The sequence below is a fragment of the Pelophylax lessonae genome (genome assembly GCF_965119305.1).
Source record: "Pelophylax lessonae genome assembly, chromosome: 1".
Lineage (NCBI taxonomy): Eukaryota > Metazoa > Chordata > Amphibia > Anura > Ranidae > Pelophylax > Pelophylax lessonae.
Window position 1 is genome coordinate 705,236,720 of NC_138768.1, and position 288,358 is coordinate 705,525,077.

At 43.4% G+C, this 288,358-nt stretch overlaps 3 protein-coding genes across 6 annotated transcripts; 1 reads left to right on the plus strand and 2 right to left on the minus strand.

Moving 5' to 3' along the window:
- Positions 1-260: 260 nt before the first annotated feature.
- On the minus strand, positions 261-30,074 carry SPATA4 (spermatogenesis associated 4). The gene is made up of 6 exons (XM_082243593.1): positions 29,908-30,074; positions 19,775-19,904; positions 18,533-18,651; positions 12,168-12,388; positions 4,095-4,217; positions 261-502 (listed from the first exon to the last, which is right to left on the minus strand). Exons 1-6 carry the CDS (start codon positions 30,009-30,011, stop codon positions 384-386), a joined length of 816 nt encoding a protein of 271 aa, XP_082099719.1. The 5' UTR covers positions 30,012-30,074; the 3' UTR covers positions 261-383.
- An 18,227-nt stretch (positions 30,075-48,301) lies between these two features.
- On the minus strand, positions 48,302-158,731 carry ASB5 (ankyrin repeat and SOCS box containing 5). Of its 4 annotated transcripts, none has more exons than XM_082245646.1 (7): positions 158,472-158,731; positions 73,471-73,550; positions 70,694-70,801; positions 68,480-68,630; positions 60,737-60,871; positions 50,823-51,014; positions 48,302-48,625 (listed from the first exon to the last, which is right to left on the minus strand). In XM_082245646.1, the coding sequence occupies exons 1-7, from the start codon at positions 158,662-158,664 to the stop codon at positions 48,480-48,482; spliced, it is 1,005 nt and encodes a 334-aa protein (XP_082101772.1). In that variant the 5' UTR covers positions 158,665-158,731; the 3' UTR covers positions 48,302-48,479. The 4 variants fall into 4 exon arrangements, with proteins under 4 accessions (XP_082101772.1, XP_082101773.1, XP_082101774.1 ...); XM_082245647.1 differs by lacking the exon at positions 158,472-158,731 and adding an exon at positions 105,972-106,355; XM_082245648.1 differs by lacking the exon at positions 158,472-158,731 and adding an exon at positions 101,702-101,782.
- Positions 158,732-227,164: 68,433 nt separating this feature from the next.
- On the plus strand, positions 227,165-262,307 carry SPCS3 (signal peptidase complex subunit 3). The gene is made up of 5 exons (XM_082269431.1): positions 227,165-227,429; positions 249,581-249,654; positions 253,127-253,203; positions 258,633-258,748; positions 261,705-262,307. Exons 1-5 carry the CDS (start codon positions 227,215-227,217, stop codon positions 261,835-261,837), a joined length of 615 nt encoding a protein of 204 aa, XP_082125557.1. The 5' UTR covers positions 227,165-227,214; the 3' UTR covers positions 261,838-262,307.
- Positions 262,308-288,358: the final 26,051 nt, after the last annotated feature.

A 288,358-nucleotide genomic window follows, 5' to 3' on the forward strand; every position in this document is an offset into this window, starting at 1 on the left:
TACAGGGCCACATTCCTGCCTGGAAACCTGGAACAAATGGGCACACCCCTTGACTGGCAGAACTTGCAACAGCCTGAATAACCCATGCTGTTAAATGTGACATCTCAATGTGGGATGCCGAGACTGTGTGAAGGATGCAGCAATGATTCAGATACAATTTATTACTGAATGTCACAAGAGCCAAAAAAAAAAAAAAAAACTTACACTGCAGGTTCTGAAACACCATAAATTGTGCATTTTGCTTTCAATCTAGTCTTGGTATTCTCTGAAAATGATAAATGATTTATTAGAGTAACTGTATTTTATTTAACAGAAGACAACACATTGTCTAATGATCAGGACACAAATCACAATGAGATAGACTCATATACACATGTTTCCGCTTAGGATGTGCTTAATGTGGAGGATGATGCTGTAGAGGTCATGCTGGAGGACACATAACTTCTATCTCCTTGCTTCACTTTAATTTCTTTGAAGTTAACATTTGATTTGCTTCGAATGCCTGTGTAAATGAAGAACACAACCACAGTGAACAATAAGCACTAGTAATCCATAATCTAAAGAGTCACTACTTGTAACCAAAAAGCACGCAAAATAAAAAAAATTCAAACTCTGCATGAAAAAGTACCCACACCTTTGCAAGACTTGAGTAACTTGACATTTATGCAACTTTGCTGTGCAGCCTATTACATCAGGTACCATGGCAGGCACTTCAAGTGTTATGGTTGCCCCAAAGTCCACGTTCTTTGTAATGCAAACCATAAACCAGTTTCTGTGTTGGCGTGTAGCCCCCCTTTCTCTTGCACCTCACCATTAGTCAGTCAAATCGTCCATCAATGTAATAGGTCGATGGTCAGGGCCAGGAGGTGGCTAGCACATAATGGCACTTGCTTTGCACACTTCTGGCCACTGGGACAGTATCACCATTAAAGGCTGCTAGGTACAGAAGGTTCTGGACACAAAGGAATATCTGCACAAACGCTCATATGTTCGGCAGAGAGCCCTATGATCCCCAAAACCTGGGAGTCTATGTTTGGAAAAGAGATTTCTCAAAATAGTCCTCTAGTCACTTTAAAAGTGCTAATTCTGTTGACAAACAAGAAACACAAAGAAAGGCGCATCGACCTAGCGCATTATCCTCAATATAGGCTTTATTGTTAAAACATAGAAATGGCTACTCACAAGCAAAGGTATAAATCAATCACATCGGACTCAAAATCTTGAGTATTGAGAGTAGTCCACCTGGTGGCTCTGAGGAAGAGGCGTATGCCTTGAAACGCGTCAGCCATCATCCTAATAGGACAAGGGACATTCGTATGGACTACTCTCGATACTCAAGATTTTGAGTCCGATGTGATTGATTTATACCTATGCTTGTGAGTAGCCATTTCTATGTTTAAACAATAAAGCCTATATTGAGAATAATGCGCTAGGTCGATGCGCCTTTCTTTGTGTTTCTTGTTTGCAGTATTGTTGGACTGCCCCAGTCCTTTTAGGCAGCAGGATCCTAGCCATCCAAGACGCCATTTTGAAAGTCCCGTGGGCAGAGCAGTCAAGGAGTCGGCTTTTCTGAGCGCAGGAGATAGGTGGTTTATATTTTGTTTGGATTAATTCTGTTGACAGCATGGCTGTTAAAGTGATCATAGGGTTACATTAATTTTACAAAATAAAAAAGGATAAATGGAGGAAAATGGAAGATTTGGGCATATTTATAAGAAGAGTGTATGCAAAACATTGAACACAAAAATGATTAATGTATGCCTTAGCATGTCTGATGCTTGGCAGCTGACACGTGGGATTGATATGTACTTTTTCTAAGGGCCGATTCACACCACGCCAGCACATGAATCACACAGAAATTTCTGTGCGATCAGAACCCATGCAAAACGCACTCTATTTGCGATCTGTAGTGAGTTTCAATAGAAAGGTAACGACACCCCAAATGCTGGTTGAAAATGCAGTGCGTTTGCCCACACCAGATTGCATGTTACTTTTGTACCATGCGATCTGGTAACAGTGCGTTTTAAAAAAGTAGTGCATGCACTACTTTTGGTGCAGCGTAGCGCAAATTTAGCCTATACAGGGCCAGTTCATACTATGCCTACACATGAATCGCACAGAAACAAGCTGTGCATTCCTATGGTTCTGTGCAGTGTGATTTAAGCACATTCATTTTGAATGGGTTAAAAAAAATCGCACCACGCTGCACCAAAATTAGTGCATTCACTACTTTTTAAAATTGCACTGTAACCAGATCTTTTGTACCATGCAGTCCAGTGCGGGCAGGTGTGGGAAAACGCAAAGCGTTTGCAACCTGCATTTGGGGTGTCATTAACTTTCTACTGACACCCGCTGCAGATCGCAAATGGAGTGCATTTCGCATGCAGTCTGAATCGCATAGGAATGCACGGTACATTTCTGTCCTAAAAGAGAAAAAGAAATGTGTCTCGAAATGAATGTGTTTAGTTAAAGCGGAGTTCCAGCCATTTCACTCACCTGTCCAACGGTCCAGCGATGCGGCCGCCCGAAGCCTCGATCCTCTCCCTCGGCGCCGGCATCACTGCTGTGGGCACCCGGCTGTGACAGTTTGCGGCTTCACAGCCGGGTACCCACTGCGCATGCGCGAGTCGCGCTGCGCGCCATGATTGGCCGGCAATCTTCTGGGACCTCTGACCTTTTCCAGAAGATTGCAGGGAGGGAGGGGGAAAGGAGAACTTCCGCTCAGGGCGCCGCGGCGCTCCGAGCGGAAGTGGGAGCGGGTACCTGTCAAAACTAGGTACCCGCTCCCCCCCCCAAAAAAATGACATGCCAAATGTGGCATGTCAGGGGGTTAGGACCACCTAAAGCGGAAGTTCCACTTTTGGGTGGAACTCCGCTTTAAGGTGGGAGGAATAGCAAGGTAATACAAAAAAAAAAAAAAATTGTTATAGGTTTTAAATGTTTTTTTTTTTATATTTTAACCCCATAACTCGCTTCTGAGGATTGACTTATGCTTCTTTAGGGTGGAGGATGGTAGAGGAATAGTGAAGGAATATCTATCCTCCATTTTGTTCCCTCGACTCCATCTTGTGATTAATACTCTAAACTCAGCATAATTAAAAGCCTATCTGAACAAATGTTCCTGACCTTCATTTGATATGACTTATCAGGACGTTATGTTCTTGTGGTCAGGCCGATTCCTAGAATAAGCTTGATTTTGTGCCATATACTCCTTATTCTAATTGTGATTATATGTGAATACATGACTTTAAGTCTTGAAGTGCATGAAGGAAAACTACTGAAACTAGTTTTATATAACTCTATGCCAAGCATACAGAAAAAGGGACTTCCCCTTTTTTTCTATAAAAACGATTCTGCTGCTTGTATAAACTGAGCATTCTTTGACATCGTACCTGCTGTGTGTCATTGAGTGCTCCCAGATATCTGAAGGAACTTTGATGCCGAAGGTCACGCGAGTCTGAGTTATTGCCAACAAATAGTAGTTTAAAAAAAATAATAAATGTAAATGTATACCATATAGTATGTGCTTTTACACGTGTTTATTTTTTATTTTTCAACAGCTCTGAGAAGTAATCAATGATCCTTTACTGTTGATCATAGGTTTTCCCACACAGGATGGCTGCTGTGCAGCTAGATAAAGCTTCCCCACATTCCTTTCACTCTAACACAGTGCTAACACGCTGCTAGCTAACACCGCTTATCACTGACCTGGAGCTAACACTACACCGTTTACTAAACAGCCTCAGAGCAGAAGGTGGTGATCGGCGGTGTTAGAGAGTGTTAAGAGAATGGTGATAATGCAAGAACTAAAGTAATAAATGTTTTCACAGAAATGGTTTAAAAGTCAGCTATATTTGTCCAGTGTTGCTAAAACTTGGGTTTCAATGGCAGAAAATCTGCGTTCAGTACTACAGTGAATTTCCTAAAGGGGCATTCAGTTGCAAAAAAAATGTGAAGGATCAACCATAAAGTAATCTGCTGCTTCATATCTCATACTATTTCAACAGTTTAGATAACATATTTTAGAAAGTACTGCATTTTCTTTTATATTTCAGCCATATTTTCATTGTGACGTAGCAGTTTTACATACGTACTGGAGGAAGAGGACAAAGATGATGCTGATCTATTGGACAGGCTGCTTTCACTGCCAGTATTATCAGGTGGAGGCGGGATACGGAGGGCAAGCTCACCCACTGATTGTTTCACGTTAAACCGTCCTTGCAAGGGAGAAAAATACAGTACAATTACAGAAATAAACATTTAATAAAATATAAAAAATTGAAAGGTATTAATGGGCCTGACAAACTACATGAGTTAGAACCCCGGCTGGTTTGTACATGTACTGTACAGCTCAGCTCCACAGGTAACACATCTACTAAACACTTAAAGTGGAGTTCCGGCATCAAATACCATTTTTAATTTAAAATACCCCTATAATACTAATCCATTGCCCTTTACAGAACCGCTATTCTCATACTCACAAGGTGTACAGTATTGGATTTCAGTCAAAATCTTACTTTTAAAAACACTGTCTGGGCGCGGCCATCTTGGATGTGGGCATCTGAAGCCGCAGTGTAATCTGCTGTGTCCTGCTTCCTGATTCCAGGGAGTGTTCTGTGAGTTCTTCCTGATTCCAGCCTCCTAGGAGTGATGACAAACAGCTCCCAGGATGCAATGCAAAGGCGGAAGTGAGGTCGGTGGCCGTGGCCACAGAGGGGGGAGAAGGAGGAAGTACAATCAAAAATGCCCTGAAAATAAGTTAAGGGACCCCCGAAAAAAATTGAAAATGCCCAATTGTTGATCAGCATAGCGAGCACTCCAGGAATAACTAAAGTTGCAAAATAGCCCCCCCCCCCCTTCATAACTGGGCCACTTTTTGCAATATGGCACTGCGTTATTTTAATAGTGTCATGCCAAACTGTACCCATATAAAATTTACATTCTTTTTTTTCCCCACAAATAGAGCTTTCCTTTGGTGGTAATTGATCACCTCTGTGTTTTTAATTTTTTTGTGCTGTTAACAAAACAAGAATTTTGAAAAAAAAAAAAAAAAAACAATATTTTTTTACTTTCTGCTATAAAACACATCCAATAAAAAAAAAAAAAAAAATGTCTTCATAAATTTTGGTCAATATGTATTCTGCTACATATTTTTGGTAAAAAAAAAAAAAAAAAAAAAAAAAAAAAAAAATCAAAATAGGTGTATATTGATTGGTTTTTTTGCTAGTAATAGCAATGATCAGCGGGACTGCGATATTGCGGCGGACATTCTGACACTGACACTTCATACAGAACTATCCAGCCACTAGTTCAGATGTTATGATCTATGAATGTACAGTATGTTCACACAATGAAAAGAATCACATTTTTTATTTTAGCCTTTAAAGAGGTTGTAAACTCGTTTTTGTTTTTGTTTTTTGTTTTTTACACCCTGCAAGAGAAAGACATCGCATACTTACCTTAGAACGAGCCCCCGCCGTGCCGTCCGCTCATCTCTATGACGGGCGACATGTCTAGTCGCCCGTCTTCCGGGATCGCGGCATCCGGCCATCCGACAGTCACGGCACGGGGCTCTGAAGGAACGGCACGAGCGGCCGTTCCTTCATAGCTTACCTATAGGCACAACTTGCAGAGGAAGGTTTACTTCCTCTTTAACTGAATTTGATGGATGTGTGTATTTTTTTTTTTATTTATGGATTTGTTCAAATATGAAATAACTAAACTTCAACAACTGCAGCTTTGCCCTTCTGTGTCGCTCTACAAAAAAATGGACATTTATAACTGGATACAATTAATACTTTAAAGCCTGTGTAGACATACAGAAAATGATCAAGATACTGTTTGCAAAAATGGGTATTATTACAAATAACAAATGTGTCAAATGTGGAGCTGGGATTTAAATCACAATTGTCACAAAATATTGGATCCCCCCCCCAAAAAAAAAAAAAAAAAAAAAAAAAAGGTTTTATAGTTACCTAGGTAAATGCACTATTAACCACTTCCATACCGAGTCATGTAAAATGACGTCGGCAAAGTGGTTGTCTAGATCCGGGCCGCCGTCATATGACATCGGCCCGTTCTAGCTGCTACTGCGCGCCCCCGGCGGCGCGCAGCAGCGCGATCAGGGATGAGGCTCGTCCCTCGGACATAGCCCATCACTGATCAAGGTAAACAGCCAATAGAAATTGGCTGTTTACCACGTGATCGGCTGTGTCAATCACAGCCGATCACATGAGCGGCTCCAGCACGAGCCGCTCGTTCTCTCTGCAATGCGCGCCCCCGGGGGCGCGCAGAGCAGCGATCGGGGACGAGGCTCGTCCCTCGGACAGAGTCGATCCCCGATCTAGGTAAAGAGCCAATGAAATTGGCTCTTTACCACGTGACCGGCTGTGTCCAATCACAGCCGGTCACAAATGTCAACAGAGAACACGGTAACTAGCTGTCACCGTGTTCTCCTCCTCACACACTGATCCTGTGTGAGGAGGAGATTGTGGTAACAGCTAGTTACCAAATACAGTGCACCCTAAACACACTGATTGCCCCCCCCCCCAATAAAGAGCACCTGTCACTAGCCCATCAAAGTACCCGAGTACCTGTCATCAGGTACTCAGATGACAGGTACTCGGGTACTCTGATGGGCTGGTGACAGGTATTCGGGTACTCTGATGACAGGTACTCAGGTACTCTGATGACGGATACTCTGATGACAGGTACTCGGGTACTCTGATGACAGGTACTCGGGTACTCTGACGGGTACTCGGGTACTCTGATGACGGGTACTCGGGTACTCTGATGACGGGTACTCGGGTACTCTGATGACGGGTACTCGGGTACTCTGATGGCGGGTACTCGGGTACTCTGACAGGTACTCGGGTACTCTGATGACAGGTACTCGGGTACTCTGATGACAGGTACTCGGGTACTCTGATGACGGGTACTCGGGTACTCTGATGACAGGTACTCGGGTACTCTGATGACAGGTACTCGGGTACTCTGATGACAGGTACTCGGGTACTCTGATGACAGGTACTCTGATGACAGGTACTCGGGTACTCTAATGACAGGTACTCGGGTACTTTGAGTACCTGTCAACGGAGTACCCGTCATCAGAGTACCTGAGTACCTGTCACCTACCCATCAGAGTACCCGAGTACCTTCCACCTGCTCATCAGAGTACCTGACGCCTAAAGTACCCAAGTACTTGCCGCCTGCTCATCAGTACCCATCACTACTCATCAGTACCTATCACGTATCAGTACTGATCATCAGTACCCATCAGTACAGTATCACCTATCAGTATCAGTCAGTGAGTACTACTCATCAGTACCTATCACCTGCCTGTCACCTGCCCATCAGAGTACCCGAGTACCTGTCACCTGCCTATCGGAGTACCCGAGTACCTGCCACCTGCTCATCAGTACCAGAGTACCTGTCACCTGCCCAACAAAGTACCCGAGTACCTGTCACCCTTCATACAGCCACCATGTCCAAGTCCAAAAAGGTTTATATTTGTCGTCCGTTTAAACCTAAATACCGGTGTTATGGCAGCAGATAGCTGCCATAACCCTGGTATTTTTTTAAACGGTGGACGGTTGGCTTTCCGATAAGGGTGGTCCCAGCGGCGGATTCGCCGTGGGATCACCCTTCCGGGATGGCGGAAGAGGCGCCCCCCCCCCCTCCCAACGCGTTCCGGTCCTTTTCCCCGCTTACCGGACCCGCCGGCAGCGGGGAAAACGATCCGGTCCCGAATCCTCACAGACAGGATGTCGAGTGAGGGCAAGCTTGCCCTCACTTGACTCTATGGTCTTGGAGGACCGGAGCTACGGAAAATGTTGTTGCCTAGCAACCGGTTTAAAGGTCCTTTTTTTTTTTTTTTTTTCATTTTATATTATAATTATTTTTTTTTTTTTTTTTCTATCTTTTAGTGTACTTGTGAGATCTGAGGACTTTTTGACCCCAGATCTCACAAAAAAGAGGTCCTGTCGTGCCTATTTCTATTACGAGGAATATTTACATTTCTTTTAATAGAAATAAAAATGATCAATTTTTTTTTTTTTTTAAACGGTGTAAAAATAAAAAATAATAAATAAAATAAATAGTAAAAAAAAAAAAAAAATGAAAGCGCCCTGTCCCCGTTAGCTCGCGCGCAGAAGCGAATGCATACAGAAACCCCGCCCACATATGTAAACGGTGTTCAAACCACACATGTGAGGTATCGCCGCGATCGTTAGAGCAAGGGGAATAATTTGAGCCCTATACCTCCTCTGTAACTCAAAGATGGCAACCTGTAGAAATTTTTAAATTGTCGCCTATGGGGATTTTTAAGTACCAAAGTTTGTCACCATTCCGTGAGCGTGCGCAATTTTGAAACATGACATGTTGGGTATCTATTTACTCGGCGTAACATTATCTTTCACATTATGGAAAAAAATTGGGCTAACTTTACTGGTTTCTTATTTTTTAATTAAAAAAAGTGAATTTTTTCCAAAAAAATTGCGTTTGGAAGACCGCTACGCAAATACGGTGTGATAAAAAATATTGCAATAATCTCCATTTTATTCTCTAGGGTCTCTGCTAAAAAAAATATATAATGTTTGGGGGTTCTAAGCAGTTTTCTAGCAAAACAACTGATTTTAGCTTGTAAACACCAAATGTCAAAAATAGGCCTAGGCAAGTGGCTAGGATGCATGATGATGCTCCTTGGATGTTCGGCCCCTCTATATGGCTAGGCTGTGAAAAAGTCTCACACACTCAGGAGGAGTGGCAGAATGTATTTTGGGGTGTCATTTATGCTGTGTACATGCTATGTGTTAGGAATATCCTATAAATTGACAACTTTGTGTAAAAAAAAAAAGTTTTCATTTTTTTCCCACATTTTCCAAAAACCTGTGGAAAAAAATGATATGTTCAAACGACCCATAATGCCTCATAGAATATACGTTGGAGTGTTTGCTTTCCAAAATGGGGTCATTTTGTGGACTTTTCCATTGTATTGGTGCTCTAGGGCCTTGAAAAGTGTGATAGGTAGTAAGAAAGTTTTATGTGTATTTATGCTCCTAGAACGCCTGAATGTGCTTCTTGGACGTGGAGTCTCTTTTTGTGGCCAGGCTGTGTAAAAGTCTCACACATGTGGTATCGCCATACTCGGAAGGAGTAGCAGAATGTATTTTTGGGTGTAATTTTTGCTGTGTACATGCTATGTGTTAGAAATAGCTTATAAATTGACAACTTTGTGGGAAAAAAAAGAAAAAAAAAATTTTTTCTTCATTTTCCCAAGAATTGTGGGAAAAAATTACAACTTCAAAAAACTCACCATGCCTCTTACTAAATACCTTGGACTGTCTACTTTACAAAAAGGGGTCATTTGGGGGGTATTTGTACTGTCCTGACATTTCAGGGCCTCAAGAAAGGAGATAGGCAGTCAGTACATCTGGTGTGATCAATTTTCAGTAATTGGTACCATAGCTTCTAGACTCAATAACTTTCACACAGACTAAATAATATACACTAATTTGGGTTAATTTTACCAGAGACATGTAGCAGTATACATTTTGGCCCAAATGTATGAAGAAAAATTTATTTTTTGCAAAATTTCATAATTGAAACTAAAAACAGTGTTTTTTTTTCAAAATTTTTGCTCTTTTTTTGCATATATCACGAAAAAAAAAAACCCCAGTTGTGATCAAATACCACCAAAAGAAAGCTCTATTTGTGTGAAAAAAAATGATAAAAATTTTGTTTGGTTATAGTGTAGCATGACTGAGCAATTGTTATTCAAAGTGTGAGAGTGCTGAAAGCTGAAAATTGGTCTGGGCAGGAAGGGTGTCTAACTGCTCTGTATGGAAGCGGTTAAATGAATTCACTATTAAAACCCAATTTTTTATATTTATGAATTCACCATCCACTGTTAAATAACACGTTTTATTTTCATTTATCAATTCAGGAGTCAGTTGAGGCTTTTTCACACATTAGTGTTTATTTTTTAGCAAGCGCAAGACCCGTGGGGGTAGGTGTTCTACCTGCCTCCCACATTTTTTACATCCAGACAATTTCCGTAGCAGGAGGGGGCCTAGCAGCTGCTCACTATATATATTCTCTTTTAGATATCTAATTTTCTAATTTCTAATTTTCTTTCCCATAATATTTAACCACTTGCCGACCGCCCACAGTATATTTACTGCGGCGGTCAGCCCCTCCTGGGCAAAGCGACGTAGTACTACGTCGCTCGCCCAAGGGCCTGCAGGGGGCGAGTGCGCGCCGCTGGAGGCGCGCTCCCTCCCCCGCTCGTTCATGGCCATTCCCGCGCGTGTGACCGGCGGCTCAGATATCCACCGGCCACTCGCGATCTCCCGCTGGAGAGGGAGAAAGGCAGGCGGCTAATGTAAACAAAGCCACCTGTCATTCTCCCTGATGTAACAGCAGAGATCATACGATCCTGCTATGTAGGATCGTATGTCTCTGTGGTTACATCACAAGCCACGCCCCTTTACAGTTAGAATCACGCCCCTAGGGACACACTTAACCCCTTGATCACTAATAAAGTTAACCCCTTCCCTGCCAGTGTCATTTTTACAGTAGCAGTGCATATTTATAGCACTGATTACTGTAGTAATGTCACTGGTACCCCCAAAAGTGTCAAAAATGTTAGTCAGGGGTCTAATCTGTCCGCCGCAATGTCGCAGTCCCGCAAAAGAAAAAAAAAAGAAAAAAATCGCAGATCGCCGCCATTACTCGTTAAAAAAAAAAAAAAATAAAATAAAAATGACATAAATCTTGCCCTTAGTTAGTAAACGCAATAACTTTTGCGTAAACCAATCAAAATACGCTTATTGCAATTTTTTTTTACCAAAAAGATGTAGCAGAAAACAAATTGGCCTAAAATGTTAAAAAATTTTGATTTTTACATTTTTTTGGAGGAATTTCATATAAACAAATGTGAAAATTATTGTTATTTTTTCAAAATTGACGCTCTTTTTTTGTTTATAGTGCAAAAAATAAAAAAATTGCACAGGTGATCAAATACCACCAAAAGAAAGCTCTGTTTGTGGGAAAAAAAGGACGTCAATTTCATTTGGGTACAGCGTTGCACGACCGCGCAATTGTCCGTTAAATTCACGCAGTGCCGAATCGCAAAATAGGCCCTGGTCTTTGAGCAGGAAAGTCCTCCGGGGCTTAAGTGGTTAACTCATAGAGGTGGTTCCTGGCGCAGGTGATTATTTTTGTTTTCATGACTGCATTTTGCCTTTCTTGAGGAGTGGCTTTCTTGCAACCCTCCCATACAAGCCACATTTGTGGAGAATTTGTAATATTGTTGTCACATGCACACAATGACCACTCTTTGTCGAAAATTCCAACAACTGCTTCAGAGTTGCTGTAGACCTTTTGGTAGCCTCTTTGACCAGTTTTCTCCAGGCTTTTTTATCCAGTTTGGAGCGACATTTTTTTCTATCCATCTCTATCCATGGTGCCTGTCCACAACTTTATCCCTCAGATCTTTTGATGTTGTCTTGCCATCCATAGTTGATCGTTTGCACTACCAGGGACTGAAATTCTCTAGGAAAGCTCTTTTCATGCTGAGCTAATCAAAATAACTACAGCTGATCCGTTGAAAGTCAAATGGCTTTGTGTGCTATTGAGAAAGTGATTAGTTACACCTGATTGAGTTTACAAGACATTTTTAGGAGGGGGGGGTTCATCCTTTTTCCAACTCTGTAATTCTGTTATATAATTTTTTTTTCTGACATGTTGGTGTTCTATCTTTCACTTGGATGTTAAGTTGAGTAAATACAGCAAGATAAAACAAAAACCGTGTCTGTCTTCATTTAGGCTGCAAATCAACAAAACGTGATTATTTTAAAGAGGGGGGGGGGGGTGATCCTTTACTATATCCACTGTATATCCTGAAAGTCATACAAGTTTTAAAATGTAACTATTATGTTTATTAACTCAAACTTCTGCATGCCCGAGGGACCTGTGCATTATATTACTATTGGGCTCAACCTCTCCAATTTCTGGCCATATGAACTAAGCCCCACTATCCAATGAGCTCTTAGTGGACAAAAATGGCGTTCAATGCATTATTAAAAATGGGTTGGAAAATTTGAGTACCTAGTAACACAGAAAGAAAAAGACAAAGCATTATGTAGAAATGAATGAAGTCTACTCACTTGGATTATCAATTCTCTCTTGATGCCTCTGCAACAAATGTAAATCAATGACAGCCTGAACTTTCTGTTGGTTGATGATGATGTCTGGCTCAGCCAGGGTCTCACTCAGGGTTATATTGCTCTTTACTGCCTTTGTTGCTGTAGATCTGGCCACCATAGGCAGCTTGTCTTGATAATTTCTATCAGTAAAGTCCACTTCGTTATCCTGGAGAGTTTTAATCCTATATTATAAAATAACACAATAAACGGCTAAGATTATTGCTTAATGTGATATTAAAAGGCAAACTTTTATTCATTTTAAACAAACCTGTCATACTTATCTGCTCTGTGCAGTGGTTTTGCACAGAGCAGCTCTGATACTCTTCTTCTCGGGCCCCCCCTTCTCCTGTTGAGTGCCCCCAGAGCAAGCAGCTTGCAATGGGGGGCACCCAAGCAGGCGTGCTCCCGAGCCACTGCTCTGTGTGTCCATTCAGACATGGAGCAGCAGCTCGGCCCCGCTCCCTCTCTCTCCCTATTAGCTCACCGGCTGTGATTGACATAGAATGCATGTAGGTAAAACACCTTCAGGCTTAACAACCACTTTAAGGCCTGGTTCACACTAGTGCAATTTCTGATGCAACTTGAGTCACACAGAATTGCATGAAAATTGAAATCACATTGTCTTCAATGGTGCACATTCAGATCAATGTGACTCAGCACAGCACGATTTTGGAAAAGGTTCCAGTGCTACTTTGGTAAGATTCCAATGCAATTTTGGCCCCATAGAGTTAAATGAAATCACACAGAAATCGCATGTATATGTGATTTGAAAGATTTCATGTTTAACCCTCAACTTTCCTTCCCAGAAAAGCATCAGTGGCACTACTAGTGATGAAATCACATAAAAATCGCACAAGAGTAAAATCACAGGAAAATTGCACCTCAAATCGACTCAAAAACATATCCCAATAGTGTAAACCAGGTCTAAAGCTGATCTTGAGCCAAGTAAACAGTTGAAATACATATACGAAACTGTCTTACCTCACAATATTTGTAATTCTGCTCAGACACTTTTGTGATTTAGTAAAGCCTCCTTTAACCAGAACTCTCAATAGAATTACTTGCAAGCATAAAAATAGATAATAGGCGATATCAATAATTCCTCTTCTATGGATTGTATCACACATATGTATATACATTGTATAAAATATAACAATGTGTTCCAAAAAAACACTACGCAGTGTAAATAGTTAAATGATACATATAACTTGTACAAAAACACACAAAAACACATAAAAATACACAAAGCAAAATCCAAATAAAAGGTAAAGTAGATGAAAAAGTCCCAGAAAATAGTGCATGTGTCACAGAGCGTCATTCGGTGTCTTTAAAACACCAGTCTCCAAATGTGACACTTCACAACACCAGAGCAGCCAGATCAGCTTCTCATCACTGCTCTCAGTATATTATGACATACTGTATATGCAATATAATAAGACCTCATAGTGCTCACTGAATATTTTTATTAAAATAAATTAGAAGGAAATCTAGAATAGAAGAAAGAATCAAAAGGCTGCCTTTGAGAAAGCCCAATGGGACGCAATGTGTTCAGATGGGCATAGCCTATAATGTCATCACACTGAGCGAGTATACCGCAGGATACTCTGTGACTGATAACTGGTAACAATACAGTGCATCCGGGAAGTATTCACAGCACTTCATTTTTTCCACATTTGGTTACAGCCTTATGCCAAAATGGTGTAAATACTTTTTTTTTCCCTCAAAATTCTACCAACAATACCCCATAATGACAACATGAAAGAAGTTTGTTTGAAATCTTTGCAAATTTATTAAAAATATAAAACAAACAAATTACATACATGTACATAAGTATTCAAAGCCTTTGCTATGACACTCAACATTGAGCTCAGGTGCATCCCTTTTCCACTAAACATCATTGAGGTTTTTCTACAACTTGATTGGAGTCCACCTGTGGTAAATTCAGTTGATTGGACATGATTTGGAAAGGCACACACCGGTCTATGTAAGGTCCCACAGTAACCAGTGCATGTCAGAGCACAAACCAAGCCATGAAGTCCAAAAAATTGTCTGTAGACCTCAGAGACAGGTACAGATCTGGGGTAGGGTACAGAAACAAAAACTTCAGCATTGAAGATCCAAAGAAGAACAGTGGCCTCCATCATCCATAAATGGAAGAAGTTTGGAACCACCAGGACTTTTCCTAGAGCGGGCCACCTGCCAAAACTGAGCGATCAGGGGAGAAGGGCCTTAGTCAGGGAGGTGACCAAAAACCCGATGGTCATTCCGACAGAGCTCCAGCGTTTCTCTGTGGAGAGAGGAGAACCTTCCAGAAGAACAACCATCTATGCAGCATTCCACCAATCAGGCCTGTATGGTGTTGTGGCTAGACAGAAGCCACTCCTCAGTAAAAGTCACATGACAACCCACCTGGAGTTTGCCAAAAGGCAACTGAAGGACTCTCGGACCATAATAAACAAAATTCTCTGGTCTGATGAAACAAAGATTGAACCCTTTGGCCTAAATGGCAAACATCATGTCTGGAGGAAACCAGGCATCGCTCATCACCTAGCCAATACATCCCTACAGTGAAGCATGGTGGTGGCAGCATCATGCTGTGGGGATGTGTTTCAGCGCCAGGAACTGGGAGACTAGTCAGGATCGAGGGAAAGATGAACGCAGCAATGTGCACAGACATCCTTGATGCAAACCCGCGCCCTGAGTGCTCTGGACCATAGACTGGAGCGAAGGTTCATCTTCCAAGAGGACAACGACTCTAAGCACACAGCCAAGATAACAAAAGGAGTGGCTACGGGACAACTCTGTGAATGTCCATAAGTGGCCCAGCCAGAGCCCAGACTTGAACCTGATTGAACATCTCTAGAGAGATCTGAAAATGGCTGTGCACTGACCCCACCCCATCCAACCTGATGGGGCTTGAGAGGTCCTGCAAATAAGAATTTAGAAACTGCACAAAAATAGGTGTGCCAATCTTGTAGCATCATGCTCAAAAAGACTTGAGGCTGTAATTGGTGCCAAAGGTGCTTCAACAAAGTATTGTGCTAAGGCTGTGAATATTTATGTACATGGGATTTTTATCATTTTTTATTCTTAATAAATTTGCAAAGCTTTCAAACAAACTTCTTTCATGTTGTCATTATGGGGTAATAATGAATTTAATCCCTTTTGGAATAAGGCTGTAACATAACAAAATGTGGAAAAAGTGAAGTGCTGTGAATACCTACCGGATGCACTGTAGCTAACTGGAGACATATTGGAATGCTGTTATTTTTTTAATACAATATGAGAGTTATTCTTTCTGAATACTTTGAAAGCGATATTAAACCAATTGTATGAGGGATTGACCCCCTCCCCCCTTATATTTTTGAATTGTTATTAAAAGGAGGATGTACTTCCAACAGTTGTAGAAGGCTACAATATTCTGACAAAATTCTGTTTTTTGCAGTACCAAACTTATATCTAAACTTATTCTAATTTATATGCAATAAATTAATTGTAAGCATTGGGCACAGGTGAAGTTTCATTTTTCATATCATTTACAAGTATTTTCCAATTTCTAATACAACATGAAATAAATCAGGTTTAACTTCTCGCAATACAGTAATGCAATTGTGCAAACATTTTTACCATAAAAGTGACAATGTGAAAATTGCAGGTAGACACAGTCCATGAAATAATATACTAACAATTGTGATATGGGGTGATTACCCACTTGAGCTCCAGAAGATTTTCTCCCCTTCATGACAAGGCAATTTTTTTGCCATTTGGCAATTAAGTGGCAATTACATGGTCACACTGTACGCAAATAAAATATATACCATTTTTATCACACAATTACAGGTTTCATTTGTTGGTATTTGATCACAATGGAGTTTTCTATTTTTTTATTATAAAAAGGAAAAAAGACCAAAATCTAAAAACAATTATATATGTTTAACTTTCTCCTATAAACCCTATTTAATTAAAAAAATAAAAAATAATAATTTCTTTATAAATTTAGGCCAAAATGTATTCTGCTACATATCTTTGGGAGAAAAAAATCCAGATAAGAGTATATTAATTGGTTTGTATGAAAATTTTAGCGAATACAAACTATGCTATATATACTGGAATTTTTATTTATTTATTTATATTAGTAATGGCGGCAATCAGCGACTTAAAGTAGGACTGTGATAGTGCGACACTATGTCACTAACTTGCACTGTGGGGTTGATTTACTAAGACCAGAGAGGGCAAAATCTGGTGCAGCTCTACATAGAAACCAATCAGCTTCCAGGGTTGTTTTGTCAAGGCTTAATTGAACAAGCTAAGCTGAAGATGGAAGCTGATTGGCTACCATGCACAGCTGCACCAGATTGTGCACTCTCCAGTTTTAATAAATCAACCTCTTTGTAAAAACCGACTAACTGCCACTAACCTCTCCAGTGACACTAATACAGTGATGAGTGATAATACTATACTGGATCAACTGCGGGTATAGGATTGTGTATATGGGATTGTATGGTTGTTTTTTTTTTTTATAGGCTGAACGAGATGGACTTGTGTCTTTTTTCAACACGACTAACTATGTAACTATACGCTGTCACTGTACTGACCCCGGCTGGGAAGAGGATAGCATCTAGGGGCAATCAAGGGATTAATTGTGTGCCTAACAATATGTAAGGTGTGCTGATTTTTACTACAGATCGATTTATATTTTTCTGCTTCGCAGGGAAAAAGAACACAACAAATGTTCCCTCTGTTCAGAGTTCTGTGTTGACTGTCAACATAGAGCTCTGGGCTGTGATTCGACACAGTCAATCAGCAGGGCCTGGCCATTAATCATTGGCCAGGATCTGCTGACAGACTACCACCGTGACAAATCACAGGGAAGTAGGTGGACAGGGGGCACGCGTTGGTGCCCAAAAACTGGAAACAGGCAGTGACGTATAGGTACATTGTGGTGCCTGTAGGAGCTGCCAGTTCGCAGTATATGTACTACAGCAGGTTGGCAAGTGTTTTAACCTGGTGTAGTAGATGCATTTTCAATGAGTTATGCCAGTGTGAACTGTTTTTAAGGGCTTTCTGGTCAACGTTTATTGCAAAACAAAAAGGAAAAGTTCTCATAAGGTTGCCCATGGGGTTTCAGCGTCACAAAGTAAAGGTCCAACTGCAAAATGCTAACTACAGCAGCACCGCTGCTCTTGTCAGGTTACTTCAGACCCAGCTTCCTGGCTCTCTTGACTCACTTAGCCTCTTGTTACAGCACCTTGGGTGTACAGGCCCACTCCTGGCCTCTAAACAGGGCGAGAGAGCCTGGGTTACAGGGAGAATTCTTTCAGAGACTTATAGACTCGCCCAAGCCCCCTGGACTCATTAGTCACCTCAGTTTGCTCCGTCTCCACAGACCTGCACAGCTGTCCTCACTCTCTCAGTCCTGTGACAAGGAATCCCCCCCAACACGGGAGGCAGTCTCCAGTAGAAACACATGTCCCTCCTGGCTGGAGCACACCTATAACTTCCAACAAGGGCTCTGTCTGCAAACGGGAGCTCTGAGCTACGGTCAGGCTTGGCTTATAACAACGCTGCCCACCTGTGTACTCACTCAGCCTGCAGGCCTCCAGCAAAACCCAGACACAAGATTGAAGGCCTCATCTCTTCCAAGACACTATTGGCGCTTTTCCACTGCATGGAACCGTACCGGTTCGGCACGCTTTTGTGCTTTTCCACTGCGGTACCGCATGGTATAGGGTCGGAACGGTTCGGTACGGTACGGTATAGGTTTGCTTTTCCACTGCATGGAACCGAACGGTACGGCTCTGAAAAAACAGTACCTACTCGATTGTGGTTCCAACAGGTACCAAACTGGTACCATATCCCACAATCCTTTGCATGCAGTCACTACTAGCCACTGATTGGTCAGAGAATCACACCCACCCCGTTGTTATCCCACCCACTTAACTTTAGTACTACTTTAGTGGAAAAGCAAACCTATACCATACCGTACCGAACCGTTCCGACACTATACCATGCGGTACCGCAGTGGAAAAGCAAACCGGGCCAAGCAGGGCCGAGTAGAGCCGAGCCGGTACTAGCCGGTACTTGCAGTGGAAAAGTGCCATATGAAACCTTCAAGCTATAAGCCCCAATCCAGAATTACAAAACCTGGAAAAAAAACTGAAAACACAGCTTTCACCACTCACCACAATCATGCCCAAGCTTTTCAAACCCTAACTGCGAGAATCCTGTGACATTTCTATGTATCCATTTTATAAACACTGTGGCAGAGTCTGGCACTGTCACACAATGGATATAACACAATAAACATAGAAAGCAAAATATCTTACCTTCTGTTTGTCAGCATAACATAAATTTCTTGTAACAATAGTTCTGCTGCTCCAGGTTTGCAATGAATTGTTCCGTCAATTAATTCTTTGGAAAGATTTAAATTCCTTTTGAAGAAGAACTGTGAAATATCATAACACATTAAAATGAAATGTATAAATAGTAATACCCATAATATTATGTACATTAATCAATATAATCAATACTGCAACTCGCTCCTCACTGGCCTACCTTTATACAGGCTATCCTCCCTTCAGTCTATTATAAATGCTGCTGTCAGACTTATACACTTTACGAACTAATCCATGACTTCTGCCCCTCTCTGCCAATCCCTTTACTGGCTTCCACCAGCCCAACATATAAAATTCAACATACTAACCATAACGTACAGAGCCATCCACAACACTGCCCCCAACTACATAACTATCTTCATCTGCAAATATTGTCCAAACTGTCCTCTCTGCTCTTCCCAAGTCATCTTTCTCTCTAGCTCCCTTGCTACTTCCTCCCATGCTTGTCTCCAGGACTTTTCTAGAACCTCTCCCATCCACTGGGACTCCATACCCCAGTATGTCTGGTTAGTTCTTACCCTGTCTGCCTTTAGGCGAACCTTGAAAACTCATTTATTCAGGGGAAACCTACCCTACCTCCACCCTCCATCAGATTATCCCCTGCAGCTTTTACCTTTTGTACCACTTCCCCCTCCCTTTAGATTGTAAGCTCCATGAGCAGGGCCCTCCTATTCCTTCTGTATTGAACTGTATTGTATTTGTACTGTCCACCTTTATATTACAAAGCACTGTGAAGACTGTTGGCCCTATATAAATTCTGTAAATTACTATAATAAAATATATCACCAGTCAATACAAATTACGTAAAGCTTTTCATAACCTTTTTATTTCAGAAGAACCAGCAAAAAAATTATTTTCACGTCTCGGGGAACCCTTGCTAAAACTAATTTATTGAGGATCAATGGGGAAACTATTGGCCCCAGACCTGTGTAGGCACCTTCAGATGGGAGGACAGTCAGTTCAAGATAAAAGAACCCCCAGCAACCTCTGGAAGAACCCTGGTTGAAAATGGTTGCATTATTAGATATGAAATAAGAAAGTATACATCCAATCTGTTGAAAATATTATAAGAAACATTATATTCGTGCGTAGATATAATATAATCAAGCCTACATCAGGTCTGTTTTTTATGATATAACAATTCTTAATTAGTTTTCTAAGCAGAGTGCTTACCTTCTCTAGCTGTGACCAGTTGCCTAATTTTGTAGCTAGAGATGTCCCATTGTCAAACGAATGTAACTGTATGTCTTCTGGATAATACCAATAGAAGATCTCAGCTGTGATGAAACCATTTGAAAAGTCTCTGGAACATAGAAAATGGCAATGATGCCACGGATTCACCTAGCAATGGATGTGACACTGAAACACTTACTAATAATATTATAACTGCAGAAAAAGAAACTGAAAAATATAATCATGTGGTCAGAATTTACACTTTAGGTCCTTAATGTAATAATTTGTTCAGTAGTGTACTCTTTATTTTTACTCTTTAATGACCAGAGATTATTTAAAGTGATATTAAACCTTCAGTGTTTAAGCACGTTCAGCAGATGATTTAATCGCTAACTGGGCTTCTTTATATTTTATTCCTTGCCTATTTTCCAGTTTAAGCTGGTGCCTTGACCACTTCCATAGGTTTGCTGTTTCAAGGAACCCTTGAATGCAGAGATTTGAGTTGTGTTTCCCTACACTGTGTGCATCAAAGGAAACACATAGCCCTGTAGCCTACTATGGAAAAGCACTCCCTTGCTCATCCATCCTCCTCCCAATCCCTTCTTTAAGCTAACAGACAGGCTGGAGACTGCAATGTCCACTGGTAACTCTTTACTGTGAGGGTTAGACATTCAGGAAAGCAGCACGGGGAGAGCAGAAGCCAGCAGCATTGAAAGTTGTTAACTGCAAGTACAGCAGTAAAAATCCAACCAAATACTCTATTTTGTCAAAAGTATTGGGGCGCCTGCCTTTACACACACACATGAACTTTAATGGCATCCCAGTCTTAGTCCGTAGGGTTCAATATTGAGTTAGTCCACCCTTTACAGCTATAACAGCTTCAACTCTTCTGGGAAGGCTGTCCACAAGGTTTAGGAGTTTGTCTATGGGAATGTTTGACCATTCTTCCAGAAGCGCAGTTGTGAGGTCAGGCACTGATGTTGGAGGAGAAGGCCTGGCTCACAGTCTGCACTCTAATTCATCTCAAGGAGTTCCCATCAGGCTGTGCAGGTCTCCTTGTGGGATCAGAGCAGCTGGTAAGGAGCTAATTTAATGACTTGTGGTTATTCCTTTTAGAAGCACTCTTTCTCCAGTGGTGCACATTGTCATCATTCCTTCACGTGTCTTTTTGCACTATATATATATATATATATATATATATATATATATATATATATATATACACACACAGGGTGTCTTTTCTAGCTGGAACTTGGTGGAACTCCGTTCCACCACCTTTGGCTCAGGCACTCTGCTCCCTGCTCACCACTATCACTTGTAAACACAGAAGTCCAGCTTCTATGTTTACAAGTGACAGTTTGTATCCCAACGGCTCCCACAGATCTGATCTCCTGTGTGTCTCCCACTGACTGCATGATGGAGACAATGGAGATGCAGGTGCCCTGGGTGCAGTGCAAATGCCGACACCCCCACTGGATGATTTCCCCACAAGTGAGAGAGGCTGCGCTAACTACAGTGTGTGGGGAGGTACTAGAACCGACTGGGTGCTTCAGCTTAATACAGCAACAAAAGTAAGACATGTGGAAGATGGTGGAGCTTTTAAGGAGGAGGGGAGAAAATGGGGCAGTGGAGGAGGGGGGGGGGGTTGCATGCAGAGTTCAGAGCTGAAGTGAGATGTGGATGGGGGGGGGGGGGGTGCAGACGTAAGCAGCTGTGGAAAAAGGCTTACTTCAGCACTCTGTAGGCAGCGCACCACTGAGCTCTGCATTATGTATGTATCGCACCCCCGAACTCTGTGTGTAACCCCCCTCCCCTTCCTGAACTCTGCACTCCTGGTATTTAATGCCCCCTTAAGACCCTCCCACTGTTTGCTTGTGAAATTTGACCACACCCACTATTTGATGCTGTTCGGAGCTGATAAAGTTTGGGGGGGGGGTCATGTTTGAGTTCCCCTGTACCTATTGTCTGAGAAAAAAAACCCTGTATATATATATATATATATATGTATATATATATTTATTTATTTATTCATTACATATGTATATACATATATAATTATATGTAACGCGCGTTCGGAGCACCCAGAAGTGACATCAACATTTCCCGACTGTCTCTAAGTTCTGCCAGAAGCACTGGGAGTCAATAGCACCCCCGGACCTCTGGTCATATACTATACACCAGCGGGCTTTACTATACAGTACAGTACATATACGCCAGCGGCTTTGGAATTGCACCAGAATCCTTAACAATGTGAGTGTACGGTTATTCTTTTTTCTTTTTTTTTAATACAAAAGGAACTATGGATTTGGAGCCGGTCATAATGATATGTGGAGGGGTGCCGCAAAGTGCAGGTTAAATTGTTTTATTTTTACAGTACACTTTATACTGTATTTTGCATCGCCGTAATCTTTTTTATATGAATAAATGGTTGTGGAACGAATGATCAGAGTTTCCATTATTTCTTATGGGGAAATTTGCTTTGATATATGAGTGCTCTGGATTACAAGCATGCTTCTGCAACGAATTATGCTCGCAAACTTAGGTATTACTGTATATTTTTTGCACATTTTATATGGACTTTATTTGCACAGATATATCAATGTAGGATGAGTTCATCATACGTTTAATGCCCTTTTATTGTGTCTTTTATGTGATTCATCAACTTATACCTAGCACAAGGACAGCACACTTTTTATTGTTTGGTTTGAAATTAGCTACACCTGACTGAGTTTAAAAGACATTTTTAGGGGGGGTGATCCTTTTTTCAACTCAGTGAATCTGTTTTTGAAAATTTTTTTTGCATTTTTTTCTGACATTTTGGTGTTAAATCTTTCACTTGGATGTTATAAGTTGCATTAAATTGCAGTAAAAAACAGCTGGATAGAACAAAAACTGTGTGTCTTCATTTCAGGCTGCAAAGCAACAACATGTGATATTTTAAAGGGGAGTGATTCTTTTCTATACCGATTGTATGTGTGCATGGACACATAGGCTTACATATGGGTGCTTTTACGGGCTGAAATAAAAAATGTGAAACACCTGTAAAAGCAATGTTTGGCTGCGTGTGCTGATCAGATGCCGATCAGCTGCTGGTTTTCCAGCATGCTTGTTCAACAGAAGCTGGCGGTGATATTCGCTTCTGTCGGACAAGGACCTGTACACACTGACAGAATGTCGGCCGGTTTCTTCTGTACCAGCAGATTGTGGCCTGTGTGTACCACCACATTCAAATCAATGTGGTGACTAGGGATGATCGAACGGTTCGGGTCCACCATCGGTTCGGCCCGAACATTGGGTGTTCGAGGTTTGGCCGAATTTAGAACTTTTTGCCCAAAAAGTTCGGAATTCGGCAACCAGAACCGCCCAAAATGCAATGCTTCAGGAAATGGGCTTTAAAAGCTTGTGATTGGACCAGAACCATTAGCAAAAGCCAATTGAGGGGGCAGGAGAATGCTAGGAATGTGATTGGAGTGACTAGGGGGTCCCTAGACCAATCATTAGTGAATACGCCCCCCAGTATATAAGATCGCCCCCGCCATATTCCTAGCATTGTTATACTGGACATGGAAGAGAGTGGAAGCAGTTCTGTTAATTTTACTTGAAAAGTGTCATTTAGCTATTTATTAGTGTCAGGAAAGGGATATCTAGTGTAGTTAGAGTGCTCCTTTACACTTTAGTTAGCTTCAAAAATGTAGTTTCTGTAGGGAAAGTGTTAAGTGTCAGGGGACCGTAGTGTAGTGTAGGGTTAACTGGCAGTGACTGCTATGGCAGGGTGACAAAACCCTTCCATAGCAGGGTGACCGCTATAGAGAAATGATCATTTCTCTGAATAGCTTCGGGACAGGCATATGGCTTCTCACCAGCCAAGCATTTTATATGCTGCAGGGGCTGCCACTGCCAGTGCTTTTTTGAGGACATGTTTGATGTCAGACATGACATCTGAACATATGTATAGGGGGTATATATAGACATATATGTCTGAATATATACCCCTAGACATATATAGGTGTGATAGTAGCTGAAATAAATACTTGCGCTAATGAAATCATTTACAGTAATATATTTCTGCTACTATCACACCTATATATGTCTAGGGGTATATATTCAGACATATATGTCTATATATACCCCCTATACACATGTTCAGATGTTTTGCCTGCCTCAAAAGAACCCAAAAAAGTGCCAAAAAAACGCTAGCGTCAAAAAAAAAAAAAAAATGCCCAGGTGTGTTTTTGCTGGCATTTTTTGGGGGGTTTTGGAGGCAGGCAAAACATCTGAACTTGTGTATAGTGGTGTATATACACACATCCATATATTTATATACACACCTAGACATATATAGGTGTGATAGTAGCAGAAATATATGCTTGCGCTAATAAAATCATTTACAGTAATATATTTCTGCTACTATCACACCTATATATGTCTAGGTGTGTATATAAATATATGTATGTGTGTATATATACACCACTATACACAAGTTCAGATGTTTTGCCTGCCTCAAAAGAACCCAAAAAAATGCCAAAAAAACGCTAGCGTCAAAAAAAAAATGCCCAGGTGTGTTTTTGCTGGCATTTTTTGGGGGGTTTTGGAGGCAGGCAAAACATCTGAACTTGTGCACAGTACCACTATACACAAGTTCAGATGTTTTTCCTGACTGCAAAGATCCCAAAAAAATGCCTTCTATTAAACCGGCAAGGTGTTACAGGAGCGGAGCCAACCCCCTGTCAGAAAGTTTTCTAATACAAACAATCTTTTTTTTTCTGGTTCTGGACATGCTACAGAGCTGAATCTTCACATGTACACTTTTTAGACCCCCCAGATCTGAAATCCAAAGTAAAAATCAAAAAATCTCTTTTTTTTTTTTTTTTTTTTAAATATTTTCAATAATTGGCTTTTTTATCAAAAATGACAATTTTTAAGAACTTTTTTTGTGTGATTTTGTGTCTGGGGGGTCTAAAAGGTGTACCTGTGAAGTTTCAGCTCTGTAGCATGTCCAGAACCATAAAAAAAAGATCATTTGTATTAGAAAACTTTCTGACAGGGGGTTGGCTCCGCTCCTGTAACACCTTGCCGGTTTAATAGAAGGCATTTTTTTGGGATCTTTGCAGTCAGGAAAAACATCTGAACTTGTGTATAGTGGTACTGTGCACAAGTTCAGATGTTTTGCCTGCCTCCAAAACCCCCAAAAAATGCCAGCAAAAACACACCTGGGCATTTTTTTCTTGACGCTAGCGTTTTTTTGGCATTTTTTGGGGTTCTTTTGAGGCAGGCAAAACATCTGAACTTGTGTATAGTGGTGTATATACACACATCCATATATTTATATACACACCTAGACATATATAGGTGTGATAGTAGCAGAAATATATGCTTGCGCTAATAAAATCATTTACAGTAATATATTTCTGCTACTATCACACCTATATATGTCTAGGTGTGTATATAAATATATGTATGTGTGTATATATACACCACTATACACAAGTTCAGATGTTTTGCCTGCCTCAAAAGAACCCAAAAAAATGCCAAAAAAACGCTAGCGTCAAAAAAAAAATGCCCAGGTGTGTTTTTGCTGGCATTTTTTGGGGGGTTTTGGAGGCAGGCAAAACATCTGAACTTGTGCACAGTACCACTATACACAAGTTCAGATGTTTTTCCTGACTGCAAAGATCCCAAAAAAATGCCTTCTATTAAACCGGCAAGGTGTTACAGGAGCGGAGCCAACCCCCTGTCAGAAAGTTTTCTAATACAAACAATCTTTTTTTTTCTGGTTCTGGACATGCTACAGAGCTGAATCTTCACATGTACACTTTTTAGACCCCCCAGATCTGAAATCCAAAGTAAAAATCAAAAAATCTCTTTTTTTTTTTTTTTTTAAATATTTTCAATAATTGGCTTTTTTATCAAAAATGACAATTTTTAAGAACTTTTTTTGTGTGATTTTGTGTCTGGGGGGTCTAAAAGGTGTACCTGTGAAGTTTCAGCTCTGTAGCATGTCCAGAACCATAAAAAAAAGATCATTTGTATTAGAAAACTTTCTGACAGGGGGTTGGCTCCGCTCCTGTAACACCTTGCCGGTTTAATAGAAGGCATTTTTTTGGGATCTTTGCAGTCAGGAAAAACATCTGAACTTGTGTATAGTGGTACTGTGCACAAGTTCAGATGTTTTGCCTGCCTCCAAAACCCCCAAAAAATGCCAGCAAAAACACACCTGGGCATTTTTTTCTTGACGCTAGCGTTTTTTTGGCATTTTTTGGGGTTCTTTTGAGGCAGGCAAAACATCTGAACTTGTGTATAGTGGTGTATATACACACATCCATATATTTATATACACACCTAGACATATATAGGTGTGATAGTAGCAGAAATATATGATTGCGCTAATGAAATTATTTACAGTAATATATTTCTGCTACTATCACACCTATATATGTCTAGGTGTGTATATAAATATATGGATGTGTGTATATATACCACTATACACAAGTTCAGATGTTTTGCCTGCCTCAAAAGAACCCCAAAAAATGCCCAAAAAAACGCTAGCGTAAAAAAAAAAAATGCCCAGGTGTGTTTTTGCTGGCATTTTTTGGGGGTTTTTGGAGGCAGGCAAAACATCAGAACTTGTGCACAGTACTACTATACACAAGTTCAGATGTTTTTCCTGACTGCAAAGATCCCAAAAAATGCCTTCTATTAAACCGGCAAGGTGTTACAGGAGCGGAGCCAACCCCTTGTCAGAAAGTTTTCTAATACAAACAATCTTTTTTTTTCTGGTTATGGACATGCTACAGAGCTGAAACTTCACATGTACACCTTTTAGACCCCCCAGATCTGAAATCCACTGTAAAAATCAAAAAATCTCTTTTTTTTTTTAATTTTTTCAATAATTGGCTTTTTTTATCAAAAATGACAATTTTTAAGAACTTTTTTTTGTGTGATTAATAGTTAATGGGGCATGACCCAGAACCCTAGGCACTTTTTAGGGGCATTTATTGGGTTTTGGGGCTTCAAAATGGTGTTTTTTGATTACCGAAGTTCGGGTCCCATTGATTTCAATGGGGTTCTGAAATCCGGGCCGAACTTTCGGGAAGTTCGGATGTTCTGGCCGAACCGAACTTTTCAAAAGTTCGATCATCCTTAGTGGTGACTTAATGCAATGCACTTTAAAGCATCATGCACACAAGTGTATTAAACTAGTCCAATGTACCGTGGATCTCACTGCCAGCAGATGGTAGAAAAATCCAGTTTAAATATAATTCTTTTTTGGTATTTACCGGTGTATGGCGTTTAGAGTTTATATGTACATTTAGTTTATATTCACTTGCACATAAACTCATTTTCTTGGCTACAATATTCATTTATTCTAGCCACTGGAATGCATTTATGTGCGTAAATTATACCAGTAAGCTCCTCTCCTAATGCAGGTTTGGGGCATTTCTTTATGCCTAAATGCTGCTCGAAAATACAAAATCTAAATGGCACAGTCTGCAAGGACGCATAAAAAAGCCAGACATTAAAAAACAAAAGAAAAAAATGCCTCTAAGGCCCCTTTCACACTTGTGCGACTTGTCATGCGATTTGGGACTGCAAAATTGCATGACAAGTCGTTCTCCATTATTTCCAATGAGCCCCATTCATATCTGTGCGACTTGAAGTCCCATCAACTTCAAAGTAGTCCCTGCACTACTTTTGGCATGATTTTGGTGCATTTTGAGGAAAAGACATTATAAGCCCAGTTAAACTCGCATCAAAATCGCTGCAAAAAGTCGCAGCAAAATCGTGGTAAAATTGTGCGACTTTGGAGTCGCACAAGTGTGAAAGGGGCCTAAAAGCTGCGCTGTTTCTGCCTGTGTGGCCTAAACAGGTGTGCCAAAGCAGTGCAATAGTGTGTAAAAACAGCATTCTGCCATGGGAGATCAGATCTTCTATTATGGGATCTATTTATCAATAATGTAAAGCTGGATACAGACTATACAACTTTTGTTGTTTTATTTCCTTTAGATTTACCTTCAATTCTGTAGTGCAAGGGCCTGCCTGACTGCATACAAATTGAAAGTGCTTAGATTTGACCTCATATTATATGGCCCAACACAACACAACAAAGTAAAATTTCGTCCGACGAACGATCTGCCGATTTTCGGATTGTTAGTATAGTGCTTTCGACAGCCAATTACGAATTTTCGGACGACAAAAACTGGATGTGCAGGCTATAAAAGTTTTATCGCACGTCAACACAGCGTCCGATTTTCGTTTAATCAGTACAGTTTTCGCCCGAAAAAAAATCGTAAGAGCAAGACTAGGCATGCTCAGAGAGAAAGAACACATACAAAACAATCCAACACATGACATCACTTCTGAAGTAGAATTCTGTCGTACGGGAATTTTCGTATGAAAGTAACCTCTTCACTTTCCATATGATACTAGCATGCAACAAAAAACGGACAACAGATCGTTCGATAATCTGATCGTGTGTCTTTACCCAGGATTCACACAACTTTCACATAAAATTCATTCCTTGCACCTTCGGCTTACAAAATGCTGCTTTTACGGGTGTTTGACTTTTTTTTCAGCCTGTAATTGCAGCTCTATGTTAGCCTGGTGTCCATACATACATACATGACTATTTACAGGCTAAAAAAAAAAAAAAACATCACCAGCATGTTCAGGAGAAGAAAGTTTCAGCAGAAAAAGGCGCTTGACATGCCTAAATTTGCATGTTTAGCACTTAAGCATTGATTTCCGTCCATTCTCCAGATTACATTAATATTCCAGCCATTAAAGTGATACTAAAGCTTGTTTTTTTTTTTTTTAAATAAACATTTTATACTTACCTGCTCTGTGCAATAGTTTTACACAGAGCAGCCCCGATTCTCTTCTATTTGAGTCCTGCCCCCTCCCCCCTCCCCCTTGAGCAGTGTCCTTTCTTTCTCTGGGGGTACTGCTGTGTGTTCGCTCCCGAGCCGCTGCTCTATACGTCTATAAGGCACGGCTGCCTTCCCCCCCCCCCCTCACTGGCTCACTGGCTGTGATTTACAGCAGTGGGAGCCAATAGGCACCCACTACTGTCTCAGCCAATGAGTAGAGGGAGTCCCAGGACAGCTGAGTCTCTTGTGCACATTGCTGGATAAGATGGGGCTCAGGTAAGTATTGAGGAGGGGGGGGGGGGCTGCTGCACACAAAAGGTTTTTTACTTCCATGCATAGAATGCTTGGCTGTACAAAATATTCAGCCTTTACAACCACTTTACCACCTAAATGCTTATGCAGAATGCGGCGCATTTTTGGCAGTTTTTCTCCTGCAAGGAGTAAGGAACTCAGTGTGCATGAGGCCAACACAGATCAATAGAAGCAATGGTGGACAGGATGGCTGGCCATACATTATACAATTTTCCTTTAGATTTACCTGAACACTTTCATATTGTATGCAATCAGACAGACCCTTGCACTACATGATCGAAGGTTAATCTAAAGGAAATTGAACAAGAAAAATGAAATATGTACGATCAGTTTAAAGTGTTACTAAACACAGGACCCTGCATTCACTATATCTGGTCTCCCACAGTACACAGAACATGGAAATGCAATTATTTTAGTAAATGTAAACTGCTAAATACCTTTTTTTCATCAGCAGTATATAGCAGTCTTGCGACATCTATTAGTGTCTAGCTAAAGCTTGTGCAAGGAGTTTTCATTCTGTTCTGATTGTTCTATCAGGCTGCAGGACCCCTGACCCTCTGTCTGGACAGTGCTGATTGGCCCTGTGCTGATCACATGCACCCTCCCAGGAAAAAAAAAAAAAACAAACTGAGCATGTCCACAGTGCCCCCCCAAGGCTTTGTTCTATCAGGAGATGGATTGGGGACAGTGGATGAAGGGGAGGATTAGAGAAGACAGAATCAAATAGCCTTTGTACACAATGCAGAGGATTAACCCCTTAGGTTCCACAGTGAGTATAACAAGGATGCTTTACTACATTATACAGATGGATTTTACTGCTGTGGGTTTAGTAACACTTTAGGTCACCAGCCATGGGTCGGGTAAGGGACTGCCCACTGCTGGTGGACCTTCTCCTGCTGTCAGCACCTCAGATGGCCCCCCCTAAGGTTCCTCTCACCCCCTTCACACTGATACCTCCGGAAGTTTTTAGGGGAGAAGCTCAGATCCAGGCTCTGCAGCCACCGGAGCACATCTCTGGGCACGCCGGTTCTGCGCGGGGCTTCGGGGTATGAGGACATGAAGACGGCAGACCGGGACAATCTCACTCCACACTGAGCCGAGCCGCGTCCCCCATTACCATAGCAACCGCTGCCACGCTAGCCAAGCAGGAAGCACTAGGACCAATCACAGTGCGGCTCTATCGTTCTGCCCCTCCTCCTTGCACTTTCGGTGTGTAAGGAGCCTCTTCCAGGTCATGTGACTCGTGATGTCCAGTAATATCCTCCGCCTGTAATATGAGAGCCAGCAGGGAGGCGTGACGTAGTGTCACCTGCTTAGCTCTGTGTCCGCCCATATCTCCTACCAGAGAAATATTTCACCTTTTGAATAAACGTTATATTGCAATCAAGGGCACCAGTGCAGACACAGTGTGTTGCATGTAAATGGCATCCTTGTAAGGAAAGCAGGGCTGCACAGAGCCTGTCTACAAAGTAGTGTTGTGAAGGGTGCTGTCCTGCCTATGATATAGGAAGTATGCTATGTTTTCCATGTACTTTGTTCACAATGCAGCAGTAATGTACTGTGGGGAAACATGGTGACTCACCATGCCAATCGAATCACCCATTGTTCTTTATGGAGCAGCAGATGTCAGTGGATATGTCAGCTGACACCCACCGGTGTAACGTTAAAAAACCCTACCTCCTGAAAATTCCCTACCCTCGTCACTTCCTGTGCACCTACATCATGGAACAGCTGATCAGCTTACCACTGCGCATGCTCACAGCTTCGGAGGGTAGGGAATTCTCACGGGGTAGTGTTTTGTAACGTTACACCGCATCAGCTGTTGCCGCGGGTACATTAAATCATCTCCGCTCCAACATTAAATCATCTCCGCTCCTACCCCTCTGACTTCCCTGATCTCGGCTCCGTGAGTTATATTTTCATAGACCCGCCCGCCGCTTGTATATTTTGGAGCCGAGATCAGGGAAGTCAGAGGGGTAGGAGCAGAGATGATTTAATGTACCCGCGGCAACAGCTGATGCGGTGTAACGTTAAAATTCCCTACCCTCCGGAGCTGTGAGCATGCGCAGTGGTAAGCTGCTCAGCTGTTCCATGACGTAGGTGCACCGGAAGTGACGAGGGTAGGAAATTTTCACGGGTAGGGTTTTTTCACGGAACACCGGCATCTGACCCAGTCCGCTAAAAACAGACGGATGGGAATACACTCACTGTCTTTCTGCCGGATCGGATGACAGTCGGATGGAAACAGACATGCAGCCTGTTTCCATCTGACCGTCCTATAGAGAACAGCAGCCTGTGTCTACACTGGGGAGACCCCTCACTGAGCAGGCAGGAATCTCCTCATTGATCAGGCACTCCTACATCAGTGTCCCCAAAGTGCCCCCTTACATCCCCCAGTGTGCGCCCAAAGGTGCCACTCAACAGATTCTGCTCCGTCCTAGTACATGCGGGCCAAATGTTGTGCAACATTAGCCAGTACAATAAAAACTGGCCAACAATTAGCCCATGTGTATGACAGCTGGTCGTGCAAGCTGCAAAGCCAATGGCTGCAAGCTCTGAACGGAATGTTCTGGTGGAGGGGCTGTCCCACTGTCAGAACACAATAGCTCAGTGGGTGAGATCGATGTACTAACATTGAATTGTAAGGACAGCGGCTCTGACCAGAGCTGTCAGGTTTTTTTTTTGTTCAGCACAGTGGCAGAACTACCAGGGTAGCAAAGGTCGCACATGCAAATAGGCCCTGACGTTCGGCCACTGGGGAGGGAGGGGGGGGGGCCAGGAGGGCAGGAAGGCGGCTGATTTGTGCTGTAAAAACTGAGCACTTTTCCCCTGTCCACATGATCTGAGAATAGTGCTATGGCTGTGCTGTAGTATAGGCTCAGAACTGCTGCTACTACTCAGATGGCAGGGGGTGGGTCCGGCGGTAGCAGTTTGGAAGCCCTGATCCCTGGCTGGAAGTATAGTGCAGAGGTGGCTGACCTGAGTGGAGGAGGCCGTGGTGTCCGATCCTGGAGCCTGGGCTGATGTTTATTGGGCAAACCTCCTCCTCTTTCCTGCACTTCCTTGCAAAGATGTACACCTGCTGCAGGAAGTGACACAGACAAGGAACCAGTAATCCACAGGTAACTTTAACATACCAGGCAAACGTTGGGGCTGTGGCAGGGAGAGGGAATAGGGCTGCCATGAGGTGAGTGGTGTCCTCCTCTTGACACCGCCATGATGGAATAGATAGTCCACATGGCAGGGATCTAATATTAGTACCTCCAGAGTGCCCCCTTACATTCTTCACTACTACCGAAGTACTAAGGGAGCATTCTGGAGGTATGTAAGGAGACACTGTGAAGGTACGAAGGGGGCACTCTGCCAGAGGATGTAAGGGGCATTCTGGAGGATGTAAGGGGGCACTCTAAAGGAGGTACTAAGTTAGTACAGAGTGCTCCCTTAGATCCTGCAGCGTGCCCCCTTTCACCCTCCAAGTAACACCTTTGGCCGCATTCTGGGGGATGTAAGGGGGCACTTTGGGGACACTAATGTAAGGGGGCACTGATGTAGGAGTGCAGTAAAAAATGTGCTCAATAAGTAAAAAAAAAAAGTCATCTGGGGTATGCAACATGTCATGGAAGTAAAGGGCCTTGGGATCAGTGGAAAGTGCCCCGGGCTCGGAGGGGGACCCTCCATGGTTTTTTGCACAGGGGGCCCTGAAGGTTCTAGTTATGCCTCTGACCCAGGGGTTCGTGTGTACCAGGCTTCAGCAAAAAATGCCTATGCAGGTAAAGGGTGCCTATAGATAAAAACAAACTGTGCAGCTCTGATTAAAGTAGGACATCCTGTCCTATCTTGTTGCTAAGACACTCCCAGCCTCTACAGCTCACCCCCCCACCATCACAGGAGCGAGCTCTCAAACCCCCACACATAGTGTGGTCCACTATCTCCTTGCTCACAGCATCACTGAGCTCAGAGCTACTGTGACAGGGAGGAGAGAGTGCATGAGAGGGGGTTTGAATTGGCTAGGAGTGTTTTTAGCAACATCCTAGCACCAAGGCATGATGGGATGATGCCATCTCTTGGAGTTTTTTGGCCAGGCTTTGAGAGGTATGTAAATGGTCCACACCTATAGCAAGGGCATTATTTAACTTTGGTCACACAGTTTGGCTTTATTTACATGTGCCCTTTACCTGCATAGGCAGTTTTTGATAAATGTAAACAAATTCTTTAACCGCTTGCCACCCGCCCACAGTACATTTAATGCGAGCAGGCAGCAGCTACAGGTATGTTGCCCAGAACATGCAGCGCTGTAAGCTGCCAGGGCGAACCTATGACTAATCATAGTGATCACATGTAAGCAAAACAGTCATGCATTGCTTTCATTCATGACAGGTTGCTTACTATTGTGATGCTGTGATTGGCCCACAGAATATCACATGGTCCCTGGGCCAATTACAGCACCCTGTACCATGTGATTAGCTGTAGCCAATGACAGATCACAATAGTAAGCAAGCTGTCATGAATGAAAGCCATTTATGACAGCTAAAACTATTGCTTATAACAGTGATCATCACTGGTGATACATTAGGGTAGTTCACTGACCTAGAGATGAGCCTTGACTGTGTGCAGGATTTAATTACAGAGTTCCTCTGAAAGTGACTTGTCCCATGATTCTACACACTGTAACCTGTATGTTGCATTACAAGGGACATGCTGAGCCTGTGTCCACTTCACCAGTCCAGCGTACCTCTGTTATCTCACTCCCAGTAAAATAATGGGGTCCAGCCAAGCACCTAATGCAGACTTAATGCATGAGCTCACTTAACGCTTTCCTTCCTGTTCCTAAATAACTAATCATTTTTTTGTATAATTCTCCTTTCCGGGGGCCTACATACTTTTGCTAATAGGTGTTGCTCCCATCTCAAAAGGTTGGGAGGTATGTGCATGGGGTATGCCTGGGCACACCCTTATCACCCCATGTGCATTACCTCCAGCAGCTCTGTTCCCTCCAAACTGTCACTAAATACAGAAGGCAGTACAGGAAGCTTTTGCACTACTCACTTCCTCTACCGTCTTCTGTGTGCTATGGATGGGCACCCAGGACAGCTGCACATTAGGGCATATGATTATGCTTTAGAAGGCGACTACTGTCCCCCCGCCTGTCAGACATGTGGCACTGAACCAAGTGAAGCTGACTTGTAGCTGCATAGAGGTCAGAGCTGTGGAGGGGGCAGGTTTTACAGATGTGAGAGATAGGCATGGGGGGGGGGGGGGAATTTCCATACTCAGTGCTGTAAAAGATAGGGGGATGGGGGGTGTGAAGATGTGAGAGCTGTAGAGGTAAAGGTGGGTTGTTGTAAAAAGAGGCAGCCATAGTGTAGGAGTGGGTGTAGAGGTCAAAGTTGGGGGATTGAAGGGGTGATAACCATGGATTGGAGTGTGCTGTAGATGGGGGTGCAGAAGTAAAATGTGGAAGGGTGCAGAGATATGCTGTAGGTTGGGGGTGAAGTTGTGGATGGGGGTGGGGGGTTCAGAGGAGAGTTTTGACAGGGGATTTAACGTGAGTGGGTGCCAAGGTGAGTTGTGGATATGGGTGCAGAATTGAGTTCTGGGCAGGGATACAGAGGTGAGCTGTGGATGGGGGGATTGCAGAGGTGAGTTTTGGAAAGGAGGTGCAGGAATGAGTGTGGATAGGAGGTGAAGAGGTGAGCTGTGGATGGGGGTGCAGAGGGTGCAGAGGGGAGCTGTGGATGGGAGGAAGAAGAGGTGAGCTGTGGATGGAGGTGCCGAGGTGAGCTGTGGATGGGGGGTAGAAGAGATGAGCTGTGAATGGGGGCAGCGGAGGTAAGCTGTAGATGGGTGGTGCAGAGATGAGTTGTGGATGGGAGGTAGAAGAGGTGAGCTGTGGAAAGGGGGTGCAGAGGTGAGGTGTGGATAGGGGGTGCAGAGGTGAGAAGTGGATGGGAGGTGCAAGAATTAGCCCTGTCTGGCCAGTACCACATTCAGGAGTGCATAGCAGCACATTGCAGTGTTGCCAACCTACCAGATTGAAATTTACTGGCACGACACCCAAAATTTACGGGCACAGACATGTTTTTACTGGCATTTTCAAAAGTTACAAAATTACAGTTTTAAGTGCAAATTTCAGTTTGCAGGCTATAAACCAGTACACTATGCAATTAGCAATGTGATTTAAGGTGGATAATAGGGCAAAAAACATATTTCTTTTATTTTTGATATAGTAAGTAAGTAGCTTAGGGGCAGGAGGGCAAGACATTAGAATGGGAAGGTACACACACACACACATGTAATTGACTACAGCAGTGTGCAGCAGCACAGATGATGATGATGACACGTCCCTTTCTGAGTCACACTAACAGTCTCTCTCCACACCAGGTGATCCCTTCAGTCCACTGCAGTCAAAACAGCTCCTGGCTTGTCTTGCACCCATCCCGCAGATCCAGCTACTCAGCTTGGCTCCCTTGCACCATGACATCACAAGACATGCTCAGGCACTGCCTTCCAGACCTTCCCCCCCCACTGGTGCTGCCTGAACACACTGTAATAGGCACTTGGATGGTCTCGGCCAGTCTTGGACTGGAACAGTGCATGCGCAGTTTTGACCCGAGTGTCAGTCATATTTTTTACTGGCAACCTTTTTCCTTTACTGGCATTTACTGTCAGGAGCAAAGTGCCCATTTTTTTACTGGCTGCCAGTAAAAATACTGATGGTCGGCAACACTGGCACATTGGGCTCAGGAGTACGTACTGTGCAGTGCTGAGATGAATGTGATAGATGTATGTATTACATCAGCACAAGGGACAGTACTTACATACTCCCCCCCCCCCCCCAAGTAACCATCTATTGCTCATCTTTGCATACCTCTTTTCTACCTCTGTGCCTCCCATCCACAGCTTACCTCTTCTTCCCTCCATCCACTATACTCCTATTCTTTAGCTCCCACAGCTCACCTCTTCTACCCCTATCCACAGCTCTTCTCCACACCCCCCATCTTCAGCTTACTTCTGCACCCCCCCCCCCTCCTCAGCTTACTTCTGCATACCCCCATCCTTGGCTTACTTCTGCACCTCCATCCACAGCTCACCTCTTCTACCCCCATCCACAGCTCACCACCGCACCCCCGATTAACAGCTACCTTCTGCCCCTCCATTCACAGCTCACCTCTTCTACCCCTACCCACAGCTCACCTCCGGTACTAACTATTTCTAAAGATACCTTTGTTGTAGTTTTTAAAACTCCATCCAGGATCATTGTCACCCCCTTTATGTTATCATTGGAGTAAAAAAAAAAAAAAGAAATATCTAAAAGCCAGTTTTCACTTATCGTGGTCATGTAACGCCCAAGCCCTGAGTCCTCTCCTCTTCTGTTGACTTCCTGCTTGGGGTCCTTCGTGTTCATGTCATTGATTTGGATGCAAGCGAGGTCCTCTCAGGAGAGAGAAGAGGACTTATGTCATCACAGGAGGCCAGTAGGGGATGGGTGGTCCCAGGGTGCCATTGCAGCACTGGATTCACAGTCCCCCACACCAAAACTGGAACCTTGATGGGGTACTTGGGTGAGTATTGTTGGCTTCACCAGGTAGGGTGGGAAAAAAGGCTGTCAGCATAGGTTAGAGGGGGAAGGGTGGTAGAAGTGGTAAAAAGTTAGTTTTATCTGGGAGTGGGGCTTTTAGATAAGGGTGAAGTTCCTTTATAAATTCAGGGCTTTTTTCAGCTGGAACTTGGTTGAACTCAGTTCCACCACTTCTGGCTCAGGTCCTCTTCTCCCTGCTCACCACTATCACTTGTAAACACAGGGGTCCGGCTTCTGTGTTTACAAGTTACAGCTTGTCTCCCAATGGCTTCCATAGATCTGATCTCCTGAGTGGCTCCCACTGAGTGCAGGATGGGGACAAGGGAGATGCAGGTGCCTGGGGTACAGTTGGGATGCTGACACTCCTACTGGATGATCTCCCTGCAAATGAGACAGGCAGAGCCACCCACAGTGTGTGGAGAGGTGCTAGAGAAGAAGAGGGGTGAAATGAGATGTGGATAGGGGATGCAGAGGTAAGCAGCTGTGGAAGAAGGCTGAGCTCTGCACTCTATGTGTAGCGCACACCTGAACTCTGCACGCTGTGTTTAGCACACACCAGACCTCTGAACATGGAGCACCCCTGAACTCTGCACTCTGTGTTTAGCACACTTCGGGAACTCTGCACATAGAGCACCCCTGAACTCTGCACTTTGTGTTTAGTGCACTCCAGAACTCTTCACATAGAGCACCCCTGAACTCTGCACTCCGTGTTTAGCACACTCCGGAACTCTGCACGTAGAGCAACCTGAACTCTGCACTCTGGAACTCTGCACATAGAGCACCCCTGAACTCTGCACTCTATGTGTAGTGCACCCCTGAACTCTACACCCTGTGTTTAGCGCACTCGGGAACTCTGCACATAGAGCACCCCTGAACTCTGCACTCTATGTGTAGCGCACCCCTAAACTCTACACTCTGTGTTTAGCGCACTCCGAAACTCTACACATAGAGCACCCCTGAACTCTGCACTCTGTGTTTAGCGCATTTCTGAACTCTACATTCTGTGTTTACAGCGCACTCCTGAACTCTGGGGGTCGTGGTTGAGTTCCTGCATCTATTTTCTGAGAAAAAAAGCCCTGTATAAACTACTCTTTGACTGATTTACTATTCTGTTAAAATCCAACCTCTGAGCAGCCCCAATTCAGGGTGGAGATTGGAAGCTCAGGGCTGACCTGAATGAAGAGGTGGGAATTGCCATAACAGTATGCATTCTACTGACTAGAAGTATCTTAATGCGCAGGTGCAAGGCTGCATTTCCTCTCCAGGCTGTCTAGTTAAGGATCAATGTTGGTTGCCTAGAGAAAGGAGGAGCAGTGAAGGAAGAAACGTGTTTGGTTAACATGAAAAAAGTGTGGTAATGAATGGAGTGAAACTACTGTGTATGGACAATATGGAATACTGTATATGAAAACTTAAAAATGGAAAACAAAAATGAAAAAAAAAAAAAACAATGAATGAAAAAATAAATCAAGAAAAAATAAATAATGGGGCAAAATAGAAGCAGCTTTAAGAGGTGATTTCCTTTACTGCAACTGGTATAAAGGCATAACATAAATTAAAATAGACCAAAAACAACAACCTTTACACTCTTCCAGACCCCCCCCCCTTTCTTCTTCAGTCCTGCCTAAATTACAGTTTTTTTTTTTTTTGGGGGGGGGGGGGGGGTTTCTGTGAGCTAGTATCTTTTTTGACAGTACCCACCCCAACTTTTTCAATCCTCCACCAAAATGATGTAGCGACAAGGGCTAATATTTAGGAAGCAGCATGTCTGTGAGAGATTAGTGTTGAGACCCCTGTGCTTTACAGCCTGCAAAGTGTGAACCCAAAAGGATTTGCAGTGTAACAATAGTCTGTCTTTGTCATTGCCTGGAGTGGGCTTGGTAATGTGATCTATGACCATACAACGCAACTCACCATAAAGTGTACATCAACTTGCTCATGATTAATGTTCTTTTGCTTACGAAGCCCAAGTACACAAATATTAATAGGCATTTAAACTGACTTGAGGTTTTTCTCTGTATACCAAAGAACAAGGAAACTTGAGAAGATATATACTGTGTTCTGCACTGCAATTAAAGTAATAATATGCCTCCTGTGTAAGGGAAAGTAAAGGAATTTTCACATATTAGTGCAATGCAGATGTTAAAATAAAAACACCTATAACATCCATTTTTTTCCTGCAATAAAGTTGCCCTTTGATATTTTTCTTTTAGTCTAGTGAACAGATCATACAGATTCTTGCTACACATGTATGTATGCAGTGGAGGACACCTGACCCCTAAGGTGGTTGTGATTAGCTATGTGTTGGTGCTAAGTTGCTGGAACCCCTGTCCTGCTTCTTTTTGGATAGGGCAACCCACTTATTGGTAGATGAAAGCATTCGCCATATTGTGCCCAACCCTCTGGTCATAGGCCCGCTTACGAAATCCCTGGCTCCAGCTATGCTATTGTGTTCTCACAGCAGGGAGCCTTCCAAGCTGTCAGAACACAATGATCAGCTTTGCTAGCTACAGGTGGTGGCACAGATTGTTCGGAAACAAAAACTCGACAGGGTAGTTGTACAGAAGTCGGTCTGTACAACCAGGGTGCCCATACATGGATAATGTTTGGCCAGTCCCTGCTGAACAGGCTTAATTTTGATCCATGTATGGCCAGTTATACTTTCGAGCTCTTCATTTCCAGATGCAGCTTTCCTAAAACTAAACTGCAGATTTTTTTTTCCGCTCATTATTTCCGATCTATGCATGCTGTAGTGTAGACCAGTCTTTCTTAAAGCTGAACTCTGAAATTATTTTCCCTATGCAGTGGGGCTGTGCCCACACTACATAAGTTAACTGTTTGTTTTGTCAAGGGGTGACCAGATTAGGTAAATATATATCTGCTCTCGAATCACCTAGACAAAAACAAACAGTAGACCTGTGCAGTGTAGGTGCAGCCCCACTGTATGGGGAAAAAAAACTTTTAACCCGGGATATAATGTTCAGGCCTCAGGGAACGCCTGCTAAAATCAGTTTAGTGGGAGTATTGCTCCTTACACTTGGGGCCAGTAGGAAAAATGTCTCCATTACAATAGTGGCCATAATGACACCTTTGCAGATAGTTCAACAAAAGATTATTGGTGTAATACTACTGGCTCTGCCAAGGTGGGCTTGGCACAGGAACTATGTAGGGACCATCAGATAGGAGGTTAATCCCCCACAGTTCAAGGAACCCCTATTAACCTCCGAGGAACCCTAGGACTTCCACAGAACCCTGGTTGAGAATAGCTGTTCTAGACGCTATCACTGTTATTTTCTGAATGATGTTAATGGCACCAATAAACCTCTATAAGGCTATCATTTGCTGCAACTATTTATGCAATTCAGAAAATATCAGAGATAAGAAGTATTTTGGTAACAGCCACTGTGCACCCTGGAGCCCAGTAATAATGAATGAAAGCTAAGTTAGAAAAAGGAACAGGAGGAGAATGTGTTCATGCGACCTGTCAAATTCACATGACCATTTCTCCTCCAATCTGTGTTAAGCTGAGAGAACTCCATAGGATAATGCACACTTGCCAATAAGTCTTGACTAACTGTGACTGGATTAAAGGTTGCCAAAAGCAGTCTGGGAGATTTAGTCTTGAAGGAAGACTCTAACTACAGCCGTTCGTGACTCACAACTACAAGGCCCATAAGCACCTGAAAACAGGAGGGACCATATAAAAGTAAAAACCCGGGAACCGGCCAGGCAGTTGGGGGAAGCGCGGCAACCAGATATGAGACAGAATTGTGGTGTGTGCCAAGCCGTGCCATGCTGATCCATGCTGTGTAGTGCCAGAGAGTGAGAGAGCAGGCTGCGCTGTCCAAGTCACCATCGCATCTTCTGTCGTCTGCTGTACCACTGCATAAAGGATTTTTGACCCACATAACAGTTACAACCACCTGTTAACCCTTTCTTTAATATAAACTTGTTAAAGAGCCATTTTTCTCCACCGTCAAGTGAACTATCACACTTGCATCTGCCCCCACCACTAAGCAGGTGCCATCAAATGCAAACATAGAGCATAGTTCCATAAGTACTCCAGAACGCTGACTTTGCTTTGTTATTCATCTCCCATTGTTGTATAGTATTTTAGTCCTATTACCGCAAGTGACCCCTGTGAACTTGCTCCACTTTCTGCATTGCTGCTATAAGTAGTCAATACATCTACTGAGCTCGAGTTTTTACCGGCCTGCTATTCACCTCTACACTTTGAGTCACCTTCATCATTCTGCGTGCTGACAGCCTTAAAGGGCCCCAACATAGCCAGCAGAAGTTTACCATAAATACCTGTCCAAGTCACCCCATTCCTGAGGGCAGAATTGGGTTGCTGTTACTGAATTTAAATTCATAGGTCTAAGCCTAAGCCCTTTGTTTGAGAGCTTATAAGTGACTTAATCTGCTGCATCTTTCATAATTCTCTTTGATCGCTTGAATAGTAACCTCTCCTATGAGGAACTACTGTTTAAGCTCCTAACACAGCTGTATAAGCTGGGTTTGACTCTAGAGGTACCTCTGCCAAAGTAAACTGTAATTGATGTTGATGTACTAATCTGCTTTGTTATAATTGTGACTTTAACCACTTGACCTTTTGAAGGTTTTACCCCCTTCATGACCAGGGCATTTTTTGCTGTTCAGCACTTTACTACTTTGACTGGAAATTACGTGGTCATGCAAAAACTGTACACACATGAAATTTATATAATTTTTGTTTACACAAATGGAGCTTTCTTCTGGTGGTATTTGATTCACCACTGGGTTTTTATTTTTTATATTATATAAATGAAAAAACATATGCAATAAAAAAATCTAATTTCTTCATATATCTAGGCCAAAATGTATGCTGATACATGTCATTGGTAAAAAAAATCCTAAATCCCAATAAAGTGTACAATAATTTGTTTGCATGAAAGTTATAGTGTCTACAAACAATGGTAAATTTACGCAGCTATAGACGGTATACTGTAGTGGTGGTGATCAGTCACTTATAGTGTAAATAGGATAGGCCAGGTTGTCCAGCCACCCTAAAAGACACTGGGAGGGTCACTAACTGACACTGACGTCGCTAGTAACACTTATACAGTGATAATACTGTACACTGACACTGTACTAATGACACTGGCTGGGAAGCAGTTAACATCTTGGGGCAATTAAGTGGTTAACTGTGTGTCTAACATTGTGTAATATGTGCTGCTTTTACTTTCTGATCTGGCTGATTTTCCCCCGTTTTTTTAGGGAGAAGAAACAATCAGATCACTGTTCCTATGTGTTGTAAACACAGAACTCTGGGATTGGACACAGCTGATTTCAGCCAAAATCATTGGCTGAAATCTGCTGCCAAACTTGTGTAGTGTCCAATCACAGCACAGTTCCGAGGGAAGACAGGCAGCGACATACAGGTACGTTGTCTGGCCAGCCTGTGCTGCCTATCTGCAGTAAGTCTAATGGGTGGGCGGCAAGTAGTTATTCTGCCAATACAGCCTGTTTATCTTTTTAAAGGGCAGTGTGTGCAATTTTTGTACGTCTGCGGGGAGTTCCCAGACAAGATATTCTGGTGGTGTCAGCGAGGATGAGGCCCCCTCGCCTAGGGCTAAAAATGATTAACAGCTCCTGTAGTGGCATATACAGTATAGTGGGGGTCAGCAACCCGTAGATCTCAACCAGGTAACTGGTAGATCACAGTCTGGGCTTGCTGACCCGCCATCTCAGTGCCCCACAATCTTGTGCAGAACAGCAAACAGGGGGTTACAGCAGACAGTGTTGTTATTTTCTCACTACCTGCTTTAACCCCTTTTACCCCACAGAAGCATGCAGTTGCGGGGCCCTTGCAAAGTGTTCCCATTTACTTGAACAGGTCAGGATTGGCAGGCGGTAGCACCCACCAAAAGCAACAGGGGGTTTAATTCCTGCTGCGGCATATGTACACCTTTTGGCTGCTGCCTCAGCAGCTAATGGGGGTAGGGATTGGGGGTAGTAAAACTAAGAGTCACCTGTAGGGTTACAGCTAAATATAGTGTAATAAAAGCCCTATAATTGCTAACATTGTAAAACTTCTTTCTATTTTGCCCCCCTAAATTCCACCCTTACAAGGTTAAATTGGCAGGATTTAAAAAAAATGCAAATGTATAGCAGCCAATCAGGAATCATTTTCCAATGTTCTGTTTACTCAAAACAAATGATATCCGTTGCTATAAATTACTACACTTTTTACACTATTGTTTTGGGTTTTTTTTTTTTTTTTTTATAATTTAACATAGAATTTCTGGAGGTTCCCTTTTAAAATAAAGAAGGGAAAAATGTAACCATTTATGATCTGCATCACTAATCCTGTCCTGTCCTACCACCAATGGGGCATCATTGTTTTGTTTTGTTGTCAGTAGATCAGTAATCCCCAGCTGTCCATAATAATGAAATCAGAACATGACCTATTTGGTTTGATGGAAATGAAAATGCTGTGCAACCCTGAAGATCGGGTGTAAAAGAATGATGTGACAGGGAAACAACCTCAATAATTATACACCTTCTTCAGATAAGCAGAAATTCCACGTCTGTTAATTCTATATACTATATTGTATATAATTGTTGCACAGGCTAATAAAAGAAACATTATACTTATTTTAACATAGGTTTAGTTTAGGTATACAGTATTTGTGAGAGATCAACAATGTCAAGTCTTATCAACGTTTGTTATTGTACAAAAAATATTGTTCCTAGTTATAGTTTGAAATGATCATGGGTGCAGATTTACCAGGGGTGCAGCATTTTTGATACTCATATAACAGTGCTGACTGGAAACAATTGACTCCATTTAAAAATGAGTGACAGCTAGAAACAATGTGATCTCAGTTTTCTAGAACGGGAGGGAGGGGTGGATGTTTTTTTACCAATTGTGAGATAGAGGAACATTTTTACTCAAAAATATATGATTTGATATTACTTACATGTGCCACGATGATGTAGGTAAAGTATGATATTTTCAATCCGATACTATGATTTTCTCAAACCACCAAAAAAAAAAAAAAAAACACCTAATGTTGCTTCTAAACATAATGCTTCCCAATGTTGTTTTGCTAACCATGGTAACTTTTGGGGTGTCCATTACACATCTTTTGTGCAGAAGTCTTCCATAATTCTGATTACCTGCTCATATGATTGGCCCGCCGCTTCTCCCAGGCAATTTTCCCTTATTTTAGCACTGAAACTGACAATGTGACTATAGTGGGCAGATACTTTTTTAGTAGTTGCAGTGTGAAGTGAAACATTTAGCAGTGGTAATATTACTTGATAAAGGAAAAGGAATTGGCAGCACTCCAGGTTGAGTCAAAATCCAGATTTATTGACTGGACATCCAAATATGACAATCGTGACAAGGTAGACGCGTTTCACACACTGACTGTGTGCTTAATCATTACAAAGAAAAATGGATATAACATCTCAATATATACACACACAAAAATCCAATCATCAATTAAAAAACAGGTGATACAAAGAGGGGTAAACCATTTTCCTAATTACCGAGGACACGGATAGACCCATAAAACATCTATGTGAAACCAGTGAAAAATCAAATGTGAATGCTGTGACACAAATGTGTATGAAAAAATATGTGAATGCAAAAAATCTGATAAAATCTAAATATGTATAAACTATGTATGAAAATGAAATGTATTGTGATTAAAGATATGGATAAAATTACCATTGTTTAATAATATGTGTCAATTATAAAATGAGAATAAAAGCGCAAAAAGATGCAAAAAAAAATATACAATCCGATTATGTGAATATAAATCTATGAAATAGTTTGTTATTAAATTTAATTTTCATAGTTTTATATTCACATACCTTGTCACGATGTCCAGTCAATAAATCTAGATTTTGACTCAACCTGGAGTGCTGCCAATTCCTTTTCCTTTATCAAGTTTTCACGGAGGCGAGCCGGGGCATGCACCGGTGTGAGTCATCAGGCAATCACACCACCTTGAGCAGTGAGTTCTTGTCTTTTCAGTGGTAATATTACCACTGCTAAATGTGATTGCTCTTCCTGGTTGTTATGGAGCCAGCGGCCTCCAGCATCCTACCAACCAGTGACTCATCCCTGCTCGGCCCATTCAGCTGTTAGCTGGGGATTCCTGACTGATAGGTGAATGTAAACAAAAGGTAGAATTAAAAAAGGCATGGGGGTCCATCACAAATTCTATACTAGACATTTTGAGTCTGCTATGGATTTTAACCTCCCTGGCGGTCTGATTATGTAAGAATTTCTGTGCTAAAAGCGATACTTTGTTTTGCATGATAATATGTTTTATATTTTAAGCCTGTAATTCTTAGGAATAACCCACTTAAATCTGTCCAAACAAGAGTCTAGTAGACATCCCAGGTATGATAAAGTTTGAAACACGAAATCATAAATTATAATGTAATAATAATACATTTCATCATCAAATTCTTTATTGTTTTCGAAGTGGAGATATTTCATTATGAGGAAGAATCTGTACTCGAGGGCGCTGCCTGATCCGTAGAGCACCAAGTCCGCACATTGCTGAGCTCAGTCGCAGAATCATTACCATTGTCACTTTTAGTACCTGATGACGAAATTTTCCACTAATCGCTATTGCTCAGTTCTTCAAATAATTCCAATACACCGTCGCTGTTTTCCAATTCATCCAAAAGCATTTTTGAGCTAAAAGAACGCTTTTTGGATGCCAGGGACGTTATCAATTTTCCAGGTACAAATTACCGCAAAAAGTACAGGCAGGGCACTGGAAAAGCCACTAGGTGAAAAGCTGTGGTGAAATGGCATGATACAAAGTTGTAATCCTAACAGATTACACTGTATCATGTTAGTTTTTTTTTTTTTTTTAATCTCCCGCCGGTTCCACCTCCCTGCAACGCGGCACTCGCAGGGAAGGGAACCAGAAGAAGGTACCAGCATCGGCCAAGCACAGAGCGAGAGGACAGAAGGCTGCAGGAAGGCTTGGGAGGATGGCAGGGGATCGCAGGGGAAGGTGAGTATCATTCTAGGGTAATCCCGAGTGTGGCTAGGGGTTACGGCTTTTGGTACTGAAAATTATCCCCGAGCCACACTCGGGAATACTGCTAGGAAGGTTAAGGGGGAACATCATGCAAAAAAAACAAGATAAAAAAACATAAGATCCCCTCCCAAAATCCTTACCAGACCCTTGCACACAGTCTGGGTGGCCATGAAAGGGGGAGATAAGTGTATGTTCCCCTCCCCTTGAACCATACCAGAAAACATACCTTTAACATGGCATGGTACCTCGACAGTGGGGACCCCCATAACAAAGCACCTTGTACCCATGTTGATGAGAACAAGGACCTCTTCCCCACAACCCTGGCCCGATGATTGTGGGGGTCAGTGATTGGGGGGGCTTATTGGAATCTGAAATCCCCCTTTAAAAAAAAGGGGGCCACCACTCTCCCCCCCCCCCCCATGTGAATGGTTAGGGGAACAAAGCAGAAGGCACTGGTAATTAAACACAGTTTTTTGTTTTTTTGTTTTTTTAAATAAAAGCCTTGTCAAAATGTCCTATGATGTAAATTCACCATCAATCATGTTGCCTAGCAATGCAGATCTATGTCACTTATGATGCCTGGAGGCCATCAACCCTCCAGACAGGAGAAGAACCAGCTGCCCGCTGACATGCTTGAACCTGTCTCTTGACTCCTGCCAAATGACAACTCCTAGTCTCCACCGCAGCAATATAAGAAAATGGGTGGAGTCTGTGGGTGATATCATTGACCATATAGGGACAATGATCAATGACATCATGGGAATCAGGGGGCTTTGCTGGCCCCCTCTCCCCTTTCCTGGCCACCCAGGTTGTATGCCTGGATAAGGGTCTCATATGAATTTTGGATGCATCCCACACATTCAGTTCGCCCTTAATATCCATACCAGACTCGAAGGGTCTGGTATGGAATTTGGGGGGACTCCATGCTGTTTTTTTCTCATGGGATCTTCCTTGAATACCATACCAGACCTAAAGGATCGTGTATGAATTTTGGGGGGTATTCTATGTCTCTTTTACATGCTATCACTGCTGTTTGTTTACATTCACTTGTCAGTTAGCAATCCCTGGCTGTAAGCTGAATGTCCCGGGCTGAAAGGAGTCACTGGTTGTTAGGACACCAGCAGGTTCTGGCTCCCTAAAAACCAAGAGGAAGCTATCACATTTAGCAGTGCTAATAATACCACTGGACGTTTGAAAACCTCTTCTGAACGCTGGAACTTGACAGATAATAAACAAAGTTAAAAAACGTCCGTTTGACCACTTTTACATGCCACGTTTACCGGCGTTCATCAGCGTTTTCGTTTGGAAGTGTTTTTGCAGATAACAGATTTTACTGATCCCAAATGCCTACAATACAGAGTCTCTCTCTCTCTCTCTCTCTCTCTCTATCTCTTTCTCACACGTTTGCAAGCTGTTAGAAACATTTAACATTTTGCTTATAAACTTCCATCATGGATGCATTTTTTTTACTTTCAGAAAAAATGCCTGAAAACTCAGCTGCCTCTAAACGACTATACAAAACTCAGTGTACATTGACAGATAAGATAACAGAGGAGAGTTCAGGGGCTGCTGAAAAAGGTGCCCAACTGCTCGTCCGTTTATCAGCAGCAGTGTATATGGGGCCTAAGGCAAAATAGGTAATATGTGATAGCTGCTTCGTCTTTAAAGTAGCTCTCCCATAAAAAAAAGTATGGGTGCTTCCATTTCTGACCACTGTCTCAAAGTGACAGAGGATTAGCCTCATGGGCAGCAAAGCCCTGTAACTAGAAATCTATAAAAAAGTATGGAAAAGGTGTATACTCACCTAGGAAGATGCAGCATCAATCTGAAAACTGGTCGCTGATTACTCAGTTCTCAGCATTCTGTGAGCAGAGAGCCAGAACTGTCAGTTTCCGGCTCTCTGCTCTGCCCACCCTCACCCATGCTCACTGGAGTGCTGGGCTGTGGAGGGGCTGGCTTAAGCTCTCAGCAGATTGCTGAGAGGCTGAGGCGGCTGTCAGTTCAGGCTTCTGGGTGGATCGTGACCATATAGTCGGGATCTTACCAGAGCCTGGACCGGCTCTGTGACATCAGATGACAGCGAGCTTCAGAATGAACTACACTCCTGTTATACATAGCAGAAGTTTAGCCAAAATAGCTTTGGCTATACTTCTCTTTTAAATACAATTATAACAACATTTTCAAAAATGTTTGTTCCTCCTGGCTAACCTTTATGTCCCAAAGGGCTCAGGAATGAAAAGAAGCAGGATAACTGCTAGTAAGCTGCAACTATACATTGGCTCGAAAGAAAGTCTTCGCCTATCCTTGCCAAAGTTCAGCATAGATCTACAACACAGTCAGGCATATAGCATAGCATCTGTCATAAGTAATGAAGCAATATGGTGGTTAAACTTAAATTAGCAGAAAACTGTTTTTTTTTTTTCAATAAAATGTTCACACAGACAAGCACCATCATACCTTGCCTGAGCCTCTGAGAACAGATCTGCTGTTGTCCACATATGTATTATCGTCCTCCAATACTGCCAGAATCGGCAGAATTGGGCTGAAATCATCTGTTTGTAGAAACTTTTTGTAATGAATTTTGTAGTGAATAATACATTTTGTTCCTGGCAGGAAGAGCATGAATGTTCCTTTATAAACTTGTAGAGGAGTTTATCAGTGTTTTTGAAAGCATCATTTTTATATATACATTATATACACACATAAAGATAATAACCAAATCATTTTAAGTTAGGCAACGGGTTCTTTTCAGTAATAAGTGCACAGTATTACTTTTAGAGGTATACAGCTAAATAAGCATCTACAATTTCAATTTGTTAGCTATCTGCTAAATGAAATGGGGATTTGAAAATACATTTAATATACAGTACGCAGGCACAAGCCGCATACAACTGTTAAAAGTTCCTTATACTTTCTCGATACTGTAAGAAATCTTTTAGCATAGTAGGCAGTTGTAGGTGTGGAATAAGATGTAATCTAGCTTGTCCAAGGCAGTTGCGGATGCTAAGTCTGCACAGCTGGCACAGCGAACACGGGTTAGCTAGACAAAACAAGCAAAAAAAAAAAGATAATTTATTGGTCAACATGTACATAAGGGTGAAAACAATGTAATATTGCTCATTAGACCCAGTGGTATAATAATAATTATTCAGAGAGGTATTACAAACAGTGTATTAGTTCTGATCTCTTAAGGACTAGTTTGCATCATAACCTCCATTCAGTTGATCAGAATGGCACTAGGCTGAGCAATGCATTAAAATGCAACATGCAGGGTATTTTATAAACACAGGGGGTTGATTTACTAAAGGAAAACATTTTCAACATCCCCATACATGTTTAAAAGTTGTTTGACTTTATCCAGACTCCCTGCTGATACCACCAACTGTGGAAGGGAGTTCCATGTTAATATGCTGTTCATTCACAGTGCTTTTTTTCCCCAGAGCTTAGTTAATGTGGTGAAATTTAACTTTAAAAAGAATACCCAAATGCAAGAAGAAAACAGCATTTTGCTTGCACCTGAGTGGATGGTTGGAGTCAACAGAGCTTCACCATATCCATTAAGCTTTGGAAAAAATTCCCTTGCAAACTTCCTTGGGAAGTGAACAGCCTATTTGCTTTCAATAAATCAACCCAAATGTAACATAATGCAGTAGTATCACCAGATTTACTTTGCAGTCAAACTTTCCAAACCTAATGGCCTCTGCATTTGTTTAGTAAGGTTGATAACTGCTGCTTGATATGCAGATAAGTGTTATATGGGAAATCAGTTCCTTCTTCTCTGGAGATGAATGGACAACACAAATATGTAAAAGTTCCTGCACTCTGCTTCAATTTCTTATTTTTTAATTTCTTGTGCATAGTGGTAATCAATATGTTAAGCTTGCTATTCCATGTCAGGTATTGTTTAGGTTGCATGAAGAAGTAATTTGGTGTAGGACCCTTCTGACCCTTGGAGGCATCTGGGGCACCCCCCAGACACAGGTTTGGCTAGCATTTTACCCGGGACTGCAAGGTAGGGAATGTGTAACAACTGGGGGCTAGTCACTATAAGGACTTTTAAAGATTTTGGAGATCTCTCCCATTGGCAACAAATGGGAGAGATTGGAAAGGAATTTAGAGCACCCTTAATTGCAGACTCAGACTCCATCCATAGACCTCAGTACAGGCAAAAAGGTCCTTTAATCTGGAAAACCTGCAACTTTTCAAGAAGCAGTAGTATCTCCAGCAACAGCCTCAGAAATCAGCTTGATGCTTTCCTAGGCTCTCCTCGAGTTTCTCGTCCTCAGGATTTCCAACGGCAGAATCAGATCAGGTACTCCACCCCAGGCATCACCTCTCCTTCCAGACTTCAGCCCTCTGTGTTGTTCCCTGAACCTAGGGTTTCCAGCAGCAAAACCACGCTGGACAAGCAGGCTTCGCGCCCGGGCATTTGCACCGAGCATATGCAAGGACTCCTAGCTTCCAGGCCTATTCACACAGAGCTCAACAAGTCCACCCAAAATATTTATGTTATACCCCAGCATGCACCAGAAGCAACAAACCTCCTATTGGTTGGCCAGAGGGAACATAAATATTTATAACTGCCAGAGGTACTAGTGACACCTACTGGCAGCACAGAAAAACAACAACACTGAGTAATAACAGCTCAGCCGCCGTTTTGCTATCCCCCATCTGCCCACCAAAAAGGTAGAATACAATCCTTTTTGGATCACATTTAATGCAAAATGCCAAGTTGACAGGCAGCACTGCCTGTGAAACTTGGTCATTCAAGTCAGCCTCCTATGGGGCCACACCGCTACCACGAGCCAAACACTTGACTAATGGTTGCAGGACATTAGCCCAATATAAACTGCAATTTGGAAAAAAGGAAAGAATGGAAAAAAATTTAGGAGGCAACAACTCCTTCTCCTGCATGGCTGACATTGACTTCTCTCAACTTCTTCCATCTCAGATAGTTTTTAAGAGCACTGGCTAGTGTGAATCTAGTCTAACATAAGAAATGGTTGGAGTGCTGCTTTAATTACACATCTATGGACATAATGGTAAACCTTTGTAGTATACTAATATTGTGCCTACACAATGATATGAGAACAAGAAGCCTACAGTTTTTAATTATTATGCTTTTGTGAGATGAATAATCTATGCATTTCCAATGTATGTAAGAAATAAATATGTTTTGGAAAAGGCAAACTATGTTTTATTCAACATAATTCCCTCATTAACAGATTAAAGCTCACCTTCATATAAAAGTAACTGTTGTTCCACTGGACTTCTTGGAACAGCTACATCAACTGGCCTTTTGAAATCTGTATTTCTGGCATTAATGTCAGCACCAAAGTCCAGCAATAGACTGACTACATCTGTACTGGCCTGCTGAGCAGCAGCATGTAGGGGTGTATCCAAATTTCTGCCCTGCTGCACATTAACGCCTAGAAGAAAATAAAACTGTTAGTACGTCTTTAAATCTCAGTTCATGTAGAATAGTAAAGTGGTCAAACTTACACAATGCTGTAGGGTAGCAAAAGCATATAAAATGCAGTAGCCAAAGGGAAATATTAGCTACAGATTTGGGGGCAACTATGTTCTTTAGTTTTGTAGCGCCCGAGCCATAAGCCATTCCAGGAGTTATGCTAGGCGTTGAGGCTAAAATTAGTGTGTTGAGTGTTAAAGTGTTACTAAACCCAGGACCCTGCATTCAATATATCCGGTCCCCCCAGTACACAGAACATGGAAATGCAATTTTTTTAACAAATATAAACTGCTAAATAGCTTTTCTCATCAGCAGTATATAGACCAGTCTTGTGACTTCTATCAGTGTCTGGTTAAAGCTTGTAGGAGGAGTTTTCATTCTCCCCTGATTGTCCTATGAGGCTGCAGGACCCTGACCCTCTGTCTGAACAGTGCTTTTCGGCCCTGTGCTGATCACATGCACCCTCCCAAGAAAAAAGAAAACTCTCTAGCAATACACACCAAATCGAGCATGTGCAGCTTGCCCCCAAGGCTCAGATCTATCAGCAGATAGATTGGGGACTGTAGAAGGAGGGGAGGTTCAGAGAAGATAGGATTAAACAGCCTTTTTACACGATGCAGGGGATTAACCCCTTAGGTTCCACAGTGAGTATAACAAGCATGCTTTACTGCAGTGGTCCTCAACTCCGGTCCTCAGGGCCCACTAACAGGCCAGATTTTAGGTATTACCTTGGGGAGATGCAGACTAGAGTACTGCATTTACTGAGCAGCAAATTATATCACCTGGCCTGTTAGTGGGCCCTGAGGACCAGGGTTGAGGACCACTGCTTTACTGCATATACAGACTGATTTTACTGTTGTGGGTTTAGTAACACTTTAGGAATAAGGAGCAGTTATTGGCAACAAGTAAGGTCAATTGATGAGCTACTTATGCTATCCAACAAATGCTAAGCTGTGCTAGAATCAAAACATTCACTCATTTTACCTAATATGACTTTTCTTGAATTGCCTGCATCCACAGCACACACAGGCCACCTCACAGGGGCAGAAAAAATGTACCTCCTGAGACCACTCCACAGGGTCATTCCTGTGCTGTGTACCTTTCTCTCTCCCTGCTTCCTGCATTACCAAATACATTCAAGTTTATATCTGGCTGTGTCTGTGAGGAATTTGACATTTTTTTTAATATCAAGGATATATGAGAAAAGCAGCAAGCAAGGAATGTTCCAGTATCACCAACAATAGGGGCAGGTTTGAATGATGCATACAGCAATGCCTAGGTGAAGAACTGAAGTACTGAACAGGTAGGCTATGCTTCTGACATACATCTGAAAGTGGTTGTAAAGGCTGAAGGTTTTTCTTTCTCTGCATTCAGGTAAAAAAAACTTATTGTTAGCTTCCCCAGCCCCCCCCCCCCCAAATACTTACCTGAGCCCGATCTTGATCCAGTGCTGCTCTCTCTCTCCCTCCTTGCTGGACTCAGTAACAGCCCTTGGCCCCTGCTGCTGCCAATCAAATCCGGTGACGAGAGAGAATAGAGCCGAATTCTGTGAGTCAATGGACACACAAAGCGCAGCTTGGGATCAATTCCGTACATGTGCCACCATAGTAAGCAGATTCCTATGGTGCCACACACAGAAGAGGAGGGGCCCAGAGAGCCGTGGGAGACCCCAGAAGTGGAGGATCAAAACTGCTCTGTGCAAAACTATTGCACAAGGCAAGTAAGTATAAAATATTTTCTTTAAAAAAAAAAGTACCATTACAATTACTTTAAGGTTACATTTTCAGTTTGGACTAAAGTGTATCTTTAAAGGTTAGGATTTGTGGAGGTTTTTTATGTAAAATGAGAAGTTATGTTCAAGTTAAGTGTTTAACCACTTGCCTACAGTGCACTTTCACCCCCTTCCTGCCCAGACTGATTTTCAGCTTTCAGCGCTCTCACACTTTGACTGAGAATTACTCAGTCATGCAACACTGTACCCATACAAAAATTGTGTCCTTTTTTTCACACAAATAGAGCTTTCTTTTGATGGTATTTGATCAATACTGGGTTTTTTATTTTTTGTGCTATAAATAAAAAAAGACTGAAAATATCGTGAAAAAACGCATTTTTCTTTGTTTCTGTCATAAAATTTTGCAAATTAGTCATTTTTCTTCACAAATTTTGGCCAAAATTTATACTGCTACTTATCTTTGGTAAAAATAACCCAAGTAAGTGTATATTATTTGGTCTTTGTGAAAGTTATAGAGTCCACAAGTTATGGTGCTATTCATTGAAAATTGATCACACTTGATCACACCTGATGTACTGAAGGCCTATCTCATTTCTTGAGACACTAAAAGGTCAGGAAAGTACAAATACCCCCCAAATGACCCCTTTTTGGAAAGTAGACATTCCAAGGTATTTAATAAGGGGCATGATGAGTTTTTTGAAGTTGTAATTTTTTCCCACAATGCTTTGCAAAATGAAGATTTTTTTTTTTATTTTTTTTTTTTTTACAAATTGCCGTATTAACAGGTTATTTCTCTCACACAGCACATGTATACTTGCAACTACACCCCAAAACACATTCTACTACTCTGCCTGAGTATGGCGATACCACATGTGTGAGACTTTTTCACAGCCTGGCCACATACAGAGGCCTAACATCCGAGAAGCAGCGTCCGGCATTCTAGGAGCACAAATTACACATATCATTTCCTGACAACCTATCGCACTTTTGAAGGCCCTGGAGCACCAGGACAATGGAAACCCCCATAAAATGACCCCATTTTGGAAAGCAAACAGCCCAACGTATAATTTTTGAGGCATAATGAGTCTTTTGAATATGTCATTTTTTTCCACAAGTTTTTGGAAAATGTGGAAAGAAAATGAAAACACATTTTTTTTACACAAAGCTGTCCATTTATGCAATATTTCTAACACATCGCATGTACATAGCAAAACTTGCACCCCAAAATACATTCTGCTATTCCTCCTGAGTATGGCGATACCACATGTGTAACACTTTTTCACAGCCTGGCCACATACATAGGCCTCACATCCAAGTAGCGCTTTACACAAAGTTGTCCATTTATCCACTTTAAGACTGGGCCTATTTTTGACACTTGGTGTTTACAAGCTAAAATAATTTTTTTTGCTAGAAAACTACTTTGAACCCCCAAACATTATATATTTTTTTTTAGCAGAGACCCTAGAGAATAAAATGGAGATCGTTGCAATATTTTTTATCACACCATATTTGCGCAGCAGTCTTCCAAATGCGATTTTTTTGAAAAAAATTCACTTTTTTGAACTAAAAAATAAGAAAACAGTAAATTTAGCCCAATTTTTTTCCATAATATGAAAGATAATGTTACGCCGAGTAATTAGATACCAAACATGTCATGCTTCAAAATTGCGCATGCTCACAGAATGGCGCCAAACATTGGTACTTAAAAATCCCCATAGGCAACATTTTAAAAATTTCTGCAGGTTACTAGCTTAGAGTTACAGAGGAGGTCTAGGGCTTAAATTATTGCACTCGCTCTAACGATCGCGGCGATACCTCACATGTATGGTTTGAACACCGTTTACATATGTGGGCGGGACTTGCGTATGCGTTTGCTTCTGCGCGCGAGCTAACGGGGACAGGGCGCTTTAATTTTTTTTTATTTTTTTTTTCCTATTTATTTTATTTATTATTTTTTTATTTTTACACAGTTTAAAAAAAAAAATGTTTTGATCATTTTTATTCCTATTACAAGGAATGTAAACATCCCTTGTAATAGAAATAGGCATGACAGGTCCTCTTTATTGTGAGATCTGGGGTCAAAAAGACCTCACACCTCACAACTACACTAAAAAAGAAAAAAAAAAAAAAAAATTGTTGAAAGAGGGAAAAAAAAAAAGCAAAAAAAAAAAGCGGCCCTTTAAACCGGTTGCTAGGCAACGTCTTTTGACGTAGCTCCGGTCCTCCAAGACCATCGAGTTGAGTGAGGGCCATCTTGCCCTCACTCGACTTCCTGTCTCTGAGGATCCGGGACCGGATAGTTTTCTCCGCTGCCGGTGGGTCCGGTAAGCTGGGAAAACGTCTGGGACGCGGCAGGAGGGGGGGGGGGCACCTCTTCCCCTGCACCGTAAGGGTAATTCCGCGGCGAATCCGCCACTGGGACCACCCTTATCTGAAAGCCGACCGCCCGCCGTTTCAAAAAATACCGGGGTTATGGGGGCTATCTGCTGCCATAACTCCAGTATTTAGCTTTTAATGGCCGACGTATATAGTCGTTAGGCGGTCAGTAAGTGATTGCATGTATATGGCAAACAGGTGACGATGACTGACGGGGTGACAGGTGACGATGACTGATGGGGTGACAGGTGACGATGACTGATGGGGTGACAGGTGACGATGATTGATGAGGTGACAGGTGATGATGATTGATGAGGTGACAGGTGACGATGATTGATGGGGTGACAGGTGACGATGATTGATGGGGTGACAGGTGACGATGATTGATGGGGTGACAGATGACGATGATTGATGGGGTGACAGATGACAATCACTGACGGGGTGACATGTGACGATGATTGATGGGGTGACAAGTGACGATCACTGATGGGGTGTCAAGTGACGATGACTGATGGGGTGACAGGTGACGATGACTGATGGGGTGACAGGTGACGGTGATTGATGGGGTGACAGGTGACGGGCGATGGTCACTGATGGGTGACAGGTGACGGGCGATGGTGCATTGCTGATGGCAGTCTCTGGTGACCGGTGAACTTTAGGCTACGTTCACATGTCAGCGTAGCGATCACGGTCAGAATCACTGCGATTCTGCCCGTGATCCAGAAATCATTGCAAATTGCGGGACGCCTGTGCGTTGCCCGTGATTTGCAATAGCACCCCAAATGCTGTGCGATGTTGCTGCGATTTCCGCCTGCCGAATCGCGGTAACATTGCGCAAACAACGCATGACGCTCCAAAGAAACTCTTGTACCTTTTTTGGGCGTCATGCGATGTTTGCGCGATGTTACCGCGATTCGGCAGGCGGAAATGGCGGCAACATCGCACAGCGTTTGGGGTGCTATTGCAAATCAAGGGCAACGCACAGGCGTCCTGCGATTTGCAATGATTTCCGGATCGTGGGCAGAATCGCTGTGATTCTGCCTGCGATCGCTGCGCTCACATGTGAACGTTATGGGTGTCAATTTCTGGGCACTGATGAGGTGACTGTTGGGTGACAGGTGACATTGGGGGGGGCTGAGGACTGTGTGGGGACATTTATTAGTGTGATTTTACTTTTTACATGTGTACAGAGCAGTAACTCACTATTTCTAGCTCTTCTCCCCTCATACTGGAAACTGTATGAGGGGAGAAGAGCTAGTAACACTGAGTTACTGCTCTTTGTTTACATTTTCTGATCGGCTGTGAATGGATTCACAGCCGATCACATAGTAAACAGTCACTGTCAGTGACTGTTTACTACCGCCGGTGACAGCTGTGTTCCTACGGAACACAGTGCCACCGACATGACCGCGCTGCGCGCTCCCGATCGCGCATGCGCGGTCATCTAGTGGGCGCCTTCATTGTGATCGGCTGTGTCATTGGAACACAGCCGATCACGTGGGAAACAGCCACGCCCATTGGCTGTTTCCCCCCTGCCGGTGACGGGGGGTGTCCCGGGGACACCCCGACACCGGCAGTGCAGGGCGGCGCGCACGCGATCGCGCGCCTGCCCTGCTTAAAGTGCCGCCGTCATATGACGGCGGCCCAGGATAATGGTCGCTCCGCTCCGCCGTCATATGACGGCGGGCGGGCGGCAAGCGGTTAAGGTAATTTTACATATAAGGTAAATGAGGCAAACAGATAAAACATAGTTGAGGTATATAAAGTATCTCACCAAAGTGAGTACACCCCTCTTACATTTTTGTAAATATTTTATCATAGCTTTTCATGTGACAAAACTGAAGAAATGACACTTTGCTACAATGTAAAGTAGTGAGTGTACAGCTTGTATAACAGTGTAAATTTGCTGTCCCCTCAAAATAACTCAACACACAGCCATTAATGTCAAAACCTCTGGCAACAAAAGTGAGTACACCCCTAAGTGACAATGTAAAAATTGGGCCCAAAGTGTCAATATTGTGTGTGGCCACCATTATTTTCCAGCACTGCCTTAACCCTCTTGGGCATGGAGTTCACCAGACCTTCACAGGTTGCCACTGGAGTCCTCTTCCACTTCTCCAGAATGACATCATGGAGCTATTGGATGTTAGAGACTTTCCCTCCTCCACCTTCCGTTTGAGGATGCCCCACAGATACTCAATAGGGTTTAGGTCTGGGGACATGCTTGGCCAGTCCATCACCTTTACCCTCAGATTCTTTAGCAAGGCAGTAGTCATCTTGGAAGTGCGTTTGGGGTCGTTATCATGTTGGAATACTGCCCTGCGGCCCAGTCCCTGAAGGAAGGGGGATCATGCTTTGCTTCAGTATGTCACAGTACATGCTGGCATTCATGGTTCCCTCAATGAACTGTAGCTCCGCAGTGCCAGCAGCACTTATGCAGCCCCAGACCATGACACTCCCACCACCATGCTTGACTGTAGGCAAGACACACTTGTCTTCGTACTCCTCACCTGGTTGCCGCCACACAAGCTTGACACCATCTGAACCAAATAAGTTTATTTTGGTCTCATCTGACCACAGGACATCATTCCAGTAATCCATGTCCTTAGTCTGCTTGTCTTCAGCAAACTGTTTGTGGGCTTTTTTGTGCATCATCTTTAGAAGAGGCTTCCTTCTGGGATGACAGCCATGCAGACCAATTTGATGCAAGACTGCGGCGTATGGCCTGAGCACTGACAGGCTGACCCCCCACCCCTTCAACCTCTGCAGCAATGCTGGCAGCACTCATATGTCTATTTCCCAAAGACAACCTCTGAATATGGTGCTGAGCACGTGCACTCAACTTCTTTGGTCGACCATGGTGAGGCCTGTTGCGAGTGGAACCTGTCCTGTTAAACCACTGTATGGTCTTGGCCACCGTGCTGCAGCTCGGTTTCAGGGTCTTGGCAATCTTCTTACAGCCTAGGCTATATTTATGTAGAGCAACAATTCTTTTTTTTCAGATTCTTGGAGAGTACTTTGCCATGAGGTGCCATGTTGAACTTCCAGTGACCAGTATGAGAGAGTGAGAGCGATAACACCAAATTTAACACACCTGTTCCCCATTCACACCTGAGACCTTGTACCACTAACGAGTCACATGACACCGGGGAGGGAAAATGGCTAATTGGGCCCAATTTGGACATTTTCACTTAGGGGTGTACTCACTTTTGTTGCCAGCGGTTTAGACATTAATGGCTGTGTGTTGAGTTATTTTGAGGGAACAGCAAATTTACACTGTTATACAAGCTGTACACTCACTACTTTACATTGTAGCAAAGTGTCATTTCTGCAGTGTTGTCACATGAAAAGATATAATAAAATATTTACAAAAATGTGAGGGGTGTACTCACTTTTGTGAGACACTGTAGCTCTTCTGCTGCATTGTGAACACAGGAGGTTGGCTGGTGGGCACAAGTGCCATTCAGTGAATGCTTTGAATTTTCTTAACCACTTTAAGACTGGAAGATTTTGCTGCTTAATGACCAGGCCCTATTTTGTGATTCGGCACTGCGTTACTTTAACGGACAACTGCGCGGTCGTGCAATGCTGTACCCAAACAAAATCGATGCCCTTTTTTCCCCTCAAATAGAGCTATCTTTTGATGATATTTGATCACCTGTGCAATTTTTATTTTTTGCACTATAAACAAAAAAAGAGCGACAATTTTAAAAAAAAATTATGGTAAAACACGTTACTTTTTTATTACAGGTACTTATATAGGCACTGTCAATTTACGCAGCACTTTACATATACAGTATATATTGTACATTCACATCAGTCCCTGCCCTCCAATGAGCTTACAATCTAAGGTCCCTAACTCACATTCATACATACACAGGCCAATTTAGAAAGGAAATTAATGGAAGAAAATCTGCACTGAGGATAGTTAGTTGGCTGCTGCCTACCTTCTGAATTTAACCCCAAGAAGGGGTATATAAAGTAAATTAGAGTGGGGGGAAGGTAAATAGCGCTGCCTAGGTCAAAGTGTCCACAGAATATCAATATTCTGTAAACAATAAATGAAATATTAAAGTGTCAGATGCGCATAAAGTGCTAGAGTGCAATAACCAGGATCAATATTTGCATCAATTCAAACATAAATAGGAATAAAAATATGTAAACAATAAGTATAAAGTGCCAATTGTGCGATAGTGTAGTGTAAAGCATCAATAATAAATAATATCTAAAAAAGTGACACAATGTGCACAAATAAGTGACATCAGTGTATAAACCACTGTAAATAACTAAATAAATAATATATCAAATAAACGATAGTTGATCCAATCTATAATAGAGTAAACAAACCAAATGATTTTTGGTAGGTGGTAAAGTGGTTAGATAAATCCACAAAAATTATTTAATAAAATGATTGGTGCAGAGGTGGCCAAGTGTATATTAAACAATAGTCCATAAGGTGAATAAATATATGGAGTCCCAAAATTGTAGATCTTGAGGTGATCCAAAGGTAGTCATGCAGGTGAGGAAACAATAGTGCTCCCCTCTCAATAATGACCGCACTCACCGGAATTAGATACCCCTGCAGGGGTAATAAGCGTGACAATACTCAGGGGTATAATCCCGTCAGATCAAAGGGCATCGATCTTAGTATCTCTGGGCATCCAGTCAGATCCTCTCTCAAAGGTACAGGGCAATACTCTCCAATAAATATCAAACTCAATCAATTTGCCATCAAATAATATATGTTTTAGGAGATCCAGACCATATGGAGGAAAAAGAAAGACTCACATAGTGAAGTATTGCTTCAATATGCCATTTTATTATAATAGGAAATGTACTGACATATCAGAAGTAAAAACGAGTGTAGATAACAGACGCTGCTCCTGATGACGTCAAACTGACGAAACACATAGAGCCTCATCATGTCATTTCCGCTTTTGGTTGGAACGCATTTCTGGCGGCTGGAACGCATCGCGTTCCGGAAGTGTGCGGCGATCTGGGAAATTGCGGCTATTACCACTGTTATCCAGGGAGTGATGTCATTGCAGCTTTGGCCACTCACAGCGTTGGAGCCCGCAAACCCGGAAGAAACAACGGGGAAGATGTCAGCCGTCTCGGCGGTGAGGGCTTAGTTCTAAGGTAAGTATTTCTTAATGAGCTAGTATGCATCGCATACTAGCTCATTATGCTGTTGTCTTCCAGGTTTTTTGTTTTTGTTGTTTTTTTTTCTTCCGGGGTTTACAACCTCTTTAAAGTGCATGCTCCTCCTACAATGGGCGCACAGCAAAAAAGTGTCCTTGGAAACTTTTGAAGGCAACTACTGTATGCTTTAGGCAGCAGAGAGAAAGAGGTCCTTTATGTTGTGTTTTTCCCGTCATCAGTAGCAGTCATCTCACACTAGGGTATTTACATATTTTCACAAATTTTAGTACTAGGTTAGAACAATAAGGAAAGTTCGTTCTGAAAAAGGTAATTTCAGTGGTTGTTTTGGGTAGGTTTTTGAAGCGTACAGGACAGGAATGCAGCTCTCTATATTTTAATTGTATTATTTATTTATAGTTTTTCATACTGACCTGCATATAGGAGTTTCCTCACGCAAGCTATGTGTTGTCCTTTACATGCCATGTAAAGAGGAGTGCCTAGGTGAGGAATATCTTGGTCCACATCTATATCCCAGGAAATCAAAACATCCAGACATTCACTGTGGCCTGTATATATACAGGAGGGATTACAAATCTTTAGTAACATACACTTACCCACCAGGCCTATTTTTGACACTTTTTGTTTACAAGTTAAAATCAGCATTTTTTGCTAGAAAATTACTTAGAACCCCCATACATTATATATATATATATATTTTTAGCAAAGACTCTGGAGAATAAAATGGCGGTCATAGCAATATATTTTGTCTCGTGGTATTTGCGCAGCGGTCTTTAAAACTCAATTTTTTTGGAAAAAGTACGAAAAATCACATTTCACTGCATTTAGAAAAAACTAAACAGTAAAGTTAGCCCATTTTTTTGTATACTGTTAAAGATGATGTCACGCCGAGTAAAGAGATACCCAACATGTTACGGTATAAAATTGCGCACACCCGTGGAATGGCAACGTTTTAAATTTTTTTAACGGTTACCAGTTTAGAGTTAGAGTGTAGCTATTTTTTTAAAATTATTGCTCATGCTCTGGCGATCGTGGCGATACCTCACATGTGTGGTTTGAACAGTGATTTCATTCGCGGCATGACTTCCATATACGTTTTCTTTCATGCGCGAGCTAACGGCGACGGGGGTGGCTAAAATGTATTTATTTATTTTTTTCTATTTATTTATTTTTATTTTTTTTAACTTTAACACAGGTTTAAAAAAATAAATAAAAATCTGATCACTTTTATTGCTGTCACAAGCAATGTAAACATCCCTTGTGACAGCAATAAAAGTGACAGGTACTCTTTATGGAGGGATAGAGGGTCTAAAAGACCCTAGACCCCTCCACTGCACTTCCGTGTATTCAAAACCCCAAAAACTGAATTTTTTAATACACTCGTTTTTTTAATCTGCCGCCTTTAGCAACCGGGTTGCGTCATCGGAGACCCGATCGAAGCCGCATCCGGCTTAGATCGGGACTCCATCCAGCCGGCGGACGTGCCGGCTGGGTGCTCGGGTCTCCCGGTGGGACAGGAGACCCGGGCAGAGCTGCGGAAAGCAGCGAACGGGAACGTCCATTCCCGCTCGCTGGGGTAACGATCGAGCGGCTTCCGAGCCGCATCGGTTGTTACCGCCGGAAAGCCGACCGCCGGCTCTAAACAACGGTACCGACATGATGCCTCTAGTGAGAGGCATCATCCCGGTATAACCACGCAATGGGTATGGGTACGTCACTTTGTGGTTAAAACCCAATCCCAGAACTGATGCATAGACTGAATCGCTATCATGCTTACAGTATATCTTTTCAGGAGTCTAGCATGAGCAGCTAAACTTTTCTGAGCTTCTCTAGTGCAAGATTAGAACCAGGCATTCTTTGTACTGTTCAATCCAGCAATATAATTATATATCTTAAATAGGTCAAGATATTATAAATCTGTGAACCCTCTTCATAATAATATACACATTGTTAGGAGCCCAGCAGTGCCATCATTCTGCTAGAACTAAATACACTCCCTACAATGCCAATGAATGTATTGTTTGTTTAATGGGAGAGCGTAACCAGAGATTAACTGTTGTGTTCACTGACTGCATCTTGTATTTATGTTATATCCAAACTGCTACAGTCAACCCTAAGAAAAGAAACCCAAATAAACATAAAGTTTATAAGAAGGCAATAAGAAATCGTTTTATTTTAGCAAAGCCCAACTCTAACCAAAGCTTTTTTTAGCTTTTTTGATAGAATGGTATGCCAATTGGGGAGATTGTTCCCCACTTTCTGTCCTGATGAGAGGGATACATCTAGGAAATAAAAGAAATACCCCAAAGACAGTAGGAAAAACCCAACAGGTGTGTTGATTTCTTGGATCTCCCTCTGATTATCTGCAGACAGTCACCAGGGTTTTTTTTAAACATCCATCCTTACTCCCGTTTGCTCCTTAGGGCTCTTTCACATGGACGTTCTGTATGTCTGTAAATCACCCCATCTGTTTGCGAATGATATACGGACATAATGAATGTCTATGGGATTACGGATGTCAGCGGATGACCATCCGCTGACATCCGATTTGCGTCCTTTCAGTTCTGTTCCATTTTTTGGAAAGGAACAGAACCCTATTTTTCTTCCATTTAAAAAACGGAACGGATGCAAAATCGGTTGTCAGCGGTGTCATCTGCTGACATCCGCAATCCCATAAACATGAATTATGTCCGTATATCATCCGCAAACGGATGGGATGATATGCGGACATACGGAGCAGATAACACAAGTGTCATCTGTGTCCATGAAAAAAAAAAAGTGCCGGAGCGGATCGCAATACGGTCCGCTCCGTGTGAAAGAGGCCTTACTCAATAAACAGTCCAGGGTATTTGGTTTTCTATTTGTTTTTTGTATTTATTGTGGAACTTGGATGGGGGAAAGGAATAGTGGGATACTCCAACTGAACTATTCACAGTAGATAGGGACAACTCTCACTTGGCCTCACCAGATTATTTGTGGAATCAGACAACCAATTATGTAATTAGTTGTTAGGACGCCAGCGGCTGGAAGGTAATAATGGTGCTTAATGAAAACCTGTGACTTTGTTCAACAAAAAGTCAGGCTTGATCCACTATACAATTTTGGGGCAATTTTTGGCATTGTTTCCAAGACACCCATGGAGGAACCTGAAGGCTCACCTGGGTGCCTGGCAGGGCCGGGAAAAGGGGTGGGCAGGAGGAACAGCTGCCCTGGGCACTGTGGTATCATGTGAGGTGGGGGGTGCCTTGAGGAGATTGTGGGGAGGCTATTTGTGTTGGGAGGGAAAATGTGGTGGCAGAAGGGTTCAAACTTTTTGTATGAGGGGAAATTTGGAAGGTGTTCTAAGAGTATTGATTCAGGGAATTTGTGTTGGCATGGGGGACGAGGATTTGTGCTGAGGGGGGAATTTAGGGTAGTTGTGCTAGAAGAGGTGATATGGTAGAGGGGGAGGGCACTTGTGCTAGGAGGAAATTTCATTTTTTGGGGGGGTGGGGGGGTTTGCATTAGTAGGGATTACTGGGGGGTATATGTTCAAGGAGGGGAAAATTTGGAGGAAGGAGAATTTATGTTGGGAGGGGGGATGAAGGGGGGTGTCAGGGATACCACATGCAGGCATCCAGCAAGGGTGATCAGATCAATTGGCTGCACTAAGGAATCAGGACCCAGATGGATAAAGATGTAAATAAGTTTATTAAGCAAAATGACACACTCCAATACCAACACCAGTGACCATAAACAAGCAAACAAAATATAAATGATAACAGTACAAAACCCCAATAGAACCTAACAAACTATATACAAAGGGATGGAGCAAACAATAGCAGGACAGGACAGGGACAGGAGACAAGGAAAGCAGGGAGCCAGGTACAGGAAGCAGGATGCAGGGAACAGGACTCAGGATCAGAATACAGGTTTCAGGATACAGGTTTCAGGATACAGGCTCAGATAGGGACACGGCTAGCAGAGAAAATACTGAAGCACTGAGCCTCAGTGAAGGGCGGGCTTATATTCCCTCAGCAGTCCTCCTCAGGTGCAGCTTAATTAAAAGAACAGTCCAGCTGCTGGGAGACACCCGCTGGTGGGCCCTGGAACTGCGCCCCTCAGTTACAGGAACAACAGTGCCACCAGCAGGTGACCCACGTAATGACACAGATCCTGACAGTTCCCCCCCCTTTAAGGAGTGGCCTCCGGACGCTCCATTGTGCTTCTACCCTGAAAGTCCAAAAAGGTCTCCCCTCCATGTCTGTGGGTCTTCTAGCACTCTCTAGGCCAAAGCCCTTTAACTTGCCGGAAGGCGTGCCGCCAGAGTCCAGCAATTGATCATGCGCCCCACCACCAGGGTCTGGAAGCCGTCTAGGCACCCCACAGGTCAAGTTGCTGAAGAGGCGTAACATTAGGGATACACCTGCCCTCATTGCAACACATGTCCCAACACTGGGACTGAAGGCAAGCTGGACATCAAGCAGGGGAGCGCCAGCGGCATGCAGGATATCCGGCAGTGGCACACCAGGCTGGGCAACAGACAGTGGCACATCAAACAGGGCAGCAGACCGTGGCTCAGCAGGCACTGGATCAGCAAACACTGGGTCGGCAGGCACCGGAACAGCGAGCACTGGGTCAGTGGGCACTGGAACAGCAAGCACTGGGTCAGCAGGCACAGGATCAGCAGGCACGGTAGTGGTCACCAGAACAGCGGGCACGGGATCAGCTGGCACCAGATCAGCGGGCTGAGTAAGAGACACCGGATCAGCAGGCACCGGAACAGCAGGCACTGGGTCAGCGGGCACTGGAACAGCAAGCACTGGGTCAGCAGACTGGGTAGTGGTCACCAGAACAGCGGGCACCAGAACAGCGGGCACTGGATCAGCAGGCTCAGTAGGAGGCACCGGATCAGCAGGCACTGGACCAGCAGGCTCAGTAGGAGGCACCAGATCAGCGGGCACTGGAACAGCAGGCATCAGAACAGCAGGCACTGGATCAGCAGGCTCAGTAGGAGGCACCAGATCAGTGGGCACTGGATCAGCAGGCTCAGTAGGAGGCATCAGATCAGTGGGCACTGGATCAGCAGGCTCAGTAGGAGGCATCAGATCAGCGGGCAATGTAACAGCAGGCACTGGATCAGCAGGCTCAGTAGGAGGCACCGGATCAGCGGGCACTGGAACAACAGGCATCAGAACAGCGGGCACTGGATCAGCAGGCTCAGTAGAAGGCACCGGATCAAAGGGCACTGGATCAGCAGGCACTGGAACAACAGGCATCAGAACAACGGGCACTGGATCAGCAGGCTCAGTAGGAGGCACTGGATCAGCGGGCACCAGAACAGCAAGCACTGGATCAGCGGGCTCAGTAGGAGGCACCAGATCAGCGGGCACTGGAACAGCAGGCATCAGAACAGTGGGCACTGGATCAGCAGGCTCAGTAGGAGGCACCGGATCAGTGGGCACTGGATCAGCAGGCACTGGAACAACAGGCATCAGAACAGCGGGCACTGGATCAGCAGGCTCAGTAGGAGGCACCGGATCAGTGGGCACTGGATCAACAGGCTCAGTAAGAGGCACCAGATCAGCGGGCATCAGAACAGCAGGCACTGGATCAGCAGGCTCAGTAGGAGGCACCAGATCAGCGGGCACTGTAACAGCAGGCATCAGAACAGTGGGCACTGGATCAGCAGGCTCAGTAGGAGGCACCGGATCAGTGGGCACTGGATCAGCGGGCACTGGAACAACAGGCATCAGAACAACGGGCACTGGATCAGCAGGCTCAGTAGGAGGCACCGGATCAGTGGGCACTGGATCAGCAGGCACTGGAACAACAGGCATCAGAACAGCGGGCACTGGATCAGCAGGCTCAGTAGGAGGCACCGGATCAGTGGGCACTGGATCAACAGGCTCAGTAGGAGGCACCAGATCAGTGGGCACTGGATCAGCAGGCATCAGAACAGCAGGCACTGGATCAGCAGGCTCAGTAGGAGGCACTGGATCAGTGGGCACTGGATCAGCGGGCACTGGAACAGCGGGCATCAGAACAGCAGGCTGAGAAACAGGCACCGGATCAGCAGGCTGGGTAACAGGTATAATTGTATGTGTTGGGAAAAATCTCCTTTTCTTTTTAGGTTTAGATACAGGAATCTTGCTAGTGGTTGCAGGGCTATGAATAGATTGTGAAGTAGATGGAAGCGAAATGGCAGTATTGGGAGATGGTGGAAAAGGAGAGACAGTTACAGAGGAGAATTTCTGAGAGGTTGCTTGGGGCAACAGGTTAGTAGAGGAAGTTTTCACAGGGTTAAATGCAGGAAAAGTGCAACTCGTTAAGCCAGGATATGAACAAGCAATGGAAAGCAAACCATACCTAACTGCAGCTGTGGTTGCTACGGGTAACGGAGAGGAGAAACTTTGAGAAAACTGGTGTCCAGAGGCAGAAGTGGATTGGTGTGAGTTAGCTGATGCTAAATTGGAAAGATCTGACCAGGTTTGCAGTAAGGCCTGAACAAAACTCAATTTACAACCCCCTTGTCTGATTAGAGAATATACAGCATTCATGCAATCCAACAGGGCCTTTGGAGAATACACTGAATAATGTTCAATAAAATAGGGTTTATCATCTTCCAAGAGCCACACAAGAGATACCACCTAAGAGACACTAAAAGGAGGAGAATAATCATCACTACCCTTAGGGGTATTAGATAAAGCCAACTCTGCACAGAGCTGAATAAGTGGCTGAATCTCTTTGAACAAAACTCTGCCTTGGTCAACAAACGAGTGGGCCAAAAGGATGCATTCCAACAACTGCTCGCTAGTGTAAGTTTTCAAAATTTGGCAACAATATTCCCTGTCTTCTGTTACAAGCAAAGAAAAATAAAAGACCTCCTCTGACTGCATCTTGCAACAACCAGAAAATTCCTAATTCCCAGGTGCAACCGATCTGATCGTTAGTGGCTTCGGTATTCTGTCAGGGATACCACATGCAGGCATCCAGCAAGGGTGATCAGATCAATTGGCTGCACTAAGGAATCAGGACCCAGATGGATAAAGATGTAAATAAGTTTATTAAGCAAAATGACACACTCCAATACCAACACCAGTGACCATAAACAAGCAAACAAAATATAAATGATAACAGTACAAAACCCCAATAGAACCTAACAAACTATATACAAAGGGATGGAGCAAACAATATCAGGACAGGACAGGGACAGGAGACAAGGAAAGCAGGGAGCCAGGTACAGGAAGCAGGATGCAGGGAACAGGACTCAGGATCAGAATACAGGTTTCAGGATACAGGCTCAGATAGGGACACGGCTAGCAGAGAAAATACTGAAGCACTGAGCCTCAGTGAAGGGCGGGCTTATATTCCCTCAGCAGTCCTCCTCAGGTGCAGCTTAATTAAAAGAACAGTCCAGCTGCTGGGAGACACCCGCTGGTGGGCCCTGGAACTGCGCCCCTCAGTTACAGGAACAACAGTGCCACCAGCAGGTGACCCACGTAATGACACAGATCCCGACAGGGGGGAGGATTTGGAATGGGGGGACAGAATGTGTACTCGGAGGGGAAACTTGAGTGGTTGAGGATTTGTGCTAGCAGGAGTGATTTTTTTTGGGGGGGGGATTGTGCTGGGGGGATTTGGGGAGAGAGAAGATTTGAACTGGGAGATGTGTTGGGGGGATTTCAGCAGGGGATTTGACCTAGGAGAGGTTAGTGCCTAATTTTTTTGCTGACACATAATGATCATACATCTTGGGGGGGCGCAGTTTGGCATGTTCACCCTGGGCTCTAGATAACTTGTCCCGGCACTGGTGTCTGGGCCTCCTGGTTGAAAAAGGATGTTGTGGGCCAAAATGCATTCATGGGTTCCAGGCCAGACTGCATTGTTGGAGTGTCGTCTGCAGGGAAGTCCAAAAGCTGGCTCTTTGTTTAATAGCAGTGCCTGGATGACATGACTGGCTAAATAGAATTACACATGCTAGGCAGGTAAAACAGTTCTTGTATAGTTCGTGTGTATCAATTGTTTATTTAGCCCTCTGCCTAAAGTATAGCTTTATCAGTGTGTATTATGAATGCTTACTCCATAGGAATCTAGCTATACGCAAATATATGAACATTACAGTATTGCTTAACAGTGCTATCATAAATTAATATCTATTTGAAGATTCAAATTACCTTTACTTGCTGCCTCATGAGCAGGCGAAGGAAGACATGTCTCCAGGTGTGCCTTTGCACCATATTCCAGTAGCAGCTCCACACAACTTGCACTGCCTCTTGAACATGCATTAAATAAAGGAGTCACTCCATCAATAGTTGTAGCATTCACCTAAAACATATTAAAGGATGTCTCGGGATAGACATGAAGCAAGAGCCTTAAAGGAACCTATTTGCTTACTCAAAGAATTTGCCTGGGCTTGATTCACCAAGGATTTGGCGAACCTAGTTTGAACCTGAACTTGGATGAAAATCCTATTGAACTCTACGAGGATTTAAACATTTTGTTAAATTCTGCCCATTTTTACAGCTAATAGGTAAACTACTCTCAAAAAAAACATAGGATTCTCATTACTGTCATGGGGGACATGAACCAATGCAGAAAAATGTTTTTAAAAATACTGTACAGCCCTGAGAGGGTATTTTCATTGGCTTCATGGACAAAATTGAAAATACACAAACTCTTAAAGTGTAAGTCCACCCTTACACTAAAATCCCTGCATCTACAGACATCCACAATCTAACACTAACCTATCTAGCCCTGTAAGGAAGAAATCAGTATACACACCTTTTTTAAAGCCGATCTGTCCCGATCCCACGCTGAGCTGTCATCTGTGGCTTTGCTATGGAGGTGGGTGCAGAGGACACAGCCGACAACAAAAGCCCCATAGTAACTCTATGGGTGAAGTCACTTCCCATTCATTTCACAGCCGTTGTCGGCTGTGGCCTCTGCAGCGCTTCTGCTGCTGGAGACCATGTAGGATCGGGTTAAAAAAAGGTATGTATACTGAATTCTTCTTTAAAGGGCTAGGTAGGTTAGTGTTAGATCATGGATGTCTGTAGATGCAGGGATTTTGGTGTTAGGGTGCGGACACTTTAAATAACATGTTTGGAGGGTGCCTTAAATCTGTCTGTGGTTTTAGGGAACAGTACAGTTTTCAAAGGCAATCTGAGCAACAGAGTACACCGGCAGCATATATTTAACTAAAGAATTGAAATTTTTCTTTTACAGTTAGCTTGGCTTACATATATCAGCAGCAGTACTTCAATCTGATGCATGTAAGGCTATTATTCAGGTAGCTTTAGCAGCATCACATTTTTTTATCAAACAATATTAGACATGCTTTGACTGGCAGATAGAAATTGGCCAATTGTTAGCTCTGGATATGACCCTATTCTCACTGATGCAAAACTGTCCTGCTGGACAATTTCTATCAAGCTCTCATTAAGATTGGTGGTGGTGGTGGGTATGGCGGGTAATACAAAAAATAGGAGAGCACAGCCAGCTGCAGGACAGCTAGGGTAGTTCTCAAGTTTAGTAGAGAAAGTCAGGAGCAGTGGCTGTGGCTTTACTATAAGAACTAAGATACTACAGGGGATACTGCAGTTTAAAACTGGCCAGTAACAGGACAGTTATAGTTATATTTGGGGATAACAGGCCAAAATGTACTAGACACAAAGATTGCATGCATATGTTTACTACAGAATTTAGGAGACTGCAAATGACACAGTAGTGTAAAATTGGCTAGCAGTAGGACAATTTTAATGAGCAAGGCTAGGCCCAAATATTCTAGAAACAAAGGGCACCATCTTGGGGTTTGCCACATTAACTGGTGTTTACTAAATAGAGCTAATGCTCTAATGTTCATACAATCAGTCTGTATTTTCAAGTTCTTAATTTTAACTTGAGGTTATTTTATTTTAAAGGGTCTCTAAGCCCAAGAACAAAAACTTTAAAGAAGTATAGCAAAAGCTTTTTTTGGTTGTACTTCTGCTATGGATCACAGAAGTGCAGTTTGGGTCAGAGAGCCGGTCCAGGCTCTGAAAAGATTTGAACCATATGGTTGGGATCAACACAGATGCCTGGATCCGCAGCTGGCTCAGCCTCTCAGCGAGCCGCTGAGAGGCTGAGCCAGCTGCTCCCACCCCCTCCTTAGCCCAGCACTCCAGTGAAAGCTGGAGGGGCAGAGCAGAGAGTCGGAGACTGACAAGCAGGGCAGGCAGGGCTGATAACACAGCTAAAGCTTTTAGTGCAGCACAGGCAGAGTATATAGGAAATAATGGGCTCATAAGATTTCTAGTTAGACCAAATGGTATAGATATAATAAAACTATTTAAACTGTATATTTAAACTGTGATTCAATGCACTAACTTGCATTGTATGACACGACTTACATGTGCTCCAGCTTCCAGCAGTGTTCTTGCACATCCAACATGATCTCCCAGGCAGGCTTCATGAAGTGGGGTCACATGGTCAATAGTTAAAGTGTTGACATTGTAACCCTAAAGGTACAAAATTGCACATTTCAGTCAACTAGATAGCAGTATACTCACAGAGATTTATCAATCTTGGAGCACAGTTAGGCAGTATGAAATAGAAGAAAGATAATTGAAGTGAGGTTGCAGTAATCCCCCCATTACTGTTTAGTACTATGCTGATATAAAACATATTCCTAGCCACTTCCTAATGAATCTATCTAGATAAATCCCCCCTAACAGTATACATTATGCTTACATAAATGCAATTATTAATTGGGAAGCTGTCAGTGGAAAAAACATGATTCTTTCAGTAAGAGAAGGTAGACAGTAGTGTGATGATAGCACTCACAGCTTTATGCCAACCAGACATGGATCAAAATTTCCAAGTTCCTGCTGAACCAGACACATTTTGATCCATGTATAGGAAGGGTTGGTTGTACAGAAGTTGATCTGCTAATCGACTTCTGTAAAACTGCCTTGTCAGAAAATTTCCAGTTGATCAGCGCTGCTATAGCCGGCGGATCAATGTATTCTTTCTGACAGCGAGATAGTCTCCCTTCTGTCGAAATACATTAGCTAAGCAGGAAAGATTCCCCCATCCACCGCAAATGTATGTGAATGGGGGCACTGAGTCTTTTATTTATTTTTTGCTCAACCTGCTGGTTGAACTAAAAAATGATTTATCTATGGCCTGCCTTACCCTGCACAACAGTCTAACTGCTAGCAGACTTAAGCCCCGTACACACGCAACGATTATCGGCTGTCCAGTGTTGTTGTGTTGGTTGAAATGTGCTCTAGACTGCACACTAATTTTCTCGGCCAACAAAAATCTACTTCAGAAGTGATGTCATGTGATGGTTTACTTTCCGTGTGTTTTTTCATCTCTGAGCATGTCCAGTCTTGCTCATCAGATTTTTGTCTGCCGAAATCTGTACTGACTGAGGGAAAATCGGCCATTGTGGTGACAGCTAACAAAAATTTTTATAGCCTGCACACCAGATTTTATTTGGCCGAAAAGTCGGAGTCGGTTGTCGAAAGCATCATACTAACAAGCCGAAAATCGGCCGATCGGACGTTGGCCGAAAATTCACGCCCAACTATCGATGCGTGTGTACGAGGCATTAGAGTTATTATCACTGAGGTCAGTCTACTCACAGTTAAGTCTTTACACACACAAACAATAGCTGCCACCACACACACTGTTCACAGTAAGTTATAGTAGAAAACCTATTTCCAATTACCTTGTACAGTTATTAACTTCTTAAAAACATAGAAAAGTGACGGCAGAAAAAGACAGAGTAGTTTATCAAGTCTGCCCATTTTTTTTTTTTTTTCCATTTACTTTGTTGTCTGACTATAGATCTATGTTTATCCCAAGCATGTTTGAAGACATTTACTGTGGACTGTCTCACTACCTTTGCTGGTAGTTTATTCCAAGCATCAACTACCCTTTCAGTAAAATAATACTTTCTAAGATTAGTTTTAAACTTCCCTCCAGTTCCCTCCAGTTAGTTTGATTAGTTTGGTTGTTCTTGATTTTGGTTTCATATTCTTCCTGTGCCCATGTCCACTTCTCTTTTTGCTTCAGCTTTATCATCCCGCATCTGTGATTGAAGGGGTATAGGATCACTTCCCTTATGGATTAATAAGTTGTTATGGATTTTTTCTTTCCTCCACCTTCATCACTTCATATCTCAATGCAAGTGTATTTGTGCACATTCATAATATATATTTTGTTTACAGTTATTCTTCAAGAGGCAAGAATTCTTTAATTGCTAATTTCGAGCATTAGAGATAAAGCTTAACAATTTTTAAATATCATTTTTCATGTAAGGAAAAGAACAGCGCAAGATAAGCAATCAGAGAAAATTTACCACAAAAACAGCCAAAAACAACAGAAAAAAAAAAACTGAAATAAAAGTGAAAAGTACTTAACTTGGGTTTCTTGGACTTTGGGTCTAGCAGATTCCAGTCCTGACAGAGTCACTGGCCCTCAAAATGACTCTCAGCGTTCATGCATAGCTTGTTAGAAAGTTGGCTCAACACGCTGCTGAGAGCCTGAGCCAGCTGCTCCCACCCCCTGCACAGCCAGGTGCTCCAGTAAGCACTGGAGGGCAGAGCACAGAGCTAGTCACCAGCTCTCTGCTCACTGAAGAACAAGAACTGAGTGATTAGTGACCTTTGATTGCTCAGTTCTCTGTCTTAGATGCAGCATCGGACTAATGCGGCACCCATTTAGGCGAGTATGATTGCTTTTTTTTTTAATCCTACACTTCTCTTTTAATATGTACAATCCTGAGGGAAAAAAAGAAAGGGGGGGGCATGATTGACACCTTTAAATATATAAAGGGTGTAAATAAGGTTCAGGGGGGCAGTATATTCAATATGGACACATGATTATCATGAACAAGAGTTAATTACCTTACACTAGCATGCAGAAGTTCAAATAACCTTTGAAATATTAATTTTATCAAAAAATGTTTGATTCAGGGTTTTTCATTTTCTCAAAATTAAAGATGAAAGCTGCTTGGTCAATATGGGCAAGAATTCAACTTTATTTTCCCACAAGCACCACATTTTAGTGCCATTTTAATGGCCCATGAACTACAATAAACAACTCTGGTGTGAAGGAGCACTTATCAAACATTACTTTTGATAGGCATATTAATACATTTAAAATAATTAAAACCTACTTGTGAAAGCAATGTTTTCAGAGCAAGTAGACGTCCCTGGCTTGCTGCCTCATGCAGTGGGGATCGATCTGCCCAGGATCCTACAAAAGTACACAAAAGCAAAACAAAGTGAACAACTGACTCTTTCATTGTAAAATGTGGAATTAACTTTTATCTCTATTGGATATCCTGGTTCTGTCAAATACTGTATTCAGAATAAATTGTTTTGTAATTTACAACGTAATAGTACAATACCACATACAAAGTAAGGTTTAGGCAGGTGTAGGCAACCCCCGGCATGGGTGCCACAAGTGGCAAGCAAAGCCTCTTTTGCCGGCACGCAACTCCCTCCCCATCAGCAGGGCAGCGCAGGGAAGTGTTGATAAGACACAGATTCTGCCGGACAAATCATTCCAGTATTAGAATTTTCAGCACTGCACCTGCACTGAGGGGAAGGCACTGCACCCCACACATTGTACAAGATGGGAAACATTTGGTTTGGTTCTCTAACTTTGCTGTAGGTGCGATCATCAGCCCTTGTGATGGTGAAGAGATTGCGTGCAGTTCTGCTAGGGGGGGGGCGGTCCTTGTTTCCAGGAGGAGGAGGAGGACGACTGTCATTGGCCACTGCTAAAGCCAATCACAGTCCTGCTAGCCCCACCCACCATCTGGAGGAAGATGACTCGTTTGATTGCCACTACCAATCTCAGAAAGAAGGGATTTCACTAACTGAGAATACCACAATCAAGTGACAGTTAGTGGAATTACTGTTGGGCTTCTGGAAAATTTGTGGAAATATATATATATATATATATATATATATATATATATATATATATAATTATGTGTGTGTAAGTGTTACTTGCTACTGACCCCTCAGCTCTGCATTATCTACTACTACCAACTTCTGCATCACCTACTCACAACCTCTGAACTTTGCGTCACTTACTCCTGATCCCTGAACTTTGCATCACCTACTACTAAACCTCTGCACTCTGTGCCCCTTTAAGCCACAGCCATAATTCAGGGCAATGAAAATCACACCCAACCTTTGCTGTGGCGTGCTGTGCCACGCTTTTTCTCACCTGGGAGGGCCCAACTTATGATCTTGCACACAGGCCCACTGTTTTCAGAAAATGCCCCTGACCTGAGCTCCTCATTGTGCATCTATTGCAGAAGCTCGTATGTGACATCACATACAAGCACCTGGGCTGGATGCGAGAGGCGGATCAGTGGGGATGAGTGTGCCAGGACAGGTAGATGTGTCCCATCTCTGCTTCCTTGTACCACTCTGCATATCGTGCATAGATCAGTGTTTCTCAACTCCGGTCCTCAGGGCACAGGCCAGGTTTGCAAGAAAACTGAAATACATCACAGGGGATATAATTTGCTGCTCAGTGATTGCAGTATTCTAGTCTTCTTCTCTCCAAGGTAACACTTAAAATCTGGCCTGTTAGTGTGCCCTGAGGACCAGATTTGAGAAACACTGTCATAGATGAGAAGAGGGTACAGTGGTGGGGCAGATGTGCAGGAGGGCACAGCAGTGGGGCAAATGAGCGGGGGGGAGGGGGTTTAGTGTTGGCACAGAAGAGAAGGGGGTTTAGCGGTGGGATAGAAGAGCAGGAGGGTACAGCAGTGGGACAGATGTACAGATGTGCAGGGGGGTATGTTAGTGGGGCAGATGTGTAGGAGGGTACCGTTGTGGGGTAGATGTGCAGGAGGTACAGGGGGTTCAGGGGTGGGACAGAAGAGCAGGGGGGTTCAGTGATGGGGCAGATGAGCAGGGGGTTACAGTGGTGCCAGATGCGAAGGGGGTTTAGCAGTTTGACAGAAGTGCAGGGGTACAGCAGTGGGGCACATTTGCAGGGGGGGTACAGTGGTGGGGCAGAAGAGCAGTGGGGTACAGTGATGGGACAGATGAGCAGGGGGTTACAGTGGTGGGAGAGATGAGCAGGGGGTTCAATGTTGGGGCAGATGGGAAGAGGGTTCAGCAGTGGGACAGAATAGCAGGGGGGTACCACAGTGGGACAGATGTGAAAGGAGGTGCACTGGTGGGACAGATGAGCAGGAGATTACCATGGTGGGGTAGAAGAGCAGAGGGTACAGGGGTAGGGCAGGTGTGCAGGGGGGTACAGTGGTGGGACAGGGGAGCAGGGGGTTTCAGTGGTAAGGCAGAAGAGCAGGGGGAACAGTGTTGGGGCAGAAGAGCAGGGGTGTACAGAGAGGAGACAGATATGCAGAAGGTACACTGGTAGGGCAGATGAGAAAGGGGGTTGCTGTGGTGGGGCAGATGAGCAGGGAGTACAGTAGTGGTACAGATGAACAGAGGGGTTCAGTGTGAGGACAGGTGAGAAGGTGAAAAGGGTTTAAATACCAGCGCTATGGAGTTTTCAGTACTTTTTGGACTAAAAAATGGTGGTGTAAGCTGCCCCCAACCTACCACTGAGGTAGTAAAATGGTAAAAGGTGCAAGTGATGTTGGGACCGGCGCTACCACATAAATATTGTGTTTGTGCAATTCCATACACTGTATAATTCATATAAAACATATAAAAGTGCATATAGTGCTTAAACCAAAGTGCTGCGTGCTGTAAACCTTTTATATATTCGCATGGGCTGTGCTCAGTGTACCATATAAACACATGTATACATATAAAGTGCTGAGTGCTATTGATAACCACGTGTGTGATTGTGTGCTAAACAAAGTTTGGCGCCAGTGGGTGTACCACAAATTGCACCGTTGCTTACCGCACTCTTAAGATGGTGGCTCAGCACTCCCTGGTCACTAGAACAGAAAACAAGCCTCCATTGCGTAGTATATCCTTGTTAGGGTAAAACAACGTAGCATCCACTCACATTTAGGGAGTTCACTATCAGCTTGAGGTGTTCGCCGGGTCGCTTCCGCGTTCCACCAGCTCAAACCACCGTTCCCGGAAGTGACGTACTGACGTACGCAAACCACGCCCTACGCGTTTCGTCATACGACGTCATCTGGAGCGTGCCATCTATCGCTACTCCCGGTCTTTTTATAGGCTGGGTCGGCGCCATCTTAGTGTACTGATCTGAGGCCGGACACGGCGGCCATCTTGGTGCACCCATACCGCAGCCTAAACAGCTTAATTCATCATGTGAACTCCCTATTTGTTACGTGTGCCGTATATATAAACATACATTTTATTTAAAACTTAGAATACGACTCCACATATTAAAACCTTGTAATATAATACATTATGTTTTGTGCTATAATTGTGCGAACCAGTGATGTGTCTGATTTGATCGGGGTGAGCCGATAATCAATGCTGCCGATAAAAATCATAAATTATGTGAATCAATAGTAAAAGTGATTCAGTGGTGATGTTGACTTTTTTATATTTAATATTTAATAGTGGGCCCAAGTGACTGTGCGATTAATAGACTATAAAAAAATTATAAAAAGTGCCCATACATGTAGCAATAATATCGGTGAGATAAAAATCGTACAAAAAAATTTTTTTTTTTTTTTTTTATTACTAAAAATATATATATATAAAAACTTTATAAGAAGAAGTTCTCCATACAAGTCCAACCATAGATATAAGTCCATGTTGCTTGTGACTTTGTATTTTCTGGGTTAAAACCCATAATTTATGGGAAAAAATAATAATAATGCAGTTCCAGGCGAAAAAATATTAAAAGACTGAAAGATGATACCCAATAGGGTAAAAACAGGATGACGTAATAGATTGGTGAAACTGAAGGTGATAGGATACTTGCAGTTGGTTATTCCCATGAGGAAGAAACTTTCTTGAAATGAGGAATTTTCAGCGAGAAGTTAAAGATATAAATATTCTATATGATAAAAAAGGTTCACTTCATAAAAAAGGTTCACTTCATAAAAAATCTTGGAAGATGATGAAGTTAGATGCGTTAAAACCTGCATTAAATGCATTAAAACCGCATCTAAAATTGCAAAATTAAAAAATCAAAAAATCAAAAAAATCCGACAATGAAACAGGAGTATGTTGATGCTAAAAATATTTCTCAAACATTCCAAAATTATTTCAAAAAAATATATATTAAGGAGATCTAAAAAGGTCAAAGGAGGCTCCTAAAAATTAAGGATCCTTTAAAAGCTTATTAAAAACTCTCAAAAAAGGCCATTAAAACTGTACCCTAGAAAAAGCTTCTTAAGGAAGGTGGGTCGGAGAGGTTTCCTTAAAAATCGGTGATGAAACAGTTTAAGTCAATATCGATGTTTAGGCCTTTAGGCTGAAGGGTCTGCATCAGATATATCCACTTCGTTTCGTTTTTAGATACATCTATTCTCTTGTTACTTCCTCTCCAGTTATTCTTTATTTTGTCTATGGCATAAAAAACCATTCCCGTGGGGTTCTTTGAATGGTGAGTTTTGAAATGTCGTGACAAGCTGTGTTTATCAAACCCCTTACGGATATTTTTAACATGTTCCCTTATGCGGACGAAAAGGGGTCTGGTGGTGCGGCCTACATATTGTAACCTACATGGACATTCCACCACGTAGGTTACATGCGTGCTTGTGCACGTTATGGTATCTTTAATCTCATAGACTTTTCCTGTACTTTGTGCCGTAAAAGATGTTGTTTTTCTTTTCTTTTCCCTTGATGTTCTACACGGTAAGCATTTTCCGCATCTAAAGAAACCTTTCAGACTGGTTGGAAGATGTATTTTCTTTGGAGGGTCAATGACATTGTGCACTAACCGATTTCTCAGGTTCGGTGCTTTTCTATAGATGAAAGTGGGTTTTGTGGGGAGGATGTCTCTTAAAGTAGTGTCTGCTTTCAATATAGGCCAATGTTTCCTTATGATTTTCTCTAGGGCCTTATGTTGGGTGTTGTATCCTGTTAAAAAAGCAAACTCGGTGTTCTTATTTCCATTTGCTCTATTTGACGTATCCTTTATCAGATTTTCCCTATCCATCTTTTCCACTATCTTCTTGATATTGATGAGTTCACTGCGTTTGTATCCTTTCTCGACAAACCTATCAATCAATATCTCAGCTTGCGTCTCAAAATCCGTTGGGTCACTGCAATTTCTCCTAATCCTCATCAGTTGCCCTTTGGGGATGTTGCCTAACCATTTGGGGTGGTGGCAGCTATTTTTAGGAATATACCCGTTCCTGTCGGTTTTCTTAAAAAATGTTTTGCTGGTGAGTCTGCCATCTTTTTTGGTTAGTTCTAAGTCCAGAAACGCAATATGTTCACGATGAAAATTTCCTGAAAAAGTGATCCCATATATATTAGTGTTGATTTCGTCAAAGAATTCTTGTAAGGAATCCTCATTTCCCTTCCAAACGATAATGATATCGTCAATGTATCGACGGTAGTATTTCAGCTCATTCCTGGGTATACTGAACACCTGTTCCTCCTCCCACTTTTGCATGAAAACGTTTGCCACACTGGGGGCATACTTAGCCCCCATGGCTACGCCTTTCTTCTGTACAAAATAACTTCCCTTATACCAAAAATAATTGGATTCCATTGCTGTTTTTAATCCTTCTAATATGAATCCAATCTGTGCTTCCTTCATATTCGTGTGGGTGTGAAGGGCCCAATCCACTGCCTGTAGGCCATCTTGTTGCTTGATGTTTGTATAGAGGGAGTTGACATCTATTGTCACCAAGATGTCACTCTCCTCTATTTCCAAATCTTTGATCTCGGCAACCCCAAAAATCCTCACAATGAGAATCTGGAGGTCTTTAAACGGATGGTGGAAGCAGATATTAGAGCATTAAAAATTCAGAACAGAAAAGAAAAAAACACATGGGATACTATCAAAAAACTGGAAAAAAGAAAAGGAGTGGTAATAAGGCCAGCGGACAAAGGAGGAGGACTGGTGATTCTAAACAAAAAGGACTATGAGGAGGAAATGGAGAATCTTCTTAATACAAAAGATACCTACATTAAGCTGAAGGGAAATCCAAAACAAGCATTTGAGAAAACTCTACATGAATACGTGAAGAAGGGGAACGAGATGGGGATTTTAAACAATAAGGAAGCCAAGTACATTTGCCTAGAGAAACCAAAGACCCCAGTCATCTACTACATCCCAAAGATACATAAAAATGACAAGAAGCCACCAGGCCGCCCCATTGTAAGCGGAATTAATTCTGTACATTCAAGGTTAGGGGAATACCTTGACCAATTCCTGCAGCCTCTAGTCCCAGTGGGTAAATCCTACCTAAGGGACAGCAAGCAATTGCTTGCCGAGATCAAAGATTTGGAAATAGAGGAGAGTGACATCTTGGTGACAATAGATGTCAACTCCCTCTATACAAACATCAAGCAACAAGATGGCCTACAGGCAGTGGATTGGGCCCTTCACACCCACACGAATATGAAGGAAGCACAGATTGGATTCATATTAGAAGGATTAAAAACAGCAATGGAATCCAATTATTTTTGGTATAAGGGAAGTTATTTTGTACAGAAGAAAGGCGTAGCCATGGGGGCTAAGTATGCCCCCAGTGTGGCAAACGTTTTCATGCAAAAGTGGGAGGAGGAACAGGTGTTCAGTATACCCAGGAATGAGCTGAAATACTACCGTCGATACATTGACGATATCATTATCGTTTGGAAGGGAAATGAGGATTCCTTACAAGAATTCTTTGACGAAATCAACACTAATATATATGGGATCACTTTTTCAGGAAATTTTCAACGTGAACATATTGCGTTTCTGGACTTAGAACTAACCAAAAAAGATGGCAGACTCACCAGCAAAACATTTTTTAAGAAAACCGACAGGAACGGGTATATTCCTAAAAATAGCTGCCACCACCCCAAATGGTTAGGCAACATCCCCAAAGGGCAACTGATGAGGATTAGGAGAAATTGCAGTGACCCAACGGATTTTGAGACGCAAGCTGAGATATTGATTGATAGGTTTGTCGAGAAAGGATACAAACGCAGTGAACTCATCAATATCAAGAAGATAGTGGAAAAGATGGATAGGGAAAATCTGATAAAGGATACGTCAAATAGAGCAAATGGAAATAAGAACACCGAGTTTGCTTTTTTAACAGGATACAACACCCAACATAAGGCCCTAGAGAAAATCATAAGGAAACATTGGCCTATATTGAAAGCAGACACTACTTTAAGAGACATCCTCCCCACAAAACCCACTTTCATCTATAGAAAAGCACCGAACCTGAGAAATCGGTTAGTGCACAATGTCATTGACCCTCCAAAGAAAATACATCTTCCAACCAGTCTGAAAGGTTTCTTTAGATGCGGAAAATGCTTACCGTGTAGAACATCAAGGGAAAAGAAAAGAAAAACAACATCTTTTACGGCACAAAGTACAGGAAAAGTCTATGAGATTAAAGATACCATAACGTGCACAAGCACGCATGTAACCTACGTGGTGGAATGTCCATGTAGGTTACAATATGTAGGCCGCACCACCAGACCCCTTTTCGTCCGCATAAGGGAACATGTTAAAAATATCCGTAAGGGGTTTGATAAACACAGCTTGTCACGACATTTCAAAACTCACCATTCAAAGAACCCCACGGGAATGGTTTTTTATGCCATAGACAAAATAAAGAATAACTGGAGAGGAAGTAACAAGAGAATAGATGTATCTAAAAACGAAACGAAGTGGATATATCTGATGCAGACCCTTCAGCCTAAAGGCCTAAACATCGATATTGACTTAAACTGTTTCATCACCGATTTTTAAGGAAACCTCTCCGACCCACCTTCCTTAAGAAGCTTTTTCTAGGGTACAGTTTTAATGGCCTTTTTTGAGAGTTTTTAATAAGCTTTTAAAGGATCCTTAATTTTTAGGAGCCTCCTTTGACCTTTTTAGATCTCCTTAATATATATTTTTTTGAAATAATTTTGGAATGTTTGAGAAATATTTTTAGCATCAACATACTCCTGTTTCATTGTCGGATTTTTTTGATTTTTTGATTTTTTAATTTTGCAATTTTAGATGCGGTTTTAATGCATTTAATGCAGGTTTTAACGCATCTAACTTCATCATCTTCCAAGATTTTTTATGAAGTGAACCTTTTTTATGAAGTGAACCTTTTTTATCATATAGAATATTTATATCTTTAACTTCTCGCTGAAAATTCCTCATTTCAAGAAAGTTTCTTCCTCATGGGAATAACCAACTGCAAGTATCCTATCACCTTCAGTTTCACCAATCTATTACGTCATCCTGTTTTTACCCTATTGGTTCTCATCTTTCAGTCTTTTAATATTTTTTCGCCTGGAACTGCATTATTATTATTTTTTCCCATAAATTATGGGTTTTAACCCAGAAAATACAAAGTCACAAGCAACATGGACTTATATCTATGGTTGGACTTGTATGGAGAACTTCTTCTTATAAAGTTTTTATATATATATATTTTTAGTAATAAAAAAAAAAAAAAAAAAAAATTTTTTTGTACGATTTTTATCTCACCGATATTATTGCTACATGTATGGGCACTTTTTATAATTTTTTTATAGTCTATTAATCGCACAGTCACTTGGGCCCACTATTAAATATTAAATATAAAAAAGTCAACATCACCACTGAATCACTTTTACTATTGATTCACATAATTTATGATTTTTATCGGCAGCACTGATTATCGGCTCACCCCGATCAAATCAGACACATCACTGGTTCGCACAATTATAGCACAAAACATAATGTATTATATTACAAGGTTTTAATATGTGGAGTCGTATTCTAAGTTTTAAATAAAATGTATGTTTATATATACGGCACACGTAACAAATAGGGAGTTCACATGATGAATTAAGCTGTTTAGGCTGCGGTATGGGTGCACCAAGATGGCCGCCGTGTCCGGCCTCAGATCAGTACACTAAGATGGCGCCGACCCAGCCTATAAAAAGACCGGGAGTAGCGATAGATGGCACGCTCCAGATGACGTCGTATGACGAAACGCGTAGGGCGTGGTTTGCGTACGTCAGTACGTCACTTCCGGGAACGGTGGTTTGAGCTGGTGGAACGCGGAAGCGACCCGGCGAACACCTCAAGCTGATAGTGAACTCCCTAAATGTGAGTGGATGCTACGTTGTTTTACCCTAACAAGGATATACTACGCAATGGAGGCTTGTTTTCTGTTCTAGTGACCAGGGAGTGCTGAGCCACCATCTTAAGAGTGCGGTAAGCAACGGTGCAATTTGTGGTACACCCACTGGCGCCAAACTTTGTTTAGCACACAATCACACACGTGGTTATCAATAGCACTCAGCACTTTATATGTATACATGTGTTTATATGGTACACTGAGCACAGCCCATGCGAATATATAAAAGGTTTACAGCACGCAGCACTTTGGTTTAAGCACTATATGCACTTTTATATGTTTTATATGAATTATACAGTGTATGGAATTGCACAAACACAATATTTATGTGGTAGCGCCGGTCCCAACATCACTTGCACCTTTTACCATTTTACTACCTCAGTGGTAGGTTGGGGGCAGCTTACACCACCATTTTTTAGTCCAAAAAGTACTGAAAACTCCATAGCGCTGGTATTTAAACCCTTTTCATATCTGTCATGGTAACCCCATCACATACCCCGGCAGCAATGGAGATTTTCAAGTACATGAATTCGAGGACTGTTAATTTAGAAGCTATTTTTGACCAAGAAGTGGTCATAAGTAGACAGGATATGGATAGCTCATTTAAACAGCTGAGACACAATATGGAGAAACAGCTGAGAGTTTGGTGGGATATAGCCACCTTAGAAAAATACACAAAAGAAAAAATAACCCCTAGGAGACTAAGATGGGACCTTGCGCCCAATGACAACATAAATGATCCACTTTATATGGATGATTGGTTCACGTTTTTTAATAAATGTGAGAAGGATTTACTTCTGATGATCATAAAAAGAAGGCAATTAAAGCTTAAAAAAGTGGAAGGGGTCATTGTGGCACTCAAGGAACAACTAGCACCATTCGCAGACACAAGAGAATATAAGGATAAAGAGAAAACACTACAGGAAGGAATAGAGAAATATGATAAAATGATCCAAGGGAAAAAACAGAAAAAATACAAAAGAGATGTTTTAGACTATAAAAATAATGAAGTTTACAGATGGCAGGCAGATGAAGTTTATGGGGTACAAACAGTACAAGTGGACCCAGTGAGTACCCCTTCAAGAGAGACTTCAGAAGATCGAGATGAGGATGACACCTGGATGGAGGTTGGGACCCAAAATGATACACCAAGGGCAAACACCCATGGACAGGTAGAGGTCAGACCACCAAGGGGTGCCCCCAGGCCTAATACACACAACCAAGGGTTTAGAACACCCAGGAATGGCTATCAGAATGCACAAAACAGGACACCGATTAACAACTATAATGGATATGGCAATAGAACACCCATTAACAATTATGGGTATGAGACATACAACAGATATGCCCCATTAGAACATTACACAGAACCTTCATACGACAATCGAGGACCGCCACCACCCCCACCTAGGAGGGGTTTTTTTCAACAAGGCAACAGAGGAAGACCCCCACGAGGAAGAGGAGGCCCACGCAGACCATGGGGACACTGGCAGCAGAATTGGCATCGGGCACCACCACGAGGGGATCATTGGACAGAACAACGACCACAAGGGGATCACCGTGGGAACAGAGAGGATACAATACGGTATCAAGAAAGAGACAGAAACGAAAACCACGAGGAACCCGAGGAGGGAAGAAACGACAGAAAAAGGAGAAGAAATCAATAGGCAAAGGTATTTTTAATCTAAGTGACATACAATTTGATGAGGAGGAGTTGAAAATACTAGATCTGGGGCTCAAATATGCCCCAGGGAAGAATCTAGACAAATTTGAGGCCTACATAGACCTCAATAAATATGTTAGAAAGTTAAACATCAAAAAACATTTCACATTAAAACAAAAGCAAACACAAAGATCCACGCACAGTGAATATAAACACACGACTTTGAAAAATCGCTCCACGTTTAACCCCAAAAATCCTCACAATGAGAATCTGGAGGTCTTTAAACGGATGGTGGAAGCAGATATTAGAGCATTAAAAATTCAGAACAGAAAAGAAAAAAACACATGGGATACTATCAAAAAACTGGAAAAAAGAAAAGGAGTGGTAATAAGGCCAGCGGACAAAGGAGGAGGACTGGTGATTCTAAACAAAAAGGACTATGAGGAGGAAATGGAGAATCTTCTTAATACAAAAGATACCTACATTAAGCTGAAGGGAAATCCAAAACAAGCATTTGAGAAAACTCTACATGAATACGTGAAGAAGGGGAACGAGATGGGGATTTTAAACAATAAGGAAGCCAAGTACATTTGCCTAGAGAAACCAAAGACCCCAGTCATCTACTACATCCCAAAGATACATAAAAATGACAAGAAGCCACCAGGCCGCCCCATTGTAAGCGGAATTAATTCTGTACATTCAAGGTTAGGGGAATACCTTGACCAATTCCTGCAGCCTCTAGTCCCAGTGGGTAAATCCTACCTAAGGGACAGCAAGCAATTGCTTGCCGAGATCAAAGATTTGGAAATAGAGGAGAGTGACATCTTGGTGACAATAGATGTCAACTCCCTCTATACAAACATCAAGCAACAAGATGGCCTACAGGCAGTGGATTGGGCCCTTCACACCCACACGAATATGAAGGAAGCACAGATTGGATTCATATTAGAAGGATTAAAAACAGCAATGGAATCCAATTATTTTTGGTATAAGGGAAGTTATTTTGTACAGAAGAAAGGCGTAGCCATGGGGGCTAAGTATGCCCCCAGTGTGGCAAACGTTTTCATGCAAAAGTGGGAGGAGGAACAGGTGTTCAGTATACCCAGGAATGAGCTGAAATACTACCGTCGATACATTGACGATATCATTATCGTTTGGAAGGGAAATGAGGATTCCTTACAAGAATTCTTTGACGAAATCAACACTAATATATATGGGATCACTTTTTCAGGAAATTTTCATCGTGAACATATTGCGTTTCTGGACTTAGAACTAACCAAAAAAGATGGCAGACTCACCAGCAAAACATTTTTTAAGAAAACCGACAGGAACGGGTATATTCCTAAAAATAGCTGCCACCACCCCAAATGGTTAGGCAACATCCCCAAAGGGCAACTGATGAGGATTAGGAGAAATTGCAGTGACCCAACGGATTTTGAGACGCAAGCTGAGATATTGATTGATAGGTTTGTCGAGAAAGGATACAAACGCAGTGAACTCATCAATATCAAGAAGATAGTGGAAAAGATGGATAGGGAAAATCTGATAAAGGATACGTCAAATAGAGCAAATGGAAATAAGAACACCGAGTTTGCTTTTTTAACAGGATACAACACCCAACATAAGGCCCTAGAGAAAATCATAAGGAAACATTGGCCTATATTGAAAGCAGACACTACTTTAAGAGACATCCTCCCCACAAAACCCACTTTCATCTATAGAAAAGCACCGAACCTGAGAAATCGGTTAGTGCACAATGTCATTGACCCTCCAAAGAAAATACATCTTCCAACCAGTCTGAAAGGTTTCTTTAGATGCGGAAAATGCTTACCGTGTAGAACATCAAGGGAAAAGAAAAGAAAAACAACATCTTTTACGGCACAAAGTACAGGAAAAGTCTATGAGATTAAAGATACCATAACGTGCACAAGCACGCATGTAACCTACGTGGTGGAATGTCCATGTAGGTTACAATATGTAGGCCGCACCACCAGACCCCTTTTCGTCCGCATAAGGGAACATGTTAAAAATATCCGTAAGGGGTTTGATAAACACAGCTTGTCACGACATTTCAAAACTCACCATTCAAAGAACCCCACGGGAATGGTTTTTTATGCCATAGACAAAATAAAGAATAACTGGAGAGGAAGTAACAAGAGAATAGATGTATCTAAAAACGAAACAAAGTGGATATATCTGATGCAGACCCTTCAGCCTAAAGGCCTAAACATCGATATTGACTTAAACTGTTTCATCACCGATTTTTAAGGAAACCTCTCCGACCCACCTTCCTTAAGAAGCTTTTTCTAGGGTACAGTTTTAATGGCCTTTTTTGAGAGTTTTTAATAAGCTTTTAAAGGATCCTTAATTTTTAGGAGCCTCCTTTGACCTTTTTAGATCTCCTTAATATATATTTTTTTGAAATAATTTTGGAATGTTTGAGAAATATTTTTAGCATCAACATACTCCTGTTTCATTGTCGGATTTTTTTGATTTTTTGATTTTTTAATTTTGCAATTTTAGATGCGGTTTTAATGCATTTAATGCAGGTTTTAACGCATCTAACTTCATCATCTTCCAAGATTTTTTATGAAGTGAACCTTTTTTATGAAGTGAACCTTTTTTATCATATAGAATATTTATATCTTTAACTTCTCGCTGAAAATTCCTCATTTCAAGAAAGTTTCTTCCTCATGGGAATAACCAACTGCAAGTATCCTATCACCTTCAGTTTCACCAATCTATTACGTCATCCTGTTTTTACCCTATTGGGTATCATCTTTCAGTCTTTTAATATTTTTTCGCCTGGAACTGCATTATTATTATTTTTTCCCATAAATTATGGGTTTTAACCCAGAAAATACAAAGTCACAAGCAACATGGACTTATATCTATGGTTGGACTTGTATGGAGAACTTCTTCTTATAAAGTTTTTATATATATATATTTTTAGTAATAAAAAAAAAAAAAAAAAAAAAAATTTTTTTGTACGATTTTTATCTCACCGATATTATTGCTACATGTATGGGCACTTTTTATAATTTTTTTATAGTCTATTAATCGCACAGTCACTTGGGCCCACTATTAAATATTAAATATAAAAAAGTCAACATCACCACTGAATCACTTTTACTATTGATTCACATAATTTATGATTTTTATCGGCAGCACTGATTATCGGCTCACCCCGATCAAATCAGACACATCACTGGTTCGCACAATTATAGCACAAAACATAATGTATTATATTACAAGGTTTTAATATGTGGAGTCGTATTCTAAGTTTTAAATAAAATGTATGTTTATATATACGGCACACGTAACAAATAGGGAGTTCACATGATGAATTAAGCTGTTTAGGCTGCGGTATGGGTGCACCAAGATGGCCGCCGTGTCCGGCCTCAGATCAGTACACTAAGATGGCGCCGACCCAGCCTATAAAAAGACCGGGAGTAGCGATAGATGGCACGCTCCAGATGACGTCGTATGACGAAACGCGTAGGGCGTGGTTTGCGTACGTCAGTACGTCACTTCCGGGAACGGTGGTTTGAGCTGGTGGAACGCGGAAGCGACCCGGCGAACACCTCAAGCTGATAGTGAACTCCCTAAATGTGAGTGGATGCTACGTTGTTTTACCCTAACAAGGATATACTACGCAATGGAGGCTTGTTTTCTGTTCTAGTGACCAGGGAGTGCTGAGCCACCATCTTAAGAGTGCGGTAAGCAACGGTGCAATTTGTGGTACACCCACTGGCGCCAAACTTTGTTTAGCACACAATCACACACGTGGTTATCAATAGCACTCAGCACTTTATATGTATACATGTGTTTATATGGTACACTGAGCACAGCCCATGCGAATATATAAAAGGTTTACAGCACGCAGCACTTTGGTTTAAGCACTATATGCACTTTTATATGTTTTATATGAATTATACAGTGTATGGAATTGCACAAACACAATATTTATGTGGTAGCGCCGGTCCCAACATCACTTGCACCTTTTACAGGTGAGAAGGTGGTTCAGCAGTGAGAGAGACGAGCATGGGGGTATGGCTTGGAGCAGATGTGCAGGGAGGTACAGTGGTGGGGCAAATGAGAAAGGGGGTACATTGATCGGGCAGATAATCAGGGGGTTACAGTGATGGGGCAGAAGAGCAGGGGGTACAGAGGTAGGGCAGATGATCAGGGGGGTACAGTGGTGGGGCAGAGGAGAATGGAGGTACATTGGTGGGACACATCTGCAGGGGGTTACAGTGGTGGAACAAAAGAGCAGGGGGTTACAGTGGTGGAACAAAAGAGCGGGGGGGGGTTACAGTGGTGGAACAGAAGAGCAGGGGGTTACAATGGTGGGGCACATGTGCAGGGGGTTACAGTGGTGGGACAGATGAGCAAGGGGTATAGAGGTGGGGCAGATTTGCAGGGGGCACAGTGATCTGAGGTGGGAGGGTGCATGAATTGGGGCTGATCTAAAAACTGGTGGTACAAGAATTGGGGCTGATCTGAAGTGTGGGGTTGCAGAAATTGGGACTGATCAGAGGCGTGAGAGTGCAGGATGGTAATTTGTCACTATTGCTCAAGAGTTTACAGCATTTACTTTATAAAAAATCCTTTCCATGATTGAGTGTGAAGTTGTCATTTTTGTGTGTAGCGGGGTTAAACATGCCTAAAGACACTGTTTGATATGTGGGAAGGAACTAGGCTCCCTCTAGTGGTAGCTGCATGGAATTTCCCGGGCTGTGACTTCCTTTTCACAAGATGAAGAAACTACATCTCCCAGGCTGCTTTGCAAGATCCAGGAACTAGGCTCCCTCTAGTGGTAGCTGCATGGAATTTCCCGGGCTGTGACTTCCTTTTCACAAGATGAAGAAACTACATCTCCCAGGCTGCTTTGCAAGATCCAGGGTGCACGGCTGCACCGCACGGCACTATGGGGGAGGTTATTTAAAGGAAGAGAGAAGCGCGCGAAGGGGGGGGGGCCTTTCTGCGCTGGACTCTGAGGAACCAGCGAGCGAGAGTGAAGGACTGACACTGGATATTGGGCCAGAGCCTTTTAGCCTGGAGGGACGACGTGGAACCGTCCCATCTCAAGCACGAGGCACATTCCTGGAGGTCATACTGCTGTTTGCCGAGACCGGAAGTCATCCGCCAGAAGGACCCCGCGCGGCTGGCATATAGCCAAAGGACTGAGACCGCAGTGGAAGCGCGCGAAGGAGAAACTTCTGTTGGTGAGAGGGCACATGCCCAATAACTGACTTTATCTGCTGAAGAGACAGTTTTATCTACAGATAGCGGTAGCGCAGCAGGAGGTGATAAAACCCCGGGGTTTATCACCATACTCTCTCAGGAGACTCATAGACAAACAATAAGGTCTGTAAAGGAGTCGCCAGAGGCTTATCTCTCTCGCAGAAGTTATTGCTCAGTTACGCAGACACCCTGCGGTGACAACTAACAGCTCGTTGTTTTTTCTCTCTTGATCTTTATTCCTAATCTGGATTACAAATGAGCTCTATTCAATAACCTTGCTAGCGAAGATCAACAAGAAAGAAGAGAACTCTGGGGGAGGGACTCAGATAGGCCCACCTACCTGGTACTGTGTCTAGCCTTAATGCAGGAGGAGTGTGGGGGTATTCTTTTACCTTTTTAAAGCTGTTTTAAATAACCTTTTATGGACTTGTATTGTATTGTATTGTATCTCCCCTATTCAATTTGATACATAGTAAACTAAGTTTGGTTAATTACAATCTTGTGCGTTGTTCCATTGTGTCACCCAGAAGGACTACTATTCAAGAAGGTAACAAGGTATTGTTGCATAGTGAAGTATTGTATTCCAACCTGTGTATCTATTTGATAGTCCAGTCCTATTCTGGGTCAGTTGTGCCTGAGGAGGGATCGAGCCAATTTGATTGGGTTGTTAGGCAGGGTGTAGACCCAATAATATAATCAGCAGCTCCTGCGGGGGTGGTGCTACACGTGGGGGCTCGTCCGGGATTTCTACAGTCCTGCAATACAACCCTCTCAGCCATAGAATCCCCTCCCACGCAGAAATGGATCCTGTCGCTGCTGCTGAGTGGTGCAAGGAAGAGAATGTCATAGTGGAAAATGGCCTGGTGGTTGAAATCAAGGGAGAAGCCTGGACTGAAGAAAAGCTCCTCCCTGTTTTGAGGGCACTATCCACAGACAGGAAATTTTGGGTGATTGACATGAAAACTGACACCACTGTCCCACACACGTATGCACTGTGTGAGTGGAGGAAGGGGGTCCCTGATTATTTCAACGGAAACAGTGTAAAAACTACTGACCAAACAGAACTTTTCCTGATACATCCAGGAGTTCCTATTGCGGGTCCCTCATCCACCACCCCTGGGGTATCCAGCCAAGAAAAAGGTGTCCAAGAAGGGCATCCTGAGTCATCACCTTTGTCGACTTTTAGCTCAGAACTGTGTGCTGTTCTTGGGGAGATTGTGGCAAAATGTAGTAGGGACTCCTCGAGCTATTTGATGACTGGATATAGGAAGCTCCGGACATTCTCTGGGAAACAGCCTGTGCCTTCAGCAGAAGATGGGTTCGAAGAGTGGTTAGATACCGCCACTCAGGCTTTGGAGGAATGGGAGGTACCAGAACAGCACAAGAAGCAGAGAATCACAGAGAGTTTAAGGGGACCTGCATTAGAGGCTGTACGTAATCTAAAGCTTAGCAAGAAGAACTGCACTGCACAGGATTATTTGGACATTCTGCAAGATGTGTTTGGTCGGACGGAGAACGCGGCTGAACTTCTCTACCAGTTGGACCACTGTTATCAAGAAGAGGGGGAGAAGTTGTCCGAATTCATTAAACGTCTGGATAGGATTATCCACCAGATTCTGTTAAAGAAAGGAATAGACCACCGGAAAATAGATGAGACTCGTGCACGACAGGTTCTGAAAGGGGCTCAACCTTTAGATCCCATTGCCATACTGTTACGAACTCGTCGAGATGGCGGCATTCTAGAATACCCCGATCTGATTCGAATGGTCAGAGAGGAAGAGGTTATGTTGGACAACAAGAAGAAAAGTCGGCAGTTTGACTCAACTGCCCGGGTTGGAGTGATAAGTGTGGAAGAGGGTGACTCTCAAGTTGAACTTCTAAAGACCCAAGTGTCTCAGTTGATAGAAATGGTGTCCATCCTGACTGGTCAGGTATCCACTCTACCCAAGGGGAGTATATCGGAGAGGCCAGATGAACCTGTTAGTCTCAGCACAGATCCAGAGCCACGGCCTGCAAGATTGTTAACTTGTTTCAACTGCGGGGGAGTTGGGCATGTTAGAAGGGTATGTCCCAGCTCAGGAAATGCTGCCGCGAAACCTCGCGAGCCAGCGGGAAACTTCAGAGGACACCGGTGAAGGAGTCAACCGGGTGTCCGCCAGTCTTAAGGGACTCCAGAAGTGGTGCAGGATCAGGGAAACTGAGTCAGGGGGTCAGACCCAAATATAATACCCCCAGTTCTAGACTCCGGGTTACTGAGGGAAGGAAAGTCAATGCACACCGGGTTCAGCGGGGGCCCAGATCAAGGAAGAAAAAGGAGAAGAGGGCCAGGGTACAGAGAACTGAATCAGACAACCAGGCTACATCAAGAGAATTCCCAACTAACTTGGTCGGGCCCTCCCCAGTGGTCTCGGTTCAGGTGGAAGGAATTTACACAAGAGCCCTCCTTGACACAGGGGCCCAGGTGACTCTTTTGTATAGAGACTTCTATGATAAATATCTTACCCATCTACCTTTGCAGAAGTTGGAAGATCTGGAGATATGGGGTATTGGGACCCAAAGTTTTCCCTATGACGGGTATCTGCCAATCAAGTTGACCTTTGATCCATCAGTGGCTGGTGAAGCGGAAACCTTCGACACCTTAGCGGTGGTCTGTCCTCGTCCACCAGGGGCCAACAAAAGCTCTCTCATCGTAGGAACAAACACTGACCTGGTAAGGCGCCTTCTGATACAACTGGTCCAGGGACAAGATGCTCAGGCGCCAAGGATCCATCCCATGCTACGGCAGGCCTACCAACGATTAGTGTTGGAGCAAGAGACCCCCGCAGAAGGAGTTGGACGACTCTGGAAGCTGGATAGAGCAGAAAAGGTCTTACAGCCAGGAGAGGTGGCCTGTTTTAAGGCTTCTGTTAAACTCACATGGCAACAGCCGGGTCCCTTCATTATCTTTGAATCAGGTCAAAAGGAGAGACAGAGAGGGATAGAAGTGATCCCTGAGGTGATCCCTTTGAAGGTGTTACAGGAAAACCGTGGAAGGGTTTTAGTGAGTGTCAGAAACACCTCTATTACACCAGTGAAGGTACCGGCCAGAGTGCTCCTGGGCCAAGTCAACCCGGCTACCCCAGTTGCCCCCATTGATTTCAAAGAAAAGGAACAGGGTGAAGCGGTTATAGAGGAGCTTTGCTCTGGAAACGCTGCCCTCCCGCCGGAATGGGTGAAGAGGGCCAAGGCACAACTTGCTCGATGTAGGGAAATATTCTCTAAGGACGAGTTTGACGTGGGATGTGCCAGGAGCGCTACTCATAAGATCCGCCTGAGTGAGGACAAGCCTTTCAGGGAGAGAGTCCGGCGAGTCCCCTTAGGTGACTTAGAAGATCTACGTCAACAGCTGGCAGAGCTCAAAAAGATCGGGATTATCCGAGAATCCAGGAGCCCGTATGCTTCCCCGATAGTGGTAGTCCGGAAGAAAAATGGATCTTTGAGGCTTTGTATCGACTACCGAACGCTGAACAGAAGAACCATCCCAGACCAGTATACCACTCCTCGAATCGAAGATGCCCTACAGAGTCTGTCAGGGGCGAAGTGGTTCAGTGTGATGGACTTAAAGAGTGGGTATTATCAGATCCCCATGCACCCTGAAGATCGGGAGAAAACAGCCTTCATCACCCCTGTGGGGTTCTTTGAGTTCAATCGCATGCCTCAGGGGTTGTCCGGGGCCCCTGCTACCTTCCAAAGGCTGATGGAGAGGACCGTTGGAGATATGAATTTGATAGAGGTACTGGTATACTTGGATGATGTTATCGTGTTTGGCAGAACTTTAGAAGAACATGAGGAGAGGTTGGAAAAGGTCTTGAAGAGGCTACATGAAGAAGGTCTGAAACTTTCTCCTGAGAAGTGCCAATTCTATCAGTCCTCGGTCCATTACCTGGGCCATATCGTGTCTGAAGAAGGGGTGGCCACTGACCCGGACAAGCTGGATGCTGTTGCTTCCTGGCCGAGACCCACAAATGTGACCGAACTCCGGTCATTCTTGGGCTTTTGCTCCTATTACAGGAGGTTTGTGGAGGGGTTCGCCCAGATTGCCCGACCCCTAAATGAGCTCCTGAAGAATGAAGAAGATGATGTCCCTGAGTTGGTAAAGCCGGCGAAGTCCACCATAGGCCCCCGGAAGGCTAAGGAATCCATCCAGGATCAGTGGACCCCGGAATGCGAAGGGGCCTTTGTCCAGCTGAAGGAAACCCTAACCACTGCCCCTGTGTTGGCCTATGCGGACCCCACAAAACCATATGAACTGCATGTTGATGCCAGCCGAGATGGGCTGGGGGGGGTACTTTATCAGGAGCATGAGGGTCATCTGCGACCTGTTGCCTATGTGAGCAGAAGCCTATTGCCTGCTGAAAGGAATTATCCTACTCACAAACTTGAATTCTTGGCCTTGAAGTGGGCAGTGGTTGACAAATTGAAAGACTACCTGTACGGAGCTGAATTCATTGTCAAGACAGATAATAATCCCCTCACCTATCTGTTGACTACGGCCAAGCTGGATGCAACAGGACATCGATGGTTGGCTGCCCTCTCTAGCTTCAATTTTAGCCTGAAGTATCGGCCAGGAATCGGAAATAGGGATGCAGATGCCCTATCCAGAAGGTTGCATGTTCCACAGGAACCTGCGGAAGAATGGACTCATTTGGCTCCAGAAGGGGTGCGTGCCCTATATCAGGGAACTGAATTTCGATCCCGAGGAGGGTCAAGAGCAGAAGAGATTGGGGTTTCGGCTATCGGAGTACCCAAATGCTACTGCCAGGTGACCCAAGTTGAAGGGGAGGGTTTGCCCCGGCTGTCCAAAAGGGACTTGCGGAAGGAGCAGTTGGAAGACCCTTTGGGAAAACTTCTCTTGGAAGCTCTGGAGATCCAGAGCCCTGAGTTGCTTCTAACTGACTCCCCTCAGGGGGCCCGTCTGTTGCATAGAGAGTGGACCCGGTTACAGATCAGAGAAGGAGTGGCCTACCGGAGAGGTCCATCTGAAGATCTGGAGGAGAAGTGGCAACTGTTCTTACCAGCTAAATACAGAGAGGGAGTTCTGGCCGCTCTTCATGATAATCATGGCCATCTGGGGCCCGAAAGAACCTTTCAGCTTGTCAGGGACAGGTTCTACTGGCCTTGTATGAGGGCCGAAGTTGAAGGATACTGTCATTCTTGTGTCCGGTGTATACAGAGGAAGACTCTGCCACGTCAAGCAGCCCCAATGGGCCATCTACAAAGTCAGGGACCCATGGAGCTGGTGTGCATTGATTTCCTTTGCTTAGAGCCTGATCTGAGTGGCCAGGGGAATGTCCTTGTGGTAACAGACCATTTTACCAGATATGCTCAAGCATTCCCAACAAGGGATCAGAAGGCCTCAACGGTAGCCAAAGTTCTTGTAGAGAAGTTCTTTGTACATTATGGGTTACCACAACGCCTCCATTCTGATCAGGGAAGGGACTTTGAAAGCAGACTGATCAAGAGACTGTTAGATATGTTAGGCATTCAAAAGACTAGAACCACTCCCTACCATCCACAGGGGGATGCCCAGCCTGAACGATTTAACAGGACTCTTTTGGATATGTTGGGGACTTTGAGCTCAGAGAAGAAACAGCATTGGGGCAAGCACGTAGCTGCCATTGTGCATGCCTACAACAGCACTGTCAGTGATGCTACTGGATATTCCCCTTATCGGCTGATGTTTGGAAGGGAGGCTCGGTTGCCAGTGGATTTGGCCTTTGGCATTTCGCCTGATCATACCTCTTCAGCATCGCATAGAGGATATGTGGACCGACTGCGGAAGAGTCTGAAAGCGGCCTATGACAAGGCTCAGGCCACATCTGATCAACGTGGACTGCGGAATAAAAAAAATTTCGACCTAAAAGTTCGGATCCATGACCTGCAACCAGGGGACAGGGTTTTGTTGAGAAACTTGGGTGTCCCGGGAAAACACAAGTTGGCAGACCGCTGGAAGTCCCAACCTTATGTTATCTGCAAGCAACTGCCAAACCTTCCTGTGTACCAAATTCGGCCTGAAGGAAGTGTGGGTCCATTGAAGGCTTGGCATCGGAACCATTTGCTGCCTCTCTCTGAAGCGGTTCGTATGCCCCCTGTGGAAGACTTGTCAGAGGCCCCTTCGACTTCTCGCCGGTCCAGACCAGTTACCAGATCTCAGACGACGCTCCCAGATGAGGGAGAGGGAAGTTCTCCATCTGAAGATTTGGAAGATGAAGAGGAGGTACCCGACTGGTTGTGGTCATCTCAGTTGCCAGAACCCACACCTGCCTCCCTGTCTTCATCTGACTTGGCTGATAGAGGAGCCCTTCGGGCAGAAGCCCCTGAATTCATACCCTTTCATATGCTTCCAGAAGAAGCAGCTGAGGATGAAGATCCTGAGGAGGAGGTTGCACCCTTCTCTGAAGAAGAACTGACCTCTCTTGAACCATCAGGTTCCTCTGTGTTGGAACATGAGGAGGGGGACATTGAAGAATCCTCAGAAGTGCCTGATCCTAGCACCTCTGAGAGCATGCCTCCACGGGAACAGAGGGAAAGGAGAGTCATTCACCCACCTAAGAGACTGACCTATGATCAATTGGGTGAATGTTCGGAAGAAGCTGTTTTTACCTCCAAAAGATCTCCTGACCAGCCTAGTTCCTCCACTGTAGATTTGGTGGGGGACAACCCTAGCTCACCCCCAGGCACAACTGTACAAGCCACCCAAGTTTTGGGGGGTCTGTGAGAGATCATGAGAACAAAGTATTGAAGTAGAAAACGTTTGCATTTAAGTTTGTACATAAGGATATTGGGTTTGGCCATTATAATAAGCACAGTTTTTGATGTTCACAATTTGGTTTACTTTGTGAGTTAATGTTTGCGCACATTTTGTTGCTCTGACCTCACTATATGTTTTTTTCTCTTTCTCACCTTTTGATGTTTTTTTTTCAACACAAACTTTAAGATGTAAGTGTTTAAGAAATTGCAAAGGCACATGTGCTTTTTAAAGGAGCACTATATAAAAGCACTAGAAATCAGCACTATATTAACACTGTAGAAATCACTTATTTGTTTATTAATTGCACTTTATCGCTTTACTGTTGCACTGCTATTAGAATACAAAATTGGATGTATTCAGATTGACTTATTTCAGCAAAATGTTAATGTTTTTGTTGTATAATGCCAACCTATGCACTAGGGTACATACTGTTGACCTCTTTGGGGACCAAAGTTTCTCAAGTGGGGGGAGTGTGTAGCGGGGTTAAACATGCCTAAAGACACTGTTTGATATGTGGGAAGGAACTAGGCTCCCTCTAGTGGTAGCTGCATGGAATTTCCCGGGCTGTGACTTCCTTTTCACAAGATGAAGAAACTACATCTCCCAGGCTGCTTTGCAAGATCCAGGAACTAGGCTCCCTCTAGTGGTAGCTGCATGGAATTTCCCGGGCTGTGACTTCCTTTTCACAAGATGAAGAAACTACATCTCCCAGGCTGCTTTGCAAGATCCAGGGTGCACGGCTGCACCGCACGGCACTATGGGGGAGGTTATTTAAAGGAAGAGAGAAGCGCGCGAAGGGGGGGGGGCCTTTCTGCGCTGGACTCTGAGGAACCAGCGAGCGAGAGTGAAGGACTGACACTGGATATTGGGCCAGAGCCTTTTAGCCTGGAGGGACGACGTGGAACCGTCCCATCTCAAGCACGAGGCACATTCCTGGAGGTCATACTGCTGTTTGCCGAGACCGGAAGTCATCCGCCAGAAGGACCCCGCGCGGCTGGCATATAGCCAAAGGACTGAGACCGCAGTGGAAGCGCACGAAGGAGAAACTTCTGTTGGTGAGAGGGCACATGCCCAATAACTGACTTTATCTGCTGAAGAGACAGTTTTATCTACAGATAGCGGTAGCGCAGCAGGAGGTGATAAAACCCCGGGGTTTATCACCATACTCTCTCAGGAGACTCATAGACAAACAATAAGGTCTGTAAAGGAGTCGCCAGAGGCTTATCTCTCTCGCAGAAGTTATTGCTCAGTTACGCAGACACCCTGCGGTGACAACTAACAGCTCGTTGTTTTTTCTCTCTTGATCTTTATTCCTAATCTGGATTACAAATGAGCTCTATTCAATAACCTTGCTAGCGAAGATCAACAAGAAAGAAGAGAACTCTGGGGGAGGGACTCAGATAGGCCCACCTACCTGGTACTGTGTCTAGCCTTAATGCAGGAGGAGTGTGGGGGTATTCTTTTACCTTTTTAAAGCTGTTTTAAATAACCTTTTATGGACTTGTATTGTATTGTATTGTATCTCCCCTATTCAATTTGATACATAGTAAACTAAGTTTGGTTAATTACAATCTTGTGCGTTGTTCCATTGTGTCACCCAGAAGGACTACTATTCAAGAAGGTAACAAGGTATTGTTGCATAGTGAAGTATTGTATTCCAACCTGTGTATCTATTTGATAGTCCAGTCCTATTCTGGGTCAGTTGTGCCTGAGGAGGGATCGAGCCAATTTGATTGGGTTGTTAGGCAGGGTGTAGACCCAATAATATAATCAGCAGCTCCTGCGGGGGTGGTGCTACATGTGTTATAAAATCGGCACACTCAATTTATTTGAAAACATTTCTTGGCACACTGTGCTTAAAAGTTTGCCTACCCCTGTTAAAAGGTATATTGTATCAAGTTCCAGATTATATCATGCAGCGTTCAAACAATACAAAACTGCCCAAACAAATTGCAATATATATGCTGTTTCAAAAAGATATATAAATATGTAGGATGAATCACAACAGGAATGGAACCCCTGTATTGAGGATTATTATTGCCTTCAAAACGTCCAGTTGATCAGCATGATTATTTCTAAAACTTTAAAACTCACTCAAAAGGGCAGCAAAGACTTATCGCTGTTGGGTGAGAAATAAAGGGAAATAAGACAGAATTCTGCCTGAGCATTCCACCTACTCACATGCAGTAATAATGTTAACATTTCAGCAAAGCTGAAATTTGCACCATGTTGGAAACTCACTGGTGTTGATTTACTAAAGTTAGCAAACTTAGCAAAGAGCATTTTCACTTAGTTAAGTAAATAAGGTGAATCTAAGTTCACTTTGAAATTGCAATTATGTGCAAGGAAAATAAAAGGGACTCTGTCGATACACTACATTTTTTTTTTTTAAATCAAACCAACTGTTAAATAATGTACATACCTTTCCTGATGCTTGTACCTGAAAGTCTACTGATCTATGCACATTACACAATACAGTAGTGATGTGGAAATCAGCAGGAGATAAAAGTGATCACTATGGGGACCCATGAGACTGACACTGCTGGAAGTGCCAGTTTCCCTGTAAGCTTGCATTGACACAAGAATTGAGTGGCATTTGGCACCATGGACAAAAGGGAGGGTGAGTGTCTACATTCTTTATTACAGGTATGGCTTGATTTGAAAAAAATAAAATAAAAAATAAGTATAGCAACTAGGTCACCTAAGCACAGGATTGGATGATTGAGGTTAGGATAACTTCACCTTATTCACTAAGCTAAGTGAACTTTCACCTAGATGCGTGAACAGTACCCCATTGTTTAATTAACTTCTATGGCAAAAATCATAGGTTGATAATTGGTATAAAGTAAATATGAGAAGTAGAAGATGTAGGAGTGGAAGTAGAATAAAACACTTTTTATTTAATATAAAAACACAAACATGTATGCTGCCCACTGAAAATAATAATGTAAAATCCCATAATATAAGATACCCTTGTAACAATTGTATTTTGGTTTTCTTGTGTTCTTGGATTCTGTTGTTTTTTTTTTTTTGTTTTTTTTTATGATGTAGATGCCAAGCATTTTAGATGATTGTCCTTAAGGAATTGAGATATACATTACAACAATATTTAATATAGGTATTATGAGTCAAAAGTTCTAAACTATTTTATGACTTTAAAAACCTAATTTAAGCCCAACTGAACTCTCAGTTTAAACACTTTTCAGGTGCAACAAATTATTAGGTGTGCAATGTCGTACAGTTTGTTTTCTTTAGAAACCAGTCACAACCTGAGTAAAAAAGACTGTCCCCTGCCAGTCTGTAGATAAGAACCCTTGCTTTCGGTTTGGAAACAGTGGTTCCAAACAAAGGTCTGATACGCCCCCTGTTGAGTCACAGTTAGATCTCTCCAATTGGCAGGAAGCATGAGGTTTGCTGTTTTTAGAGAACGGCAAATCACTGCTTCCGTACAGAGAGCACAGGTCCTTTTCTAGAATGGCTTTCTAAGGGTCCTTTCACACGAACGATCCGATCAGATCCACCTGTCAGTTTTTTAGGCGGATCTGATCGGATCCTCCATGCATCCCTATGGGGCAGCGGATGTCAGCGGAGACATGTCCGCTGACACCCGCTGCCATCTGCATCCGATCCTGTCTGTGAAATCCGGACAGATGGAAACCCTATTTTCCATCCATCCAGGGGATCGGATCGGATGGGATCGGATGAGAGCAGACAGGCGGCCCATTCTCATCAGATTCCCCATAGAGAGCAGCAGGGCTCTGACACCTCCCTCTCCACACACAGAGCGGAGAGGGAGCTGTCACCTTCCTGCTCAGGGGGGATCAGTGTATCGATCCCCCGCTGAGAAGCATGGAGTCCGCCGATGGAGGCGGACCATGTGAAAGGAGCCTAAATAAAAAAAAAGCTGTAAGACTTGATGCACCTGGAATGCATTATCTGATTTAAACTGAATTCTCATTTGGGCTTTAGGGGCCTTTCACATATGTAAGCCGATCAAGTGGAAGCGGGGTTTGTCCGTGTTTACTCTGCATAAACTGAGCAGACATAATAAACCTGTCATTGACCCCTACTCCGCTCCTTTCAGCAGGGGGTCACCTGCTGATCAGAACGGAAGATGTCCATGAGAAAGGGCCCTTAATGCTGGCCACATATATATTTGGTGTACATTTTTCTTTATCTTGACATCCACAATTGCAAATAACCAGGAAATATTCACAGCAACATTGAGATTGTATTTTGATATAAAAACTGCTTGATATTCCTAGAAAATTGCCCTGCCTATAGCCAGCATAAGGGTGAAATGTAAATGATGAATGTGCTCAAAATAGGTGTGGTTTTAAATAGCCATGGGAAACAAGTCTGCCACTCATTTTTCCTCCTATATTAATATATTCTATTTGTTGGTGAAGAAGAGTAGGCTTTTTATCACTGGTCTTAGAGTTGGGATAGAAAAATATATACATAATTATTGATTGCAATTATCTATGAAGCAGGCAATCTGATTTTTTTAAAATCTGAAATTGGTTGTACAGTAGGACTATATTCAGACAAGTAATGCCAACGTTAAATATTCATTAACAGCAATGGATAAACAATTAGGAGAACAAAAATGATTGCTGATCTGACAAACCTGAATCAATATCCAAGACAACACCCGCAGCATTCCAAACACCTTCATTTCTTTCCTCAAGGACATCGACAACTGATTTCTAAAGAAGTGGGCATCAGAAAAGGGCTCTTAAATAGTAAGCTGCCACAAACAACATGGCATGTTTTCCTTAGAAGACACTTCGGTAAATGACAGGAATGTCTATGGTACACATACACAGGCACACACAAATTCACTGTATATCATATCAAGTATGGCAATTTTAAAAGCAAAAAAATACAGCGGCAAAATAAATCAATGGGCCTTTTGTGATCTCCGTGACACTGTTAACAATTACAACCTTCAAAGATGTAATACTTTTCAAAGAAATCTGGAAAATCTATCAAACACAGAACTAATTCAGACATACGCTTAAGCAAATAGCTTGAACAAAAAATGTTTAGCATTGTACAATCCTATGTCCATTGCTGAAATATCTTTGGGTCAAATTCCATGGTCATTTACTTTGTCACATATCACTAACCTTACATGGGTTGATCTCTCAATTTCTATGCCTAAAAATTCAACGCAATTCTTTCTACTTACATACATTATTCTTCAAAAAAGGAATATAGGACATTCAAAATAAATAAGCCCTTGGTAGAAAGCTAAAAGAGATCAAACGTTAAGAAACGAAAAAAAAACACCAGGAGCAGAGGGAGTAATCGTGAAAAGCAATAACGACTTGGGGTCACTAAGGTTGTAGCTTATGCTAGGCTGCAAGCTATATTTAGTCTGACAACATGATCTAAGTCATCTGAGGTATAAAAGTGTAACAGCAAATGCAGCACTTCTCAGTAAACAAAAGAAAATAAATATATTTATACATTACCTAGATCACCGTCTCCCCACGGCACCTCCAGGTATTCACCATGTACCAAAAAAGCACTCATGTCTGCAGTATATTAGGCCCCTTTCAATTGCATGACTTTGAGTGCTTAGTGTGTGAGCTACGTCTGAGGAGCTGTGTAATTCAAGCCGTTTACTAGTTAACCCCTAATCTCAACTGTGCAGAATTTTTTTTTTTTTTTAACAATCAATTTTTTATTAATTTGTAAAGAACAACAATACACAAATTAATAAGCTGTAGTTAATAACATTGGTGTAAACTTCAATACAAGGAAGTTTTTATAAAAATGTTGATATCCCTGACCATCCTACCCCAGATGGGATCAATCTGTAGGCATGGCGTGGACATCAAGTTAACCAGAGAAAAGCAATTACATGGGATACCACAACAGAACAAAAACAAGGAAAAAGGACATTTTTGAGCATATCTAAGAACTACATCAGAGCGGAGGAGAAGATACATAAAGAAATCAAGTGTGTTCCAAACTTGGGGGTATAGTTATAGGTTACACTCCTTTAAATAAGCAGAAGCTTAAGCCCCTGTTCACATTAGGTCGCTCCGACTTCGGGGGCGACCTGTGAAGTCGCGTGCAGCGCGACTTCGGCGTGACTTGCACGGACTTCGCATAATGGAAATCAATGCAAGTCGCCTCCAGGTCGCCCCGAAGTAGTACAGGACCCTTTTTCTAAGTCGGAGCGACTTGTGTCGCTCCTATTAGAACAGGTCCTGTATTACACAGTGGGAGCAACGGTGGACGACTTGTCAGGCTGACCAAGTCGCCTGACAAGTCATGCCAGTGTGAATGGACTCGGGTGAGATATCCAGGTAATCCATTTATTTTTGATAGTGGAGGTGGAATAACTCTTATAAGCTAGCATCAATTCAAACTGTGCTTGAGTATTTAATCTGGAAATGACAGTCAATAGGTTAGGAACTGTGCAGAATTGAACACAATGATTCTTTGTATAAAATGGGGAATAACCACAATTTGCATATATAGTTTGCTAGCATTAAATTGCAAACGGATAAGAATAACATTTCACAGATATCCTATAAAAGAATTGAGATTTCTAAAGGTATAGTGCAGTAATAGGGAATTAAGCATTTTATGGAACATCTACCGCATTACAGCACAGGCTACACCTTCCTACACTATGCTGCCAAATGCTTGTACTGTCTTCACAGCTTTATTTATGTCTCCTTGTCTTAGAGTTTTACTGCTCGGTTACAGAAAAATATCAATGTCAGTGTTATGGCTTTACGGGTCCTATTTTCACTTATAGAAAATGAATTTCTATTAAAATTCCTTGCTAATCTATATCGCTTCATGGGTCTTATTAACAGGAAAGTAGGTTTAAGCTAGGGTTTCCGCCTCATCCTTTTAATTCAGGACACATATTAATTACACAGGTTCTGTGGCTGATTAAGGTGGTAATTAAACTCACCTAGTGCCTTGTGTGCATTATATTAGCCTCCAAACCTGTGTGATTAATACGTGTCCTAGTTTAAAGGAATGATGTGGCAACCCTAGTTTAGGCGCGGTGACTTCATGGAGCAATGGCTATTTTTAACCACTTAAAATGGATCTAAACCCTATTCATGAAATTTGACCTGGGCACATCTATCTGTAGTGTTTGTTTATCTCTCTTCAAAGCCCTAGGTCTTGTGGCTTTCTTCTGCACCGTTCTTCTGTTATCAGCATGATATTTTCAGATAAGTTCCTCGTCAACTGAGATAAAACCAGACTGAATTTTGTGTCGGAGAGGGTGCTAAAAATAGATTAGCAAAGAGCTGGTCTATTCACAGCACATTTCTTCATGTTTCTGCCTACGTGGTGTATGCCTTTCCTCCAATCAGCTGTCTCACAGTGTATGGCAAGAGTCCACACCCACAGGTGAATCAGGAAGAGAAAATTCTAACAGAATGTGCACTTTCGAAACAGTATAAAAAGCTGAAGACAGTACATATACAAGTAAAACTTATGTAGGGGGATTTGTTTAATCTCTGTGTATTATTTGCGGCTGTTCACTTCACTGGGTATATGTGAGGGTTTACATCCACTTTAAGGTCCACCCTATAGCAGTTTTACTGCTACAGGGTGGCACCTGTGTGCTGGATCACGTATAAATACAGTTTACAAATGCTTAATACTCAGCCGACATATAAAAATCTAGAGGCTTATGTATGTGTAGATGTATGTATATATATATATATATATGTATATATTATGGATTGTCCGATATCGGTTTTTCATTGCCGATGCCGATATTTTGGCAATCGCATATCACTATTGGCCGATATGGGCCGATATTTTGTACATCCTATGTCAGGGTCTGAGACTAGTCTTCTCCTCCTCCAACCATTAGGTGGTGATGCTCATGTAAGGGTAAAATGATGTCACATAGCATAATTCCGTTTACAAATGTTATTGAATATGCCACTCACATATGTACAAATTAAAGATATAAGCAATTCCACATTAGTAGATCTGCTGGCAGATCGGTATTTCTCACCCACTTGCCATAAGTGATACCTGGGTGATATTTCTCGGTTCGGCACCCACTCAATACTGATTCATCTCTCACCCACTTGCCATAAGTGACATACGAACTCGGAGGTCACGAGTGTGGTCACCCCCGCCGTGACCACGTGACCTCAAAGATCGTCATTGTATGCCAGACGGAGCGGTATCACCCGGGTGTCATTTACGGCATCCGTTACAGATACCGATCTGCCAGCAGATCTGCTAATGTGGAATTGCTTATATCTTTAATTTGTACATATGTGAGTGGCATATTCAATAACATTTGTAAACGGAATTATGCTATGTGACATCATTTTACCCTTATATGAGCAATATTTGGAATATCGCCAATATCAGCCAGTTCCGGGGCCAATACAGATATATCGGCAAAAGTCAATATCAGCCCTCGATATATCGGCCTTGCCAATAATCGGTCGAGCCATAATACATATATATATATATATATACATATATATATATATATATATATATATAGACACACACACACTTTTCTAATGCACTATTTTTCCTCGCCTTCTTTTCTTTTGGACATATTAGTCTGAGTTACTGATTGCATCTGGGCTTGATCATCTTGGAAGGTTTTTGTCCAAAACTTTACCCCACGGGCCACCCAGGACCTTACACCTGTGAAAACAGTTTTGTTTCCCTACCAGGTGCTGCATGATATATACACATTTTTTAAGGTACTTTATATGTTCTCTCACATAGTTGGCTCATCGCTCCTTTACTTCATTGAACTCATACCTTTTTGATTATGATTGTATGGAAGTACGTTGTCTATATATTATTAACTATAAATTTTTGTTTGATTATAGCTTTAACGTTGCTCTGTGTCATATGCAAAATAAAAGAAAGGCTAAAGAGGTCCTGAGGAAGCGGTAACACTGCGAAACGCGTCAACCTTTTATGCATCTGAGATACCTTCAGTAGAATGTCCTCAGAAGGTTCTTCAGACATTTATGACTAAGTACATGCATGTGACCTGTGATGGTTTTTTAAAAAATGTCCCTATGGGGTTTATTTGCTAAAGCTAGAGAGGGCAAAATTAATCAAAATTCTGTATAGAAACCAATCAGCTTCCAGGTTTTATTGCTTAAGCTTAATTAAACAATCTGAGGTTAGAAGCTGATTGGTTTCTAATGCAGAATTGTGACTCATTTTGCCCTCTCTAGCTTTAGTAAATAAACCCCTTATGTATCTGTGTCTTTTTGATAATTAATACAAATCAGATTTTTTAAAAATATATATGTGTTATTACTTCTGGGGGTCTATACAAAGTCCCAATTCTAAATATATTTTTGTATTGAACTTTCAAAGCAGTAATGATACCTCTCTAAGTAGTGTATACATTACGAGTCACCAGCTAACAAACGCTTTAACATGCCAAGTTTGTGACTTGAAAGTGAGTTAGTATCAATAAACATAAGGCAATGCAAAATTGGGAGTTTTAAGTTTCAAACAAAACTGTGTATACAGCTTTTGCTCATACAAGTTAAGCATAAAAAAACATTTAAATGAAATGGCAAATAATCTCCCGAATGGACCAACAGTAGCTATATTGTGCAGTGGAGCATTTAAAAGCTATAGTATTTTATCTTCCATTTTTTTATTCCAAAGAGAACATAAAAGCAGTGGTGTTCGTCCTGAAAGATGAAATGGTTATTGGCATCCTATGACAGGCCTGTAGGGCAATTCTGATTTACTGACCTTGGTTAGTAAGGATACCCCAGCTGGCACTTCTCTTTGCTGGATACTTTTCTGTGCTATCTACAGCCTTTTTCCTCTTGCGGCTACTCAGTAGGGCAAGCTCTACAGCCATTCTTTCCCCTGAATATGGCTCGCTCTTCGGTGGTTTAGCAGCTCTCCCAGGGCTGAATCTCCATGTGTTATTCCACCTAGAGAATGTTTGTGCTCTATGCAGAATGTCAGCAGCACAGAGAAATCTTTTCTGTAATACCTAACAGGCTGGGGCTGGTGGGTACTCAAGGGGGGAAGGGATGGACTGCACTAGTGCTTGCTATTTTTAAAACGGGAAGAATCAGCTTAGCTGCAGTAGGATCCAGCAGTTTGGCAGTCAAGCAGTGTAAAATGTATTTTTATAAAGAAAATGCAACAAAAGGCAAGCAGTCTGTCAAAGCTAATCTCCCTAGCCTATGCTCTTACACAGCATTCACAATATACATAATAGTAATGTGTTATTTCTGCTGTGAGAGGCAGTGCCAGCAATGTGAATGCAGGCGTAACACGTCCACTGTCTTGCAGAATAAAAGTTGCATCAGAGCTCATTTAAAATGCAGGAGCTGTATTGGAGTTTCTTTCCATGCTGGATGTCAGCCAGAAAATGTTTTCCTATTTGCGCAGAGGCTTCACTTTACTTCCCATGAAAGATGAAGTGTCTGTTTAATGGCCATGATTCATTTCTTGGCTGGAAATTCATGCAGTACATAATACAGATCAAAACAATCTGGTTTAAAGGGCGATCAAAAACTTCAAACCGAATGCTTTAACATCAACTGAAAAACAGACATGTCCTGATGTCCTTGACTTATGTACTATGTTTTTATGCATGTTTTTTAATAGTTATGTAAGTCTTTGTGTTTACACAAGCACTGATGTTTTTACTGTTACATATCCATTAAGTTACTTATTTTTGTAACCTATTCGTATTGTTTTAATTTAAAAGAGAAGTATGGGGTTTCGTTTTTTTTTTTTGTAGAATCATACTTACCTAGGTGGATGCAGCATCGGACCAATGCTGAATCGGCCACCATTCTCGGAAGCCATCCCCGCCAGGAGTAGACAGTGATTACAGCTAGAGGCAAAAGCAGCCGCAATCGCAAGAGAATCCAGCAAGCTGGTTGTACCCAAGTTTATCGATTGGTACATTCAGCCTACCCATTAATGGTTCAATCTTGGCTGGTTCCTGGTGAACCGACCAAGATTCGAGCCATGTATGGGCGGCCTAAGAGACTACATTGTGTATTGAACAGAACTCAAGGCAGACTAAGTATGTTCCATAGGTGTCACCCTGAAGCCAGTGTATCGTTCCATATGACCCCGATGGAAGGGGGACCCACTGTGACTGTACCCTGTCATGCACTACACAATGCAAGTATTCAATTATATTTTACCAGCAGCACTGGATCTGCTGCATCATTTTGTCACCTCCCTTGCCGACCAGGGTGGGTGGGGGTGCCTGCGAGCTGGGGGCGGGAGCACTGTACTGTGCCGATCCAATCGGCAGTGCCCAGTACAGTGTGGTCACCCCCCCCTACATTTACCCCCTCTTTCTCTCACCTTCACCTCCTCTCTCACCCCCCTCTAACTCTTACCCTCTCTTTCTCTCACCCCCTAATTTCTCTCCCCCCCTCACCCTCCTCTCTCACCCCCCATCATCCCCCCTCTCTCTCTCACCCCCATTACCCCCTCTCTCTCACTCCCCATGTGTCTCTCTCACCCCCCCTGTCCCTTTCTCACCCCCCCTCCCTCCACTCTCTCTCACCCCTCTCTTACTCCCACCCCCCTCTCTCCCTCTACCTCCCTTTTTCTCGCCCTCTGACCGGCTCTGCCATAAGATGTAAAATGTAGTTAAACATTAAAAAATGATGTAATACATTTAAAAATATTTGTTTACATTTATTTACAGATATATATATATATATAGATATAGATATATCTATATCTATATATATATATATATATATATATATATATACACACACACACACACACACACACACATGTGTGTGTTTGAGCTTTGGCGTGCACACCCTAATGCAATAGTCTGCGACCACCTATAACACCATAATTTCAAATACAAGGATAACTTCTACAGACAGAAACATGACTGTACAATGGGTTCACCTGTCATTGCTTTAGGTAGGTACAGGTAGATGCTACAAAGGGCAAGATTAGAGCATTAGAAATGCAAGTGTTTAACGAACACTTTGGCTGTTTACTTTGCAAGGAAATTTACCACAGAGCTAAGTGAATGAAGTGAAGCTCCACTCACTTCCATCATCCAATCATGTGCAAGCAAAAATGCTGTTTTTTTCCTTGGCTATTCTTTGCACATTCACTAAACTCTGTGGCATATTCCCTTGAAAAGTACAACTTACCTTTCCTGCAAAATGAATAGCCCATTTGCCTTTAGTAAATTCACCCCAATAAACTTAGTGGAAAAAAAACATCAAGTTTACATGGAAAGAGGCACAGAATAAGAAATGACCATTTTTGGACTGTGTTACATGTCAAAGGAAGGGGGTAGGGTGATGTGGACATTAAGTGTGACAATGTGACAATAGTGAGGTCTGACTAGCCACAAACTATGTGGAGAGAATAAGGAAGTAGTTCTGAACATCGTGCTACCCTCATTTTCCCCAGAATTTAAAGGCTTAACCAGCTTGGCTCTAGAGCAAAGTTTAGATTTTTGGTGTAAAAATCTTCATTTTTGGCAATACAATTACTTAAACCCCCAGAACATTATATATTTTCTGAGAGCAGAAGCCCTGTAGAATAAAAAGATGATAATTGCAAACTTTTATGTCACATGGCATTTACGTAACTGTTTATTAAACCCACATTTTCAGAAATAAATATAATAAAATTAATTTTAGTGCAAGCACACACATTATACTACCCATTTTTTAGTAAAATATAAAAGATAAGATTGCGCTAAGTAAATAGATGCCAAACATGCTAAGTCTTAAAAATATGGGTGCCTGTGATATCGCAAAAAAACTATGGTGCCCAAAAATTTCCCAAGGTGAGGCTTTAAAACCTTTCCTGCTCATCAGTTTAGAGTTAAACAGGGGCACTTGTGCTAGAATTATTTTTCTCACTCTGATGTTCACGATGATATGTCACATGTGTGGTGCAACAGCAGTTTACATATAAATCAAACAAGGAAAAGCCACGCTAAATATGATAAATAAAACAAACAAAAAGCAGAAACTAGTCTGTGTGATATCGTCACAGTTTCAGTGCAAAAATACTTATTTAGGTTGCGCTAAAATATTAAACATAAAAGTCCACAAATAATGTAAAAATCCAAATGAGTGTCTCTAACATAAAGAGTCCAACAAGTGTGATATAATATTCCAGATAGTTGTCACCACCATCCACCACCTTGAAGAGTGATCCTGTGTGTGAATACCGCCACCAATGATTGAAAAACTCCCTTCACGGATCATGTGGACCTCTCATTACGAAAGGTCACAAAGGCTTATGGCTCCATACCCAGCCAGGGCCTTGTGAAACATCAGCAAGGGTCTTCTAACATGACTCATCAAACTCCTCAGCTCAGTGTCATGGATGTTTACCCAAAATATTGAAAGTTCCACATAGTGCAACTTGTAAAATGTTATCGTTCAGATAAAAATAAATTGCACTTATAATATGGGTGTATAAAAATGCCTAAAATCATGTGCATAGGCCGGCACACACACAATAAACTGTTCTTCCGGGACTCTAGGGAATCAGTGACGTCAGTGCGTCACTCTGCCCTATGTGTTTTGTCATACGTTGACGGTTTACGTATGTCCGCACACCCTTGGCTTGCATTTATGATTGTGCATGTGTGGGGAAATGTGGGTTAAAACAATCTCTTTTTAAATACATTTTATTGTAATTTTTTTTTAACTTGTTTCTTTTCTTTATTTATTGTTACTTGATTGATATTACCGGGGGTTAATAAACCCCTATATAGTAGCATTGGGCAGATAACAGGTACTCTTTTTGGAGACATTAGGGGTCTAATAGACTCCAATTTCTCCCCAGCCATTAACAGCATCCAACTAAGTACAGATTTGCTTGGTTAGATGTATCCACTGGCCAGGAAATGGTGGATCAGAAACCTGGAAACCAATAGTGATGAAATCATCATCACTTCCAGTTTCATTGTTTACATGTGAAAGGGAGGCATGGATATGTGAGTGATAAATACATTTTCTTTACCCTGGGTTCACACTGCTGCGTGGGAGGTAGTCCATGTCATTCGCACAGGAATCGCAGCACATTCCATGTCCGAATTACATGCGGTGTCTGTGCTGTGCGATTTGAGCCATGAATTTGTATGGCTCAAATCGCACCGCAATCGCACCAAACTGGTGCAGGACCCTTTTTTTGTCCACATCAGAATAGGTTCGCATTTGGTCCAATTCTGCAAATCACACTGTACTTTGCAAACTGATAATGGGGTGTGGTTAACTTAAAGGCAGAAGGGTTTTTTTTTTATCTTAATGCATTCTAATGCATTAGATGTGTCATCAAAATGATCACCCGATAATGCAGATGGTTAGTTGTCATCATTCATTAACCAGGCATGTAAATAAAAAAGGTACACAATGGCAAGTAAACTTAATACATCAGACATTTAGAAATTATTTTCCTGCACCCCAGCGGGCATGCTGACATTACCAATATGTCCCCCAGTCACAGTGATGGGATCTCCACTGCCCCTGTGACAAAGTCTATTGAGATGAAACGTACATGTGGAGCACCTGTGTCGCCATCAGTATTTGTAATTGGGATTGCTCTATCTATATCATTTACTAATTTTATGAAGATTTGACATTTTGGATAAACATTATTTGAGTTTTTTATGCTTTGCACAGAATAATTGGCACTTTAATTGAAAATATGCAGTTTGTATACCTTATCTGGAACTTTATTAAATAATATCATTTATGAATGCACATGTTTACAGCTTTACATGTATATATATGGATACATTTACTTTTTTGCACTTATAGCACCTTATTCTCATCAGTATATGAGCACTATATGTGTAACGCTGAGCGCTCCGGTCCCTGCTTCTGGACCGGAGCGCTCGCAGCGTTCGTTCCAGATCCACTCACCTGTGCCCGCTCCGGCTCCCTCCTCCGCTCCCCGCTCACATGGTTCCCGGAGCGTGCGCCCCTGCACCATAGGGCGCGCACGCGCAGGTTGTTTAAAATTTAAGGGGCCTGTGCACCAGTAATTGGTGCCTGGTCCAAACCTCCCTTCCTGTTTCCTGTGACCTGTTTCCTGTTTCCTGTTACCTGTTTCCTGTGACCTGTGACCTGTTTCCTGTTTCCTGTGACCCGTTTCCTGTGACCTGTTTCCTGTGACATGTTTCCTGTTTCCTGTTTCCTATATAAGTGACCTGTCCCTTCCAGCCATTGCCGGATCTTTGTTGCCTTGTTGCCTTAGTGAAAGCGTTATTTGTGTAATCCTTTGCCTGTTGCCGAACCCTTTGCTAACGACTATCGCCTCTGAACCTGTGCTGCCTGCCCTGACCTTTGCTACGTCTGACTACGCCTCTGCCTGTCCCTTTTGTACTACGCCTATATCAGCAGTCGGTGAGGTTGAGCCGCTACCAGAGGACACGACCTGGTAGTTACCGCCGCAGCAAGCCCATCCCACCTTGCGGCGGGCTCTGGTGAAAACCAGTAACTACTTAGAACCGATCCTCCGGTACGGTCCACGCCAATCCCTCACTGACACAGCCGATCCACTCCCTGCATCGCTCCTGCTACCAGTCCGGACCCTGACAGTAAGATCCGGCCATGGATCCCGCTGATGTGCCTCTGCCTAGTATCGCGGACCTTACTACAGTTGTGGCCCAGCAGTCGCAGCAGATCGCTCAGCAAGGTCAACAGCTGGCACAGTTGACCGCCATGCTGCAGCAGCTTCTTCCAGCACAGCAGCAGCCGCCTCCACCGCCTGCATCTGCTTCACCACCGCAGCCTGTGGCCACCGCCACTTCTAGAGTCCGTCTGTCCATGCCGGCCAAGTACGACGGTGATCCCAAGTTGTGCCGCGGATTCCTATCCCAATGCTCCCTTCACCTGGAGATGTCGGCTGACCAGTTCCCCTCGGAACGAGCCAAGGTGGCATTTGTCGTTAGCCTGCTTTCGGGGAAGGCCCTGGCCTGGGCTACACCACTTTGGGACCGCAACGATCCTGCCACTGCCAGTGTCCAGAGTTTCTTTGTGGAATTCCGGAGTTTTTTTGAGGAGCCAGCCCGGGCTGCCTCAGCAGAGACTGCGTTATTGAACTTGTCCCAGGGGAGTTCCTCTGTCGGAGACTATGCTATCCGTTTCCGCACCCTGGCTTCGGAACTCTCCTGGAATAACGAGGCGCTCTGTGCTACCTTTAAGAAAGGCTTGTCCAGCGCCATAAAGGACGTCCTGGCCGCACGAGAAGTCCCTACCAACCTGAGTGACCTCATCCATTTGGCCACCAGATTTGACCTGCGTTTTGCTGAGCGACGAGAGGAACTGCTACAGGAAAAGGGTAGTGCTCGTCCCAGATGCTTTCCTCGTCTGGCGCCTATCTTCCAGCCTCCACCGCAACCCTCTTCTGGGCCTCCCGCCGAGGAAGCCATGCAGGTGGATCGGTCTCGCCTGACCACGCAAGAAAGGAACCGCCGTAGAGACGAGAACCTCTGTTTGTACTGTGCCAGTACTGAGCACTTTCTAAAGGACTGTCCTCTCCGTCCACCGCGTCAGGGAAACGCTCACACCTAGTCAACGTGGGAGAGGCGTTGCTAGGTGTGAATACCTCCTCTCCGCGCATTACGGTACCCGTGCGGATTTCCGTGTCCGCCAAGATCTCCTTTGCTGCCTCTGCCTTTCTGGATTCCGGTTCAGCCGGTAACTTCATCGACGCCTCGCTGGTGAACAAGTTCCACATCCCTGTGGTTCGTTTACTGAAGCCCATCTTCATCTCCACAGTTAATGGAGAGAGACTCGACGGTATGGTGCAGTTCCGTACAGAACCCCTCCAGATGGACATCGGAGTCCTGCATTCTGAGCGATTGGAGTTTTTTGTGTTACCCCATTGCACCTCAGAACTCCTCTTGGGTCTGCCCTGGCTCCAGCGCCATTGTCCCGTTCTGGATTGGACCTCCGGAGAGGTTCGAAGCTGGGGTTCGGCTTGTTTCGGCAGATGTCTCAAGTCGGTACGAGTCAAGTCTGCACCTGTTATTTCTCCTCCTCCCGGTCTGCCTGAACCATATGCGGATTTTCCAGACGTTTTTTGCAAGAAACAGGCAGAGGTGTTGCCTCCACATAGGCCATATGACTGCCCCATTGACTTGCAACCTGGCACTACGCCGCCTAGGGGAAGAATCTATCCTCTCTCCCCTCCAGAGACTCTAGCCATGTCAGAGTATATCCAGGAGAACCTGCAGAGAGGGTTTATCAGGAAATCCTCTTCTCCTGCCGGAGCAGGATTCTTCTTTGTTGCGAAGAAGGACGGTACCCTTAGGCCTTGCATAGACTTTCGGGGTCTCAACAGCATTACTGTAAAGAACCGTTACCCTCTTCCCCTGATTACGGAACTCTTTGACCGGTTACAAGGCGCCAAGTACTTCACCAAGTTGGATCTCAGAGGGGCCTATAACCTTATTCGCATCCGAGAGGGTGACGAGTGGAAGACGGCTTTTAACACCCGAGACGGGCATTTTGAGTACTTAATCATGCCTTTCGGGCTCTGTAACGCTCCAGCGGTCTTCCAGGAGTTCGTTAACGACATTTTCCGAGACCTGCTCTATACCTGTGTCGTGGTCTATTTGGATGACATCCTCATCTTCTCTACTAACTTGGATCAACACCGTGCTCATGTCCGCTTAGTACTCTCCCGTCTCTGAAAGAACCGTCTCTACGCTAAATTTGAAAAGTGTTTGTTCGACCGTACCAGCCTTCCCTTCCTGGGCTACATCATTTCTGCCAAGGGACTACAAATGGATCCTGCCAAACTGTCTGCCATCCTGGACTGGCCTCGTCCCTCTGGCCTTAAGGCCATCCAGCGATTCCTCGGATTCGCAAACTATTATAGACAGTTCATCCCGCATTACTCCACCCTTGTGGCACCAATTGTAGCCCTAACCAAGAAGGGGGCTAACCCGAAATCTTGGCCTTCCCAGGCCGAGAAGGCCTTCAGCGCTCTTAAGTCTGCCTTTGCCACCGCCCCAGTTCTGTCCAGACCGGATCCTACTAAGCCGTTCTACCTGGAAGTAGACGCTTCCTCTGTTGGTGCTTTGCTCATGCAAAAGACTACGAGAGGCAAGTCGGTTACTTGCGGGTTTTTCTCTAAGACTTTCTCTCCCGCTGAAAGAAATTATTCTATTGGGGATAGAGAATTACTCGCCATCAAGCTGGCCTTGGAAGAGTGGCGGCATTTACTGGAAGGATCGGTACATCCCGTGAACATCTACACGGATCATAAAAATTTATCTTACCTCCAGTCTGCTCAGAGACTAAATCCCCGCCAAGCTCGCTGGTCTCTATTTTTTGCCAGATTTAACTTCCGGATCCACTTTCGTCCAGCGAGCAAGAACCTCAGGGCCGATGCCCTCTCTCGTTCGTCTGATGTCACAGGAGAGGAAGTCAAGCCACAGCACATTGTGCCCCCAGAATGTCTGGTCACCGTGGCACCTATAGACTTGCGTAATCTCCCTCCTGGAAAGACCTATGTTTCTCCCCGTCTTCGCCTAAAGGTTCTTAAGTGGGGACATTCTTCTCTTCTCGCAGGACATCCTGGCGTCCAAAAGACTCTACAACTTATCTCCAGGAGATATTGGTGGCCATCCTTGGAGAAGGAGATCTCTGAATTTGTACAGTCCTGCTCTGTATGTGCCAGAGACAAAACCCCTCGCCAAAGACCCGCCGGCTTTCTCCAGCCACTTCCCATACCAGAGACCCCTTGGTCCAATATCGCGATGGACTTTGTTACGGACCTACCACCATCTCACGGGAAAACGATAATTTGGGTCGTCGTAGATCGCTTCTCGAAGATGGCGCACTTCATCCCGTTGCCAGCCTTACCATCCGCACCTCAGTTGGCCAAGCATTTCCTCCGACACATCTTCCGGTTACACGGCCTGCCTTCACATATTGTCTCCGATAGAGGAGTCCAGTTTGTGTCCAAGTTCTGGAGGGCTCTCTGTGGACGGCTTAAAATCAAGCTGGATTTCTCTTCTTCATACCACCCCCAAACCAACGGACAAGTAGAGCGGGTCAATCAAATCTTGGGCGACTACCTTCGCCACTTCGTTTCCTCCCGTCAAGACGATTGGGTCGACCTCCTCCCGTGGGCGGAGTTCTCCTATAACCACAAAGACTCTTCCGCCACCAACAAGTCTCCCTTCTTCGTGGTTTACGGTCGTCATCCTCTGCCTCCTCTGCCGTTATCCTCCTCCTCCGGTGTACCTGCGGTGGATGACCTGGTGCAAGACTTTTCTGCCATCTGGCGTGAGACGCGCCTGTCCCTCTTACAGGCCTCATCCCACATGAAAATCCAAGCGGACAAGAAACGTCGGTCTCCTCCTGTCCTGGTTCCTGGGGACAGAGTTTGGCTCTCCTCCAAGTACGTCCGCTTCAGGGTTCCTAGTTACAAGCTTGGTCCTCGTTATTTGGGACCCTACAAGGTCAAGAAGAGGATCAATCCTGTGTGTTACCAACTCCATCTCCCTCCCTCCCTTAAAATTCCCAACTGTTTTCATGTCTCCCTCCTCAAGCCTGCGGTCTTTAATCGCTTTTCCCCCAAGAATCTTCCTCCCACGCCTGTATCCGGTACCTCGGATGTCTTCTCCGTTCAGGAGATATTGGCCTCTAAATTGGTCAGGGGGAGAAGATATTTTTTGGTGGACTGGGAGGGCTGCGGTCCTGAAGAGAGATCCTGGGAGCCAGAGGAGAATATCTTGGACCGTAACCTCATCCTCAGGTTTCTGGGTACCAAAAAGAGGGGGAGACCAAAGGGGGGGGTACTGTAACGCTGAGCGCTCCGGTCCCTGCTTCTGGACCGGAGCGCTCGCAGCGTTCGTTCCAGATCCACTCACCTGTGCCCGCTCCGGCTCCCTCCTCCGCTCCCCGCTCACATGGTTCCCGGAGCGTGCGCCCCTGCACCATAGGGCGCGCACGCGCAGGTCGTTTGAAATTTAAGGGGCCTGTGCACCAGTAATTGGTGCCTGGTCCAAACCTCCCTTCCTGTTTCCTGTGACCTGTTTCCTGTTACCTGTTTCCTGTGACCTGTTTCCTGTTTCCTGTGACCCGTTTCCTGTGACCCGTTTCCTGTGACCTGTTTCCTGTGACATGTTTCCTGTTTCCTGTTTCCTATATAAGTGACCTGTCCCTTCCAGCCATTGCCGGATCTTTGTTGCCTTGTTGCCTTAGTGAAAGCGTTATTTGTGTAATCCTTTGCCTGTTGCCGAACCCTTTGCTAACGACTATCGCCTCTGAACCTGTGCTGCCTGCCCTGACCTTTGCTACGTCTGACTACGCCTCTGCCTGTCCCTTTTGTACTACGCCTATATCAGCAGTCGGTGAGGTTGAGCCGCTACCAGAGGACACGACCTGGTAGTTACCGCCGCAGCAAGCCCATCCCGCCTTGCGGCGGGCTCTGGTGAAAACCAGTAACTACTTAGAACCGATCCTCCGGTACGGTCCACGCCAATCCCTCACTGACACAGCGGATCCACTCCCTGCATCGCTCCTGCTACCAGTCCGGACCCTGACAATATGATTTTGATTATTTGAATATAGGTTTGTTTGAGTATATTCACAGCGCAACACATTTTTTTGATTGTGATATTTAACTCTTAGTGAATTTACCCCAATGTATGTAGACATCTTATTAGTGTTTTGAAAGTTTATGGTAAGACAGCATGGGCTTTTGTTAAAAAATCCACAAGGTCAATCAAACAGAGGAAAGAAGAACTGCATACACCAGAAGAAAGATAACCGTATGTCAGTGGTTTCCAAACTGCAGCCCTGGGGCTTGCGTTTATCCAGCTCTTGGGGCATTATTTCTTCTCACTATCTATTAAAAACAGAGGGGCACCACAGTTCCTGCCACTGACATCGACAATAGGGCACTATTCCTCTCACAGACACCAATGATGGGGCACTATGCCTCCCAAAAACACAAATGATGGGGCACTATTCCACCTACTGATACCAACAGTGGGGCACTATTCCTCCCACAAACATCAATGATGGGACACTATTCCACCCACTAACACCAATAATAATAATAATAACAATAATGGGACTGTTCTGTTCTCACGAAACGTATGCCCCAGGCGTGTGCAGCTCAACATACAGTTAAACCTTTAATCCTGCAATAACCAGTCCTTTTGTAACTTAAGGCTTTATTCCAGTGAACGAATAGTAGTCACATGAACAGGTTACAAGTCAGATGGAAATGCGAATAGGATTGTGAATAGGTGAAACTGTAAATAAACATATAAAGGCATACAATCAGTATACAAACATTAACAGTATATGCATTGAGTATATAACCAACAGTTCATAGGCATACCAGCGATGCTTCAAAAGGGGTTCAGGAATCTTCCCACAGGAACCTCAGATTCTGTCTGCTCTTTCCTGAGGTAAATCTAAACGAGATTCTCCTCAGAGAGGGGAGGAACTAATCCAGCAATAGAAAACAGGAAGTACCATAAAGTGCTGTATAACAGTCTATGTCACAGTGGCATCTTGTGGACAAGATTGGTATTACAAGTTCCAATGGAATTAATTATTTTCAAGCTGAAGGCATGACACTCCCCGTCTGGTATCATCAGATACCACTATTTATTCCTCAGATGATAACAGCAAACTAGTTCAGAAACTGGTCTGAGGAACAACTTGGTCTCCTTGTTTCTCTGGATCTTGACTTCCACTTTACATGGGAGTGATGACATGATGCAATCAAAACAGCAATGTGGTGGTGACCAAGAACTATTAGAGGGTTTCTCTCATCTGAATCTAGGTTGGTTTGTCTTAGACGACCACCTACCCTAAGTAGTCCATTTTGATCAAGGAATGGATCAAGTTTCCTCAGGGCACTGTCTCTAGGGATAGGTTTTCCGTTCAAGATACAGTCAATCTCCTTAGCATAGGCTTCGTGCTTTACAGTGCAGATGATAAGATCTTGAGACTGCTGTAGCTCTAATACTGAACTGATCCTTTGACAATGGTGCCATCCCTTACGGTCACAGTTGTTTGAGTCACCTTTAAAGGAGCGAGCTATATGGATAAGACAAGAAATAGCTCGAACAAGTGTCTTCCATTTTGAGAATCTGGTAAATATGTCAGATTTAAGCTGACAACTTAAGCAGACAATGCAGTATGAAATGTTGAGATCTCAGGACGGATGTCAGTATCTGAGTCTGGATCTACTAGTTCAGTCGTGTCACTTTTAGGAAAGGTTTGTTCTGCATCGTACAAGAATGCAGGTCCCGTAAACCATGTTGTGTCTTTAAGGTTACATGCAGCAACAGCTCTTGTAGCATGGTCTGCAGGGTTGTAGTCAGTAAGTACATAGTGCCATTGTGTTGGAATGGTAGATCTCCTAATCCTCAACACTCTGTTGTTGACATAGACGTAGAAACGTCTGGTCTCATTGTATAAGGTAGCCTAGAACTACCTTGCTGTCTGTGTAGAGCTGAACATCCTTAAGGTCAATGTCCATCTCTGAGGTTATTAGCTCTGCTAGTTCAACAGCTAGTACTGCAGCACAAAGTTCTAGCCTAGGTATAGTGTGCTCAGGATGTGGAGCAAGCTTTGCCTTGCCCATGACGAATCCTACGTGGCATCGTGCTGTAGTGTCAAAAATCCTTAAGTAGGCCACAGCAGCTATTGCCTTGACAGAAGCATCACAGAATATGCAAAGGTTTTGACTCTGTATCTCTGTAGAAGGTACAGGAGCATATGGGCGTGAAACATGGAGATCAGATAAGACTGATAGAGAGTCCCTCCACTCTACCCAAGAGTTCCTCTTATCAAGGGGTAGTGGGGCATCCCAGTCGGATGTTTCACGAATCAAGTCTCTAAGTAAGGCTTTGCCTTGAATTGTAACAGGTGCCGCAAATCCTAATGGATCGTACAGGCTATTGATTGAAGACAAGACACCTCTGCGAGTGAAGTGTCTTTCTTCTCCATTTACTTGGAAAGTAAAGGAATCGGATTTCAAGTCCCAAAGTAGACCTAGACTGCGTAGTACAGGTAAAGAGTCTGTACCCAGATCTAAGTCCTTTAGATCACTGGAATGGTCTTGAGCGGGGAAAGCTTCCATTACCTCTTTGCTGTTAGAAGCAATCTTGTGGAGCCTGAGATTGGAACAAGCGAGCATTTCCTGTGCTCTTTTAAGAAGACAGATTGCAGACTCACTGGAAGGTAAGAATTTTAAACAGTCATCCACATAAAAGTCTTTCTCTATGAATTGTCTTGCATCTGAGCCAAACTCAAGTTCACCTTCTTGGGCGGAATGTCTGAGTCCGTAGATAGCGACTGCAGGTGAAGGGCTATTGCCAAAGATGTGTACCCTCATGCGATACTCTGAGATATCTTTTGAAGGATCATTGTCTTGGAACCAAAGGAACCTTAGGAAGTTCCTGTCTTCCTCTCTGACCAAGAAACAATGGAACATCTGCTGGATGTCAGCTATGAAGGCAATACAATCTTTGCGGAAGTGTAAGAGCACTCCCAGGAGTTTGTTGTTAAGGTCTGGGCCTGTCAAGAGGACATCGTTTAAGGAGATACCCTTGTATTTGGCACTAGAGTCAAACACTACTCTAATTTGACCTGGCTTTTTGGGATGGTACACTCCGAATATAGGGAGATACCAACACTCTTCAGAGTCTTTAGGGGTGGGAGCCACCTCGGCATGACCATTCTCAAAGATCTTACCCATGAAAGAAAAGAAATGTTCCTTCATCTCTGGCTTTCTTTGCAAATTACGTTTAAGGGAAGAAAAAACGTTGTAGCGCTTGTTCTTTGTTATTGGGTAAGCATTGTCTCTGTGGTCTGAAGGGAAGAGGTGCAACCCAGCTGTTTGTGCTGTCTTTGACTAGACCTTGCTCCATTATTTCTAAGAAGAGTTTGTCTTCGATAGACATTGCCACACGATTGTCATCTTTAGTTCTCTGAAAGACTGTGCACCCTAAATGGTCTTGGTCACTGTCACAGGCAAAGTTGTCAATAGTGGGGCTTGTGAAGGGACAAGATGAGTGGGTGGCGTAGACTGATTCCTTAACAAGGAAATGGTTGTGGCATGGCTGGAAAAGAGAGGGACGTCCATTCTCTAGGGTATTTGTGAGCATGCTGCTAACGGAGTTAGGTTTGTGCACGCTTCCTAGACAGACATCTCCTATGATGACCCATCCAAGGTCTAACTTCTGAGCATAAGGAGCATTATTGGGACCATTAATCTGAGCTCTTGATTTGTGGGCTTGTAAGATATCTCTCCCAAGGAGTAGGATGATCTGAGCCTGAGGATCAAGTTCTGGTATCAGATGTGCTATGCGTTTCAAGTGTGGGTGATGAGCAGCTACATCTGGTGTAGGAATTTCAGATCTATGATCAGGGATCTGATTGCATTCGATAAGAGTTGGCAAAGACAAGCGCGATCGCCCATCGATGGACTCGATTTGGTAGCCGGATGCTCTCCTACCAGCCGTCTCCACTATTTCTGCACAAGTTTTCAAGGAGTAGGGAATGCTGGGGCCTTTAATGCTGAACATGTCAAAGAAAGTTGAGCTGGCTAATGACTTGTTACTTTGGTCATCCAGGATTACATAAAGCTTAATAGCTTTGTCTTTTTGGCCTGCTGGGTAGACTCTGACTAGGCAGATTTTGGAGCAGGACCTACCACCTATGGCTCCTTTGCAGATCTCTGTACATTGTGAAGTGACCTCTGGTGTAGTTGTGCTCCTCCTCCCCGCCGTGCTCACTAGTGCTGAGGGTGTGTTGTAAAGTCCATGGAGCTGGCTCAGGATGCAACCCTGTGTTGTGACCTGAGCTGTCACATTCTGTGCATTTCAAACTGACCTTACAGTCCTTGGCGAGATGAGATGTTGAAGAGCAGCACCTGTAGCAGATGTGGTTCTCCTTGAGGAAAGCTTTGCGGTCCTGCAGGGTTTTCTCTCTGAAGGCTCTGCATTTTAGTACAGGATGTGGCTTCCGATGCAAGGGACACTGCTTACCAGGATCATTGACCTTTGTCTCTGAGTTAGAGAAGTTGGCAGACCTGTGAAAGGAACCTGGAGGAGACACGTTAGTTTTGTGTACTGCTACTGGAGGTTTGCGAGGGTTAAGTCCCACAGAAGCGGCACACAACAGTGTAAAATCAAAATTTGGATCATTTCTTGTTTAAGCTTGCTGGCACACAAAGTCCACAAAAACAGAAAAAGGAGGGAATGAAACATCATGCTGTCTTTTATATTGGGATCCATGTGTAATCCACTGCTCTTGCAAGTTATAGGGTAACTTTTGCACAATGGGGTTGACACCTCTGGCTGTGTCAAGGAATGCAAGTCCTTGTAAGTCTCCCTCAGATTTAGCTACTTGAAGTTCCATTAGCAAGTCACTTAACTCTCTAAGTTTATGGTAGGCTTTGCTAGGTATTCTGGGAAAGTTATCAAGTCTTTTGAATAATGCATTTTCTACTGCTTCTGCTGAACCATAACACTCATTAAGTCTATCCCAGATTGTTCTAAGACCAGTGTCTGGGTAGTTTATATTTATTGTCCTGATTCGTCCCTGATAGCGTTTTGAAAGGATGACCGCCAGGCTCTGTAGTTTTCAGGGCGGTCATTAAATTTTTCAAGTCCTTTGGTGACTAACTCGCGTCGTGCAAAGAACCTTGCAAAGTCTATTGTGGCTTGGTTAGCCTGTTGTGAGTTGTCATGGTAAGATGGCTGTTTGTAGTCATACCTTTTGCTGGCACCGAGCTGTCCTCTGATGTACCGTTCTGGCTTGGGCGTTGGTTCTGGAGGGCGATTAGAAGGTGATTCTATTATCTCACTTATGGGGAGTCTGTCGTAGGAGACGTCACTTTGCACGGATTTCTCCCGTTTGCAGGCTTGAGGCTTGTCACTGACTTGCGGCGGTACCGTGGAGTGTCTTTGGCTTGTCTCTTTGACGTCATCTTTTACACTGCTTGTTTTAAAGTGTTGATTGATGTAATCTAAAGTTTGTTGTAGAGAATTTGAAGTTTCAGCTGCTGGATCGAGAATATTGCTGCGTCTGCTGCGTTCACTTCTCGGGTATACAGCTAATTCTAAGGCGTCTGCTTCAGCTATGGCTGCTGCTACTTCCTTCTCTACAGTCAGTTTCTCTAGGGCTACTTCTAGGAGGGCTTCCTCGGCCTCTAACTGTGCCTCTTGCTGCACTTTCTCTGTCTTTAGCCTCACTTTCTCCTGTTTAATCTGCATTTCTTGCTCGGCAAAGGCTGCTCGCGCCTTGGCGGCCTCAGCTTTCGCGCGTGCTATGGCGAGTGCATTGCTTGCGGAGGAAGATCTAGAGGAGCCGGAAACTCGGGACCTTGTCTTGAGTGAGGATGTCTGGCTATCTGACATATTGCTTGCAGGAATGCTTGACTGTGTAGAGACTGCTGTATTGCATATGCAGATGACTGCGCTGGCAGAATAGCAGGCCTCTGTATAGTCTCTGTCCTAAATCCCACTTGCTGGATAGCCGCTGTTTCACTGTTCTGTTCTCACTACACGTATGCCCCAGGCGTGTGCAGCTCAACATACAGTTAAACCTTTAATCCTGCAATAACCAGTCCTTTTGTAACTTAAGGCTTTATTCCAGTGAACAAATAGTAATCACATGAACAGGTTACAAGTCAGATGGAAATGCGAATAGGATTGTGAATAGGTGAAACTGTAAATAAACATATAAAGGCATACAATCAGTATACAAACATTAACAGTATATGCATTGAGTATATAACCAACAGTTCATAGGCATACCAGCGATGCTTCAAAAGGGGTTCAGGAATCTTCCCACAGGAACCTCAGATTCTGTCTGCTCTTTCCTGAGGTAAATCTAAACGAGATTCTCCTCAGAGAGGGGAGGAACTAATCCAGCAATAGAAAACAGGAAGTACCATAAAGTGCTGTATAACAGTCTATGTCACAGTGGCATCTTGTGGACAAGATTGGTATTACAAGTTCCAATGGAATTAATTATTTTCAAGCTGAAGGCATGACAGGGACACTATTTCTCCCACTGACACCAACGATGGGTCACTATTCATCTCACTGATAACAATGATGGGGCACTATTCCTCCCTCTGATAACAATTATGGGGCATGATTTCTCCCACTAATATCAATAATGGGAGACTATTCTTCCCACTGACACCAATGATGGGGCACTATTCCTCCCACTGACACCAACGATGGGGAAATATTCCTCCCACTGAAAACAATGATGAGGCACTATTCCTCCCCCTAATACCAAAGATGGGACATTTGCTGCAACTGACACAGGACATTTTCTACTCCACAGTCCAGCCCCCCTCAAGTTTGAAGGATAATAAACTGGCCCTTTGTTTAGAAAGATTGGAGACCCCTGCTATATGTAGCTGGAGTGTCACAACAAATCAGAAGGATCTTTAACCACTTGCCAACCGGGCTATAGCCAAATGACTGCTACAGTGCAGTTGGCTTATTCTGGGAGGGCGTACAATGACATTCTCCCAGAATCACGCTTCCCACGTGCTCCCTGGGGCGCGCACACAGAAGTGTCCATGCTTGCCGAGTCCATGGGAACCAGCGCATCATGGAATGTGGTAAAGGGCCAATGACAGCGGCCCTTAACCACATAATCACTCCGTCCAATGATGGAGCGATCAGTTGTCAACAAACCAGCACATGTCCGGTTCAGTTAGCTCCTCTCCTCGCACGCTGTACACAGAGATCAGTACATTGTGCAAGGAGAGGAGGGAGCTTGCAGCACCGCTCATCCCCTGCCCCCTCCATGCCTCAATCATACTTCAGTCATGCCTCAATCATGCCCATCCATGCCTCAATCATACCTCAGTCATGCTCATCTGTGCCTCAGTCATGCCCATCCATGCCTCAATCATACCTCAGTCATGCTCATCTGTGCCTCAGTCATGCCCACCCATGCCTCAATCATGCCCACCCATGCCACTTCAGTGCTCATCCATGCCACATCAGCACTCATCCATGCCACAACAGTGCTCATCCATGCCACATCGGTGTTCATCCATACCACATCCATGCCACATCAGTGCTCATCCGTGCCACATCCATGCCACATCAGTGCTCATCCGTGCTACATTAGTGCTACTACAGTGCTTATCAGTTCCCTACAGTGCCTCTCAGAAGTGTAATGGGTAGTCAGGAAATAACGGTGCTCCCTGTATGTTGGGCCTCTGTATGTGGCCAGGCTGTGTAAAAGTCCTACACATGGGGTATCACCATACTCAGGAGGAGTAGAAGAATGTATTTTGGGGTTTTATTTTTGCTATGTACATGCTATGTGTTAGAAATATCTTATAAATGGACAACTTTGTGTAAAAAAAAAATACAATTTTCAAAAACTTGTGGAAAGAAAATGACATGTTTAAAAGACGCATTATGCCTCCTAGATTATGTGTTGGGGTGTTTGCTTTCCAAAATGGGGTCATATTGTGGGCGTTTCCATTGTGCTCCAGGTCCTTCAAAAGTGTGATAGGTTGTCAGGAAATTGTAATTTTTTCTCCTAGAACATCTGGAGGTGCTACTTGGATGTTGGGCCTCTGTATGTGGCTAGGCTGTGTTAAAGTCTCACACATGTGGTGTCGCCATACTCAAGCGGAGTAGCAGAATGTATTTTGGGGTGCAGTTGCAAGTATGCATATACAGAGTGTGAGAAATAAATAAATAAATAAATAAAGCTTCATTTTGCAAAGAATTGTGGGAAAAAATACAACTTCAAAAAACTCACCATTTCTCTTACTAAATACCTTTGAATGTCTACTTTCCAAAAAGTGGTCATTTTGGGAGGTATTTATACTTTCCTAGCCTCTTAGTATCTCAAGAAATGAGGCTCTCAGTACATCAGGTGTGATCGATTTTCAATGATTTGGCACCATAGCTTGTAGACTCTATAACCTTCACAATAATATATACTTATCTGGGTTATTTTTACCAAAGATATGTAGCAGTATAACTTTTGACCAAAATTTATGAAGAAAGATTACTAAATTTGCCAAATTTTAAAACCGAAACCATGCAAAATGCATTTTTTTTTACAAGATTTTCGGTCTTTTTTCATTTATAGCACAAAATATAAAAAACCCAATGATGATTAAATGCCCCAAAAGAACGCTCTATTTGTGTGGGGAAAAAAAGGCGAAAATGTCATATGGGTATAGTGTTGCATGACTGAGTAATTGCCATTCAAAATGTGAGAGCACTGAAAGCTGAAAATTGGTCTGGTTAGGAAGGGGGTTTAGATACCCAATGGGCAAGTGGTTAGCAAACATTGCAAGATCCAGCACGCAAATACAAGTGTAACTTGGTTTATGCAGTTCAGTGTTGCACCTTCAGCCATGCAAATTGAAGCAAGAACACATATGCAGACTCCCTGACACCAAAAGATGGGATTATGTAACTAGAATAGTAGCTCCCAAGTCCTGACATTACCAATTTCATTGCCCCGGCGTGAACAATTATTATATCCAGAGATGGCCAAATACCTGATAAATGAATCAAATTGTCTCTAACATTTTTCCATCTAAGGCCTTTAATAACACACCATAACATTTGAAACAGATCTCTGTCCAAACCAAGGTTCATTGAATTTGTCCTGGATTCTGCACACTTCATTATCCAAAATACAAAAGAATGACCCACTATCCAGATTGTTCACTTTGATAAACCTGAAAAAAACATCTTCAATTAAATAAAATATTAGGACAAATGTAAATAATGTATCTATTACTGTCCCAACAACCAACACGCTTCAATTCTTCAGGGGAAAAATCTCACCAGATCACATTGTAACACATGTGGTGACCCTAACACTGTGAGCAGGTTTAGGATAGGAGAATACAGAGGTGATCTCATCAATGTGCTGCTGATCCTTAGTGTCTAATTAGTATGGTGGGGGAGGAGAGGTGGTTAAGACCCCATTCAGACTAGCGCGACTTGTCAGGCGACTTGTCAGCCTGACAAGTCACGCTCGGTCGCTCGCCATTGATTAGCACAGGACCCGTTCTAATAGGAGCGACACAAGTCGCTCCGACTTAGAAAAAGGGTCCTGTACTACTTTGGGGCGACCTGGGAGTGACTTGCATAGGATTCCATTATGTGAAGTCCCTGCAAGTCGCGCCGAAGTCGCGGTGCACAGTGTGCACCGCGACTTCACAGGTCGCCCCTTGAAGTCGGATCGTGCCAGTCTGAATGGGCTGTAAGGTTGTTTCAGCAAACATTTTTTTCCTTTAGTCACCTTTAGTTGGTTCTATAGTCAGTCACTCTATCTTACCTGGCACATCTTTCTGGTTGATGTATCCCCTCCATTCATGTAGATGATCTGCCTGGGGCTGATCCTTTGTATATATATATATATATATATATATATATATATATATGTTAAACCAAAGAAGTGCAGCGCCACTTATATAAATAAATAATAATTGCAAAATGTATATAAATATAAGATATAATATCCAGGGCCGGCCTTTGGGGTGTGCAAGCTGTGCGGCCGCACAGGGCGCCATGGACAACAGGGGCGCCGTGCGGCCATCACAGCTCGCAGAAGATCAGACTGCACAGCGGGAGGTAAGCGGGGACCGCGACCTGGAAAGGGTTAACACAGGCCACGGACGCCGCTTATCTCCCGCTGTGCGGCTGTGCCTCGGTCTCCTAGCTGCAGCGCTGAGCTGTGTGTCACACACAGCTCAGCCTCCGATCCACGCTGACAGATCTCTCCTCCCTGCAGGGACGCGAGAGGAGAGATCGTCAGCTCCTCCTCCTCCTGCCCCTTCTCCTCCCCTCCCACCCCGCCCACACTCCCCGAGGATGTGTGGGCGGGAAGTTTAAAGAAAAAAAAGCTGCAGACAGCGTGAGGTAAGTGAGGTCTCCTGCAAAAAATGTAAGGGGGGTCTCTGATGTGAGCGGGGCTTTGTGTGGGGAGTCTGTTATGTAAGGGGGGCTCTCTGATGTGGGGGGGCTTTGTGTGGGGGTCTCTGATGTGAGGGGGCTCTGTGTGGGGGGTCTCTGATGTGAGGGGGCTTTGTGTGGGGGGTCTCTGATGTAAGGGGGCTCTGTGTGGGGGGGCTTTTCTGTGGGGGGGTCTGTGATGTAAGGGGGGCTCTCTGATGTAAGGGGGGCTCTGTGGGGGGGGGTCTCTGATGTGGGGGGTCTCTGATGTAAGGGGGGCTTTGTGTGGGGGTCTCTGATGTGAGGGGGCTCTGTGTGGGGGGTCTCTGATGTGAGGGGGCTTTGTGTGGGGGGTCTCTGATGTGAGGGGGGCTCTGTGTGGGGGGGTCTCTGATGTGAGGAGGGCTTTGTGTGGGGGTCTCTGATGTGGGGGTCTCTGATGTGAGGGGGGCTCTGTGTGGGGGGGGTCTCAGATGCGGGGGGTCTCTGATGTGAGGGGGGCTTTGTGTGGGAGGTATCTGATGTGAGGGGGTCTCTGATGTGAGGGGGGTCTCTGATGTGAGGGGGTCTCTGATGTGAGGGGGGCTCTGTGTGGGGGGTCTCTGATGTAAGGGGGGCTCTGTGTGGGGGGGCTCTCTGATGTAAGGGGGGCTCTGTGTGGGGGGTCTCTGACGTGGGGGGTCTCTGATGTAAGGGGGGCTTTGTGTGGGGGGGTGTCTCTGTTAGGGGGGCTTTGTGTGGGGGGTCTCTGATGTGAGGGGGCTCTGTGTGATGGGATCTCTGATGTGAGGGGGGCTCTGTGTGGGGGGTCTCTGATGTAGGGGGGGCTTTGTGTGGGGGTCTCTGATGTGTGGGGGTCTCTGATGTGTGGGGGTCTCTGATGTGAGGGGGGCTCTATGTGGGGGGTCTATGATGTGGGGTGGTCTCTGATGTGAGGGAGGCTTTGTGTGGGGGTATCTGATGTGAGGGGGTCTCTGATGTGAGGGGGTCTCTGATGTGAAGGGGGTCTCTGATATGAGGGGGGGCTATGTGTAGGGGGGTCTCTGATGTAAGGGGGGCTGTGTGGGTGGGCTTGCTGATGTGGGGGGGGGGGCTCTAAAGTAAGGGGGGCTTTGTGTGTGGGGGTCTCTGATGTAAGGGGGGTCCCTGATGTAAGGGGGGCTCTGTGGGGGTGGGCTCTGATTTAGGGGGGTCTGTGGGGGGTCTCTGATTTAAGGGGGGCTCTGTGGGGGTCTCTGATGTAAGGGGGGCTCTGTGAGGGTCTCTGATGTAAGGGGTGCTAAGTTATTAGTGATCTTAAAAAAGAAAAGTCAAATAAAGTGAAAAAAAGTGCAAGAAAATGCGTGCACCTGCAGGGGGGGGGGGGGCGCCACAGGATTAGCTCGCACAGGGCGCCTGAACACCTAAGGCCAGCCCTGATAATATCCTGTACCAGATAAGAAAAAGAGGGAAAAAATGCATACAACCTATAAGAAGTGATGATAAAATATCAAAGTGTATACAAATCCTAAATGGATAATTAGATAGAAATATAAAAAAATATATAAATATAAGGAAAGAGAGTCCAGTGCATAAGCCAGTGCAAAAACGGCAATAAATGTTCATAAATCCGGTGCTTGGAAATAGACCTTTAAATGTGCAATCCTTCACCATATACAGATTAGTATATGCTCTCATTTTTCTTGGGAGTATGGGAGTATCTCCAAGGGGACAAGAATGGAGACAGATCTAGTGCTCTTTGTTTAAATATTTTATTCAGGGCAACGAACAAACAAGTATCAAACTCACATTTAGAAGCACAATCAGCTGTGCGGGGCTCTATTAGACTCTATCGGTCAATACATCCAGCAGGGAGACATCAGGCTCTGCCCCCTGAGAATGTGAAACAGTTTACATTTTCTGTTGAAATTGTGGCCTCTGCAGAAGCATCAGATTTAGCCATAGACCTACATCTTTGACACCCCAACGTAATAAAGGGACATTTCCTTGGAAAACTCTCCCCCATAACAGAGACAGATATGCAAAAGGCTTGAACTCAGTTTTGAAAAGTTCTGGATATTGCCCTTCTCCTATTCTTTTCTGATCTATCTTCAGACTTCTTGTCACAGGAATTCTTTAGACACAAGTAAAAAGATAACATATCCACAGATTCCCCTCTCCAAATTTCTTCTTTAACAGAGGTGGCCAGATGGAATCCTAATGAACAGCTCACATGGAAGGGCATTCTTCATGCAATATTCCACTATGAGAGGCTTTAAATAAGCAAAATTGGATTTCAATACCATAGCAGGAATTGAGTTATTAATTGAGTGGGGTTCGCCTAAGGGAAAGATACATTTAAAGGAGGATTTGCTGGTAAAGCAGAATTACTAACATTTTTTAGTACCAGTAACCATAGCGTTAACAACAGTATTCCAAACTGCACTTATATCGTGCATATTTTGTTTTCACATTGTATTGTGTACATTTAAACCATTGTCAATATTCTCAAAACATAGGCAACTGGAAAGCACCAGTATACTTTGCCCCTTTAACCAAAAATTGATTAGCATCAACATTTTATGCAGCATATAAGGATGCTAGTATGTTAGCTAAAGAGCTAACTACTAAACCTAACTATCATGTACTTGATGCTGCAGGCCAATGGAGAGAGGGCTTCCCTCGTGGCTAAGCTCCAGACTCCCCTGAAGGTGGAACAAGAGGAGTCAGGCTCAAAGAACTAAGGGTCTCCTGCTGGACCTACTTTCAGATATGTTTTCTATCTGGGGTGTTGTCAGATGAGATCTTCAGGTATGGAGATGAGGCACCAGGATAGTGTCTGCAGACAGGTGGCCAACTGGGAAATAGCAGGACTCAGGCAGAGCAGAAGTCAGGAGAGGAGTCAGTTCAAAGCTAAAGTCAGGTACCAGGTGTGGACAAGGGCAAGCATAGTCAAGAGGATAGTGCAGGTCATACACAGGAGAGCAGAATAAGACAGTTCATTAAAAAAGCTGAGATCAGATTAGGAGGCAGGCAGAAGAGAGGTCCAGGGGCAAGCTGAGTCGTTACAGGTAGCCACAGATGCAAGGGTTTTCACCAAAAGAAATGCCCTGGAGAGCTGAAGAAAAACCAGCAATTACACAGGGTGACTGGCTCCCTTATAAAGGCTGTTTGGAGCCAGTAAGGACAAGGAGCATGCACCGACCTCGACCTTGTGCAGCTATGTGCGCTTCCGCGCATTCCTGCAGCCATGTAAGATACTGGCAGGAATGCCAGTTCTTCGTGAGCCTCTGCTGTGGACAATGCCCTGGCACTAATTTATTCATAGGTGTAAAAGAATGAATCTCACCAGAACTGGAAGCTGTATTATTCTGCTGCCCACCAGTAGGTGGCAATATGGCTGCAGAAAGGGAAGAGGAAGTCGAGGCTCTATCCAGGAGAAAGGGTTAGGTGTTCTTGCCTAGTGGAGGAGGAGAGGAATCCCTTTTCTGTTTTTTCCTTCTTCTGGTGGATGGGTGGAGCCTGCTAGTAGAGTCATAGGAAGGCTGGTCCATGTTCCCGCAGTCAGCCTGTGATTCTTTAGAAGGAGGAGGGGGGCAGGAGTCTTCATTTAGGCAGCACCTAAGTCACTCCTCTCCCCCTGCACTTTTGGCTCTCTCAATAAGGCGCTAGAGCAGGTCTTCCATTCTGATGGCGAAAGCACAGGTAGCAGCAGTCCGGTCTCCTCAGCAGCATTGTCCGTGAGGGAAAGCTGACCTTTATATAGAGCCCCGAAGTGTGAGCTTCTCACTTGCCAAAAACAACACTCAATTACCTGCTGAGCTGGGGAGCCACAGGAGAAACCAATAGCAACCCGCCCAGCAAAGAGCAAGAGAAAGGAAAGCTGGAAAGTGCCTTTTGCCCCATCCCATGAATGTCACACTGATGGCTGGGGAGCCTCACTTTATGTTGATCCAAAAACAAACATCCTTGACCCCCCACCACAAGGATGGAAAAACAGCAAGCTTTGGTGGAAAGCCGTGCCATAATTCAACCGGACAAAACAGCCAAAATTCTGGAAGACCTTAGGAACACCTGCACTGAACATTTGTTTGCAAAGTTTTCACCCATAACCAAAGCTTAAACAGAAAAGGCCTGGAGCCAGTTATGAAAGGATCAGGGCACCTCCCATGTTCTGTCTTCGTCTATTTTGTACTATGAAATGTTTACAGGATGTTTAAACTGAAAGCAAATTTAGAAAGCAAGTTCTGAAACAGTTTTCTTTGATAGTAGGATAAAAATGGAAACCACTTACAAGGATGTACCTCCTTTAAATGGGACTCAGGAGCTTTAAAAAGAGTATATGACATCACAGAAGGAAGATATACCATTACCTCATGCATTTTTGACAAATGGTGGAAAATTGGCATGATGGGGTGCTGAAGAATTAACAACTCAGCTCTTTAGAGCTGGAAACTCCAACCCGAACACCCCTTATTACTAAATCCATCAAAACCTTTTTATAGTCACCGGTAGGATCTTTCTTTGAAGTCAAATATGAATCTGTTTTATAACAATTGACCTGTCATCCTCTAAATCTTTAAAAACTGCCCTTTCCTTGACTGAAATGTAATCTCTAACACCAGGAGATGAGGAAACCTTAGGTGCAAGAGCAGTTAAATCATGTTCAACAAATGTTTGGGATTTGTCCATCTCCCATCCACTGGAATATATCTGATAAAACTCTGATCTTAATTTGAAGGGGACCCCACCACAGAGCATCCAATCATGATCAGAGGCTGGAAACGAACCAACTTCTAGGACCAACAAATCTAGGTCATCGATGCCACAAAAATTCCAAAAGTCTAATTTCACTTGATTTTCCTCAACCTCCTGTTCAGAAATGTTGATCATGTCACAAGAATCAAGGTAATGCCTCATCACAGGGATGTTTCTAAGAAATGTATTACCATTTAATATGGTTTCAAATATATTAAAATTTTTGGAGGGGGGAAAAAAAAAACAACATTTCGCCCACTGGGTTTGCTCAGTGTTTCCCCAGAGAGGGAGTAGCGTCTGATCCAATTGGCACCAATTCCACCCAACCCCCACCCCCTTCCAGAGATGTATAGTAACTAAGTAGAACTACTTCACTACTGTACTACTGTACCGAAAGGCGGTATCTGTACTTTCCTAGAGTAGAATTTTTTTCTCCTACTTCCACTTTTACTTCACTATATTTTTTCGATGATTTCAATACTTCTACTCCGATATTTTTTTTTTGTGCTGCATAGTTACTCGTCACAATTATAAAAATGACCACTGCCAGAACAGTACATGGCAGGTTTCATGAAGTTCAAAACATGTGTATTATCAGCGCATACGAAAATAAATGCTACTCTATGTATAAATAAAAGCTGCATTTGAAATAATAAAAAACAATATGATGTTCAAACTTTTGATTCTTTCTTTAATAACTACATAACACAGTACTTGTACTTTTACTTTCAGTACTTGAGTAGCAATTTTTTTTTCAAAACTACTGGTACTTTTACTTTCAGTACTTGAGTAGCAACATTTTTAAAAAACTACTTGCAATACTTAAGTACAAAAAATGTTGAATACTTTAATACTTCTACTCAAGTCACTTTTTGATCGAGCACTTCTACTTCTACTCAAGTATGGGTTTCGAGTACTTTATACAACTCTGCCCCCTTCCATCTTTGTTGCATTTCCTCACTATTCTTCACACCCTTTTACTGGGACATCAGATGTACATTTATTCCCATTAGGCCTTGCAGCACTATTGGATGCTAGCCAGGAATCAGTATCAGTCTTCACAAAGGTATTGTTTAAATGTTCAATCTTTGTGTCCAAAAATCTAACATGCATCTTAGCTCGACCAAATCTACCCCATGAGCGTTTCCTTCTCCAATTGTAGACGTTATTTGAATCATGGTCCAATTTATCAAAGACCATCTTTTGTTTTTTGCCATCAATAATGTCCTTTTCCAAACAATCCAATTTATCATTTGACTGCATGTCCAATTTAGTACATTTTGCAGTATCTTTGAGCCCCGGTTCACACTTGTGCGTGTGCGGGGTTCGCATGTAATGTCGGAGCGCACTGCTCCGACATTACATGCGATCGGCTGTGCGGTGCGAGTTTAGCCATACAGTTTGTATGGCTAAATTCGCACCGCAGCCGCACCAAACACGCACAGGGACCCTTTTTGGCAGCCGCATCAGGATCGGATCGCACAGCGGTTCACACTTGTGCGATCCGATCCTGTGCGAACTGCACGATCGCACTGCGATATGCGATCAAACTGGGGGTGTCGTTAAGATTACATTGACACCCCCAGCGTATCGCATATGGCAGTGTGAACTGCCGGGGGTGCGTGTGCGATGCGGGAACAGGCTCTGGATTCGCAGCCTTCCCGCATCGCATAAATGTGAACCGAGGCTAAGAGGTAAAATCTCTTTCTGTAAATGGCTAACATTCTGTAGTTATACCACACAGGAATCTGCAGCAGTTTTCTATATGCCAAACTGCCTATTCCCTCTGTTAAAAAGGGCAGACCTGCTTGTTTCTAAGTTACTCCAAAATAGAAACTAGAGTGGGTGGCATAGATAGGCATGAAACAGGTCTATCTGCTTATTTAATGTGGCGCACACCTTTCCTGACAGTTTATATAATGGCGCAGGAAGCTTAGTTACTTTCCCAAGAACACAGAATGTGTACTTTTATGTGCTTCCATAGACTTCAATGGGCCAGAAAATGCAAATCAATGCATGTTAAATCAAACATGCCTCATTTTCTTTACAGCACAGTGTGCAGATGTGAACGACCTTATTGGACACAATGTATTTTCATGACTCATGCATTTTTATGTGCTTATGAAACAAAAAATGCACATAAAACTTACAGGTGTGAAGCAGGCCTAAATGTGGTCATAAAGTAAGGTCAACTATATAACCATATACATGAGTAAGAAGTAATACAAAACATTAGAATCAAATGGTTTTCATATGGATCAAGTCAAACAGGAATTTTGGCCATTGTGTTGGACTGACTCTTAGAGCTATGACCTAGATCATGCTGCATTTTCTCATGCAAACATGCTGTGCATTTATCTGTTATTTATAGACCTGTGATCTGTCTGGAACGAATGCTGAGAACTTGATATGCACATTTTATTTCCCTCAACAACTGCTGCTGATTGACAATATCAATTGTTAAGAAGTGAGATAAGGAAAACAGCACTGGCGATTTGCTATGGCACAGTCAGTTTTTCCGCTGCTGTAGAAGAGTGAATCACTTCCCACAGGACTGTGGCTGCATGGTAGAAAAACAACTTACATGATTTAATTTACTGAAGAATGTTGGATATGCAATTAATAACTAACTGCACAGATGGCCTTAACCCTGTACATTCATAGAGGGTGCCATTAAACAGGATGTATTTTGACTTTAGTTATTTGAGTAGTAACCTTCATTACCAGGCAATTTTTTTGTTTTCAGTACTGTAACCTTTGGACCAACACTTCACCATGCAACACTTTACCCAAATGAATTTTATATTTTTGAGACAAATAGAGCTTTCTTTTGGTGTTATTTAATAACCACTGTTTTTTTTTTTTCATTTAACTACTTCCTGTCCATGCTATAGCGAAAGACGGCTACAGTGTGGACCTTAATTGCCGGGAGGGCGTCCATGTACGTCCTCCCGTGCATGAGCTGCCTGCGTGCTACGTGATCAGCCTGGTCCAGGCCCCTTACCACATGATCAGCTGTCAGCCAATGACAGCTGATCACGTGATGTAAACAGCAGCCGGAGATCTTTTTTTTTTCCCTCGCGCTGTCAGTGCCCACCAGTGCCACCTACCAGTGCAGGTCAGTGCCACCTGCCAGTGCCCACCAGTGCCACCTATCAGTGCCCGCCAGTGCCACCTATCAATTCCCACCAGTACTACCTATCCGTGCCCCATCAGTGCTGAATCAGTGTCACCTACCAGTGCCTATCATTGCCACCCATCAGTGCCACCTATCAGTGCCCATCAGTGCCACCTATCAGTGTCACCTATGAGTGCCCTTCAATGCCACCTACCAGTACCCTTCAGTGCCGCCCATTGGTGCCACCCATCAGTGCCACCCATCAGTCCCACCTATCAGTGCCCACCAGTGCCGCCTTATCCGTGCCCATCAGTGCCGCCTTATCAGTGTCCATCAGTGCAGCCTATCAGTGCCCATCAGTGCAGCCTATCAATGCCTATCAGGGGCCCATCAGTACCACCTCATCAGCGCACATCAATGAAGGAGAAAATTTTCATGTTTGCAACATGTTTTAACAAACTATAAAAACTGTTTTGTTTTTTCCAAAATTTTCAGTCTTTTTTTTTGTTTGTTCAGCAAAATAAAATAAAAAAAAACAGTAGTTATTAAATAACACCAAAAAAAAAAGCTCTATTTGCTTGAAAAAAAAATGATAAAAATTTCATTTGGGTACAGTATTACATGACCGTGCAAATTTACATTCAAAGTGCGACAGCGCTGAAAGCTGAAAATTGGCCTGGGCAGGAAGGGGGTTTAGGTGCCCAGTAGGCAAGTGACAAAAAAACAAGACCAAGACCAAAAAAAAAATAAAAAATCAACAACTGTTTACCTTACTATCTGTTAAACTAAAAATATAAAAAAACTATTAACATCCCCAAAATTTGTTTTTGAAATGATGAAACATGCTGGTATTTTGTATCGAAGGGGCAGTGTGTTCAGGGGAAAATAGGGGCAGTGTGTAAGGGGTGGGGGCAATATGCACAGTCAGTGAGTTTAATTTTCTGTAATTCACAGTTTTCTTCTATTTAGAAACAATTAGGCCAATCTCTTTGCAAACTGCAGGTCAAAGGCTCTCTAAAGTGTCCCTAAGTTGGGAGGTATGGCTATAGGTGAAAATACCTACAAGAGCTTTAAAAAGCCTGCCGATATGGAGGAGATGGGAGAGGGGAGGCACAGCAAAATCAAGAGCCAAGATTGACAAGCCAGATTTTGCAATTAATGTAGAAGTGTACTGAGTAAATTCAGGATTCAAATATGAGGCTGTTTTATGAGTGCCTTAAAGTTCCTATGTCAAAACACAGAAATACCTGTAGCAGGTCAGTTTAAAAAATTATCTGCCATGAGGTTCAAATATTCAATATATGCCAGAATTCTTTTTTTTTTTTTTGAAAAACAAACTTTCTACAACTTATAAAGCTAATGTACCATGAGCTGTAAGTATAATCAGATATATCAGGGTTCCCTGAGACCTGAAAATAGTTTTAAGGGTTCCTTTGTGGTAAAAAGGTTGACGATTGACGAAGGCTGCCTTAGAGGATTGTCACCCTAGAACAGGTAGAAAACCTAGGACAATAACAGGATCTACAGGTATGTAGGAGAGAGAAAAAAAAACAGTGAAAAGGACAGTAAAAAAAGTACGTTACCTATTAAAGGTGAATATTCCTTGAAGGATAACTTCACCTTTTGAAACATATTACATGTCCCATTCGCATTTAGGGTAGAACATGGAACAGTTCCTGCCTCCTCTTGCTCCCCTCCTTTCCTGTGACAGTGGGCAGAGGGTCTTCTCTCTGCACCCACTATCAGAATTTAAAACCAGTGCCGCCAAGTGGGGCTTCGCCTACATGGCTGCGTCATTCTCTCACAGAGTTCTGGAGAGTAATGAAGGTACGGGCAGACAGTATACTGAAAGTCTGCAGGATCCAGGCATTGCACCCATGATCTGTTGATTGCGGGTGCAATGCCTTACAGACTGCAAAATAAAAAAAATAATAAATTCACATTTTTTATTACCTACAACACTATATACATTTATTATATTCTTTTTTTTATCAAAAATTGAACTTTAAAATTCCTAAAAATGTACCTCTTGCTGATCGCATAAGGCAAATATGCGATGGCAAGAAAGGTGGGTTTTAAAGCTCAGCAGCTTCTCATATTCATTCATGGTTGTAGGAGGTTGTGTGTTGAAAGTGTGCTCACAGCACACTGACCAAGCTGTCACTGACAATTCTAGGTTAAGGCTTCTAAACAGGAGCCAGTGGGGTTCGCTCCTGATAATATGATCACTGTGAGAGTCAATCACAGTGGTCACATGATACAGATACAGGCATTTCAAAACAACCCCCAAATTGGCTGTGATAATCGGATTTTGATTTTTTAGCCAAGCTGCACTGACATCAACCAAAATGAAAGTTGATGAATAACTAAAAGTTTGGATATACCATGGGTATCGATTTAAAGCAAAAGAACCAAAAATTATAAAAAAAACATTTTATTACAATTCGACATGGTAAAAAAGCAACCCATCAATCAAAATACACATAAGAGAGGTATAAAAAAAGGATACAGCTAGTATATTATTTTGCTAAATTAAATATTGGTTTGGTGGGTTCTTTTTTTCTCTCCACCGCACACATAAGAAATTGTCATATTTGCCATATTTGATGTTTTATTAATGTATATATTTATCACTTTTCTTTAGAACTGATTTTGTTAGACATTGTGTAATTCTTTTGATTAACTCCTGTGTGTCCTGAAGAAGCAGGAGTACACATGAAACGCAATGACCTATCTATAACAAGAACGCAAGACTAGCTGTAACCTTTTTTATGTGTATTTTAATTAATGATTTGCCTTTTTAACGTGTCAAATCGAAATTAAAGTTTGTATGTTTTTATAATCGTTGGTTCTATTGCTTTAAGTGGATACCAGCGGTACATCTCAAGTCCCATGCCTTCTACCATTTGCTGTTCCACAAAATTTATAGGATGATACCCTGATAGACCACATCAGTGCTATAGTAATACATTCCTCCCTTCTCTACTAGACTATATTGTCAAAAGTATTGGCATGGCTGCCTTTACACGCACATGAACTTTAATGGCATCCCAGTATTAGCCCGTAGTATTCAATACTGAGTTGGCGCACTCTTTGCAGCTGTACCAGCTTCAACTCTTCTGGGAAGGCTGTCCACAAGGTTTAGAAGTGTGTATATGATAATGTTTGATTATTCTTCCAGAAGCAAATTTGTGAGGACAGGCACTGTTGTTGGACGAGAAGGTCTGACTCGCAGTCTCAGCTCTAATTTATTCTAAAGCTGTTCTATCGGATTGAGGTCAGGACTTAGGACTGCAGGCCAGTCAAGTTCCTCTACTCTAAACTGGCTCATCCATGTCTTTATGGACCTTGCTTTGTGCACTGGTCCAAATAATTTGGTGGAGGGGGAATTGTGATGTGGGTTTGTTTTTCAGGAGTTGGGCTTGGCCCCTTATTTCCAGTGAAGGGAACTCTTAAGGAGTCAGGATACCAAGATAGTCAGGATACCAAGACATTTTGGACCATTTCATGCTCCCAAGTTTGTGGGAACAGTTTGGGGATGGCTCCTTCCTGTTCCAACATGACTGCGCACCAGTGCACAAAGCAAGGTCCATAAATATATGGATGAGCGAGTTTGGGGTGGAGGAACTTGACTGGCCTGCACAGAGTCCTGACCTCAACCTGATAGAAAACCTTTGGAAAGAATTAGATCAGAGACTGCAAGCCAGGCCTTCTCGTCCATCATCAGGTTTTGAGGACGCCATCACGCTATCCAGCAGTAGAGAAGTGTCCTGGAAGCGAGCGGTGCCCATTTCCTATATGCTTGTTCATATGCTACGTTTGTGAGTATATTGTACGCTACCCTTCTTTGATTTTAATAAACTTTTAAGTGGTAATGCACAAGGTCGGTGCGCCCTTCTCTTGTTGTTTTCTTGTAGTGCCTTTTGGATACCCTTGGTCCTGAGGGGGGCAGCAAGACCACTTCATTTGTGTCATAAAACCACCTAGAAGATTCCCGCATACCACTCGAGCGCAGGAGAGATATTGTTGTTTTTTGGACGTCCATCATCAGTGCCTGACCTCACAAATGTGCTTCTGGAAGAATGGTCAAACATTCCCATAGACACTCTCCTAAATCTTGTGGACAGCCTTCTCAGAAGAGTTGAAGCTTTTATAGCTGCAAAGGGTGGGCCAACTCAATATTGAACCCTACGGACTAAGACTGGGATGCCATTACAGTTCATGTGCGTGTAAAGACAGGTGTCCCAATACTTTTGACAATATAGTGTATATTAATTGACTTCCGGCCATAGCTTTATTTACATTTAATATAAAATATATAATAAAATGCCTTTCATGTGTGTTAAACATTTGGCAATTTGAGCTTTAAGCATAAATGAGCACACAATGCTTCTGTTAATCTATATTAACCACTTTATGACTGCTCACTGTGCTTCTACTGCGGCACAGTGGCTCGTTATCGTCCAGCGACGTAGTACTACGTTGCTGGACTCCTCCCCTTGTGGGCGGCGCTCGCGCGCGCTGCCGGAGGCTCGCTCCTGCTGTATTCATTCACAGCGGGAGTCGGGCCAGGGGAGGAGCAGCGGCGATCGCCGCTGCTCTTCCCCGATCGTCGGGGAATCGAGTTTGGAGATCCGCCCGCTTGTGTAAACAGAGCGGGCGGATCTCCTCAGTGACAAACAGTGACAGATTGCAGTGTTCAGCATAGCTGAACATGCGATCTGTCCTTGTGTCACTCAGTCACCTCCCCCCACACACGTTAGTAAGCACCAGGCATACATTAACCCCTCCCTCTCCAATAAAATTAACCCCTTCCCTGCCAGTGTCATTTCTACAGTAACAGTGCATATTTATAGCACTGATTACTATAGAAATGTCACTGGTACCCCCAAAAGTGTAAAAAATATCAGTCAAGGGTACGATCTGTCCGTCGCAATGTCGCAGTTCCGCAAAAAAAATCGCAGATCGCCGCCATTACTCGTTAAAAAAAAAAACACCAAAAATGACAGAAATCTTTCCCTTAGTTAGTAAACGCAATAACTTTTGCGCAAACCAATCAAAATACTCTTATTGTGATTTTTTTTACCAAACATAGGTAGCAGAAAACAAATTGGCCAAAAATTTAAAAAAATTTTGATTTTTACATTTTTTTGGGGGGAATTTCATATAAAAAAATGTGAAAAATATTGTTATTTTTTCAAAATTTACGCTCTTTTTTTGTTTATAGCACAAAAAGTAAAAATCGCACAGGTGATCAAATACCACCAAAAGAAAGCTCTGTTTGTGGGAAAAAAAGGACGTACATTTTGTTTGGATACGGCTTCGCACGACCACGCAATTGTCAGTGAAAGTCATGCAGTGCCGAATCGCAAAAAGTGGCCCAGACGTAAGACAGCAAAATCCTCCGGTGGTAAAGTGGTTAAAACAGGTTAGTGTAAGTCAGGTACTAAATGATTGTGCACTGGCAGGTGGCACTGGCAATCATGTACACAGATATGTCTTAGTGCAGCACAAATGAACCCAACACAGCTACTATGGATAACAAAAAACCATCTACAGTACATGGTATCACTGGACAAGGTCCTTCCTTATAAATGTATCAGAAAGTAAGTGGTAAACATTGTTTCTATTGGAAATCATGTATATGATAACTGTGCAGTGAAACACTGGGTAATATATAAAATACTGTGTAGCACTCTCTTAGGTAGGTGCTAGGAAAAAGCACATATGTGGCCCTGTCTGCTTATCAGGAGGGCTTTATAATTTATTTAGGCTGTCACATGTTTCCAGGTGTGGTTTTATGAGTCTGAGGAGTCTCCCCACTGTATCCAATGAGGGCTCTTGTGGGACAGTGGAGGAAACCTGGCCAATAGCACACCAGGGCTTATAGCTTTCTCATTGGGCGGAGTTTGCTGCAATGCACCCTGGGATGAGTTATAATCTGAGGGGAGCATGTGACAGGGCGTCTTTGGTGGAAAGCAGAGTCCCAGGAGGAGGCTGATGGCTGTCTCTCCTCCTGTCAGAGCAAGTGAGGGTGTCCTGGGCAGTCGGCCTAGAGGACCGGAGGTTGAGCTGGGCTGCAGGAAGGATCCAGAGTGCTGTGGACCGAGTGGAGCTGCTGGGCAGGAGTTTCCAGGAAAAATAGTGTTGTGAGTACTCAAAACTGCCCAGGGGTCTGCCTGAGATTGAGGCCACTCCAGAAGGTCGAAGGGATCCGGGAGCCAGCTAACCAGTAGTTGTGGCTTAGAAAGGGGGTGCCAGTGTCTAAGCCCTGAAGATTAGCGAGAGAAAGAGGGCGTCGGTGCAGGCCCTGAAGTGTTCAGCAGTGCAGCAGTGTATTCAAATAGCTACCTCAGCAGGAGTGCTGGGGGGGGGGGCTTAAAAGAGGACTTCTTTAGTCAGGAAAGCAGTCCCAAGTCAGTTCAGCATTAACAGGCATCCAGCCAGCGTTAACCAGCGTTGATAGGCATTCAGCTAGCGTCAAGTCAGCGCCAAAGAGTATTGTTCAAGTGTCTCCGCTTAATGTGCCTAGTTCAGTTCAAGGAGTATCCCACTCATCCCTTCTCCTATCCAAGTTACCAAATAAATACAAAACCCAAAGATACTGGACTGGTCATTGTCTCAGTGCTCACACTTGGAGAAACATGCTTAAATGTGCTGTTGTTGCTAACGGTAACCCAGGGGGATCCATATCCAGCAAAACGCCTGGGAATTGTGCTACATCTGCATCAAAGAAAGAGAGCTGCTTCTGAGAACAACCAATGGATTTTCATTCAGCAAATGACGATCAGAAAAAAACAAAATGGCATATGCAGAATAATTGGGCAAAAACTAAAAACTGACGGAAAAATGGCATATGCAGACTTACTGGGCAGGGCTAAAAATTGATGGAAAATATGGGATATGCAGGCTTACTGGGCAGGACTAAAAATTGATGGAAAAATGGGATATGCAGGCTTACTGGGCAGGGCTAAAAATTGATGGAAAATATGGGATATGCAGGCTTACTGGGCAGGACTAAAAATTGATGGAAAATATGGGATATGCAGGCTTACTGGGCAGGACTAAAAATTGATGGGAAAATTAATATGCAGGCTTATTGGCCAGAGCTACAAATTGATGGGAAATACATGATGATTTAGATTTTTCATTCTGCAACTGACGATCAGAAAAATCAAAATGGGATATACAGGCTTATTGGGCAGGATTACAATTGATGGAAAAATGGGATATGGAGGCTTTTTGGGCAGGACTAAAATTTTATGAACAAATGGGATATGCAGGCTTATTGGGCAGGACTAAAAATTGATGGGAAAATGAATATGCAGGCCTATTGGGCAGGACTAAAAATTGATGGGAAAATTAATATAGAGGCTTATTGGGCAGGACTAAAAATTTATGAACAAATGGGATATGCAGACTTATTGGGCAGGACTATAAATTGATGGAAAAAATGAATATGCAGGCTTATTGGTCAGGACTAAAAATTGATGGGAAAATGAATATGGAGGCTTATTGGGCAGGACTAAAAATTGATGGGAAAATTAATATGCAGGCTTATTGGGCAGGACTAAAATTTATGAACAAATGGGATATGCAGGCTTATTGGGCAGGACTAAACTTGGTGGAAAAATGAATATGCAGGCTTATTGGGCAGGACTAAAAATTGATGGGAAAATGAATATACAGGCTTATTGACCAGAGCTACAAATTGATGGGAAATACATGATGATTTAGATTTTTCATTCTGCAACTGACGATCAGAAATATCAAAATGGGATATACAGGCTTATTGGGCAGGATTACAATTGATGGAAAAATGGGATATGGAGGCTTTTTGGGCAGGACTAAAATTTTATGAACAAATGGGATATGCAGACTTATTGGGCAGGACTAAAAATTGATGGGAAAATGAATATGCAGGCCTATTGGGCAGGACTAAAAATTTATGGGAAAATGAATATGCAGGCTTATTGGCCAGATGATGGCAAATACATGATGATTTAGATAGAAAAATAGGACACACATTCGTACTGAATAGTAAAAAATAGACTGGAAGAATAGGGCATGCATGTTTATACAGAAGGACAAAATATTTCAGAAAAAGGGACATGCAGGCTTACTGAGCAGGAACAAATAGAAGGGAAATCAGGGCATGCAGGCTTTTTCAGATGGGAAGATTAGATGCAGGTGTATAGAACAGTAACTGACACATGGGAAAGTGGGGAATGCGGGCTTATTCAGATGGGAAATTAGGGCATGTAGGTTTACTGAGCAGAACAAAAAAAAAGATGTATTCAGTTTAAGGTGAAACATAATTGGTTACAGTTGTTTGCAAACCAATTGAGTAGCAGCTTCTCTTACTCTCTTATACTTGCTACAGTATGTATGCTTAGTTCCAATGTTCAGATACTGATGTCAGAAAACTAATGCTTGCTACCCTATGACCTAGGTAAACAGACCCAGTATGCTATAATAATACAGAAAGTAGCAGTTCTTTAGAGATCATAAACCTGTATTATGATAACAAGAAAAGTTAGAGAACTGTAAAATTATAGTGAGATCCTATGGGTACAGTACCTTGCCCTTGTGTCACTGTGTAGAATTCTGCCTGGATTCGCGCTGCCTCCTTTCGATTACCTTTTACGATGTAAAAATGACTGAGGATTGCTAGGCTAATTTTCACAAACAATTTGAAACAGAAAAGTGCCAGGATAGTGAAGTAGACATTGGAAAGCTGCTGAGCAAAAGGTTTCTCCTCCAGCACCGTCATAGCTGTACCAGAGTCTTTGTTACTGTTTAGGAGTGGGTCTGGACTGTTGACAGGATCACATGGTTACAGCCAGAAGCTGCTCACAACAGCTGGTACTAAGGAAATCAGATATCAGGTGGTCATGATGCTTGCTGCTGAAAATATGAGGATTATTTATGTTGGGCATAACTTCTAAGGCCAGTTCCAGTTCCATAAAGTCCAAAGTCAATTACTGACGTAAAATGAATTAAAGGTGACGACTTGTCAAAAGAAAAAAAAACAAAACAAATATTTACAACTCCCTTTTTTAGATACAACCAACGTTATTCAATAAAATGTTTTTTTATGATTAAGAGCAATAACCCACATCAACCAATCGGAAATCAGGCATAACTTTGATTGGTTGCTAATAGTTGATCTTTTAAAAATTGTACACGTTAGAATAAGAAAATATTTAATGAATAAATCGTAATATAACTGCAATGTTTTTTTATTTCACATGGAAATCAAATTTGATATTGCATCTTCCTTATCAGATTTTAAATGGATGCTATAGAATACACAAGCTGTTGGGATGCAGCCATTAGGTGCTGCTTTCCAGAGCAGCAATTCCAGTTTCAGGAGTGTAGACTTGCAGATGGTGCACTGGTGTCCAATGTTCATATGGACATTTCTAGCTTGTTTATTATGACACCGGGCTATGTTTTTTTTGAAAATGAAGTATGGTGGGTGTATATATACCACTTATATCTTGTATGGCTCTTGACTATAAGGTTAATGCTTAGCTCTACAATGATGATTCTTAAATTAGTCTGCAGACTACTTCAGAGCAAGTCATAACTTTGGTAGGCTATGTAAACATTTTCTTCTCATTTGGAGGCATTCCTTGATGTTCCCACTGACTTTGTCTTTCTTATGGAGCTTGACTCTGTGTTCATTTTGTATTATTAGACTTTATGTACCTTACTTTGTATTGATTTTAATTTGTGTTTTGGTTCTTTGTTTTTTCTTCTCCTCCACTGTTCAAACTTCTCTGCAACGGCACACACTAGTCAAAGCAACTCCCAAATGCCCACAGCCCCCCATAAGACATCGGATCCCCTCCTTCCTGTTGGATATAAACAGTACTGTACAAAACTTTTAGGCAGGTGTGAAGAAATGCTGTAAAGTAAGAATGCTTTCAAAAATATATATTTAAATTGTTTATTTTTATCAATTCTCTGTAGGCTCCTAAGAACCTAAGAAAAAAACTAATAAATGCACATTTTTTTTTTTGTACTTGCAAAACATGCATTTATTATTTTTTCTTTTTTAAAGTGAACTTATCCTTTAAAGCGTTAGTAAAGCACATTTTTTATTAAAATAACAAACATGTTATATACTGTACATACCTGCTCTCCCTTTTCTTCAGGTTCCCCACTGGTACTTTCCAATCCTACTCTTCTCCGTCTGCCTCCATAGCATGTCGCTTGCTACAGGGGCAGATGCTGCGGGCTCGCACCCGAGCCAGGCAGTGTGTCCCTATAGACACTTCTAGCGTAGCTCGACTCGGCTCCCCTGCTCCCTCCTGACTGGATTTTATTGGCAGCAGCAGGAGACAATGACTGGGCACAAAGGGGGATATTTTCAGGATGGAGAGCAGGGGAATGGGCTGGTAAATATGTCATATTTACCTGCCCTTTCTTTTCCTGAATGAACAAAGTGAGCGATTGCTACCGATTGCCCCTGTGTCCATTTATCACTGACCTCCACTGTGCTTACTATACTTCAGTTTGAAAATGAATAGTTAGCCTCCGAGCACTTTCTACTTATTTATCTGTCCAGATGAGGCTGCAGAGAAAGGCACTTGATGAATGTCCTCAGTCCCAAATGAGAGACATCAGAGGTCTGTTTAGCCCCCTATTATTTCTTTTTATTGTCTATGGGGAACAAGGAAGTAATCTATTCTTGTGTAGATTTTATCAGGGGAAGAATAGAATGTGTAGTCTCTTTCTGTTGCAGATGCCAAACATCTAATAGTTGGGCTCTACGTACGGATTGTGCTATTCGTTTGTGGGAACCAGGAGGGAAGGAGGTTGAGCCAGACAAAGTGTCCACTGAGGGGATCAAGAGAACATTGAAGTCCCCACCTAAGATCAGCTGGCCTTCGGTAAACTACAGAAGTCTATCAATAGTGTGATCAACAAAGAGGTCCTGACAATCATTGGGTGCATACATAGTTGCCAGAGTCACTTGTACATCACCGATCAAGCCTTTAACGAACATGAAACATCTATCTGGGTCTACATGAATGTGTTTGCAGGTCAATGGAAGTCTACCAGAAAGTAGTATAGAGACTCCTTTGGACTTAGCGATTTTATTGGTAAAGTGATAAGTCATAGGATAAAATCTGTTTTTAAGAAAAGGAAGTTTGTCATCTCAGAAGTAGGGATGATCAAACTTTTCAAAAGTTCGGTTCGGCCAAAACATCCGAACTACCCGAAAGTTCGGCCCGGATTTCAGAACCCCATTGAAATCAATGGGACCCGAACTTCGGTAATTAAAAAACACCATTTTGAAGCCCTAAAACCCAATAAATGCCCCTAAAAAGTGCCTAGGGTTCTGGGTCATACCCCAGGGACTATTAGTCACACAAAAAAAAGTTCTTAAAAATTGTCATTTTTGATAGAGAGCCAATTATTGGAAAAATTAAAAAAAATAAAAAATAAAAAAAAATCTTTGGATTTAGTATCTGGGGGTCTAAAAAGTGTACCTGTGAAGTTTCAGCTCTGTAGCATGTCCAGAACCAGAAAAAAAGATCATTTTTCAGTAGAGCAGGGATGGTGGGACCCTCCTTTTACACCTATATGATCTTTTTTGGGGGTTCTGGACATGCTACAGAGCTGAAACTTAACAGGTACGCCTTTTAGACCCCCCAGACACAAAATCACACAAAAAAAGTTCCTAAAAATTTTCATTTTTGATAGATTTTTGATAGAGAGCCAATTATTGAAAAAAAAAATTAAAAAAAAAAAATTATTTGGATTTAGTATCTGGGGGGTCTAAAAGTGTACCTGTGAAGTTTCAGCTCTGTAGCATGTCCATAACCAGAAAGAAAGATCATTTTTCAGTAGAGCAAGGATGGTGGGACCCTCCTTTTACACCTATATGATCTTTTTTTGGGGGTTCTGGACATGCTACAGAGCTGAAACTTCACAGGTACACCTTTAGACCCCCCAGACACAAAATCACACAAAAAAGTTCTTAAAAATTGTCATTTTTGATAGAGAGCCAATTATTGAAAAAATAAAAAAAAATAAATAAAAAAAAAAAAAAAGATTTTTTTTGGATTTAGTATCTGGGGGGTCTAAAAAGTGTACCTGTGAAGTTTCAGCTCTGTAGCATGTCCAGAACCAGAAAAAAAGATAATTTTTCAGTAGAGCAGGGATGGTGGGACCCTCCTTTTACACCTATATGATCTTTTTTTGGGGGTGTACAGGATGTTGGCTTCTCGCTTTTCACACCTTGCCGGTTTAATAGCAGGCGTTTTTTTGGGCATTTTTTTGGGTTCTTTTGAGGCAGGAAAAACATCTGAACTTGTGTATAGTGGTATATACACCACTATACACAAGTTCAGATGTTTTGCCTGCCTCCAAAGAACCCAAAAAAATTCCCAAAAAACCGCTAGCGTCAAAAAAAAAAAACGCCCAGGTGTGTTGTTGCAGGCATTTTTTGGGGGGTTTTGGAGGCAGGCAAAACATCTGAACTTGTGTACACACACATACTTATATGTATTTTACACTTAGACATATATAGGTGTTATAGGAGCATAACCATATTAGTGTAAATGATTTCATTAGCGCAAGCATATATTTCTGCTACTATCACACCTATATATGTCTAGGTGTGTATATACATATAAGTATGTGTGTATATATACCCGTATACACAAGTTCAGATGTTTTGCCTGCCTCCAAAGAACCCAAAAAATGCCCAAAAAAACACTAGCGCCAAAAAAAAAAACGCCCAGGTGTGTTGTTGCAGGCATTTTTTGGGGGTTTTTGGAGGAAGGCAAAACATCTGAACTTGTGTATAGTGGTGTATATACCACTATACACAAGTTCAGATGTTTTTCCTGCCTCAAAAGAACCCAAAAAAATGCCCAAAAAAACGCCTGCTATTAAACCGGCAAGGTGTGAAAAGCGAGAAGCCAACATCCTGTGCTAAAAGTGTTCTAATACAAACAATCTTTTTTTTATGGTTCTGGACATGCCACAAAGCTGAATCTTCACAGGTACACTTATTAGACCCCCAGATATTAAATCCAAAGACATTTTTTTTTTTTTTTTTTTAATTTTTTCCAATAATTGTCTCTCTATCAAAAATCTATCAAAAATGACAATTTTTAAGAACTTTTTTTGTATGATTTTGTGTCTGGGGGGGTCTAAAAGGTGTACCTGTGAAGTTTCAGCTCTGTAGCATGTCCAGAATCAGAAAAAAAAGATCATATAGGTGTAAAAGGAGGGTCCCACCATCCCTGCTCTACTGAAAAATTATCTTTTTTTCTGGTTCTGGACATGCTACAGAGCTGAAACTTCACAGGTACACTTTTTAGACCCCCCAGATACTAAATCCAAAGATTTTTTTTTTTTTTTTTTTTTTTTTTAATTTTTTCCAATAATTGTCTCTCTATCAAAAATTACAATTTTTAAGAACTTTTTGTTTGTTTTCTTTGTGTCTGGGGGGTCTAAAAGGTGTACCTGTGAAGTTTCAGCTCTGTAGCATGTCCAGAACCATAAAAAAAAAGATCATTTGTATTAGAACACTTTCAGCACAGGATGTTGGCTTCTCGCTTTTCACACCTTGCCGGTTTAATAGCAGGCGTTTTTTTGGGCATTTTTTTGGGTTCTTTAGAGGCAGGCAAACCATATATACCACTATACACAAGTTCAGATGTTTTGCCTGCCTCCAAAAACCCCAAAAAAATGCCTGCAACAACACACCTGGGCGTTTTTTTTTTTTTTTGACGCTAGCGTTTTTTTTGGGCATTTTTTTGGGTTCTTTGGAGGCAGGCAAAACATCTCAACTTGTGTATAGTGGTGTATATACACACATACTTATATGTATATACACACCTAGACATATATAGGTGTGATAAGAGCGTTACTATATTGGTGTAAATTATTTAATTAGTGCAAGTAGTTTTTTCTGCTCCTTTCACACCTATATATGTGCAGGTGTATATATACATACATGGGTGTGTATATATACCCCCTATACACATGTTCAGATGTCATACCTGACTCCAAACATGTGCTCAAAAAATGACTATAGACGCCTGCAGCCAAAAAGAATGCTGAAGGGTGAGAAGCCATATTCCTGCAGCGAAAGTGACTTGAGAGAAACTAGCTTTTCTCTATAGCGGTCACCCTGATATGGAAGGGTTTGGTCACCCTGCCATAGCAGTCACTGTCAGTTCACCCTACACTTCATTACGGTCACCCTGATATGGAAGGGTTCGGTCACCCTGCCATAGCAGTCAGTTAACCCTACACTACATTACGGTCACCCTGACACTTCACACTTTCCCTACAGAAACTCAATTTTTGAAGCTAACTAAAGTGTAAAAGAGCACCCTAACTACACTAGATATCCCTTTCCTCACACTATTAAATGCTAAATGACACTTTTACAGTAAAATTAGCAGAACTGCTTCCACTCTCTTCCATGTCCTGTATAACAATGCTAGGAATTTGGCGGGGGCTATCTTATATACTGGGGGGCGTATTCACTAATGATTGGACTATGGACCCCCTAGTCACTCCAATCACATTCCTAGCATTCTTCTGCCCCGTCAATTGGCTTTTGCTAATGGTTCTGGTCCAATCACAGGCTTTTAAAGCCCATTTCCTGAACCATTGCATTTCGGTCGGTTCTGGTTGCCGAATTCCAAACTTTTTGCGCAAAAAGTTCTAAATTCGGCCGAACCTCAAACACCCAATGTTCGGGCCGAACCGATGGTCGACCCGAACCGTTCGATCATCCCTACTCAGAAGTGAGTTTCTTGTATAAATGCTACATCAGCGTGAAAATGTTTCAGATCATTCAAAAGAATACGCCGTTTCTCAGGGGTGTTAAGACCCTTTACATTTAGTGAGACTATCTTTATAGTGTCCATCACCATCGGAAACTGGGAAGTGGGGGATTTAGATGATAAATTAGAGAATATAAAGAATAAAGATAGAAAGAGATGATGTAGAGTGAGGAGGATTTAGAGGTAAACGGAAAGGGGATAGAGGTAATACAAAGAAAAATTTAGACGGTTGTAACCGCCTAACCTTGGAACCTATGTTGGCAACATATTGCAAAAATGCGAATGGGAGAACAACTTAAAGAGAGGTGCTCGAGCCTGTCCCGCCCACCCTAGCTAAGGAAAGGAAAAGCAAAGATAAAATGTTAACCTAAAAAATACAGGGTTTATGCATGTTTCGTTATTACCCCCCCCCCCCCCTCCCATCCCTACATGGCTCCTCATCCCATGGATATGAGGGGAGAGTCATCCGAATAGAAAGGAGGAGGTAGCAACAACAGTGTCTTGTCATACATACATGTACAAAAGAAAACTCCAGTGTCAGTCAGATAAAAGTACTACCACTGTCCAGAGTTAAACCAATAAAAGAAAATACATTCGCATGAAAAAAAAAAACTTTTTTATCCCTCCCCTCCCCCCACCAGAGACTGCATCCCCTGAAAGCTCCACGCAGGACTCGTCCTATTCCCAGAAGTAACAACTCAGTTTAAATTTATAATATTTGAAGTGGTGGACAGAGTCAATATGCACCATCTGTATGAAAGAGCAATTGCATGTAACAATAAGTCATTAAGCTCATTTAATCGCAAATGGTCTTCTTGGACACAATTACACCCTCCCATATAATCAGTGATTGCTGCTAATAACTATATGATGGTTATCAACTCTTGTATTTATCTCCTTTCAGTTCCTAGCGGTGGTTTCTCTTTTTCACTTCCTTGACGGTGTACTCCCTTCCTTCTAATTCTCCCCTCCCCCCTTCCCTCGTTCTTCTCCTAATTTCCTCTTCTACCCCACCACTCTTCCTACTTCCTTTTTCCTTCCTCCATCCTGAACCTACACTGGACCTACACTTAATATACCTTTTCCTGATTGCTCTGACCACGCTATACAGTTTCTGTATTGTCTTAGGTTACTCCTTCGCTGCAATAATGTACGCTCCATGGAACTTTGTTTAAAGTGTATAGAGGCGACTGGGGGGGGAGGCCCCGGCCCATGGGCGCAGTATGATCCCACCCGGGGCGCTTGGGGTCGGTGGCATTCTCCTGGGGCCCGGAAGTTGTGATCTATGGCCCTGTACACCAGGAACGTAGACTCAAGTGTAACCTATTTTGATAAAGTTAATCTTTGTTCCTTTTAAGCCTGGTCTCTAGGTTATTATGTTCAGACAGGACCAGGGAGGCCCAGTTGGGTTTCCTTGCTTCCCTTTTGTATCTGTTAAATTACATTTATTTGTACTCCTACTGTAAGTTCCTTATGGTCTATTTGTTATGTTTCTCTTTACAAACTCTAATAAAAAATTATTGAACCATAAATTTATAATATTGTATAGAGGTAGCACTACGACCCCCGGGCATCCTCCCCACTGTGTTCCCATCTTCAAAACTCCCATGCATTATGGTAATGTTGAGCGTGAGAGTCCAGTGTATAAGGAGATAGCATGGAAGGATGTGTAAGTGCAAGCTGTACTCCCAAGAGAAGAGGACTAATTCCCCCCTCGAGAGAGCTCCACCGTAGGGGGAAGGAACCTCACAGGGTCAAAGTCCATCCACAACTCCCTCCCCTCACAAGGGGAGAGAGGTGTGGTAGATCCTCTCGTTTCACAGGAGAAGTCCCTAGTGCCATACCTCCAAAGTTGTCAGCTCTGGAGGTTTTGGTTAAACAGGAAGTCTGATTGTGCTTCAGAAACACGAGGATCCCAATGAGTCTTCAATAAAACCCAACACAAATATGCATGACCCCCATAACTGCTGCTTCGAATAAACACCAAACAGACCACACATATGCATTATAACAGGAATAGTAAACATATTGATCCCAGATTTACTCTTAAATCGAGCAATTTCCACTTGGAGCAGTGCAGCACAACAGTAAAGGTAAGAAGCGCCTACCAAAACTTTGCAGCAAGAAAGGGGCGGTAGGTGTATACATGTCTCGTTAAGAGAGTGGCAGAGTGCCAACCTACCTTCCTAGTAGAAAACATTAGGGAGCTAAGCCCTTTTTCCAAAGAAGGAAGTCATATAATCTAGAGTGGATCCATCAGCAAACAGGACAATAATGGCAAATGGTAGGTCGATGATGTCCAATGCTGGTGTTCCCTCAGTGAGTAGCTCAGAAACTTCTCAGTTAGGTATTCCATGCAATTAGCCATAAATATATTTGAGCAGAAAAAAATTATGAGGGGTTAAGGTTTGTAATCCAAAGAGAACAACAGCAACTCAGAAGGAACCTTCTGATCAGGACTTACGTAATCCCTTTGGAGATGGAGCTCACTGCTCAGGAATGTCTTCTGACTCTGCTGTCTGGGGAGGGGTTTCCTCTCAGAAGTTGATGACCCTGGGCGGCCAGCCAGCCGTGGAAGTAGTTGCATCTAGTTCTGGACCTGAATGGGGTTGGTTTCTATGAAGACAAAGAGAGCCGGGAGGTCCATTTGTGTATGGCGTGTGAAGGAATTCGAGCCTTTGCAGAACGTGGTTGAAAGGGGGAAACCGCATCTATAGGTAAAGTCCAGCCAGCGAGCGAGTTCTAGAATAGGGCATAGTATTGCCTGGCATTGTAGGGTCGCTCGCGAGAGGTCGGGTAATATCTTGATGTCGGCCCTGTCAAAAAGTCTATGGTACCAGCCTCCTATGCTTTGCATAAAATTACCTCTTTGTGTGCATACAGATGGAGCCAGCAAATAACATCACGTGGCCTGTTGGGATCCATGAAGTGAGGTCCTAGGGCTCTATAAATCCGGTCAAACTCTAGATTTGCTGGAGTGGATTCCCCCAGGATTTTGTGGAGAATTGCAATCGCCGTACCCGACAAGTTTTCTGAGCCAGTGGCTTCAGGAAGCCCCCGGAGCCGCAGATTGTTGCGGAGGCTCCTATCTTCCAAGTCTTCTAGGTGTAATTGTAAGGCCACCGCGGAATTTACAGTCCTGCAATGTCTCTAGTGCTATTACCCTCTGTTCCAGGCTAGCAAGGGTTGTCTCTCCTGAAGATAGACAGTCTGACAGGGCCTGCACATCTGTTTTGACCGCCTGTAGTTCTTGTCGATGAGCCTCTTCCAGCTTGTTGATAAAGGCCTTGATGTCTGCCTTAGTTGGCAGAGCTTGTGATAATGCCCGGAGCTCATCATCTGTCCTTACCGTCATAGGTGGTTGTGCTGAATTTCAGATATCCCTCAAGTGTCTCTAAAAATTCATCAGAGACCGAAGAGTGAAGCAGGGGGATCCTGTAGATTAATGGCCTCATGCTGGGATTTGTGTGGCTCCACCATCTTGTTATTGGGAAAGGCCATCTGTGAGCTTGGGAAAAAGCGCTGTATTTCTCCTCCAGGTTTGGGTGCATGGGTTGTCTTGGTGTTGGTCTTTGCTTTCCTCCTCTTTTCAGAGAGCATAGCGCTAGTGAACTATCAAAATAGGCTAGGGTAGGTAGGAGAAGGTCCAGGGGTCACAAGAGATGCATCTCTACTCAGCCATGCCCAGACCACGCCCCTCCAGAGCACATTTTACATTTCTGCATGGACCTGTTTAACCACGTTTGGATGGCCCACCGCATATATACTGCGGCAGGGCGACCCGGCTGCGCAAAATCACATATAGGTACGTGATTTTGTGCAGGGGTTCTCGGGGCTCACACACCTTGCCGGATCCAATCAGCGGGTCCGGAAGCAGCAATGGTCTCTGGCTACCTGCGATCATGCAGGGGAATGACAGAAAGGCTGTCTGCCTATAGAAACAAGGCAGGCAGCTGTTCTGTCACATAGACAGAGAGAGATCTTGTGTTTCAGCTAAGCTGAAACACAGATCTCTCTTTTCCTCTAGCACATCCATCCCCCACACAGTTAGAACGCACTCCCTAAGAACACACTTAACCCCTTGATCACCCTTAGTGTTAACCCCTTCCCTGCCAGTGTCATTTATACAGTAACAGTGCATTTTTTTTAGCACTGATAACTGCATTGGTGTCACTGGTCCCCAAAAAGTGTCACTCGGTGTCAGGTCTGTCCGCCACAATGTCGCAGTGCCGCTAAAAATTGCTGATCGCCACCATTACTAGTAAAAACAATTTCAAAAATAAAAAGTCCATAAATCTATCCCATAGTTTGTAGATGCTATAACTTTTGCGCAAACCAATCAAAATACACTTATTAGGATTTTTTTTACCAAACATATGTAGCAGAATACATATTGGCCTAAATTGAAGGAAACACTTGATTTTTTAAATGTATTTATTAGGAGTGTTTTATAGCAGAAAGAAAACATTTTTTTTTTTCAAAATTGTCGGTCTTTTTTTGTTTATAACGCAAAAAACAAACAAACTGCAGAAGTGATCAAATACTACCAAAAGAAAGCTCCATTTGTGGGGAAAAAAAGTCATCAATTTTATTTGGGTACAGTGTAGCACGACTGCGTAATTGTCAGTTAAAACAACGCAGTGCTGTATCGCAAAAATGGCCTGGTCATTCAGGGGGTAAAACCTTCCGGAGCTGAAGTGGCTAATTGGCAATAACTTTTCATCACTAAAGATAGCAAGGAACTACATATATTGTTTTTTTTTAGGACAAACAAGGCTTTCTTTTCGTGATATTGTCTTGCAACAATATTTTGTTCCCCGAAATCCGCAAGGAGCACAAGAAGGGTGACATTTGTCAAACAAAACCAAGGAAATTTCCAAGCTCAACTTACTGAACAGCCTGAGTACAACTGAACTGACCTGTCTCACAATATGCATTAAAAAAAGGGGTTTAGTGTGCACACATTTGCAAATACATGCGTAAGCTACAGGCCCCGTCAAGGCACCCCATTTTCTGTAGTCCTAACTCTAACTTCTGAGAGTCTCCACACATGCAAGCACATGCTTTTCAATGGATAGCCAACTAAAGAAAGAGAAAGATATCTGCGCTTGGAATCATACAACACACAGCAATCGGAATGTTATGACAGCAAAGGCAGCCAGTTCTATAGGCAGATACAATCCTATTACAAAAGCAATAATCAAGTGGGAGCAGTGCCAATAATTAATACATATAAATGCATACATTTGCAAATAAAAAGAGCCCCAAAGTCTTTCAAAACGAAAATAAAGGAGGAGGAGGAGGAGGAGACCAGTCCAAAAAAGTCCAATCACCTATGTGTGCAGTAGGAAGAGCCTAATTTCACCCAATTGTGACAGCCCAAACTGCTTAACAGAGCGTCTGACCCTCCTGTTACAGAGCGGTCAAACAGTCGCCAGCAAAATTAGAAAGCACTCAGTGTAAAGGAAAACCCCTTTCAGCTTCTCCAACTCGATAGGACTCCCAAAATCATAGTTCCAAGAAGAAGATGTAGATGACAAGTCAAGAGCCTGGACCCCTCTAAGCCTCACACTGGGGCACACTGAACACCCAGCACATATCACTATGGCAGCAAAGGTGTCAGGTGTCTAACAATATGCGTTAAAAGTAGGGGTTTAGTCTGCAGGCCCTGTTAAGGTACCCCATTTTTGGTTGGTCGCAGGCTGGTCAGTAAGTTGAGCTTGTAAATTTCTTTGGTTTTGTTTGACAAAAGTAAACAAAATGCACTTCTTTTTTTCAGCAGTGCAGCAGTGTTAGTTTTTAAATGAATAGTGTTAGGCTCAGTTCACACTGAGGCGGCTTCAAAGTCGCCCAACTCTGAAGCCATCCTGTACAGCGTGACTTCAGCATGGCTTGCAAACTGCTTCTTTAATATAAGTCAATGCAAGTCGCTCTGAAGTCACCCCCAAGTAGTGCAGGAACCTTTTTCTAAGTCAGAGGGATTTGAGTCACTCCAATTAGAACGGCTCCATTGCACTGAATGACCTGACAAGTCGCCCCAGTGTAAACTGAGCCTTACTGCACAAAAAATGTGCACATTTTAATCTGTAATATGTCATGTTTAAAATACACTAAAAATTATGATTTTTGGTACAAAGCATTGCAAAATTATTTACAAATGAAAAAAGTGGGATATTTTTCAATTTTGCACTTTTTTAAAAGAAAGATGTGTAAATATATGTTAAATGTGTAAAAATAATAACAAACAAAACAAAAACAAAAATTTTTAAATATTACTAGTTAATAAAATAGAAACAACAAGGTTTGTTAGGTGCTAGTGAGAGAGTATAGTTTGAGCTCTGTCTGCTTACCAGAGGAGCTGCAGGTAAATCTATATTGCTCTCTGACTAGCAGGGAGCAGGATCTGTTAGTGAGGTCTGCTCATTGTGCTCAGTATGCAATTCATGGAGAGTGTTTCACGCTGGTCCAATAGGGAGGCATGTTGGACAGTGGGAGGAAACCTGACCAATGGGTGCATAGGCTTTTGATACAGCCCTGATGATTGGCAGAGGGCAGGTCGCCTTGGTGCATTCTGGGATACTGTATAAAAGCCAGGAGCACATGAGCTGCAGGGTCTTTGGCTGGAGAGCGGAGCCCCGGAGGGAGGGGGGCTGCCTCCTTCTCTGTAGAGGTGCAATGTGGTCACAGGAAGTCTTCCTGAGGGCCAGGGGAGCAGTTGAGAGGAGCTGGACCCAGAGGTCTTGGAGAGCTGACTAAAAGGGGAGACACTGGAGACCCTGGGACTACAGTATCGTGAGTACAGGGACTCAAGTCAAGGGGACTGACCTGAGGGGGGCCACCCCTGCTAGTAGGACAGTCAGTGGACAGGTGTCAGCCGAGGAAGAGAAAGAAGATACTAGGGAGAGTGTCCTAAAGATAACTAGTTGTTCACCAAGTCATCTTAAGGATAAGATTCTAAATCCACATTCATCCAAAGTGGCAGGATGAATCAACAGCCTGGCTGTTCCAAATCTGTTGTAAAGCAGAGAAGATAGGAGTCCTCAATCACTGTGAATAGTTAAAGTTGGAGTATCCCACTAATTCCTTCTCCTATCTCCATTTTACAATAAACCACAGAACAACCAAATACCCCTGGATTGATTATTAGAGTGTGAGCCAAGGAGAATCAAGGACTTGTCTTTACTTATGGCTGGATGCTGGCAACCAGGGGAACCTACAGAGTGAATATCAAGCAGTCCCTATGGGGGCAGTGCTACAAAAATAAAAGTTGAAGAGAGAAGGAAATAAAGGAGGTAATTAGGGCTGATTAGAGTAAACTAAGGGTTAAAAGGGGGTTAAACAGAGGAACATTTTATCATATTTGCTTTAACTAGCATCATCTGCAGATCTAATTTCATCCCTTTGATCTGCAGATGAATAAACAGAAAGATAAAAATGTAGCAATATGCTACATTGTATCTTTGCATAATCTAGTCTGGAGCAATGTTGTTTATAAAGACTGATTCAGACTGCTTTTTTAACAGCTATAGCTGACCACTTCTTCTCTGAGTATACTGCAATGTTGACTGATTCTTCACAGCAGACAATTACTTTATACTTGTAGAAGCAGGGCAGAGGGGCTGGACATGCTACACATGCCCTGTATACAATGGGGACGTTTTTTTGAGCATGTGTAGTGTAGTGTGCCCAAAGTCTGCAACTAGTTAATAACTAAATGTGTTTTTTTCTTTTTTACTATATAAAGAAAAACAATACCAAAAATTTGGGATTGGTTAGTTACCTTTTCGGGTTATTGGTGGTCAGTACTAGCATTTAAAAAAAAAAAAAACTCACAGTCACTGGCGGTCAGTGGCACTTCAACCCCTCCCCCACACTACATTAAAAAAAAAATTATCTCACATATGAAAAAAAAATGATGCAACATATAAAAAAAATGATCCCACAATCGTTTGTGTTCAGTAGCACTTTGACCTCCTACCTCACCTAAAAACAATAAATACAATTCCATGATTGTTTGCTGTCAGTGGCACTAACACCTCCCCTACCTGCACACACACACCCAAAACATTCTCAAAATTACTGGTGTTCAGTGGCACTCTAACTCCCCCTCCCCCTTTAAAGCAGAACTTTACCCATAACAACTTGGTAAAAAATAATTTTCTTTAGCAAAGAACACATGCTCCACAAAAATAATTTTGCTACCAAAACTAGTGTGTGGTGTAAATTGCCTCCAGCATTGCTCCAATATTTTCTTGCCAGAGGCTGCCATTTTGCTAAAGCCCAGAGCCCCTGAGCAGTAGTAAATTATTTAGGCTTATTCAAATGGGAAAATAGGACATGTGGGCTTATTGAGCAGAAAAATTAGATGCAAGTATGTTAAGCAAAATAACTACAGTTTAAGGTGAAATATGATTAGTTAGTGCCCCTTGCAAAACTTTGAGCAGCAGATTATCTTATACTTGTCACAGCATTCACAGTAATCTTGGGAGTAATCAGATACTGATGTCAGAAAATGAATGCTTGCTACCCTATGGCCTAGGTAAACAAACCCATAATGCTATACTACTACAGAAAGTAGATCATAAAGGAGTTATGATAAAAATAAGAGTTAGAGAGCTGAGATAATATGAGTACAGTACCTTGCCGTGGTGTCACTGCATAGAATTCTGCCTGGATTCGCGCTGCCTCTTTTCGATTACCTTTTACAACATAGAAATGACTTAGAATTGCCAAACTGATTTTCACAAACAATTTGAAGCAGAAAAGTGCCAGAATAGTGAAGTAGACATTGGAAAGTCGCTGAATGAAAGCTTTCTCCTCCAGCACCGTCATAGCTGTACCAGAGTCTCTGTCACTGTTTAGGAGTGGGTCTGAACTGGTCAGAGGATCACATTGCTACAGCCAGAAGCTGCTCACAACAGCTGGTACTAAAGAAATCAGATATCAGGTAGTCATGATGCTTGCTGCTGAATGAGGATTATTTATATTCAGCATTTCTAAAGCCACTTCCAGTTCCGTAAAGTCAAAGTTAATTATTGACGTAAAATTAATTAAAGGTTATGACTTGTAAAAAAAAAACCCAAATATATTTACAATTACATGTTTTAGATACAATCAACTTCATTCAATAAAATGTATTGTTGTGAAGTGCAATACCCAACATCAACCAATCTGAAATCTGACATGTGCAAAGTAACCACTGATTGGCTACTAATGGTTAAATCATAATATCACTGCAACTTTTTTTCAAAGTCACATCAAAATCAAACTTGAAATTGCATTTTCCTTATCAAATTTTACATTTTTTATTTTGACTTACCTGTAAATTCCATATCTTGGAGTATAGCACAGGAAACAAGCTTGGTATTCGTTCTCCCTGGCTTCAAAGCTGGTGCTTGCAGATAATTGGACACTGGCAAAGCTTTGGAGGACAATCTCTCTAGGTGTCCCCCTATAATTCTACCGCACTCCAGGAGTCCTCAGTCTTGTAGCAAGCAATGCAGAGTAACACAGGATTAGAAGCCAAGATAAACCCTGGGACATCCCTAAACAATGAATAAGAAGGGTGAGAAATAACTATGCAAACAGAACCGTGCTAACAGACCCAATAATAACAAGTGTTAAAAGACCTGGCTTCAGAGGGAACTTTGCTGCTCAAAGCTGCATCTGCAGAAGACTGGACAACCACCTGGCAGAATTTTGAAAAGCTATGAACTGAAGACCAAGTGGTGCTTTACAAAGCTGGGCAATAGAGGCTTGATGTTGAAATGCCCAGGAAACTCTAGTGGAGTGAGCACCTAACAGTTAGAGTGTAAGCTCTTGAGATGAGCTGTCTTATCCATTTAACAATGGTGGATTTTGAAGCAGGATGTTCCTTGTGAAGTCTTGAGTGTAGGATGAATTAGATGTCTGTCTTTTTGATAGAAGCTGTAGCTTTGAGGTAGACTCTGCTCTGACTACATCTAGGCAATGGCCTTTGGATGTTTTTGGAGTAAGACACAAAGAAGGAAGGACTATGTCTTCAATGAGGTGGAAAACTAATACCACCTTAGAAGGACAGTAGGATCATAGATGCTAGACTGTCTTGTCCTTGAAGAATGAGAAATGGCTTATTACAAGAGAGGGACTCTATCTTTAAGACGTGTCTGACAGACATGATAGCTAGTGATGTCGCGAACCTAAAATTCGCCGTTCGCGAATGGCGAACGCGAACATCGGCAAATGTTCGCGAACCGGCGAACCGGGCGAACCGCCATAGACTTCAATAGGCAGGCGAATTTTAAAACACACAGGGACTCTTTCTGGCCACAATAGTGATGGAAAAGTTGTTTCAAGGGGACTAACACCTGGACTGTGGCATGCCGGAGAGGGATCACGCAAAAAAAAAGTTCTTAAAAATTATAATTTTTTGATAGAGAGCCAATTATTGGAAAAATTAAAAAAAAAATAAAAATAAAAAATTTCTTTGGATTTAGCATCTGGGGGGTCTAAAAAGTGTACCTGTGAAGTTTCAGCTCTGTAGCATGTCCAGAACCCCTAAAAAACAGCATTTGTCTTATATTTTCAGGAATATGGCTTCTCTGCGGCTGGCTTTTTCTCTTGCAGGCATTTATCGGGCATTTTTTTAGGCAGGCATGTCATTTTTTGTATTTAGTGTCTGGGGGGTCTAAAAAGTGTACCTGTCAAGTTTCAGCTCTGTAGCATGTCCAGAACCCCTAAAAAACAGCATTTTTCTTATATTTTCAGGAATACGGCTTCTCTGCGGCTGGCTTTTTCTCTTGCAGGCATTTAGCGGGCATTTTTTTAGGCAGGCATGTAATGTTTTGTATTTAGTGTCTGGGGGGTCTAAAAAGTGTACCTGTCAAGTTTCAGCTCTGTAGCATGTCCAGAACCCCTAAAAAACAGCATTTTTCTTATATTTTCAGGAATACGGCTTCTCTGCGGCTGGCTTTTTCTCTTGCAGGCATTTAGCGGGCATTTTTTTAGGCAGGCATGTCATTTTTTGTATTTAGTGTCTGGGGGGTCTAAAAAGTGTACCTGTCAAGTTTCAGCTCTGTAGCATGTCCAGAACCCCTAAAAAACAGCATTTTTATTATATTTTCAGTAATACGGCTTCTCTGCGGCTGGCTTTTTCTCTTGCAGGCATTTATCGGGCATTTTTTTAGGCAGGCATGTCATTTTTTGTATTTAGTGTCTGGGGGGTCTAAAAAGTGTACCTGTCAAGTTTCAGCTCTGTAGCATGTCCAGAACCCCTAAAAAACAGCATTTTTATTATATTTTCAGTAATACGGCTTCTCTGCGGCTGGCTTTTTCTCTTGCAGGCATTTAGCGGGCATTTTTTTAGGCAGGCATGTCATTTTTTGTATTTAGTGTTTGGGGGGTCTAAAAAGTGTACCTGTCAAGTTTCAGCTCTGTAGCATGTCCAGAACCCCTAAAAAACAGCATTTTTCTTATATTTTCAGGAATACGGCTTCTCTGCGGCTGGCTTTTTTTCTTGCAGGCATTTAGCGGGCATTTTTTTAGGCAGGCATGTCATTTTTTGTATTCAGTGTCTGGGGGGGTCTAAAAAGTGTACCTGTCAAGTTTCAGCTCTGTAGCATGTCCAGAACCCCTAAAAAACAGCATTTTTCTTATATTTTCAGGAATACGGCTTCTCTGCGGCTGGCTTTTTCTCTTGCAGGCATATATATCAGTGGTGGGTGGGCAGTGGCACAGTACACTCTCTGTGGACCTGACAGCAGTCACTGGCACCCAGGCAACTGCAATTTAAAAAAAATATATATATTTTTTTACTTTGCAAGCTGCTGTGCCACTTTATATATCAGTGGTGGGTGGGCAGTGGCACAGTACACTCTCTGTGGACCTGACAGCAGTCACTGGCACCCAGGCAACTGCAATTTAAAAAATATATATATATTTTTTTACTTTGCAAGCTGCTGTGCCACTTTATATATCAGTGGTGGGTGGGCAGTGGCACAGTACACTCTCTGTGGACCTGACAGCAGTCACTGGCACCCAGGCAACTGCAATTTAAAAAATATATATATTTTTTTTTACTTTGCAAGCTGCTGTGCCACCTTATATATCAGTGGTGGGTGGGCACACAGTGGCACTGCAGTGGGCACAGTACACTCTGTGGACCTGACAGTAACTGGCAGCCCAGGCAACTGCAATAATAAAAAATATTTTTTTTTTCAATTTATTGCAACAAGATGCTGTGCCACCGTATATATATCAGTGGTGGGCAGTGCACTGCAGTGGGTACAGTGCACTCTGTGGACCTGACACAGCACTCACTGCAATTATGACAGAGGAAAAAAAAAATATTTTTTAAAATGCAAGGTACTGTGCCTGTGCCACCCGAAATGAGTGTGGTGTGCACACAGTACAGTCTGTGGTAGGTCTGTGGCCTCTCACACACAGCGGGCAGGCAACTGCAGTGTACAATAGATATATATAGATATATATATAAGGAAAAAACTCTATTACCTTACCAGCCCTTAAAAGGGCTTTTGGGGACACTATATATATATATATATGTATATATATAAATAAAAAAAATCCTCAATTACCAGCCCTTAAAAGGGCTTTTGGGGACACTAGATAGATATAGATATATATATATATATAAGAAGAAACAACTCAATTACCAGCCCTTAAAAGGGCTTTTGGGGACGCTAGGTATATATATATATATATATATATTGTGACAGGAAGTCAGGTAAATCTGGGAATGTAGTCACTGAGAGGAGACACATTCCCACCTGCTTTGAAAGTTCACTGATACTATAGGGTGTTGGCTGCAGAGAGAGCCAGCAGGAAGTTGAAAACCATTCAGCTGTTCAGAATGAGGAGATCAAGGACTCTATAATTTGTCCAGAGAAAATCTATTGAGTGCTGCCTCCTGTCGCTGTGTGAGCTGGGAAGAGGAGGACAGACATACGTGTACCTCCCGACGCCGTGTGGGCATGGGAGAAGGACTGCTGCCGCCTGTCGCCGTGTGGGCTGGGAGAGGGGACAGTCGGATGTGTGCCTCCCGACAAGCTGGTGAGCATGGGAGAAGACCCCCTACAGCGATGTGAAGCTAAGGAGGGTAACCACGAGTGAAGACGTCTCAAAGGTGAGAAGACAAAGTGTTCCATGTGAAGAGTGTGAAGAGAAGTGTTCCATGTGAAGAGTGTGAAGAGCAAAGGGACATGTTCAATGGACAATGTTTGTGCTGTGTGAAAAGCAAACAAATGGACATTTGAGTGTCTGCTGTAGGATCAGCAGTGTCGGCCCAACAGTAGGTTGGAAAGACTTCTTAGGTAGGTTCCAGCTGTGAGAAGGTAGCCGCCCACAGAGGCAAGGATTTATTTTGTGTTTTATTTTATTTTGGATGTTTTGCTGCATACAGCCTGGTGAAGAAAACACCATTTAATAAACCACACTGTTTGTTTGCAAGCACTTGTCGGCTATCTCTCTGTGAAAACGCACCCCCAAAGGGGTCATCCACGCCTACCACCGAGCTAATCCCTTACATATGGTGGAGGTATGCAGTGGGCATAAGCAGAGATCCCTGCAAGGAAGTGCAAATGTTTGATGAACTTTGTCTGGTGCATGAGATTGCACAATCTATGTGTGCAGGAGAGAAGATCCTGACAGAAAAAAAAAAAAAAAAAAAAAGTGTTTTAAAGAGACAGGGGTCTCAAAATTTTTTGATGAACTTTGTTGTGTCTGGTGCAAGTGACTGCACAAACTGTGTGTGCAGGAAAAGAGATCTTGCAAGAGAGAGAAAAACTACATGTGTTAAAGAGACAGTGGTCTGAAAATTTTTTGCTGGACTGTGAAAAATTTGTTTGTGGAGTTATTGAAGATGGGGCGTTCAAAACGCCTGAAGAATGCAAAGATAGATGAAATGAGAGACCGGATTCTATGGATGGAGGGGATGTTACCGTCTGAACCAGCCCCATCCATGCCTAAAGAGAGTCTACTAAAGAGGAAGGGTGTTGTCCCTAGCAACACTGATGAAACTGCTATGGAGACGCAGTGTGCTCAGATGAAAAGTAAACCCAAAATGGGGGAGATGCTGAAACAACGGAGCTTTGCAGCTCAACAAAAGGCTCACCAAGAGAGCATGGCAGGCTGGAAACAGAGACGCCAGCAGCCAATGGAGGCCATCGGTTTGGAGGAAACCGAGTATGTGTGCAGGGCTGAGTTGGATGCCTTGCAACGGAAAATGGAAGAAAAGGAACAAGCCTTGGAATTGCTTAAAATGGAGCATAGAAACTTGCAGGAAATGAATGAACTACTCAAGTCTCATGTGTTACAGTGGGAAGAATCCACTGCTCTTCTTTTGGTCGAGTTGCAAAAATGTCAAGACACTATAAAGGAGAAAGATACCATCCTCATGGAAAAGGAAATTGAAATTCAGACTTTGCAGAAGCAAAGTATGTGTGAAATGTTGGAGTTGCGTAATCAGCTGGAAAAAAGTCTTCAGTGTTTGGAAGTTACAAAAATAGACCGGCAGGAGTCGCAGGAACAGAATGTTGCTCTGAAAGCGACATTGTCTCTCAGCGACAAAGAGAAAAGTGAAAGAGAGGCTAAATTACTGAGTACTGTGTATGAGCTCACCACTTTGAGCAATGTGGTAGATGAATGGCGTGCGGACTGTGAAAGTTGGAAAGGGGAAGCCCAACGTGTCCAGCAGCAGTTAAAGGAGAAAGAAGCCTGTGTGGCAGAATTACAGTCTCATTCCCAGAAACTAGCCAATGAGGTGAAGGCTCTTATGCAGGGAAAAGGAGATTGTGAACATAAGAGGGAAAAAGTAGAGGCACAGCTTCTGGAATCGCAAGTCAAGGTGTCAGAAGGTGACCGATTGTGTGCTAAGCTGTCAGAGAAGGCAAACCGACTGCAGGTTGAGTTGGACAATGTTACAAATCAGCTTTCTCAAGCAGACAGCAAATCTAGAGAAATTGCGGAAGATTTTTCTATCTTGGAATCGCAGCTGCAAGACACGCAGGAACTCTTACAGGAAGAGAGGTGTCAAAGGCTGAGTTTTAGCACAAAGCTCAAACAAATGGAAGATGAGAAAAATGGCTTCCTGGAACAATTAAAAGAGGAGGCGGAAGCAAAGAAAAACCTATCAGAGCAAGTCGCAACATTGCAAGCTCAGATAGCGGTTATGAAAAAACGCATGGAAGAAAGCGTTGGTTCATTACAGTGTGTTGAAGATGTGAAAAAGAAGTTTGATCAGATGCTTGGTGAAGAGAAGAATGTGTCTGCAAAATATGCAGAAGAACGCGCACGTGCAGAAACGGAGGTGCGTGATAACGAGAGCAAAGCCCTGTTCTTGGCTCGCTCTTTGGAGGAAGCTCTAGAGTGTAAGGCTGAACTAGAAAGTGTTAAACAGCTGCGTACAGAAATGGAAGAATTGGTCAGCTCCAAGGATGATGTTGTGAAAAGCGTTCAGGAGCTAGAAAAGTCTAAGCGAGCCTTAGAACAGCAACTAGAAGAGATGAAGATTCCGTTGCAGGAACTGGAAGAGGAATTCCAGGCAACAGAGGATCTGTCCCAAAGAGGGGATAGTGTGCCTGATGCAGTTTTTAAAAGGATCAGTGTTTTGGGGTCTGTCCTGAGTGAGCCTCAGAAATGTGATGACATGTGGCTTGAATCACCCCTTTGGAATAAACCGTTCCTTCAAAAACTTCAAGCATTGGAAAATGTATCATTAGAGCTTCAGCAAACAAAGGAGCTGAGTAAGAAATGTGATGATTTCTCAGTTCAGGCTGAAAACCTAGTGGGGAAAACTAAGGCTGTTGGTGAAAACGTGAAGCAAATGAATAAGTGCCTTTCAGGGAGTGTTTCCAAAATGGAACTGGTGAAAGACGGGTGGCAGAAGTTTGATCGTGATCTTGAGATGCATTCCATGTGGAATTCAGATAGAGAAAAAGAACTAGGTGACCTTGAGCGGTCAAATAGTTCAGCAGAAAGTGCATTGAAGAAACCTGTAAAAGAATGTGTTGCAGTTCCATGCTTCTTCACTGATGCAGAGAGGAGGTCTATAATGGATACCACCCAGATCGCTGGGTTCAACTGTGTTGTTGCCTTTAACCCCTATGTTGGTGTAAGGAAAGTTGATGATGTTCTGGTTGACTACTTCTGTGAAGAGTTTGGCAAGAAATATAAACTGAATATCAAATCAAATAGTAGGCCTTTACTGCGACTCGCTCAGGAGGGCGAAAAGTTTAAGAAGTTGATGAGTGCAAATGCTTCCGATCTGCCTATGAATATGAAATGTTTGGTGAATGATATTGATATCTCTGGGAAAAGGAACAGGGGTCACTTTGAAGAAATGTGTGACAGCCTGTTGTCTCAATTGGAAAATCCTCTGCACAGCATCTTAGAGCAAGCAAAGCTCAAGAAGGAAGATCATTCCCTTTTACAACAAAAAGTCAATGATTGTGTACAGATGTATGGAGAGGCAACTCAAGTCACAGAGGGATGTCAAGAGTCCCTACTTGGAACAAAGCTTAGTGAAGCAAAGGTTCTCAAAGTTTTGTGGAAAACATTTATGGATTGCAGAGAGAGGCGTCTTAAGAATGTTGAAGACATTAAGACTAGCCCAATTGAGTTGCCTATGGATCACGGTCCTCCATGGTGGATTGGACAGACGGTTATGAGGGACAAGCTGTCTGACATTTATGAGAAAGCTGTCAATGAAGATGACAGAAACGAGAAGGAGCAAAATGATGCCAAAAATGCAGTTGAAGAATGTGTATATGAGATGAGAGACAAACTGTGTGGCATTTATGAGAAATCTGTCAATGAAGATGACAAAACAGTTTCATCCGGAAGCTTGAGGATAATAGGAGGCTTATCAGTGAGTCAGCAGTGCCTGACACATGCGTGCCTGGAAATATGTGTCCCAACCCTAGGGTTGAAACAAGAGGGGGGGGTATGTGACAGGAAGTCAGGTAAATCTGGGAATGTAGTCACTGAGAGGAGACACATTCCCACCTGCTTTGAAAGTTCACTGATACTATAGGGTGTTGGCTGCAGAGAGAGCCAGCAGGAAGTTGAAAACCATTCAGCTGTTCAGAATGAGGAGATCAAGGACTCTATAATTTGTCCAGAGAAAATCTATTGAGTGCTGCCTCCTGTCGCTGTGTGAGCTGGGAAGAGGAGGACAGACATACGTGTACCTCCCGACGCCGTGTGGGCATGGGAGAAGGACTGCTGCCGCCTGTCGCCGTGTGGGCTGGGAGAGGGGGACAGTCGGATGTGTGCCTCCCGACAAGCTGGTGAGCATGGGAGAAGACCCCCTACAGCGATGTGAAGCTAAGGAGGGTAACCACGAGTGAAGACGTCTCAAAGGTGAGAAGACAAAGTGTTCCATGTGAAGAGTGTGAAGAGAAGTGTTCCATGTGAAGAGTGTGAAGAGCAAAGGGACATGTTCAATGGACAATGTTTGTGCTGTGTGAAAAGCAAACAAATGGACATTTGAGTGTCTGCTGTAGGATCAGCAGTGTCGGCCCAACAGTAGGTTGGAAAGACTTCTTAGGTAGGTTCCAGCTGTGAGAAGGTAGCCGCCCACAGAGGCAAGGATTTATTTTGTGTTTTATTTTATTTTGGATGTTTTGCTGCATACAGCCTGGTGAAGAAAACACCATTTAATAAACCACACTGTTTGTTTGCAAGCACTTGTCGGCTATCTCTCTGTGAAAACGCACCCCCAAAGGGGTCATCCACGCCTACCACCGAGCTAATCCCTTACAATATATATAAAAAAAAACACAAATACCAGCCCTTAGAAGGGCTTTTTGGGGTGCTGATATTACAGCAGTAGTGGACCAAGAACACTGCAAGACCAGGAACACTGACTAACTGTCCCTAGCCTAACAGCAGCAGCAGCAGCAGCAGCAGCAGCTCTCTCCCTACTCTCACTACACACACTGCTTCAGAATGATCTAAGATGGATGCTGCCCTTGCTTATTTATAGGAGGTGGGAGGGTGTGGGAGGGAGGTATGCTGATTGGCTGGAAATGTGTCTGCTGACTGTAAAGTTCAGGGTCAAAGTTTGCCTCAATGATGTCTTATGGGGGGCGGACCGAACATCGCATATGTTCGCCGGCAGCGGCGAACGCGAACATGCTAAGTTCTATACATCTCTAATGATAGCCACCAAAAAGTGTACTTTGCAGTAGAAATCATCCAAAGAGACTTCCCTGAGTTTAGATACACCTTGAATAAATGTTTTTACAAGGGGAAAGCGAGGCCAGAGGTTTTTGGGAAAAAATGGACAAGACCTTAAATCTTTCCTTTCAGGTACTTAGGGCCAAGTTCTGGTCAAGACCTGACTATAGGAAGGACAGATTGCAAGGCACATAGTAATCTCTAGGATTCATAGTGTTTGTAAATAGACATGTACAATTAATTTAGGTCTAGTGTTGAGCGAACACGGACTGTATTATTCGTGTTCGTACCGAATAATTGGATTTTTGTTACCCGAACACGAACACGGACACTTTACTGTATATTCGGGTAAAAATCCGTGTTCGGTCGTTTTATTTCCGGGTTTTGCATGCTTTGGCGCTCTTTTCATGGCGGGCTTTCAACAGCCAATCAACAATCGTTTAACTGGTGTGCCTTAAGCCATCCCAGCCATGCCTGCAAATGTCTCAGTAGCTGTGATTGGCCATCTGAAGCATGTGACCAAGTCTTTATAAGTTCGAGGCAGCCGCAGCGGCGTCATTATGCTGCTTAGATCAGGGACAGAGCACACATCAACGTGCTGGCTGCTGATTAGGGAAAGATAGGCAGGAAAAAACCATTTGTGTCCGGATAGAATTGAGGGACAGGTCGGAGTGTTTAGGCAGGGCGAGTTGTAGGCATTTTAGGGATAGAGTCTGCTGAATTATAGGGTCAGTGTCTTCTGCAAACTACAATCGATATTGCTGTGTGGGGGGTGGGGTCTGCACTCAATCCTGATCTACGATCTCTTCTCAATCCTGTTAGGGAGAGGCTGCTGCTGAATTTTAGGGTCAGAGTGTTCTACAAACTACAATCGATATTGCTGTGTGGGGTGGGGTCTGCACTTAGTTCTCCTGATCTACGATCTCTTCTCAATCCTGTTAGGGACAGAGTCTGCTGAATTTTAGGGAAACTGTGTTCTACAAACTACAATCGATATTGCTGTGTGGTGTGGGATAGGAGATAGGCAGGTGTCAGTGATCCACATCCATTTTTCTGTGTGTGGGCTGCAGTGAACACAATCTTTTTGGGGTGCAGTGAACACAATCCTTTTGGAGTGCAGTGAACAAAATCTTTGTGGGGTGCAGTGAACAAAACCTTTGTGGGGGTACAGTGAACACAATCTTTGTGGGGTGCAGTGAAGACAATCCTTGTGGGGTGCAGTGAAGACAATCCTTGTGGGGTGCAGTGAACAAAATCTTTGGGGGGTACAGTGAACACAATCTTTGTGGGGTGCAGAGAAGACAATCCTTGTGGGGTGCAGTGAACAAAATCTTTGGGGGGGTACAGTGAACACAATCTTTGTGGGGTGCAGTGAACAAAACCTTTGTGGGGTGCAGTGAACACAATCTTTGTGGGGTGCAGTGAAGACAATCCTTGTGGGGTGCAGTGAAGACAATCCTTGTGGGGTGCAGTGAACAAAATCTTTGGGGGGTACAGTGAACACAATCTTTGTGGGGTGCAGTGAACAAAACCTTTGTGGGGTACAGTGAACACAATCTTTGTGGGGTGCAGTGAACAAAACCTTTGTGGGGTACAGTGAACAAAACCTTTGTGGGGTGCAGTGAACAAAACCTTTGTGGGGTGCAGTGAACACAACCTTTGTGGGGTACAGTGAACACAATCTTTGTGGGGTGCAGTGAACAAAACCTTTGTGGGGTACAGTGAACACAATCTTTGTGGGGTGCAGTGAACACAATCTTTGTGGGGTGCAGTGAACAAAACCTTTGTGGGGTGCAGTGAACACAACCTTTGTGGGGTACAGTGAACACAATCTTTGTGGGGTGCAGTGAACAAAACCTTTGTGGGGTACAGTGAACACAATCTTTGTGGGGTGCAGTGAACACAATCTTTGTGGGGTGCAGTGAACAAAACCTTTGTGGGGTGCAGTGAACACAACCTTTGTGGGGTACAGTGAACGCAATCTTTGTGAGGTGCAGTGAAGACAATCCTTGTGGGGTGCAGTGAAGACAATCCTTGTGGGGTGCAGTGAAGACAATCCTTGTGGGGTGCAGTGAACAAAATCTTTGGGGGGTACAGTGAACACAATTTTTGTGGGGTGCAGTGAACAAAACCTTTGTGGGGTACAGTGAACACAATCTTTGTGGGGTGCAGTGAACAAAACCTTTGTGGGGTACAGTGAACACAATCTTTGTGGGGTGCAGTGAACACAATCTTTGTGGGGTGCAGTGAACAAAACCTTTGTGGGGTGCAGTGAACACAACCTTTGTGGGGTACAGTGAACACAATCTTTGTGGGGTGCAGTGAACAAAACCTTTGTGGGGTACAGTGAACACAATCTTTGTGGGGTACAGTGAACACAACCTTTGTGGGGTGCAGTGAACACAATCTTTGTGGGGTGCAGTGAACACAATCTTTGTGGGGTGCAGTGAACAAAACCTTTGTGGGGTGCAGTGAACACAACCTTTGTGGGGTACAGTGAACACAATCTTTGTGAGGTGCAGTGAAGACAATCCTTGTGGGGTGCAGTGAAGACAATCCTTGTGGGGTGCAGTGAACAAAATCTTTGGGGGGTACAGTGAACACAATTTTTGTGGGGTGCAGTGAACAAAACCTTTGTGGGGTACAGTGAACACAATCTTTGTGGGGTGCAGTGAACAAAACCTTTGTGGGGTACAGTGAACACAATCTTTGTGGGGTGCAGTGAAGACAATCCTTTTGGAGTGCAGTGAACAAAATCTTTGTGGGGTACAGTGAACACAATCTTTGTGGGGTGCAGTGAAGACAATCCTTGTGGGGTGCAGTGAAGACAATCCTTGTGGGGTGCAGTGAAGACAATCCTTGTGGGGTGCAGTGAACACAATCTTTGGGGGGTACAGTGAACACAATCTTTGTGGGGTGCAGTGAACAAAACCTTTGTGGGGTACAGTGAACACAATCTTTGTGGGGTGCAGTGAACAAAACCTTTGTGGGGTACAGTGAACACAATCTTTGTGAGGTGCAGTGAAGACAATCCTTGTGGGGTGCAGTGAAGACAATCCTTGTGGGGTGCAGTGAACAAAATCTTTGGGGGGTACAGTGAACACAATTTTTGTGGGGTGCAGTGAACAAAACCTTTGTGGGGTACAGTGAACACAATCTTTGTGGGGTGCAGTGAACAAAACCTTTGTGGGGTACAGTGAACACAATCTTTGTGGGGTGCAGTGAAGACAATCCTTTTGGAGTGCAGTGAACACAATCTTTGTGGGGTGCAGTGAACAAAACCTTTGTGGGGTACAGTGAACACAATCTTTGTGGGGTACAGTGAACACAATCTTTGTGGGGTACAGTGAACACAATCTCATACTTCTGAAGCTTTGAGGGTGCTGCCTGTTCTATACTCCTCCTCCTCCTCCTCATCCATCCTTTTAGGTGTACAAACAATAGTAATTGGGGCCTAGTGTGCTTCTGTACGTGTGAAAAACATACACTTTTTTTGATCATATTTCCTATTCCGCTATTCTATAAAAACCTTTGGGGCTCAATTAAATTGAGGAATAGTCTGTGTCGGTACGTGTGAGATCCACCTTTCCAAGTTTTTGGGGTTCATCTCATACTTCTGAAGCTTTGAGGGTGCTGCCTGTTCTATACTCCTCCTCCTCCTCCTCCTCATCCATCCTTTTAGGTGTACAAACAATAGTAATTGGGGCCTAGTGTGCTTCTGTACGTGTGAAAAACATACACTTTTTTTTGATCATATTTCCTATTCCGCTATTCAATAAAAACCTTTGGGGCTCAATTAAATTGCGGAATAGTCTGTGTCGGTACGTGTGAGATCCACCTTTCCAAGTTTTTTGGGGTTCATCTCATACTTCTGAAGCTTTGAGGGTGCTGCCTGTTCTATACTCCTCCTCCTCCTCCTCCTCATCCATCCTTTTAGGTGTACAAACAATAGTAATTGGGGCCTAGTGTGCTTCTGTACGTGTGAAAAACATACACTTTTTTTTGATCATATTTCCTATTCCGCTATTCAATAAAAACCTTTGGGGCTCAATTAAATTGCGGAATAGTCTGTGTCGGTACGTGTGAGATCCACCTTTCCAAGTTTTTGGGGTTCATCTCATACTTCTGAAGCTTTGAGGGTGCTGCCTGTTCTATACTCCTCCTCCTCCTCCTCCTCCTCCTCATCCATCCTTTTAGGTGTACAAACAATAGTAATTGGGGCCTAGTGTGCTTCTGTACGTGTGAAAAACATACACTTTTTTTTGATCATATTTCCTATTCCGCTATTCAATAAAAACCTTTGGGGCTCAATTAAATTGAGGAATAGTCTGTGTCGGTACGTGTGAGATCCACCTTTCCAAGTTTTTGGGGTTCATCTCATACTTCTGAAGCTTTGAGGGTGCTGCCTGTTCTATACTCCTCCTCCTCCTCTTCCTCATCCATCCTTTTAGGTGTACAAACAATAGTAATTGGGGCCTAGTGTGCTTCTGTACGTGTGAAAAACATACACTTTTTTTTGATCATATTTCCTATTCCGCTATTCAATAAAAACCTTTGGGGCTCAATTAAATTGCGGAATAGTCTGTGTCGGTACGTGTGAGATCCACCTTTCCAAGTTTTTGGGGTTCATCTCATACTTCTGAAGCTTTGAGGGTGCTGCCTGTTCTATACTCCTCCTCCTCCTCCTCCTCCTCATCCATCCTTTTAGGTGTACAAACAATAGTAATTGGGGCCTAGTGTGCTTCTGTACGTGTGAAAAACATACACTTTTTTTTGATCATATTTCCTATTCCGCTATTCAATAAAAACCTTTGGGGCTCAATTAAATTGCGGAATAGTCTGTGTCGGTACGTGTGAGATCCACCTTTCCAAGTTTTTGGGGTTCATCTCATACTTCTGAAGCTTTGAGGGTGCTGCCTGTTCTATACTCCTCCTCCTCCTCTTCCTCATCCATCCTTTTAGGTGTACAAACAATAGTAATTGGGGCCTAGTGTGCTTCTGTACGTGTGAAAAACATACACTTTTTTTTGATCATATTTCCTATTCCGCTATTCAATAAAAACCTTTGGGGCTCAATTAAATTGCGGAATAGTCTGTGTCGGTACGTGTGAGATCCACCTTTCCAAGTTTTTGGGGTTCATCTCATACTTCTGAAGCTTTGAGGGTGCTGCCTGTTCTATACTCCTCCTCCTCCTCTTCCTCATCCATCCTTTTAGGTGTACAAACAATAGTAATTGGGGCCTAGTGTGCTTCTGTACGTGTGAAAAACATACACTTTTTTTTGATCATATTTCCTATTCCGCTATTCAATAAAAACCTTTGGGGCTCAATTAAATTGCGGAATAGTCTGTGTCGGTACGTGTGAGATCCACCTTTCCAAGTTTTTGGGGTTCATCTCATACTTCTGAAGATTTGAGGGTGCTGCCTGTTCCATACTCCTCTTCCTCATCCTCCCTTTAGGGTAGGAAAAAATTTAATCGGGCCTAGTCTGTGTTTGTACGTGTGAGATACACAGTTTTTTATCCTATTCCGCTATTCAATACACACCCTTTTGGTGTAAAAAACATTAAATTGCGGCATAGTTTGCATATTTGACATTTGCATATATTGTGCCTTGTTGCGCTGTTTTGAGTACTCCACCAACATGGCCAGTGGCAATGACGCCGTTCTCAGCTTAACTATCCCACTTCTATGCCTCCTTGAAAAAACAATTCGGGCGATGATGGAAGAGGATGTGGCACAGAATGAGGAGGAGGAGGAGGAGGATGAAGAGGTAACATTTCAAAGGCTTTCAGGGCAGTCATTCGCAAGGGGCTCCGAGGGTGGGTTCCTGCACACACAAACGCCAGGGACACAATTGTCCAGCAGGGGCACAATTCTGGAGGATGAGGAGGATGAGGAGGAGGAGGAGCTGGAGGAGGAGATGGAACCATGTTCACAGCAGGGTGGCACCCAGGCCAGCTCATGGCCATCACTGGTGCGTGGCTGGGGGGGATACAGAGGACACGGACGATACACCTCCCACAGAGGACAGCCTTTCGTCGCCTCTGGGCAGCCTGGCACACATGAGCGATTACATGCTGCAGTGTCTCCACAACGACCGCCGAGTTGCCCACATTCTAACTTGTGCTGATTACTGGGTGGCCACGCTGCTGGATCCCCGTTACAAGGACAACGTACCGTCCTTAATTCACTCACTGGAGCGCGATCGCAAGATGCGCGAGTACAAGCGCACGCTGGTAGACGCGATGCTGCTGGCATTCCCATCTGACAGCGGGGCCACAGTGGAAGCACAAGGCAGAGGAGGAGGAGGAGGAGGTCGCCAACTCAACCAGGGCACCGCCAGCACCTCAGAAGGCAGGGTTAGCATGGCCGAAATGTGGAAAAGCTTTGTCAGCACGCCACAACAAACAGCAGCACCAGCAGCTCAGATGGAACGTCTTAGCAGGAGGCAGCATTTTACCAACATGGTGGAGCAGTATGTGTGCACACGCCTACATGTAGTGAATGAGGGGTCTGCCCCCTTCAACTTCTGGGTCTCCAAATTGGGCACATGGCCTGAGCTTGCCCTTTACGCCTTGGAGGTGCTGGCGTGCCCTGCAGCCAGTGTATTATCTGAACGGGTATTTAGCACGGCTGGGGGTGTTATAACAGACAAGCGCAGCCGCCTGTCCAGAGACAATGTGGACAAGCTCTCGTTCATTAAAATGAACCAGGCATGGATCCCACGGGACTTTTCCGTACCTTGTGCAGAATAGCAATGGATACCGACCTTACCCAGCCATTGTTCCATTTTTGCTCTTTCTCACTCTTTTGGGGTGTACCCTCATTTAAAATTTGTGAAAAGAAGCAGTGTTGGCTACCTCGTCCTCCTCCTCAGGGCCAGATTAACGTAGGGGCTATTGGAGCTGCAGCTCCATGCAGGCCCCTACCTTTTATATAGGCCCCGGGTTGGCCATATTCACTGTGACCGCTCTTCTGTCACTTGTAAACACAGAAGTCTGGCTTCTATGCTCGCTTCCCCAGGCAGCACCCTCAGAACCTCCCCACACAGCGCGAAGGCCGGACAAGGAGGGACAGTTGCCGATGCATGGATGTGTTTATGGGCTTCAGAGACAGCATCCCATGTTGAATTAGGCATGCATGGCTGCACCCTTCCTCCTCTGGGTGCATGCCAAGGCACGGCCCTTAAGGCCCTTCAAAATCCTCAGCACCAAGACCATGATGCTCTTAATCCGGCCCTGGTCCTCCTCCACCGCCGCTTCCACCTACACCGCCCATAGGTGTGCGCAGCCTATTGCATTAGGGTGTGCACCCCAAAGTTGAAATACACATGCATGTGTTTGCCTACATGTACATGGCCCCGATACATTACTCTCCCTGCTGGCAAAGAGAAATAGAGCAGAGCAGGTGCGAGGGAGATCTTTCCCATCTCCTCACTGGCAAACAGAGCGATAATGCTATGTGCCCTAGGTGATTAGGGTGTGCCCAGGTACACCAGGCACACCCTGTGCGCACGCCTATGACACCGCCACATCCACCACCACCTCAACCTCCCTCCTACTCCTTATGGGCCTCGTCCTTCAGAGATGAAGAACATTGTTTTATTTTTCTGTTTTTTTTTTTGTTGTTTTAAGTTATTTCCCTATCCACATTTGTTTGCAGAACACTTGCCATGCTCTTAACTACGTTTTGCTGCCATTTGCAGCACTCTAGCCCTTTCCATTGGTGTTTTAGAGCCATTTTAGTGCCTTAAAGTTCGGGTCCCCATTGACTTCAATGGGGTTCGGTGTCCGGGAAAAGTTCGGTAAAAGTCCGGGACACGGACCCGGACTTTTTTTTAAAGTTCGGCCGAACCCGTCGAACACGGACATCTAGGTGTCCGCTCAACCCTATTTAGGTCTCAATATAAATTCGGACAAGTTTTTGGTTATTCGGAGATCCAGATGTATCTATATCTACAATCCAATTCCAAAAAAGTTGGGACACTGTACAAATTGTGAGTAAAAAAGGAATGGACTAATTTACAAATCTCATAATCTTATATTTTATTCACAATATAATATAGACAACATATCAAATGTTGAAAGTGAGACATTTTGAAATGTCATGCCAAATATTGGCTCATTTTGGATTTCATGAGAGCTACACATTCCAAAAAAGTTGGGACAGGTAACAATAAGAGGCCCGGAAAAGTTAAATGTACATATAAGGAATAGCTGGAGGACTAATTTGCAACTTATTAGGTCAATTGGCAACATGATTGGGCAGAGGGTCACCGATTCCCCCAATGCTGCAGCAAAAAATAGTGGAGCAATATCAGAGAGGAGTTTCTCAGAGAAAAATTGCAAAGAGTTTGAAGTTATCATCATCTACAGTACATAATATCATCCAAAGATTCAGAGAATCTGGAACAATCTCTGTGCGTAAGGGTCAAGGCAAGAAAACCAAACTGGATGCCCGTGATCTTCGGGCCCTTAGACGGCACTGCATCACATACAGGAATGCTACTGTAATGGAAATCACAACATGGGCTCAGGAATACTTCCAGAACACATTGTCGGTAAACACAATCCACCGTGCCATTCACCATTGCCGGCTAAAACTCTATAGGCCAGAAAAGAAGCCATATTTAAACATGATCCAGAAGCACAGGCGTTTTCTCTGGGCCAAGGCTCATTTAAAATGGTTTGTGTCAAAGTGGAAAACTGTTCTCTGGTCAGACGAATCAAAATTTGCAGTTCTTTTTGGAAAACTGGGGCGCCATGTCATCTGGACTAAAGAGGACAGGGACAACCCAAGTTGTTATCAGCGCTTAGTTCAGAAGCCTGCATCTTTGATGGTATGGGGTTGCATGAGTGCGTGTGGCATGGGCAGCTTACACATCTGGAAAGGCACCGTCAATGCTGAAAGGTATATCCAAGTTCTAGAACAACATATGCTCCCATCCAGACGTCGTCTCTTTCACGGAAGCCCTTGCATTTTCCAACATGACAATGCCAGACCACATACTGCATCAATTACAACATCATGGCTGCGTAGAAGAAGGATCCGGGTACTGAAATGGCCAGCCTGAAGTCCAGATCTTTCACCTATAGAAAACATTTGGCGCATCATAAAGAGGAAGATGCAACAAAGAAGACCTAAGACAGTTGAGCAACTAGAAGCCTGTTTTAGACAAGAACGGGACAACATTCCTATTCCTAAACTTGAGCAACTTGTCTCCTCAGTCCCCAGACGTTTGCAGATTGTTATAAAAAGAAGAGGGGATGCCACACAGTGGTAAACATGGCCTTATCCCAACTTTTTTGAGATGTGTTGATGCCATGAAATGTAAAATCAACTTATTTTTCCCTTAAAATTATACATTTTTTCAGTTTAAACAATTGCTATGTCATCTATGTTGTATTCTGAAACTTCCACATCATTGCATGCTGTTTTTATTCACAATTTGTACAGTGTCCCAACCTTTTTGGAATCGGGCTTGTACGAATGAAATCGTAATGAATTTAGTTGAATTTCGTTAAATTTTGTTTCATATTTTTGTCTTCTAATGAATTCCAAATTCTCTGAATGATTCGAATTCGGATCGTTCAAAAAATGATCGACCAATTAAAATGGTGTGAAGAAAAGCTGGTTGTTAAGGAGCGGGCCGCCTCATCCTTAACAACTGATGACTCATCAGCTGTCAGCAGGCTTCCACACTGACAGCTAAATAGTAAATAAAAAATGCCAGTAATAAAAAATTCTGAAAAAACCCAGTGTGGGCCAGGAAAGGGGGACGATAAGCGAGCGCCCGCCCCCCTCCTGAACCATACAAGGCCACCTGTCCTCAACATGGGGGGTGCTGTTCTCATGTTGATGGGGACAAGGGCCTCTTCCCCACAACCCCCGGGTCTGCGGGTGGGGGCCTTTTTGGAATCTGTAAGCCACCTTTAACAAGGGGGCCCCCAGATCCTGCCCCCCCCCCTTGTTAATGAGTATGGGGTAAATAGCACCTCTACCCATTCACCAAATAAGTGTAAAAAGTCAGTAAAGACACAACATGAGTTTTTGACACATTGACAAATGCTCGGATATAGGTCTGGTATGGATTAGGAGGGGATCCCACGCTGTTTTTCCTGAATTTTTTATTGCTGGCATTCTTTTGTTCACAGTTCAGCTGTCATTGAGGAAGCCTGCTGATAGCTGATGAGTCATCAGTTGTTAAGGACGTGGCAGCCGGCTTCCCGACCCGCTCCTTAACAACCAGCTACTGCTCACAGGCCAAATGTAATTTTAAGAAAACAAAACAAAACTAAAAGAATTTCAAAACAAATCAATGAAATGAAATGATTAACATAACAAATCTACCTGAAACTAAACAAATGTTTCCATTCTGCACATGTCTAGTTGGAAAGTCACATCTATTATTTTCTGTTATCCTCTCTGTTTGAGGAACATATTAAATACAGTGTGTGTGTGTGTGTGTGTGTGTGTGTGTTTTTTTTTTTTTTTCTTTTTTAAATTATAAGGCTAAATACCTTCTTTGCCTAGCTCTGCTGTATGATCACATGTCCTCTCTCTGCTCTCTTTCTTGATCTAAGGAGTACAGTGGGAGGGGCTGAGATTCCCCTCTGACGTATGCAAGCTAGCAGAGGGAGGACATGTGACTACACAGCAGAGCTGAGCGAAGAAGGTATTTAGCTTTATAATTTTAAAAAAAATACACACACTGTATTTACTATGTTCCTGAAACAGAGAGGATAAAAGTATATAACAGATTTTACATTACAACCACTTTACCAAAGGGGAGGAGCAGCAGAATACTCAATCAAGCAGGAGGGGCAGAGAGGAGATTGGCTCAGACACTCAGACTACAGAAATGACAGGGAGAGGGAGGGGGAGTGGGGGAGAGGGGGAGATGCAGAGACCCTGAATACACAACAGAATGAAAGAGGCACGTAATCTGACAACGCTATCAGGGATCAGCAGCCATGATAAGCGTTACATTAATTATGGGAGGAAGGAGTCCCTATGGGAGGCCTTCTACGTGTTAGATACAAAGGAGTTTATTTAAAAAAACTAGAAAGGGCAAAATTTGCCACAATTCTGCAGATAAACCAATCAGCTTCTAACCTCAGCCTGTTTAATTACGTCTGTCTGGTACCACATCCTTACAAAAATGTATACAAAAAATCCCTACCTAAAGAACAGAGAACTTTAACCACCTCCCTACCGGCCAATGTATATATACATCCTGTGTTTAAACCTAAATACCTGTGTTATGGCAGCAGATAGCTGCCATAACCCTGGTATTTTTTTAAACTGCAGGCGATCGGCTTTCCGATAAGGGTGGTCCCAGCGGCGGATTCGCTGCAAGATAACCCTTCCGGGATGGCGGAAGAGGTGCCCCCCCTCCTGCCGCGTCCCGGTCCTTTTCCCCGCTCACCGGACCCCCCGGCAGCGGGGAAAACTATCCGGTCCCGGATCCTCACAGACAGGATGTCAAGTGAGGGCAAGCTTGCCTTCACTCGACTCTATGGTCTTGGAGGACCAGAGCTACGGCAAACATTGTTGCCTGGCAACCAGCTTAAAGGTCCCTTTTTTTTTTTTTTTTTTTATATCTTTTAGTGTACTTGTGAGATTTGACGCCAGATCTCACAAAAAAGAGGTCCTGTCTTGCCTATTTCTATTACAAGGAATTGTAATAGAAATAAAAATGATAATTTTTTTTTTTAAAAACCGTGTAAAAATAAAAAATAATAAATAAAATAAATAGTAAAAATAAATAAAATTAAAGCGCCCTGTCCCCATTAGCTTGCGTGCAGAAGCGAACGCATACGGAAACCCTGCCCACATATGTAAACTGTGTTCAAACCACACATGTGAGGTATCGCCGCGATCGATGGAGCAAGAGCAATAATTTGAGCCCTAGACCTCCTCTGTAACTCTAAGATGGCAACCTGTAGAAATGTTTAAAATGTCGCCAATGGGGATTTTAAGTACCAAAGTTTGTCATTCTGTGAGCGTGCACAATTTTGAAGCATGACATGTTGGGTATCTATTTACTTGGCGTAACATTATCTTTCACATTATGGAAAAAAATTTGGCTAACTTTACTGGTTTCTTATTTTTTAATTCAAAAAATTGATTTTTTTCCAAAAAAATTGCGTTTGGAAGACCGCTGCGCAAATACGGTGTGATAAAAAGAAGGGGATAATTGCTGTAAGCGTTCTACTAAAGTACGGTTCTGGAATAAAGGATTCTGTTGCTTTTTCACTGCTATAGTCCAATTAGCTGCAGTTTGACAAATAGAAATCTTGGCAATAGCTGGTTGCAGAGCTTGGCCTGCAAGAATAAAAAAAAGCCTTTGAAAGCGTCTCAAATGTTCTGTAAGCAGAATCTTTAAAAGAAGGAACATCTTCAGTAGGTACAGTGAGATGTTTGTTTGAGATTGAGATGGAAGGGTCAACTACAAGTCCACTTTCTTGTGAAATTTTTTTCCACTGGATAGAGTTCAGCAACAATCCCAGGAGGGGTGAAAGTCTTTTCACAATTAACTCAACTGTCAAATATTGCCCATTTCATTTGTTTATGAATAGGAAATGTCTTAAGTGTTCTCACTATACAGCGGTATCGCCTGCGTGGGCTCACTTTTCCCCCTTTTTATATGTGCTTGCCTTGATGATGACCATGCGCTGCAAGACTGCTATGTGAACCTTTTTGCACCTATTGTTTGTGTGTTGTTATGTTTCTCTGTTTGAAACAATAAAAAGATTTTCAAAAAAAAAAAAAGTGTTCTCACTATAGGTATGTGAAATTAGGAAATGAAGACCTTTGAAAACCTGAAATTGGTCATCGGTTTTGGGCCCCTCTAGTTAGCTAGGCTCCCAAAAAGTTTCACACATGTAGAATCCCCATACTCAGAAGAGTATATAGGGCTGGGACAAGGGGTGGGCAGGAGGGGAAGTTGCTCTGGGCACAGTGAAGCAATGGGGAAAAAATGTATGCAGGGTGGTATACCGATTCTTTGGCATGGGGGGGGGGGGGGATTCTGAATCCTTGCCCTGGGTGCTGGACAACCTTGTCCCGGTACTGGAAGTAGAAGAATTTGTTTTGAGGTGTACTTCCATGGACTCAACATGACTCTCAGCAAATATCTTTGGGTGTCTACTTTCCAAAAAGGGGTAATTTGCAGGGTTTTTGTACTGCCCTGGCATTTTAACAAAAGATACCAACATAGCACTAGAGTCCAATGAGTCTGTAAGAGCAAAGTAAAACCCCAACAAAATGAGATGATCCTAAATGATCAGAATTGTGCTTAACCAAGTCCTAAAACATTCACCAAGGAAGGTGTTAACTCGGTGTGGTGTATGATGTGCCCTGCTGCTCCGTCCACCAGCAAGATAACTAAAAACTGCAAAAACATAAATAGAAAGACAGAGCGCCCCGGCTCCTAGTGTAACACCATTCCTGCAACATCACTGGATAAAGATGGGCTCAAGTATGTATTAGGGGGGCTGCTGCACACAGTTTTTTTTTTATCCTAATGCATAGAATGCATTAAGATTAAAAAAAAACCTTCTGCCTTTACAATCACTTAAAGTGCCCATTCACACAACCGCGACTTGTCAGGCGACTGGTCAGCCTGACAAGACGCGGTCCATGCGTGCTACGGGAAACGTTCTAATAGGAGCGACTCAAGTCACTCTGACTTAGAAAGTAGTTCCTGCACTACTTCGGGGCGACATCGGAGCGACTTGCATTGACATTATATGAAGTCCGTGCAAGTCACGCCGAAGTCGCGGTGCACGCGACTTCACAGGTCGCCCCCGAAGTCGTGCCGTGGTAGTGTGAACCCGCACTAAGTCATTCACTGGCATCTTATCTAGCAAGTAAATGTACCCACCAGAGTTCTGTCCACGCCTATGTGGATTTTATACTGATCTTTATGTGTTCCAATCTTCTCACTATATTCTCTATAATATAAAAGTAATTTGAATTCTAGAAGGTGGAGTGCAGACCTGTCAACATTGAAGTCCATGAAAAGAATGAATTACAAAGTAAACTCTTTAGCTTCCAGGGGGTCAGGCTCTTCAATAAAAAATATAATTGGACTAGAAGGTGTTTTTTTGTAAGATTCGTCTTTAATCTGTAATAATTAATTGATATTATAAAACATTAAAATTAGTGGGAATTCACTGGCATTAAATGTAGGCATTTATCCTAGCAACACCTGTGTTCTTAAATCAAGACCGGCTACCTTTATTGTGCTTTTCAAGACAGCCACAATGTTCTTCTCCCAAGCTAAGCTGGGACAATAGACTTCTGTGTCATTATCTGGAAAAGGAATACCTTTACGTAATCTATGTGCACCCTCTTGTCTTGCACAGATCTCCAGCATTTAAGATACACTTAAAGTACAAGGCCTCAGGATTTCCCCTGGCCTTGGTGCTTCTACATAGTAATTAAACTGTAGTGAGAGGTTAGGATAAAGAGTGGTATACAGTAGGTCTTTTTTTTTCCCATTCACCACCAGCACAAGAATATAATTCATGTGTTTTTGTTCATTCATTCCCATTGGCCTGCCAAACTGGCTATAATACAAAACACTGTTAATTGTTCTGCTCTATAAAAACACTCTGGGATACAGATTATACAGTGGCAAGAAAAAGTATGTGGACCCCATGGCATAAACTGGTTTTCTGTAGTAATTTGACTTGACCTCTACAAGATTTACCCCCCCTTAATGACCAGGCCATTTTTTGCGATACGGCACTGCATTACTTTAACTGACAACTGTGTGGTCATGTGATGCTGTACCCAAACAAAATTGATGTTTTTTTTCCCACAAATAGAGCTTTCTTTTGGTGGTATTTGATCACCGCTGGCGGCAGAAGTACACCATAGAGAATACCGAGGGCCAGATGGTCTCTGGCAGTCTCTATGACTCTCGGAGGCTCAGGCATGACATTATGACTTCCCGTTCGGGCTGGCAGTTGCAAATACTAACGTGATCTCAGCTGAAAAGCTGAGATTGTTTTATTTATTTATTTTTTTCCAGCCTGGAGGAGAGATCTGAGGTCTTATTGACCCCATATCTCTCCATAAAGAGGACCTGTGATTCACTATTCATATTACAAAGGATGTTTACATTCCTTTATAATAGGAGTAAAAGTGATCAAAAAAATGTTTTAAAAGGGAAAGTGTAAAAAAATAAAAATAAAATAAACAATAAAAAGGGCCCCGTCCCCGAACGCAGAAGTGAACGCCTGTGAAGTATCACCGCGAATGTTAGAGTGAGAGTAATAATTCAAGCTCAAGACCTCCTCTGTAACTCTAAACAGGTAACCTGTAAAAAAAATTAAATTGTTGCCCATGGAGATTTTTAAGTAACAAAGTTTTAAGCCATTCCGCAAGCGTGCCCAATTTTAAAATGTGACATGTTAGGTATCTATTTCCTTGGCATAACATCATCTTTCACAATATACAAAAAAAATGTAGTGTTTTTTTTTTTTAATCTCATGAAATGTTTTTTTCCCTCATAAAAAGTATTTAAAAAATTGCTGCGCATTTTTAAATACCATGTGACATAAAAAGTTTCAACAACCTCCATTTTATTCCCTAGCGCCTCTTCTAAATAAAAAAAATAAATAAAATATATATATATATATATATATATATATATATATATATATATATATATATATATATATATATATAATGTTTGGGTGTTCTGAGTAATTTTCTAGCAAAAAAATGATAGTTTTTACATGTAGGAGCAGAGTGCTAGAATTGGCCCAGAATGGAAGTGGATAAATATTTTAAATGAAAAGCACAACTTTTTGGTAGAGTTTTCAAAAGATGCACACTGCCATCTTTAGGGTGCAGTGGCTCTGCAGTGCCATCTGCAGGTTGAAGGTTTATTTTGTGAATGGAGCCTCCATTCTACTTTTGATCACTATGTTATAGCTGATTGGTTCCCAAACATTAGCTGGGACTGTAGCTGTCACTACTGTATGACATCAAGCAGTTGTACAAAGTATCAACTGCTAGTTGTTAATAGGAGGGATAGATTATTGTACCCCTCAGCACAGGGAGTCATGCAAAGGAACAGTAATCTACAGACTGAGGGCAGATTGGGTTCATTTTTTTTTAGATTATTACCTAGATCAATCACCTAGCAAAGCTCTGTACTATGAATGAAAACAATAGCTCAGAAGAAACAATACATTACCTTCAAACAGGAAAATAAGACAACAGTTGTAAAGTTAACCAAACTTAAAGTGGATGTAAACCCTATTCATGAAATCTGAACTGGGCACATATACAGTATCTCACAAAAGTGAGTATACCCTCACAATTTTGTAAATATTTTATTATATCTTTTTATGTGACAACACTGAAGAAATGACACTTTGCTACAATGTAAAGTAGTGAGTGTACAGCTTGTATAACAGTGTAAATTTGTTGTCCCTTCAAAATAACTTAACACGCAGCCATTAATGTCTAAACCGCTGGCAACAAAAGTGAGTACACCCCTAATTGGAAATATCTGAATTGGGCCCAAATGTCAATATTTTGTGTGACCACCATTATTCTTCAGCCCTGCCTTAACCCTCTTGGACATGGAGTTCACCAGAGCTTCACAGGTTGCCACTGGAGTCCTCTTCCACTCTTCCATGAAGACATCACAAGGCTGGTGGATGTTAGAGACCATGCACGCCTTCACCTTCCATTTGAGGGTGCCCCACAGATGCTCAATAGGGTTTAGATCTGAAAACATGCTTGGCCAGTCCACCACCTTTACCCTCAGCTTCTTTAGCAAGGCAGTGGTTATCTTGGAGGTGTGTTTGGGGTCGTTACCATGTTGGAATACTGCCCTGCGGGCCAGTCTTCGAAGGGACGGGTTCATGCTTTGCTTCAGTATGTCACAGTACATCAAAAAAGATAGGACCATCCAGTCTCAGCCCCCTATAGATGAATCCTGCCATGGCGCCTCGGCATATAACACAAAAACAGGGAAAATTACACTCTGATCCCAATAACAGTATAAAATAATATAAAATGCACTGATGCTAGCCAGCATTAAAATAATTAAAATATAAAAATAGTCCAACTCCCAAGAATGAGAAAGACATGCTGTGCATAAATAACCCTGGTGAGGTATAATCAATGAAAAGTCACCAGTTCCAGAGATTTCATAAAATATAATCAAATCCAGAAGATGCTTGGTATGACTGCCGTCCACCACACCACGTGAGAAAGTGCCACCACTCCCTTAAGGTAATACACTTACCACAAACCTGGCAATATAGAGCGTTTCCAGCATACCAATTTAGGGGCTGACTCAATAAACTTCTCCAGGTCAGCAGCAGCTTAATATGACTCCATGGGTGAAATAAAAAGTGGAAAAAGCCATAGCATAATACCGCAAATACAAAGCTTTATTAATAATATAAGTTCCACTCACATGTTCCAATGCATAAAAATGCCTTAAGTATTCCCCTTATATCTGTTGATGAATCCAGGTAGGATCCACCTGAAAGCAATATCCAACACACCGCCCGTCTATCCAGGGACCGCAACATCACTTCCGGTTAGGTGCCTGACGTGTGTAAACAGTTCTCGTTGCCGTGCAGCCTAAGTTCTGACATGTTTCGTTATTACGACTTACTCATGGGATTGGCTGCACGGCACGGCAATGTTCCTTTTATCTGGCGAGCAGTATAACAGCAGCCAATTGCTTAGCTGGTGTCACCCCTACCTAGATGTGTGCAAATTAGATAAAAAAAACTCTAGTAATAGCCTCTCAAAAGCTTAATAATCAACATTAATACACAATTATTTTTTTTAGATTACAATATAAAATAAACCAATCTATAAATAAGTTAAATCAATTAAGACTCTCGATCAATGATTTGGAGGACCTGGTACTTACTGCACTGGGCAGAATGGAACCATATACCAAAACTTGGGAGTGTTGGAACCTGTTTGTAATCTCGGATGAGGGCCAGGCTACTGCTGGTCCTGCTGTTGAATGCTGACGATTCGGTTGCGAGGCCACCCGCGCGGGACGCCCATTTTCCTGTCCCCCTTTCTCTGGTTCCTTCTCCCCTCTTTTCCCTCCCTCCCCATCTCAATAGCCAATATGGGCTCGATTCCACCCCCCCCCCTGCTTCCCCCTTACCTATATAGCAAAAAAAAAAAGCATTTATTTTCCCCATGGCATTCATGTTTTGTGTTCCTTTACGTGTTCAGTTTTTTTTTTTGTTGTCCCATGCTCCCCGAGGTATTTTCTTTCAAATAACGCTTTTTTGATCTTATGCCACTGTTCTGAGAATTGCCACCCCGGTTGTGGCACCTGTTATTGACACGTCTTTCTCGTTGTTTAATTCAGTGAGTACTTATTCTCTGTATTGTGTTTTGTTCCTTTGATACCCCTGTTTTTGTACCTTAACATATGTTGATCCATGCTGAGCATGCCTCATGTTTGTATCTACTGCCTTTTTTACTTTAATAAAGGAAAGAATTTGAAAAAAAAAAAAAAACAATTAAGACTCAAACGTAATACAGTTAAAACAGATCAGTGCATAATAAAGGCAGAAATGGAGACACCAACACTTCCTAATAAGGCATAAAAAGCCCCTATCATTGCATAATAAGATGATAGGGGCTTTTTATGCCTTATTAGGAAGTGTCGGTGTCTCCATTTCTGCCTTTATTATACACTGATCTGTTTTAACTGTAGCTTCCTTGACACCATCTGAACCAAATAAGTTTATCTTGGTCTCATCCGACCACAGGACATGGTTCCAGTAATCCATGTCCTTAGTCTGCTTGTCTTCAGTAAACTTTTTGCAGGCTTCCTTGTGCATCATCTTTAGAAGAGGCTTCCTTCTGGGACGACAGCCATGCAGACCAATTTGATGCAGTGTGTGGCAAATGGTCTGAGCACTGATAGGCTGACTCCCCATCCCTTCAACCTCTGCAGCAATGCTGGTAGCACTCATACATCTATTTCCCAAAGACAACCTCTGCATATGCCGCTGAGCACGTGCACTCAACTTCTTGGTTGACCATTGCGAGGCCTGTTCTGAGTGGATTCTGTCCTGTTAAACTGCTGTATGGTCTTGGCCACTGTGCTGCAGCTCAGTTTCAGGGTCTTTGCAATCTTCTTATAGCCTAGACCATCTTTATGTAGAGCAATAATTCTTTTTTTCAGTGAGAGCGATAACACCAAATTTAACACACCTGCTCCCCGTTCACATCTGACACCTTGTAACATTAACGAGTCACATGACGCCGGGGAGGGAAAATGGCTAATTGGGCCCAATTTGGACATTCTCACTTAGGGGTGGACTCACTTTTGTTGCCAGCGGTTTCATTAATGGCTGTGTGTTGAGTTATTTTGAGGGGACAGCCAATTTACACTGTTATACAAGCTGTACACTCACTACTTTACATTGTAATTTCCTCAGTGTTGTCACATGAAAATATATAATAATCTATTTACAAAAATGTGATGGTGTACTCACTTTTGTGAGATACTGTACATGTAAAAGTTATCTAGGGAGATTTGTCTCATCTCTGTGTATCATCTGAGGCTGTTCGCTTTATTGGGTATATGTGAGGGTTTACATCCACTTTATATAAAAACAAGTATGTCTTGCTATATATCAATACAGACATTAAGCATTTAAACTCCCTCCCTCTCATAAATGTTGTCTCACCTGCTTTTACTCAAAGTTGGTAGTGATGGAATACAGTCATCATGATGCAGTTTCAAAGAAGGTAGGATATCTGACAGTTTCTTGGATTGAAGCAGAGGGTGTTTTACTACGAAATATCATGAAACTCTTGATGATCTGAGTCAATGCATTACAAAGTAGTCAAACAACAATGCATATGTGATCCATATGTCCAAAAAAACATAGCAAAATATCTTTCTGCTATGAATTTTCCCTAGCCTCATGTTAATGTTGCTACAATGTATTTTATTAAGATTAAAACCAATAACATGTTATTTTAATTATTTTTCTGAAGGCACAAATTTTTGAACTATTGATTAGGAAACAATATCAGCGTGTAGAAAAAGGGACATTAGGATCTTAATGGTAAAAAAAAAAAAAAAAAAGATTTGCAAATTATATGTAGAACACATCTCCCTTTTTGTAATATATATCAAATATAATTGTATTACCAGTAATAAATGTGTTGCTGCTAGATATGTTTCCAAACATTTCCAAGATGCTTGAACTATTAAGTATTAATGAATAACACATTTAATATAACATGCATTTGTTCCCATGGTCCACTTGGTATTTATACAGTGTGGTTTTTTAATGATGTCATGCACCAATGTTCAAAGCATTACAAGCCTACATTGATTTCCTTAGTGGCCTTCATGAGCAGATTGTTGTCTTGGAGTGAATCAAAAAGCTATATTCTGTAATGAAGATTAGTCAACTTTAAAAAACATCAACACTCAAAGGCAATAAAATACAATTATAAGTGAATTACAAATATACACTATATTGTCAAAAGTATTGGGATGCCTGCCTTTACACACGCATGATCTTTAATGGCATTCCAGTCTTAGTCCGTGGGGTTCAATATTGAGTTGCGCCACCCATTGTAGCTATAACAGCTTCAACTCTTCTGGGAAGGCTGTCCAAGAGGTTTAGGAGTGTGTCTATGGGAATGTTTGATTATTCTTCCATACTGTAACTGCGTTTGTGAGGTCAGACACTGATGTTGTACGAGAAGTCCTGGCTCGCAGTCTTTGTTTAAAGGTGTTCTATCGGGTTGAGGTCAGGACTCTGTGCAGGCCAGTCAAGTTCCTCCACCCCAAATTGACTCATCCATGTCTTTATGGAACTTATGGAACTCAATATTAAATCCTACAGGCTAAGACTGGGATGGCATTAACCTCCCTAGCGGTATTTCCGAGTGTGGCTCGGGGTTAATTTAGAGTACCAAAAGCGGTAACCCCAAGCCACACTCAGGATTACCCCACAATAAAACTCACCTTCCCCTGCCATCCTCCGCCGTCCTCTAGCCATCCTCCTGCTGTGTGCTCGGCCGATGCCGGCACCTGTCTTCCGGTTCCCTTCTCTGCGAGAGTTATGATGCAGGGAGGTGGAACCAGCGGCAATATCAGAAATGTAAATACACCAAATGACATGATACAAAGTTTTGATCCTAACGGATTACACTGTATCATGCCATTTCACCACTGGATTTCAACTGGTGGCTTTTCCAGTGCCCTGCCTGTGCTTTTCCAGTTCTATGTGCCTGGAAAATTGAGAACCACCATGGCATCCAAAAAGCGTTCTTTTTGCGCAAAAGCGCTTTTAGGTGAACTGGAAAACAGTGACAGTGAAACTGAGTTACTTGAAGAACTGAGCGATAGCGATTCGTGGTGAAAATTCATCATCAGGTACGGAAAGTGACGACAGCGATGATTCTGATGTCTCTTTCTGGCATATAGGTCCGTTGGAAATTCTGAAGAAACATTTGATATACTTCCCAATTTTTTTTTAAGTTTTGGTGCAGAATGAGTAGTTTGAAAATAATGAAGAATTTGATGAAACTACACATTTTGCACCAAAACTAAAAAAAATTGTAGTGTAAGAAGTAAGACTGAGAAAAGCTTGTTCCAGTAACAATATTCATGGATGTAAGTCCAAAACAGTGTTCAAAGACCAGTCAATGACATTAAGTGGATTCAATGCTCACTAGAACAAGAGGCTAACATTGCAGAAGCATGTCAGCCTGTGTAAGAACAAGATCACCCGGTGCCCATGTGTCCAATCACCAACATTGTGTAAAATAAAAACTCATCAGAATCAATGGCTACCATTACAGCAGCATAAACGCCTGAGTACATATGAAATCCAACAGGGATCAGTGTGGCAACTTGTTACTAGTAATAACTTCAGGTGTAATCCAGCTAAGGATAAATGAAACTCACTAAGAGCTCAAAAGAATGTCTCATAGTGTAGTAAGGACCTCTTGAGAACGTCTGATTGGACAAAACGCGTCAGAGCGGATATTTTAGTGCTGACATGAAGCCGTTGCGCGATTCCAGGTCAGCAGCAGCTTTACATGTGAGTTATTTGTATTTATTGCCTTGTTTTTATGCCAATGTACCTATATGGTGAATAAATTTACCACACTGGTAGCCACTGATTCTGGTGAGTTTTGATTTCACGCAATGTTGGTGATTGGACACTTTTGCATCGGTTAATCTTGTTCTTACACAGGCATGACACGCTGCTGTAATGGTAGCCTCTTGTTCTGGTGAGCAGTGAATGCACCTAATGTCAGTAACTGGTCACTTGAACACTGTTTTGGACTTACATTCATGAATATTGTTGTTACTGGAACAAGCTGTTCTCTGTCTCATTTCTCACCTCGCACACTGTGGGACTTTACATTTTTTTGGCACTATTGGACTTTTATTAGTTTTTTGTATTTTTGTATTAGTTATTATATGTCACTATATGCTACTGTATGTATTGCACATCTTTTTGTACACGTTATAGATTGGCGCTACACAGCTGTCTAACATTTATGTTTTGAGGTTTAGCTATACTACCTTTGTGTTAACAGCCTCTCTGTCACATTTAGAACTCTTTTTACAGTGCAGATTCTGCCACAAATAGAGCACTTATGTTGAGGGAAAATCTTTCTTTCTGTATTTAAATTTACTCAGAGCACACAACCTTCATGTTGAGTGTCTGTAACTTTAATCCTGTCATTCATCTTCTTACATGGCTACCGTATTTATCGACGTATAACACGCACCGGCGTATAACACGCACCTCACATTTAGGAGGGAAATTTTAGGAAAAAAGCTTTAAATTTTAAATAAACAGCATTGAACTCAGAACTATTTTTTTTAATCAAATGCAGTCTTACCTGTGCCCATGAATGCAGCCTCATCAGCGCAGTGTCCATAAATGCAGCCTCCCCAGCACAGTGTCCATCAATGCAGCCTCGCCAGCGCAGTGTCCCCAATGCAGCCTAGCCAGCGCAGTGTCCCCAATGCAGCCTAGCCAGCGCAGTGTCCCCAATGCAGCCTCACCAGCGCAGTGTCCCCAATGCAGCCTCGCCAGCGCAGTGTCCCCAATGCAGCCTAGCCAGTACAGTGTCCCCAATGCAGCCTCGCCAGCGCAGTGTCCCCAATGCAGCCTCGCCAGCGCAGTGTCCCCAATGCAGCCTAGCCAGCGCAGTGTCCCCAATGCAGCCTCGCCAGCACAGATCGCTCATATTGCTCAGATCGCCCATATATTGCACAGATCGCCCATATATTAAAAAAAAAAAAAAGCCGGGCAGCGCTGAGGCAGAGGGCGGCGGGCCGTGCGAGGAGAATCGAGTACGAGCCGCCGCTGTCATCTGACGTCCCGGCGCCTATTATAGACGTCACACGTCCCGGCATTGGGCCACTGTGCTGTCTATCATAGGAGGCGGGACTTCCTATGACAGCAGCCGCTTGTCCTTTCTTCTGCTCCACCCAGCCCGCCCCCCTCCTCTTCCTCTCAGCGCTGCCTGGCTTTTTTTTTTTTTACTATATCGGCGTATAACACACACTGGTGCTTTGCCCTCCATTTTTAGGAGGAAAAAGTGTGTGTTATACGACAATAAATACGGTAATTCTCTATAGTTTTTAGTATCTTTATCCTCCAAACGGTCCTAAATATGAAAAAAAAAAAAATTTTTATACTCGCAGTAGAATTCTTTTCTCTGGGTTCATTGAGAAACACAGCCTACTAGACATGATCAAAAAATCGTACAAAAAAATACCACTTTGGAAATGATCGTACAATAATATGAACGTTAGTACTCAGCTTTCGAGAGCCGATCATGACAGTTAATGCAAAATAATCCATAAGGACAAACATTAAAAAATTTCTTGTACGATACAAGAACTAAGGATTTTCATTATATCAGTACAGTATTCGTCCAAATAAAATCAAAAGACCAAGACCACGCATGCTCGGAAACAAACATAATAAATTACAATACAATTTAAACACATTATATCACTTCCGAAGTTGTACGAGAATTTTCGTAACTTAAATACCCTCTTTTTCGATATGAGACTAGCATGCAAAAAAAAAAAAAAAAGGACAATCGTTCATCCAATATTCTCATCGTGTGTGCGAGGTTTTAATTGATGATCATTTAGAGCCAGTGGGTTTTGCTGTTAATTTCCAGTAGTGCTGGGTGCATAAAACTGAACAGACACCTAGGACAGCTCCCCTGGGTGAATTAACACACACACACACACACACACTCAAACTGTCAGAAAATGTTAGCTAGTAGCAAGCAATATTAGGGAAAGAAATAAATAACCTTGGCCTAAATAACATACATTGGGTAATGGGCAGAAGTGAAAGAATTTTACAACAAGTACACAAAATAAAAAATTCTCTTATGTTCATTGAGAGATACAACCTTTACTGAAGACCAGTCAGAACCAGTGACCAGAGGGGCATGCAATACATTAATAACAAACCAAGAAACAAGGTGAGCCCATACTCTACAAAGATAAATTACACCGCCGCTTGAAAATTCTTTGCGGCCAGAACTAGCATCGACTGATGCAACCATTTATAAAATTTAGTATGAACAGAGGACCAGGTTGTGGCCTTACAGATTTCAAAACCCAGGCCTGATGAAGGAAAATACAAGAAGTTCTGACCAAGTAAGTAGAATGAGTAAAAAAAAAGGAAAAGGAAGTTCTTTATGTCTAGTGACAGAATGATAAGCCTGAGATACAGTTTGCCAAAACCATCTAGAGACAATAGCAAACAAACAGCAGGGACCTAATGGGACCATCAACCACAACAAACAAGCAATCAGCCCAATGGAAGGATGAGGTAGCCTAAAGATAAACCCTAATAGCTTGGACAACATCCAAGGTATGTAAAATAATTTCCTAAGAGTAAGAAAGAGCCAAACAGAGAGACAGGTTAAAGTGGGTGACTCATTACAGAGGTTGTAAAGTCATTTTTTTAAACTAAAATAAAATGATTTTATACTTATCTGCTCTGTACAAGGATATTGTCTGCTCTGTCCTCACATGATTTAAATGACAGCATTAGGAGCCAATGGCTTCCACTCTTCTCAGCCAAGCTTGTGAGAGTCTGTGAGAGGGGAGAGTATAGCTGCAGATAAGCACAGTGCTGGATCAATACAGGACTCAGGTAAGTGTTTGGGTGGGTGAGGGACAGCAACTGGAAGTTTTTTTTTTACCTTAGTGCAAAGAATGCATTAGGGTAAAAAAAACAAAAAAAAAACATTTGACTTTAAAACAACTTTCAAAAACTACAGAAGGTAGAAAACAATGGCCAGGTCTCAAAACCACCTTACTGAAAATTAGGATCAAACTAAAGTGAAGCGAGGAATGTAACATCACCTGAATGTTGTCCTGCAATGCCTGATGAAATGCGTTGGGTGGGTCTTGTATGACACATCACTTCCGCCATTGTTTGGAGCGCAGGTGGAACACATACCGCCACCCCTGCTTTTTTTCCATCACCAGCTATATGAATTCCTATACGAGCTATGTGCAATATGAAATATACCATATTAATGGATATTATTTGACATTAGTGTTGCACATACACCGTCACGTCCGGACATAACCAGGTTATCTACTGTCTGTTCTTTGTTGTGTTGTCTATATAGGTTATTTGATGTGTATGCGGTGTGCTTAGTGTACGTGCTCTAGGTGAGATTTTAGGAAATAAAGCATTGCACTTTTTTCATCACCACATACTGTATATTCTTGTCTTTTGTTAACCACGTTGTGCACATTTGGAGGGCTTCTTCCTCCGGTAGTGTACACCATTTTCTTTTGTTTTCATATGCTTTTCTGGTTACCAGGCTGGAGCTATAACTAGCGATGGTAGGATGATGATGTGATTATTGTTCCTTCTCTTAGGCCGCTAGGCTGGTCTTTGTTTTTTTATGCTTTTTAAAAGGCCTTACATGATCACCCTCATAAGTGTAATTTTATGCGCTATATAGAATAAAGTTGTGATTTACTGCACTATGAGAGTCATTTGCTTTTACTTTCCCATATGAATTGGATCAATGAGGGTCCGTTTGATATTGGTAGTTGTTGCTATTGAACTCTGCACCTGGTATACAGGATCAAGAAAGTGGTATCCCTTGTTTGGTTTGTATGATTGCCTGTAATGGGGTCATCCAGTTCGATGAGAAGGCTGTGTGCTTGAATGTTTGTGAAGGAAGACACGGAATTATTTACTCACTTATGGTGGAAATTATAAGAAGATTCACAATTATAAGAAGATTCACGTTTGTTTGGAGATACGTGGTGGCTGTATCTGTGGACATTTCACTTTATGGACACTGCACTTTTATTTGTCTGTATTTCATTTTACAATCTTTATATTTAAAGTAACATCACACTTGTATAAGCACCTTATAGCACTTGTTCATATCATTTGGTTGTGGTCAATATAATTGTTTTCACTATTTTAGGCTAATATCAGCCATACAACGGGGTGCTCCACATTTAGGAGATTACGTTTCATCCAGTTTGTGCAGGTTGGGGGAATTATCCCAAATTGTTTACATAATGCCTGGAAGGAGTCTACCCAGATGATCATGCAGATAGTCCAAAATTTGAATCCCCGTGAAACAGAGACCAACAGGGGCCACAGCTTTTGTGAACATAACAAAGGGAAGAGCCACAAACTAGTAATGATCGTGACCCACAGTGAAATGGATAAACCCTTCATGGATCTGATAGATCAGCATTTTGAATGATGATTGAAGTCGCCAGGAAATCTCCCTGGAGGAAGGAAGCTACCACCAAACAAAGGGACACTGTTTTGAATGTTTTGATTTGCAGGAAGACTTTTAACACTTTGAGATTCAGGTTGGTATGAATACACCCTTTTCTTGTTACAGTAAAGACGTTTTGAACCTTTCTGGAAGACTAACTTGGATTATAATGCTCTGAGCTAAATGGTCTACAATGTCTAAAGATAGGTTTGCTAGCTTTTAAGGAGCCAGAGGAACATTTGAAGAAAAAAAGCACTGTGAAAGTAGCCGAAATTGAGGAACTTGTCCATCGGGCAAGGGAGACCCCTGCTAAATTCCCAAAGACCTGGGCATGCTGGTTCCATTTTATGGAACTGGCAGACTATGCTCAAGCCAGGAATACCCCATGATTTTGTCCATTCTTCTTCCCCAATCCAGATAGAGCTTTCTTCTCCACTGTCAATTTCTAAAACACCCTCCATATTTAGATAGCAACAGATCACAGATCTTTACATACCCACCCTTCTTCCCTGACCTTAGGTCATAGGGTTTTTCACTTAGACGCAGTTTACATGCATCTATGTATGCACATCATCCTTGCTATATTGTGCTAATCCACTCACCACTCCTGATGATGTCGTTCTGATGAAACGCGTAGGGCGGGACTTCCAGCGTCGCTTCCTCTAGAGGTGGTTGAAGGCCGTGGAGCGCACGAACCCGGACATCCGCCGCTACATTGAACTACTGCTACTATACTATGAGTGGATATTTGTTTTTTATGAGAATAAATCTTTTAAATACTACACAATGGGCGTTATTTCACTACCTTTTCCATGTGTGAGCTGTGATACCCTAGGAAGCCGTTAGGAAGGCTGGGAAGACCAGAGAGACCTCCTTACTGCAACTAAGGCTACATACTCCTGCAGGGGTAAGGATTTGCGGTCAGTGCATAACCAAAGGGGGATAGCACCTGCACGAGCCTTGTATGCACTAAGGAAGAAGGAAGCACAGTCACTTTAGCCATTGGTGTATACCTGCAACTACCACAGGATCACGGGGAAGGATCCCCATTTGAATTAAGCACTTTATTTGTGGATTGTGTACTGCTATAAGCACTGTCACTGACTTTGGAATCAGCACCTATATTTAAAAACTTGTTAGGATTGTCACAATCATTGGTTCATGTCATTTTTTTTCAATTTTTCATTATTTCATATATTTATGCTTGACATTCTGCATTGTGTTTTGGTGCACTATTTATTCACAGCAAGTTGTTAATAGGGCAATCATTCTAAGCACTTTAAGTCATTTTTTTATGTATTTATTTATATATTGCACTATTGGCACTTTAATAGGATCACACACTATTAAGTAAATCATCACAAATACTTATCTTTTTTGCACACCACTCCCTCTAGTGGTGGTTAAGGAAATACCAGTCTTAGCACTACTTGTTTGCATACATTATTTATAGCACTTGGGCACTTTCATTGATCATACAATATTGATTTACCTACTGTCTACTAAATTGTTATTGAGTTTATACACCAGGATTACATCTCCTTTTTTCAGGACTGTATTCACATACGTTCCTATAATAACAGATTCACTGAGTAACGCTTACCTCACACTCCCTTTTACGCATAATCCACTCACCTGCCCTCAGGACATGAGTTTGCTATGCAGGTCTAAAACCCATTGCTTCACTGTGTACACGAGGCAGATGATGGGAAAATGCAAAATTTTATATTGGTATACGAATGTGCCTTATTGTTCATTTATACTTTAAGCTATGTGCTTCTGCTCCCATTGAGTTGAGGGGAATGGTCCCTTACCTGTGTCTCTGTCTGTTTACAACTTACAGATTGATTGGGGTACTGTTTTGTTATTATTTGCAACCCAAATAAAACATTTTGGAATTAAAAAAGCACTGTGAAGGAAGAGCATTAAACTCTTTTTTTGCAACCAGTGGTAATGACCTCGTGCACCCAAACGTTGAAACACAAATGACCCAAAAGCTTTCAAACAATCTGAGCGCACCCCCTATCTAGACTAGCGCAGGTGGGGGCAGAGCTTTATGCAGGGGTGGGCTTGCACTTGGATCCCAAGGAGGCAGAGGCTTTGACCTGTCTGGATCCCTTGTCAGAGTTTCAGTGTGAATGAAGGAAAGAAACATCAGTGAGATTTGAAAGGGAATCCAGGCTCACAAGGCCTTTTGAGCTTGAAAAGAAATGTACTCTTGCCTCAAATAAGGTTTTTAATGTTGCACTGAAAAGGCATTTATGTGCAAAAGGCAGATCAGAGAAGCAGCAAATCACTGGAGTCCATAGAGGTTTCAACTAAAAACGTTCAGGCTTGAAGATTTTAGTCTGTCAAGGTCTGCAATGTAGAGGAATCCCATTCCAATGCAAGGTCCTTGCACAAAAGTGTGGCTCACTCCATAACAGTTTGAGAAACCAGAGCCGCCAATAAAACAAGTATTCCAGGAACGGTACACATGGAACGAACAACCAACTCCATCTTACAATCTATTGGATCCCTTAAAACCTTGGTCCTCAACCCTGGTCCTCATGGCCCACTAACAGGCCAGGTTTGCAAGATAACTGAAATACATCCCAGGTGATATAATTTGCTGCTCAGTGATTGCAGTACTCTAGTCTGCATCTCCCCAAGGTAATACCTAAAATCTGGCCTGTTAGTGGGCCCTGAGGACCGGAGTTGAGGACCACTGCCTTAAAATATAGAAATTCCCCCACAGAGATCATAGCCACCTTTTGCAATTGTGAAACAGGTGGGTCCTTGACATGATGAGTAGACCATATTTTAGTAGAATTTTTGCAAAGGGATAGCAGACAGACATAAGCTTTATCACTACTTCCCTTCCTTGTAAGTGGTTTCATCAATGAGTAAATACCATGTGAACAACACAATGAGGGTTCACAAGAGAAAGTTTCATAAACTGCTTGAATGAAAGATGAAACCAACTCCTTTTCATGAGAAAGGGAAAGAACAGAATCATTAGTTTCATCCTCAGCAACAGAAAAATTAGAATTGTTATGCAAGTTCCTGTTAATGCAAAGACCTGGCATATCCAGGACCTCCCTTTTTTGACAAGTCTGAACAGACAAAGGGAATCTGGAGGAGGTTTCTGTGACACACTGCTGTCATAATCAGAAATTGGGCAATTTTAGATGCAAACCCATCAATAACTGAGGACAGGGATTCCAAGTGAGGGGGAAGGGGTAGTACAAACCACTGTTGGTGTAGTAGGTGGAGTAGCAGGGGCAGATGCACCTTAGGCCACTGTACAGGTAATACAATGTAAATCAATCTGGTTAGCTATAATGTTAGTTGTAATGTGTGTACAATCAGGGCACAAAGAGGGGTCTGAGAACGAGGGTAAAAAAACAGTGGATGTCCAGACCTCTCCTTGGCATCAGACATGCTACCAAGTAAAGGCACAAGCCCCCCGTATAAGAAAAAAATGGGCACAAACAGGCTACGTGACAATCGTAATGTACGTGCCTGGAGGAAGCAGTAGCAGAAAGTAAAAGGCAGCTATCAATGAAAAAAAAAAAACACTGGTTCTAATAGGGCCCTCTTAATTCCTCATGTGACCACTAAGGGCTCCCTTCTTTCTAGCAAGAGAGAATATTTATAGGGCTCTGGAGTAGTTGTGAGTGGAGTATGGGTAATGGAGTAGGGAAAGGAGCATTAGCCCCTTTGTTCCAGATGTAGGCTGCTAAGAAAGTGGGCTTTCCCTGGCCAGGGATCATCGTGAACACTCACATCGTTCCCTTTGGGCTCCCCCCCCCCATGTTAAGGGCATATGGCCAGGTATGGTTCAGGAGGCAGAGCTACTCACTTGTCCCTCCCCCCTTTCCTGGAATGCTGGGGCCCCAATGCCAAAAAATAGAAATTTATTTCATTAGTAAAAACCCTTATTTAACAGTTCTGCAGTTCAATTAAATCCCCCTGTTATAGGCCAGAGTTCACTTATCCATTTTTTCAGTTTTGAAAGCATTCTGTTGTTGTTTGCCAATTTATACACTGTTTAACCGCCTTGATATAATACAAGCTCGATTCCAAAAAAGTTGGGACACTGTACAAATTGTGAATAAAAACAGAATGCAATAAAGTGGAAGTTTCAAATGTCAATATTTTATTCAGGATACAACAGAGATGACATATCAAATGTTTAAAGTGAGAAAATGTATAATTTTAAAGGAAAAATAAGTTGATTTTAAATCTCATGGCATCAACACATCTCAAAAAAGTTGGGACAAGGCCATGTTTACCACTGTGTGGCATCCCCTCTTCTTTTTATAACGTATGGGGACTGAGGAGACAAGTTGCTCTAGTTTAAGAATAGGAATGTTGTCCCATTCTTGTCTAATACAGGCTTCTGGTTGCTCAACTGTCTTAGGTCTTCTTTGTCGCAACTTCCTCTTTATGATGCGCCAAATAATTTCTATGGGTGAAAGATCTGGACTGCAGGCATTTCAGTACCCGGATCCTTCTTCTATGCAGCCATGATGTTGTAATTGATGCAGTATGTGGTCTGGCATTTTCATGTTGGAAAATGCAAGGTCTTCCCTGAAAGAGACGACATCTGGATGGGAGCATATGTTGTTCTAGAACTTGGATATACCTTTCAGCATTTATGGTGCCTTTCCAGATGTGTAAGCTGCCCATGCCACACTTACTCGTGCAACCCCATACCATCAGAGATGCAGGCTTCTGAACTGTGCGCTGATAACAACTTTGGTTGTCCTTATCCTCTTTAGTCCGGATGACATGGCGTCCCAGTTTTCCAAAAAGAACTTCAAATTTTGATACGTCTGACCACAGAACAGTTTTCCACTTTGCCACAGTCCATTTTAAATGAGCCTTGGCCCAGAGAAAACTACTGCGCTTCTGGATTATGTTTAGATATGGCTTTTTTTTGGCCTATAGAGTTTTAGCTGGTAACGGCGAATGGCACGGTGGATTGTGTTCACCGACAATGTTTCCTGGAAGTATTCTTGAGCCCATGTTGTGATTTCCATTACAGTAACATTCCTGTATGTGATGCAGTGCCGTCTAAGGGCTCGAAGATCACGGGCATCCAGTATGGTTTTCCGGCCTTGACCCTTACGCACAGACAGGGGAGGGCTGGTAGCCTTTGGCCTGGGGGTCAAGTCCAGTCAAGTGGCCCATTGAACCATCGAATGAGCTCACCATCCATGCCCACCTGGTTTTGGACTGACAGCTGTATACAGTGTCTGGCCCCTACATTAATCCAGCCCTGAGTGTGGCCTTTTTACCAGTTTTTACCACTTTTTAGAGTGGCCCGGGGGGCAATTGCCCCCCTGCCCCCCTTGCCAGTCCTCCCCTGCGCACAGAGATTGTTCCAGATTCTCGGAATCTTTGGATGATATTATGCACTGTAGATGATGATAACTTCAAACTCTTTGCAATTTTTCTCTGAAAAACTCCTTTCTGATATTGCTCCACTATTTTTCGCCGCAGCATTGGGGGAATCGGTGATCCTCTGCCCATCTTGACTTCTGAGGGACACTGCCACTCTTTTTATACCCAATCATGTTGCCAATTGACCTAATAAGTTGCAAATTGGTCCTCCAGCTGTTCCTTATATGTACATTTAACTTTTCCGGCCTCTTATTGCTACCTGTCCCAACTTTTTTGGAATGTGTAGCTCTCATGAAATCCAAAATGAGCCAATATTTGGCATGACATTTCAAAATGTCTCAATTTCAACATTTGATATGTTATCTATATTATATTGTGAATAAAATATAAGTTTATGAGATTTGTAAATTAGTCCATTCCTTTTTTACTCGGGTTTGTACATTTAATTTTCTGCCTTTTGTTTGTTGTGGCTTACTTTCTGTGTGCTGATATAGAGTGAGGGTATACTAATTCAAAAACAGGTGTGAGCGTGTCTCCAGCCACAACCAGGTGTATCAGTGGTGGGGACTGAGTAGTTTTGAGTCGTCTAGAACAGAGGGCCCATCAGTGGCTCCTGTGAGGGTAAGCGCTACATATGCAAAATTGGAGGTAAGTAATTTATTTTCCCCATTTATCTTTCGTTTCCTCTTCTAATTGTTTTTCATTAAAAAAAAAAAATTATCAAAACTCTGCAATGTTGTTTTATCTTAGCAGAATGGTTAGTTGGATCACAGACAATAAGAGATGACAAATTAGCTGTTAGCAAGTGGTTGATGTACTAAGAACCAGCAAAAATAAATCATTCTCTGCTTTTCCCTATCTCAGCTCCATGCTGTACTTATGTCTGGCCTTGAACAGATCAATCATTACTGCAAGAATCTATTCGTCACCTCTGCTCACCTGGCACACAATTGTGTGTTCACAGCCTAACATCCTATTTTGGAAGTTCAAGAAAGTACATCAAAAACTATAAAAACAGAACATCATTGTTATTAGTCCAAATCGTGTCACATTCATTGTACAGCTGTCAGGCTCCAGGGTTACAGGGGTAATTAATAAAGCCTAAGACAGACCCCTACAGCAGTCTTCTTTATCTTTCTATATGATTGCTGATGGCTGCACTCGCCAACTGCCATTCATTCATATGGATTTTATGTCAGACGTGATTTATAATGGCTTTCTTTTCTGATATGTAAAGCCAGTATAAATAGATCTTAACTATATTTCCAAATCCCTATTAAACCAGGAGGCTTATCTTTAACAATATGTCCAAAAAGCCTTTAACTTTTAGTGGGTTGATTCCAAAAAATATGCAGTAAAGTGTGCAGAGGAAGAGGTATGCATGTAAAACAGTCAGAGGAGTACACATGTACTGAAGATATGATATGAAAGAGCTTTTCCCTATACAGTTTTTAATGCCCATATGTGGAGAAACAGGAAAAAGACACAAGCCAAGTATGTGCCTCCTTTAGTTCCAGAAGATTTTCACAAATCTTTAATTGCCAAGAACATTTTGTCACACTTTTATAAGTAATGAGAGAAACGCACATATGAAAAAAATAGTATATGCTATGGTTTCTAAAGCTCATGTTAAGGAGGTCAGTAAAGCAGTGTCATACAATAGGATTGATTTACTAAAACTGGAGAGTGCTAAATCTAATGCAGCTCTGCACAGAAACCAATCAGCTTCCATGTTTTTGTCAAAGTTTAAATGAGCAAGCTGAAGTTAGAAGCCGATTGGCTACCATGCACAGCTGCACCATATTTTGCACTCTCCAGTTTTAGTAAATCAACCTCAATGCATGTATTACAGTTAGGGATGAGCTGAAACTGCCCTGGGTTAGAGCATTGCTCAGCAAATTCAAAAAAGTTCAGATGCCAAACCAGAGCCTCACTGAAAACAATGGGAGTTGACACTTTGAAAAGAGACATCACTGATTGATTTACAGAAGAACAGCATTGGAAAGCAATTTTACACTTTGTATATGGACTATTATGTTAGAGATTGCAAATGAGATAGGAAAGACGACTATTTTATTTGAAATTATACATGCACAGGAGTGTGAATGGCGAATTTATATGTTTCACACAGTTGATTAATAGCACAATTGAGAGCTGTTTACTGAGGTTTAATAATTATATGAACATTGATTGTGTTTTACACAGCAGCCGTTACTTTACGGATCAGTTGCGTGGGTATATTTGGTATATCTAAAAAAAAAACTTTTAGATGCATTCCTTAGCAAACGCAATCTACAGGGATATTGGAAAGGGGAGTGACATAAAAAAGGCACACACAAAAATCGAACTAGTGTTTTTATTCAACCTCACCAGCTATGAAGATCATACCTTTGTACAATGATCTATCTGAGCCACGTACTGTAGCTATGGTGGAGTGACAAGCTGGTTCCCTTTTACAGGGACCATCAGGTGTGGTAAAGAAAGACACAGTCTTTCTAATGGAAGTAGGGTCTGGGAGGTAAATGTACACAGCACAAATCACATCCAGATGGTGATGAGAAATTTACTTCTGGTGTACTGGAGCTGCACATAAAGACAGAACACTCAGCTGGTGGGACTTGACACTGAGCAGTTGCATATATGCAGCCCTGTTTAAACAACTTACCATGCTGAGAGCACTTCCAGCACTGTAGCCGGGGAGTATCGGAAAGCTCCTGATTCATACTTGCGATAGGGACCTTTCTGATCATGTGACCGCTGTGACAGCCAATGGTGATGGCAACAAGAAAAGGAAATCTTGTGAGCAAGAATGGAAAGGGGAATATCCCCTAATGGGTTCAAAAGGTGGTCTCTGAAGTGACAATAGAACCTGATTCAAATCCCATGGAATCGCATTCAGTTGTATAGAAGGGGCCACATGAGAAACACCCTGTACAATTGTCTTGATACATAAATGGGAGCCTTTGAAATAAGATCCCAAGGGCAGAGATTTGTCCTTTGATAGTGCTCACAGCCAAATGGTAATCATGACCTAATTGCAAAAAAGGTCAAGGTTCTTCCCATGGAGTATTTTCTGTTTGAAACTTCCTTTCATCCCACCAAACAAAGTAAGCCTTACATGTTCATGATGGAAGACCTAGCTTTTAGCAGCCTGGGGATTACTGAATGAGTGAGAGAGCCAAGACATTATAACCAGCAACAATAAAGTCGGGTGGTAAATCAGTGCATGGGATGGAAGAGTACAGGGGGTATCTGGCAGAAGTTTGATCAGGTTGTAGTACCACATTTGTTTTTGCCATTTTGAGGCTGTGAGAATATCAAGGATGCCCTCCACCTGGATCCCCTTCTAATCAAAGCAGAGCAGGCAGATGGCACATCCGTGCCCACTCAGATTCTGCAGAGTGGACATGACAAACCCTGCTTTGCTCCATGGATGGCTGAAAGTAAACAGACTCCGCTGTCTGTTTACACCTGGCTACCTCTGTTCCGCTCCACCTCAAAGATTCAAAGAAGAATACACACTTTTCAGATTTAGATCATATTTAGATTTCTTACTTACTCTGGAGTCCTTCATCAGTTTGGTCTTTGTGGGGTTCTCACTTCTAGATTGTAAGCTCTATCGAGCAGGCCCCTCTAGTTCCTTCTGTATTGAATTGTATTGTAACTGTATTGCCTTCCCTCACATTGTAAAGCGCTGCGCAAACTGTTGGCGCTATATAAATCCTGTATAATAATAATATTTTAAAGGCATCATAAACCTTCCTTCCTGCACCTTAAGTTTTCATTTGCATAAGATGTCATTGGTCATGTAGTTTCATGGTGTCATTTGTTGTCTTGTATGCTGTATGGTCTTGGCCACCGTACTCCAGCTCAGATTCAGGATCTTGGCAATCTTCTTATGTAGTGCAAATTTTTTTATTTTTTTTTTCAGATCCTCAGAGAGTTCTGTACCATGAGGAGTCATGTTGAACTTCCAGAGACCAGTATGAGAGAGTGAGAACGAGAATACCAAATTTAATACATCTGCTCCCCATTCACACCTGAGACCTTGTAACACTAACAAGCAGGGTTCATACACATTTTCACCAATGAAATTCCATGACTTTTCCATGACTTCACTTAAATATTCATGACCTAATGTTTCATGAAATGTCTATGTATACGTGTTAAATAAGAAGAAAATCGATGTCACACCCAGCATATTTTTACTAATATAAATGACAAGCTTTGTAGTGTACAGTGGAATATGAAATATTTATTTAAATAACGCTTGCACAGTAACGACGTTTCTTAACGTGACGTTTCTGGATACAGCGTGACTCAAAATGGTCCCTTGTTTTACAGTAGATGAGATGGAAGCACCGCTGCCGCAGCTGGAAGCCGGTGCACTTCAGGCGCACCGGTGAAAAAGCCATCGATCGGATTGGAAGCTGTCGAGCACGCAGCTGCAAACTGGTGCTTTGCACCTTTAGCGTGGCTAGACAGCGCTGCTTCTCCCATGTTCGAGATGTCAAACATTTTATGACACACACTGTACATTTAGCACGTCCCGGGTCCTGATCTTTCTCCAGCCACCTCTCATACATTTCGTCATGAAGCCATACATTTTTAAAGCTGCTTTTCCCTGGCATTGCTGTAACACTGTGAACGGACTGGTATGGATGGCACAAAATGCAGCACTTAATCTTTTTAGGCCCAAGCCACAGTCATGAGGTGCAGGCGGACTGGTATGGATGGCACAGACAGTCAGATGCACAACATGCAGCACAGTAATCTTTTTAGGCCCAAGCCACAGTCATGAGGTGCAAGCGGACTGGTATGGATGGCACAGATCTGATAGTGCACGAATGCGGCACTTACTCTTGGAGAAAGAACAGAAATGGGTGCTCCTGCTTGCCGAAATAAAGCAGTTCAGGCAGTCATGAAGGTGCAGCTGGACACTGTGATATGGATGGCACAGAAATTCACAAAATGCGGCGCTTACTACTCTTAGGCCGAACCTAACAGTCCCACAAACAGGCAGAAAAGAGTTCACAGAAAGGCGACTCAGGATTGGATGCTTAATAATTTATTGACATTTATTTTTTACATTCCCTGTATATGACTGGTACAGTAGGTGTCCTTCCGATCATCGCTGCTGCTGGCCAGTGACCGACAGTAGGGCAAACTGCGGCCCCGGAAGGACACCTACTGTACCAGTCCTATATGGGGAACGTAAAAAATACTTGACCCAAATCAATCTCATCCCCCTACCTCCGCCAAATCCCTCAAAGGTCTTGGGAGCACCTACGAATCAGATTCCAGATGACCCTGTGTTCACATCCCTACATAGGTTTCAATTAGCTCCGGTGAGCCTCTGGCTCTATGCTGTTATTTTCTATATACCCCTGATGTTGAGCAGTATCACTCCGCCCAGATTCAACTGAATCTCCTTTTTTTATTTTATGTTACAATACCTTCCCAGTAACACACCGCAGTTCGACTGTTGTTTTTGCTGTTATAACTCTTTAAATCTCTTTGCTCAGTGTACCCGGAACTCTCTACAGCTTCTGCACTTGTGCCAAGAGTCAATCAACCTTCCTACCTTGGACAGGACCATTCCTGGTGTAAGGTACCTCTACCTTTGATACCAAGGCTCCCTCAGCCAGTGCCACAATGTACACTAGTACTAGTGGCCATGTCTTTTACAGTATCTTCATTGAACGTGAAGGGCTTGAATAGCCCGGCTAAAGGGAGTATGGTATGGCATGAATCTAGATGCAGGAAACACATTTCTGTTCCCAGGACCCTCCACCTTTCACAAATCATAAATTTCCCCATTTATATTTTTCCAACTCACCAAATTAGAAAGGTGGAGTGGCCATTGCTAATAAGGACTCAGTCTCCTTTAGGCAGATTAATGTTTTTTGTGACTCCGGGGGTAGATATGTTGTCCTTGTTTGTGAAATAAACAACAAAATATATACCCTGATTAATGTACGGTATATCTTCCAAATGTTTGCCAGCTTACCCATCTCCACAAATTGTGGAAAAAGGTTCTCTCCATGCATCAAGGGCATACGATTCTCTGTGGGGACTTTAATATTATTCAGGATCTAGAGTTGGATAGTACCACCTCTAGCAAGACTAACAAACACAGACCCACTATTAGGAAATTTCTAACTACCTCTAACTTACTTGACGTGTGGAGATACCAACATGCCTCGGAGAGGGATTTCATCTATTTCTCACAGGTCCACCAGTCCTATTCTAGAATAGACATGTTTCTAGTGGACAAGTTCTTACTTCAAAAAATAAGCAGATCTAACATTACATGGTCCCACCATGCCCCTATACTAGTAATGATGGGAGAGATTCGCACCGAGGTGAAGGCCAATAGGTGGCGTAATGATACATCCATACTCATGAACCCGCAGTATAGACAGGAGATATCTACAGCCATATTGGAATACTTTGCTATAAACGCCCCATCAGTGTCGGATCCTTTCATATTATGGAATTATGGAATTATTAGGGGCACTCTCATCCAACTAAGCAATAGAGTGAAAAAGTTGAGAGTGCAGCACCTGAATGACCTCCTTGCAGAGATCCAAAACCTAGAAAGCAATAATAAATCCTGCCCCTCACAATCACTGCATGATAAACTATTTACAGCCAGACACAAACTATGTCTACTGTTAATAAACAACCATGAAAAAAAACTCAAATATCTCAAAGTCCATTCATATAGGTATGGGAATAAGGCCGGTAAACTACTTGCAAACCAATTAAAAGAAAAATTGCTAAACAGAAGATTGCATACATCATTGATATAAATACCGATGTCAAACTTTACAATCCTAAGAAAATCTCTGAGGCCTTTAGCAATTACAGTTCCATATACAACTTGCACTCAGACTCGGGTACGCCACAACCGATGCCTGATAAGATTAATGATTTCCTCGACTCGATTTCACTGCCCTCGTTAGGACCTCAAGACCTAGAACTCCTAAATGCTCAATTCACAATACAAGAATTAGACAAGGTTTTAAAATCCCTACAGAATGGTAAGCCCCCAGGACCAGATGGCTACTCAGCGGAATATTCCAAATCTTTTCATCATCAGTTAGCTCCACATTTATTAAACGTTTTTAATGTCGCTACCGAACGTTCTGCGATCCCTCCAGAAATGTTGTTGGCCACTATAGTTACCCTGCCTAAACCAGGGAAAACTACTAATGTTCCACAATATTTTAGGCCCATCTCATTATTAAAAGTGGATGTTAAACTTTATGTCAGGTTGATAGCCAACAGACAGATCTAAAATCCTACCTCTCTTGATCCACCAAGACCAAGTGGGCTTTGTGTCAGGAAGGCAAGCGCCCAACGCTACTAGACGCATGATTAACCTCATTTATCTGTCCAAACAAACAAAAAGGCCTTCTCTGCTTCCCGCTTTGGACACAGAGAAGGCATTTGACAGGGTTCACTGGGGGTATCTGACTCAGGTGCTACAGAAATGTGGCTTCCAAGGCCCTATACGCTCGGCCATACTGGCTCTTTACTCCTTCCCCATGGCACATGTATTGTGCAAGGGAATGTTTTCTCCCCCCTTCAAAAACATACACACGCCAAGGTTGTCTACTGTCGCCCCTGATATTCGATCTCCTCATGGAGCCTTTAGCTGAAAAAATAAGATCTCATCTACAGATACAGGGGATTACGTACAGCACAAAATAACACTATTTGCAGACGATGTGATACTAACCATGACAAACCCTATTCAGTTCCTCTCAGTTGCCCAGGATATCTTACAGCAATGTAATGCTGTTTCATACTATAAAATAAACGCCTCCAAATCACAAATCTTGGGAGTCGTAATATACAGAGACACCAGGAGACTTTTGACTCAGAGATTCCCATTTCCGTGTGCCTCTGATTTGATTACCTACTTGGGTATCAAGCTTACTCTTGATACATCATCTCTTCCATACCAATTTTGGGCCCTTATTAGCAGATGTTAAGTTAGAAACCACTAGATTATGGAAATTCTTCTTGTCATGGTCAGGCCGACTAGCTGCTGTAAAAATGCTAATCTTACCCAAGATACTGTACTATTTTCGAACATTACCGATTCACGTCCCTAAATCCTTTTTCTCAAAAATGCAATCCCTCCTCTCAGACTTTGTCTGGGCTGGCAAAAAACCTAGGATTCATAGAAACTTACTGATGAAAAATAAACAGGCCGGGGGTATGGGACGGGGGTATGGGACATCCTATTCTTAAAGGCTACTATTTGGCTGCCATTCTAGACCAACTTAGATACTGGTTCCTCCCCATGCACTCCAAACTGTGGCCAACTCTTGAAACTGCACTAGCCTCCCCAAACACTCTACAGAATGTACTTCTAATAAGCCCTAAACTGAAGGAAAATAACTTTCTATCCCACCCGACCATCTCTCCGGCAATAAATGCTTGAAAAGTGCTGACTTCCCAACCACAGGATTCTAACTATTGTGAAAAAGAGCAGGCTCCCCTAGAATCTCTTAAATTCCTAACGAGAGACGTTTCCATTCAGGAATGGAGCAATCGAGGGATCACTATGATATCAGACCTAACTACACCAGAGGGCATAACTCCCTTTGCTATTCTTTCTGCTTAATATCTTTTACCGCAGAACAAAATATTCACTTACCCAACTTCTCTTGCCAGCCCCTGCGTGGACTTTCTGAACTGCAACACACACCAATATCACTATTTTATAACCTGTTACAAACCAAAACACGGTTCACCAAATCTCCTCAAATGCTCAAGTGGGAGAGGGACCTTGACGTTCATATTTCAGAGGACCAATGGGTAAAAGCTATCAGGAGTAACTTTTAGTGCACCTAGTGCTCTAATTATTGGGAAACTGCCCAAAAGCTACAACGGTAGTATTTTACACCCTACTTGATAGCTAAATTCTCCAAAAACATGCACTAACGTTTGTTGGAGGTGCAAAAATCACGATACTCCACATGACATGGTCCTGTCTCCATATATGTAGCTTTTGGTTTGCTGTCTTTAGGTTGATAGCCACGGTCACGCCCAATCTTATAAAAAAAAAATCCAGCCCTTGCTATCCTAAGCGTTGGGGCGGATAAAATACATCCCTCCATCAGACCATTCTCAATGCAGATCCTTTTTGCAGCCAGAGCGACGATAATGAAAAAATGGAAATCAGACAAGATTCCCGAAATTGGGGAGGTAATCAGCGAGGTTTATGCTTATGAACAAATTATGGCCTTCAAAGATGGCTCCGCAGCAAAAATGAAGCTGACTTGGCAACCACGGCGCTCATATTTTCATATTACATGACAAAGATGATTCTCAGGAGATGCTCCTTAAGGTACACTTCTGCTTCCTGTTTAATGTTCTCTGTTGCTTGCTTTTTTCATATGAATGGATATCTCTTGTGTTGTTTGATAAAAACCCTGCTCAATATACAGTAAGTGATATCAAACGTAATGACAATTTAATGTACGTCACTTACCTTGTTGGCAAATGTTTTATGTACCCATTGTTATCTGAATATCAATTGCCTTGTTGTAATTTCTCTTTTTCTCGTGTGAAAAATCAATTAAAAATACTTTGAAAAATAGTCAAATATACTACGCTATGAGAGATTTACATCGTCCCTTTGTGAATGAGGCATACTTAGGATCTTTTAAAGGCACAGGAGCACTTTACAGGAGATGTTATCCAGCCAGCCAGAGGCTTAAGACTTCAATGGTGGACCGAGTACATGTTATAAATCTCAGATACACTTACCTTATGCAGGTTTGGCCTTCTTTGAGGAAAGAGGTCATGTATTTCTAGTGAGTGCGGAGTTTTTCTATCTGGGAGAAGAGGAAGAGCACTGTTTGTCCTTTGGGTGTTATTTCTCTTTCAAGACACAACTTTCAACACTTTGTCACTTTATATTGGTTGATTTGCAGCAAGCACTTTGTTGTGCTTTTATGAATTGAACACGCATGTATTTTTTGAGCTTTCAGCACGGTATAGTCTTCCCAATTTAAAGACACATTATTATATTTCTTCTAGACACTCCCAGTTTCCATTCCACCAAACTTTTTTCATCAGGTCAGAAAGGGAATTCCTGCAGTTCATATGGGCTGATTGGCCAAGACAGGCATCCTCAGCCTCTCAAAATCTTTGAGAGGAATGGAATTCCTGGATCCTATCTGCTATTACCAAGCCACCCATCTAGGGTTCTAGATTTGTGTAAGCACATTAACTTGAAAAGCAGGGTGTCCTTAAAGCAGGCCCACTCCCCGGTCCCTTTACGAGCAATCCCTTGGCTGTGGGACTCATGTCCTATCAGTCAGAGACCACCCAAATTTTGGCACTACCCTAAAGTTGCCTGTAGGATGCAATATACAGACATCACTATAACCACTGCTTCATCCATACTTCCTGTCGTAGGGAATCCAGATTTTCCTCCAGGGCTACAAGATGCTAGATTTTGGTCTATTTATGTCAACAAATAGGTTCAGGGCGCAGGACTTCTTGGAGAATAGGGGATGAAAATCAGTTGCCACTGTTCAGTTCATGGTCAACCTCTCTCTGCTTTTTTGGCAGGCATATCAGATCAGACATTTCTTCCCTCTATCAATAGAATATAAAAATAAAATTAGCGCATCACAATACATAAATAAAGTAAAAGCAGCTGAACACTGAGGGCCAAAATATCAAATCCCAGACAAAATAATTGAAAAAAAAACAGTGCAGCGCTATAAGAAAATAAATGAAACAATAATAACATTCCTAAAAACAATTTCACAGAGATGTAAAACATCAATTAGAGTCCCAAAGTGGTGAGGGGTGTTCATGCAGACATCAAAAATTCAAGATGTGCTCCAGTGTGCAAATCCTCCACCAGCCACACTAACTCCTCACCTCCAGCTATTACCCCTGGGTCAAAACAAGCGTTTCTTAGAATGGGATGAAGGTGTGCTCCTGGCAGGGACACTCTCATACAAGAGACCTGGACTCCTCAATCCACCGGAATCACCAGCATAAGATGTATGTAAGAGTAAAAAAGCAGCACATAGTGTGTACCATAATAAACTGCTATTTATTGCAAATAGATTAAAAGAATTACCAGAACAGGCACTGTGACCAGTGTGAGATTCATAGCGTTGTACAAAAAACTTCCGTGTTGGATGGCTGCGGGTTACGTCACAAGCGCCTCCTCACTCTGTACGCGTTACATTCCCAAGGCGGGACTTCATCAGTGAATGTGAGGGAGAAAGACGCAACCCGGTATAAGAGGTTGCCAATTAGGAAAGGGACTACCCACTGTCATCACGGTAACACCAGACACTACAGGCTCAGTAAACTGAGAAAGAGGAAGTCAGTAAACAGCAGACCAGCCGCACAATTGATAACGTATGGTCTCAACCATATCTCTAGAAATTAAACATGGCAAATGCCATAACCTAATACATAGACCTTACAAAAGCTCTCGCAAACATAAAAATGTTAAACAATTGCATAATCACTCTATATGTATAGAGTGATTATGCAATTTTTCTTGCACCACAAAGGCTTTTTTGGTTGTTTATTGTTTCTGATCATGCGCAGTCTTTCTTTTCAGATTTTTCTTGTACAAAAATCGTACGAAAACGGTACATATTAAATGAAGATCGTTCGTTTTTTCCCGTACGAGAAACATTTTGGAGTTTTTCCTTTCGAGAATTTTCATACGAAAATTCTGAATCATCTGTAGAAAGTTCTGTACACACTATACGAAAATCGTACAAAAATTCTTTGGATGAAAATGTTTGCCCGATTTTCTTATAGTGTGTACGAGCCTTAAGGTTATGGACACTTAATGGACATTTTTGGAGTACCATTGCACTTTATGTATATTTTGTGCACGATTCCAGAGCACTATTGCAATATATTATATTATTTTAGCACTTTATTGTGGATAAAGATTTTTTGCACATTAACACTTTTTTATACAATTTATAATCGTTATAGGTGGAAGCACTGTTTTAATGTTAGTATGTATCTTTTAAAGTGTTACTAAAGCAACAACAGTAAAATCAGTCTGTATATGCAGTAAAGCATGCTTGCTATACTCACTGTGAAACCTATGAGGTTATTCCTCCCCATTGTGTAAAAAGGCTGTTTAATCCTGTCTTCTCTAATACTCCCCTTCTTCCACAGTCCCCAATCCATCTCCTGATAATATAGAGCCTCAGGGCACTCTGCACATGCTCAGTTTGATGTGTATTGCTATAGAGTTTTTATCAGAATAGAGGTACTCACCGATGCCGAGAGCGGTTCGCTGTTGCGACTAAGCGCACTCCGCCCCTCTGGAGGTGATACAGAGGGTGGATGGCACAAAGAGGCACAAGCTACCAGCAGGAAGGGGAGAGCTTGCATGGAGTTACTGTAGAACTGGAGCAGAGACTGATCAGGATCCAGCAGAAGAAGTAGGTAGAAAGTCCGGAGCAGGCTAAGGGTCAAACACAGGTAAGAAGACAATCCAGGTCATAGGCTGAGGGTCAAGGCACTGGAGATAGGAGACAAGACTGGGTCACAAGCAGAAGGTCAAGGCACAGGAGACTGAAGGTAAATCCGGGTCTGAGGCAGAGGGTCAAACACAGGTAAGCAAAAGCAAAGTCCGTAAAACAAGCCAAGGTCAGGTCCGGGAGAAGAGCAGAGTAGGTCAGGGTCAATCCGGGTCACAGCAGGTAAATGATCACACAGGAACTCAGGTACAGGAAGCTGAAAGACAAACCAGCAATTCCTCTGAGCACTTGCTCAGCTTTTATAGGCAGCCAGGAAGTCATGTGGTGCGTGTCAGGTAAAGACCAGTCTGCAGCTGAAGGTTTCTCTGACAGTGCCCCCTCCGAGGGGCGGCCTCTGGACGCCCAAACTGGACATCAACTCCGGGTGATTCACATGAAAAGCTCGGATCAAGCGAGGGGCGTGTATGTTTCTTGAGGGTTCCCAAAAGTTGTTTTCAGGTGGGTAACCCTTCCACTTGATTAGGTATTGGAGAAATCTACCCCTCTTCCTGCAGTTCAGTATGGCTTCAACCTCAAATTAATTTTCTCCATCCACCTGAACCGGTGGAGGAGGCGGCTCCTCTTTTCCCGGGAAGGGGGCTACAAATCACTGGTTTTAGTAAGGATGCGTGAAAAACAGAATGAATCCTGTAAGAGCTGGGTAAGGCCAATTCAAAGGCCACAGGGTTAAACATCCTCTTGATTTTGAACGCCCCTATGAACTTTGGGCCCAACTTCCGTGAGGGAAAAGGTAATCTGAGGTTAGCTGAAGATAACCAAACTTCCTCACCGACCTTGAAAACCGGGTTCTCCTTCCTTCCCCTGTTGTAGTACTTCTTATAGTCATCCTGGGCCTTTTGCATGGTTTCCTGAATCCTTTGAAAGTTCTGTTGGATGGAGGCCATTCGATCTTGGACAGCAGGAGCAGATAATTCAGGGGTAGCGTTTGGAAGGAAAGAAGGGTGAAACCCAAAGTTAGACCAGAAGGGCGTTTGGTTGGTGGCTGAATGAACTGAATTATTATACGAGAACTCCGCATAGGGTAGCAGAGAGGACCAGTCATCCTGGGAGCCAGAAGAGAAACAGCGGAGATACTGTTCCAGAGTTTGGTTCGTTCTCTCTGTGTCTGGCCATTGCTTTGAGGGTGATACGCAGAGGAGAGACAGACCTTTATTTGTAGTGCTTTACAAAGTTCTTTCCAAAATTTGGAGGTGAATTGAACCCCTCTGTCAGAAACAACACTGTCGGGTACTCCATGTAGCCTTATTATTTCTTTGATAAAGATGTTAGCTGTCTCCAAAGCAGAGGGGGTGCCCACCATGGGCAAGAAGTGTGCCATTTTGGAAATGCGGTCAACAACAACCAGAATGGAGGTGAAACCTCCTGAGGGAGGAAGATCAACAATGAAGTCGATAGAAACTTCAGCCCATGGTCGTTCTGGAATGGGTAAAGGTCTAAATAATGCCCAAGATTTGGTGTTAGCCACTTTACTGCGCTGGCAAGAAATACAAGAGAGAACATACTTTTTACAGTCCTGCCTCCAACCAGGCCACCAAAAAGAACGGGCAACCAATTCTAAAGTCTTTTGGGTCCCAAAGTGACCAGCCAGTTTATGGTCATGAAGCAACTTTAACGTCATGGGTCTAGCCTCCGGTGGGACAAAAATTCTTCTTTGGGACCAGAACAAGTCATCTCGTTTCTCCAAGGAGGATATTTCCGGGTCAGTACAATAGCTGGACGCCAACTTGATGGTGGTCATAACAATCAGTGTGTGTGAGCAGAAGGAAGTTTTGTGGAGATAAGATGGTGCTAGGTTCCGTTGACTGGGGAGATTCAGGGAACATCCGGGAGAGTGCGTCTGCTTTCCCATTCTTGAGGCCAGGTCTATAAGAAATATGAAAGTTGAACCTAGAAAAGAAGAGGGCCCACCGGGCTTTCCTGTGTCTTAAGCATTTGGCTGTCCTGAGGTATTCTAGGTTTTTATGATCAGTGAAGATCATGATGGAATGGGAAGCACCCTCCAACAGATATCTCCACTCCTCCAGAGCGAACTTGATGGCCAACAGCTCCCGGTCTCCCACATCGTAATTCCTTTCCGGGGAACTTAGTTTCCAAGATGCAAAAGCCACGGGATGGAGGAGAGCCTTGGGGCCCTGTCTCTGGGAGAGGATGGCTCCAGTGGCAGTTTCCGAGGCGTCTACCTCCAACACAAATGGCAGGGCTGGATGCCGTAGGATTGGTACAGAGGTGAACAGGGCTTTGAGTTTGGTAAAAGCTTCCTGGGCCTCTTGGGACCACTGAAAACGACTGTGTTGGCGGGTTAGTTGGGTGCAACAATGGATGAGAAGCCAATGATAAACCTCGGGTAAAAGTTAGCCAATCCAATAAACCGCTGTACCCCCTTCTTGTCTACTGGAGCTGGCCACTCCTGAATTGCCTTGACCTTCTGTGGATCCATTGCGACCCCGTTGGTAGAAATGATAAAGCCTAGGAATTGCACAACAGATTTTTCGAATTCGCATTTCTCTGCTTTAAGGTACAATTTGTGTCTCCTGAGAATTTTCAAGGACTGTCTTTACATGAACCCGGTGTAGCTCAATGGTGGCAGAAAAAATAAGAATGTCGTCCAGGTAAACAACTAGGAAATTGTCCAGATATTCTCGAAAAATGTCGTTTACAAGGTGCTGAAATGTGTCCGGGGCGTTACACAACCCAAAGGGCATTACCAAATATTCATAATGTCCAAACCTGGACCCGAAGGCAGTCTTCCATTCGTCTCAAGGCCAGATTCGGATGAGGTTATAGGCACCTCGCAGATCCAACTTAGAGAAGATTCGGGCAGACCGGAAACGCTGAAACAACTCTGGGATAAGTGGAAGAGAATAGCGATGTACTCAGGTACAGGAAGCTGAAAGACAAACCAGCAATTCCTCTGAGCACTTGCTCAGCTTTTATAGGCAGCCATGAAGTCATGTGGAAGTCATGTGGTGCGTGTCATGTGACGACCAGTCTGCAGCTGAAGGTTTCTCTGACAGTTTTCTTTTTGTGATGGTACATGTGATCAGCACAGGGCCAATCAGCACTGTCCAGACAGAGGGTCAGGAGTCATGCAGCCTCATAGGGCAGTCAGAGGAGAATGAAAACTCCTCCTACATACTTTAACTAGTGCTCGGCTGGACACTAATAGAGGTCACAAAACTGCTATATACTGCTGATGAAAAAAGGTATTTAGCAGATTATATTTACCAAAATAATTGCATATCCATGTTCTGTGTACTGTGGGAGACAAGATATTGTGAATGCAGGGTCTTGGGTTTACTAACACATTAAGTTTATCAAGGAGCAAGGACTTGACTCCCCCCAGCACCATTTGTCAAAACCAAAGATTTTCTATAAGTTGATCAGAGACAGGAAGCCAGTGGAGACTGTTCCGAGCCTACCTCTAACCACGTATAAGGTGGTCTGAAGGAACGTTTCTTCAAACTTACCAACAGGCAAAAAGATCTGATATGGATAGCAATTCAAGCAGGGTTGCCTTTGAGGACTTTTATGCATGCCAGAAACCTGTGCAGACACAGGCACTGACCTTTTGCCTTATCCATGAAGAAACTGCTTTGCACATCTTTTGCCCCTTTGCACAGGACCTGTTAAGGACTCTGGAACATGAACTCAAAGGCTTTGTACCACAACCAGCTATCAATCCCTTCAGGGTATTTTATGGACATTTTTGTGGTGCATTTGCACAAGAGGACTATGATGGTACCTGGCCAGTGATGTGTTGCTTTAAGGATGCTTTGTGGTGTGCCAGAAAGCACCTCATCCATCAGAGGGAGATGATTTTCATTTAGGACTGTCAGAGACTGGTCCAGTGTACTCAGAAGCTATACATTTATTGACTTTAAGGAGGAAGAGAACATCTGAGAAGATGTTTCCCTTTCCCCTGCTCTCCCTTATGGGTCTTTGTCCATCAATACAGCTTTGAACTTGTAAACTGTCCCCCCCCCCCCCTTCCTATCCACACACATTGCTTGCTGAAGTATTGCGCATTTGATTTTTTGCTATAGTGCCATGTTGGACTTGCAGGGCAAGGGTTCATCTCAAACCCTGAAAGTCTGACTTTGTGCAGCTTAGTATTTTGGTGGCACCTCAGGGTCCACAGACAGCTTATAGAGTAAAGCGGCATCATGATGTGGGGGCTTGGAGAACTTTGCACTGCACCACACTTTAGGCATTATACCACTTGGTGAATGTAATTTATTGTTTGATTGGAACTGTGCTGTCACGTGATCAGGGCTGTTTTCTGAAAGCAGTGGGTCTGTGTGTATGACTTTAAGTTGAGCCCCCTGGGCTGCAAATTAAAAAATTGTGGCAAAAGTGGGCTTGTTTCTAATTGCACTGCATTTTGGGCGTGGCTTAAAGAGATGTGGTTACATGGAGTTTACTTACATATAATAGAATAAGAAAAAGTGTTGAAAAGGGAATGTACAGCACAGTATCTGTGGAGGGACAGTACATTGCAGGGGCCAGGACCCAATATTAGATGTTGGGGCACCTGTTCAGGGGTTAGTAGTAGGTGACTTACTAACTACTGTCCCCTGACCTCTGCATCATTTACTACTGACCTCTGAGTCATTCCTGAAGTCCGTGTTACTACTGCCCCCTGAGTCATTACTTGTGAACTCTGTTACTTAATTCTAAACCCCGAGTCTTCATTGACCTCCGAGTCACTTACTATTAACCTCAGATTAGAGCCTTATTACAGAGTTCAGTAGTTACACAGAGTGCATTAGTATGTAACCCTCTGTCTCACAGAACAAACAGCCCTGCGCTACTTACCTCTGTTCTCCTTGTACTCTTCACAGTACCAAGGGCACTGTAGCTTCAGCTCTTCTCCACCTACTCCTATTCTGTGGTCCAGGAGATGGGGCTAAATTACAGTCAATCATAGTTCTGTCTACTGGACCAGGGAATAGGAGAAGGGGGAGAAGAGCCAGAGCCACAGTACCCTGAGTGCTGGGAAAAGTCCAGGATGGACAACAGAGGTAAGTCAATCCCCATTCAGTGTCTGCTGCAGCTCTGCTTGTCACAGGCAGCCACAGCAGAAACACTATCAGTTTATCCCAGGGCAGGGAGGAGGGGGGTGCTAAAAGATAGCACAGGGAAAGAGAGGACGGGACTATGATTAACCTACCTTGTCCCCCCGGGTCTTCTGGCAAGGTGGACCTAAGTGTGCCTTGCCCATGTCAGGAGACTTTCACTTTGGAACGGGACCATATGACACACCACTGATTTCAAATCTGTACACCTATCCCCCCGCCAATGCCTCTATCACTAGATACCTGATCTCATTCTCTAGCACCTGTTCTGGGCTTGAAAAACAGCCAGAGTCAACCTGTACATTGCAATGGCATTCAACACAGTCTCAGTACTGCTCTGCTCTAACAGTTACAGGACACATTGGATGTGCATTAATTTCTACATGCTGAGAAATAGAACTTTTAGGGTACAGCTGACCAAATTTAGCCTTAAAGTGTATGTAAACCCTCACATATACCCAGTAAAGTGAACAGCCTCAGATGATACACAGAGATGAAACAAGTCTCACTTGTATATGTGCTGCCTGCAGCTTTCTAGACTGTTTAGAAAGTGTGCGTCCTGTTAGAATTTTCTCTTCCTGATTCACCTGTGGAGGGGGGGGGGGGACGTTTGGCCATACACTGTTTGATTGGAGGAAAGGCACACATCCCCTCTCCACATAGACCATGGGCATAAATATGAAGAGCTGTGCTGTGAATAGCCCAGCTGTCTGCTAATCTATTTATAGCACCCAACCCAACACAAAATTAAGCCTGGTTTTATCTCAGTTGAAGGAGAAGTTGTCAGAAGTTATCATGCTGATAACAGAGATACGGAATAGGAAAAAGCTATGGGACTTAAGGCTTAGAAAAGAGATAAGTAAACACTATAGATGGATGTGCCCAGGTTAAAAATCATGAATGGGGTTTTCATCCACTTAAATGCGGAACTAAAGTTTCAGAGAGGGAGCAGCCAGGCTCTTTATTGCAGCAGAGACATGCAATGTCCCTTCTGTAATAAGATGCACCTACTTACAGTTTACGGTGCCGGAAGAGACGGTGAGCAGGCCAAAAAGGTAATAGAGGGGAAATCTTCCCATGGGGATACCAATTCTGGTGACACCATAGGACTCCCTCGCTTTGGGGTGATTTTCCTCTCACTTCCTGTTTTGGCTATGGAACAAGAGGTGAACGGAAATCTCTTCTTTAGGACGCACATGGAAAACAATAAATTGACGGGGGTTTCTAATGAGTACCGTTCATATCTGTGCGACGTCAAGTTGCAGCGACTTCAAAGTAGTTCCTGCACTACTTTGGTCTGACTTTGATGCGACTTGAGGTCCATAGACTTCAAGATTACACAGGCATTGCTTCAAGCCACATCAAAGTCACGCGACTTTCAGGTCGCACAAGTGTGAAAGGGACCTAAAGTATAACTAAAGCAGGGCTTGACAAATTTGCTTTGAATCTAGGAACCAGCTAAAAAAGTTACGAGCCATTTTTTAAACTAACAAATCTTACGGATGGAACATGTAACATGTTCCCGAAGATGAGTTTATCCTTTAACCCTTTCCCTGCCAGAGCCATTTTTTGGCTTTTTTTGCACATTTAAAAAATATGATTTTTGTAAGATCTTACCGTAAAATCATTTTCTCTGAAGTCCATTGACAGACGCAGCCTCCACCTTCATTAGCTGAATGGGTTATGCTGCCCCCTGCAGGAGTAGTCTAGGCAGGAAAAATTTTACATTTACATGCCTACTGGGCCATCCCCAGATGCATAACCCACACACCCTCTGCTCAGCAAACCAGTTTAGTTGTAAGCAGTGAAGGAAAAACCATCTACACATCAGAGGGGCAGGTGCTGCATCTGTCAATGGACTTCAAAGAAAAAGATTTTACGGTAAGATCTTACAAAAATCTTATTTTATCTATCGTCCATTGACAGACACAGCTTCCATCTTCATTAGCTGAATGGGACGTCCCAAAGCAGTATAGGAATGAGGGGTGGGAAGAGAACAACCAGAAAGTAACAAACTCAAAGGCTACACTAAGCCCTCTGGGTAACATGAAGCTCAACCAAACAACAGGAGCTCAGCCACGTGTAAGAGAAATAAAAAAACATTCTCTTACGAAACAGCAGCCTGCAAAACCTTGCGGCCAAAAGAGGCACCCGAAGAGGCAAATAAATCCACCTTGTATAATTTTGTAAAGGTGTGCACAGATGACCAAGTCTCTGCCTTACAAACTTGTACAACAGAAGCCTGGTAGCGAAAAGCCAAAGAGGCAATCAACGCTCTAATAGAAAGCGCCTTCACAGGGAAAGGAGGAACCTGACCCTTGATTGAATAAGCCTTATCAACCGTCTGCCTGATCCACTTCGAAATGGTCGCAGCAGATGCAGCCAAACCTTTGCGAGGACCTTCCGTAAGGACAAAGAGAGAGTCCAATTTCCTAAAGGACTCAGTAACCATCGGATAAACTCTTATCACCCAAACCACATCCAAAGAATGCAAGGCAATTTCCTTGGGATGCTTAGGCTTAGGACATAAGGAAGGCAACACAATGTCTTCATTAAGATGTAAATCTGACACCACCTTAGGGAGAAAAGACGGATTAGGTCGGAGAACCACTTTATACCTGTGGACCACCAAATAAGGTGAACGACAGGACAGCGCTGCCATTTCAGATACTCTGCGAGCAGAAGTAATAGCTGCTAGGAAGGCAACCTTCTGCAACAAGGAAGGCAGAAAAATCTCCCTAATATTCTCACAAGGAGGTTTTGAAGAACAGACAAAACCAGATTAAGATCCCACGGAGGTAACGTTGATCTCCTCGGAGGAGCCAGATGACGCACCCCCTGAACAAAAGTGCGAATCAAGCCATTAGTAGCCAACGAACGTTTGAAGTAAATAGCCAAGGCCGACACCTGGCCCTTGATAGTTCCCATTGCCAAATGCTGTTCAACCCCTTTTTGTATAAAGGCTAAAACCCTAGCTACAGAAAACAAGTGAGGGTGCAGTTTCAGTGATTCACACCATGAAATGTACGATTGCCATGTATGATGATAGATCTTCCTAGAGGTCGACTTCCTGGCTTTCAAAAGGGTAGGAATTACCGAGTCAGAGAGGCCTCTATCCCTTAAAGAGGAAGTAAACCCTCCTCTGCAACTTTTACCTATAGGTAAGCCTATGATAAGGCTTACCTATAGGTACTGTAAATATCTCCTAAACATGTACCGGAAATATTTACCTTACATGCAGCCAGTGAGGTCACTGGCTCATGCACTCTGAAGAAACGGCCGCTGATGCCTTTTCTTCAGAGCCCCGTGCCGTGACCATCGGCTCCCGCGCGAGTGAGCGGGAATGACGTCACCGCGGCTCAGGCCAATCAGATGGCCGGATGCCGCGATCCTGGAAGACGGGCGACTGGACATGTCGCCCGTCATACAGGTAAGCGGGCGGCACGGCGGGGGGTCGTTCTAAGGTAAGTATTTCATAATGAGCTAGTATGCGATGCATATTAGCTCATTATGTGTTTCTCTTTCAGGTTGCAAAAAAAAAAAATGGTATGGGTTTACAACCTCTTTAACACCTTGCTTTCAACAGCCAAGCCGTTAAAGCCAGCGACCGTAAAGCAGGATGCAAGATCGGTCCCCAAGACAGCAGATCTTTCCGCAGAGGAAGTCTCCATGGAGGATCTACGACCAGGTCTGGGCAGAGTCCGTGGCGTCGGTGGCGACCACATCAGTCTCTGATTCAGAGGACTCCACCAAGGATGGAGAAGGCAGCAGCCGTTTACAACTATTAACCTTTTTTATGACAAAATCAACTTTTGTCGCCAGGTATACTAGAGCTGCTGAAATCACGGCCAGCGACTGCGATCCAGACTGTCCGGGAGTCGCACAGAGTGGATCTGAGGGAGAAATTACAGCCTGGGACTGGGAGTACTGTCACTTTAAGAAGCGCTGATCGCAGCGGTTTGCAGAGTCCCCCTTAAATATATTTAAACTAATAGCAGTGTGTAGGGATATGCCCGCAGAAACCACCAATACTGTACCACCTCCAGAACGGCCTTCTCCGGGCAGACCCCCTCCCACCCAAAGTGGGGGTGCTGCCAGCCGAGGGGTATGCTGCGACTCAGGGCGTTCCAGGTCATCGTGTCCCGGCGAGGCATCTAGTCGCAGGCTCGTCCCCATCTGGAGAGGGGCACTGTTGTGGCGAGGCCTAGTGTGGGACTACAACCTGCTCACTCTTGTAGGCCAGGCTGGGGGGACCATAAGGATCTAGATTATCCAGTGCAAAGTCCCAGCCGGCATTGCTTGTAGATCACCAGGAGGATCCCCCTGAACACTAGCTAGCAAGTGAGTAAAGAGAAATAAAACAAAATATTCTGAAAACAATAAAAAACTGAGACATGGAATTCCCAGCAGGAAACCTAGGTCCAATTCCTTCTCTAGGCAGAAACAAACTGGTTTGCTGAGCAGAGGGTGTGTGAGTTATGCATGTGAGGACGGCCAAGTAGGTGTGTACATGTAAAATGTTTCCTGCCTAGACTACTCCTGCAGGGGGCAGCATAACCCATTCAGCTAATGAAGATGGAGGCTGCATCTGTCAATGGACGATTGAGAAAATAATTTTAGGCCTGAAGTGTATATAAAACCCCCAAACAAGTTACCCATTTTTTGGTAAAATATTAAAGCCGAGGTTGAACCGAGTAAATTGATACCCAACGTGCCAAACCTTAATCATGTAAGTACCCTATATTTTTAATAGGCGACGCTTTGAAAGTCCCTTATAAGTCATCAGTTTAGTGTTACGAACGAGGTCTGGTGCTACGGTAGAATTAGTGCTTTCATTCTGGCATGCGCGGTGATATGTCACGTGTATCGCAAATTAACGTTTTCAGGCGTAGGCGCCCCACCGCGTGCTTTACGTTTGAACGTGGGGGGGATTTTATGTATTGCAAAGTAACTTTAATTTTTTACAATTTAAATTTTTTAATTAACTTTTTTCCCATCACATAGGGGAGAAAAAGTCCCCTGTGTGATGATTTTTTTTTTTTTTTGTGACAGGTTCTTTTTAATGAGACATCCAGGGTCTCATATAAAAGACCCTGCATGTCTCTCCTGTGCTTCACTCAATGTAATGCAATGCACATCACACTGCATTACATTTTGTCTCTTGATGGCCAAGGAAACTGTCAACGGGGACCCACAAATTACGTCACGTCACTTCTGGATCAACTAGAAGGGGAGGAGACCAGACGCGTGCCAGGCTAAAACTTCTGGTCGCAATGGCGAACTGGCATCTGGGGTTTGTTGAGCCCTGAACTAAAGGCAAAACTTTTTTTTAAGTTTTGGATAGAGTGGAGAGGGATTAGAACACCTGTCAGTTTTTATTGTGGTCTGTGCCCCCATTAAGGAGATTCACCATGAAAATTCTTGTACGACAGAACACAAGGTCAGAAGCGATGTATTCTATTCTTTTGTTTTGGAGCATGCATGGTCTTGGTCACACAATTTTATTCGTACAAATACTGGGCACAATTCACTAAAGGTTATGGCATGCGTTATGACGGTCACGTGACCACTTAATGAATGCAATATTGAAAATGTAAATTTACTATTGCTCGTATGCGGTATTTAGCGCAAACACCAAAATTGTTCGTTAACCACTTGGCGCCCGCGCTATAGCCGAAAGATGGCTACAGCACAGGCTTAAAATGCAGGGAGGACGTCCATGGACCCCCTGCGACACGCACTTAAAAGTATTCAAAACTGCATTTTTGAATACTGTCAGTTTTATTAAATCGGCGCCGTTAGCAGCCGAGTAAACTAGAAGTGACGTCACGACGGCGCTTCCAGGATAGTTGATCGGAGACCCTATCTAAGCGGATTCTGGCTTTGTTTGGGACTCTAACCAGCCAGCTGTCACCCGCTCGCTGGGATAACGACTGAGCTGCCGCTGAGCCGCCGTTGTTATCACCAGAAAGCTGACCGCTGGCTCTAAAAAAAACGTACCGAGTTGATGTCTGTACAGGAACGTCGGTTTGCGGGAAGTGGTTAAGTACTGGTAAAAGCTTGCAATAACTATGGCAATGGTCAGACCCCCCGAGTGATTGGTTTAAAAACATAGGCAGGAATGTGACTGCTAGATTTTAGTGAGCAGTTGTCTCTGGAGGCTGACAGACAGCATAGCAAAGAGGAAGGAGTCCTTTGAATCCAGTCTTCTGGAATTTAAAGCAGAGATCTCAAGTGGTCCTTTTAAAAGAAAGAACCTTCAAGAAGTGCACACTGCTGGATCAATTCTCTGATGCTGATGCCCTGCAGAATTTCCGGTTATCCAAGCCACTAATCATGGAGCTTTATACCCAATTTATAGGGTACCTTGAGCCCTCAACACAGAGAAGCCATGTCATACCAGGCATGACCAAACTGTGACATTTTTGTGAGATGCTTGTGATAACCTACTGCACTGTTTCATGCGGTATGATAACGCATGGGAGATTTTAAAGAGAGTTTCTTCGTAGATTGTCTTCATTTCGGAATGTTGTGCATTATTTTACTGCATACTCGGATATGGTAACCTATCGCTTAGTGAATTGTGCCCACTATACTAATTACACTGAAATCATTACTTCTGGTATGGTACAAGACATATTTTCGTTATTGTCCCTTCATATAAATTTTAATGAATTGCTGTGATCAGCTCTAGAAAGCTGCAGAATTTTTTAGCCAATTACATACTTCCCAACTTTTTGAGATGGGAATGAGGGACACCTATTACCAAAAGTATGTAGACATAGGGCACAACCTTGTCATCCCCTCTTAAAGGAGAATGATAACAAAAAAAGATTAGTTAAACCCACAATAGCTTTTATTTTACCACTACTATTCCTTTATATTGGCTTTTGACATTTACAAATGCAGCAGTTTAGAAAATGGATGAAATGTTTAGCACTGGGAAACACTTTTTGAATATAAAACGATATAGATACGACCAAAATTAGGGACAAATGAGGAGGAAAGAGGGACGGGACAGTCACTCGAAATCAGGGACGGTTGGGAACTATGCAATTTTCTGATTGTGTGATCTAAGGGTTGCCACATCATCCCTTTAACCACTTGCCGACTGCCTAACGCTGATCTACGTCGGCAGTCAGCCCCTCACAGGCAAAGTGACGTAGGGCTACGTCACTAGCTTGTGAGGGTCTAGGTGGTCACGGACCCCCCCGCGCGTGTGGGTCCGCCGGTCACTCTGCGTAAACAAGCTGCCTGTCATTCTCCCCTGTGTATGAAGGATGATCATACAGTTCTACTATGTAGAACCGTTGATCACTCTCCATACATCTGAAGCCACAGCCAATCACAGTAGAAAGCACGCCCCTAGGGACACACATAGCCCCTCCCTTTCAAAAAAAAGTTAACCCCTTCACTGCCAGTGTATTTTTACAGTAACAGTGCATATGTATAGCACTGATTACTGTAGAAATGTCACTGGTAACCCCAAAAGTGTCAAAAATGTCAGTCAAGGGTCCGATCTGTCCGCCGCAATGTCGCAGTACCGCAAAAAAAATCGCAGATCGCTGCCATTACGCATTAAAAAAAAAACAACAAAAATGACAAAAATCTTTCCCTTTGCTAGTAAACGCGATAACTTTTGCGCAAACCAATCAAAATACACTTTTTGCGATTTTTTTTACCAAACATATGTAGCATAAAACAAATTGGCTGAAAATGTTAAAAAATTTAAATTTTTACATTTTTTTGGGGGGGAATTTCATATAAAAAAATGTGAAAAATATTGCTATTTTTGCAAAATTTACGCTCTTTTTTTGTTTATAGCGCGTGATCAAAAAATCGCACAGGTGATCAAATACCACCAAAAGAAAGCTCTGTTTGTGGGAAAAAAAGGACGCCAAATTCGTTTAGATACAGCGTCGCACGACCGCGCAATTGTCCGTTAAAATCACGCAGTGCCGAATCGCAAAATAGGGGGTAAAATCTTCCGGGGCTTAAGTGGTTAATGCAGGGTACACATTAATTAAGTACACTGTGGTTCTGTGGCTCATTAAGGTGGAAATTAAACTCAATGTGCACTATATTAACCTCACAACCTGTGTAATTAATATGTGTCCTGGATTAAAGGGATGATGTGGCAACCGTATGTGTACTAGGCAACTCTCCAAAATACACAAAGTTTTGCCCCTTGATCTAATCTAAATACGCAACACAGCTTAACCTCTTGTTGAGAAGCCGCCACAGTTATAAATAGCGGCAGGTTCCCGCGAATAGCCGTACCTGTACAGCGGTTCGCAGGAGCACTCCTGTGGGCGTGCCCACTCAACAGCGGGAAAGCAGAGTTGTGGGGCTGGCGGACGCGATCGCTCCCTGTGAAGAGAGAGCGCCGGTTGATCTCTCTGCTATCAACACACAGCCCGTGTTCCTATTTAGGAACACAGGTCTCTGTGTTGATATTATAAGCCCATCCCCCCCAGTTAGAAAACACCCCCTAGGCTCATACTTAACCCTTTGATCGCCCCTGGGTTAACTCCTTCCCTGCCAGTGTCATTATTGCAGTGACAGTGCATATTTTTTGCACTGATTACTGTAGTAATGTCACTGGCCCCCCCAAGTGTCAGAAATGTCAGTCAGGGGTCCAATCTGTCCGCCGCAATCTCGCAGTCCCGCTAAACATCGCTGATCGCCACCATTACTAGTAAAAAAAAAAAAATACAAATGACATAAATCTTTCCCCTAGATTGGAGACACGATAAATTTCACACAAACCAATCAAAATACGCTTATACAAATACGAATTGGCATAAAATGATAAAAAAAAATTGAATGTTATATAGCAGAAAGTGAAAAAATATATATATTTTTTTTCAGAATTGTTGCATTTTTTTGTTTATAGTGCAAAAAAAAAAAAAAAAATGTACAGGTGATCAAATACCATCAAAAGAAAGCTCTATTGTATTTTGGTACAGTGTTGCAATTGTCTCTTATAACACAGTGCTGAATTGCAAAAAATGGCCTGGTCATTAAGGGGGGAAATCTTCTGGTCCAGAAGTGTTTAATACATAAAATCAGGTATTGTCCTCTGCTATACATACTGACAGAAACCTAATCAGTTTAGTCCTCCTGTGCTAATTATTCGTCCTTCCAATTACGTCGTGTAACAAAGAAGAACTCCTCGATGGGGTCAGTCACAGAGTACATCTACGAGTCGTACAGAGAGCCAGCCCACAACACACTCCAAAATGGCGCAGCGCCTTCCGTCACATGAACGGCGTATCGTTACGTGTACGTAGAGCCCTGGCGGAAGTGACGTTGTACGGCGGTCCGTTCGGCTCAGACAGACAGCTCAGCGTTAGCCCGGCTTCCGGTGTATGAGTCGGGGGCTGCGCTGGTACCCAGTGACAGGAAGAGCTGTGTCTGTCCGGCCCTGTCATCTCAGCACCATGAACACCGTTCTGTCCCGGGCTAATTCCCTCTTCGCCTTCTCCCTCAGTGTGATGGCCGCACTCACTTTCGGCTGCTTCATCACTACCGCATTCAAAGACCGAGTGGTGCCTGTAAACATCCATGTGTCCCGGGTCACGCTGTGAGTAGCGGTCGGTGTATGTGGGGGAGGGGGTGTAATCATTGTATGTGTGTATGGACTTTCCTCAGCTCTAGGCGGTGTGTACAGCTCCAGCATCCTCCACCATATGTTACTACATCACCATACAACCAGGACACCCTGCCTGCATCCCTGGCCTCCATATCCATATGTCACCCTACAGGAGAATTCCACATTTTGCAAAATAATAAATGCACCCATAATGCAAAAATTTGCATTTATTTTTGGCAATGGAGCCTGCAAAGTGTTGCAGCTGCAATCGTTGGATCATGGGTGCGTTGCTCTGGCTCCTGCAGAGTATTCCTCCAGCCCCTGATCTCTACAGGGGTACAGAGCTTGAGCTGGAGGAAGCATGGATGTACGCCCGTATGACTGCTGTTTTTACCCGCACGTAGAAGCCCAGATGTTACATGATCCCCCGTGCAGGCAGTCCCGTTCATGTCAATTGGGATGCAGAGGTTGCACAGCAAGGTATGAGAACCGTACAGCCACTGAATGCAGGCAGTGTGCGCTCAGCGCTGTGTACGTGCAACCACTAGGGCCCAGTGATGGCAAACCTTGGCACCCCAGATGTTTTGGAACTACATTTCCCATGATGCTCATGCACTCTGCAGTGTAGTTTAGCATCATGGGAAATGTAGTTCCAAAACACCTGGGGTGCCAAGGTTTGCCATCACTGCTAGGCTGTCAGATTGGGAGCAGCAGCTGTGACCGTGCAGCCCCTGTGTCCTAATAGAAATGAATGGGACTGTCTGCATGCAACACCTGTGTGGGCAAATTTTGCCCACACAGTGTGTGAACAAGGCCTTAGAGGTAAACCTCCAATTTTGTTTTATAAAAAAAAAAAAAAAAAACACAAGCAAAACACATAATGAGCTAGTATGCATCGCATACTAGCTCATTATGAAATACCTAAGAACGAAGCCCCGCAGTGCCGACCGCTTACCTGTCCATGGGCGGCATGTTGTGTCGCCCTTCTTCCGGGTTTGTGGCATCCGGCCATCTGATTGGCTGGAGCCGCAATGACGTCACTCCCGCACATGCGTGCGGTAGCCGACAGGTAACGGCACGGGGCTCTGAAGGAGCGGCCGTTCCTTCAGAGCGCATGCGCCAGTGACGTCACTGGCTGCATGCAAAGTAAATATCTCCTAAACGGTACATGTTTAGGAGATATTTACAGTACCTATAGGTAAGCCTCATTATAGGCTTACCTATAGGTACAAGTTGTAGAGGAGGGTTTACTTCTCTTTAAAGAGGGGCTGCAGTCTAATAAGCCAAATTATAATATCATTGATATGGTTGTAAATTATATCATCCGCATTTCCATTCTTAATTTACTTCCTAAATCATTTGTTTTTTAATTCTGCTCGGACTCCAGCCACAGCCATGGTAGGTGTGGGCAGCTGAAGCCAGCCTGCATCTTTTTTCAGGTTTCCATGCAGCTGGCTACTCTGCATGCACCTCCCAGTCTAGGGCCTGTGCAGTAATGCCAATGCGAGGCACACTTCGAGAAGCCTTAAAGCAAAGTTCCACCAAAAAGTAGACCTTCCGCTTTATATACTGCTGACCCTCTTACATGCCACATTTGGCATGTCATTTTTTTTGTGGGGGGGGGGGGTGCATAGATTTGACAGGTACCCGCTCCCACTTCTGCTTGGGCTGCCTAGGCGGTCCAGAAGAGGTTAATACTAATAAGCGGCTTGAGCGGAAGTTCTCCTCTCTCCCTTCCCTCCCTGCAATCTTCTGGGACACGTCACAGGTCCTAGAAGATTGCCTGGCCATTCATGACGCACAGCGTGACTCGCAGCTTGCGGGTGCCCACACTAGAGATGCCGTTGCCGGCGAGAGGAGAGGATCAAGGCTTTGGGCGGCCGCAACGCTGGATCGTGGGACAGGTGAGAGTTTATTAAAAGTCAGCAGCTACGCTTTTTTTAGCTATTAACTTTTAAACACAAAATGAGTGGAATCCTGCTTTAAGCCTGGCACACACAGGCCAAATGTTAGCGGACGTTGGCCAGTTAAATAAAAAACAGCCAATATTTGGCCTGCGTGTATAGCAGCTGGCCCAAAAGAAGCCCAGCAGCCAACTTGCTCTTGATCAGCACTCTCAGCCAATGGCTGAGAGCGCTGACTAGAGTGCTCTGGTGGCGGAGCCATCCCCCTGTCAGAACACAATTGTGCAGCGGGGGAGATCATGTTACCAGCGGGTTCAAACTGAGCTGTCGGTTTTATTTTGTTCAATCTGCTGGGTTGAATGGAAAAAAAGCTGATGGTGTGTACTAGGTCCAAAGACTCCTAGGATGATGTATATATTCAAGGAGTCAGAGGGGCCAGCTGATGACAGTTGGCTAGATGGCCACAACTGGAGGTCCAGGGGAAACATTAAAAAAGTACTTTCTGACAATATTGCAAAATATTACTATTCAAAGCTAGCAGCACTATGGGTGAGCTTTACATTAAAGTCTAAGTTAAAAGGTTGTAAGCTCTTATGAGCAGAGTCCTCTTGTATTGTAACTGTACTGTCTCCCTCTATATATTGTAAAGTGCTGCATAAACTTTGGAGCTATATAAATCTTGTATAATGAGTGAAACTCCGCTTTAACCACTTGCCAGATTCACCCCCCTTCATGACCAGGCTTTTTTTTTTTTTTTTGTGGTACAGCACTGCATTAATTTAACTTCAAGCCATCTGCCGCAGTGGCAGGAGGGACTTGCAGTTTCTTCATTTACAGATTGGAGTGAGGTCCAAGGCCGCAAGGAGGTGCTGGAGCATGTTACATATTCCACATTACACCCTAAATACGAGTGTAATGCGTAACATGATCCAAAAGTGGTTTTAACCTTTATGGCACAAAAAGGTTGCCTCTTGTGTTGAATTGTCATTTGTTCATTAGTACACGGGATAATACAGCCAGCTCCAACACTTCCAATGCTTCTGCTATTTTACATTAAAGTGATTGTGTTGTTTACCCTCCCTTTACTCTCCCCTTGTACAGTCACACAAGACAGGAAAGGGAGGGTAAACTGCACTGGAAGTTTGAAGCTGCCTGCAGTATCAGGTGCTCTATTAAATTATACAGTACATAACAGGTGAGGTGAATATTCTACAACCCATGACATAAGCAAACTTGTTTTTGCCTTAAAGCAGAACTTCATCCAAAAGGGGAAGTGCCCCGCATGCACAATGGGCAGCCGGCTGTGAAGGTGCAATGAGTCACAGCCAGCTGCCCACAGTTAACATGCTCACGCCAGGACCGGAGAAAAAACTGGCTTCGTTGAGGAAAGCGCTGGTTCCTTGGTAGAGCTGCACGATTAGTTGTTAAAAGATCACAATGTCGATTTGATTCCCCCACACACAATCCTAATCTAGCATTTCTACGATGCATGGGAAGTGCCGTCTAAGTGCCATTATAATTTAACGAGCAAACACAGGGATGTAAAAAAAATAATTGCTCTCCCATTTATTTAAAGAGTTAAAACCATTGTCTTTTTGACAAAGGGGCAGTCCTTGTTTCGAAATATGTAGCCATACCACCACGCCATACAAATTCTCCTCTTGGAACTTGTATGCACTGCATCCTCGGTGTCCCAGCTCTTTCCCGGACATCAGCTTTTGACTTCAGCTCCACCATCCCAGCCTGCTAATAAATCCATCCTCTTGACACATCCCGCCAGCTGATCACCACAGACCCCTGCCACCTCTGCTTTATTCTAAGCAAAAAAAAAAATCGTAGTTCTCATTTTATCCAGAATTGTGCAGCTCTAATCCCTGTACAGGTGAGTGTCTGTTTCTTAAAAGTCGGCAGCTACAGGATTTTTCGTTTTTATTCATTTTTAAATAAATGACTAAGGGTCCTCTTTAAAATGGTGTTATACCCAAAACAAAACATTTAAATATTGTACCTTACCACTCCTTAGGTGTGGTGGCTGCATTTGTTTTACCTTTATTTTCACCTAACGTGATGCTGCTGGATGTGCTGAATAAACTCTATGTATCTGAGGTACATACAGCATACTGCACTGTGTTCCCGGTGCGAGACGAGACTTCCAGTCTCATACCTGGAACACAAGAGATACAAAGCTTCCTCTTGATTGGCTGAGTCAGAGGTTTTGACATCATAACCCCCCCTCTCTGACTCAGCCAATCAGAGGAAGTTTTGTATTAATTGCTAGAATACATCACTTTATCTGAATAGCTGAGCTCCGATCAGACTCTACTGTGTTCCGGGTTTGAGACAGTCTCGACTCGAACCCGGAACACAATGTAGTATGCTGTATGTAGCCTCAGCTGCATACAGTTTATACAGCACATCCATCGGCCTCCTATGTTAGTTGGGGACATAGTTTGTTTGTCCCTGTCTGTGCTAAAGCAGAACTAAAACTGCATACACTCCCTTCCTCTCCAACAGTCTAATATCCTCAAGGTCACTCACTGGTATCTTCGCTCCGGCTTCCTACGGGTACTGGTCTTTGGCAGTCTTGATTTGGTTGATGCAGGATGATGCAACTCCCGAGCATGCAAGGAGTTGGTCATCACAGTACACTGGTACTGTGCCTGAAAGGTAAAGTGAGCCTTAACATGCACAGTCCAGTGTGCATCATAGAAAGGACTGTGAACACACAGGTAGGTTTATTTTACTGCGTAAAAGAGAGAGCATGTCTCTTTGCAAGCAAAAAGCCCACCTGCACCTCCGATTTTTTCCCTAAAACGTCTTTCAGGACAGCACCTTAGAGAGATGGCTCCTCCCTCTCCTCATTAGGAAACACCCCATCCACCAGATTTTAAAAGGAGGCTTCTCCCACCATTCATCAGTTTTTTGTGTTTCCTCCGACCGAGGAACACCTCTGTGGGGAGCTGGGCTCTTAAGGTACTATCCTGAGAGACCGGGCTTCCTACATCCACCTACCCTTTTTTGGAGACGATTGCTTCTCCCATTCACGCGACCGACTGCAGTGCATGGGCTCCTTCTTCATCTTCAGTGCTCTAGGCTGAGTCAGGACCCCGCAGAGCACAGCCCTGGGAAGGCATCTTGAAGGAGCGGAACGATTTTTCTTAGACTTCCGCCGCCTTTTTTTCAAATTTGCCGCCATTTCTCCGGATCGAGTGACGCTCGTCCGGACCGGAAGTGAGGTTCCGGAAAGGGCAGCGTTCTGCAGGGGGCGTATGGCGTCATTTCCGCCGGACGCAGAGGAAGAAGGGAGGAGCAAGCTGGTGCCTTATTCCGGATCCGGTCCAGTGCAGGTGCGCTTTGGTCTCCGGAACCGGTACCGAAGCCACGGGTGATACCGCTGCCAAGCGATGGAAGCTTCTTCAGCGAGTGGGACAGGCACAGGCACCAGTAAGGCCCAGGTAAGGGGTATCTTTATATAGCCTATCTTACTGTGGGGTCTCTCTCCATCCCTTTTATCTTTCCCCCCCGGTGGCTGGGGGCCTGTCAGGGCACATGGGACTTCCCTTAAAATGTCTTTCTGTGCACCTTGGTGACCCTGAGAATCAGGCTGACTCTTAAGAAGCATGTGTATGTTTTCCCATTCATGTCTTCCAGGCTAAAAGCTCTGAAATTGTTTCCAAGAGAAAGTGTCCTTCATGCAAAGCAAAGTTGTCGGAAAGCTGGAAAAAGACACTTTGCCAGGGGTGTATTGATGCACTAGTAAAGGAAGAAGCATCTGCAGTTTGTGGCGACCTAGTCGCATCTGTGAGGAAGGAATTGGATTCTACCATCCAATCTTTTCGGTCATCCCTACAGGATCCTGCCCTGAGTCAGCCATCAGCCTCACTGTCCTCTCAGGGTTCACAATTGGTTCCTTCGGTGGGGACAGAAGGGGTTCCTTCCACCCAAGGAGATAATTCCCCCTCACATTCCAAAGAGGATTCAGAGGAAGAAGAGGAGGGAGGGGCACAAAGTAGGCCCACTAAATACAAACTATCCTTAGAGCAAGTGGATGGTCTCCTGAGGGCAGTTTACATCACCCTGGGTCTAGAGGAGGAAAAGAAGGAACTGTCCCTGCATGATAAAATCTATGCAGGCTTGGAAGAGCCTAAGGGCCGTATCTTCCCAGCGCATCAGACCATCTCAGATGCAATAAAACATGAGTGGGCTGATCCGGAAAAGAAAACCTTCTTCCCTAAAGCCTTTAAAAGGCGATTTCCTTTTGATGAGGACCCAGGAGCTCCCCGGAATAAGATGCCAAAGATTGATGCAGCCTTCTCCCAGGTTTCTAGGTCAACAGACCTAGCATTTGAAGACCTGGGAGTCCTGAGGGATCCCATGGATAAGAAGATGGACCAGCAACTTAAGAGATCCTGGCAATCCATCATGGGGAGTCTGAAGCCTGCCATGGCAGTAACCTGTGTGTCCAGGAATCTGGAATACTGGCTTAGCCAGCTAAAAGCACACATCACAGCAGACTCACCTAAACAGGAAATTTTGGATTCCTTCTCCACGGCCATAGCCTTCATTGCTGATGCTTCAGCAGAGTCAGTGAAGATGACAGCAAGATCTGCAGCTTTATCCAACTCAGCCAGAAGGGCTCTTTGGTTAAAGACATGGCCTGGGGATACGGCTTCTAAAAAAAAGCTGTGTGGACTTCCTTTTCAAGGGGATCTACTATTCGGGCCTGGGCTAGACTCTGTTCTAGATAGAACAGCAGACAAAAAGAAGTCTTTCCCTGTGAAGAAGAAACAGGCAGCAAAAAAGCTTTTTCGACCTCAAAAAGCTCAGCAAAATAGCAGACCCCAGGAGAAGAGAAGAAACTGGTCGACACAAAAACCCAAAGGGAAAGGAGGTGTTCTCTTCCATCCTCCTGTGTCAACCAACAAAACACAATGACAAGACATTGCCGGTGGGAGGAAGATTGAGGGAATTCCTCCCCTATTGGGCGGCCATAACAGAAAATCAATACATTCTGGATATGCTGTCCCAAGGCTACAACATAGTTTTCAGAGACGCCACCCAAAAGGTTCTTTGTCACAAACCTCCCAAGAGATGCAGAAAAAGCCCTGGCTATGATGGACCTGTTAAAGGACCTGAGGCGACAGGGAGTTGTCTGTCCAGTTCCAGTGGAGGAACAACATCAGGGATTCTATTCCCACATATTTTTGATAAAGAAACCATCGGGGGATTTTCGTCTTATACTGAATCTGAAACCATTAAACAGGTCAGTTCTGTACAAGAAGTTTCGAATGGACTCAATTCTTACAGTCAGAACCCTGTTAACAAAAGGATGCTTCATGGCATCAATCGACTTAAGGGATGCTTACCTGCATATCCCTATTGCCCCTCGCTCACAGAGATTCCTAAGGTTGGCAGTAAATCTGGCAAAGGAAATGCTCCATATCCAATTCAAAGCACTCCCTTTCGGGCTATCATCCTCCCCTCGTATTTTTGCGAAGGTAGTGGCAGAGTGTTTAGCTCCCCTCCGCCTTCAGGAAATCTCTGTGGTACCTTACCTGGACAACCTGCTTTTCTTTGCCCCGTCAAAGGAAAAATTTCAAGAGGACCTGCACAAGGCAAGAGGTCATCTAGAAGCTCTGGGATGGTTAGTGAACATCAAGAAGTCGAATCTCACACCGGCTCAGCGGGTTCAGTTCCTAGGGTTTCAGTTATGCTCGGTGGAACAAAGAATCTTCCTACCAGAAGACAAACAGGTCAAAATACAGAATTTGGTAGCAAGACTACAAACAAATCAGTGGTGGTTGATCAGAGAGATCATGTCAGTCCTTGGAAACCTGACTGCATCAATTCCAGCTGTCCAATGGGCAAGGCTGCATTTTCGGCCACTCCAATATTTCCTCCTCAGAATCTGGGATCACAATCCAGAGACTTTGGACTTAAAGGTAAAAATCCCCACCAAGGTCAAGAGGTCCCTTTGGTGGTGGAGAAATCAGATAACCTTGTCCCAGGGTTTGGCCTGGTCCTTCCCAGCAGACCAGAGGTTAACAACGGATGCCAGCAGTTGGGGGTGGGGAGCCCACTGGAACCAAAACCTGGCACAGGGGGGTTGGTCTCACACCAAGACAAGGAAATCCTCAAATTGGAAGGAGTTAAAGGCAGTCGGCCTAGCTCTAGCTGCCTTCTCTCAAAATCTTCAGGGGACTCATGTTCAAGTCCTTTCAGACAATGCCACTACGGTGGCATATCTAAACCAGCAAGGGGGCACAAGAAGCAAAACCCTACAGCTGTTGGCAACGGAAATTCTGAAATGGGCGGAAAGGCAGTTACTTTCCTTGTCAGCAATCCACCTAAAAGGTACACTAAACAGTGTGGCGGATTATTTAAGCAGGCAGAAGATCCGAGAAGCAGAATGGAGCTTAAACCCAGAAGTCATTATGTTGATAACCAAGACTTGGGGAAAGCCAGAGGTGGATCTGTTTGCAACGAAAGAAAACGCAAAACTTCCACTTTACTTCTCACTCCACAGAAACGACAACTCTCTGGGAGTAGATTCCCTGGCACATCCCTGGAGGTTCAGGTTGGGGTATGCCTCCCCCCCCCCCCCTTCCAGCTCATTCCGTTGGTATTGAGAAAAATCCAAATGGAAAGAGCCTCAGTGATCTTGATCACTCCTTATTGGCCCAAAAGGGTTTGGTTTTCGACTGTCCTTCAACTATCAGTCATACCTGCTTTTCAGCTCCCTCTTCGTCAAGACCTACTGCTTCAAGGTCCAGTCTATCATCCAGAAGTGGAAAAGCTAAAGCTCACCGCCTGGTATCTGAGGAGCAACTGCTGAAAAGGAAAGGATTTTCAGATGCATTAATTGCTACTCCTACTTTCCAGTAGGAAAAAAGTCACAAGGAATATATATGCAAAAGTTTGGAGGACATATACCTGGTGTGAATCGAAAGATCAAAAATTGGACAGTATTACTTCAATTTTGGAGTTCCTACAGGAGGGCGCAGGAAAAGGTTTGGCAGTAAGTACCCTCAAGGTACAAGTTACAGCCCTGGGGGTATTCTTGGAAAGGCCCATTTCTTCAGAATCTTTAATCAGATTCTTCAGGGCCCTTACCCGCTCCAGACCAGTGCCTATTAGAAGCTTCCCCAAATGGGACTTGTCGGTGGTCCTTCAGGCCTTCACAAAGGGACCTTTTGAACCACTAGAAACGGTTACACTAAAAAACCTTACCCTCAAGACAGTCTTCTTGGTGGCAATAACATCAGCAAGAAGAATCAGTGAATTACATGCTTTATCAGCTATCGAACCTTTCTTGTCCATATATCCAGATAGGATAATTCTCAAGACGTATCCAGGTTTTCTCCCAAAAGTAGCTTCAACGAGAAACCGCTCACAAGAAATTGTGTTACCTTCTGTCCTAATCCATCAGGAGATAAGGAAAAAAGCTTTCACTACCTAGATGTAAGAAGGGTCCTTATACACTACTTGGAGGTTACTAAAGAGTTTAGATCATCAAACTCTCTTTTTGTTCTTTTCTCTGGCAACAAAAAAGGTCGCCAGGCATCAAAAGAATCAATAGCCAGATGGCTCAGATCCGCTATTTCAGCGGCTTACTCCCAAATGAAATTGTCTCCCCCACAGGGGATCAGAGCTCACTCTACTAGAGCGCTAGCCACTACATGGGCAGAGAAAGCTGGTGCCACTCCAGATCAGATCTGCAAAGCGGCTACGTGGTCAAGCTATTTTACATTTGCAAGACACTATAGGTTGGACCTTTTGGCAGCTGAAGATCAGGCTTTTGGCAGAAAGGTCCTGCAAGCTGTGGTCCCTCCCTAAATTGAGTAAGTCTCGATAATCCTCTCTAAGGTGCTGTCCTGAAAGACGTTTTAGGGAAAATTCAAGTTAGACTTACCGGTAACTTGTTTTCCAATAGTCTTTCAGGACAGCAGGAGGATCCCGCCCTATTGTATAAAATGTATTGCTGTGATTAACCATATCTGTTTATGTGTTCCAGCATGGGCCGGAGGTACTCTTCTACAAACTGATGAATGGTGGGAGAAGCCTCCTTTTAAAATCTGGTGGATGGGGTGTTTCCTAATGAGGAGAGGGAGGAGCCATCTCTCTAAGGTGCTGTCCTGAAAGACTATTGGAAAACAAGTTACCGGTAAGTCTAACTTGAATTTTCATAAAGTACAGTGCTAGTCTTCTGTGATCTCCCAACAGATTTTGGCAATACGTCCCAAATAACCAATCAGATCAGAAGCAAATCTTGTATTACAATCATGAAAAATATCATATAAATCTGTATAGTGTAATGAAATTTTTAGTGCTTGGTTAGTCCCAAAAAGTCATTCACAGCTTTCAATTTTATCATAGTTCATTAAACTTGTGTGTTCATAAAACACCCAGTGAATCTTCTGTAAAAAAACAAAAAAAAAAAAACAAATCTTTGTAATGATCCCTTCATCGCAATTATGCTGGCCATAGGCAGTTCAAATCTCATCCGGTTCAGCAGGAAATGGCCGAGATTTGAACCATGTATGGGCAGGCTGAATGTGTCCAAGTTGGTTGATCAACTTGGGTACAACCAGCCTGTCAGTTTTTCCCTGTTTTCAGACCTTGTGTTCAAGGTCTTTTTTTTTTTTTTTTTTTTTTTTTTTTCAAATATAGTTTTATTAAATCATTTCATACAAAAACCAACAAGACATAACAATTCAACAAGTTCCCAAAACATAAACACACTGGCAACAGTACATCCTCATAGGTAATTCTCAACTATATCTCAAGATGGTATTTCAGACCTTCATTTATTAGCCCGTCTGGCACCTGATCCCAATGCTGTTGCCCAGTTTATTATACCCTCCCACCCCCCACAGAGAAAAGAGGAAAAAAAAAAAAAAAAAAACCAAACAAGCATCTCCTCCTCCCAATCCCCCCCTCCCGTAGACGAACGACGCGCCCCCCCCCCTATCTCCAGTCCTCTATCAAGCCCTCTTAGCTAGCAAAAAGTCGTCTGCCTACCTCTGATAACATAAACAGGTTCCATTTATCCCAGATACTATTATATTTTTCCTGCTTATGTTGTGAGGACAAGATCAAGTCTTCCATTCTACTAATATTTTCTACCTTCCGTACCCAATCTGAAATTGACGGTGCTCGTGTTTTTTTCCACAGTAAGGGGATACATGCCTTTGCAGCATCTAATAGAAAAGGTATTATTGACCTCTCATACTTTCCACTTGGAATTTCAGAAAGATGGAATAGGAAAAAGGCTGGGTCCTCCTCTATCTTATAATCTGTAAAAGTTTGGGTCAAGTTCCTTACCTCCGACCAAAAGGGCCTTATTACTTCGCATGACCAAAAGATATGTAAAATTGTGCCCTTCTCCTTCCTACACCTCCAGCATTTATCTGTCTCTTGTGGATACCATTTGTGTACTTTGTCCGGTGTGTTGTACCACCTGGTAAGTATCTTAAAATTTGTTTCTTGGGATTTAACGCATCTTGCAGGTCTAAAAGTAAATCTAAGAATCCTTTCTATTTGTTCCTGGGTGAGCTCACGGTTTAGCTCACTTCTCCATTTCTCTACCCATGGCCAATTCATCAACTCTTTTGGTGTGGTTAATAATTTATATGAGGTTGCTAGAGTGCGCGAAACACTCCTTCGTCCTTCACATAATCTCTCAAACTCCGTCAGTGGTCTATCAAATCGCTCTGGATTCGGTATCGATGATAGAAAATGGTGTAGCTGATTCGCCTGCCAAAAGGATAGGCCAAATGGTCCCCCTTCCTCTTTTAATTTTGCAATCGAGGGCCACTTTTTCTCTATCAAAAAAGCTGATACTTGTACCTGCCCTTTTTCTTTCAATTTTATATACTCTTTCCCCTCCATACCCGGAATGAATTTGGGATTTCCCATTATTGGAACTAAGGGTGAATCCATAGTTGTTAATTTTTGTTGAATACCCTGATAATGGCTTATACGAAGCGTATTACCTATTATTGGGTGGGTTTTCAGATTTCCCGGTAGACTTGGGTAACACCATATTGCCCTCTTTAAATCCACCGTAGTTTGCGCTTGTTCAATTTGCGTCCAAAGTTTTGTACTGGACTGGTGCCACCACTCCAGTACTCTGCTTAGGTGTATACCGTGGTAATACTTGCGTACGTCTGGTACTGCTAAACCCCCGTACTGTTTTGACACCACCAAGGTACTACGGGCTAAACGAGGCTTTTTCCCTGCCCATATATATTTAATAAATAATGTGTGTACACTCTTAAAGAAATTATTTGGTATTTTTACCGGTAATGCTCGCATAAGGTATAAATATTTAGGGAGGATATTCATTTTCAATAAGTTACATCTCCCAAACCAGGATTGCAGCCCTCCTTGCCACTGTCCCAGCATCTTCCTCGTCTCTGCTAACAATGGCGGGAAATTCAGTTCAAAGACCTTAGATAAATTTGTAGGTACATACGTCCCCAGATATCTCACTGCCGAATCCTTCCATTTAAATTTAAAACTAGCTTTTAATGTAGATAATTTCAACTTTGGGATACCCACCCCCATTGCCTCCGATTTCCCATAATTTATTTTGAAATTGGAAAATATTCCATACTGCTCAATTTCCTTCAGTAAATTCGGCAGCGAGATCTCTGGGTTCGTTATCGTAAACAAAAGGTCGTCGGCGTATGCGGCGATTTTATATTGTGTTTGTTTCAGCTTTATCCCCCCATGTCCGGGTTTGCTCTAATTCTGCACAGTAGGGGTTCCAGCGATAAAGCGAACAGGAGGGGAGACAACGGGCAGCCCTGCCTTGTACCGTTTTTTATTACAAAGGGGTCTGAAAGAATTCCGTTTGCTTTTACTCTTGCTGTAGGGTTTGAGTAAACTTTCGCTATTTTCTGTAACATTAACTCTCCTACTCCAATGTGTTTTAGGACTGAGAACATATAAGACCATTTCACCCGGTCAAAGGCTTTCTCCGCATCTGTGCTCAATATGACGCAGGGGGTCCCAGACGAGCTGGCCATCTGCATCAGATTGAGCACCCTAGTCGTGTTGTCCCTTGCCTCCCTGTCTGCCATAAACCCCACCTGGTCTAAATGTACTATGTTTGGCATATATTTTGTTAATCTTGTAGCAAGTATCTTAGTATATATTTTTAGATCCACATTTAGGAGAGATATCGGTCTATAGCTCCCACACTGCGATGGGTCTTTCCCTTCTTTTAAGATCAATGAGATATGGGCTGTCAGGGTATCTCTAGCCCAGGTCTCATTTGCATCGACCCCATTGTATAGTCTTCCCAGATTTGGACCCAGTATGTGAAATAACGAATGGTAATATTGGTTTGATAACCCATCCGGGCCCGGAGCTTTCCCCTGTCTCATTGATCTCAAAGCTTGCTGGATTTCTTCCTGCGTGATGTCTGTCTCCATAGCTAAACATGCCTCCTGAGGTAATACTGGTAGACCAGATTGTGACAGGTAATTTTCTATCTCTTGCTCGATATTCTCATCTTCCGTCAGGTTATATAGGGTCGAGAAGAAAGATTCAAATTCCCCTGCTATCTGTCCCGGGAGTGCTTTCCTTTCCCCTCCTGGCGCCACTATATAAGGTATATATGACCTCCCCTTCTGATCCCGCACTGTCTTTGCTAACATTTTCCCACATTTATTTGCCGATTCGTATGAGAATCTTTGTGTTACTTGTAGTGCTGCTTTTGCCTTGTATTGGAGTAGATCTGTTATCTGTTTTCTGACTAGTATTAATTCTGCTAGTAAAGGTGCTGATGGTTTCTGCTTATGATTCTTCTCTAGGTTCTTCAATTTCTCTAGTAGTGCCTTTAGGTTACTATTTCTTTCTCTTTTGATTCTAGCCCCATGCTTTATTAGTACCCCTCTTACTACCGATTTATGTGCTTCCCAGAGAGTACCTATCGTACATTCTGCTTGGTCATTAATCTCAAAATAATTTTGTAGTTCCTTCACTACGTCCATTAAAACCTCCTGGTTTTGTAAAAGGCTTTCGTTTAATCTCCAGAAACGTTGTTTATGTGAATTAATGGAGGTCAAGCTATAGATCATTGAAATTGGGGCATGGTCTGACCAACTGATGTTATCTATCCCTGTATTCCTAACCGCCTGGAGTTGGGCATGGGGGACCAGGAAGAAGTCAATCCTGGAGTAGCTTTTATGAGGATTTGAGTAGAATGAAAATTCTTTCTCAGAAGGGTGTTGGAGGCGCCAGATGTCTATTAGCTGTTCTCTATGTAAGATTTTTACCACTCTTCTTCCTATTCCCTGTGGGGTTGCTGATAGCCCATTGGAAGTATCCACTACTGGTGTCAGGGTGATATTAAAGTCCCCCCCCAAAATTAGTTGGCCTTCTGCAAATTCCCTCAAATCCGATAGTGTTCTGGCAATAAACTTATCCTGCTGGGTGTTCGGTACATATAATGTTGCCAATGTAACTTGTATATCTCCTATTTTACCCTTTAGAAACAAAAATCTGCCATTTACATCAATTTTACTTTCTTGATATGTCCATGGTATACTATTAGCGATCAATATCGATACACCCCGAGATTTACTTTGCATATTGGTTGAATGATATACATACGGGAAGGCTCCACTATTGAGGTATGGTAATTTATTTGTCTTAAAGTGCGTTTCTTGAATGAAAGCTATGCTTGTTTTGAGACGTTTTAATTCCATCAATAGAATTCGTCTCTTTTCTGGGATATTTAATCCCTTCACATTAAGGGAGATGAGTTTTACGTCGTCCATCCCCGGGAGGGTGGGAGGGCAGGAGGAGAGCAAGAAAAGCACACCAAGAAAGAAAAGGGAGAGAGAAAAAAAAAAAAAAAAAACCCAGATATATTCCTCTTCCCCTAACTAATCCCCCTGAGTCAACGGCGAGGACCAAGGTTCGTCCCCGCTGGTCCCTCAGTGGGAAGAATATCTATTCTTTTTTTTTTACACACGGCATTTTGCTGCCATTTGTGTGTTTACCTAAATGGGGAAGTGAGCGGAAGAGGCCAATGAGTAAATCCCCTCGCCGCTTCTCCCCCCCCGCCCTTAAATTTCATTTTTCGACCCTTTTATCTGTTATATCCCCGATGTACTCCCAAGATCTTAATTGCTCATACCAGTCCACTTTTCCTCAAGTTTCTCTCCTCCTCTTCCTTTCCTCTCGCCCCGAGAGAAAAAAAAAAAAAAAAAAAAAGAAATTCCCATATCCCTCCTAACCACTCCTCTAATGTATTCAAGTACATCCACAATCAAACTCAAATTTACACTGTTAAATTTATACTTTTATACAGCAGTACCCCCTCTCTCCCGTTCCCCCTGAAAGAGAGGTAGGGGCAGGATATTGACTCTTTAGTTTCAATGGTCCCCAAAAAAAAAAAAAAATAAAAAAAAAAATTGGGGGTGGGGAGGGAGTCCATATCCCTTCTATCCAATCTTCTAATATGTTCAAATACATCTACAATAAAACTCAAATTTGCATCGTTAAATTTATACTTTTATACAGCAATATCCCAGCACTCGCTCCATATGGTGGGGGGGGGGGGGAACCCACATCCCTTCTATACAATCTTCTAATATGCTCCAATAAATCTACAATAAGACTCAAGTTTACATTGTTAAATTTGTACTTTCACCCCCTTCTCTCCCATTCCCCTAAAAAAAAAAAAAAAGAGGTGAGCAGGCTACTGGCTCTTTAGTTTCCTCGGTCCCCACATAGAGGAGGGAGGGAAGAAAGGAAAAAAAAAAACCCCGAAACCCGTGTCGCTATGAAGAGAAGGGGAAAAAAAAAACACCCCTTCATTTACATATCGTGAGAAAAAAAAAAAAACCCATGTCTTATGCACAATTTATTGTGAGAAAAAAAAAAAAAAAAAAGGAACCAAAGAGAACCACCCCGTGATTCAGGGGGAAAAAAAAAAAAAAAAACAAAGAGATCCCCTTCGTTACGTACTATGGACCCCAAAAAAAACCCCTTTTACTAGTATTACTATTAGTGTTATTATGTGAAGGAAAAAAAAAAAAAAAAAAAATACCCTCTGCTCTATTACCACCCCTTATTCCTTGACTCTCCCCAAAACCTCTCTACTCCCACCCCACATTGTGGGCACTTCCATCAGCTACAGTGCATCGTATGTCCACCTCTAGAAAAAAAAAAAAAGAAAAAAAAAAAAAAAAAAAAAACGTTTTTTTTTTTTTTTAAAAAATTCACAAAAAAAGCAAAAAGTTTTTCCTTTCTTTGTCCGTGCGTCACTGGGACAGAGGAAGAAAAAAAAAAAAAAGGAAAGGGGGGGGAATCTTCCAGCCCCCCCTCCTCTCCTCGCTTCCACTTCTCATTTATTCTCTTCATTTTCTTCCTATAGACTGGATTTCTGTATATCGATGATCCCCTCCTCTGTTATTCACCCCGAGGGGTCCCATCCAATTAGGGATATCTATGGGTTCCGTGCCCAGAAATGTAAACAGTGCATATTTCTCCTGTATTCTCCGCAGGGTAAAGTAATGTCCACTCCTACAAAATGTTATGGAGAAGGGAAATCCCCACCTATAAGTACAACCTTGCCTCCTGGCTAGGTCTAGTAGTGGCCTTAACAAAGCTCGTCGTTGTAGAGTCGCTTTAGCGATATCCGAAAAAATTTTTATGGGTGTCCCTTCATAATCCAGCTCTTTCATGCCCCAGGCCAGTCTCAGAATGGATTCTTTGTGTACATAACTATAAAGCTTACATATCACATCCCTCGGGTTGTCTTCCGATCTTCTAGGGCCGGACACCCTATGTATCCTCTCTACCTCCAGCTGTGCCGGGAGTTTATCCCCCATAATTTTTTTAAACACCTGCTTAGATACATCTATAAGCTGTTCCTGCTTTACCGTCTCTGGTAAGCCCCGAATCCTCAGATTGTTTCGGCGACTACGATTTTCGAGATCTTCAAGTTGTATATAAATAGTTCCTTCACTTTCCTCCTGTAAATCTCTTGCATGTTCCAATACCGTTACCCGGTCTTTAATTAAAGCTATTGTTGTTTCATCCTCTGCTACCCGGTTAGCCAACACCTGTATCTCCTTTCTCACCAATTGCATCTCCCTGCGGTGCGTTTCCTCCACTCGTTCAATAATTTGTTCCATATCCATTTTAGTGGGTAATGCACTCAGGATGGCTTTTAATTCGGCTGTCTGGGTTGCAATTTGGGGGTTTACTAGGGGGCTCAAATCTCCTCTTTGACTCCCGTCCTGCCCCACCAGACTGGATTCTCCTGAAGGTGAGGTGACCCGAGAATCGGTCATATCACTAGTCTCTAGGTCAGTCTGTATCTCCTCCCTCCTCTCTGCCATCTCACCTTCCCTGGTTGTTTTTTTTGATAAGAACCGCCTTATTTCTCCCTCTGCTTTATTGTTTACCGGCTCTTTTCCCAAGCTTTTTCTTCCCTTGCGCCTTTTCGACAATGTCATATTATCTATGAGACACTGATGGGTTTTCCTTGAATGCAATCTGAACCACACTTCTAGCAGGCTCCTCTTTCTTACTTTGCTGCCGGGTAAGGACTTAACTGCTAGTGAACCTCCAGCAGGTTTTATTTATAGGATAAAGTGTCTGCTCACCTTCTTCCAAGGTTTACCTCCTCGATGCTCCTGCCATACAGCGTCTCGGCGTTGCCTTCCCTGGAGGTTCCCGTGTGTCTCCGCCTAACCTCCCACAGAGCGGAAGGTGAGCAATCTCCTTAGCAGACTGTCACTGGTCCCCTCGGTCCTGCTGCAGGCAGTGCTTTTTTCTCTCAAGAGCGGTGGGTGAACAACCTCCTTGGCGGTCCGTCACTGACCCCGCCGGTTCTACTGTCTGCCGAGCTCTCTCTCTCAAGAGCGGTAGTTACACACGCTCCTTGGCGGTCCGTCACTGGCCCCGCCGATCCTGCTGCATACGGTGCTCTCCCTCTCCGGACAAGTGATTGAGGGCTGATCCGACCGTGTCACCGTCGACCCCCCGCGCGCTCCACGTGTAGGGCGTCTCTAAGCTACTTAGCTCTGGTGCTCATTCGGGCGGGGGAGAGAGCGCGAAGCTAGGGAGTTCACGGAGCTCTCACTCCCATGACCGCTTCCGACCACGCCCCCACAGCACAGTGCCAAGGTCTTTTTTTTTAGTTGCAGCAGTCTTCATGTATTTGTGGTTAGCGCACCTTTTTTCTTATTTATTTATTCTTTGGATGTGGTTCGGGCAATCAGGGCGGCAACTGAGTCGTTCCAGGAATCGGATTCTCTGTTTGTCCTTACGGATGGACCCCGTAAAGACATGGCCGCGTCTGCTGCGACCATTTCCAGATGGATCAGACAGACGGTGGTGCAAACCTATTCCATTAAGGGTCAGGATCCTCCTTTCCCTGTTAAGGCGCATTCTACGAGGGCGCTTAGTGCCTCCTGGGCCTTCCGTCCTCAGGCGGCCACATGGTCGTCTGTGCACACTTTAACAAAACTTTATAAGGTGGATGTGTTGGCATCTGCAGATGCTTCTTTTGGCCGCAAGGTTTTGCAGGCCGCTGTTGGAGAAGTTTAATCCTCTTTGAGGGTGTATTTGTTTTTGTCAGTTGAGTTCCAGTTGTTTTCTGGTTGAACTCTTGTTTTGCCTGGTTGGCTATGTTTAGCCTTTGGGAAGTGTTTTTTTTTTTTTTTTTTTTTTCTTGCTGTGTTATTCCCACCCCTCATATTGACACTGCTTTGGGACGTCCTATCGGTCAAGAAGATATGGAGCTGTGTCCGTCAATGAACGAAAGAGAGAACTGGATTGTTGTCTTATTGTAAAATCCTTTTTCTCTGATGTTCATTGACAGACACAGCACCCGCCCCTCTATTGAGTTGGGTTTTATGTTCTTCTGACACTGCTTGTTACAAAACTGAAGTCCTATAGCAGGAAGTGGGAGTATACCCCCTGGGACTGCCCTATAGGTAGTGGTCAAATGAATTCTCTGCCTAGTGTCCTACTCCTATGGAGAGCATCATAAACCCATTGGTCAAGAAGATATGGAGCTCTGTCCATCAATAAACCTCAGAGAAAAGGATTTTAAGGTAAGACGAAAATCCAGTTATTTGGCTGGAATAGTCCAGGAATATTATTCGAAGGATGGAGGAGTCTCGGGGGGGGGGGCTGGTGATGGGAACTGAAGGTTGGAGCAGTCCAGACACAAGAATTGAAAGATAGTAAAAACATTGGATAGGATTTGAAAAGTGGAAGAGTCTAGGAATATAAATTGTAGGATGGAAGAGTGCAGGGATAGGAGTGGAGAAGTCCAGGCAGGGAAACCGAGGGACAGAGGAGTCTGAGGATAGTTACTTACTACTATGTGGGGCCCCAGTGGGGGGCTCCTCAGGTGAGATGATCACCATGGAGTCCTGCAGGTGAGTAGTACCATAGGTAGAGGATTCCCTGTGCTGTGTACATGGCAGGTTTGGCGGTGTGATGGGTCTCCTGGAGTCCAGGGTTGGGGGATGTCAGGGTAGAGAAGCTCCTATGCTGTGTACAGGGTTGGGGGTGGGATAGTCTCCTCCTGGAGTCCAGGGTTGGGGATGCCGGGGGTGTAGAAGCTCCTGTGCTGGGACTAATAACTATACAGGTGAGAGGAAAGCAGGGCATCCTTCCTGGACTGTCCGGCACACCCCTCACCATGTCCAGTCCCCTCAGTGTCCTCTACCCGGTCCTCTCACCTGGCCCTGCTGCTCTCCTCCAGCTCGGTCTCGTTGTCCTCCACCGTCGCATCTCCTGCTGGGAAGGCCGCGGCCAGCCAAACATTCCCGGGGGCCACAGTACAAGGGTCCTCTCTTCTCCCTAGAGCTCCATAAGCCCGGCCACCCCATTCTCATCAGCAACAGCGCCATAAAGGACAGGCTGAGCCGCCCGCAGCCCAAGCCCTCCATCACCCTGTCAATATGTGCACACAGGACAGCTCCTCAGACTAATTCCAACACCATTGCTGCCACGACACTTCTGTACTGATAGACCACTCTGCCCCAGGAACAGATTGAGAAATCTCTTACCTCACACCGCTGCCGTAGGGCACTTCTCCTGTCTGTCATGCTGCATTTTTCCCTGCCCACCAACAAACCCTGAATTATTCTATTGGTGAATCAGAGCCATGAGGCAGGTCCGCTATGCCTCCTTGGATACGCTGTGTGTGTCCGTCCTCAGCCAGCTACTGGAGGCAGCCTTACAGCCAATCAAATTCTATTTGCTGGTGATAATGTCAGCTTGGATGGGACGGTGAGGGGAGAGGGAAGGGTAATGATGGAATGTGTCAACACATACATGGCCGGCTTTCGAGTGTTTGCTAAGCCGCCATTGAGATGAGCGTGACAAAGGGAAGGGGTCGGGATGACGTTGGTCACACAATCGCGATTCAGCTGTTCTCTGTATCGATGCAGAATAGTTCAAGGCTGCATCCTGATGCATCGATGCGACGGTTATTTTCAGCACCCCTAGTTGTTAACTTTTTATTGACATGCAGCGAATCACAAAAGCAGTTTGATTCCAATGCGGTTCGGGAAACGTGCAGGGATCGCAGTTTCCTGCACCACATATGTGTAAACCTAGGCTAAAGAATTCTTTATTATAAACATAAAATTATACTTCTAAAGAGCCAGCAGATCAGACACATCAAATTATAGTATAAGCAGATAGAGGCTGTGTAAATGCACTCGGCATAGAGCTGTAGCCTTCAAACAGCTGCTGAATGCCCAGCTCTTCTCTGCTCGTGTAACATTTGGACACAGCTCCTCTCTGCTGTGACAGACAAAATGATGCAGCGCAAATCCTGTAAATAATGGCATAAGAAATAAAGAGTCCCAGAAAGATGAAAGAGACAGTTCCTTAGGTCCAATCTGTGTTGAAAGAGGATATAGGAGACAACGACTCCACACAGTGATCTCCCTCCACCATAAAGCACACTGATGCCCTCACCTCATGATTCGACCACTGTGTTACCAGAGGTCAAAAATTGCAGTGTCAATCCACATCAATAAGCAGGCTTCAGGTACATTCGTATACACTCCTTGATAACTAAGGACCAGATAGGACTCACAGACCGGATTCCCCAAATGTAAACATTCCGAGGTATAAATGAAAGAAGAAAACCTCTAAGTGCAGACTGCCAGTACTAAACTTCCTTTAATAAATATAGTATGCACTTACATGGTAAACGATAAACACAGGCACATCAGTACAGGTGCACATCGATAAGACTTCAGCGTCGTGGGCTGTGCATGCCAGCAGCCAGCCACACACGCTCGGAAGTCGGAACAGCAGCAGCAGCGGGTGACGTCAGACGGATGCGGCTCAACCTCCCGTACGTACGTTACGTCCACCGGGACTTCGTCAGCGTACGTACGGGAGGTTGAGCCGCATCCGTCTGACGTCACCCGCTGCTGCTGCTGTTCCGACTTCCGAGCGTGTGTGGCTGGCTGCTGGCATGCACAGCCCACGACGCTGAAGTCTTATCGATGTGCACCTGTACTGATGTGCCTGTGTTTATCGTTTACCATGTAATATCAGTTACAGCAAACATTCTTTTTCTTTCCAGTTCGACTTTAGAGTGATTTTCGGTGTGGCTTTGAGCCGATTTCACATGTAATGGATCTAAGTCACAATAGAAGTCGCACCAAGTAGTGCAGACAGCTTTTCAAAGTTGCTGTGACTAAAGCTGGATACACAGGTTACAACTTTTGTTGTTCGATTTCCTTTAGATTTACCTTCATCTATGTAGTGCAAGGGCCTGCCTGATTGCATACAAATTGAAAGTGTTAAGGTTTGACCTCATATGGATTTGGTAAATCTAAAGGAAAAAATCTACAGAAAATTTATATAGTGTATATCCAGCTTTAGAGTCACACAGATTTGAACAGGTGCCATTGAAAAGAATAGGGTGCAACTTTGATGTCCAAAGTCGCATGACTAATCACACAAGTGTGGGTGGAAACTTAGGCCACTTTGACCTCAACCATCCAAATAAATGCAAAGGATCTTATTTATTTTAATTTCTCTGCTTATAATTGTGTTACCTGTGAATGCAGGTGAACTGGAGAATATATTCTTTAATAAATCACCTCCAGTAATTTTGTTAGGAAAGGTAAAGGATGCTGAAAGTTTCTAGTTTTGAATTTAATATTCTGAAATTGATTAAAACCTTATTTGGCCATCTGTAATGTTTTATGATCTTTTTCTTTTTAGAGAGAATGTGGAAGACTTCACCGGCCCAAGAGAAAGGAGTGACCTCGGATTCATCATATTTGATATAAATGCAGATATCCTTTATGAAGCACGCAAAATGCTATTATGTGTTATTGTATGGTTTCCCCCACATTCTCTGTCTGAATGCTGATAAACTTAATCCCTTTGATAACATGTTCTGCAGGCAAAAAAATCCCAAGGTTATGTTTACTTTTGTTATCTTTGCCAAAAATACAGCAAATTATTGCAGCAGAGTTTACTTTACTATGAATATATATGCTGCTCTGCCAAAACACAATTTTTTTCTCATGATGTTATATTAGAACATTGCTTTTTAAATGGTTTACAAAGACAAAAATGCTATAATGAAAGGAGACAGATATGAAATATGTCTTAAAGGGTCTCAAACGTGTATTTTCCTGAAGTTTGAATATCTAGAGGTGTCTTATCACAACATATGTGATAAGTCACAGTCTTGTGGACTTTATATTCCCCAGACTGCAGAACCATGCATTTTCTCCTCTCCCAGTAAAGATTGCCTGCTTTGGCGCAGAGAGTTTTGATAAGAGTGTGTGTGTGTATGTATATGTGTATGTGTGTGTGTGTGTGTGTGTGTGTGTGTATGTATGTGTGTATATATATATATATATATATATATATATATATATATAGTGGGTACGGAAAGTATTCAGACCCCCTTAAATTTTTCACTCTTTGTTATATTGCATCCATTTGCTAAAATCATTTAAGTTCATTCTTCTTCCTCATGAATGTACACATAGCACCCCATACTGACAGAAAAACACAGAATTGTTGACATTGTTGCAGATTTATTAAAAAAGAAAAACTGAAATATCACATGGTCCTATTTAGTAGAAGCCCCCTTTTGATCTAATACAGCCAGAAGTCTTTTTGGGAAAGATGCAACAAGTCTTTCACACCTGGATTTGGGGATCCTCTGCCATTCCTCCTTGCAGATCCTCTCCAGTTCTGTCAGGTTGGATGGTAAACTTAAATGATTTTAGCAAATGGCTGCAATATAACAAAGAGTGAAAAGTTTAAGGGGGGTCTGAATACTTTCCGTACCCACTGTATTTATGTATGTATGTGTGTGTATATGTGTGTATGTGTGTATATATATATATATATATATATATATATATATATATATATATATATATATATATATAGTGTTACATAGTTGCATAGTCAGGTTGGAAAAAGTCCATCCGGTTCAACCAACAAAAAAAAACGGTATTGAAAACCCAACCATACAATCCCATATACACAATCCTTTGCCTGTTTATTAATCCTATACCTGCTGTTAATCCAGAGGAAGGCGAAAATAAACCCCAGCAAAGCATGATCCAATTTGCTTTTTTTCCAATTTGGGAAAAAAAATTTCTTCCTGATCCCCCGAGAGGCAATCAGATATTCCCTGCATCAACTTTACCTAAAAAAAAAATTTTAGTACCCATTTATATTATGTACACCTAGGAAAGAATCCAGGCCTTTTTTAAAGCAATCTACTGAGGTAGCCAGAACCACCTCTGGAGGGAGTCTATTCCACATTTTCACAGCTCTCACGGTGAAGAAACCTTTCCGTATTTGGAGACTATATATGTATGTATATATAATATGTATGTGTTTAACTTTTTGAGTCTAGAACAGCCGTTTTTAATCTTTTAAACACAAAGGAACCCTTGAAATGACTTTGCAATCTCCGACTCCTTTTTTTAGCAGAGGCTCCCTATCTACAATTAATGCTACATTAATGTGATGGTCTGTGGGAAGAGTGCTCCTTACACCTTTGGTTAATGGGAAGAATTACACTCTTACAGATTGGCTACGACAGGTGGCAGTGGGAACTTATCTGAGAAGCAGAAATTTCTCCCTATTCAAATATTTTCTTAGATCAAGTAACACAGAGGGCCATCACATGTAAAATAACAGCTATCGTAAATAAAAAAATAGTTCAACTCAGGGATAGGTACCATATATCAAGTTCCGTTGACATGTCAGAGCAAATAACCCAACACAACAGGTCAATCGACTCATGAACAAATATTGTCAATCATTTAGTAACCTAAAAGCTAAAATAGACGTATTGAATGTAGTGAGCTGACAACTGGATGGCCCATCCCAGCCATGGCAGAACTAGGACCAAGCAAAGATGATGGATTATACAGCAATGTTCTAGTAAACAAAAGTAAAAGTTAGAAGAGTAATGGGAGAAGAAGGGGAGAAAGGGTAAGGGGAAAGGGATGGTTCCTGGGTTGAACTGGTCCCAGTTCCAAGAACACAATCAACTGACAAAGATAACAGGTCAGCCAAGGCATCGTGAGGGAGGCATCAAAATTTGGTGGCAAAAATCTGTTAACCCAATGCTGCCAGATTTTAGTGTATTGTTACACCTTATCCTGGAGCATTGCCTCTACTTGGACGTGTATCAAGTACCATTAGCCACCTGCTGACCAGCTGCCTTAGTTTTGCTGCGGCAGGTGGGCTCTGTTATGCAAAACTACGTACATGTACATCGCTTCGTGGAGCAGCTAGTGTGGGCGCGCGCACCAGTTGGCTAAAGGGGGAGCCAATCAGCAGGTCCGGCGGCCGCGATGTTCCCTGGGCACCTGCGATCGCTCTCCGTGGAGACAGAACCGCGGTATGCGGATATAAACACAGAAGACTGCGAACACAGGGATTCTGTGTTCCTCCTATTTAGGAACACAGGTCTCTGTGTTTATCCAGTGAGCCCACCCCCACACAGTTAGAAAGCACCCCCTAGGCACACATTTAACCCTTTGATTGCACCTAGTGTTAACCCCTTTCCTCCCAGTGTCAGTACAGTAACAGTGCATATTTTTAGCACTGATTACTGTAGTAATGTCACTGGTCCCCCCCAGAAGTGTCAGTTAGGTCCCGATATGTCGGCCGCAGTGTCGCAGTCCCGCTAAAACACAGGTTGTCGCCATTAATAGTAAAAAAATATAAAAATGACATAAATCTTTCCCCTAGTTTATAGATGCAATAACTTTTACGCAAACCAACCAATATACACCTATTTGGATTTTTATCTTTACAAAAATATGTAACCGAATACACATTGGCCTAAAATTATGAAATTTTTTTTTTTATTGGAAATGTTTTCTAACCGAAAGAAGTAAAACATTTTTTTTTTTTTTTCAGAATTGTCGCTCTTTTTTTTGTTTATAGTGCAAAAAAATAAAAATCACAGAGGTGATCAAATAACACCAAAAGAAAGCTCTATTTGTGGGGAAAAAAAAGACATTCATTTTATTTGGGTGCAACGTCGTACGACCGCGCAATTATCAAAGTAACAGTGCCATATTACAAAAAATGGCCTGGTCATTAAGGGGTAAAACCTTCCGGTCCTTAAGTGGTTAAGAAGATATGTCAGCTCTCCCCTTATTAGTTTAAGTATTAGCGAAATGGTAGATCACGGCTATCTGGAAGAGCAATTGCTGTTTATAAATTTACTATAAAGAAGCAACCCTGACATTTTGTTGTTTTTCTTAATTACCTTACATTTGCAGCCAATATTTGACTGGAATGTCAAGCAGCTGTTTATATATCTGTCTGCGGAATATGCCACTAAAAGTAATGTAAGTATGATTTGTCTTCTTTCTCATTCTAAGCTGTCTTATGGATGTTGCAAAAATCGGTTTAAAGAGACAATGGGGTGAGATTTACTAATACTGGTGTACACAGGAACTGGTGCATCTGTGCTAAGTAACCAATCGGCTTCTAACTTCAGCTTGTTCAATGAAGCTTTGACAATAAAACCTGGAATCTGATAGGTTTCCATGCACAGCTGCATCAGATCAATTTTGCAGCAGTTTTAATAAATCCCCCCCAATGTTAGATTGCCCATTCATTGCAAAATGAGTCAATTCTTATTATTCATCCCCCTGGCATTTATACTTGCCAAGCCTCATGATCCTTTGATTTCTTCCTGCACTATCTGAGCCCTAGCTAACAGAGTGGGGCTTTTAGGTATGGGGAGCATGTGACCTCCTCTGTGACAGTGGTTTTACCTATTGGTGAAAGCAGGCATCTTGCACAGTATGACAGGCTTGCCTCTTAATTTTTCCTCCGCTAGAAATAACAGATCAGTGCTTGGTCCTCCATCTCTCCTGTACTTGCAGATTAGTGGTTGGCCTTTGGGGGGTACAGTGATGCAATTTCTACGCATGCAAGTATATCACATGTACACTGATATCACGTGTACACTGCAAGTCTCCTTTGCCAAAAAACCCCCCTTCCTGGCAATTTTTTCCCCTACATCAGTTCTTCTTGAGATAACATTTGCCAACACCCCCCTGGACTGTGTTTATTAGTCAATTTGAAAAATATCTGCTGTGGTTGCAGATGAGCTTTAATACTACTACTTTACGTCATGTTAAAAGCACCAATTATTTATTTATTTTTTTATAGTAGAAAAAAAAATATTTCAGTAAAGTTAGCAGGGCATCATAATACTACTTTTGTCTATTGTACAGTCGAGCAAAGTTTATAAACCCTTTAACTTTATGCCATCCTGTTTAAAACTTTATTCCACAAACCAAGGCTTTGGTACAGACAGATCCAAATTCAACCGGTTCAACAGGGACTGACTGAATTTCCATCTATGTGGGCCCCCCCCCCCCCCTCCCTCGTTAGACCAATTTCTGTCCAATGATCTTGCTGGAAAACGTATCAATTAGCGGCTGCTAATCAATACGTTTTCCAGCAAGATCATTGCTGTTTTAATATAATGTCCTTGATCTTGCAACAAAGCGCTCAAATGTGAACCGGGCCATTAAAATGAATGGGATTTTGCTTGTTAAGCGTTCCCGAGCATCGAACTGAAAAACGCTAAAGTGTGAACGGGTCCATAGCTAAACAAACATTTGTGTTGGTTTCTATTTTAACCACCTCCTTCCCAAGCCTATTCAGACACTTCACTCCTACATGTAAAAACTACTTTCTTTTGTTAGAAAATTACTTAGAACCCCCAAATATATATATATATATATATATATATATATATATATATATATATATATATATATATATATATATATATATATATATATATAAATATATAAATTTTTTTATTTTTTTTTTAGCAGAGACCCTATAGAAAAAATGGCGTGTGTTGCAATTTTTTTATGTCACACAGTATTTGCGCAGCGGTTTTTCAAACGCAATTTTTTTGGAAAAAACACATACTTGAATTAAAAAAAAAAAAACAGTAAACATGTTGCGCTTTAAAATTGCGTCTACCCGTGGAATGTCGGCAAACTACGGTGCCTATAATTCACCATATGCGACGCTTTAAACACCTTTACGGGTTACCGGTTTAGAGTGGCACAGGGGGTCTGGTGCTAGAATTATTACTCTCGCTCGGAAGTTTCGCAACAATACCTCACGTGTGGTGCAATCGCCATTTACATATGTTTTCGCATTTGTGCACAAGTACGGTGGGACAGGAGCGCTTCAAATTTTTTAAATTTATTTTATGCTAATTTTTTTTTGTACAATCTTTATTACTATCACAAGGGATAAACAACATCCTTGTGATAGCATGGGCTGTGACAAGTCCTCTTTATGGAGAGATTTGGGGTCTATTAGACCCCAAATCTCCCCTCTGGCCCCCTGCCCCATGCAGCCGATCGGACTGAGATTGGCCTGATCAGCTGCTTCTCTGGCCACTGGTGGCCAGGTAAACAAAGGGGCGGAACCAGAAGTGACGAATACTCGTTGCTCCCGGTCTTCAGGGTTAAGGAGAGAGGGGGAACGATGTCAGTTCCTCTTTCTTTCCAAGGCAGCCATCCCTCCTGGCCGCATCGCTCCTGGCCTCCACGATGGGACTGGAGAGCCTGGTAGAGGCTGCAGCGGGAGGGGGGTGGGGACCCCCTTCCACCACCCGCAGAAGGGATCGAGTGGCTAATTAGGGGTACGTCCTTAGGTGGCAAATGGTTAAACATAAAGCTTATTGTATGAAGTGTACTACCTCTTGATGCTGAAATCTTTATCCATAATATCAAGGGATAAACTCAATGTCAGTCTATCCGCTTTCTACTTTTCTAAAGAAAGGTATACATTAAATCCTTCTGAAAGGTCTTTTTCCATATGTTTCTTTACTTAGACTCTCTAGCAGCACTTACTGGCTCTGGAACAAAGATTTGGGCTCAACAATCGGCAAAACCCCTAGTTAACCACTTTAGCCCCAGCCCTATTTCGGACACTTTTTGTTCACAAGTTAAAACCAGTATTTTTTCCTAGAAAACTACTTAGAACCCCCAAACATTATATATATTTTTTTAGCAAAGACTCTGGAGAATAAAATGTCGGTCATTGCAAAATTTTTTGTCACGCGGTATTTGCGCAGCGGTCTTTAAAACGCCATTTTTTTGGAAAAAATTTGAAAAATCACATTTCACTGCATTTAAAAAATACTAAACAGTAAAGTTAGCCCATTTTTTTTGTATATTGTGAAAGATGATGTCACGCCGAGTAAATAGATACCAAACATGTTACGGTTTAAAATTGCGCCCCCCCGTGGGATGGCGACAAACTACGGTCAATAGAGATCTCAATCTGCGACGCTTTAAATTTATTTAACGGTTACCAGTTTAGAGTTAGAGTGTAGCTCTTTTTTTTTAATTATTGCCCACGCTCTGGCGATCGCGGCGATACCTCACATGTGTGGTTTGAACAGCGATTTCATTTGCGGCTCGACTTGCGTATACGTTTTTTTTTGTGCGCGAGCTAACGGTGACGGGGACGGCTAAATTTTTTTTTTTTTTTTTTTCCTATTTATTTTTTCTTTTTTTTTAAACTTTATTACAGGTTTTTAAAAAAAAAAAAAATCTGATCACTTTTATTGCTGTCACAAGCAATGTAAACATCCCTGGTGACAGCAATATGTCGTGACAGGTACTCTTTATGGAGGGATCGAGGGTCTAAAAGACCCTAGACCCCTCCACTACACTTCCCTGTATGCAAAACGCCGAAAACGGCATTTTTGCATACAGCCGTTTTTCAAATCTGCCGCCTTTTGCAGCACAGTAACCCGGACGTGACGTCATGGACGCCGCCTCCGGGTTACGTCATCGGAGACCCGATCGATGCCGTTTCCGGCATTCATCGGGACTCCATCCAGCCGGCGGACGTGCCGGCTGGGTGCTCGGGGCTCCCGGTGGGACGGTAGCCCCGAGCAAAGCCGCGGAAGGCGGCGGGAGGGGGGGGACGTCCCCTCCCGCCCCCCCCGGGTAACGATCGAGCGGCTCCCGAGCCGCATCGATCGTTACCGACGGAAAGCCGACCGTCGGCTTCAAACAACGGTACCGGGATGATGCCTCTAGCTAGAGGCATCATCCCGGTATAACCCCGCAAAGTCTGATGACGTAGAGGTTACGTGACTGGTAGTAAAGTGGTTAAAGGGCAGGCCACTGCACACAGGGGCACCGGGACAGGACACCAGGGGATCTCTTCCCAACAAAGATAAAAAACCTTATTAAAGGATAAGTCCACCCTAACACTAAAATTCCTGAATACTTTTTTTTAAGCCAATCCCACGCTGAGCTGTCAGCCGAGGTGCAGGGGACACAGCTGACAATGGAAACTTCATAGTAACTTTGTAGGTGATGTCCCTTCCCATTAATTTTGCAGCCATTGTCAGCCATGTCCTCTGTAGAACTTCCGCCGCTGGAGATTGCGTCAGATTGGCTTCAAAAAAGGGATGTATACTGATTTCTTCTTTACAGGGCTAGATGGGTTAGTGTTTGTGGAGATCTATGGATGCAGGGGTTTTAGTTATAGGGTGGATTTATCCCTTAAGAACCCTACAGAGGTCCCTGCTGTATCCAATAGTAAAAAAAATGTGTTTTCCTGGTGTTTAGTTTCAAAGAGTCAGATTTTGGTTTAGAATTTACCATTGTTCATTAATCCCAATAAAATTGTAGACAAAAGGCGTTTACCTATTTTAAGCAGCATTTGGGACCTCATTTTGTAATGTGCATGTATTTGTTGAAAATTACAGCTTTGGTATTGGGTCTTTGCATTTAAATCTAATATTAAAGGATAAGTTCACTTTAGGAAACATGTTACATGGTCCAACTGTTTTTTAGGCTACGTTCACATGTGGGCATAGCGGATCACGGGCAGAATCCCCACGATTCTTCCCGCGATCCAGAATCATTGCAAATAGCGGGACGCCTGTGCGATGCTCGTGATTTGCAATGGCACCACAAACGCTGTGCGATGTTGCCGCAATTTCCGTCTGCCGAATCGCAGTAACATCGCGCAAACAGAATCGCGGGATGCATGACTCCCAAAAAGGTACAGGAGCTTCTTTTGTGTGTTATGCAGTGATTCTGCCCGTGATCCGCTATGCCCACATGTGAACGTAGCCTTAAGGAGAAACATATAACATGTTCCCGCTTCTGTAACGGCTCTGCGATCTGAGCCCTCTGTGTGACTGCAGTATGGGGAGAAGCTCCAGCCGTCACTAAAAGAGTGGCTCCACCCACACAGCTGCATCATTCATTTATAGAGAGCCATGAATGGTGCTGTCTGGTAGTTCATTGTCTATTAGTTCCTGCGTCATTCATTCTCAGAGTTCTGGGAATGGAAAACTACAAGTACTGAAAGCCTTTGCGGCTGTCTGCTTGTAGTTCTCAATGAACTACCAGGGCATTGTTGAGCATTGTGGTAGTTCGTTGTCTCTTCTATCCATGTGCATCTGCCTGCCAGTACGAGTTATTAGCAGACAGATACACACTCACAAGTCTGCAGGAGTCCTGCATGGCACCCGTGACATGCTGATTGCAGGTGCAATGCTTTCCAAGCTCTCGGTAAAAGAAATTATAGATGCCCATTTACCCAAAAAAGATGTGCATTTATTTTTTTAAAAAGGTGAACTTCTACTTTAGGGTATTGACCGTACTTTACATTATTTTTTCTTCAATGTACATGATTAATTTGTATGCTCTGTCACAAAATCTGCAAAATATTAATCCTGAATGTCTTGCTGATTTCCTTTTAGGCTTTAAACCAGGTTGTGCTATGGGACAAAATCATCCTCCGGGGTGATAACCCAAAATTGTCTTTAAAGGAGATGAAATCAAAGTATTTTTTCTTCGATGATGGAAACGGTCTGAAGTAAGCATCTGGAAAAAATATAATTTTATTAAGATGTGCTCTCCTCAAGAAACGAATGCAAGAGATAAAATGTATAAGGTGAAACCTGACAAAATAAGCTGATTTCTATTTACTCTTTGGCGCACAGAAAGTTTAGTGACTTGATTTGTGGCGACAGAAGGAAGGGTTCTGTACAGGATCAGGATGTCAGAAGTACTTCAAAGTGGTGCTGTTTAATTATATGATTTGATATTCCTTGTACTACACATTACTGAACAAACATGGTGTTACTTGTCGAAATCTGAAACGATTGATCAGAAATATGATTATTAAATTAGCTATAGGTTCCTCCTATCACAGTAGTAGTAGTAGTAATAAAGGGCATGTAAAAGTATGACAGAGAAGTCCTAAATAACAGAAAAGGCACATTTTTTTTAATTCTATAGCCGAATTTTATAAGTGTATGGAAACAAACCACGCTGGGTAATATGTGCAGTATTCATGACACTTATATAGGGCATTCAATGATCTAAAATGCAGAAACAAGAGAAAACCACCAGGAGCTTTTATTATCCATACTTATGATGGCCATATTGGTTTCCTTTTTGTGGGTTTTTTTTCCCCTTTTATTTGCACCTGTTCTGAGGGGTGTACTCACATTTGTGTGTTTGTATAGGGCTACAAGATTGTGGAATTCTCTACCACAAGAGGTGGTTTCTGCGGGTAGTATGGTGGCTTTCAAAAGACTCTTAGACTTGCATCTCAAGGATCAGAACATTCAGGGGTATGTGAGATGATTACAGCCACACACATCTACACAGGTTGAACTAGATGGACTATTGTCTTTATTCAACCTCACATATATGTGTATACATATAGATGGAGATAGGTGTGTGTGTGTGTGTGTGTGTATGTGTATATATATATATATATATATATATATATATATATATATATATATATATAGTGTATATATACACACACACTTGTGCTCAAAAGTTTTTATATACCATGGCAGAATTTATGATTTCTTGGCCATTTTTCAAAGAATATGAGTGATAGCTCTTGTACCTTTTTTGGGCGTCATGCGATCCGCGATTTTGTTTGCGCGATGTTACCGCGTTTCGGCAGGCGGAAATCGCGGCAACATCGCACAGCGTTTGGGGTGCCATTGCAAATCAGCGGCAACGCACAGGCGTCCTGCGATTTGCAATGATTTCCAGATCGCGGGCAGATTTGCGGTGATTCTGCCCGCGGTCTGCTACGCTAACGTGAATGTAGCCTCATGTTGTTGTACCTAGTCTTTGTTTGTGGGAACTTTAAGTATATACATTTACTGTCCTGCATGCACTGCCTATATGGATGTACCCCTATCTTTTCACAAATACTTCAGATTTCCAAAAATGTAAGTACACACGTCAGTCTATCCTTTTGGAAAATTTGCGGGAATGATCTTTATGTTCGTACTCATTATTAGGTTAATTTTGCAATCTAAAATATCAGGATAGGGAAAAATGGGGCAGTTATTTTCATAAGAGTAGATTTAAAAAATTAATCACATGACTGAAAGTAAAGATTCTTCTCCTTGTGTTAAAACTTTAACTGAACCTACGAAGACAGGAGTCTTCAAACTATGGCCCTCCAGTTGTTCAGGAATTGTCAGAGTTTTACAATGCCTCATGGAATGTGTAGTTCTGCAACAGCTGGAGGGCCGCAGTTTGAGGATCCCTGTACGAAGACTTTACGGACAGCTGATTTCAACAAAAATAAAATAGTAAAAGCATAACAGAGGTGGTCATGCCAGTCTTTTACATGGTATAATTATCTTAAACGTAAAACATGTAAGGACTGTATGCAGTAGCTGCCAGATGCTGAAGTGATAGATGGTCGCAGGCAAAATGGCTAGCAGTTGTGGGCACCATAATACACATGGGCAACTAGCTGCCCTGTCCTTGTCAAGCCAGTTCTTACAAAATGATTTGCGTTTGCTTGATATCAGAATGTAAATTGTGTTAGCTAAGCAACCTTCCAGCTAACAAGTAGTGTATGACCCAAGTAGTAAATGCATTTTGCAATCACATTGCTGAGACACTAAGGACCTGTGTCAATGGGTTTTTGTTCTCTTAAATGATTGTATATGATCACCTTGTAAAACAACCCATTCAGTTTAAATCAAAATGAAAGGCAACACATTATATACACCTATACAGAGTTAATGGAGGGGAAACGGCAAAGCACTAAACTTCCCAGTAAAAGGCTGTGCCTGGGGGTGGAGCTGGGTGTTGTCAAGACAAGGCTGGTCATTGGATGAGGGCACACTGAGTTCCCAGTATAGCTAGAGAACTGACCACAGTGAAGTGTAGCCTCATGCCTAGTGTGGCCAGTTAATAGGAAATCAGAAGGACTAGCAGGAACACCAGAGTTTTCACACAAAGGAAGCAATACAAGAGAACAGGATACGTTTTCATGCAAGTACATGGTACAGCAGTCAAATATATGGGAATGTAACACCCTAAAACAGCACAAATGCAACTTTCGTTGAATTCTGAATGATCTCCGAAGCATCTCAAACTGATGCCATTGACACAAGACACAAGTCTGTTAACACTGGTCCTAATTGTGCCTAATTGACCGCTTTATCGATGCGGTCTATAGACCTTAAATTACACCCAATTTATCTTCCTTCAGCCAGATTGCACTACATTCTTGTCTGACGGGGGCCCCTAAACATATAAACTGTCTACTTTTATGGAAGCAGTAGATTAAATGGTTATAAGTCCCTGATGTTCCCTCAGACACAGGCAATGCTGGAATCATTTGTCATTGCCACTCACGTCCTTCATATTCCTATTGATGTGAGCAGGAATTTGTTTCCAAATTGAACATCCTGAACACTTATACCAAAAACAGCCTTATTTATCGTGCGAGTTGCAACTGTGGTCTCTCATGGTGGTAATCTCTTCTTGTTTTCTTCTAGGGGAAATCGGAATATAACACTGACCCTTTCCTGGAATGTTGTCCCAAATGCTGGCATCCTTCCTTTGGTCACTGGATCAGGCCATATTTCTGTTCCATTCCCTGATACCTATAAAACCACAATGAACTATTAAGTTATTGCAATGTTTTCCTAACTTGATTTTTTATATATTTGGTCCTGTACATCTTGAAAATAGCCTGCCTAATTTTCCTACCAAAATAAAGAGACATGTTTTATTTACAAAAAAAAGAAAAAACTGCACTTGGCAATAAAACGTTTTATTCTGAAATGTAATGGCCATGTGGGTAACAGCATCATTGTAAATACTGGTAAGAAGCCACAATTTTTTATTTTTTTATTTTGAGCAATTCATGTATGTTTAGTCTCCCTGGTTATTTGGGGGAAAACAAGTTGTACCCATCTGTTACGAGCAATGCAATCATTTTTCGTTCATAATGGCTGAGCCAGCTGAGTAAATGTGATGAATGTATTGTTTTTTTTTTTTTACTAGGATAATCTTTCTGGAAATACATTATGCTGTCATCTATTGACCAATGTGAGCAGTCCAAACACTGTTTTCAAATAAAACTATCCAACATGGTGTACAGATTCCTTCCTGACTTTTCTTTGTAGTCATAGTGTATATTACTAACTGCTATTTAAAGCACTCCTCTACATATTTAAAGGAAAGCTGTGGGTAACCATGTTTCATCAAGAAAGATTCTGAAATTCTGTAAATTTGAGGTATTGCAGGCATGCTTTTACGTACAGCACATTTCCTGTCCCTTGGTTTGGGGGAATCTTAATAGGCACCGTGGTTGACTACTGCAGTATTCATGCTCCAAGCATACACTTGCAGGCTGGAAGTATGCCTGGCAACAGGAACAACTGCAAGGCTTGGTTTAGGAGCTGACGCTCCATGAGGCTTGGTTTAGGAGCTGACGCTCCATGAGGCTTGGTTTAGGAGCTGACGCTCCATGAGCCTTGGTTTGGGAGCTGACGCTCCATGAGGCTTGGTTTAGGAGCTGACGCTCCATGAGGCTTGGTTTGGGAGCTGACTATTTTTAAAGAAAATACCGGCATATAGGTAAAAGCCTACCCTATGCAATGATGCAGGCGCCATCCTCTCGTAGGCCAGACTTGCAGGCCGCCGCCAGCCTTCTGTAAACCATCCGCAATCCGCCGGTAAGAGCACACAGGATCGGAAGCCGCCGCCATTTTTCTGTAGACCGCATGGATCCTGCAGGACTACAGACTGCATTGCCTACACAGGCCGCCCGCAGGTCACGCAGGCTGCCATTTTGCCGTAGCCTGGTGTCCTCTGCATGGGGGCGGCCATGTTTGGTGTGCCCAAGCTACCTCGAGGAGTAGCGGAGAACGCCGGAAGGCGTGTAAAAGGGGGCGGAGCCACTTCCTTTACCCGGGAAAGCTATCACAGGACTTCCTAGTCTGAATAGGACAACGCTGGGAGCAGTTTTAAGCTTCTCTACATCAGGTGGTGAGCCCTTGGGGTCTCTCTCTCTTTCTGTAGGGGTCCAGAACAGGTACGCTGAGGGGCGCTGTTGCGCTGGGGGATTACAGATATAAAAAAAAAAAAAAAGAGAAAAAATATGTATATTTTTATTTTAAAATTTTTTACTGGCAAAGTGTCCTGGATTAGCATGGACCCTGCCACACATCTATCTCCACCTGATCCCCTCGAGTGGCTGCAGGACCCTCCAGTTCCCCACTTACTATTGATGCATTATCAGCGGTTATGGAGTCTTTTATATCCTGGGTGGAAGTGGCCTGTCAGGGATGGGGCGCAAGGAAGCGACCCCCGCCTTCCCCTAAATTCATCTGAAACTTCAGATTCAGAGTCTGAACCTGTCACTGCAAGTGCAGGTCCCTCATCTGGGGCTGGTGTCTCAGGTACTGTCTCCTCAGACAGTGAGGAGGGCGTTTCGGCATCCGCCATAGCCCAAGAAGAAGCGTTGGTGAACGCACTAATTGTGAGACTGAGATCCCTTTTGGTACTAATAAACAGACCAAAATGGCGAAAGTGTTTTGCCCAAATGTATTGGTAATAGCATTAAAGAAGAATGGGGTCATCCAAAACGAACCCCTGTTTTTTTCCAAACGCATTATTAGGCGTTATCCGTTTGAGGAATTCCTCCTCAAGAAATGGAAAGTGCCACCTGTGGTGGATTTACCAATTTCCAGGTTAAATAAAGCTACGGTGATCCCATTGGAGGACGCTCCGTCCTTTAGGGATCCGGTGGATCGTAAGGTGGAAGCTGTGTCTCGCGCCATCTTTTCCTTGATTGGGTCAGCTTTTTAGACCAGTGATTGCAATTAGTTTGGTTTTACAAACATTGACAGAATGGACCAAGTTGTTACACCGGGACTTAGAGGGGACAAGCATCCCCCCGGCAGTATCAGACCTGCTGGAGCAGATGATACAAGGGCTACAGTTTGTCGGTGACGCTACTCTGGACGCCACTCCAGGGTTGGGGCGGGCATCAATTTCAGCAGTCGTCCTCAGGTGTGTACTGTGGCTAGGGTGTTGGTCGGCGGACCAAGATTCCAAAGAAACTTTGGCTAATCTCCCTTTTCAGGGGGATCGCCTATTTGGGGCCACCTTAGATGAGATTATCAAGAATCTCACTGGAAGCAAAAGTACTTTTTTGCCACAGAGCACTAAGGGTAAGGGACCTCGTCAGAGACGGGAGCCCTCCTTTTCCGCTCATAAGAAATTTTTTCGCTCCGCTGGGACGGGCGATAAAGCTAAGCCCTCCAAAACTCCTTCAGGAGGTTTCAGGGGGCGCTGGTCGGGCAAACAAGAGTTCGGCTCTTCCAAACCTGAAGATAAGACTATTAAAGCCTGAAAGTGCGCCCCCACCCATACTTGGGGTGGGGGGATGTCTTCGCCGGTTTCCGGATCCATGGCTTTCCAGAATCCCGGACAATTGGGTTCGCGAAGTCAGGAGGTCAGGTTACAAGATCGAGTTTCAATCTTTCCCACCGGTGCCATTCTTCCCCTCCAAGATCCGACTATCCCCGGATCGCCTAGAAGCTTGGCGGGGGGCGGTCACGGATTTAATGCAACAAGGAGTGGTGGTCCACGTTCCTTGGACAGAGCGTTTTCAAGGGTTTTATTCGAACCTTTTCACAATACCAGAAAAGAGGGCAAGGTGCGTCCAATTCTGGACTTAAGAGCACTCAATCTTTTTGTCAAGGTACAAAAATTCAAGATGGAGTCCATTCGCACAGTAGCGGCCTCCCTGCATCAGGGGGATTTTCTGGCATCCATAGACATCTAGGATGCCTATCTTCACATTCCTATTTACGCAGGACATCAGCGTTTCCTGCGTTTTTCCGTAAAGAGAACCATTATCAGTTTGTGGCGTTACCCTTTGGTCTCGCCTTGGCTCCTCGGGTCTTCACAAAGGTGTTGGCCCCAGTGTTGGCGCTGTTGCGGCAACGAGACATATCGATTCTAGGTTACCTAGACGATCTTCTGCTTCGTGCAGAGTCTCCGCAGACTCTGTTGCTAACTTAGAGATCACCATAACCTCTTTGCAAGAGTTCGGGTGGCTGGTGAACTTACAGAAGTTCTCTCTGGTTCCCACCAGGAGGCTGGAATATCTGGGTCTAATTTTTAGACACATCCAGGGCAAAAGTGTTTCTCCCTGCGGAGAAACTCCAGAAGATTCAATCAACAATTCAGTTGTACTATCTGACAACTGGCCTTCCCTTCGGACTTGCATGAGAGTCCTGGGTTTGATGGTGGCTTTTTTTGAAGCAGTATAATTTGCCCAGTCCCATACCCGAATCCTTCAAAAAGAAATTCTTCTCAAATGGAATCGGAATCCAGATTTCATGGACAGTCGGATCCGACTGAGCGAGCGGACCAGGAAGTCTCTGGTCTGGTGGCTTCGATCTCCGATGCTCAGCAGGGGAAGTCATGTCTTCCAATAGATTGGACGATTTTCACCACGGATGCCAGTCTATCCGGGTGGGGAGGAATTCTCGGCAAAGTATCCGCTCAGGGGCTTTGGTCCCTGGAAGAGTCCAGGTTACCGATAAATGTATTGGAACTGAGAGCGATCAGACTTTGTCTGATTCACTGGACCGAGCAGCTCCAGGGCAGCCCGGTTCGGATCCAGTCGGGCAACGCCACGGCTGTGGCTTACGTCAATCACCAAGGGGGCACCAAGAGTGTCCTGGCGGCCATAGAGTGACCAGCATTCTTCATTGGGCGGAACGATTGTTCCAGCTCTCTCCGCGGTATTCATTCCGGGGGTGGAAAATTGGTAGGCAGATTATCTCAGCCGTCAGATTCTGGATCAAGGGGAATGATCTCTTCATCCAGAGGTATTCCACCAACTGTGCCTCCGTTGGGGCACCCCGAATGGGATCTGATGGCATCTCGGCTCAACAGGAAAGTGCGGAGGTTTGTGGCTCGCTCCCGCGATCCTCTAGCAGACACGCTGATCGCCTCGTGGGGCAGTATCAGCTACTGTATGCCTTCCCTCCTCTCAAGTTGCTGCCAAAGCTTCTTCGCAGGATAGAGGTGGAGAGAATCCCAGTTACCCTGGTAGTTCCGGACTGGCCTAGTTGGGCCTGGTACGCCGACCTGGTCAGGTCGCAGACGTTCCTTGTCGACTTCCTCTCAGGGAGGATCTGCTGTCGCAGGGACCGATCCTTCATCCTGCTTTACGATCGCTGGCTTAACGCCCTGGCTATTGAGACCCAGGTGCTGAAGGACAAGGGATTGTCAGCTTCAGTTATTCCTACTCTAGTTAAAGCAAGGAAAGCGACTTCCAGAAAGGGCTATCATCGCACATGGAAGTCTTAGATTGCGTGGTGTGAATCCCTTGGGTTCCCTCCACGTTGTTGTTCGGTGGGCCGAATATTGGCCTTTCTGCAACAGGGGGTTGAGCAGAAGCTGGCCTTGAGTACTATCAAGGGTCAGGTTTCAGCATTAGCAATCTTCTTTCAGAAGCGTTTTGGCTACTCATTCCTTGGTGCGGAATTTCATCCAGGGGTGCGACACCTGGGTCCACCAGTGCACGCACCCTTACCGTCCTGGGATCTTAATTTGGTGCTGTCAGTTCTTCAGAAACCTCCCTTTGAAAATATCAGGGAGATTCCCTTGCTTACTTTATTTCAGAAGGTGGCCTTCTTGGTGACTATCACTTCTGCAGACAGGGTGTCAGAACTGGCTGCATTATCCTGTCGTCCCCCATATCTGGTGGTTCAGAGGGATAAGGTTGTTCTTCGTCCGAAACCATCCTTCCTTCCTAAGGTGGTTTCAGAGTTTCATTTGAATGAGGACATTGTATTGCCTTCCCTGTGTCCTAAGCCCAGTCATCCTCGAGAATTCGCGTTGCATTCCTTGGATGTAGTTCGGGCGATCAGGGTATACTTGAATACTACGGATTCATTTCGTAAGACGGATTCACTGTTTGTGATCACGGATGGCCCTAAGAAGGGGTTGCCTGTTTCTGCCGCGACCATCTCTAGATGGATCAGACAGACGGTGGTATAGGCTTATTCTATTTAAGGGTCGGGATCCCCCGTTCCCTGTTAAGGCGCACTCTACTCGGGCGCTTAGTGTTTCCTGGGCCTTCCGCCATCAGGCGTCAGTGGTTCAGGTTTTCAAGGCGACTACTTGGTCGTCGGTTCATACCTTTACAATATTGTATAAGGTTTATGTGATGGCATCGTCAGATGCCTCTTTTGGCCGCAAGGTTCCTGCAGGCCGCTGTTTGAGGAGACTGTTGGTCTACCTCGAGGGTTTGTTGGGTAGGTCTCATCTGTTTGCTCGATGAGTCCCTTGATACTTCTGGTTGGCTCCGGTTGGGCCTTCTGGATTTTGATTTCTCTTCCCACCCCTCATTTGTGGCACTGCTTTGGGACGTCCCAATTTGATATTAATCAAGAGGACTACGTCTGTCAATGAGCGACAGAGAAAAATGGATTTTTGTAAGATCTTACCGTAAAATCCTTTTCTCTTAGCTCATTGACAGACGTAGTACCCGCCCCTCTTATTGAGTTGGGTTAAATTTTCTGACACTGCTTTGTGACATAACTGATTTCCTGTAGCAGACAGGAAGAGGATATACCCTCTGGGACTGCCCCTAAGGTGTGGCCAGAACGTTTTCTTTCTGCCTAGTGTCCTACTCCTGTAGAGGGCAGTATAACCCAATTTGATATTAATCAAGAGGACTACGTCTGTCAATGAGCTAAGAGAAAAGGATTTTACGGTAAGATCTTACAAAAATCAATTTTTTCTAGCACGGTATGCACATTCTAAAGAGTCTAGAAAGCTGAAGACAGCAGGTATACAAGAAAAAAACCTATATTGGAAGATTTGTTTAATCTCTGTGTATCATCTGAGGCTGTTCACTTAACTGGATGTAGGAGAGGGTTTACATTCACTTTAAGTGATATTAAAGGGAATTTTCTCTTTCATACACTGACAGCTTCAAGTCTTCAGACCATGGGGCTTATGCTCTTGCTCTGTAGGAGGACTAGGCGAAAACCTTTTTGGTTACGCCCCTAAGGCCGTCCCAAAGGGTATACCATCACTTCCTGCTGTAGGGCTTCCAGTTTTTTTTCTGCCTAGTTCAGGAGTAAGGACCTGGCTTTCTGCTGGGATCTGCGGTCCGGGCATTTTTTTCCTATTTAAATGGAATTTTTTACTTTTTCTTTATTTTTGTTTGAACTACAATCAGCTGTTCCTGTGAGAACTACAATCAACGTCCGGACTGGGTGATGCACTAGATATTCTAGTTCCTTAGTCTTCCCAGTCTGGCCTGCTAGAGCGACCCAACTACTAGCTCCGCGCTAAGTTGAGCACGGCATAGTCCCACTGGACGGCGACTGACTGGCGAGTGAGACACCTCACGAGGATGAATAGCGCTGGTCACGACAGCAGTCGTGACCAGAGTCGCAGCGTACCTCAGCCCGCAGCACCCCCATTCCAAGATGGTGTGGTGGACTGCTGGGAGTGGTGCCTGCCTGATGACCGTGGTATGGTGAGTAGTGCCCCCCTCCTTTCCTGCGAAATTGTTGGGGTGGTCACGGGCCCCCCCCCCCCCCCCGGGAATGGTAGGCCCCCCCTGTGCCCCTCCTCCCACTTGTGCTTCCCCCTCCTCACGGGGGTTCCCCCCTAAATTTGTATGCCCTCATCTATCCCCTGTCCCCTTTTTTTGTGGGCATGGGTGAAATTGGGTAGGGGGGCTACATGGTGCTGGGCTGCAGGAGCGGTGGGTGATGCAGCTGTCGGTCCCGGTTAGGAGAGTCCGTACCTGGGTGTGTTGGGGCGGGGGGGTCCTCTCCTGGGGTATATACATTTTTTTTTTTTTTCCCCTGGGGGCCAGGGTCCCGTGCATCGATGCATGTTACCGCTATTTTTCGGTAGTGTCTGGGATTCCCGGTTCAGCGGCCATGTTTTTGGTTTCCCCATAGACTTGCATTGGCGGTCATTTTCGTGTAGTGGGAGACAATGCTGAGGCTGTGGAGGCCTCTAGTTTCAGGTCAGCATTTCCTCTTTCCAGCAGTGTGGCAGAACGTTTTGGCGCTATCCAGCTCAGTTGGTAAGTCTCTGGGGGTACACTATCCTTCCTTGCTGTATACAGCGCCGCAGGTGCACTTCTCCCTTTGCACCGCAGTGGCACTACAAGAAGGAGGGGCCTCCTGTGGGTTTTTTTTTTTCTTGTGGAGCAGCAGTTCTGCTTAACCCTCCATGGTCATGGAGCCTGGGGAGCTCGTTAACCACCTGATCCACTCCTGGAAGCTGCGGGACCCTCTGGGTCTCAGTCTGCCCTTGCAGCTATGATGGCAGCCCTGCAGTCACTAGTAGCCAACGTAGACATGGCCCTGCAAAGGAAAGCTGGCAAGAAGAACCCCCCCCTCCCTTCACCTGTATCCTCTGCTTCCTCAGATTCTAAGGTGGATTTGGCCACTGCGGACTGGAGTCAGCCCACTGGGTCTGCGTCCACACGCTGTGTGCATGAATAGTGAGGATGAGCCGTCCTCCTCTGCAGCCGCGCATGAATAAGCGCTGGTGGAGGCCCTGATTGTATCAGTGCGGGAATCTTTAAAGTTGGAGGACTCAACAGCTGCTGAGTCGGCGACGCCGGTGCGATTTGACTCTTGCCGGTGGAAGATTTCCCGTCTCTTAAGAATCCCATGGACCAAAGAGCGGAGGCTCTGGTCCGGTACCTTTTCACTGTGGCTGGTTCAATTTTAAAACCGGTATTTGCTATCACCTTGGTATCCCAGACCTTAACGGAATGGGCTAAGATTCTGCTCCAAGATCTGGAGGGGAGTCAACAGCCTTCTGAGCTGGTGAACCTGGGGGATCAGTTGATCTAAGGGTTACAGTATATTTGTGTTGCATCCCTGGATTCGGCCCCCCTGGCCGGCAGGGTTTCTGGGACAGCGGTGATCCTTTGACGCATGATCTGTTTTGGAAGTACTGGTCAGCTGACCAGGCTTCTAAAAAGGTACTGACTGATCTTCCCCTTGTAGATGACCATTTGTTCAGTGCCTCTATGGAAGAGATCATTAAGGGCCTTACGGGAGGCAAGAGTACTTTGCTTTCACAGGCTGCTAAGGGCAAGGAACCTCGCTGTAAGAGGGGTCCCTTCTTTCCTGCTCACTAGCAGCCCTTTCGTCCGTCTGGAGCGCAGGAACAGGGCTCGAGATCCACCCGTAACTTTGCGCGGAGCTCCAAGTGACCCTGGAATAGTAAGTCCAAAGCTGCCGCGTCTGGTTCCACAGACAAGCCTTCCCCAGCCCGAAGGGGCACCCGCATCTGGGGTGGGGGACGTCTGCATCCTTTTTCAGATCCGTGGACCTTGCTCATTCAGGACAAATGGATCCACAAACTGGTTTGGTTACAAAATCGAGTTTCGGTCTCTGCCTCCGGCAAGATTCTTTCCTTCCAACTTACGCCCGTCTCCAGAGTGGCTACATGGCCTCTAAGGAGCAGTGCAGGATCTGTTAGCACAAGGAGTTTTTGTGCTGGTTCCAGAGTCGGAACGTTTCCAAGGTTTTTTTTATTCAAATCTGTTTACAGTTCCCAGGAAGGATGGCAAGGTTCGTCTTCGATCTTTGATCTCAAGGCTCTGAACCACTTTGTGCGGGTTCAGAAATTTCGGATGGAATCCATCCACACAATAGTAGCTTTCCTTCATCAAGGAGATCCGCTGGCTTCTATGGATCTCAAGAACGCTTATCTTCATATTCCAATATATGTCGGGCATCAGCGTTTTCTTCGTTTTGCCTTTGGCGAGGAGCACTTTCAATTTGTGGCGTTACCCTTTGGTCTTGCTTTAGCTCCTCGAGTGTTCACAAAGGTTTTGGCCTTGTTACGGCAGAAGGAGATTGCGGTACTGGGTTACCTGGACATTCTGCGTGCAGAGTCTTTTTCGGCTCTAGAAGGCAACTTGGAGGTTATGGTGTGAACTCTGCAGGAGGTTAGCATGGACACTGAATTTTCAGAAATCGCCACTGTCTCCGTCCACAAAGTTGGACTGCTTGGGTCTGGCGCTGGATTCTGCGTCAGCCCTGGTGTTTCTTCCTCAGACAAAAACTACTGAAGCTACAGGAGGCTGTTTGGCTCCTGTTGTCCAACCATTGATCGTCTCTCAGAACTTGCATGCAAGTACTGGGTCTGATGGTCTCCACCTTCTTTGAGGAGGTTCTATTTGAGCAGTTCCACACCAGACCTTTTGCAAAGGGAGATTCTGATCAAATGGAACAAGGATCCGCTGTCATTGGACAATCTTATTCTGTTGAGTCAGGGGTTCGAAGGAGTCTCTCCTATGGTGGCTCCGCTCCCCGGCCCTGTCAGAGAAAGTCCTTTCTTCCCCTGTATTGAATTGTATTCACCACGGATGCCAGTCTGTCCAGGTGGGGAGGTGTCTTGGGAGTGTGTTCGGCCCAAGGTGTCAGGCCTTGGGAGGAGTCCAGGTTGCTGATCAACATCCTTTGAAAATTTTCGGGAAATTCCTCTGCTCACTTTGTGGCAAAATGTGGCTTTCTTAGTAGTGATTATTTTTCCATGTCGCGTGGTGGAGTTGGCTGCGTTATCCTGTCTGTCACCTTACTTCATAGGGACAAAGTGGATTTACGACCCTGTCAGGTGTTCCTTCCTAAGGTTGTCTCGGGGTTTCATTTGAATGTGGACATTGTGCTAACGTCCTAAACATTCTACGAGGGCGTTTAGTGCCTCATGGCCTTTCTGTCATCAGGCGTTAGTGGTTCAGGTGTGCAAGGCGGCTACTTGGTTGTCTGTACACACATTCACAAAATTTTACAAAGTGAATGTACTTGCATCTTCTAATGCAGCGTTTGCCTGCAAAAGTTTTTTTTTTTTTTTTTTTCTATTGGTGAGCTTAATTTGTTCCTAGTTGAGCTCCTGTTGTTACCAGATTGGCTATGTTTAGCCTTGTTGGGAATTCTGTGTTTGCTGTTTTTTCCCACCCCTCATGTTGCACTGCTTTGGGACATCCCAATAGTCTGCAAACTTGAAGATGTCTGTCAGTGAACAAAAGAGAAAACTGGATTTTTGTCTTCCCGTAAAATCCTTTTCCGTGAGGTTCACTGACGGACACAACGCTCGCCCCTGTTTTGGGGTTGAGTTATTTGTTCTTCTGACACTGCTTGTTTCAAACTGGAAGTCCTACAGCAGCAAGTGATGGTATACACTCCGTGACGGACCCAGGGCCGTAACCCAAAAGGTTTCCGCCTACTCCTAGAGAGCAAGAGCATAAGCCCAATGGTCTGAAGACTTGAAGCTGTGTCTGTCAGTGAAGTTCAGAGAAAATAATTTTACGGTAAAACAAAAATCCATTTTTTTTTTTTTTTAAATAACATGTTTATATTTACCTGCTTTGTGCAACAGTTTTGCACAGAGCAGCCCTGATCCTCCCCTGCTAGGGTTTCCCACCGACCCTCCTACCTCCCCTCCATTCTGATGAGTGCCCCCAGACCAAGCCACTTGCAGTGGGGGCACCCAAGCAGGCTTGCTCCGTGTGTCCATTCCCACACACAGCCATGGCTTGCTCCACCCTCTCTCCTCTCATTGGCTCACTGGCTGTGGTTGATAGTAATACTGGGGCTTGGCCCCACCCCCTCTTCTCATTGGCTCACTAGTAGTAATTGACAGCATTCTCAGCAAAGGGAGAGTCCTCGGAGAGCTGAGGCACTTGTGCACATCGCTGGATCGAGATGGGGCTCAGGTAAGTATTGGTGGGGGCTGCTGCACATAGGTTTATTACCTTCATATATAGAATGAAAAAAAAACCTGGAGGCTTTACAATAACTTTAATATATTCACCTATTCTGATTAGAGAGATCCAAAATATGTGTATTTGGTAATACATCTGATACTGGTATCAGGCTGAAAATAAGAGTACGCATTTTTAGAATTAAAGTGGTTTAGCTTTAGACACAAAAAGATACCGTGTGATGAGCCCCCTACCCCTGATTAATATACAATATAGGAGGACAGAAAAAAGTGGGGCTTTACGGGCCAATGGGAGGAGAAGGATCACACCAAAACCAGTATGTATATAAAACAATTTACATTTTATTTAGTTCACAAGTAAAAAACATGGGCAATCAAGTTGGCAAAGACAAAATACATAAAGGAATTGTATATAAAACCAACTAATAGAAGTCATTAGGGTAAAAATACATCCCAATAGGGAGAAACCAAAGCCTGTGTAGGATGATAGGTAGGTCTCAGATGGAACAGGTCAATGTAGGTCCCCAGCAATCTGACGTGTTTCGCTCAAGGCTTCTTCAGGGCCAGAGAGACCATGACAGACCGGTATTTCCTTTTTAATGACTCAGGAGATGGCAGAACGCAGGATAATAACGATACACTTAGTAATCATGCATAGCATCTGGAGTTCATATCTGTTCTCGTGTGTGTGGGTATGTATCCATCACCCTATTCTAAATCGGGACGCCGCTTCATAAATTTAAAAGGGTGGTATCCCATCACAGCCAGATAGGGGGGAAGTCACGGCCACAGCCGAATGTCCAGAGGTTCCAGTGATCAGAACTCTAACCGCAACACTTCATTATCTTACCGTGTGTACGGGCCTAATGTCAAGGTGTGGGAGAAAAAAAACCCTAAAGGCTGATCAGTCTGTTTAAAGCGAAATTAAGGCTGCATGCATAGTTCTACCTCCTGTTAAAACGGTTTGCTTTGGGGAAGGTAAAAAAAAAAAAAAAAATCCTAAAGAGTTTCCCATTTAAATAATGGCTGGGAGTTTACCCTATTATTTAAAGGTTGGGCTACTCTCAGGGTTTAGCACCACTAATAACCCTTCAAAGTCTTATGCCTCGTACACACGTACTGATCGTCGACCGACCGATCGGCCGTCTTTTGTCCCCGGACTGTCGTGTCCGCTGAAAAGTGCAAAGGACTGCACACAAATTTTGTCCGCCGACTGCAGAAGTGATGTCATGTGATGGTTAACTTTCCGTGTGTTTTTTCTTTTCTGAGCATGCCCAGTCTTGCAAATCTGCTGTCTGTCGGCCGAATTCTGTATTGACTGGCGAACAATCGGCCGCTCTGGTGTCGGCATACAAAAATTTTAATGCTTGCACGACAGATTCTTTTCGGCCGAAAGTGCGCTGTCGGCTGTCGGAAGCATCATACTAACAAGCCGAAAATCGGCCGATCGTTCGGCGACCGAATCTTTTCGGCCGACAATCTGCACGTGTGTACGGGGCATTACAGTTGTTCACTATAGTGCCAGCTGTTCTGAATGGCACCCAAATGCACCTGTATTGCAGAACACGTAACTTGTTGTGACGCGCTGTGTTGCTAAAAACAGTGCATGCACCTTTTTGTTGCAGAAAGTCTATTTAAGTTCTTCTTCTTTCATGAATAGTACGTTACTGCATGGCATCCAGTGCATTAACGTCTAGTAGAATTTTAGGTCATCCTTAAAAAAGTGTTTTAATTTCTTTTTTTTTCGTTTCTTATTGGGCTACAAGTCTTTTCCCCTTTCACTGCAGCCTGGTTAGAGTTGAGCAGAACAGGTCCTTGGCTGACCGATCCAATCCATTTTGCATTGCCCAGGGGGAGGGCCTTAAAATGCTGAGATAATGTCACAATATGTGACCTGCTCTAGCTTAGCTACGCCCCCCAACCCAGGCTATAGTGACATAGCCAGAGGTGTCAACGCTGCAGAGGCTCTATGTGACTACCAGGTTGCACAAGAAATGTAATGTATAAGAAAAGATTTCAAACCTAAACAAAAGGGCACAGAAACAGTAAATATTAGGAAGGTTTTTTTTTTTTTTTGTATAGTGACAGTTTAAGATAACCAAGGTAAAGTTACAGTAAGGCCCCGTTCACATTGCCGCGATCCGACTTCCCGGGGCGACCTCCGAGGTCGCGGTGCGAGCAGCACGCCGCGACCTCGGAGCGGCCGGCACGGACTTCATAACATTGAAGTCTATGACGGTCGCTCCGGGTCGCCCCAAAGAAGCTCCGGACCCTTTTTCTAAGTCGGAGCGACTTGTGACGCTCCTATTAGAACGGGTCCGCAGCTTCCCTATGGAAGGCGACCTACGGCGACCTGTGAGGCGACCAGGTCGCCTCACAGGTCGCCCCAGTGTGAACGGGGACTAAGGAATAGTATTTTTTTTTTGTCTACACAACTTCATACCTATCCAGTTACTTATTTATTTTTTTTACACTTTTATATGTTTATGTTGCTCTTTTGTAATTGTGTTTCATATGAACTGCTCAAAAATATTAAAGGAACACTTTTAAATCAGAGTATAGCATCAATTTAACTATTGGGATAGTGATCTGGTCAGTTAAGTAGCAGAGGGGGTTGTTAATCTGTTTCAGCTGCTTTGGTGTTAATAAAATTAACAATAGGTGCACTAGATGGGCAACAATGAGACAACCTACAAAACAGGAATGGTTTTACAGGTGGAGGCCAGTGACATTTTTTCCCTACTCATCTTTTCTGACTGTTTTTCACTAGTTTTTCATTTGGCTAGAGTCAGTGTTCCTGGAGGATGAAGGAATTGATACCATTGAATAACCCCCACGCTCGCCTGAACTAAATCCGATAGAACACCTCTAAGACATTATGTTTTGGTCCATCCTACACCGCCAGTTTGCACGTCAGTCTGTTAAGGAGCTCAGTGATGCCCTGGTTCAGATCTGGCAGGAAATACCCCAGGACACTATCCATTGTCTCATTAGAAGCATGCCCTGACAATGTCTGCATCATCATTTTTTCACTTTGCTTTTCAGGGTGTCTTTGAATTCAGCCATCTGCAGGTTGATAATTTTAATTTCCATCTATTGATGTTGCATCCTTTTATTTCTAACACATTACTCAGTCCATATCACTTTAGATATCCAGCATATGTTTCCCCATTGAGATCTGATGTGTTTTCAAAGTTTTCCTTACATTTTTTTGAGCAGTGTAGTTTGCTATTCTATTAAGGCACTGTAATTGAACCAGCTCCCACCAGGCCTCTTATAAAAATATGGCCGGGCGGGAGCACTGTTATCCCAGGTGGATGTCATAGGACGTCCTTCCAGTCGTGCGCCTCATGTATGCCCTAGGGGCTGCGCAGTGGTGCAATCTGTGACCCACCGGGGTTTATTTATTATAGCTGGAGAGTGAAAAATCACGCTCTCTTCTGCATAGAAACCAATCAGCTTCTAACCTAACAGCTTTGGCAATAAAGCCTGGAAACTGATTGGTTTCTATGCAGAAGTGAGCCTGATTTTGCACTCTCCAGCTTTAGTAAAAAAACCCGCTGTGTCTGCCGGACACAACCGAACACAGATCGTTGTACCTGGCCGGGCCTTTGTACCATGTGATCACTGTGACCGGTCACAGTGATCACATATCAGTTGTACACAATGGCTTTTATTCATAGCCATTTATTGTGCACTATTGGGATCTCTGTAATTGGCCACAGTGATAACATTGTACAAGGCCAGTTATAACAAACCTGTACCATTTGATAGCCATGGCCAATCCGAGCTATTACAATAGTACACAATGGCACATGAATGGATGCCATTGACAAAGTAAAAATGGTTGCTTATACAGTGTTCATCGCTGTAATATGCAATCATATTGTAAAAGAAAATATTTCTCTTATATCCTCTGACAGTCGCAGTCTGTTCAGTATTTCTTCACCATTGGTAATGCACCCTCTCTGCAGGAGCAGGCTAGGTAGTGAAAAGGTTAACAAGCAAAGCTTTACAACAAGACACACCTCTTGGGGCCTGTCCCTCAGACATTACCCATCAGCCACTTGGTGCTGCTCTCCAGTTTCTTGCTGCCTAACTCAGGAGTAGGACTATGGTACCCTGCTGGGACACCTTGTTTTTATTTTATTTTTTCACTCACTATCGCTAGATATTCAGGGGGATCCTCTGGAAGACTACAAGTGACAGCAGAGCTGGGCCTCGCACTGGATAATCTAGATTTTTACAGTGTCCCAGCCTGCCAGCGAGCGTGAGCAAGTTATTTGTACGCCCAGGCCTCGCCACGACGGTGCCCCTGTGGACGGGGATGAGCCTGCGGAGAGCTTCTCTTCACCGGGGATGTCTCAACTCCAGAAGGCCCTGTGTTGCAAGCGTCCCTCCCTGGCTGACGGCACCAGGGTGGGAGTTGTTCCATATCAGAGTGGAGCCTGCGGTGCGTGGTATGGTGAGTGCTACTACACCCCGTGTCCCTGGGACAGTCGCTGTGGGGGAGTCATGTGGGCCCACTCCTAGGGGAAGGCAGAAATTAAGGTCTGTTTAGTTTCCCCCCCTGGCTGATATTGTCGGCCCCTACCTCCCTGGCCCTTTGGGGGTGCTCTGCGGTGAACACTGCCTGGTGGGGGGTGTGGGGGCTTATTACCTTGTCCTGGGGGTGTTTCTGAGGGATCCCCGCAGTGGCCAGCTCCTAGGTGTCCTGACTTTTGGCGCCGTTTGAATCGGCCGCCATTTTGGGTGTGGGCAGCAGCCACTTTTTCTATGCATTTGCGCCATCTTAACTGTGGGCGGCCGCCTAGTAAGGGCGGCAGCCATTTTGCGAGTGCTTCTGTTCACATTAACTGCAATAGGCATCCATATTACTATGGCTCAGGGCGCTACATCGGCCTCTAGTAATTTAGTTCACTTCCTCGCAGCTCATGAGAGGGTCTGTTATTTACACTGTGACACTGTGGGGCTGTTTTTTTGGGCAGTTCACCCTAAAACTGTGCTTTTACTGTTTTCTACATCATTTAAAAGGGGACTCCGGCGGTGGTGCGGATTTGCCAATTTAAAGGGCCAGTGTCCAAAAATGTTTTATTTTAAAAATGGAGTCCCAGGATAGCTATTTTCCCCACAGACCTGGTTGTTGCTTTGGGAACTCCTGAGACAACGTCCATGGCCTCCTTATCTGCTGTACTGGTGACTTTGGAGTCAAAAGGTTGATCTGCTGATGTCTGAACGTACTGTTCTAAAAGGGCAGATGCCCTCCCAGTTTTCTGATTCAGAGCCTGTTTTGGTTGCCGCGGACAATGTCCCCCCTGGGGGTCCCTGTCCTTGCATTCCGAGGGCAAGGAGGGGGAGGCCTCTTCCGCTGTGGTGAGGGACCGCACTGTAGTTGAAGCACTTAGTCTGTCAAGGAGACTTTGAATATTGATGATGAGCCCTCCCAGCCAGGTAAACGAGTTTCCTTTGGGTCCCGAAAAGACCAGAAGTCGGGTCAGGTTTTCCTCTGCCCCGAGGAGTCTCACGAAACCGTGAACGAACAGTGGCATCGCATCAAGCATTATGCTGGTGGTGCCTGAGAGGTTTCAACACCGCTACCCCTTTGCGGACCTGGTCAACACTCATTGGATGGCGCCACCTCGCCTCATCATACCATACAACTCAATGAGAGGAGGCGGGGCGGAGGCGGGGCAGAGAACGGCCTTAATACATTCATACAATACAACTCAATGAGAGGAGGCAGGGTGGAGGCGGGGCAGAGAACGGCCTTAATACATTCATACAATACACCTCAATGAGAGGAGGCGGGCGGAGGCGGGGCAGAGAATAGCCTTAATACATTGCATACAATACAACTCAATGAGAGGAGGCAGGGCGGAGGCGGGGCAGGCACGGCTCAGTACAGTTCAGCTACTGCGAGATTTCTGGAATAGAATACATCCCAGCAGACACTGCGAATCGCCGAATGACGTCATCGCCGATCAGACCCGGAAGTGAGGAGAGGAGGAATAAAGCAGAAATTAATGTATTTACTAGCAAAAAAAAAAAAAGTTTCCATTGGTAAAAGCCATTTTAAAGGGGATTACATAGATCTAAAGTTCCAAAAATGGGTGGAACTCCACTTTAATCTTGGATATCTTTTTTTTCTTTAGTTCCGTTTTTTTATCATTTTTTCTTATGCCCCATACACACATGCAGATTATCTGCAGACTTTTGTCTGCAGACTTACCTTTTCTATGTAGTGCAAGGGCCTGCCGGATTGCATACAAATTGAAAGTGTTTAGGTTTGACCTCATATTATATGGTTTTGGTAAGTCTGCAGACAAAAGTCTGCAGATAATCTGCACGTGTGTATGGGGCATTAGATACTATCCATAGACACATGTATAAGTGGATAAAGCGGGGTCTTTTTGATCCTAGGATATTCTCCTTTGCAGTGTTTTTATTTTTCATTTTTTGCATTCCTTAGCCTCTAGGTGTCCAGGTATCCACTTTTCCCCACAATAGATAGCGCCTGGTTGCGCTGGGTTAATATTTAACCATTTATTAGTGTATCTTAGTAAGCATAGTAGGTGTTTCCCCTTTGGGAATTTTTTCCTTTTTTTTTGTTTTGTTGTGCTGTTGATGTATTAGTGTGGGCCGGGGATTGTCAAACATGGGACCCGGAACAGGTATGGTGGGACGCATGATGACTGGGTGTAAAATTACTACCCAAAATGCTAGAGGCCTTTCCACACCCCAGAAACGATGGAGACTGTTGGGTGATCTGAGAAGGGAGTCCACTCATATAGCTTTCATCCAAGAGACTTATTTTCGCAATGACTCCCTTCCCGGGTTTCACAATAGAGATTTTCCTTGGTCATATCATGCCCCATCCCCTATCCCAAAGTCTAAGGGGGTCAGTATTTTGATTTCTAAATCCATGGCCTAGTCATTCAGGGAAGAAAAAGCAGACCCTCTGGTCAGATATTTATTGATCAAGAGATGTATAGGGCGAACAATGCTTACATTTCTAAATGTATACTTTCCTAACTCTGAGCATCTAGGGTCCTTACAGAAGATACTCCCTATAGTCCTTGAGTTCTGAGAGGGACACTTGGTAATGGGGGGCGATTTCAATTATGTAGCTGAGCCACTTATTGATACATCCAGGAAGGTATCTAGTCCTATATACGTTTACGGAAATTGCAACGAGAAATCTCTCTCCTGGATCTTGTTGACCCATGGAGGTTGATGCATCCGGGAGAGAGAAACTATACATTCTACTCGCCAGTCCACAGCGCCTACACACGTATTGATCGTATCCTTGTGACTCAATCAGATCTCAATCAGATTTGGTCAGGGCATCTGATATAGAGGACTTTTCCATCTCTGATCACGCACCTGCATACGTGACGATAGAGTGGGAAAACAGGATACCCAGACCTTCTACTTGGCGCTTAAATGAAGCTATACTTCAATCTCAGGAGACAGAGACACAATTAGATGAGGCATTGGCTACCTATTTCTTGGAAAATACAGCCGACTCCATTACTCCGTCAGTCTTATGGGAGGCACACAAATGTGTAATTCGGGGGGTACTTATACGTATAGGTTCCCAACGTAAAAAAGAGCAGGAAAAAAAAAGTTAAAGATCTACTGTTTAAGATAGAGACCCTGAGCCAACAGCATAAGATGTCCTTGGCGGAGTAACATTTGACTCCTCTTACAAATGCAAGAGAGGAGCTGAATGGTATTTTGTTCCAGAGGACAATAAGGGCAATGTTATGGTACAAATGGTATTGCTATGAATACTCGAATAAACCCGGGTTAATGTTGGCACGGGTACTTAGGGGTCCTAGGAGACATACCCACATCTCTCGAATTCAAATAAAGGGGGGGCGGAGAGTTACATACCTCATCAGATATTGCTGCCGAGTTTTGTTCATTTTATAAATCTTTATATAATCTCCCAAAACGTGGAGAGGGAAAAAAAGGTTTTCCATCAAAGGATAAGGAACAAATAGAGGAATACTTGCAAGCCACAAGGATGCCCTCTCTGACAGGAACAGGCACATGCTCTTGAAGGGGAGATATTGGAAGAAGAATTATACCTTGCCATTGCACAGACAAGACCACGCAAAGCTCCCGGGCCGGATGGATTCGCTCTATCCTATTACCAGAAGTTTAAAATGCGCCTTACTAAAACCTTATTACAACATTTTAATGCGGTTAGAAAGGACACAGGGTTCCCATCTGACTCTTTAAGAGCATATATTGCTCTTATTCCTAAAGAAGGGAAGGATCCCTTATTATGCAGCAGTTATCGTCCCATATCGTTGTTAAATTCCGATACTAAATTTTCCTCTAAGATCTGGGTTTTGTGCCAACACGAGAGGCACGGGACAACACGATAGGGGCAATAGACCTTATCCATTTGGCACGGAAATCAAGAAGCAAACTGGTCTTGTTGTCAACGGATGCAGAAAAGGCTTTTGACAGGGTGGCGTGGAGCTTTATCCATGCCACCCTGTCACATATTGGGTTGGGGGCCTAGAATGCTTCAGTACATTTTGGCCCTTTATTCTAATCCGTCGGCTGCTGTGCGGGTAAACGATTGGACGTCCGACTACTTTTCAAATACTAATGGTACTCGACAAGGGTGCCCAGTATCTCCTTTGATATTTGTTTTGAGTCTGGAACCCCTGCTGTGTCAGATACAAAGCTCTCCAAACAAAACGGGGGTGCGGGCTTCTGGCGACCAACATAAGGTGGCCGCATTTGCGGACGATCTTATGTTCTTTGCCACCAGCCAGGTTACCTCCCTACCGAACATTTTATATGCCCTTCAGATGTACGGTAACTTGTCAAACTACAAGATAAATTTAACAAAATCCGTAGCTTTAAATATCTCTCTATCGGATCGAGAAGAACGGCTTTTACGGATGTCGTTCCCATTTCAATGGGGTGATATATCATTGCAATACTAGGAGTGCAGATTACGGCCGATCCTTTGGATCTGTATAGAAAAAACTACCTCCCATTGGTGAGTAAAATCAAAACGCATTTGCGATGTTGGCAAAATTTGACCTTAACGTGGTTTGGCAGATGTAGCGTGCTCAAAATGAACGTGCTTCCCCGGATTTTATATATTATGCAGACTATCCCGGTCTCTGTTCCAGCTGATTTTTTTCAGCTAATCAAGAGCCTATTTTCTCATTTATTTGGGCAAAGAAATCCCCAAGGATTGGAATGCAGACTTTGTTTTTGCCGAAGGCAAGAGGCGGGATAGGTCTGCCGGATATCCTCAGGTACTACAGGGCGATCCACATGGCAAGAGTAGTGGACTGGCATGGCAACCAGGGCACTAAAAGGTGGGTAGAGTTGGAGATTGGGGAATCTGGCCAGCTTACCCTGCCGGCTCCTTGGTCAGTTTTTTCTCCTAAAGAAAATATATATATTTTTTTTTTAAGAAAATATTTTAGTGCATCCAACAATAGGGGTAACCCTAAGAGAAACCAAAAGAATTCAAGCTCATTCAAAGGTTGCGCCCTCCCCGTCTCCGATGACACCCATACTGGGTAATCCTGAATTTCCCCCAGGTTGTACCAATGCCAAAATACGAAATTTAGCACAACAGGGTAAAGTTCGCCTACTTGACGTATGGCAACGGGAGCGCCCACCTTCATTTGAGGAAATCAGGGAGTGGTCGGGTGGTTCACTAGACCACCTAAGTGCCTATCAGTTGGACCATTTTATTCGGGCATTTCAGCGAAAAGGATATATTCCGCGGGACTTGACCCCATTAGAAAAAATATGTTTATCAGGTGAATCTCCTAAACATTTGATATCAACGTTTTACGTAATGTTAATAGAGGAGTCGGAAGCCCAGCCGTTACGCTTTCTTCGAAGATGGGAACAGGAGCTAAATATTAGTTTGTCTGAGGAACAAATTAATAAAATCTTGAACCTAGTACATAGGTCGTTGATGGAAAGTAAAATACAGGAACTGGGATACAAGATTCTCGTTAGATGGTACAGGGTCCCCTCAGTGCTGAAAAGAATAGATGCGACCCAGGCGGGGACATGTTGGCGCTGTGGACTGGCTGAGGGAACTGTGATACACATTTTTTGGGAATGTGCGCTTCTACGGCCCTTCTGGCAAAAAGTGGCCTCAGTAATTAAATTATTAACTAATGTAAAAGTACAGGATAATCTGGCAGTGTGCTTATTACATATGACTCAAATTTCAATCAAGAATTATAGGAAGTCCTTGACCCTCCATCTTCTTAATGCGGCCAAGGCGTGTGTACCTGTTTTTTGGAAACAAACTGTTCCACCACCAGATAGCTTATGGTTCTCAAAAGTAAACAAGATACACAAAATGGAAGTGCTTACTGCCGCATTGAGTAACACGGAAGAGGTGGTCAGGGAACGATGGAGGCCTTGGGTTTATTTTTTGGGTACCGACCCCCTCTTTAGCGGAGTCTAAAGGTTGGGGTGAGGTGTTTAATTCTGTTAATTGGGGGCCTGATAAGTACATGGGTAACAAGGAAAAATGGTATAGGCCTTCAAAATGTTATGTATGATAGGTTAAATCAGGGGTAAAAACCATAGAAAGGCAAGGTGATAACGTATATACGATATGGCGATGCTACAGAGTTTGGGAATTAGTTTGTTTTTGAAAGGTGGTGGTCATCTGATGGTGTGCGTCCCCCATGGAGAAAGATCATGGAGAGGGACCTAGGGGCCCAGTTTGGTTAACAGTTGCCCACCGACAATCCCCGGCCCTCACGATGATGCTACGGAGTGTATTGAATATGATATATTATGTTCTAGAACGGTACATATTTGGCGTGTGTACCGTTTGTTTTGGAAATAAACTGTTCCACCACCAAATAGTCTGTGGATCTCAAAAGTAAATGAGATACACAAAATGGAAGTGCTTACTGCCGTATTGAGTAATACGGAAGAGGCGGTTAGGGAACGGTGGAGGCCTTGGGTTTATTTTTTGGGTACTGACTCCCTCTTTAGTGGAGTCAGAAGGTTGGGGTGAGGTGCCTAATCCTGTTAATTGGGGGCCCGATAAGTACATGGGTAAAAAGAAAAATGGTATAGGCATTCAAAATGTTATGTATAATAGGTTAAAACAGGGGCAAAAACCATAGAAAGGCAAGGTGATAATGTAGGTGTAGGTGTTACAGAGTTTGGGAATTAGTTTATCTTTGAATGACAGTGGTCTTCTGATGGTGAGCGTCCCCCAAGGAAAATGATCCTGGAGAGGGACCTAGGGGCTCAGTTTGGTTAACAGTTGCCCACTGACAATCCCCGGCCCTCACGATGATGCTATGGAGAGTACTGAACATGGTATGTTATATTCTAGAACGGCACATATTCCATGATGTAGTTTAATTTGAATTGATTTACTATGGATTTTTGTGACAGATATTTGCTTTTTTTTTTTTTTTTTTTTTATATTTGATTTGATGTCCATCCCCTCCCCATTTAGTCCCCCTCGGAAAAACACTGGGTGTGATGTGTTTTTTTTTTTTTTTTTGAGTGATATGTTGACACGGTGACTAAATGACAAGGGAAAGGTGGGTTGCACTTTCCCCTACATCACTTTTTTTTTTTTTTTTGTCTTCTTTTTCACTTTTTCACTTTTTCACTATTAGGTATGATTGCAATATATAGTGTCTTGCCTTATTTCACGTCAGGGAATGTATATGACTGGGGGTAATGGGGGAATTTATGTAATATGTATTTTGTTTTTTTTGTTTTTTTGTTGTGAGATTATATATGTATGTAAACCTGGTGCGTACATATAATGAATCACATGCATACACTAACAGCGCTATGATTGATCACATAGTTCATCATGTGACATATTTAATTAGATATAATCCAGCTTGCTGGCGTCATCTGCAGTATCAAAGTCCTGTATGAGTATTCAAATGCTCTGATATAGAAGAAGTATGAAAAGGAAGGTGCCCCTTCACCACACCAGCATGCCCCCCAAGCAGTGCCCACGTACCTCACTGAGGGGTAATATGCGCCCAACAAGATATGCTCGGAATGGACAGCCTCAATCAACCAGACCAGGAACTTCCCAAGGATTATAGCTCACCACAGGAAATATACAGACCGGACCAATGTAATACTTTTCCTAGCACAGCTCCGGACTTCTTTAAGGATCCTGCTGCTGCTGCTGATGTTCTCAGGACTGAAGAAGTGGGAGTGATCCAGCCTGCAGTCTGCAGGTGTCATCCTTGGGAAGTTCCTGGTCTAGTTGATTGAGGCTGTCCATTCCGAGCATATCTTGTTGGGCGCATATTACCCCTCAGTGAGGTACGTGGGCACTGCTTGGGGGGCATGCTGGTGTGGTGAAGGGGCACCTTCCTTTTCATACTTCTTCTATACAAGAGCATTTGAATACTCATACAGGACTTTGATACTTCAGATGACGCCAGCAAGCTGGATTATATCTAATTAAATATGTCACATGTTGAAATATGTGATCAATCATAGCGCTGTTAGTGTATGCATGTGATTCATGATATGTACGCACCAGGTTTACAGTTTTTTATATATATATATAACAGCTGCTGAGATCCGAAAGGTTTTATAATTATTGGTGATTTTATTATCAATTTTAATTAATTTTATCATTGATGATTTTACTACTCTATGTATATATGCTATTTTATGTAGCATAAGCACCTTAGCGCCGAGTGGGTGAGATTGATTGACACTCCCCCTTTTGGGGTATAAGTGTTATTGTTCTTACTCCTTTTTTTCAGATTATATATGTATGTTGATAAAAAAAAAAAATCCTTTAAGGCCTCCGGCGGTCACAAGAAGCCATGGTCTGGGAAGCCCAAGGCCGGTCAGTCCGGTGCGGCGGCCCAGTACTCCTCTGCCTGAAGGGATGCCCTCACCCGTTTCAGGGGTGGGGGGGACATCTGCGTTGATTTCGGGAACCCTGATTGTCCCAAATTCAGGACAGGTGGGTTCATGAACTGATTCGCTCAGGGTACTAAGATCAAGGTTCGCCAGTAAGGTTATTTCCATCAACTCTCCGTCTGTCTCCCGATTGTTTGCAAGATCTCAAGGGGGCTGTGCAAGATCTTCTTGCCCAAGGAGTTATTATACTGGTCCATCAGCGGGACGGGTTTCACGGGTTCTATTCCAACCTGTTCACGGTGCCCAGAAAAGAGGGCAAAGTGCGTCTGATTCTGGACCTCAAGTCTCGGAACCACTTTGTTGCGGGTACAGAGGTTCCGGATGGAATCCATCTGGTCGGTGGTGGCGTCGTTAGGTCTAGGAGTTTTTTCTGGCCTCCATCGACTTGTAGGATGCGTATCTGCACATCCCTATCTACGAAGTTCATCAGCGGTATCTCTGCTTCACAGTGGCTGAGGACCACTTTCAATTTGTGGCATTACCCTTTGGTCTAGCTTTGGCTCCCAGGGTATTCACCAAAGTTTTGGCCCCGGTGCTGGCTTTGCTGCGCAAGAGGGGGATTGCAGTCCTCGGTTTCTGGACGACCTCCTGTTGAGGACGAGTTTGTGTGCCACTCTTTCGAGCGGTCTGACAGTCACGGTTCAGACGCTCCAGGAGTTTGGGTGGACCATCAATTTCCAGAAGTCGGCACTGACTCCGTCAGTCTGTCTCAGTTACCTGGGGATGGTCCTGGACTCCGCTCAAGCAAAGGTTTTTTCTCCCGGAGGAAAAACTTTAGACCTTGCAGGGTTAGATCAGGTCCCTCAGGGACATCGATCTCTCCTCTCTACTGGCCTGCATGCAGTACCGGGGACTGATGGTTTCAGCCTTCAAAGCCATTCCGTTTGCTCAGTTTCACACGAGACCTCTGCAAGCAGAGATTCTTGCCAGGTAGAACAAGGATCCTCAGTTGTTGGACAGGGGAATATGTTTGTGCCGCCTCACGAGGACGGAACTGTCGTGGTGGATTTTATCACCCACTCTGACTCCAGGCAAGTCTTTTCTGCCTCTGTTGTGGACAGTAGTCTCCACAGAAGCCAGCCTGTCGGGCTGGGGTGGAGTTCTGGACACCTTATGTGCCCAGGGGACTTGGTCAGCGGAGGAATTCCTCCCTGCCGATAAATGTCTTGGAGCTCCGAGCGATCAAGCTATGCTTGTTTCATTGGTCGACTCGGCTACACGGTCGCCTGGTTCTTGTTCAAACGGACAACGCCATGGCGGTGGCTTACATTAATCTCCAAGGGGCACCAGGAGTGCCAGGACGGCCAAGGAAGTGGCTGAGATCCTGTCTTGGGCCGGGGCACACGATCCAGCGACTTCAGCTGTTCACATTCAGGGAATGGAAAAACTGGCAGTCCTTGGATCAGGGGGCATGGTCCCTGCATCTGGAGTTTTTTCATCTTCTGTGTGCCCGGTGGGGGACTCTGGACGTCTCCACAAAAAGGTGGGAAGGTTGGTGGCCAGGACCCCGGATCCTCTGGCGGATGCCACGGATGCGTTAGGGGTGCCCTGGTACCTGTATCGGCTGATTTGTGCCTTCCCTCCGATTCACCTGTTGTCCAGGTCCATCCGCGGGTTAGTGTCGGACCAGGTGCAGGTAATTCTGGTGGCCCCAGACTGACCTCGTTCAGGCTTTGTACGCAGACCTCGTGCAGATGGTCGTCGAGCCTCCCTGGCAGCTACCTCTATGAGAAGATCTACTGTATCAAGGGCCCATCTTCCATCCTGCTTTGCAGTCTCTGGCTTTAACGGTGTGGCTGTTGAAAGCCTGGGATTGAGGGACAGAGATCTCTCGGATGCTGTCATTCCTACCTTACTGAAGGCTCAGAAGACTACCTCCAGGAAGATTTACCATCGTACCTGGAAGGCGTATATTGTCTGATGTGAGTCGCAAGGGTTCCTTTTTGGTGGCGAGGGTTTAGGCCTTCCTGCAGGAAGTTGTGGATCAGCGCTTGGTGCTGGGCACATTCAACGGTCGGTTGTCGGCCTTAGTCATTTTCTTTCAGCGTCCCTTGGCGACTAATTCCTTGCTTCGCACCTTTGTTCAAGGGATGCGTCATCTGGCTCCCTCGCGGAATGCTCCTTTGCTTCCGTGGGACCTGACTTGGTTTTGTCCATTTTACAATGGCCCCCCTTTGAGAACATCAGAAGCATAGCTCTGCCTGTGTTGTCTCAGAATGTTGCTTTTCTGGTGGCTATCGCCTCTGCTCGCAGAGTGTCTGAATTGGCGGCTCTGTCTTGCCGTTCGCCTTATCTGGTTGTTCATGAGGATAAGTGGTCCTGTGACCCAGTCTTTTCTCCCTATGGTGGTATCTGCTTTCCACCTCAACTCAAATATTGTTTTACCTTCGCTTGTGCGAAGCCCTGGCATCCCAAGGATTTCGCCTTGCATTCATTGGATGTGGTCCGGGCGATCAGGGTTTAC

What these genes read in the sequence shown, in the direction of transcription:
- SPATA4 (XM_082243593.1), bottom strand. Translation starts at nt 30,011, where the DNA reads ATGTCCTCATACCCCGAAGCCCCGCGCAGAACCGGCGTGCCCAGAGAT. An exon ending in TCCCCTAAAAACTTCCGGAG is followed by an intron (nt 19,905 to 29,907) that starts GTATCAGTGTGA and finishes TCTATGTTCCAG; the next exon opens with AGACTTTTCAAATGGTTTCA. An exon ending in GTTATGCTGACAAACAGAAG is followed by an intron (nt 12,389 to 18,532) that starts GTAAGATATTTT and finishes TTTATAATATAG; the next exon opens with GATTAAAACTCTCCAGGATA.
- ASB5 (XM_082245646.1), bottom strand. Translation starts at nt 158,664, where the DNA reads ATGACGGTGCTGGAGGAGAAAGCTTTCATTCAGCGACTTTCCAATGTC. An exon ending in TGAAAACATTGCTTTCACAA is followed by an intron (nt 70,802 to 73,470) that starts GTAGGTTTTAAT and finishes TTGTACCTTTAG; the next exon opens with GGTTACAATGTCAACACTTT. An exon ending in TGCTGGAAGCTGGAGCACAT is followed by an intron (nt 68,631 to 70,693) that starts GTAAGTCGTGTC and finishes AATATGTTTTAG; the next exon opens with GTGAATGCTACAACTATTGA.
- SPCS3 (XM_082269431.1), top strand. Translation starts at nt 227,215, where the DNA reads ATGAGTCGGGGGCTGCGCTGGTACCCAGTGACAGGAAGAGCTGTGTCT. An exon ending in CATATTTGATATAAATGCAG is followed by an intron (nt 249,655 to 253,126) that starts ATATCCTTTATG and finishes TAATTACCTTAC; the next exon opens with ATTTGCAGCCAATATTTGAC. An exon ending in AATATGCCACTAAAAGTAAT is followed by an intron (nt 253,204 to 258,632) that starts GTAAGTATGATT and finishes ATTTCCTTTTAG; the next exon opens with GCTTTAAACCAGGTTGTGCT.